Genomic DNA, 288358 nt, shown 5'->3' on the forward strand with positions numbered 1-288358 from the left:
GATCACCAGAGGAACAAGGCTTCAGAGCAAAAAACAGTTTACAGTTGTTTTTAAAACTCAAAAATTTGGACCTGTCCCCAAAAAACAAATCAGGAGTAGGAATCCTAGGCTCTAAAAGCGGAGTCTGAGCAATATAATCAGAAATATCCTGTACCCTAGCAGCAAGCTGGTCTACACGAGAAACTAATCCCTGAACATCCATGCTAGCACAAGACTCCTCAGTCACCCAGAGGAAAAGAGGGAAGAAAAGACACAGCAAGCTACAGAAAAAAAATGGCTCTTTCTTCCCTTCTTCTGAGATGCATTTAACTCATTGTTGGCCAGTTGTACTGTTGTGATCTGGTGACCTTGGAGCCGCATGAGAGACTTTCTCAGGAGTAGGTGGTACCTGTACTGACTGCAAACCCTAAACTAACACCGCAACTAGAAGTAGCCGTGGGATGTACCTAACACGTCCTAGACATCTCGACACAGCCGGAGGACTAAATACCCCTATAGATGGAAATGGGAATTCTATCTTGCCTCAGAGCAGAACCCCAGAGGATAGGCAGCCCCCCACAAATATTGACTGTGAGTATAAGAGGAAAGACACACGCAGGCAGAAAAACAGGATCTAACAAAAGAGGCACTTCAAGCTAAATAGAAAAGGATAGGACAGAATTCTAAGCGGTCAGTATTAAAATCCTAAAAATATCCACAGCATATAATACAAATATTCCACATCTAACTAAAGACATAGAAAGTATATCTGCATCTCCTGAGAATCCAGCGTGACTGAAAAATCCAAACAAAGTCTAAGCTGGACAAAAACACAATAAATTGCACTGAATTGCAAAGCACACTGCATGTGTGCACAGAGACAAAAAAAACAGACACTTATCTTAGTTGAATTGGCAGCAGGGCATGAGGAGCCAGAGAGAGATGCAATCCCTCCAAGTACAATGGACAACTGGCACAGACTCATGGATCCTGCACACCTAAATACCTAATAGAGCTGCAATCAGCAGAAACACCTGCCCGGATTACAACCCTAAGACAACTGCACTACCACAAACAACCACCGGAGGGAGCACAAGAGCAGAATTCACAACAGCTCTCCATACGCGACATGGCGTCCGATCTCAATTCCAGCCAATTCTGCGTTGAAAATGTAAAACAGTGCTCCTTCCCTTCCGAGCTCTCCCGTGCGCCCAAACAGGGGTTTACCCCAACATATGGGGTATCAGCGTACTCAGGATAAATTGGACAACTTTTGGGGTCCAATTTCTCCTGTTACTCTTGGGAAAATTCAAAACTGGGGGTTAAAAAATAATTTTTGTGGAAAAAAATGATGTTTTATTTTCACGGCTCTGCGTTATAAACTGTAGTGAAGTATTTGGGGGTTCAAAGTTCTCACAACACATCTAGATAAGTTCCTTGGGGGTCCAGTTTCTAATACGGGGTCATTTGTGAGGGGTTTCTACTGTTTAGGTACATTAGGGGCTCTGCAAACACAATGTGATGCCTGCAGACCAATCCATCTAAGTCTGCATTCCAAATGGCGCTCCTTCCCTTCCGAGCTCTGCCATGCGCCCAAACAGTGGATAACCACCACATATGGGGTATCAGCATACTCAGGACAAATTGCACAACAACTTTTGGGGTGCAATTTTCTCTCACCCTTGGGAAAATAAAAAATTGGGGGCGAAAAGATCATTTTTGTGAAAAAATATGATTTTTTATTTTTACGGCTCTGCATTATAAACTTCAGTGAAGCACTTGGTGGGTCAAAGTGCTCACCACACATCTAGATAAGTTCCTTAGGGGGTCTACTTTCCAAAATGGTTTCACTTGTGGGGGGTTTCAATGATTAGGCACATCAGGGACTCTCCAAACGCAACATGGCGTCCCATCTCAATTCCAGTCAATTTTGCATTGATAAGTCAAATAGCACTCCTTCCCTTCCCAGCTCTGCCATGCGCCCAAACAGTGGTTTACCCCCACATATGGGGTATCGACGTACTCAGAACAAATTGTACAACAACTTTTTTGGTCCATTTTCTCCTGTTACCTTGGTAAAATAAAACAAATTGGAGCTGAAATTAATTTTGTGTGAAAAAAAAGTTAAATGTTCATTTTTATTTAAACATTCCAAAAATTCCTGTGAAACACCTGAAAGGTTAATAAACTTCTTGAATGTGGTTTTAAGCACCTTGAGGGGTGCAGTTTTTAGAATGGTGTCACATTTGACTATTTTCTATCATATAGACCCCTCAAAATGACTTCAAATGTGATATGGTCCCTAAAAAAATGGTGTTGTAAAAATGAGAAATTGCTGATCAACTTTTAACCCTTATAACTCCCTAACAAAAAAAAAATTTGGTTCCAAAATTGTGCTGATGTAAAGTAGACATGTGGGAAATGCTACCTATTAAGTATATTGTGTGACATATCTCTGTGATTTAAGGGCATAAAAATTCAAAGTTGGAAAATTGCAAAATTTACTAAATTTTCGCCAAATTTACATTTTTTTCACAAATAAACGCAAATCTTATCAAAGAAATTTTACCACTATTGTGAAGTACAATATGTCACTAGAAAACATTGTCAGAATTATCAGGATCCATTGAAGTGTTCCAGAGTTATAGCCTCATAAAGGGACAGTGGTCAGAATTGTAAAAAATGGCCCGGTCATTAACGTGCATACTACCCTTGGGGCTTAAGGGGTTAATAGCCTAGAGAGGGACCATGTATATTGCCCCCCTGGCTAAAAATATCTGCCCCCAGCCACCCCAGAAAAGGAACATCTGTAAGATGCGCCTATTCTGGCACTTAGCCTCTCTCTTCCCACTCCCCAGTAGCGGTGGGATATGGGGTAATAAAGAGTTAATGTCACCTTGCTAATGTAAGGTGACATTAAGCCTGGTTAATAATGGAGAGATGTCAACAAGACACCTATCCATTATTAATCCAATAGTAGTAAAAGGTTAATAATACACACACACGCAGAATAAAGTATTTTAATGAAATAAATATACACATGGGGTTGTAAAATCTTTATTGTATGCTTAGTCCACCTGAAGACCCTCGTTCTGTAAAAGAAGAAAAGGAAAAAGCAACAATATCCCATACCTTTCCGATGCTCAGTCATGTCCCATGCTGTAAATCCACCTGAAGGGGTTAAATAATTTTACAACCAGGAGCACTGCTAATGCAGCTGTTGCTCCTGCTTGTAAAAACTGGAAAATGAATGGAAAGCAGGGGAACGTAGCATCGTAGACTTGCGGTGCTGCACCCCCTGCTGGAATAAACTCATATGAACTGTAGCGCAGCAAGTCTACGATGCTACCTTCCCCTGCTTTCCATTCATTCCCCAGTTTTTACAAGCATTAGCAACAGCTGCATTAACAGGCTCCTGGTTGTAAAATTATTTAACCCCTTCAGGATTTACTGCGTGGGACATGACTGAGCATCGGAGAGGTATGGGATAGTTTGTTTTTTTTCTTTTACAGAACAAGGGTCTTCAGGTGGATTAAGTGTATAATAAAGAATTTACAACCCCATGTGTGTTTTTATTTCATTAAAATACATTATTCTTCATGTGTGTATATTATTAACCCTTTACTACTATTGGATTAATAATGGATAGGTGTCTTGTTGACATCTCTCCATTATTAACCAGGCTTAATGTCACCTTATATTAGCAATTAACTCTTTATTACCCCATATCCCACCGCTACTCGGGAGTGGGAAGAGAGAGGCTAAGTGCTAGAATAGGCGCATCTTACAGATGTGCCTTTTCTGGTGTGGCTGGGGACAGATGTTTTTAGCCTGGGGGGTACAATAACCATGGTCCCTCTCTAGGCTATTAATATCTGCCCTCAGTCACTGGCTTTACCACTCTAGCGGAGAAAATAGCGTGGGAGCCCACGCCGGTTTTTTCCGTGATTTAACTCTTTATTTTAACAGCTAGAGCCCCCAAATTTTGCACACACACTCTACTAACATCATTAGTAAGGAATATGTAAAAAATAAGGGATATGAAATGGTTTACTGTATGTAAACCATGTCTCATATCCTGTCGGGTTTGATAAGGAGATAGCAAAAGCCGGCAATTGAATTACTGGCTTTTCTGCTATCTAGCTCTGTATTAAATATAAATATATGACACACACACACATATATATATATATATATATATATATATATATATATATATATATATACACAGTATCATAGAGATTAGAAAAAGGAAGGCAGCACTCCAATATTTGCAAAGGTGAAAAAAGCTGTGACGTTTATTTCAGACCCACATCTTCATACGACGTTTCGGCTCACACTGAGCCTTTCTCAAGCAGTGTGAGCCGAAACGTCGTATGAAGATGTGGGTCTGAAATAAACGTCACAGCTTTTTTCACCTTTGCAAATATTGGAGTGCTGCCTTCCTTTTTCTAATCTCTATGATACTTGGGTGGATGAGTGGACTGTCCTGCCTGGAAGGCTTGGCACCCGTCGGTGAGCTTGTGCTGTTTTCATCTTTTTTTGTATCTATATACACAGTATATATATATATATATATATATATATATATATATATATATATATATATATCATGAGTAGAAAGAAGGCGGCAGCACTCACCGATCTTCAAAGCAGGTGATACTTTATTGCAGTACAGGTCCAAATGACGGCCATTTCTCGCCACTCCGGCGCTTCAACGGATTTGTGGAGTGGCGCAAAATGGCCGTCGTTTGGACCTGTACATTCTGCTGTATATGCACCCCCGAGCTGTGAAGATTTTATTGCAATAAAGTATCACCTGCTTTGAAGACCGGTGAGTGCTGCCGCCTTCTTTCTACTCATAGTCTGCATTGGTATTTTTCTTGGTTCGGCACCCGAGATCTAGTGGCCGGCTTATGCTGAAAGCCAGTGTGTTCATTCATTTAGCGCTTTGGTGGTGCGGCCAGCTGTTTTCTGTTTAAATATATATATATATATATATATATATATATATATATATATATATATATATATATATATATATAACTATGTGTAGACATTTATTTGATCTATTCTATTCTGTCAGTGTGATTTTACTGTACACCGCACTGAATTACCGGCTTTTCTATAGAACACCGATGCGTATTTCTCGCAAGTCACACTGTTGGTCCGTGTGTAATCCGTATTTCTCTCGCCCCATAGACTTTCATTGGCGGGTTTTTTGCGCAATACGCTGACAAACGCAGCATGCTGCGATTTTCTACGCACGTAAAATACACCTGAGAAATATACGGCAGATAGGAGCTGCCCCATAGAGGATCATTGGTCCGTGTGCAATGCGTAGTTTTTGCGCCTCTCATACGTCCGGAAAACTCTCTAGTGTGACCCCGGCCTAATGGTGAGGCCTAACATCACTTTAGTCTGGTGAGGATTAAGTAGAAAACGATGGGTGCAAAGACAAAAGTCTGACACTAAGGGCTCATACTCACTTGCGTGAAATACGGCTGAGTTTCGCATGGTAACACCCGGCTCTGCCGCCGGCACTTGGGAGCGGAGCGTGCAGCTCCATGTATTGCTATGCGGCCGCACGCTCCGCTCTGGAGTGCTGGCGGCAGAGCCGGGTGTTACCATGCGAAACTCGGCCGTATTTCACGCAAGTGAGTATGAGCCCTAAGGGTATGTCTCCACGTTCAGGATTGCATCAGTCTTTGGTCAGGATTTTATGCAGGTAAAATCCTGACCAAAACTGCACCTGAGGTCACTGGCAGGTCACCTGCGGTGTTCCTGCGTGTTTTGCTCATAGTAGCAACATGCAGCGTTTTGAAAAAACGCACAACGCATGCGTTTTCACGGCAAAAAACGCATGCGTTTTTAAACGCATAGTGGAGTCTGGATTTCATAAAATCCCATCCACTATGCTGTAACATCTGGACGCTGCGTTTTTGACGCAGCAGAAAAACGCAGCGTCAAAAACGCAGCGTTTCCTGAACGTGGAAACATACCCTAAGGGTATGTTTCCACGTTCAGTTTTGCTTCAGGCTTTGGTCAGGATTTTATGCAGGTAAAATCCTGACCAAAACTGCACCTGAGGTCACTGGCAGGTCACCTGCGTTGTTCCTGCGTGTTTTGCTCATAGTAGCAACATGCTGCGTTTCAAAAAAACGCACCACGCATGCGTTTTCGCGGCAAAAACGCATGCGTTTTTTAACGCATAGTGGAGTCTGGATTTCATGAAATCCCCTCCACTATGCTGTAACATCTGGACGCTGCGTTTTTGACGCTGCGGAAAAACGCAGCGTTTCCTGAACGTGGAAACATACCCTAATACAAATGTATGCGGACCGGGAATACAGAGACCATAATACACTCCGTGATGCAATATTATCGGGGCTGCTTGGTCTGACTACTTCTAAGGACTGATTTGGGTGAGATTGTCTTTTCAGTGCTAGATTCATTTTATATATATATATATATATTTTTTTTTTTTCGGTATTTATGGTGTCACAGCCGTGATGGCAATACATTTTTTATCCTAATTAAATCCATAGTATTATATTCATCTTATTTTTCTAGTTTTGTGATAGTGCTGCTATATGGATACATCTATAGAATAATATTGCATCATTGAATGTATTATGGTCTGTGTATTCCCGGTCCGTATACATTTGTACTAGTGTCAGACTTTTGTTTTTTGCTCTTCACTGCAATTACTGTTGTCCAATTTTTCAATTTTTATAGCATTTCTTGAATTTAATTATTAGTGATGAGCGAATATACTCGTTAGTCGAGATTTCTCGAGCACGCTCGGGGGTCCTCCGAGTATTTTTTAGTGCTCGGAGATTTAGTTTTTATTCCCGCAGCTAAATGATTCACATCTGTTAGCCAGCATAAGTACATGTGGGGATTCCCTAGCTACCAGGCAACCCCCACATGTACTTATGCTGGCTAACAGATGTAAATCATTCAGCTGCGGCAATAAAAACTAAATCTCCGAGCACTAAAAAATACTCGGAGGACCCCTGAGCATGCTCTGGAAAACCCGAGCAACGAGTACACTCGCTCATCACTTGTTGACTAGTTTCCAAGACCAACCAGTAGATTGCTTTACATTTCTACAAAAGAAGCATAAGGCTGGTTTCACACTAGTGTACAGGAGGGCTGCAGATGGCAGCGTACTTCCTCCCTTCTTCCTCCATGAAACCCGGCCTACGCTCCGTCTACTACTCCTTGCGTCCTGCTTTGACCTGCGTACCTATCTTTAACATTGGCTACACAGGCACGTGCGAATGTAAGCGGAGGCCTCCGCATGCGCCGTTTTGATGCTGCGCTGACCGCAACAAAATGCAACAAGTTGCGTTCGGCGCAGTTTGGCGCAGCGTCAAAACATCGCATGCAGAGGCCTCCGCATACACATTCGCATGGCCTGGGTAGCCAATGTTAAAGATAGGGTACACAGGCCAATGCAGGACGCAAGGAGGCATAGGCGGAGTGTAGGCCGGGTTTCATGGAGGAAGAAGGGAGGAAGTACGCTGCCATCTGCAGCTCTTCCGTACGCTAGTGTGAAACCAGCCTAAGAAGTTATATAATGTAGTCACAAAAACTTCAAACAGCTACAAGGAAATCTGAATTATTAAATAGAAAATATATTAGCATAACCACATTTTCTGAACATATACCCCCCGGGATATCATCACCCTTCACTTCACATTCATGACAGCCCCTGACAGTTTCACCTGCAGTCTCATATCCACATAATTATCATTATATCCAAAGAGACAAAAAAAATAGCTACAAGAGCTTCTGCAAATGATCGTATTTTCAGTCCGTGTGTGATCCCACAAAGCATTGGATCACACATGGCACCAATTTTATTCTATGGGTTCTTACATGTCTGAAACGGTCAGAGGGAAAAAAGTGCAGGGTGGCCGAGTTAGATCCGATTATCAAATCGCACTCTGCCATGCAAGTCAATGAGTCCATGGAAAACATTGGACTGCACTCGGATGACATCTGAGTGCGGTCCGATTTTCACGCACTTGCAGACTGGAGAAGATGGAGACTTTTTTTCTATCTTCTCCTCATCTGAGAAAATCGGATGACACTGTGCTCACACTCTGATCAGATAATCAGCCCTATCCTCTCGGATGAGAGAAAATACAGTTGTGTGACCCTAGCATAATACAAATATTAAAATTAATCTGTCATTCCAGCAAACAGACATTCATTATGTCATGATTTTCCAGAGATCTTTAACTACTGTAGATGATAGTCAGAAATGTACATTTTTTTGATACGTGAGCAGATATCATTGCAGCACCATTTACTTTTTCCGTTACTTTTTTTTAATTACAGCCTCACTGACTTTTTCCAAAACCTTTGGATCTATTGAAAAAGACGCAGAGGGTTAAATGCCAGAAATTATGTGTTTACTATGAATATGAATATTTTTTAGTATATTCATAATCTTCATGAGATTCATTTATGTTTTCAATAAATTAGTTCCTGCCTAGACAACAGCACATTTAGATTGCCACAGAAAATTCTATTGTTTTCCAAAATGAAGAACCCAGGAAGACTGTATGTGACTCACAACGTCAGCACTTGCATCACCCACAGAGAAAGGAATATGAGGAAGGAAGTGTCGAGTTGCTCAATACTATGAGACTGCACTGTATACGTAGGACACACAATGCTGTGTAAGGCCACGGTCACACTATCAGTATTTGGTCAGTATTTTACCTCAGTATTTATAAGCCAAACCCAGAAGTGAGACAGTCAGATGAAAAGTATAAGGCCATCTTCATGCTATCAGTATTTGACCTCAGTATTTTTAAGCCAAAACCAGGAGTGGTACTGTCAGACGAAAAGTATACAGCCACGTTCATACTATCAGTATTTCTTCAGTATTTTACCTCAGTATTTATAAGCCAAACCCAGAAGTGGGACAGTCAGACGAAAAGTATTAGGCCACGTTCACACTATCAGTATTTGGTCAGTATTTTACCTCAGCATTTATAAGCGAAACCCAGGAGTGGGACAGTCAGGCGAAAAGTATTAGGCCACATTCATACTGTCAGTATTTGGTCAGTATTTTACCTCAGTACTTATAAGCCAAACCCAGAAGTGGGACAGTCAGACGAAAAGTATATGCCCACTTTCATACATTCAGTATTTGGTCAGTATTATACCTCAGTATTTATAAGCCAAACCCAGAAGTGGGACAGTCAGATGAAAAGTATTAGGCCACGTTCATACTATCAGTATTCGGTCAGTATTTTACCTCAGTGTTTATAAGCCAAAACCAGGAGTGGGACAGTCAGATGAAAAGTATAAGGGTATGTGCACAAGTAGAATGGTCCACTGTGGATTTTTCTGCAACAGATTTGATAAATCCGCAGGGCAAAAACACTGCGTTTTTACTGCGGATTTATCGCAGATTTACCGCGGTTTTTGTGCGGATTCTACTGCGGTTTTACACCTGCGGTTTTCTATTATGGAGCAGGTGTAAAACCGCTGCGGATTCCGCACAAAGAATTGACATGCTGAAGAATGTAAACCGCTGCGTTTCCACAAGTTTTTTTCCGCAGCATGGGCACAGTGTTTTCGGTTTCCCATAGGTTTACATTGTACTGTGAACTCATGGGAAACTGCTGCGGACCCGCAGTAGCAGTACCATGCAGATGTAGCGGAGCTGTGCCATATAGCAGAGAAGTGCAGATGTAGCGGAGCTGTGTCATATAGCAGAGCCGTGCAGATGTAGCGGAGCTGTGTCATATAGCAGAGCCGTGCAGATGTAGCGGAGCTGTGCCATATAGCAGAGCCGCGCAGATGTAGCGGAGCTGTGCCATATAGCAGAGCCGCGCAGATGTAGCGGAGCTGTGCGATATAGCAGAGCCGTGCAGATGTAGCGGAGCTGTGCCATATAGCAGAGCCGTGCAGACGTAGTGGAGCTGTGCCATATAGCAGAGCCGTGCAGATGTAGCGGAGCTGTGCCATATAGCAGGGCCGTGCAGATGTAGCGGAGCTGTGCCATATAGCAGAGAAGTGCAGATGTTGCTGAGCTGTGCCATATAGTAGAGCCGTGCAGATGTAGCGGAGCTGTGCCATATATCAGAGCAGTGCAGATATAGCGGAGCTGTGTCATATAGCAGAGCCGTGCAGATGTAGCGGAGCTGTGTCATATAGCAGAGCCGTGCAGATGTAGCGGAGCTGTGCCATATAGCAGAGCCGTGCAGATGTAGCGGAGCTGTGCCATATAGCAGAGCCGTGCAGATGTAGCGGAGCTGTGCCATATATCAGAGCAGTGCAGATGTAGCGGAGCTGTGTCATATAGCAGAGCCGTGCAGATGTAGCGGAGCTGTGCCATATATCAGAGCAGTGCAGATGTAGCGGAGCTGTGCCATATAGCAGAGCCGTGCAGATGTAGCGGAGCTGTGCCATACAGCAGAGCCGTGCAGACGTAGTGGAGCTGTGCCATATAGCAGAGCCGTGCAGATGTAGCGGAGCTGTGCCATATAGCAGGGCCGTGCAGATGTAGCGGAGCTGTACCATATAGCAGAGCCGTGCAGATGTAGCGGAGCTGTGCCATATAGCAGGGCCGTGCAGATGTAGCGGAGCTGTGCCATATAGCAGAGCCGTGCAGACGTAGTGGCGGCGTGCCATATGTGTGCAGATGTAGCGGAGCCGCTGCGGTACGACCTGCACATGGCCGCTAGCTCTCGGGTGATACAGTGACGCCTCCCTCACAGCTGTGCCGGTAATCCGGGCGCTTGGGCTGCGCTGAGTGCTTTACTTGTGGAACGCATGCGCCTCCCATCCAAACACCCGGGAGAGAAGAGGCTGCAGTGCGAGGACCGGAGGCGGCTCCAGAGCTCCGTGCACAGCATCACACCGGAACCAGCGCCAGGCCACAGCTCCGGGCTGCGGACACCGGCAGGTAAACACAGAGGATGGGACAGGCCCCGGGAACGCCACTCCTGGTCATGTACGGGGCTGAGGCGGGAGAGTGCGGGCGGCTCCTGCTCTGTCTCTCATCATGGTTCCCAGGGATGCGGCCATGTGGAGGGGAGCCGGGAGCTCACATGGCACGTGCCGGCCGGGGGCGGTGGTCACTGCGGAGAGGATGGTGATGGGGCGGCTGGTCCTGCGGTATCTCCGGACCGGGAGCAGGCGGACATTGTGGCCGGGAGCGCGGCATGTCCTGGCAGACACGGAGCCGACAACGAGGCTGAAACCGAGCCAGCTGCGGCCACCGGGCCGGGAAATACAAGACGTGAGCCATCACACACTGGCGCTGTGCATGTAGGAAGTGTGCGCGGACACCGGGAGGCAGGGGGAGTGTGGCCCCACAGTCCAGGAGCCCGGCACAGTGTACACTGCTGTGGAGTGGCCCCTGTGCGCCAGTGATACACACTGATGACATGTGCGCCCATTGGTGAACACGTCACGTACCAGGCACCGTACCGTATAGGACGTGTACCCATCACTTACCAGGCACCGTACCGTATATGACGTGTACCCATCACTTACCAGGCACCGTACCGTATAGGACGTGTACCCATCACTTACCAGGCACCGTACCGTATATGACGTGTACCCATCACTTACCAGGCACCGTACCGTATATGACGTGTACCCATCACTTACCAGGCACCATACCGTATAGGACGTGTACCCATCACTTACCAGGCACCATACCGTATAGGACGTGTACCCATCACTTACCAGGCACCATACCGTATAGGACTTGTACCCGGCACTGTACTATATAGGATGTGTACCTGACTTGTACTTTGCGTACCAGGCGCTGTAACGTATAGGACATGTACCTGGCGCTGCATGGTATAGGACGTATACACATCACGTATCTGCGCCGTACCGTATAGGGCGATGTTGATGTACTTAGCACTTGTACAATATACACTCAGAACTGCTATATGTAATATAACCTAGGCAGAGCTGCTATACTGTGCAGTACATGTGCAGTAATACTATACAGTGTATAGATTGCACACACCGTACTGTATTTTGTATAGCACTGCATGTACATAAAATACTCAGTTTTTGAAGGTGTATTTTATACTTGTATACTACATGTACAGTGTTGGTATATTATACATATGCACACTAATGTACTACATGTACAGTGACGGTATATTATACGTATATTCACAGTGCTGTACAATATACTACATGTACAGTGATGGTATATTATACATATACACAGTAATATACTACATGTACAGTGATGGTATATTATACGTACATACACTTTGCTATACAATATACTACATGTACAGTGACAGTATATTGTACGTATATACACAGTGCTGTACAATATACATGTGCAGTTACTATATATTATGTCCATACAGTGCTGTACAATATGCTACATGTACAGTGACGGTATATTATACGTACATACACAATGCTGTACAATAGGCTACTAGTACCGTGCACTATAGTATACGCGGTGCACAGTGTGGCTGCACAATATGGTGCCCCCTATATACAGATCCTCCCTTCCCTAGGTGACACAGCTGGCCCTTGTGCCTGTCGGTGCTGGGGGCCTCTGTCTGCGGCTCCGGGGCTGCTGACCGTACACCGGTCCCCTGAGCCTGGTGCAGTAATGTAGCATCCCTGTGCATAGAGCAATATGGTGCACGCTCCTGTAGGATGTGAGTGGGGGCAGCTCGCACACAGCTTCTACTTGTCCCTTCATGGAAATGAGAGGCGTCTTTCCACGCCCGCTCTCCTCCCCTGTGCCCTCACAATAGTCACATTCATCATTCCTCGGCACATGAGTGGTGCTCGGGGAGCGCTGGGTGTGCACTCACTTTGTTAGGTGTATTTTGGATTAGGAGGAGGTGGAACATCAGTACAAAACAGCAGCCCGGGCCGAGCAGAGGCTTGTAGAGCTGCAGAGTGGCTGTATATAGTATATACTGGATGCCTGATCCCCTCTTCTATGTGATTACAGATATTCCTCCGGTAGCACCATCGTCTGAGAAATAACCGCACATGGAAAAGAAGACAAAGTTATCATCAGCCCTGGCTGAGCCAGGGAAGTCCTCATTGTCTCATACCCTGTCTACTCAGGATGATGAGGAACTACAAATCGATGATGCCCAGTTGGGCAGGCCCCTGGGTCCCACTCCAAGTCAGAGCCGCTTCCAAGTGGATCCTGTCAGTGAAGTATCCAAGGAGGCATCTACCGGGGACCATGGATCAGTGCCACCTCCGACTGATGCTGTAACCCATAGAGGAAGGGGGGGCTCAGGCGGTGAGGAAGCCAAAGGACGATTTAGGGTGAACTTTGTGGACCCGGCTGATCCAGATGGAAGCTCTCCTGAGATGGCAAGTGGTGAAGGCGGAGGTGGGGTGAGCTTTCAGAATGGAGATACAGTGTTAAGTGAAGGCAGCCTCCATTCAGGAGGTCATCACTATCATTACGATACCCACACTAACACTTATTACCTGCGGACATTCGGGCACAATACCATTGATGCTGTGCCCAGGATTGATCACTATCGGCACACAGCAGCAGACCTTGGTGAGAAGTTACTGAGACCAAGCTTGGCAGAGCTGCACGATGAGTTTGATAAGGTAAGACTGCTTCGTCCTTCATATCACGTTGATAATGATCCTACAGAAGATACTGGTTTTGTCTCTCAAGGACCCTCCTTCCTGGTATAATATCATTGATTTTTTTGTATAGATAGACCAATATAAATCTATACAGATCATCCTGTGCTAATAATCATTTCCACTTATTCACATTTGCATAAAAGTATAGTGTTTGGCTTTAATGGTCCTGCAGATCTCCTCCGTGCCATCATTTATAGCCCAGGAGCCATGGTACCTCGCTCCGGAGATTTTCCGAGCTGTTAATGAATTCCCACATGGCTTCGCTGTTCTTAGGAAAACACTTGATGAATCTTTTCTTGGCTGCGGTGATATTATTTTTACACCTAACAAGCAGCTTCTGAATGGGGAAACCTTAGATATTGTTTGTGTTGTGCGTGGGCGTAACTATAGGGGGCACAGAGGTTACCGTCGCATCTGCCGCTTGTCTCTAGGGGGACACGGGTAATAACCTTACTATGAATTGCACTTACAGGAGGGGGTGTCCTCCACAAATTTGTATTGGGCATAAAAGCTCAGCTCGGTATTTCTGAAGCTGAGTGATTTTTGTGCCAACGCTTTCCAGAAGTTTTTGCATATTATTTCAGTGCCCTCTGACTATTGCTGGGCATCTTAATGTTGCCCTCCGCTCCTGGGCACATGCGAACATCTGCTGCCGCTGCAGACATAAGCCAGCTTTGTAGTGCAGATTGCTTGCTGCAGCTTGGATTATTGACACACATAGGTGGCATTCTGTCTCTGGCTCCAGACCAGCTCCTCTTCATTCTCCGAGCAAGCCAGGAATTCTGAGCATCAGGCCTATTACTACAGACCAGATAAGAGCGTAACGTCACAGAAAACTGCAGGCCTGACCTTACTGAAGAATGCTGGATGGGAATCGGAATTGCAGACAAGCATTTCATGTGCCAGGACCAGAGATTCTCAGGCCGGCAGCATGTGCGCCTGCTCTCGTTAGAAAACTCTGCCAACTTGCAAGCCAGCGCTGTGGTCATATCATGATTTACACAGAAAATGTGATAAGACCGCAACGTATAAATACACTAAGACTAGGTTTTCATGCAGATGTCATGAATTGTGGTATATGAATGAAATCTGCATCAATATGTGAAAAAGGAATTCATTAGCACTGGTGCTCGAAGTCGCTGGGGTCTTGGGTTCAAATCCCACCAAGGACAACATCTGCAAGGAGTTTGCATGTTCTCCCTGTGCATGTTTATTTTGTATGTATTTATTTTACTCACTTATATAGCGCCATTAATTCCACGGCGCTTTACAGACATTATCATCACTGTCCCCATTGGGGCTCGCCATCTACATTCTCTATCAGTATGTCTAAGAGTGTGGGAGGAAACCGGAGAACCTGGAGGAAGCAATCACAAATACAGGGAGAACATACAAACTCCTTGCAGATATTGTCATTGGTGGGATTTGAATCCAGGACCCCAGCGATGCAGGGCAGTTTGTGTGGGTGTCCTCCCACACTCCAAAAATATACTGATGGGGGTCACAATAAAAACTCCCTATGGGGACAGTGATTGTGTCTGCAATGCGTTATTGAATTAATGGAGCTATGTTAGCAAGTAAAATACATTTTGCTGCTTGTGGACCCAGATGAAGACTACAATATTGTATGTTTCGTATGACCTGTGTGAACTTTTTATCAGTCCAGGTCTTTCTTGTCCCAGGGTCGGCACTGATCACGTGGGTCACTGTCAGACAGTAGACTGTGCATGCGCAGCGTCCCTGGGGCACCCGAGTATGGGGCCGTACAGACTGCTTGTGCCATTATATGATGCCATGTGATGGACAATACCTTTGTAATATAGAATTCTTTTTGTGCTTGATTGCTATATGTTGTGGCTGTGCCTCTTGTTTCTGGGGTAGAATAATTTGTAGCCTGGCATCTCTTGGAGCCTGGCACTGTTTGATTATGCCCATGAGTACCATGGCTCTATGTTCTTGTGTAGGTGCACCATTTTAACTTTGTAAGGCATGGAGATTAGACGTAATTTGACCACCTGCTTTATGCCTTACTTGATCATTGATGTTTGAGCCATTAAATTGGCGTTCCACAACTTGGATATTGATTACTATCAGTTCTGAGGGGGTCTGCCATCCGTCACTCCTCAGCCCATTCACTACAGCAGGAGCTGTGTTGCCGTACTCGTGACCACAACACAATGTATATGGAGCTGTTCTGGCTTTGTACAGTGAACCTCTGGCAGGGCAAAAAACAGGTGATTAGGGTTTTGGGTATTGTAAGGCTAGGTCATCTGTGTATAAACCCAAGAAAACACCTTGGTTGTACCTTATATGCGAGTCCATGTGTAGAAGAACGCCTGACTCGCTGTTCCATTGCTCCCTCTATGACCTCCTAAGCCTGTTTGGCTGCCTTTTGATCAGTTCATTTCCTTCTCTCCTCCACTTGGGATATATACTTAGAGAGCTTGTCCCATTTTTGTCTATTGTTTGTGTGTTTGCCTCTTGTTCATATGACTGACTAGACCCCCTACCCTTATGTACCATGCCCACAAAGACATAAGACCCCTTGTGTCTCTCTACCACACCTGTGTGTTCCCAGAGCTGGCCATGCCCATCAGGTAGGTTGCCTGTGACCCATGGCACTATCACCCCTACATCTTTGATTTGGCTAGATATCGTTGCCATGTAATCTTAAGGCCCCGTCTCACATAGCGAGATCGCTAGCGAGATCGCTGCTGAGTCACAAGTTTTGTGACGCAACAGCGACCTCCATAGCGATCTCGCTATGTGTGACACGTACCAGCGATCAGGCCCCTGCTGTGAGATCGCTGGTCGTGTCGGAATGGCCTGGACCTTTTTTTGGTCGTTGAGGCCCCGCTGACATCGCTGAATCGGTGTGTGTGACACCGATCCAGCGATGTCTTCACTGGTAACCAGGGTAAACATCGGGTTACTAAGCGCAGGGCCGCGCTTAGTAACCCAATGTTTACCCTGGTTACCAGCGTAAATGTAAAAAAAAACAAACACTACATACTCGCCTTCTGATGTCCGTCAGGTCCCTTGCCGTCTGCTTCCTGCTCTGACTGACTCCCGGCCGTACAGTGAGAAGTGAGAGCACAGCAGTGACGTCACCGCTGCGCTCTGCTCTCACTGTACGGCGGCTCAGTCAGAGCAGGAAGCAGACGGCAAGGGACCTGACGGACACCGAAAGGCGAGTATGTACTGTTTGTTTTTTTTGGTAACCAGTGTAAACATCTGGTTACTAAGCGCGGCCCTGCGCTTAGTAACCCGATGTTTACCCTGGTTACCCGGGTGCTGCAGGGGGACTTCGGCATCGTTGAAGACAGTTTCAACGATGCCGAAGTCGTTCCCCTGATCGTTGGTCGCTGGAGAGAGCGGTCTGTGTGACAGCTCCCCAGCGACCACACAACGACTTACCAACGATCACGGCCAGGTCGTATCGCTGGTCGTGATCGTTGGTAAATCGCTTAGTGAGACGGGGCCTTTAGTCTGAGAACTTCTTAGTATCTTGCTGTGGTTACTCCTCTGGTTCTCCCTGATACACATCCCAGCTGGAGGTGAAGCTTTACTATGGTCCCAGCCACTAGCCAGGTGGGCCAGGGTACCTTGTGATCACTTACATTGACCCATGGCCATATTATTTACATAGCATTTAGGGCAACAATTACTAGGAAAGTGTTCCTATCATATAACCACGTTTGTTACCAAAACTTCATTATGTGGTGGTGTATGAAGGACAGAGCTATCATTTAGTGCCCCGGAAGCCATCAGCGGTCTTGCTCATAGGTTTTAGGTTTCTGAATAGTGGCTTTTTCTGGGGAAGAGAATGCAGTTTTATCCCTGGCATAGAAGTAAATGTCCAACCCAAAAGTTTTATTTTCCTGCAGCTCTGCAACGCAATGAGTCCAAGATGCAAATAATGATAGAAAGTGACCAGTCTGAAGCCCAGTCCTACTCAGAGCATCAAAACGTGATGGCAGATAGAAGTCCCAATAAAGGACCCCTGACGTCTCGGATAATTACACCTAGTCCTGAGTGAGAACAGCTGCTTTTATCACTCAGGAATGTCTGAAGTGTTTGTGCAACCTGTTGGGAACGGGCAGGACCTGTGGAGACTTCTAAGGCTACGACATAGTGTGCATCACAAAGAATAGCTTTTCCATGGGGGAGGCACAATGAGCCTGCAGCTGCTCAAGTCTGTGTTCACATGCTGCACACGGTTTTCTTGTTCCTTGTTTTTAACATGTCAACAAAACTGCAGTGTGTTTTATTACCTTTGGTAATATTTTATCCTTCCATTACCATCCTCGTATTTTTAGGTGATTATCAGGGGGGTTGTTACAATGAAAACACATTTAAAAAGGGCAGCAAATCTGCCATGTGAACGGAAACGTCCTAATTATGTCTAGAATCAGCAATCAGCATATAACCAGACTTTGGTTAGGATTACAGAGGGGTTTTTTTCTGAACTGTTGAAAAGAGTTTTTCAGTCACAAACTGCTCCAGGAAATGCTCCTTTTTTGGGGGGAGATGTTGTTGTTGTTGTAGTAGTAGTAGTAGTTCTCCTTTTCCTGAAGTGGCTTTGGAGGTAGTTTTTACCCCCCTCCCCAAATGTTCATTGCAGTCTTTTTATTGCACAGTGCCTAGTGTGGAGTCTATTCCATTTAGGAACATTAAAAAAAAAGCTTAAAAAAAATTCCTCCTCCTAATAAACATCGAAGTTGATTTCTCATTGAAATGAAAAGAAAGAGTTCTCCAAGAGTTTTTGAAGCTGTTGTAGAGATGCACATCCACACCAAAAGCTCAGTGTGAACATGGCCTTAAGGTACCGTCACACTAAACGATATCGCTAGCGATCCGTGACGTTGCAGCGTCCTCGCTAGCGATATCGTTTAGTTTGACACGCAGCAGCGATCAGGATCCTGCTGTGATGTCGCTGGTCGCTGAATAAAGTCCTGAACTTTATTTGGTCGTCCGATCGCCGTGTATCGTTGTGTTTGACACCAAAAGCAACGATACCAGCGATGTTTTACACTTGTAACCAGGGTAAACATCGGGTTACTAAGCGCAGGGCCGCGCTTAGTAACCCGATGTTTACCCTGGTTACCAGCGTAAAAGTAAAAAAAACAAACAGTACATGCTCACCTGCGCGTCCTCCAGCGTCTGCTTCCTGCTCTGACTGAGATCCGGCTCTAAAGTGAAAGTGAAAGCACAGCGGTGACGTCACCGCTGTGCTGTTAGGGCCGGAGCTCAGTCAGTGTCAGGAAGCAGACGCTGGGGGCGCGCAGGTGAGCATGTACTGTTTGTTTTTTTTACTTTTACGCTGGTAACCAGGGTAAACATCGGGTTACTAAGCGCGGCCCTGCGCTTAGCAACCCGATGTTTACCCTGGTTACCCGGGGACCTCGGCATCGTTGGTCGCTGGAGAGCGGTCTGTGTGACAGCTCTCCAGCGATCAAACAGCGACGCTGCAGCGATCGGCATCGTTGTCGCTATCGCTGCAGCGTCGCTTAATGTGACGGTACCTTTAGGCTGTCATTGCAGCAGAACAACAAAAGTGCTGAAGCGGTCTCATGACTGCCCCCTGTGGTGACTGACCGACCACATTGTAGTCGGATTACTCTTTAGGCTATGTGCCCACGTTGCAGAATAGAAGCAGATTTTTCCTCATCATTGACGTGTTTTTCATGTGGTTTTCATGCGTTTTTTCCAATACACATCTATGGCTGCAGAATCGCCGTTATTCTGCAAAATAAATGAACATGCTGTGTATATTACCGCAATGCGATTCCGCTGCGGAAAAATACGCAGCATGGGGAATACTCTTAAAATTAATGGGATGCGTTTTGTTAGCGTTTTTTAAGCGTTTCCACTGCGAAAAATGCAACGTGGGCACACAGTCTAAGGGTGCTATCACCCTGCTTCTGGCACCCGTTCAGTGGCCTTATCGGAGCTTGCGTCCGAACCCCCCCACAAAACTGGATTCGGACATGCGCGAACAGGGCCATAGAGTACAATGATGCCGACAGAGCGATTGTGTGCTCTGCCATGCATCAGTTTCAGGAGTGTTCCTCTACTGGAGGCGGACACTCGTACGTAGTAGGCTGCGTCTGGGTGTCAATCTCCAGTAGGTGTACACGCCCAAAATAATGCAATGTGCTGTACTTCTGGCCAAATCTATAATGGAATTTTCCACGCAGATGTGAACGGAGCCAAATATTGGATTGTATCAGACTGCAGACTGTATATGGATATACAAATTGCTTATGAAAAATTAAGTCTCTATATTAAAGGGGTTGACTACCTTTTTGGAGACTTTTTTTTTTTTTTTCCTTTTTGCTTACTATCATGTATTAATCATTTTTGTATTTGGGTTTCATTAAAATTTTGCATCATTTACCTTCTGTAGCCTCTGTGTTGCACTGACTATTGATGGCTGCAGAATGTAACTGAGATTCACTCAGGGAGTGCATACTGACTGAGCTTTGGGAGAGTTTGTAACTCTTATCTGTCTTTTAACTGCATCCTGCCCACCCATGGACTTACCCATACTGACATTGGGTATGTTCCCACGGTCAGTAAACGCTGTGGGTTGGACGCTACGTACATCCGCAGCGTCCAGATGATACAGCATAGTGGAGATGCCTGCAGATGACTTCCAGGGAAGGATTGCAGCTCGTGTTTCCAGACCGCAGCATGTCAATTTATCTTGCGGAGACTCTCAGTTTCCGCTAGATAAATGTCACCCGTACAGTGTATTGGGCGCCGTGATCCCGCATGGTTCAGTGAACACATGAGGAATCACCTGCGTTTCAAAAGCCGGCAGCGCTTTGGACGCAGCGGACATGTGCTGCCGATTCTTGATTGTGGCCACAACCCTAAACGTCTGTGCAGTCCCATTCCTACTCTGCAATGATAGAGAAGACACTGTCACTACATCACTGTATACATAGTGTTAAATAAGGGCTGCATATGCAGTAAAAGGAAGCAATGACAGGGCTGCTTCCTCCATACACACTGGTCATCGATCACTGGGTGTGGGTAGGGAACAGGAGCTGCTGTGTCATAGGAGACTCAGACGGCTCTGCTATGTATTTCCACTGTAACTGGGGCTAATATACCAGCCAGTCCCATTTACAAGGGAAATAAGATGGAAATAAACATATTGAAATGACCCCCAAAAGTCTCTTATGACATTATGGGAGTCGGTGTGTAAAATTAACAGAATTAGCAGATAAAAAGCTAATATAAAGAAAATCACTATCAATCCAAATTGCTCTTTGTTGCACCTTCACCTGGTAAAAAAAAAATGGTTTGGTTAGAAAATGGGTAGCAGATTTGGCTCATTTGGCCATAAAATGAAAAAAAAAAAAAAAAGGAAAACTTGACACTTATTTCCTTTATTTCTCCTGCACTAAAATCACCTGCTAACAACAAAAAACGCCTTTAACTGAAATATAAAAATGGATCCCTTTTGAACTACAATAGACACAAAATTTACTTGAATATCTGAGTGAGAAAAAAATGTTACCGCTCTTTACACTGCATGTACGAAAAAACCCCTGAAAATGTGCCTGTTCAGGGACTGAGGAAAAATGGCCGGTTTCTGAACTGGTTAGAGCTCCGCAGCTGGTTTCTGACCGCAATCCACATCAAAGGTGAGCGTGTAAAAGCCTAACTGCAAAAGTTTTATATCTTCACTCCCTCCTTTCACAAATGGTACGGTGTCATTAATGTGCAAGTGCTTCTCGCTAAATTAGAATATCATCAAAAAATGTATTTCAGTTCTTCAATGCAAAAAGTTAAACTCGTATATTATATACAGTCATTACAAACAGATTGATCTATTTCAAGTGTATATTTCTGTTAATGTTGATGATTATGGCTTACAGCAAATGAAAACCCAAAAGTCATTATCTCAGTAAATTAGAATACTTTATAACACCAGCTTGAAAAAATGATTTAAAATCCGATATGATGGCCTACTAAAATGTATGTTCAGTTAATGTACTCATTACTTGGTCAGGACTCCTTTGGCATCAATTACTGAATCAATGCGGTGTGGTATGGAGGCGATCAGCCTGTGGCACTGCTGAGGTGTTATGGAAGCCCAGGTTGCTTTGATAGCAGCCTTCAGCTCATCTGCATTGTTGGGTCTGGTGTCACTCATCTTCCTCTTGACAATACCCCATAGATTCTCTATGGGGTTAAGGTCAGGTGAGTTTGCTAGACAATCCAGCACAGTGATACTGTTGTGTTTAAACCAGGTATTGGTACTTTTGGCAGTGTGGACAGATGCCAAGTCCTGCTGGAGAATGAAATATCCATCTCCAAAAAGCTTGTCGGCAGAGGGAAGCATGAAGTGCCCTAAAATGTCCTGTAGACGGCTGCGCTGACTTTGGTCTTGATAAAACACAGTGGACCTACACCAGCAGATGACATGGCTCCACAAACCATCACTGATTGTGGAAACTTCACACTAGACCTCAAGCAGCTTGGATTGTGGCCCCTCCGCTCTTCTCCAGACTCTGGGACCTTGATTTCCAAATGAAATGTAAAATTTACTGTAATCTGAAAACACTTTGGACCACTGAGCAACAGTCCAGTTATTTTTCTCCTTGGCCCAAGTAAGACGTTTCTGGAGTTGTCTATTGGTCATGAGTGGCTGACACATGGAATGTGACACTTGTAGCCAATGTCCTGGATACGTCTGTGTGTGGTGGCTCTTGAAGCAATGACTCCAGCAGCAGTCCACTCCTTGTGAATCCCCCCCCAAATTTTTGAATGGTCTTTTCTTAACAATCCTTTCAAGGCTGCGGTTATCCCAGATGCTTGTGCACCTTTTTCTACCACACTTTTTTCTTCCACTCAACTTTCCAGTAATATGCAAGATAGTAACTTTTGGGTTTTCATTGGCTGTAAGCTATAATCATCCACATTAACAGAAATAAACACTTGTAATAAATCACTCTGTTTGTAATCACTCTGTATAATGAGTTTCACTTTTTGTGTTGAAGAACTGAAATAAATTAACTTTTTGATGGTGATCTAATTTAGTGAGAAGCACCTGTAAGTTCCCTGCCCCTAGTCTTATACATACAGTCTTATAGCTGCCGTCTTCATCTATTCTCACCGCTCCAGTCGTCTTCTGCAGGTTGTGGCCTGATGGATGGCTCCAGTGTTTGCTGGGTGAGCAAGAGGTTAGGGTACCGTCTCACAGTGGCACTTTGGTCGCTACGACGGCACGATCCGTGACGTTCCAGCGATATAGTTACGATCTCGCTGTGTCTGACACGCTACTGCGATCAGGGACCCCGCTGAGAATCATACGTCGTAGCAGATCGTTTGAAACTTTATTTCGTCGCTGGATCACCCGCTGACATCGCTGCATCGGCGTGTGTGACGCCGATGCAGCGATGTCTTCACTGGTAACCAGGGTAAATATCGGGTTACTAAGCGCAGGGCCGCGCTTAGTAACCCGATGTTTACCCTGGTTACCAATAATAATAATAATAATAATAATCTTTATTTATATAGCGCCAACATATTCCGCAGCGCTTTACAGTTTAACAGTTTCAAACACAACAGTCATAGGTAACAATGTTAACAATACAGCAATAAAGCAAAATAAGACGACCCTGCTCGTGAGAGCTTACAATCTACAATGAGGTGGGGAGATACAAAGTACAGGTGTGTATTTACAATGGTGTATTTACAATGATGGTCCAGCCATCTTCAGGGAGTGGGGGGTAGATGGAAGTAGTGAATGGGCTACACACACGCACAAAAACATAAAATGAGTTTGATTAGGGAACGTGATAGGCCGCTCTGAACAAATGTGTTTTGAGCGAGCGCCTAAAGCTATGCAAGTTGTGCATGGTCCTAATGTCTTGGGGTAGAGCATTCCAGAGGATTGGCACAACACGGGAGAAGTCTTGGAGTCGGGAGTGGGAGGTACGAATTAGTGCAGAGGTTAGTCGAAAGTCATTTGCAGAGTGCAGAGGTCGGTTAGGCCGATAGACAGAAATGAGGGAGGAGATGTAAGGGGGTGCCGCACTGTGGAGAGCTTTGTGGGTGAGAACAAGTACTTTGAATTGTATCCTGTAATGAATGGGCAGCCAGTGTAATGACTGGCGAAGAGCGGACACGTCCGAGTAACGATTAGCCAGATGGACGACCCTGGCTGCTGCATTAAGGATAGACTGGAGAGGGGAAAGTCGCGTGAGGGGGAGGCCAATTAAAAGAGAGTTACAGTAGTCCAGACGGGAGTGGATTAGGGCGACAGTGAGAGTTTTTGTTGTCTCCATGGTGAGAAAAGGGCGGATTCTAGAGATGTTCTTTAGGTGTAAGCGGCACGAGCGGGCAAGAGATTGTATGTGGGAGGTGAAGTAGAGATCGGAGTCAAACATGACACCCAGACAGCGTGCCTGCTGCCGGGGTGTTATTATGGTGCCACCCACGGAGAGGGAAATGTCAGATTTAGGGAGGTTAGTAGAAGGCGGGAGCAGAAGAAGTTCAGTTTTGGAGAGGTTGAGCTTCAGATAGAGAGCGGACATGATGTTAGAGACTACAGACAGTCAGTGGCGTTCTGTAGTACAGCGGGGGTAAGGTCAGGGGCTGACGTGTATAGTTGTGTGTCATCAGCATAAAGATGGTACTGAAAGCCAAATCTGCTGATGGTCTGTCCAATTGGGGCCGTGTAGAGGGAGAAGAGAAGGGGGCCAAGGACTGAGCCCTGAGGTACCCCGACAGTGAGAGGAAGAGGAGATGAAGTGGAGCCGGAGAACAGAACACTGAAGGAGCGTTCAGAAAGATAGGAAGAGAACCAGGAGAGAGCAGTGTTCTTAATGCCTAGTGACTGGAGCCTAGAGAGTAGGAGAGGGTGGTCAACAGTGTCGAAAGCTGCAGAAAGATCGAGGAGAATGAGCAGAGAGTGGTCACCGTTACATTTTGCTGTCAGAAGGTCATTGGTCACCTTGATGAGTGCAGTTTCTGTTGAATGTAGGGGGCGGAACCCGGACTGTGAAGGGTCTAGGAGGGAATGAGTGGAGAGGTAACGGGTAAGGCGGGAGTAGACTAGGCGCTCCAGGAGTTTTGAGATGAAGGGTAGATTGGAGACCGGTCTGTAGTTGTTTGCACATGATGGGTCAAGGGTGGGTTTTTTTAGTAATGGAGTAATGATAGAGTGTTTGAAGGAGGAGGGGAAAATGCCAGAGGAGAGGGAGAGATTAAAGATTGCAGTTAGGTGAGTTGTGACGACTGGAGAGAGAGACTGGAGGAGGTGTGAGGGAATGGGGTCGGTGGTGCATGTAGTCGGACGAGAAGAGGAGAGGAGCTTGGAGACTTCTTCTTCTGTGATGGGATCGAATGTGGAGAGTGAGCCAGGGGAGATGCAGGGAGGAATGGGAGTCATTGCACTTGGTGTCTGGGAGCGGATTTCCTGACGGATGTTATCTATTTTCTCTATAAAGTGGGAGGCCAGGTCATCAGCACAAATGTCTGTGATAGGGTCTTGTGCTTTTGGCCTGAGGAGGGAGTGAAATGTGTCAAAAAGTTTCTTGGGGTTGTTGGATAGTGAGGAGATCAGGGTGGTGAAGTAGGTCTATTTGGCAAGGTGAAGGGCAGAGTTATAGGTCCTTAACATAAATTTGAAGTGCAAGAAGTCTTCTGGGGTGCGAGTTTTCCTCCATAAGCGTTCAGCACACCTGGAGCATCGCTGGAGGAATCGGGTTTGCGATGTGAGCCAGGGCTGTTTCACTCTGTGTTTGGAGGTTCTGAGGGTGAGGGGAGCTACTTGGTCTAGGGTGCTTCTAAGAGTGTCATTGAAGTAATGTACAGCCAGATCAGGACAGGGACAAGAGGAGACTGGGGACAGTGATGAGTGTAAGGAGTCTGAAAGTGTGTGAGGATTAATAGCATGTAGATTTCTGAATGTGTGGTAGGTAGGAGAGTGCTGGGGTGGGCGAGGAATTGTGAGTGTGAAGGAGAGAATGTTGTGGTCAGAGAGGGGAAGTGGTGAGTTATCGAGGTGGGGAATTGAACAGAGCCGGACAAAGACCAGGTCCAGGGTGTTACCGTCTTTGTGTGTTTCAGAGGTTGAGAGCTGTGAGAGGCCGAGAGAAGTGGTTAGTGATAGAAGCTGGGATGCAGATGTGGACGTGGGGCTGTTAATGGGAATGTTGAAGTCTCCCAGGATAAGGGTTGGTAATTCTGAGGACATGAAGTGCGGCAGCCAGGCTGAGAAGTCGTCCAGGAAGTGGGTAGGTGAGCCTGGGGGCCGGTATATGACCGCTACTCTGAGGGAGAGGGGACGGAAGAGCCTGACGGTGTGGACCTCAAAAGAAGGGAATGAAAGTGAAACAACTGGGGGTATAACCTGGAACGTGCATTGGGGGGACAAGAGTATGCCGACTCCACCACCAGGTCTGTTAGTGGGTCTTGGGGAATGGGAGAATTGTAAGCCACCATGGGAAATGGCAGCAGGGGAGACAGTGTCAGAGTCTTGGATCCAGGTTTCAGTGAGGGCCAACAGATTGAGAGAGTTGTTCAGAAAGTAGTTGTGCAGGAAAGGGAGCTTGTTACATACAGACCGTGGATTCCAAAGGGCACAATTGAAAGGGAGAGGTGAGGGAGTGCAAGTAATATTAATAAGGTTAGTATGGTTTTGATATGAGATAGGGTAGCAGTTGAGGTTGGGGGATGGGGGACCGGGGTTGGGGGATATGTCCCCTGAAATCAGTAGGAGTAACAAGATAAAAAGCAAGTAGTTTTTTGAAGTGTTTGTAGTTTTTTTGTGCAGTGTGTTTGGGTAAGATGGGCTGAGGTTTTTCAGGAAGGTGAGAAGTGCATGGGAGCTGTACATGGGAGAGGGAAGCAGTGAGGAGCTGATGTGTATGAGTCGTGGTGGAGGGGGGATTGGGCGGTGAATGTGGATTGCAAGGGAGCATAGGAGGATAGGAATAAAGCACATGGTGAGAAGGGAAAACAGAGTGTGGGTTACCTGACTCCTGCCCTGACTAACTGCCATGGAATAACTGCGGTATCACGACGCTTATCTTCCGTGACGCTTTGCTTATGTGACGCGTGCACCCCCACTAGCGTGCCCCCCTAAGGATGGTTCTACATTTATAGTCCAGTGATGGGTCAGAAGAGATGGATTATGGGACCAGGGTGGGGATAATTTGGCAGCTGGGGCCAGCACACCAGGGGGTGGTTAAATGATCAAAGGCATTGTGGCTGGCAACATGCTATAACACCTTCACCTGATTGTATCTAGAGTGGCCACAGTAATTGATATACATCAAACTGAGTACATCCTACAATACAACCAATGAATTATACCAAACATTACGCAGGCACATTAAAATAAGTTGCTAGATGGTATAGTGGCAGATGAGACATGGACAGCAAGCAGAGGTGGGAAGCTATACCATTAATTCTAATGCAGCAGAATTTACCATTGTAAATGTAAAAAAAAAAACACTACATACTTACATTCCGGTGCCTGTCACGTCCCCGGGCGTCCACTTCCCTGCACTCCTCCTGCATCCTGTGTCAGCGCCGGCCGTACATCAGAGCACAGCGGTGACGTCACCGCTCTGCTTTACGGCCGCGCTTACACAGGATGCAGGAGGAGTGCAGGGAAGCGGATGCCCGGGGATGTGACAGGCACTGGAATGTGAGTATGTGTTTTTTTTTTTTTTTTTTTTTTACATTTACAATGGTAACCAGGGTAAACATCGGGTTACTAAGCTCGGCCCTGCGCTTAGTAACCCGATGTTTACCCTGGTTACCCAGGGACTTCGGCATCGTTGGTCGCTGGAGAGCTGTCTGTGTGACAGCTCTCCAGCGACCACACAACGACTTTCCAACGATCACGGCCAGGTCGTATCGCTGGTCGTGATCGTTGGAAAGTTGCTGAGTGTGACGGTACCCTTACTATTCAATGTAAGTCTATGGGAGCTGGAATGAGGCCAGAACAAGGATCTCATAGACTCAGTGAGAGCTTGTGATTGTTACCTCTGATCCCAGTCAGTCAGAAGTTGTGGTCACAAGATGGCGGTGCTGGATCGGAGCAGCGTTGTGAACATATGTTAGACCATGGCTGCTATTTATATTACTACTAGATGGTAGCCCGATTCTAACGCATCAGGTATTCTAGAATATGTATGTAGTTTATTTATGAAGATTTTAGAATAGTGCATTGAATACACGGGATTCGGCCAGCCGCGACCAATTAGCGAAGCGTGGTTCAAATCCCGTGCCAATTCGCGGCCGGACTACGCCTGTCGCTGATTGCTCGCGGCCAGCCATGTAGTATATAGCACAGCTCACGTAGTATATAGCACAGCTCACGTAGTATATAGCACAGCTCACGTAGTGTATAGCACAGCCCACGGAGCGTATAGCACAGGCCACGCAGTGTATAGCGATGTGGGCATCATATCCCTGTTAAAAAAAAAAAATAATAATAATTAAAATAAAAAATAGTTATATACTCACCTTCCGTTGGCCCCGGATCCAGGCGAAGCGGCTACCGACGCTCCTCGCGCGCTTCGGTCCCAAGAGTGCATTGCGGTCTCGCGAGATGATGACGTAGCGGTCTCGCGAGACCGCTACTTTATCATCTCGCAAGACCGCAATGCACGGAGCGGTCACCGGAGCGTCGCGAGGTGCGGGAAAGGCCGGTTCTGGATCCGAGGGGCCGACGGACGGTGAGTACGGTATATAACGATTTTTTTATTTTTTTCATTATTTTTAACATTAGATCTTTTAACTATTGATGCCGCATAGGCAGCATCAATAGTAAAAAGTTGGTCACACAGTGTTAATAGCAGCGGTATCGGAGTGCGTTACCCGCGGCATAACGCGGTCCGTTACCGCTGCCATTAACCCTGTGTGACCGCTGACTGGAGGGGAGTATGGAGCGGGCACTGACTGCGGGGAGGAAGGAGCGGCCATTTTGCCGCCGGACTGTGCCCGTAGCTGATTGGTCGCGGCAAAATCAGCGACTTGGATTTCCATGACAGACAGAGGCCGCGACCAATGAATATCCATGACAGACAGACAGAAGGACAGACGAAAGTGACCCTTAGACAATTATATAGTAGATGGTTATGTGACATTGATTGTGGCACCCTTCCAAGGCTGAAGTAAATAAATATTAAAAAAACAAAACGCTCCATTGGGGCTTTAATGTAAATTGAACTAGAAAAATGATATCCGGACCCAAATACATATTTTTTTTAAGAAAAAATGATTATCCAAAATGGTGAACAAACCCTTTTAAATGTTTAAGCGTCTGTTGAATATTAATGCAGTTTTATGACTTTTTGACCAACTTGTGCTCCAGGAATGGAGACCTTGTTGGGGATCTGTATAGTTTTCGGCATGGACTTCTCTTCCAGACTTTCTACATCTGTCTTGTTTTCTACACACATTCTCTAGTAAGCAGAATGCTGCACATTGAGTCTATCCACAGGCCATGAGATGATGATTATGGGTGTCTTCAGAGCATACTTTTCTCACCACTGCATGCTCCTGTATGAGCAAACAAGGTGAAGTCATTTGGTTGCTGGCCATGTGGATGGAGATGGTATCTCCTGTTTGTAATGTGGAAATGCTGTCATGCTCGCTCTAGGGGCAGATTCCTCATCAATGATGGCTCCTTTTAATCCTTTCCATTGGGTAGGTCACCTAGATCTCACAAAGCGTGACTGTGCTGAATCTGGTGACAGACTGATCTGACACAGCAGATGGTGATATTGCTACAAAAGCTGTAACTTCAGAGGAAACATTGGTGGAAGCAACCCTCATACATTATTAAAATAGAAATATTCCTTATTCACTTTGCAGAAGGGTGCTGCTCTGTAAGATAAAACCAGGGTCTGAGGGAACTTTAGATTGAGGCACCTTCTACCTCTATAATTCTTCCTATAGCTGAGATAGGTGAGGGTGACCTGCTGGCCCCAGCATATACCATCGCACTGTGCCCTGCTGGACCATTGTGAAAGTGCCCACGGTTAGCCGTCTTGTGAATCGCTAGAGCAGGTTGATGAGGGCTGAACAATACGTCTCAGGTTGGCTGTGGCATCCTCGATTCATATTCAGTACCCTAGGATAGGAGTGGGGAACCTCAGGCCCCTGGGCCATTTTTGGCCCTCGGTGACCTTTTATGAGGTCCCCCGGGCAGATTCTCAGGGACTGCATTCTTGGGCAGGGAGCCGTATTTTGATTGCCGCCAGCTCATTAATTTCTTCTTGTTCTGTTAGCGCACACACATGCAGTGTTCACTACTGAAGGGCATGCAATAATAATAATAATCTTTATATAGCGCCAACATATTCCGCAGCGCTTTACAGTTTAATGAAAGATTACGTACGGCCCCTGAAGGATGGTAGAAATAGCCAAATGGCCCTTGGGCAGAAAAAAGATTCCCCTCCCCTGCCCTAGGAGGAAACATGGAGAAGACAGCCTTGTAGAAGTATATAATGGATTCCTGATAGTTATAGTTTTCCTCTTCATCTCTTTTAAAAGTGTGGGCGTCCACATCCGAGGAATCTCTGACCCACGTACCACAGCATAGTTTAGGCTACTTTTACACTAGCGTCGTTCGACGCACGTCTCAATGCGTCGTTATGTAGAAAAAACGCATCCTGCAAAGTTGCCTGCAGCATTTCATCATAGACTTATACATAGCGACGCATTGCGACGGAGTGCCACACGTCGCAACCGTCGTGCGACGGTTGCGTCGTGTTTTGGCAGACCGTTGGCACAAAAAAAGGTACATGTAACTTTTTTTGTGTGTTGTGTTCGCCATTTCCGACCGTGCATGTGCGGCCGGAACACCGCCCCCTCCTCCCCGCTCATCACACTGGGCAGCGGATGCGTCGTGAGACTGCATCCGCTGCCCACGTTGTTATTAATAATTAACACACTGTCCATCGGTACGTCGGGCCGACGGTTTGTGACAGCCCGTACCAACGGACTAGTGTGAAAGTAGCCTTACGATGTGATGGGACTTCAGGATTGGAATACAGAATTCGCCTGTACTCCCACCGCCTGAAGCCTGGCTGTGAGAATGCGTGGACTACCTGCATTAAACCCCAGTGCAGAACTGTGGCTCTTCAGCCGTGAGAAATCCATGGAATATGAACATCCCGTGCTTATTTCTATCACACCTTCAGGCACATCAGTCAGTATTATTTTGGGATGATGATGCAAACAATATACCGTATATGCACCAAATACCCAGAGATTATTCTGACATGACCCTGACACTTTTATATTTATAAAAGAAAAAATCCTTTGGGGTGAGAGATGGCACATCATGGTGCCGACATGCCAGGCTTTACTTTTTTCTTCTTCATCATTTATTGCAACAAAAAAAAAAAAAGTTTTCCTCTGTAGATTGGAGATGACTCAACATTCTCTCCAAAGTAGTAGGTGCAATAGTGAAGGCAAATTCAGATATCCGTGTAAATCACTCCTTGTCTGGACTGTGATGCATGAACTGGCCGCAGATATCCTTGCCCGAACTTCACAGCCCCATAGACCTATTTAGGGAAATGGGTGGCTGGTGTGTGCACTACGGTCTGTACATGGACCATGTATTCTGACACGTGAATTTGCCCTTACATATGGCATCATGGTCAGCAGTATAGTAATGACTATTATATCCAACAATCATGTCTCACTGAATGCTGACATGTAAGATCTGCTCTGCTTTTCCATTGGAGGAGAAGTTAGGGCTACGTGTGCCCTTACCTGCTTCTGGGGGATTAGTAAGCAGCTGGGTTCAGTAGGAATATAGGAAATGAAGAGCTAATACTATTTAGATATCCACAGAGTATTATCCCGGTTATTGGCTTTCTGTCACCCATTGTGTGCAGGATTGGGTTGTGCAATGCTCGGAAAGATTTGACACTTATCAGGCTGGCCTCACAATTAGTCTATCTCCAATGCTCCTCATTAGTCCTGCAGATTTTCTCGAGATTAGGAGAGGAATGTTTTTGAAGAATGACTGAAAATGTGGTCATAGTTATACTGAGTCACCCTGGTAAGCAGTAGTCGCTGTTAACTCTTTCTAAGTTCATCAGTAGCCAGGAAACTGAATGGTCTTTGTCATTACATAGTTTGGACTTCGATAGGTGGATAACCTGACAATAAACCTGGCTTCAATGAACTCTCCAGCTCATCATTCATTCATTTATAAAAATAATAAAATATATATATATATTTTTTTTTCAAGTCTAAAGTGTCTTTATAACCCGTCCACCACCCCCACGTCCAGAATGTAAGGCATCTGTATGACATCTATAGCTGCATGTAGAAGTAACCTAATCCCAATTTCTGTATTCCCTACGTAGGTTCAGGTATTTCTGTATAATCTCAATCCTAACAGGATCCCATGAGAATATACAGACACTCCTCAGTATAATGTGGCCGTGAGTACACACACACATGGCCAGTAATGCTGATAATGATGGCAGTAGTGTTTAGACAGTTCCCACCATGGAAACACCACAGAGAGGGTTCCGTATTGATGTGTGAGTGGTTTGTAGACCTCCCAATACTGGTTGTAGAGAGATCATGGTTTCCATGCACCTTTTTGGGGTTACTCCTCATGACCTGGATTTACTTATGATGTATTCCTAATTTTCTCTCCACATCAGTGATGACATGTGTTTCCTGACCTGCCGGCTCTTCCAGCTCTTCCTCTATGAGAGTCGGAGGGAAGTATTTTGTCTTTTTGACACATTATACAAACATTGATCACTCACAGAATAAATCTGTTGCTGTGTGAAAAATTCCAATGTTCAGCTAGAAAAGAAAAAAAATCTGACACTTCAAGAACTAGGGACATTAACCCTAAACTTAGTACCTCCAATTTCACCAGAATACGATTAGAATGCTGGACTAACTGGAGTGTAGTAATTATTATAAAGTACTCGATTGGTGAATTCTGCCGATACCCCGCAGTATGGACTGCTAGAAGTCTGCGCTATGCAGCGTTGCTCCGGCCTACAGTCTCCAGTTCATAGTGAGCGCTGTCAGATCGTGTGGCGCTCGCTCCTGCAGCCCAGCAGTAGGACAAGGGCGCCGCTTGGTTTGGGGTGCTCTCCGCACTGCAGCTTATCGGCAAAAATCGCTTGTAGAAGGATTATGCTGCAGAGTCCTGCTCTAAAGTTGTTTTCTTATTAAACTAGAGGCACGCTTAAATGAAACCTACTGCCTGATATTTCTATATGATGTCTAGCTGTATATCAGCTATTCTCTGGTAGCAGCCATTAATCACTGGGAAGACACATGATCCCTGCCTCCATCATCACTTCTCCAAGTCTAACACCCTGTAGAGACAAGTGACTATTATCTGCTTCTGTACGCTGCAGCATTATTGTTTATTTCCTGCACTTACCCCATATTATCTAACCATGCAAATGGCAGAAAGCCGCATCTGATGCAAAGTGCTAGAGAGAAGATGCAAATCTATACTTGCTTGTATCGCTGTTGGGCCTTTGGATACAACACACCTGGCGACACAGTTTTCTGTAAATGTAGGTCCCTCCTTACTACATTTTTTTTCTCCACCTTCACTGAGTTAAATCAGATGAAAATCAGAATTATCTGTCTCCTGCTGTAGAAAGCAAATCATATGGTTCCTGCAAAAGGCGCCATTGGGTGGAAAATGTTGACGTTTTCTGAGACTTTATTTAAACATTCCGTTTTTAGTGGTTTTTATGCCCCTTTTTAAGGAAATCCTTGATGATACTACTGGATTGTTAATAAGATAGACCAAAACAACCAAAAAGTATGAACAGCCAGAAAAGTTTTACACCACTATTATGTTTATATTCTTTTTATATATATTTATATTTAACAATATAATAATTTTTAATTTTTTGGTGTTTGTGTTTCAAAATGGATTGTTAATAAGAATAACTACAATGATTCATCCATGGCACAAATTAAACCTAGTTAGACTTGTTCTGGTCCTGGAGTCCTCTAAAGCAGAGGTCCCCAACCTTTTTTGCACCAGGGACCGGCTTTAAGCAAGACCAGTTTTCCATGGCCCGGTGGGGGTGGGGCAGGGGCAGGGCTTTGGTCATATGGGGGTGGGGTTATGGAGGGATGAAGCTTAGTGCATACTTATCATATAATTATGACATTTATAATGAGAATGTGATTCAACTTACCATAGGTTCAGAATGAGTGGGAGCACCATGCTTGTTTCCCTGGTGCTCTGCACCATTATTGCCCCATAGCTGTGCCATATAGTGCTCTGCACCATTATTGCCCCATAGCTGTGCCATACAGTGCTCTGCACTGTTTATTATTGCCCCATAGCTGTGCCATACAGTGCTCTGCACCGTTTATTATTGCCCCATAGCTGTGCCATACAGTGCTCTGCACCGTTCATAATTGCCCCATAGCTGTGCCATATAGTGCTCTGCACCGTTCATTATTGCCCCATAGCTGTGCCATATAGTGCTCTGCACCGTTCATAATTGCCCCATAGCTGTGCCATATAGTGCTCTGCATCGTTCATAATTGCCCCATAGCTGTGCCATACAGTGCTCTGCACCATTATTGCCCCATAGCTGTGCCATACAGTGCTCTGCACCATTATTGCCCCATAGCTGTGCCATACAGTGCTCTGCACCATTATTGCCCCATAGCTGTGCCATACAGTGCTCTGCACCATTATTGCCCCATAGCTGTGCCATATAGTGCTCTGCACCGTTTATTATTGCCCCATAGCTGTGCCATATAGTGCTCTGCACCGTCCATTATTGCCCCATAGCTGTGCCATATAGTGCTCTGCACCATTGCCCCATAGCTGTGCCATATAGTGCTCTGCACCATTGCCCCATAGCTGTGCCATACAGTGCTCTGCACCATTATTGCCCCATAGCTGTGCCATATAGTGCTCTGCACCATTGCCCCATAGCTGTGCCATACAGTGCTCTGCACCATTATTGCCCCATAGCTGTGCCATATAGTGCTCTGCACCATTATTGCCCCATAGCTGTGCCATATAGTGCTCTGCACCGTCCATTATTGCCCCATAGCTGTGCCATATAGTGCTCTGCACCGTTTATTATTGCCCCATAGCTGTGCCATATAGTGCTCTGCACCGTCCATTATTGCCCCATAGCTCTGCCATATAGTGCTCTGCACCATTGCCCCATAGCTGTGCCATATAGTGCTCTGCACCATTGCCCCATAGCTGTGCCATACAGTGCTCTGCACCATTATTGCCCCATAGCTGTGCCATATAGTGCTCTGCACCGTTGCCCCATAGCTGTGCCATATAGTGCTCTGCACCATTGCCCCATAGCTGTGCCATACAGTGCTCTGCACCATTATTGCCCCATAGCTGTGCCATATAGTGCTCTGCACCGTTGCCCCATAGCTGTGCCATATAGTGCTCTGCACCATTGCCCCATAGCTGTGCCATACAGTGCTCTGCACCATTATTGCCCCATAGCTGTGCCATATAGTGCTCTGCACCATTATTGCCCCATAGCTGTGCCATATAGTGCTCTGCACCGTCCATTATTGCCCCATAGCTGTGCCATATAGTGCTCTGCACCGTCCATTATTGCCCCATAGCTGTGCTGCTGCTGCTGCAATAAAAATAATAAAACACATACTCACCTGTCTTGCTTGCAGTTCCCCAGCGTCCGGTCCCGGCGTCTCTCCGCACTGACTGATCAGGCAGAGGGCGGCGCGCACACTATATACGTCATCGCGCCCTCTGACCTGCACAGTCAGTGAGGAGAGACGCCGGGAAGATGGAGACAGCGCCCGGCGTGTGGAACGCGGACAGGTGACTATGTAATACTTACCTGCTCCCGGTGTCCCGCTCCTTCCCCCGGACAGCTGGTCTTCGGTGCCGCAGCCTCTTCCTCTATCAGCGGTCACCGGCACCGCTTCATTAGAGAAATGAATTATGCGGCTCCGCCCCTATGGGAGGTGGAGCAGCCTATTCATTTCTCTAATGAGCGGTCCCACGTGACCGCTGAACAGGGGCGCCGTGGACCGGCTGAAAACCCCCAACGGCCCGGTCCTGGTCCGCGGACCGGCGGTTGGGGACCTCTGCTCTAAAGTTCCAAATTCAGGGTTTGTCTCTGTAATGTGCACCCACTCCGGTGTCCTCTCTCCCTCAGCTCATGAATACTGCAAACTCCATGTTAAAGTGTTAAAGTTTCCCACGAACAAAAGTTCATTTTAATCAATAGTTCTTGGAATAATAATAATTTCTACAATGTGATGTGGTTAAATAAAATGTTCCTGTGCTGAGATAATCTTATAAATGTGTCTCTGCTGTGTACTGTGTAATGGCCGGGTCTAACCGGAACATAGTCTGATCACGGTATTTAACCCGTCCAATTGTGGAAGTTTTTGTTATTCCAAGATCTATTGATTAAAATGAACTTTTGTTTGTGGGAAATTCCACTTTAATGGTGTTAATTTCACAAAAACAGCTTGTCACTTGAGCCTCAACTGGGACATTTTTTTTTCTCTGATTCTATCATTGACCACAAATTGATTGTAAGATTTATATTATCAAAATAATTGCCAGACCTATACTTTACTCTCTTGTATTTTACTTCATGGCCTGGTAGCCTCCGTGGTAAAGTGTATAAGATCAGATTATTGGTGAGCGTATCTCCGCTTTCTGAATCCGGTTATGTATACCCAGGGGATGAAACATTTGCCAACTCATCTGGTTTTTGCATTTGAATTATTGATGTGTTTTATCAGCTCTGCTGCTCTTCTGGGATGGACCAGAGGCTGCTAATGTACATTGTGGCTCCAAAATTTAAAGGAGATGTTTCAGCTATATTTTTCTTTACTAATTTATAATCAGAGGCTCATTCGTGGGTTTTTTTTTTTTTTTTTTTGCCCCCTAAACTTTTTTATTTAATCATTTTATTTTTTTCATTTTCTTTACATGACCTTAGGGGGCGCCATCATACCTAAGCTGCGGTTAGCAGTATTAAGAGATTTGCTGTTCGGCATCCCTATGAATAAGGCAACAACAGTCTGGACATGGGTATTGACTTCTGTAGGAAGACTACCCATTTCAATTACTCTGTGGCATTCTGCAAGCACTGGGTCATGGTATACCCGTAGGTATTTTTTATTTTTTTTCATCATTTTTGTTCTTTTGGGATGCAAAATATTTGCAAATGTCAGAGGGAAAAAAAGTCTTCACTGAGTTTCCTGCTTGTTTTATCCAACAACCTTCAGGTGTATTTCCCGTCCTTTCCCCTGATAACACTGTTTACCCGAGTGCTGCTCAGTCCACACATCGATTTGTGCTAAGAGCCCAGCCTGCCGTGTAATTGTGATTTCAAGGCCAGTAGGAGACAGGAGTTTACCTCCACTTTCGTTTACTTTTCCATCATGCCTGTGTGATACGTTGGCATTATGGCACTTCCTGTGCTTCTGAGTTTTTCTGTTTAAAGTTTTGGCTAAAAATGGCTATGTGCAGACTGGTCATGTTTGTAACATTTGTCTGGAGCGCTGCATTTGATCCGCCAGTCTTAGTACTCACTTTTGAGGGGGATTCTCTAAAGCTTAGGTCTGTGGTGCAGCACTAAGATCTCCGGTCTGTGCTGCAAGGAACAGTAGAGCTGGGTATGTTGTACGACACCTGGAGCATCATGGAAGAGCTGGAGCAGCACTGAACAGCAGACCTGGGTGTGATGGGGGTTAAATGTCTCTTTACAGGGACTGTTGGCACTAAACGATGATGCTTCAGTAGCCTGCTTACACAGGTTCACTATGTGCACTGTATGATCTGTAATGGATCATTCAGGTTACATAGGCTGCCTCACCAGTGTAAGTCCTGTTTAGACGGGAAGATGTGCTTCCGAGGATGGCAATCTTTTGTGCGCAGCACGAAAGCATTTCATCCAGTGAACAAGTGTTTTGCTTGCTTATTGTTTGACTGGCAGCCTATTTGCACTGCCACATTATAGCGAAGAAGCATTCTTTCAAATGCACTAAAGGTAATATTTCAGTGTAAAACCATTTTCATAGGCAGGTTGGTGTAGCAGAGCCCATGGCAGAGTTAGGTTTGTCTGGAGCCTGAGTTGAGGTAGCAGAACCCAACAGAGAGGTTAAGCTGGGTCACTTTTTAGAATAGCAGAGCCCAATTGCTGTCTATAACCATACTAGATGGAGGCCCGATGCCATCGCGTCAGGAGGGTAGTAATGTCACGATGGGGGCAGGCTTTGCATCATTGAGAATCTCTCCCCCCCCCCATGTGCTCGCCCACCTATCCACTCTCTTTCCCCTTGTGCTGACTTCTCAAGTCTGTGCTCTCTTCTTTGACCTGTCTACCCCATGTGCTATCCCCCTTGTCTTCTGTCTCTCTCCTTCCTGTGCTGTGTTCTCCCCTCATGTGCTGTCCTGTTTGAGCTGTCTTTCCCCCCCCCCCCTGTGCTCTGTCTCTCTCACCCCTGTGCGCTTTGATCGCAGTGGATACATTTTGTGAGGTAAAATATTGTTTAAAAACAGTCAGTGAAATATTTAACCTTACAAAAGAAATCCTCAGTGATCCCCTGCTGTAATGTCAGTATTGTCTTTTGCTTCCTCCCCTGCCCAGGAGATGTGGTATGCTCCGTACACAGACACAGACAATTTTTAAAATGAACTTTCGTTCATGGGAAAACCCCTATAATGTGACTGGCTACCTCTGCCTGTAGACACGTCACGATTCTGCCAAATGATTCACTGTGCCTGTGCGAAATTCACGCAGGCGCAGTAAATCAGACCGCCGCCATCTTTGTGAAGACAGATAGCGGCAGTCACATTAAAACTGCGCATGCGCTCCTCCTGTACAAAGATGGTGGCGGTCAGTGAATCATTCAGCTGACCCTAGCGGTGGCGTGTTTGCAATGGTGTTCCACTGGTGGTACCGCTCAAGAGGCTGCGTACGGCGTATACTGTGTGTGGTGCATATGATGTATACAGTGTGTGTGTGTGGTGCATACAGCATATACAGTGTATGTGGTGCGACGGTGTTCTGGTGGCACCGCGCATGAGGCTCCGTATGGCGTATACAGTGTGTGTGTGTGTGGTGCATACGGCGTATACAGTGTGTGTGGTGCGTATACAGTGAGTGTGTGTGGTGCGACGGTGTTCTGGTGGCACCGCGCATGAGGCTCCGTATGGCGTATACAGTGTGTGTGTGTGTGGTGCATACGGCGTATACAGTGTGTGTGGTGCGTATACAGTGAGTGTGTGTGGTGCGACGGTGTTCTGGTGGCACCGCGCATGAGGCTCCGTATGGCGTATACAGTGTGTGTGTGTGTGGTGCATACGGCGTATACAGTGTGTGTGGTGCGTATACAGTGAGTGTGTGTGGTGCGACGGTGTTCTGGTGGCACCGCGCATGAGGCTCCGTATGGCATATACAGTGTGTGTGTGTGTGTGGTGCATATGGCATATACAGTGTGTGTGGTGCATACAGCATATACAGTGTGTGTGGTGCGACTGTGTTCTGGTGGCACCGCGCATGAGGCTCCGTATGGCATATACAGTGTGTGTGGTGCGTATACAGTGAGTGTGTGTGGTGCGTACAGCATATACAGTGTGTGTGTGTGATGTGACAGTGTTCTGGTGGTACCGCGCATGAGGCTGCGTATGGCGTATACAGTGTGTGTGTGGTGCATATACAGTGTGTGTGTGGTGCGACGGTGTTCTGCTGGTGGTACCGTGCAAGAAGCTGGTACCACCAGCAGTTTCCATATTGAGACACCCATCACTTGGGTGTCCCAATATGGTGGTCGGTGAACTTCCGCCTCTTGGAATTCTGGGATCCAGACACATCTGGACGAAACAGGATGTGAAGCCATTACAAGGTAAGTGTATATTAAGATTAGTGGCCTAGAAATAGGTTTTTAGATGGCATCAAAGGGTTATTCTTCAGAGAGGCTTCAAGAGCAGATTTTGACATCGATTGATTTCCTTTTGTTACGGACGTGCAGGACGTTTTGCACATTCTGGAATTTGATTTTTATACTTGAAAGTAGAGATGTAAAAGTTTACATTTCCTGTGATCTGTGTAGAAATAAACTTCTGCAAATGTCCCGCAGCCTTTTCAGGTAAGGCTCTCCACATGGGCAGGTGTTGCTGGCTGGTATATGATTCAGTGCTATGACTATGGCCAGTAGATAATTGGGGTCATCTGCCACTTTCTGCTTTTTGTTGGACCTTTGAACAGAATCCATCTGTTGGGTTGCAGTTTTGTGTGATGAGCCCACATTTATATTACTTTTTTTTTTTACATGAAGATTGTGTAACAATTCTCTAAATATCTCCGAATTTCCAGATCAATTAAAAAAAGCAGCTCTGGTGTTGCGCTAATGAAAAAAGAAAAAAAATTGTCTAAACTCAAAAGATCAACAAGTACTTTGTACCTTTTCATGGCAAAGAAGTTATCCCTTAATTTATCTGTTTGTTTAATGACTTAATGTCATTGCTAAGCACACAAGATATTCTAAAGCTAAACGTCTTTATGATGATCTGGGGAAAGTGCGGAGACAATATCGCTTTATTTCTACATTGTGGATTTTTTTTTTTTTAAATAAAGCTGTAGCAAACCGAAGAAATGGGCCAGCACACATGTTGGTGTAAGTGCACATTCACACTGGCCACTTACCAGACGGAACCTGTCGGAAAACATGCCAGCGATCGCCCAACAAATGAGCAAAACACTCATTCGTAGGGTGATTGGATTGTGTATTCCTGAATAAAAATAGTTATCGGCAGTACATCACCCCTGTATATGATGCTGTAATGGGCAAGAACCATTGTGTTAAGGAGAGAGAGAGAATTTTTTTCCCCGGACTTGAAAATCTGCCCGGGCATGCTCAGAGGGGAAAAACGTGATGCGTCGCTGGATTCCTGTGTGTGACAGTCAGCGATGGATTCTGCGCCCATAGGCTTCCATTGTACCCGACGACGGGCAGCGCAGGATGCGTCACTGACCGATTTACCAACGTGCACAAAAACGTTCCTCTGAACGTTTTCTCCACAAGACGGACCGCTATTTTCCGACGGATCCAGTGCACGACGGATGAAACGGATGCCCATCCGTCACAATCCGTCGCTAATACATGTCTATGGGAAAATGCAGGATCCTGCAAATTTTTTTGCGGGAGCATTCACAAAAAACGACGGATTGTGACGGAAGCTGAAAAACGCAAGTGTGAAAGAGGCCTTACGGTAATCACACTTGTACATGGCATTGAATAATTGACTTGTCAAATACAGTTCTTTTCACTTTCAGCTGTTTATGTAATAAAAGTGTAATGTTTTAGTAACCCAAAAATTTCAACAAGATCTAATGCAAGTCTATTACACACTCTCACACATTTTACTTATAGTAAAACGCACACACATATATTATATCTGAAAATATTGGCATGAGAAAGGCTTTGCGCATACATGGGTGAGTTAAGACCTAGTTTTTTCATTATCCCATGTCTGGAGTGCGGCCACTTTTGATATACTAAATATTTTCCAATAAACACGTTATGTATCTTGTATTTTATTCATTAAAAACCGTTGTGTTTATATGCATGTGAGGCCGTTACGCGGTCCTGCTAGTGATGCACAGCTATCTCTGCACGCACAGTCATATTGGGAGTAGGACCACCCAGCATATATTGTGCTTATTTGGTTTAACAAAAACAAAACAAAAAAAACAACTACAAATGCTTTACAACAAAAGTAGAAGCTGTATTCGGGTCTCCAGTCTCCTGCCGATCCACCCCGATACTCTGTGGGCCTCTTGGGTCTTAATTTTCAAGTAGACAGCACATGACCACTGTAGCCAAATGGTGGTCTCCACAGTCATCTGCCATACATAACAGTGCCACCAATCAGTGCTGAGCCATGATATCAGTAATGCAGCATGTCAGCATCTACTTTTTTTTTTTGTTGGGGGGAGACTAAACTTTGTCTCTATTAAGCAGTTCTAAACTTTACACTTTTAATTGCTGGATTTAGAAATTCTGGAAAATTCCATGATGACTTTAGGTATTAAATATCCAGTGTAAAATTACGGTACCCTAAATTTAGCTCCGTACAACATTCCAGTTAAAGGGACCTAAAAGTTGAGTCCATTCGTACCTCCCACGGAAGAAGGCTTGAGCGCCGAAACGCGCGTAGGGGATGGTGGGCTACACAGGGCTCCAGGCACATACAGGTACCGTAATCATCATGAACGATTGATCCTAATTTGATATCCTCTTGGTTGTGGGCTCAGAGGTGGTTTACAGCCCCTCGTTTGTTTGGTTGTTTGGTCCAAGGTGTGCGCCTATATTTTGGGTTTTTTACATATATTATTACTTGACACACTATGGAGCAATCCTACTAATCTGTACTATATATACCTGTTGGTGCCTGGCTTCCCTGTGTTTCCCCACACATTGGCTATTCCCCTGTCACATCCCTTGTACTTTTTATGTATTTCATTGTAATAAAATTGTATACTTTTAACTCTTTGGTTTCTGGTGGTGCGTAATTTTTGGTTGGAGTTCTATTGTCTGCTGCACTGAACCCTATCCTTATTTTGGTTCCACATTTATATTCTATTTGTGTATGTGGATATTGGCCTTGTATATAGGCTTTATTCATTTAGTATGTAGATGTACCTCTGCCTTATCACTGAAACAAAGGACATCACACAAAGGAACACAGGCCTGACCGCCTAATAGTTTTCACACTGTCTTGTATCTGGTTTATCTCATTAACAGAGTCCAGGAAATATTCAGCACTCTTAAATTCAATATATCTCATTGATTTCTATGATACATGCATTGTCCATGTTGTCTCCAACATTAAGGTTTTTCTGTTTGATTCCACAAAGTTTCAAAGAAGATTGTGACATGGGTAGCATGGTGGCTCAGTGGTTAGCACTGTTGTTTTGCAGTTCTAGGTTCCTGGGTGCAAATTTCACCAAGGACCGCATCTGCATGGAGTTTGTAGCTTCTCCCTGGGTTGCCTGGTTTCCCACACCTCAATAACATGCTGATAGGGAATCTAGATTGTGAGACAATAATGTATGTAAAGCGCTGTGGAATTAATGGCACTATATAAGTGAGTAAAATAAATGCACCACCAGACACTCTATTAGAGGGAATCGTGCGGGATATGACACCATAATGTGACCCTGCAACGCCAACAGCTCTTTAGGGAAAGATCATACGATGTCCAACTATGAAGAAAGGGATGGCACTCACCGTCCTAAAATCCAAACTTTATTGCGACATAAGACTTCAGCAGGGGAGCAATGTGAACAAAGAACAGATCACGGCTGTTTGGCGCTACCGCGCTTCCACGGGTCAGTCTTCGCAAGATAAATATCACAGTTCAATGTATAGGATGCGGGGATTTCGCATGGTTTAATGAACACATGCGGAGTCACCGAGCATACAAAAGCCACCAGCGCTTTGGACAGAGCTGCATCCAAAGTGCTGCCGATACGGACCGTGGAAACATACCCTTAGAGCGAAGAACATAGTCGATGAAATTTTAACAAATTCTTGACGCAAGCATAACACCAAGAGGATGGCTTCTACAAATGGATAAGGATTAGTGATGAGCGAGTATACTTGTTGTCGGGTTTTCCCGAGCACGCTCAGGTGACCTCTGAGTATTTGACTGCTCGGAGATTGTTTTCAACGTGGCAGCTGAATGATTTACAGCTACTAGCCTGCTTGATTACATGTGGGGATTCCCTAGCAACCCCCACATGTACTCAGCCTGGCTAGTAGCTGTAAATCATTCAGCTGCTGCGATGAAAACTAAATCTCTGAGCAGTTACAAATACTCGGAGGTCACCCGAGCGTGCTCAGGAAAACCCGACAACAAGTACACTCGCTCAACACTAATAAGGATCCTAAACACACTTTAAAATCCACAATAGACTGCCTCAAAAGGCGCAAGCTGAAGGTTTTACAATGGCCTTCACAGTGCCCTGTACATCATTTGAAAATCTGTGGGTAGACCTCAGAATATCAGTGCATGCAAGATGACCCAAGAATCTCGCAGAACTGGAAGAATTTTCCAAGGAAGAATGGATGTAAGTCCCTGAAACAAGAATTGAGAGACTTTTGGCTGGGTACAAAAAGCGTTTACAAGTTGTGATACTTGCAAAAGGGGGTGCTACTAGGTACTAACCATGCAGGGTGTCCAAAGTTTTGTATCGGCCCATTTTCCTTTTGGTAACGTTGAGGCTATGTGCCCACGTTGCAGAAATGTCCCCAGCATTTCAACAACTCCCTGCCGCGGGTAAAACGCATGCGGAATTCGCATGCGTTTTCCCACAAAACAAAAGCGTTTTTCAAGCGTTTTTATCTTGCAGAATGCTTGCGTTTTCCAAGCCATTTAACCCCTTAACGACCGCCGATACGCCTTTTAACGGCGGCCGCTAAGGGTACTTAAACCACAGCGCCGTTAATTAACGGCGCTGTGGAAAAAGTGAATAGCGCCCCCCAGAGTCGGATTTTCTCTGGGGTCTCGGTTACCGGGGGTAGCCGAGACCCCAGAGAACATGATTCAGGGGTTTTTTACCGACCCCCGAGTTGCGATCGCCGGTAATTAACCGTTTACCGGCGATCGCAAAAAAACAAAAACAAAAACGCGATTTCCCATTTAATTTCTCTGTCCTCCGATGTGATCGCACATTGGAGGACAGAGAAATGGGGTCCCCGGTCGCCCCCGATGCCCCCCCGATACTCACTTGTCTCCCCCGGTGCTCCTCGTGGTTCCCCATGGGCGCCGCCATCTTAAAAATGGCGGGCGCACGCGCAGTGCGCCCGCCGGCCGGCACCTGGGAGACCCCAAAGAACATGATCGGGGTCTGTTTTTACCGACCCCTGTTTTGCGATCGCCGGTAATTAACTGTTTACCGGCGACCGCAAAAAAAAAAAAAAAAAAAAAGTGATGTGTAATTCTCTGTCCTCTGATGTAATCGCACATCAGAGGACAGAGAAATAGGGGGATTCGGGGACCCTATCATACTTACCGGTGTCCCTGGGTCCTCCTGTGTCTTCTCCTGCCGGCCGGCTTCTTCCTATAGAAAGAAAATGGCGGGCGCATGCGCAGTGCGCCCGCTCTCTGCTGCCATCTGCCGGCCGGCAGGAGAGAAGAGTTGGGGCTAAAATTAGGGTTAGGGCTAAATTTAGGGTTAGGGTTGGGGCTAAATTTAGGGTTAGGGCTGGGGCTAAATTTAGGGTTAGGGTTAGAGTTGGGGCTAAAGTTAGGACTAGGGTTGCGGCTAAAGTTAGGGTTAGGGTTGGGATTAGGGTTTGGATTAGGGTTGGCATTAGGGTTACGTTTGGGATTACGGTTAGGTTTGGGATTAGGGTTAAGGGTAGGGTTGGGATTAGGGGTGTATTGGGATTAGGGTTAGGTTTGAGGTTAGGGTTGAGATTAGGATTAGGGGTGTGTTGGATTTAGGGTTCTGATTAGGGTTATGGTTGTTTTGAGGTTAGGGTTGCGATTATCCTTAGGGTTGTGATTAGGATTATGGATCGGGTTGGCATTAGGGTTAGGCCTCTTTCACACTTCAGTCTTTTGGCGTCAGTCTGAAACGGCCATTTTCATCAAATAGCGGATCCGCCATTTTTTTTGGCGGTTCCGCTATTTTCCCATAGACATGAATTAGCGACGGATTGTGGCGGATGGTCGTCCATTCCATCCGCCATGTGACGGATCCGTCGAGATTTGGCGGACGTCTAGACATTGACGGCCATTGTAACGTTTTTTGTCTGCGCCGAAATGGCGGTTCGCGACGGATCTGTCGCGTTCGTCATTCCATAGAATGGCCGCCTATGGGCGACGGATCCGTTGTTACCATCATTTCGGCGGATCCGTCGCCCCAATCCGCTTTTTCAATTGCGCATGCTCCAAAAAGTAGATACTTTTCCCAGACAACCCCCAAGTAACGGATCCGTCAAAAAAACGGATCCGTTAATACCGTTTTCTCAACAATTGTGACGGAACCGTCACTATGTCGGAGCTGACTGACGCCAAACAACTAAAGTGTGAAAGAAGCCTTAGGGGTGTGTTGGGGTTAGGGTTGGAGTAAGATTTGGGGGGTTTCCACTGTTTAGGTACATCAGGGGGTCTCTAAACGCCACAGCCAATTTTGCGCTCAAAAAGTCAAATGGTGCTCCCTCCCTTCCGAGCTCTGCCGTGCACCCAAACAGTGGTTTACCCCCACATATGGGGCATCAGCGTACTCTGGATAAATTGGACAACAACTTTTGGGGTCCAATTTCTCCTGTTACCCTTGTGAAAATAAAAACTTGGGGGCTAAAAAAAAATTTTTGTGGGGAAAAAAAAAATATTTTTTATTTTCACAACTCTGCATTATAAACGTCTGTGAAGCACTTGGGCATTCAAAGTTCTCACCACACATCTAGATAAGTTCCTTGGGGGCTCTAGTTTCCAAAATGGGGTCACTTGTGGGGGGTTTCTACTGTTTAGGTACATCAGGGTCTCTGCAAACGCAACATAATGCCCGCAGACCATTCTATCAAAGTCCGCATTCCAAAATGGGGTTCCTTCCCTTCCGAGCTCTGCCATGCGCTCAAACAGTGGTCCCCACCACACATGGGGTATCAGTGTACTCAGCACAAATTGGACAACAACTTTTGGGGTCCAATTTCTCTTGTTACACTTGTCAAAATAAAAATTGAGGGGCTCAAAAATCTTTTTTGTGGAAAAAAATTTTTATTTTTATTTTCACGACTCTGAATGCCCAAGTGCTTCTTAGAAGTTTATTATTCAAAGTTCTCACCACACATCTAGATAAGTTCCCTGGGGGGTCTAGTTTCCAAAATGGGGTCACTTGTGGGGGGTTTCTACTGTTTAGGCACATCAGGGGCTCTGCAAATGCAACATAACGCCCGCAGACCATTCTATCAAAGTCTGCATTCCAAAACGGCGCTCCTTCCCTTCCGAGCTCTGCCATGCGCCCAAACAGTGGTTTACCCCAACATATGGGGTATCAGCCTACTCCGCATAAATTGCACAACAACTTTTGTGGTCTAAATTCTCCTGTTACCCTTGTGAAAATAAATATTTTGGGGCAAAAAGATCATTTTTGTAGAAAAAATTCAAATTTTTTTTTTTTTTTTTTTTTTTTTTTTTAATTTTCACGGCTCTACGTTATAAACTTCTGAGAAGCACCTGGGGGTTTAAAGTGCTCACCACACATCTAGTTAAGTTCCTTAAGGGGTCTAGTTTCCAAAATGGGGTCACTTGTGGGGGGCTTCTACTGTTTAGGCACATCAGGGGCTCTCCAAATGCGACATGGCGTCCAATCTCAATTCCAGCCAATTCTACATTGAAAAAGTAAAACGGCACTCCTTCTCTTCCAAGCTCTGCGGTGCGCCCAAACAGTGGTTTACCCCCACATATGGGGTATCAACATACTCAGGAGAAATTGCACAACAACTTTTGTGGTCTAATTTCTCCTGTTACCCTTGTGAAAATAAGAATTTGTGGGCGAAAAGATCATTTTTGTGTAAACAAATGCGATTTTTATTTTCACGGCTCTACTTTATAAACTTCTGTGAAGCACTTGGGGGCTCCAAGTGCTCACCACACATCTAGATAAGTTCCTTAAGGGGTCTAGTTTCCAAAATGGTATCACTTGTGGGGGGTTTCCACTGTTTAGGCACATCAGGGGCTCTCAAAACGTGACATGGCATCCGATCTCAATTCCAGCCAATTCTGCATTGAAAAAGTCAAACGGCGCTCCTTCTCTTCCAAGCTCTGCGGTGCGCCCAAACAGTGGTTTACCCCCACATATGGGGTATCGGCGTATTCAGGAGAAATTGCACAACAACATTTATGGTTAAATTTCTGTTTTTACACTTGTGAAAATAAAAAAAAATGGTTCTGGATCAACATGTTTGCAAAAAAAAGTTAAATGTTCATTTTTGTCTTCCACATTGTTTCAGTTCCTGTGAAGCACGTAAAGGGTTAATAAACTTCTTGAATGTGGTTTTGAGCACCTTGAGGGGTGCAGTTTTTAGAATGGCGTCACACTTGGTTATTTTCTATCATATTGACCCCTCAAAATGACTTCAAATGTGATGTGGTCCCTAAAAAAAAAATGGTGTTGTAAAAATGAGAAATTGCTGGTCAACTTTTAACCCTTATAACTCCCTAACAAAAAAAAATTTTGGTTCCAAAATTGTGCTGATGTAAAGTAGACATGTGGGAAATGTTATTTATTAACTATTTTTTGTGACACATCTCTCTGATTTAAGGGCATAAAAATCCAAATTTTGAAAATTGCTAAATTTTTAATTTTTTTGCCATATTTCCATTTTTTTCATAAATAATCGCAAGTAATATCGAAGAAATGTTACCACTAACATGAAGTACAATATGTCACGAAAAAACAATCTCAGAATAAGCAGGATCCGTTGAAGCATTCCAGAGTTATAACCTCATAAAGTGACAGTGGTCAGAATTGTAAAAATTGGCCTGGTCATTAAGTACCAAATTGGCTCTGTCACTAAGGGGTTAAAGCATCGCTTGGAAAAGTGATTGACATGTTGGTCGCAGTTGTCAAGCATAGTGCTTGACAAGCGTGACCAACTTTTTACTATTGATGCTACCTATGCAGCATCAATAGTAAAAGATAGAATGTTAAAAATAATAATAATAAATAAAAAAATATGGTTATTCTCACCTTCCGACGGCCCACGTTCTCCTCAGCGGCGCTCCCGGTATGTTCCGCTCCCAGGGATACTTTGCGCGAAGGACCTTTGTGTCATCACGGTTATGTGACCGCGACGTCATCCCAGGTGATTCGCGCAATGCATCCCTGGGAACGGAAGCCGCCACGTGCACAGCTGAGAGGCGGGAGGACTCCAGCGCCATCAGAAGGTAAGTATATCCTTAATTTTAATTTTTTTTTTTTTACATGAATATGGATCCCAGGGCCTGAAGAGTCTCCTCCTCTCCTGCAGACCCGGGTACCATCTGCACATGAAGCGCTCACTTTACGCGTGGTGGGCATAGCCACATGTGTAAAGTGAGCTTTCAATGCAATCCTATGGCTGCGGAATCGCAGCGATTCCGCAGAAATAATGAACATGCTGCGGATTTTATCGCTATGCGATTCCGCAGTGGGAAAATCCGCAGCATGGGCACAGGAACTGCGCAATACCATAGGATTGCATGGGAATGCGTTTAAGCGTTTTTATGCCTTTCTGCTGCGGCAAAAAATGCGGCAGAAACGCATAAAAAACGCAACTTGGGCACACAGCCTTAAAATGTAAAAGACAAAAATTATACCGTGTATAATTTTTTTTTTTTACCTAAAATATAATGGAAATGTGTCATCTTTAACTAGGCCTTTTAGGGTATGTTCCCACGTTCAGGAATTGCTGCGGTTTTGACACTGCATATTTATGCTAGTCTCTGCAAGAGAAATCTCACCAATAGAATGATATTGAATGTGGTAAATCCGCATGGGTCAGTGAACACATGCAGATTTACCTGCGTTTAATAGGTACATCTAAAGCGCTGCTACTTCCGAATTGTGGGAATGTAGCCTTAGAGATCATTTCATCTTTAACATGCTTAACTGTTCACAATAACAGTAGTTTTGGCCAGGGGTGCCCACATTTCTACATGTCACTGTACTACCAATCCTCCTATGCACCACTGGGAACTGCTGATCTTTGATGATCTAGTGGTGCCCTGACCACCGCTATACAAGGTATGATAATCCAATTTATAAACTGAGATGTGATGCCATAATTGGTGGGCACAACCCAACATTATCCCGCTCATTGATGCCGGGAAACTGTTGTTTTTCCCCCTGCTCATGAATCGAATCTCCGTGTTTGATTCTGCGTGGAACAGCCAGTTTTAGGATATTCAATTCTAATTTGATACTCTGCGGTTTGACCCGCTCATCTACAACTTAGAATGATTCCGATAGATGTATTTGGATGTATTTTTGACAACTACTAATGATACTGAGATGCCTAAGGAGTGCATTGGCTTTATGATTGTCCTTCTAGAACAGCCATCCACTTTGCTGCACCTCTCTAGTGACTATGGCTGAATATCTGTCATCAGAGTTACATTTTGGTTCAGGTTTTTGGCAGGTTGCAGCTGAGGGTTACTGAAGGACAATATGCCATATTTGTAAGGAACAAAGAGGAACTTTCCACATCTCATCATATCACATTACTGCTTCTCACTGTTTTCCTCTTAGTAAGGTACCGGCCTATCATCTGTGTTCACATTAGTGACCTCTATGTTAAGATGTCTGCGTTTTGTATCTCTCCCACCATCTTTTATTCCTGTGACTGTGGTTGCATCAGAGGCAAGGACATGGATTCCAGATAAATGCAATAAATCTGATGCATGTGAATAATACCTGATGGCTAATACAGCAAATGATAAATGTAACCGACCACTGGTAAAATGACAGACTTGTGGTTTTGTCATTGTCCTTACATGCAAACCAGCTTGGCCGGTCTTGCCAGCTGTCCTAACCTTAAAAATGTTTGTGGCCATCCTCATTAGATAGGAACGTATATGCCAGACATGATATTATCCGTGTCATTCTGAGCTGGATGTGTATCATTTCAGGAATTTTGCAGCTCCCTTTTGTTGGAAAGCGCTTTTAATGGTTCACATCACACATTTTCCTGTCCCTATATTATAGAAAGCCGCATTACTGCTATTAATTGATGTAAGATAAGAGCCATATATCAGAATATGTAGACTGCTATAGAATGCTTTTGTTTTTAATGAATGATAAGACACCATGTTCATCCACACACAGCATAAATCCAGGCTTGATGTTTCTGGACCCGGAGAAGCCTCTTTTTTCATCATCGGTGTATATTATTTTCCAGCTCTCCATACCACTCTTCATTGTGGATGTTTCTCCTAAACCTGGCTTCTTATGAAGCTTTTGCATTGTGCCATCTATCACTTGTTTTTTGTAGTTTGATCTTCTGTCTACATCCACCTTCAGACTACTTTGGAGTAGGCTACATAGCCATGTACACAGAGTAAAACTCATCAAACCCAAGCGTTTTCTCTGCCACCATTTGTGTAAACATGTACGGCTGCTATGAACTGGGGGAACTAATGGTCTGGTCTGGATAACAGGTGGTCTTTTCATATTTCACTGGATCTGCTTGCACTGTAACATCTTGGGGTATGTTTACATGATGTCAAAGAAGTCCCCTTTTTTTCCACCACCTATTTCCAATGGATTTGCTTCTAGTTGTGATTCTCAATCAACTGAGTTAAGTCTGTGTTCTTGGAATCCCACGTGTTTTCATGTGCATGAGATGCGGATTGTCCTAGGACACTGCCTCCGTACTAATACATGTGGTAGATGTGACATCCGCTATAAGACCACATCAGGACTGTTAGAGCATAGGCCTGCCATAAAGGGGGCTCTTCTGATCCACACTGTAGGCTGTGAGGTTAGGCACGTCTGGGGCAGCAGCTTTCATAGAGCGGATTACTTGCTATACTGTCATTTCTTTGGCTACAGAAATCTCTGGTTTAACATGGCTCTGGCATGAGAAGAACTACCGTAACTACGCCCTCTCTGAATGCTATGGTTTTACGTATCGGGATATAGCAAAAATTAAAACGTCCATGGTCCATAAAAACTCTTAAAGGATTGCACTCTGGCAATTACAACCGCAGATGAACAAAAATGCTTGGCAACTTACACAAAAACGAAGCTAAAATGCAGAAGCCGTGTGTGAAAAATGATGTACCCCACCTCAATCAGAAGCTGATAGTACACCCTATAGCAGCTGTAGCACCACTTATAACAGCAATTTAATTGTTTTTTGTTTGACTTAGGCCAAATTCACGCTACACATTTTTGCAGTGTTTCTTGATGCGTTATTTAATGCACATTTTCAGCTGCGTTTTACAGTACCAGCAAAGCCTGAGATGTCAGAAATCTCATGCACACTGCTTGGTTTTTTGTCATCATGGACGTTGTGCTTTGCATGGTCTTTTGCACAATGGGCAATGGATGCACACTTCTTTCAGCGTTTTTTCAGTGTTTTTCATCCATTCAAGTGAATGGGTGGTGAAAAAATGCACCAAAAATGCAGGAACCAGGTTTTGCTGATTAGTATTTTTTTTTTTTTTTTTTTAATGCCAAAACCTGATTATAGAATAGGCCTTTTTTTCAACACTAAACTTTGCTCAAGAGACAAATCTAGCATGCCAAAAACCCAGCAAAAATAGCAAGAAAAAACGAGGCAAACATGCTCTTTTTCTGCAGCTTCTTTCCTGCCAAAATGCCTAGAATGAACTTACCCTTTGGGGTTTTCCCTCAAGCAAAGTACACTTTAATAAATAGATCTTTGAATAATAATCCGCTCCACAATGGGTTGTGTTTAAAAAAAAAAAAAAAAGTGTTCCTGTGCTGTTTTTTTTTAATACATCACAATTATGGAACTTATTATTCTAGGATTTTTTTAAATTAAAAGTTACTTTGTTTGTGAGACAACCCCGTTAATCAGTCCCACACCATTGGCCCACTGTTCATTACTTTATTACATAAGTTCATTGAGTTTTGCATTCATTTATGCACAGTTCTCTTAAGGCTACTTTCACACTAGCGTTTTTTGCAATCCGTCGCAATGCGTCGTTTGGCTGAAAAAACGCATCCTGCAAAAGTTCTTGCAGGATGTTTTTTTTCCCCATAGACTAACATTAAGCGACGGATTGCGACGGATTGACACACGTCGCAACCGTCGTGCGACGGTTGCGCCGTGTTGTGGCGGACCGTCGGCACAAAAAAACGCTATATGTAACGTTTTTTGCTGCCGACGGTCCGCTTTTTCCGACCGCGTATGTGCGGCCGGAACTCCGCCCCCACCTCCCCGCACCTCACAATGGGGCAGCGGATGGCATCCGCTGCCCCCGTTGTGCGGCGTATACAACGCTAGCGTCGGGAACCTCGGCCCGACGCACTGTGACGGGCCGAGCCCGACGCTAGTGTGAAAGTAGCCTAAGACCTTGAAATGCTGGGTCAGGTCCTTTATTGTGACTGGTCCTTTATTCTTTTTCATCCATTCCTATGTAGATATGCTGGAGTGCTTGGGATTAGTGATGAGCGAGTGTACTCCTTGCTCAGGTGACCTCCGAGTATTTGTTAGTGTTTGGAGATTTTGTTTTTGTCGCCGCAGCTGGTAATAGCCAGCTTAAGTACATGTGGGGGCTGCCTGGTTGCTAGGGAATCCCCACATGTACTTATGCTGGCTATTAGCTGTAAATCATTCAGCTGAGGCGATGAAAACTAAATCTCCGAACACTAACAAATACCCGGAAGTCACCTATTGAATAAATGATAGACACCAATAGTTTGGGAAGAACTTCAGCAGCCCCCTAGAGATTGATAGCCGCCTCTAGATCTGTTTATACACAGATGTCGGCTGCGTAACACAGCTGTCATCTACTGCATGTGGAGGGAGCTTGGCTCCTGAGACACTTCCACACTTGATATCCAATGACATAATTTTGTGATAAGGGGTTGTCATGGTCAATCCCTTTCTCAGCCTCCTCCATGATGTGTGATGGAGGATTATAAGGGGTCTATGTCACTTTACAGCTCTATCTCCCATTCGTCCCTCACTCAGGCTACAGATTGGAGTACTTTGTGTTCAATCAGTCCACACACCCAAGACACTCAATGCCTCCACCATGTACCAAATAGGTGGCAAGTCCCCATGTCATGCACGCAACGCACTCGCAGCCCTCAGGCCATACACTAGTCACATACACAAACTACCGCTTAGTCCTTATGGAGGCACTTTAGTGCAACAAGACAAAGCTATTTCAGTTTTAGGCTTTAATGCACAAAAGATGCAGTGCTTAATATGTATAAAGATAGGAAAGTAACGGTTCCAAAACAGGATAGTTCTAAACATAGCAGTCGCAAGTCCTTCCCTGCTCTCGGGGACATGGGTTAGATTGTGCACATATCCTACTGGCTTGGGTCTCCAACTAGTGTCAATCAGGGAAATATTCCATTCATTATAGAGAGTCCATCCTTGCGGTTGTGTGGAACATTACTGTGGTCTCTCCTGGGTCCATCCTTCAGAGGTTTCTTCATTCCACATTCATTCCGCCCTCTACAACTATGGTATACGGTATATTACACAGATGATGTGAATTTTGCCCCAAAGATGATGTAGGTACAGAATGTCCAGGATGTGCTCCACTAGGTCACACTCTGAATGTCCATGGTAAAGGTGGCGTGTGCGGTGTCCGAGGTGGAAGTCGTCTAATTGTGTTCCCCCAAGCTGGATGAGCAGATATTTACATTTCACAGCGCTCTTTAGACATTCAGGACTCGGCGGAAGATAGACCTATTTTATACACGCATATAAATTACAATGGCCGGCTACACTACAGAGACTAAGATCTTTCAAGGAACAGGTTTTTCTTTGTTTTTATTAGTATTCTGTTATGTTTAACCATAGACTTCAAGGAGGGTGTACTTCTTCATTATGTCCACACAATGATTTTTTTTTTTCAGCTGCTGAAAATGAGGTTTTCAAGTAGAACTCGCTTAAGGAAATCCTGCGATTTTCCCCAAGTGTCGTCTTGCCTGTTTTTTTTTTTTTTGTTTGTTTTTTTTTGGAATGGAGAGGTAAAGTCCTGGTGGTCTTGCTTACAAAACAATTTAAAGAGGCCCTGGTGTCTTCCAGGCATTTTTTTTCCCTCCCCATTCACTCCTATTGTGAAGTATGAAGGGTCTTCCAAACTGGAAAAACCTGAAAAATGACGGTTTCTGAAGTGATTAAGACGCATATGAACAGCACGTCTTTTGTTGTACATTGAAAAAAATAGGAAGACAATTGGATGTTAAATAAAATGTTCCTGTGCTGAGATAATCTTATACATGTGCCCCTGCTGTGTACTGTGTAATGGCTGTGTCTGACCGTACAGGAACATGGTCTGGTCATATCACAGGGGAGGGGAGGAATCCAGAGTATACAGACATTACAGCATGGGATCACAGCTGATTCTTTTTGTGATGTAAAACATACTACTTTAAAGGGAACCTGTCACCCCGTTTTTTGAAGATGAGATAAAAATAGTGTTAAATAGGGGCAGAGCTGGGCGTTACATTAGTGTCTTTGTGTGCCTTTATTACCCACCTATGCTGCCGAAATACCTTTGTAAAGTTGCCGTTTTCTGCTGTCACTCACGCTGGTCTGGTCCTATGGGCGTGGTGACAGCGCTGTTTCTCCCCCAGAATCCTGCTCATCATTACGTTGGTGGCGTAGTGGTGTGCGCATGTCCAAAAGGCGAATCCACTGCCCAGGTGATGAAAAACAGCGCGATCTGCGCTATTCAGCCGTTTACCGGCCGCATTTGCGCACGCGCGGAATCCCACGGCCATTTTCCTGAAGCCCCGGGCAGCAGAGCGCTCCATCTGCGCACGCGCGGCCACAAGAAAGATGGCCGCGCCCACCGGTAAACGGCTGAATAGCGCAGATCGCGCTGTTTTTCATCACCTGGGCAGTGGATTCGCCTTTTGGACATGCGCACACCACTACGCCACCAATTTAATGATGAGCAGGATTCTGGGGGAGAAACAGCGCTGTCACCACGCCCATAGGACCAGACCAGCGTGCGTGACAGCAGAAAACGGCGACTTTACAAAGGTATTTCGGCAGCATAGGTGGGTAATAAAGGCACACAAAGACACTAATGTAACGTCCAGCTCTACCCCTATTTAACGCTATTTTTAGCTCATCTTCAAAAAACGGGGTGACAGGTTCCCTTTAAAGAAAATCATTTGTACAGAATCAGTCATTAATCTTACATTGGGTTCAGACAGAAAAAGGACAATTTAAGATATTTTCTTATTTTTTAGTATTGACTGCCACTACTTACGCTCAGGTCTGACATTGTCGTGGTCTGATGAGACCACAGTATAGAAGCACAGTGAGAAGCCGTGCTGCAGAGAGCTCAATCATGTACTAAATCCGGAGGACGTCATTTAGTGCCACATTCCCCCACAGCAGAAACTGATGCCAGTTCCCACAGACCGGCTTACACTGCGCACTGCCATCAGAATCAATATGGTGGCGCTCACTAGGAGTTTGACCTCTGATCATCAGAACACATAGCTGATTTCTCGCCATGCTGACGTCCTCTATTCAAACTGCAGCTCAAGTAATAATGAAAATCAATTTTCCTATGTGTCCTCACAGTAATATGTTACAGGCTCAAGCTTTAGTTTCTCTTGCACAGCACTATTAGTCATTAGTTTACTGTGCCGGCTGTGGAAATGCATCTAATAACGTATAGATGGCCCAGAGTGGTAACAAGAAATCCAATCTGTTACAGTGCGGCTTGTGTAGGTTCCCAGCACTTAAAGACCAAGAAGAAAGGATAAGAATCTGTATAGGAAGTGATGGAAGAACAGTTTGTCAGCAAGTTTTTGCTACGTAATCAGACAGCAACATGATATAGGGGCAGAAACCTTGATTCCACACCCTTATTGGTCTGTGTTGTCCTTTTAAAGTAATTTAATAATTTAAAAATCAGTTTTGTCATCAGGATATTTTCACTACAGGATTAGGTGCCTCTTGCTTCCTGGTCAACTGCTCTATGTAACCCCATCCACATCAGTAATTTAGTTTAGTTTTTTCTGCCTATGCACAGTGTACACAGAAATCTGCCAATCAGTGGTGTGGATGGTATTATAGAGGGCTCAGCATTCTGAGTTCTGCTAGATCTACAGCAGAGAAAACTGTGATTGTATCAAAATAACAGCAAGCAGACCCTGAAAGGTATACACCGCTGTAATCGGGGTCTCTTCCCCTGCACCATGCTGATCTCAGATTACATAGCAAACACCTGGTGTTGGAATCCCTTTAAAGCTTATTGTGTACTGAGGCTTGTAGGAAATATAGCAAATGTACCTCTGTACCTTCATAGGGAACTTTCTTATTAATGCCACATGTGATGAGTCTGAAGACACTTGCAAGGATTGTCTCCATTCTTCTTAAGCATGCTGTGGATGGTTTTATCTTCTAATTAGTTTTTATAAAATTGTTAACTTGTAATCCTTAATTCATGAGTCAATAGCCCAGGCTGTATAGGGAGCCCATGTCCAGATCTCTACACCCTGTGGTATTTGGGTGGGATGCGAGCCCCTCTATTTCTTTCTTTTATTGTTGGTTCTTTCTTTTCTCTGTGTGGTGGTGTCCTTGTTTTCTCTGCTGTGTTTGGTTGTCACTCTGTGAGGCAGTGAGGAATATGATCCGCCAGGTGTACAATGCTGAATGCTCCTCTTTTCACTGTGATCAGCAGTTGTGACTGGTTACATTGTATATCACCAGGGCCGGCCATCCCGTTTTATTTGTAGCGCTGGTGAATTGAGCTTTGCATTAATGCTGTGGATATTAATAGAGCATTGTTACCCAGAGGGAGATCAGATTCCTGTAAAACAATACTGTGTTTTGAAAGCCTACTTATAATGGAGGGACCTGTAAAGGATCCAGCAATCCCGCATGGCACACATGGGAAGAGCGTGGCCCACTTTGTACACGATGGATCTACTACACGTTCTTCACTATATTCAGTTGGGATATACATTTCTATATTGCTCTTAAAGCATAACTAAACTTTCTTCCCAATTCTTCTTTCTTTTGTAGCAGGTGCTTGTAGATCGGTGGGGGTCTGGGTCCCGAGACCCCCACTATAAGTATAACCCCAAGAAATGTGCAGCAGAAAGGAGCACTCATCGATCATACAGTCCGCAATATAGAGGTCCTACCCTAAATAATGTTCTTGTCCAGGTATCCTACTGCAGGCCACTTTCCATATATTATCCTTAATTAAAATTACATTACAGAATATTTTCTTCAAAGCTTACATATTGGTTCCAGGTTATCTATACTAGCTCCTATATATGCCTATATTCATTTCTCCCCATTCTCTGATTCCGCACTGTAATATTGGTAAGAATCCAGATCTATTGTGCCCAGAGTAACTATTTGTAATCAGAGTGCATTGCTCTCCACAATATTGTACCTGTACAAGGGAAAATAGCAGAATGGCTGGCATCCAAGTGACTGTATGGTTCTCCAGACCAATAGGAAATGGCATGTTATCAGAGTCGGGACACTACAGCTTCCTGTTGATGACCCTTGGTAAACCTGGATAGTTCCTGTGTCGTTTTAGATCATTTACGCAGAAATATGGAAAATTCTGAAGGGTTCACAAACTTTCAAGCCCCACTGTATATAATAATACTTCAGTGTTTGCTTATAAATACTCCGAATAGGCGTCGTGTAGTGAGAGTCCATATGTCCTACTAGAACACATATATAGGGGCACCTTCTGTGATATACAGGAGGACTTAGAGTATAGTACAAAATAAGACACTTTGGAATGTATCTTATCAGAGAAATATGACGTATACTTTGTACTCCTGGGGTGATCTTTCACTCTAAACTGTATTCAGTGGTAAAAGTTATATTCAGTGAAAGCAGATCTTCCCATGTACTGAGATAGTGCCAACTGTCCTCTCCTATGCTGTGTGTACATGTTGCGGATCTCTAGCGTTTTTTTTTCCGCACGGATTTGCACCAAATCCACAAAAGAGTGCTCAGGCAATGTTAATCAGTGGGAATCCAGAATTGGTGTGTACATGCTGGGGAAAAATTCTGCACTGATTCTCAGCGTTTTATTTTTCACAGCATTTCAATTCTTTTTGCAGAACTGCAGCGTTTCTGCACCCATTGACTTACAACTGACTCAGTCAAATCTGCAGCTAAACCGCAGGTGTAAAAAGGTCTGCGGATTAGCTGCAGATTGGCGTGACAAAAGCGCTGCAGAAAGGAAGCAGGCAGTGTGTGTGTGGGCGCAGACTGTGAGCAGAGAATATGTGCAGGTGTGTGTAGGCAGACATAGCCAGATGGGAGTAGTAGTAGTCCCATCAGACGATGTCTGGTGTCACATATAACCGTGACAGCATGAGCCGATGATGGGACCGTAGTAGTCCCATCATCCGGCGACTATGTTCAATTGTAAAACAAAAAAAACACATTCATACTCACCAAACACCTTATCCCCGACACCCTTCATCTCCTGAAATATAATTAAAATGATAAACCAACATATACTTGCCCTTCCGCCGTAGTCCATTTAATAACGAGTGTCCCACGGCGATCTCACGTGTAGAACAACGGGAGATGTGACCACTCTACCCGACTGGTGATAGTGACAGGAGGTATCCTCCTGCAGTGCATCACTGCGCCACCGTCAGAGGTCACTGGAGTTCGTGCTGTCACTTTCGGCACCACTGTGTGAGAAAATTCTCACAGCGGTAGTGCTGTAAGTGAGAGCACGAACTCCAGTGAAGTCTGTGATACACTGTGGGAGCAATTACCTCCTGTCAGTGTATCACCGGAGGCCGTGTAGGGCAGTCACCTCTTCTGATGTGACGGTTCTACACGTGAGATCGTCGTGGGACACTCTGTAAATGGACTACGTTGGACAGGGAGTATTTGTTTGTTTATTTTATTTTTGTTTTTGTTTTGTTTTGCTGTAACAGGCTTTGTTTCCCTGCACATTCTACATATTTTACACATTCTGTTGTGTGGTTTGTAGTAATAAATCAGTTGCAATGAGTTAAAAAAAAGTTACAAATTCTCCCATTGGACTGACATGACGAATTTGCCGACGGATTCTGTCAGTGCATTCTAACACTGGCTATAGGAGGTAAACCATGCAAAACTTTTAAAGAAACCAAAATACAAAAATTATTTTTAGCCAAAAATACATGATTGCAGTAATAAAAACTAAAAAATTCCCCCAAAAGTTCGCAACCCTTTTTCAGATTAACCCAATATGTTTTTGGAGGTGACTGATTCCCTTTATACTTGATACTTTATTATTCTGATAGTTTATATAACGTTTGTAGCCACAATATGTGGACTGTTCATGGTGTGAATGACTCAGAATTGGATCACTATAGGATCTTGTGAAAGACCTTACAACCCTCTGAAGCGCTCTAGTCCTTCTGATGCATGACAGCCATGTCTTCAGGCAGCGGGCTGACCCTGCAGGATATCTTCTAATTGGGCTGATATCGCAGACATCATTTTGCTCGGTTTCGTGTGGCTAGTCATATCTTTGGTTTGTCTCCATCACTGATTAGGAGAGATTTCGCTTCCCGCAGATTAATATGGCGGTGCTGAATTGAGCGGTCTGTATATCTTGGATACGAGTCCTCGCACCAACAAGTACTCTACGTGTTCCAACTCTCGCCGCTCCGCTAGTCAGATTTGCCTGTTTTGCTGCTTTATTTGTTTGTTTTTGTAGACTAATTTCTCCCCACAAGCGTGGTGGGATCTATGTGACTGGTTCCTGAGAATGTTCTGGTCTGGCTGTGATAATTATACAAGGGTTGATATTTCGGATACAAATTGGATGGTTATTATTCCTTCCTGTTGCAAACAGCTGTTTTTCTCATAGTCGGTCTTAGTCAATTTGCAGGCAATGTAAATAAATCTGGTTTTGCTGGAGGATATGTACAGAAGTTCATTTCAGTTTTACATCAGTTTCCTTTATACTACAGCATCTCAAGTGGAAAGCCGATATTGTGCACAGTCTCCATTATTCTTAATGTGCGCAGTGGATGCTCGCTTCCTTCAGGCTGCTGTTCATCGCTGATCGTACACACAGAAGACTCGCTCTTTGCGCCATCACTAAATATGAATCCAAGCTTTTCAAGCTGTCAATGAATGGTTTGAAAAATAACTTTCTTTCATGTACATATGTATTTGTTTTCCACTTGGCACAATCTGTTGTATCCTGTCATTGGTTCTTTCAGGCTGAAGAAACCCACCACAAAATTCCACCCAGTAAGCTCTGCTAAATAGCTGACACCCACCCACCCTGTGTTCTCAAAAGTATTGTCCAAGATTTTGATAATGTTAATTACCGTAGATGTCAACCTGAAAGGCTTTCGTTTACTACATATGCCAATATGTTTTCATGGGTGCAGAAAGATGACTTAATGTGATCGCTTTGTCCCCTGTCCGCAATTTTTAATTTATTTTTTGCCACAATCCAATTTTACAAAACTGGAGAAAAAATGCTGCAGTTCTACTACAATTCCAGCAAAAAATGCAACGTGTGAACTCTGCCTAGTGCGCTCTCCTGCATTGTGACATTACACCGAGTGAGAGGCCACGGTCACATTGTCTGATTTTGTCTTAAACTACTACCCAAATACTGACTATCAGGTGAAAGTGTAATAGAAACCCGTCACTACTTTTTAAAGTTGCCTACGTTGTGAAATCCAGAGCGTGTTACACCGGTAGTTTAGCACATTCGTACATGAAAATACAAGCAATTGTTCTCACTATTCACTGATGTCACAAAGGCCGTAATAATGCCAGAGTACGAATTAGATGTTTGGCCGGAATTTAGGTCAAGTTTCTTGTTAATCAGGTTATTTCGGGTCAAACTTTCCGTAATATATTGGACCTCAAACCTTTAATTCTTATTATGGATTCTATAAATACATTTTACTATTTTCTACTTGCCCTTAAGGAGGGTTAGTTGTAGGGATTGTCCCATAAGCACACATTGCCAATTCACAGAGTGGATGATAAATGTGTGAGTGATTGAGGGTCCGACTGCTGAAATCGCCTCTGGTGCTAAGATCAAGGGTCCAAAGTTCTGTGTGTGAATGAAGCTTTTGTGAAGAAGTGCTGCCTCTGCTCCATTAATTGTCTATAAATTCTATAGACAAAGGGCTTTGGGGCCGCCGTTTTCGTGGTCTATGGTAATTCGATCAGTCAGACTCCAAGTGAAATGTAAACGGGACGAAACCTTTAAGAAGAGCTAAATTATCTTATACATGTAGTGTTTTCCCTCTGTATTCAGAGCCTTATAAAACGAGCACATGCTGACCGTCCATAATATCTACTAATTTCCATCAGCTCTGGTGTGTTTGGACCCTATACTCTTCTGATACTCGCCTGACAAGTTTGGGGAGTTCACAGTAGTGGAAAGGTAATGGCTGCTGTCTTGGCCAGAAAATGCTTTGCAGACAATCTAAATAACTAGCATAGAGTTGTTGTTCCCAGACCTGTGATGGTATAGAGATGAACTGAGTCATCACATCCTACGCAATGATTGAAATCCTTCCGAAGAATGAATGAAGGATGGGAGAGGCTTGCCATGCCGAGTGATGGGAAGAGCTGTTTATACGGTTCATCTGTTGCCATTTTAGCTAAATAAGACATAGGGGAAATACTTCATGGGTATGTGCACACGATGTCTTCTGCAGGTGGGTACTTGCTGTGCATATGCTCAGTCCTTTAACACCTTCAGTTTTCTGAAGATGTAAAGGTTAAAAGAAGTGACCCATTTTCCACTTGGAAGCAGCACACTAACTTCTTCGATAGAAGTTTTAAAAAAGAAAAAAAAAAACAGAGGCAGGAGATGTTGCAAAACATGACCAAAAATAATAAAGACACTTCAGTACAAAACATGTCGGTGTGTTCCAAAACCTCTTCCTTATGGCTTGGTGTGCACATTTCTCTAAAAGCTTTCATTTCTTGTGCCAATCATGGGACAGGGTGCGCGGTATAAAGAGGCTGTGCCCCCTATTAAGTTAGTTGTATCTTTTGCTGTCCTTGCACCAAATAGACAAATCTTTGCCAGCTATGCGCTGCTGTAGATTTGCGTTTAAAGTTTTTGCTAATTTCTGGAGTAAAATAAAGTTAATTTGCTTTGCTAGATACCCCCCTCACCTGCTAAGCCCCACACTTTTACATGTGCCATGTGTTTAACCTCATTTCAGTTGTTGCATGTCCCCAGAATATTGCTGCACCTGTTATATGGACCCCCACTAGAAGAAGTGCTAGCCAATTTGTAAACAGCAGGGTGACATTTGCAATTTCCATAGATATGGCCAATTTTAAGTTTTACTACAAAAGGTAGCATTTTACACAGTAGTCAAAGGCTTAAATCGTCAGCGGTCGAGAGGCCAATTCGCCTAAAAATTTCGAATGGACTCTTGAGGCGGGTATCCAACAAAATATTTTTTGATTTCCTTAATGTAATACACAGTTCTCAACCCCCGCAGCCCAGTGCTGAGCCTCCAATGTACTGGTGGTCTTTGTTTACAAGCGTCTGTCACATGATCACATCAAGAGTAATCATGTGATGCCAGCAGTAGCGGTCACGCTTGTAGACCGGCAGGCGCTGAAGGCTCCGCACTGGACAGCTGACGCTCTGGTTTTCTTTTATTACAATGCCACTGTTGAATAACCTCCTTATAGAGAAGGAAATAAATGTTATTTTTGTATGAAGATCATTCAAAGAATTTAACTTAGTAAGCAGATTCCTAGTTGTCTATCCTGCGGTATCATTTTCATATTTAAAGAAGAACTTTTAATCTGTGATGGTTTTGTTTTTGTTAGTAAAGTACCAGGCGTTTTCCGTAGCCTCGTTCATAACAAATAGGCAAGTAGATCTTCATTGTTAATACATAGTGTGAGGGAGCTTGTCCTGTGGGTATATAGGGCTAGACGTGTGTACTACTGCTATATTTGGCCTGTTAATTGTCCAGACAAGTATTACAACTCTTGTATCTCCTCATTATTGTCTCAGGTTTTGTACAATTGCGACATTTGTCAGTCACTGCTGACACCACCACATGCCGTCTTTTTTTCACTTTTGTAGAAGTAACCTGGCTAGTTCACATCTATTTCATATTAACTGTCCTAGTCTTTATGTATATGTGTTTTATGTATATGTGTTTTATGAAGCGATGCCATCGTTACATGCATGTAAAGCTATTTACTAGTGAGGCAAAACATTCACAGGACCTGGTCTTGGACTAGAGCCCTCCGAACCTCCTCCTTCCAGCCTACATCCCGGATACCTCTTCTGATTTAGTAGAACAGGTTAAATGTATTGCTTGTGTCACTGGGAGGATTTTGCGGTACTGTGGTCGGCAGCCATGGACACCTTGGCCACCGTACCAGGCTCCTGCAAATCTTTTTGCTAAACACTATTTACTCTTAGGGTACCATTACACAAAACGATTTACCAACGATCACGACCAGCGATACGACCTGGCCGTGATCGTTGGTAAGTCGTTGTGTGGTCGCTGGGGAGCTGTCACAGACAGCTCTCCAGCGACCAACGATGCCGAAGTCCCCGGGTAACCAGGGTAAACATCGGGTTACTAAGCGCAGGGCCGTGCTTAGTAACCCGATGTTTGCCTTGGTTACCATCGTAAATGTAAAAAAAAAAAAAAAAAAACGTACATACTCACATTCCGGTGTCCGTCAGGTCCCTGGCCGTCTGCTTCCCGCACTGACTGAGTGCCGGCCGTAAAGTGAAAGCAGAGCACAGCGGTGACGTCACCGCTGTGCTCTGCTTTTACTTTCCGGCCGGCAGTCAGTCAGTGCGGGAAGCAGACGGCTAGGGACCTGACGGACACCGGAATATGTACGGTTTGTTTTTTGTTACATTTACGATGGTAACCAGGGTAAACATCGGGTTACTAAGCGCGGCCCTGCGCTTAGTAACCCAATGTTTACCCTGGTTACAAGCGAACGCATCGCTGGATCGGTGTCACACACACCGATCCAGCGATGACAGCGGGAGATCCAGCGACGAAATAAAGTTCCAAACGATCTGCTACGACGTTCGATTCTCAGCAGGGTCCCTGATCGCTGCTGCGTGTTAGACACAGCGATATCGTATGGATATCGCTGGAACGTCACGGATCGTACCATCGTAGCGACAAAAGTGCCACTGTGAGACGGTACCCTAATAACTCTGTTACAATCTCCAACCAAACCCTGTGCAGCCTTTTGCTGTAGTCGTCACACCACTGCTGCTGCTTCTTGCTAACCTGTAGAAGGGAGTGACGTGATGCTGGGGCACACTGGGTTTTTACTATCTGCAACTATGTGGACATGTACAGTGGTGTTCAAAATAATAATAGCAGTCCAATATGGCTAACCAGAGTAATCAGTGCTTTTGGTATAAATTATATTACCACATGTCAAACCATTTACCAGTTGGTGCAGTAGATTCTAAGAAAACCGCCAGACTCCGCATTCATGATCTGCAGGTCTCTGAGTCTTTGTATTAGAATAATTAATTGAAAGGGGGAGTGTTCAAAATAATAGCAGTGTGGCGTTCAATTAGTGAGGTCAATCATTCTGTGAAGAAGCAGGTGTGAATCAGGTGGCCCCTATGTAAGGGTGAAGCCAGGACATGTTGTACATGCATTTCTCTTTGAAAACCTGAGAAATATGGGTCATTTGAGACATTGTTTAGAAGAACAGCGAACCTTGATTAAAAAGTTGATTGGAGAGGGTAAAACGTATAAAGAAGTGCAGACAGGGATAGGCTGTTCAGCTAAAATGATCTCCAATGCCAAACCAGAGACGTGGAAGTAAACAGAAGACTACCATTCGAATGGATGGAAGAATAGCCGGAATGGCAAAGGCTCAGCCAATGGTCAGCTCGAGGATCATCAAAGACAGTCTCAAGGTACCTGGGAGTGCTGTGACAGGTAGAAGAAGCCTGTGTGACTCTTGGCAAGAAGTCCCCGCAAAGTCCCACTGATGAGCGGATACAATTTGCCAAAGAACACATCTACTGGCCTAAAGAGAAATGGAGAAACATTTTGTGGACTGATGAAATTAAAATAGTTCTTTTTGGTCCAAGGGCCGCAGATGGTTCGTCAGACGACCCCCAAACTCTGGATTCAGGCCACAGTACACTCTGAAGACGGTGAAGCATGGTGGTGCAATCATCCTGAAGATATGGGCATGTTTCTCTTACTATGGTGCCGGACCTATTCACCACATACCACGGATCATAGACCAGTTTGCATATATTAAAATACTTGAAGAGGTCATGTTGCATTACGTTGAAGAGGATATGCACTTGAAATGGGGGGTTTCAACAAGACAATGACCCTAAACACAGCAGTAAATAAGCAAAATCTTGGTTTAATTTAAAAAAAATTGAGGCTATGGAGTGGCCAGCCCAATCCCAGGACCTGAATCTGATAGAACACTTGTGGGATGACATTAAGGCTTTGTGACCACGTTGCGTTTTTTAAGCGTTTTTTCCGCTGCGGAAAGGCTTTAAAAAAAAACAAAAAAAAAAACTTATAGAACGCATCACATTATTTTTAATGGAATTCTGCATTGTTGTGCCCATGCTGCGTTTTTTTCCGCAGCAGAAACGCATCGCTGAAAAAAACGCAGCATGTTCATTAATTTTGCGGAATTGCGGCGATTTTGCCGCTATATAATTGTATTGGGACGCATGGAAAAAAAGCGAGAAAAACGCGACAAATACGCGAGAAAAACGGGAAAAACACACTAAAAAAAAACTGCTAGTAAAACGCAAGCAGATTTCCTGGCATGGGAGTCCAGTTTTGATGAGGAAACTTCTGCTTACATTCTGCAACATGGGCACATAGCCTAAAAATGCCGTTTTTGAGGCAAAGCCAAAAATTGTGGGATGTTGTCTAAGCATTCTGGGCTGAAATAACAGCTGCCAGGTGCCAGAAGATGGTGGTTGGCTTCATGCAACAGAGATGTGAAGCAGTTCTAAAAATCAAATTGGGAGTTTGTAAAGACAAATGCGGACACTGCTTTTTTTTTTTTTTTAACTGCCTAATGTACATTTTTGTTTGGTTGTTGTTGTTTGTTTTCCTGTAAAGTAGTTGAAACTTTTATACATTTTTCTTCGTTTTGATTTAGAAAACAGTTTGCAAAGTTCCCAATGCTGGAAATAAAACCTAGTATAAAGATTTTGTGATTACGTCATGTTTTTGAACACACTGACATTATTTTGAACAGTACTGTGGGTCTGAATAGGAACTGTATAATGAAAAGCGAAATCTAAAGCAACCCCCTCCACCACACTTCATTGCCTACATATTTTACCTGTTATACAACTTCATATCATGTGAACCCTGGAAGGACGACGAGGGCCTGGTTGGACCTTTTACTAAATGGAAATTCGCCTACTGCTTATATTAATTTTGCTTTGCAAAAAATTACAAATGATCTACATTCACCTTTTTATTCACATTCAGTAAGAGTGTGAAGTATTCCACTAATATTCCTGTGTCCTCTTGGGTTTTTCAGGAGCCGTTTGAAGATGGTTTTGCCAATGGAGATGATGGAACACCAACAGGAGATGCTGTCACCAATCATGTTGCCGATGGAAAAGGAGTAGTAAAATTTGGTTGGATTAAAGGGGTATTGGTGAGTAGGTTTTCGTTCAGTTATTTCACCACAGTTAGCCAAGTTCTGAAGCGTTACCAATAAATCCCATCACAGCGACTGATAATTGTATCAGTTCTTATACTAGGAACGTATAAAATCTTGGTAGATATTCACTTATTTCCCCAAATCCCTCCACACTTCATTTCTAGGCCTTTCTGGTCAGCCTTATAGAGAGCTCTGGGGTCTGTGCAGCCCCTGCAGACGCATGTGGAACACTTCTTTCATAATGGTGAAAAGGGTACCAAGCATTTTAAAAAGATTAAAAAAACAAACAAAAACACTCTATATAATATAATATCATAGTGACATTGCCAATGTTTTGATCAGTGGGGGTCTGGGTGCTGAAACCCCTTTAGTAATTGAAATAAAAGAGCAGAAGTGCCTATTTTATCTGATCAGATGCAAGGCGTGCGATGCCGCTAACTAACGAATCTTCTGACCTGGTACAAGATTTTTACCATATTCATATAGAGCAAGATATCATTACCAAGATTTCGGTGAAAACCTTGCATGAGATTAGTGCCCCGGACTTAGGGGGCCCAGGCCAACAGCCTGCCCTCCTCTCCTAGTGTTTCCTGGCCTGTAATGACTTGGAGAGCCCTAGAGAAGACCCCAAACCTGTTCATTGTTTGTGTATCAGACACATATGGTACATGTGCTGAAGCCACTGAAAAATATGCACAGTGGGATTAATGGGAAAAGGGTTAAACCTCATTTTCGGCTGCTGTAAATGAGCTGCCACTTAGGAGGACTCTAATTTTAGATGTGATCTAAGTGATCTCTCCATTTATAAGATGTAATGCAGCTGTTTCCCAGTTGCTATGACAGGAAATCTTCCCGTGTCATCACTGCTCGGGGAACAAAAGAGTAAAGGGGAGAGGGGCCGGTCATGAGACAAGCGTCCTCTGCAGCAAGGGACGCTGGGAAAAGGAAGGCACGAAATGCATAGCACTTCCTCTACTAGGGGAGAACGGAAGACAATGTTGTACCTTCTAGAGCAGTCCAGTAGTTCAGGATTGTCCTAATCTGGCATATATTAGGTGTTGTAGACGTCAGATTATAAGAATTGTACAATGTACACTAAAACAATATTACAGCTAGATTTGCCATACTTCTAGTAGTTTGTATGTCTGAATTTCCTCTTTTCATAGTGTTACAATATTTATATATTTAATTTTTTTTTTTTTAATGATACCGTGGGCAGCATGAATAAGACACTAGGTGCATTACTTAAGAGCTCATTCAGATGGGTGTATAATTGTTCCATGTGCAGCACGGAGACCACACACCTCCATTATAGCCAGTGCACATGGCCTATCTTCCAGATCATGAATATTGATGACAGACAGTGCTCGGATAACGTGTTATGGTCGGGTGTTACCGGTGTATCTTGGGCGCACTTGAATAATATGTTTGAGTCCCTGCTGTGACTGCTTGATTTGTGGCTGTTAGACACCTGCAAGACGTGTGGATTCCCTAACAAACAGGCAATCCCCACATGTGTTGCTGCTGTCTAACTGCTGCGCATCATGCAGCCGCAGGGACTCTAGCAGAACTCCGTTATCCAAGATCCGTTTGCTCATCACTAACCATGAAGCAATTTGGTCAGTTTTACAGACTGGTATAATGCATGCAGTGAACGGCATGCCGCTCCTGCTCCTATGAGCAGTGTGGAAGAAGCACGGAGCTGCACATGTCACATCCCCAGTTTACCCCGATCTTCATTATGCCCATCTGAACTAGGCTTTATTTTGAAATGCTGTGATGCTTCAGAGAAAACATACTTTGCAAAGTCTGCTGGGCGCCCTGCGTTTTTGGATGGCTTGTCCTAGGCAGGTCTGCGCAGCCTCTCCCTGCCCTGCTTCCCTTGATTGACAGTTCTGCCCCGATAGATGTTACAGGGAGAGAGCTGTCAGACAAGGGAGTGAGTATGTTTGAGACCTGCCTGACAAGGGGAGCACGGTGGGGAGACTAGCCATGCTACTCAAAGGGTCCCTGGCCGGCTTTTCCATGTATGCGTTCTCTGAAATGTTGCCCTTTCAGAATTATACATGTTCTGCTACAATCACACCTCCAGGCTCTGATTCATGCCGGCATGGTTTGGGCAGCAGGAGTCTCCTACAAGGTGGCCAACTTGACTTTTTATTTTTTCTGGATCTCTTCTGAAAAAAAAATCACAGACAATATTTTTTTTACGGGCACATTGTAAAACCATATTACGGAAAGTCATTTTGACTATAAGAGTTCCGTGTCTACAGCCCATAATTCTGATATGAAGACATCAGCTGCATTCACCTAAAATTACTATTACAGTCAAAATAACCTGTATAAGGTTGTACAAAAAAATCAGGGACGCCTTATGTGTTTCTTTACAGACAGGGCAAAGAGCCCTATGTTTATGGACTATCTTGGTATTTCTGCATGGTTGGCAACCCTGGTCTCCTGTCGGGTTCCCATCAAGCCCAATTTCCAGTTGTAGATTCCGAATTAAGTTAACAGAAAACCAGATCATATGATATCACTAGATAATTGGGGTTATGAAATAAATTCATTTTATTTCTCTTGTGACCTAGGTACGATGCATGCTGAATATATGGGGGGTGATGCTGTTCATTCGGTTGTCGTGGATCGTCGGCCACGCTGGAATCGGTACGTTCTGATTTGTTTTTTATAATAATAAGATGGCTATAAAAGTGTGGCTCCGCTGGAGAGCGTATGATCTGCTTAGTGGAGCAGAAGAGTTCTGGCATATCCTCTGCCTGTGACATGGCAGACACGCCAGAGAGATGTAAGAGACATTTTCACGCTAGTGTCAGAGGCAGCCTCTGATGTTTCCCTCCACGCTCGCACGGAGACCCAGCTCTGCAATATTACAGACACTTACTGCACACACTGTCAACTATAGGTTCTTGTTTTAGGCTTCAAGTAGACAGATTTCATAATATGTCTACATGTGTCTTGTTTTCCAGTCCTAGAAAATCAAGCTGCCTTTCCACCTTTTTCATGGTAATATGGTTTAAGCAATGGAATAATCTTATCCGCAGGGCATATAGCATGGCTGGTATTAGGAGCCACTTGGAGAATCTTACAAGGCAGTTCTTATTTTTATAGTAGCCCAACATTAAATACTTGAATAGAAAACGCTGCTTTAAGATTTTATCCACTACTTTTTTTTTTTTTTGGTGGCGACGGTCCGACGCAACCGTCGCACGACGGTTGCAACGTGTGGCAATGCGTCGCACTGCGTCATTAATAAAAGTCTATGGAGAAAAAACGCATCCTGCAAGCACTTTTGCAGGATGCGTTTTTTCTCCAAAACGACGCATAGCGACGTGCAGTGCACGACCCTAGTGTGAAAGTAGCCTTATTAATGAGCCCGGTGACGTGAAAAAAAATAAAATACCCCACTCCCAGACCAGTTGCTGATTGGTTGCAAGACTGGCCTGATGCCCCTGCAGAATTTTTCCACAGGGCATGCAGCACAGATTAGCTTGTGCCATAACGTCCTCTAGTACTGGTTTACCATCAGTTTTGTGAACAGGAGGGTGAGTGTTTTTCTATTTGTTTCTTGCTGGGTTGTCTAGTAGAGCACAACCCCTTTAATCATATGGTACTGACCCTGGTATGGTAAGACATCTATTAATGTACGGTAATTCTTAGAGCTGCACTCTTCAAATACAGATATCATGCAGGGGTCATGAGTAAATCCAATATACACGTGTATAATTATAATTTTCAGCTATTCTGGTTCTTCACCATTCTGCTAATGTAGCTCAAGGGTTATTCCTGAAATAACCAGCTATCCCCTAATCGTAGGATGCGGGCCCTTACTGATCTGTGGGGGTCCCCGAGACCTCTGTTACTCCTTCATGATCGTAGTAGATGCTTGGCCTAGGCTCTATTAATTGTTTATGGGACTCCCAGAAATCTAGAGGAGCACTGTACCTCTCTGGGAGCCTCATAGACCATGAATGGAGCAGAGGGGGAGCATTCACACTTCATCCCAGAAGGGGCTTCATAGCCGTTATCTTGGGGACACTCGCGTTCACAGTGGTAGGACCCTCCATGATCAGTAAGTATGGATTGGACATTTCGTGTTACTTTGGGAATAACCCTTTTGAGCCTGTAATGAAGTGTGCATGCGTGCATCTTATTTATGTCTTTATTTTTATCATTTTATTTTTAAGTCCTATTATTGGGCTTACTATTTAAACTTTTCTTCCTATTTCCAGGCTTAAGTGTTGTTGTCATTGGTATGGCCACTGTGGTGACAACTATCACTGGATTGTCTACTTCGGCCATTGCTACAAACGGCTTTGTGAAAGGAGGTAAATTTGTTCATTATCACTTTGATGTCTCCTTCTACTGCTGTTGCTTTGTCTCCAAAGAATAAGATTATTTTTCTTTCTTCTTGCTACTGATCAACAGTCATATGTGTTATCTTTGTCAGTCTTTAACATGGCCATCTGCTACAGACATACATGTGGACAGCGGCCTGCGGGAATGATGAGCATCGTTCTAATTCTGGAAATGTCATGTTGCATTTGCAAAAATCAAAACTTGTGTTCCGGGTTAGAGTTTAGTCTGTCTCATCACTTTGACACTCTGCTCCTAGTAATGCTGGAGTCAGGACCACCTCATACATTATATATTTGAGTCTTAAGAATTGCTGTCCGCAGCAGCATTTAAGACTTCCTATGTTTCCAGGAGCACTTACCCTGACTACAGCGGTGTATGGAGCTTATAGACGGTATTATACATGCACCTAGTAGAAATGTGTTGCTTGTTAAATGCATGGTTTATTTTTTTTGTTTTAATTTTTTAAACTATTTGGCTATTTTTTTGGACAGTTTCAACATTGACTTGTCTGTCCGTGCCGAATTTATGGAAATGGGTAGAGTGGTGTAATAAATGTGGTGCCTCTTTAGACTGCTGCTCTAAGTTTACACCAGCTATTACTTTGCACCAATAATTTGCGCCAACATTTGGTGTGTGGTATCACATTTTCGCTAGGTCATGGCTATAATCTAACAATACCCCCATCACTTTATGCAATGTCACTGACTTAGGAGTTGAAAAGCATGGCTAATAACATATTGTGCATGGCCATGATTAGAATATGTTTTGTGGTAATTTTTTTAGGCCTGTCCTCCTTAAGACCATTTTGACCAGCCTTCAAGAGGACCTGTCGTTTTCCGCAGTTTTGTACTTGGTGTAAATGCCGCTGTTCTCCTGAATCTGTCATTCTTTTGCTTTTGTTCCTGCTTTTCCCCATTATGAGATACGGCCCCTTGTCGTTTTTTTATGTAAATCCTAGTATTTTTTTATCAACTTTTCTGAGGACCACACCCAGTTGGCAACCAGACTATGTACAGGAAAAAGGGGGACATGCCTCAGGAACAGAGAGGCACAGGAATAAAAAATAAGTACTGCCAGCTTCAGGAGAGCAGCGGCATTTACACCAAGTAAGAACATTCTATATGGCCAGTAACCAGTTCTCTTATAGTCCACATGTGCTATACTTCTATAGTATACATTAATAACAAGGCATTCTCTGCTAGTATTTTTTTACACGTATAATATATATATATATATATATATATATATATATATATATATATATATATATATATATATATATATATATATATATATTTATTATAATTCTGGGAATACTGTATTGAGCCATTGCGCAGTATTTATCCCCCGCTCCTGTAGCTGTGGAAATAATGTCCTTTAAAACGTCCCGGTAGGTGTGATACAACCACATTGTGGATGGATACCAGGTGGCGGCCCTCAGTCTTTATTTCCAGCTATTGGAATTGGTGCCAGAGTAAAAGCCTTTGAAGCCCTTTCTTTTCTAGTGAGTAGTAATGGCTGGTGCGTTCAGGAGAGGACTGCGGACATCCCTACAGGGTTACTTGCTGATCAGGATAGCATACTATTTTTATTTTCCCTCTTTTAGATTGTATTGGTGTTTATTTGCCCCTCTTTCTTCACATTACCTTTGTTGCTATCCCCTGAGCACCATAAGTTTGTTACTTTGTGACTTCTGTAATATGATTTTGAGCAAGAGAGTTCTTCTGTATTTGGCATCTCCCCGCCTGCAGGCATTTCTTGTGATAGTAAGATTGTAAAGTGATTGTAAGATTCCAGTTATATATTTAATAGAAAAGTGGATTGAGACGCTTGTATAACTGCAGTGGTCTGCCATCTAAATGAAACCTACATTGCCCAGCCTAAGATGACAGCCACAGGGCATTCTGGAAGTTGTAGTCCCTCTACCGCTGGTAAGCCACAGGTTACAGAACACTGTGCTGTACTGAGCAACTTCTGCTTCCTTTGAACAAGTTAAAGCATACAAAAGCTACAGAGGTTTCTTCGTACCATTAAGTATGAGCGTCATTTGCTGCTTTTCTTCATATGCAAAATTAAAATATTTGGTTTAAGAACCTGATATGTTCTTTACATCTTTGTGTTGCCATCCTACATTTCTATGTACATGTGGCCGTTCCAAGCTGGTAGGGTCTAAATCTCCATGGATGATGAATATGGGACCACAGCTACTAGGACTCTTATCAGATGCGGAGTATTAGGGGCCACAGGGAGAATGCAGCTAGCTATAGGTTTTCATGTGACTGTGATATTCCCATGGCCGCTTGGTCAGCATTTATAGACGCGTAGGAGACCAACGTAATGTTCTATCCAGATGTTTATCATGTAACCTGGACAACCACAGGATTTTTATATATATATATTAGAGAAGCCCTCATGTTTTGTTTTTTTTTGTTTGTTTTTTTTTTGTTTCCCTGTTTCAATGAACAAGGACCCACTCTTATATACGGTACCACAACTGCAAATCGATAGAGGATCTTACTGCAAAATCACCCAAATCCATCTGCCTCCTCCACTTGAAAAATTTCACATGGGAAGGCTGTTTTTCAATTGAAGGGGGCTGATGGCATTGCACAGACAACTACAGGGAAAAAATCTGTAATACTTGTATATTAGGAAGTGCCACAAAATCACGTCCCCAACACATGGAAAATAAAGATAAGCGGGCAGGCCTTTTTAAATCTTCCCTACTAATCGGCTACTACTCTCTCGAATAGGCGACTAGCAGCAGACTCTACACATTGAATGAAGCTTAAGGGTATGTACACACGTAGACGGAACCTCTGCGGATTTTTCCGCACCTGTTTTGAGAAATCCGCAGGTAAAAAGCACTGCGTTTTACCTGCGGATTTACTGCCGATTTTATGCGTTTTTTGCGTGGATTCCACCTGCGGTTTTACACCTGCGGATTCCTATTATGGAGCAGGTGTAGACCGTTTCAGAATCTGCACAAAGAATGAACATGCTGCGGAATAAACAACGCAGCGTTTTTGCACGTTTTTTTTCCGCAGCATGTGCACTGCGGATTTTGTTTTCCATAGGTTTACATGGTACTGTAAACTCATGGAAAACAGCTGCGAATCCGCAGCGTCAAAACCGCTGCGGATCCACAGCAAAATCCGCAACGTGTGCACATACCCTCGTTGTCCTGTGTTTGCATCTAGTTGGCGCCTGAGCTATGACAGCTGATCAGTGGAGGTGCTGCTGGGTGTTGGCCCCAGCGATTGTTGTCTTATCCGATATGACCTTACAACACCTTTAAATGCATTGCCAGTCTTAAAACAGAATCATAGATTAGAAAATTGAATACTGGTTGTATGAAAACAGGAGGTAATGTCCTGGATGGCAGATATGTGTCATCAAGGTAGTTGACTTCGCTAAGGTCTGTACCAGTAGCACTAGGTTACTGAGAGAGTTTTAATTTGACTGGATTTTGGATCTGGGAGTTAGGAGCAACCAAAAGCATCTGGGAGGGGAAAGGTCATTCTCCTAATCCAGCCTGTGGCTTACAGGCCTAATAACAGCAGCTGGTGTTAGTTCAGCGGAGTTGAGTTTGGGCTGGAGCTGAATGGAGGGGTGTTTGGAGAACACGTGTAAACTGCTGGTGTACTGCGATTTATAAGGCTGCTACATTTACTCTGTTTCATTGTGCCTGAAGAAAGGACTGTTTGTTATTCATTTGTACTGGAGAAAAACTTTTTTGGAGCTGTGAAGTTTATGATGGACAATAACTTTATGCTGGTTTTTGATTACAAAAACCCTGTGCTAGTGTGCGTATACAGTTGTCTACCAGAAAGCCAAAACCTGTCACGGTTCTGAGAGGCAACGTGGTATAGATGGAAAGAAATATCATGGTTAACGATGGTGGAGCAGAATGTTTTTAATTGTACATACTGTGCTTGAAGGCAGCCTCTGACCCTATTGACCCTGACCATATTGTGTATTCGCTTTCCTCGTATATTAACAGTCGTTTCAGGATTGGTTCAGGATGGCCGGTAGTGCTGATTGTTACTTACAAAGGCCACAAAGTGCTGGCTTACGGGGGAACATTCTTCTTTCAGTGGCAGTCACTTTTTCACGCTATTTACCGTACTAACCTTCTCTAGGGACCCCCATAGGAAACACTGGATTAGGATATCATCTATAATTTTCACTCTGTAGATAATAGGGAAGTAAAAGGCACAATTTTATTATATCTTGTTTGTTTCTTAACCCTACCATTATAAAAGTTTGGTGAAGAAACTAGTTCTCCTATGGAAATTTAAAGCAATGGCGCTAAAGGTGGCCATACACATTAAAGGAATTCCACCAAAACCCTCCAAATTCAGCACAATTGACCAGGTATACCAGCTTTGTCAGGCCACTTGTACTTTGTTCTCCTGGGAGATAAGCAGCCAGCAGCAGTGTCTGTCTCCTTCTGGTATTACATTATGTGGCACATTTATGATGTAAAAAAAAACACGCAGCAGTTTTCCACATAGCAAATATTTCCATGTGTGACTCTCTCCTATATTAGGTGCACCAGGACCAAATCAATAGAATTTGTCACCAGGTTTTGGTTACCCCCAAGAGCAGCATAATGGAGAGCCAGAGACCCTGACTCTAGTGATGTCACTTACAGGGCCGCTTACTATAGTCTGATAAAATCATTGTTTTATCAGCAGGAGATTATCTCTAGAGGACTAGTAAACCTGCTGCCGGGTAGTCCTCCTTATTCATGAGCTCTGTATAACCCCACCCTCACCACTGATTGGCAGCTTTCTGTCTATGCAGAGTAAACAGAGGGCTGCCAATCACTGGTGTGGGTGAGGTTATGTACAGCAAGACTCGGTATTCAGAAAACTGGGAGATTTGCAGAAGCTAAACCGGCGATTTTTAATAAAAATACCAGCAATCAGCCTAGTAAATGGCACATCGCTGGAATCGGCGTCTCTGCACTTACATTTTCTGCTTTTGAATGGGATAGCAAAAACCTGCTGACAGATTCAGAAGTCAAGCACTGATTGGCCCTGGCAATCTACCTGCTGTCCTGTTACACTATTCAGTCCTCTATCGTCCATAGGAATGTACTGCTTGTTTATAATATTGTTGTTCTATGTTTTAGGAGGGGCATACTACTTAATATCCCGAAGTTTGGGACCAGAATTTGGCGGTGCAATTGGCCTAATTTTTGCCTTTGCCAATGCTGTTGCAGTTGCCATGTATGTGGTGGGCTTCTCAGAGACTGTTGTGGAGTTACTACAGGTACATAAAATATTATATTTGTATACCATGTATACCATGTTTTTCGATGTCTTGTATGCCATATATATTCATGTACACACAGACATTCGTGCCGTATTGCTATTCTACCAGTGATCAATGAATAGACCATTTTTTTTCTCTCCTTAGACATAGATGATCAGCTTTGAACACTGCAATATTTACATTTTATTAGATTTATTTTAAAGGATAATTTGGAATATGTTCATATTTAAATGATTTAACAAAATAAATCTTCAATTTGTAAATATTGTATTTTTGACAGGAAGCTGAGAGGAACAGATGCCCAAGAGAGTAACATAAGGCACACTTAACAAACAGAGCGAGCCCCTGTTAGACAGTACAAACACTGCTCCGGATTTATAAGAATTAGTATTGGTAAATCTGGGCTAGTGTAAAGGCACTCCGTCACGCTCCTGCTAGTGATGTGTGCTGGTGGAAAGGATAGCAGCACTATATAGTAATAGGGTTGCCTTTGATGATGGCAGTTCTCAGAATTATTTCACGGTCCATGTACGGACTGCAATGCCTGTACTGGCCACGAGTCCCAGACCCCAAATTACAGCCACATATTGATTTGGGATGCCAGCAGTCAGTCTGGGCATTGCTGCATGTATGGACTTTGAGATACACCAGTGTGAACCCAGTCCTAAAGAATACAGGGCAGCCAGACGGATATTCTATCAACACTGATAAATAGCGTAGACATCAGAGTGAGTAGCTCATTGGAAAAAGTTTTAGGAGATTTGACTAGAAGTATAGAGTATTTCAACTCGTTCTATAGTTATAATTTGTGCTTATAAGACAGTAATTTGGTGGCTGTATGGACTCGGACTGAAAGTTTACTTTATTCAGTTTGGGCGTATTCCTCTTACTTTATATATAAAATCATTTTTCCAATTCCCGGCCTTAGATTTAGTCAAGTTTTCCTGCACCTCTTTCTAGAAACGCCACAAGTGCCAGGTACAAGGGAAGCGTGCTAGAAGATGATTGTGAGCGGGGTGCAATGATGCTGTCATCAGCTTCTCGCCCTGGCCGCGCTCCAGGAATGTGCTCTAATAGGAATGCCTTACAAATATCGGCTCAGTATGCCTAGAACTTGTGTTGGCCCTCTCTTAGGAACGCTACAGGGCTGTTTATGTCCAATGTGCACAGAAAGAGTTTTGTGCTCTATCTCCTAGCCTGCCGCTAAGTGAATTTGGGCAGACAGTCAAAGAACGGTACAGTCTAATGGCCTGGATGAAATTAAGAACTAATCCTGCCCATGTTATGATGAGTGTGCATATAGATTTCTACAAATTCTACTTAATATGAAGGATGACTCTGTTAATCTCTGATGTAGGAAAACAACGCTCTTATGGTGGATGAGCTGAATGACATCCGCATCATAGGTGCCATCACGGTGGTGCTGCTGCTCGGGATCTCTGTGGCTGGGATGGAGTGGGAAGCAAAAGTAAGTAACTGAATGCTGAAACTGATTGCACAATTGGGAGTCTGCACCTAAAAGTGTATAAACAGTGCCTGCAAAATATTCACCCACCCCAACCAACTGTGACCATTTTTATTTTATTTTATTGTGAAGAAAACAATAAAAAGGACAAAATAACTGAAAACTTCAGTGTGTATATCTACTCACCTCCCTAAAGTCAGTATTTTGTACAGCCTCCGTTTGAGGAAATTACAGCTGCAAGTCACTTTGGATAAGTCTCTGAGCTTTCCACATTTTACCACTGGAATTTTTGCCTGTTCCTCAAGGCAAAACTGCTCCAGCTCCTTGAAGTTACATATTTTCCTCTGGTGAGGAGCAATCATCAAGTCTGACCACAGATTCTCAATTGGATTAAGGTCTGAGCTTTGAATAGACCACTCCAAACGTTTACACATTTCCCCTTAAACCACTCGAGAGTTGCTTTAGCAGTATGCTTTGGGTCTTTCCCTTGTTGGAAGGTGAGCCTCCGTCCCAGTCTCACAGGTTTCGTTCAAGAATATCCCTGTATTTCGCACCATCCATTTTCCCTGTCCCTTCTGTCAAACAGCCCCACAGCATAATTCTGCCACCACCATGCTTCACTGTGGGGATGGTGTTCTTGGGGTGATAAGCTATGTTAGTTTGGGGACAGACAGTGTTTACCTTGGTGGCCAAAAAGGTATATCTATTTTTTAGGGTATGGAGTAGCACAAGGTACTACACCATTTCATACAAGGTCATCTAGTAAAAAACGTACATATGTGATGCCAATATATTTATTATTTTGCAGCGCAGTCTCCCACTGTTACTATATTGAGTAAACCCAGTCTTTTCTGGAAAACTCCTATATTTTTATAGTAAGGATTTGGTTACATTGTTTTACATCATGTCTTTACAGGCCCAGATCTTGCTGTTGGTGATTTTAATATTGGCGATAGTTGACTTCTTTATAGGAACGGTTATCCCCATGGAGGACAAGAAGCCTAAGGGATTCTTTGGTTATAAAGGTAAAGTATTTGTTTTTCTATAGGAAACTGCTGAAAAAACATGTAGATCATTACAGATTGTCCCAATAGTGGTGCTTTGGTCACACTGACACAAAGCTGTTTGTCAGGTCGTTCTTGCTTCATGTTAGATGCATAGATAAAAATGTCCATTTTCCGAGGTTGTCAGTCTCAGCTGCAGTTAGATATGCTGTGAGCAGCCTCCTGTGTCTGCCATCCAAGACGTCATATAATCGGATTGCTTTTACTTTTCTCTTTCTCCAGCTGAAATCTTCAGTGAAAACTTTGGGCCAGACTTCCGGAATGGAGAGACCTTCTTTACCATATTTGCCATTTTTTTCCCTGCTGCGACTGGTATCTTAGCAGGGGCAAATATCTCAGGTGATCTTGCGGTAAGTATCATCTGTGGAAGTAGGTATCAAAAACGAGATTTGTTGCACAGGTGACATTAAACCATGTGTCTGTTCTTTATATTTTCCAGGACCCTCAACAAGCCATACCGAAAGGCACTTTGTTGGCCATTCTTATAACAACTATCGTCTACGCGGGTGTCGCAGTGTCTGTTGGTAAGGAGCATGAAATAATGGTTCCCCAAGGATCTAAATTATTTTATGATGTACAGTTGTGGATTAAGATCTTGGCCACCTTTTAGGTTTTTTAAGACCTGTGAATATACCTTTCAAATAGAAGTCATGCAAAAGAAATGTGGGTAATTCTGTGTGTGATATATATAGTGGAAATCACAATAAATGTTTTCTTTATTCTCAAAACTGCTACAGCAACAGAAAACAAAAATGTCAGACCCCCTTGCAAATGCCCCTGTTGCCTTACTCCAGGTCTTCCTACATCCATTTGACTTGTCCTTCTTTTCTCCACCAGGCTCCTGTGTGGTACGAGATGCGTCTGGGATCCTTAATGACACCCTGTCCTCTGCGGTGTCAAACTGCGCTGATGCTGCTTGTAAATTAGATTATAACATTTCTTACTGTAAACCGGATTGTAAATATGGACTCATGAAGAGCTTCCAGGTATCGCAGTGAAAACGTTATCTTTTGTTTGTTAGGAGTGTTGTTTCTCCAAAACTAAGCATCTTCCCCATATCAGTAACTTATGGAAGTATGAAACCCCCCTCCAAAGAACAGTTACCCTGCTAGTACATCATCGGTTAATCTATAGGTGATAAGCTTGGTGACCGGTTAATAGAAAGTTATAGTTGTATGCACATGACAGCTGATCAAAAGCTTCATCGCTGTGATATAAACAATTTGTATTTAATTTTTAATCGGCCTTTCCTGTTTACACGCTGTCACATCTCTTTTTTTGCCCGATGGACACCTTGTAAACTGGGGTATGCCAAACAGTTTAAGGGCCCGCACGGCTCTAAACATGAATGCAATACAGAAGATATATGGGGTAATTTACATGTAAATGGCATTTTCTATCCTTAGTCTGCTTACTGGAGCAGCGGCTACAGGGAGAAATTTTCTTTATTCCCTATGGAGCCACTGGCTTCCAGTCATCAGGGTGGTGCAGGGAGTGGATACAGTACCCGCTCACTACACTGCTGTCATCTCTCCCCAGGACATTGATTGAAACCATGCTGTGCACAGGTATGCTGCAGAGCAGACCAGCATTCGGTGTGCGCGCAGCAGGCTTACATTCATTGTGCTGGGGAGAGGTTACAGTATAGTGAGCGGGGACTGTACCTGCTCCTGCGCCACCATCACGGCTGGAAGTGGAAGGCTGCAGAGAGAATATAGCTGCCTCTCCACTAATATGCTAAACAGGGTCTAAATGCTGTTTGCTTTCAGATTACCCCTACATCTACAGATAAATAATGGTTCTGGATAGGACTGGTTCTCTTAAATCAGATTTGAGAGAACAATATCCCAAGACTCCTACTCCTGCATTAAAGGGAACCTGTCGGCAGGATTGTGCACAGTAACCTAGAGACAGTGTCAGGTCAGCGCCGTTACACTGATTACAATGATACTTTGTTTGATTAAATCCATCTTGTGGTTGTTGTTTAACCCCTTACTGACATCGGACGGTATAGTACGTCCGATGTCAGCTCCCCTGCTTTGATGCAGGGCTCCACGGTAAGCCCGCATCAAAGCCGGGACATGTCAGCTGTTTTGAACAGCTGACGTGCCCGCAATAGCGGCGGGTGAAATCGCGATTCACCCGCCGCTATTAACTAGTTAAATGCCGCTGTCAAATGCAGACAGCGGCATTTAACTACCGCATCCGGCCGGGCGGCCGGAAATGACGTCATCGCCGACCCCCGTCACATAATCGGAGGTCGGCGATGCTTCTGAATGGTAACCATAGAGGTCCTTGAGACCTCTATGGTTACTGATCGCCGGTAGCTGTGAGCGCCACCCTGTGGTCGGCGCTCACAGCACACCTGATTTTCTACTACATAGCAGCGAACAACAGATCGCTGCTATGTAGCAGAGGCGATCGTGCTGTGCCTGCTTCTAGCCTCCCATGGAGGCTATTGAAGCATGGCAAAAGTAAAAAGAAAAAAGTAAAAAAAAATGTGAAAAAAATATAAAAGTTCAAATCACCCCCCTTTTGCCCCAATCAAAATAAATCAATAAAAAAAAAATCAAACCTACACATATTTGGTATCTCCACGTTCAGAATCGCCCGATCTATCAATAAAAAAAAAGCATTAACCTGACCGCCAAACGGCGTAACGAGAAAAAAAATCGAAACGCAGAATTACGGGTTTTTTTGTCGCCGCGACATTGCATTAAAATGCAATAACGGGTGATCAAAAGAACGTATCTGCACCGAATTGGAATCATTAAAAACGCCAGCTCGCAAAAAATAAGCCCTCAACCGACCCCAGATCATGAAAAATGGAGACGCTACGAGTATCGGAAAATGGCGCAATTTTTTTTTTTTATTATTTTTTTTTAGCAAAGTTTGGCATTTTTTTTCACCACTTAGGTAAAAAATAACCTAGACATGTTAGGTGTCTATGAACTCGTAATGACCTGGAGAATCATAATGGCAGGTCAGTTTTAGCATTTAGTGAACCTAGCAAAAAAGCCAACCAAAAAACAAGTGTGGGATTGCACTTTTTTGCAATTTCACCGCACTTGGATTTTTTTTTCCCGTTTTCTAGTACACGACATGGTAAAACCAATGATGTCGTTCAAAAGTACAACTCGTTCCGCAAAAAATAAGCCCTCAGATGGCCAAATTGACGGAAAAATAAAAAAGTTATGGCTCTGGGAAGGAGGGGAGTGAAAAACGAACACAGAAAAACGGAAAATCCCACGGTCATGAAGGGGTTAATCTTTGTTTGCAGTTTTCAGTTAATAAGATTCTCATGCTCTGGGGCGGCCTGTGGGGTCTTCATGTGGTGCCCTGCTTACATATTCATCTGTATGGGCTTATGACAGGTCACTGATCCTTCAATGACTTGTCCCCTATTTTAAATACTGCACATAATGGTGTTTGGCTTTGAAAAAAAAATGTACCTAAAGCAAAATGGCGCCTGCTGCGCAGTAGCATCTGTCACTCACCAATAGATGCTGCTGTTTCTTGCTGGAGCCAATTTTTAATTTTTTTTTCCTCCAACAAAATGCCGGCTTGTGCTGTCGGTGCCATTTTGTTGGATAAAAAAAAGCAACCAATTGTCTCCAGCAAGATGGGTGGCAGCGCATGCGTAATAGCATCTATTGGTAAGCGATAGATGCCACTACGCCGCCGAAGCCATTTTTTGGGAGGTAAAAAATGTTTTCCAGTGCCAGCAATATTATATTCAGTATGTAAAAAAGGGGGCAAGTCAGTGAGGGATCAGTGAGCTATCATAAGCCATACAGATGACTATGTAAGCAGAGCACCACATAAAGACCCTCCACAGGCCGCTGCGAAGCACAAGAATCTCATTAACTGAAAACTACAAATACAGATTAAACAACAAAGACAAGATGGATTTCATCAACCCAGGTATCATTGTAATCAGTATAACAGTGCCAACCTGACACTGTCTGTAGGTTACTGTGCACAATCCTGATCTGCGTTAATGTTTTTAGCCGTTGGGCTGTATTCACATTTCACTGTTTTCTGGTCCGAGTACATACCACAATCCCTGGAGCGACCAAGGTCTCCTAAGCCCAACAAACAGCCATATGTATTCCTATGAGATTGTTCGTTCACATATGGAGACCTGCGATCAGTCTGGCGATTGCATTTTTTTTTCTCGGAACAAAACCTGTGAAGACATGTGAATTTTGCCTGAGGGCTCGTTCAGGTGAACGTATTTCATTTCCATGTGCTGCTGTCTGTATGCAAAATGCTTATCATACCGACAGCACACTAACCAGCATCAATGAGGTAGTGCACATGAATATTTTTACATATAGATCGATTGATATGCGGATATAAAAATGGACATATGGATGGCATACAGATGACCATATGGATGAAAAATCAACATTTTTTTTTTCTGGATATAAAAAGGATGTTTTTTTCATTTGCTCATCTGAGCCCAATAATGCTGGGATCGACAGACAATCTAATGTATTTGGGAGCTTTTCAAGTCTCCCCCGACAGATGAAGGTAGGCGAGAGAATGATCCAGCACGTCGGATTTCCAATGGTAGATTCTCTTTGTATTTTGGGGATAAGCCATCAGATGAGTTTGGCAGTGACTGTCTCATAGAGCACAGAGGAGCGCTCGACTGTGCGTCCCCCCTGTACATGGGGAACCCGGGAGAGATGGCTGCTGACCATCCGATATCTATCGTGTTCTTTCAGAATCACTTGTCCTATCAAATGTAATCCAGCATGAGTATATAATTAAATTGTTCTATAAATGTCATTTGTATCGGACGTCTGATCGTTTGCCTGATCCTATATATGTGATTTATGAATGCATTATGCCCTCCCTTTATAGGTCATGAGCATGGTGTCTGGATTTGCACCACTTATTACCGCAGGAATATTCTCTGCCACGCTTTCATCAGCCCTTGCCTCATTAGTCAGTGCACCAAAAGTTTTCCAGGTGAGATCTTTCTTCTGCAGGCACGGTAGTAATACCATCAGTTTAATCTGTGAGGCGGACCTCGTTGATGAGGCACCCCCAGGTTTACAGTAGTGATACCATCAGTTTAATCTGTGAGGTGTACCTCGTTGATGAGGCACCCCCAGGTTTACTGTAGTGATACGATCAGTTTAATCTGTGAGGTGTACCTCGTTGATGAGGCACCCCCAGGTTTACTGTAGTGATACGATCAGTTTAATCTGTGAGGTGTACCTCGTTGATGAGGCACCCCCAGGTTTACGGTAGTGATACTATCAGTTTAATCTGTGAGGTGGACCTCGTTGATGATGCATCCCCAGGTTTACTGTAGTGATACGATCAGTTTAATCTGTGAGGTGTACCTCGTTGATGAGGCACCCCCAGGTTTACGGTAGTGATACTATCAGTTTAATCTGTGAGGTGGACCTCGTTGATGATGCATCCCCAGGTTTCCAGTAGTGATACGATCAGTTTAACCTGCGAGGTGTACCTCGTTGATGATGCATCCCCAGGTTTACGGTAGTGATACGATCAGTTTAATCTGTGAGGTGGACCTCATTGATGAGGCACCCCCAGGTTTACGGTAGTGATACTATCAGTTTAATCTGTGAGGTGGACCTCGTTGATGATGCATCCCCAGGTTTACAGTAGTGATACGATCAGTTTAATCTGTGAGGTGGACCTCGTTGATGAGGCACCCCCAGGTTTACTGTAGTGATACGATCAGTTTAATCTGTGAGGTGGACCTCGTTGATGAGGCACCCCCAGGTTTGTGTGATACAGAAATGTTTCCATTCTGCACAGGCCTTTCACTGTTGCATCCATCTTTGGTTTATTGACAGACTCCTTTTTATGCTTTTTCTTTTTTTTTTTTTTTTTCTTTTTAAATAAATGTTCTTCTGTGTCTGAAAGTTTTTGGAGAAACTGTGGCCATTTTTGAAAAGGCCTGTGTTGCAATCAAATTCTTGTTTTCCTCCCTGCATGTAGTCTCGGCACTATGTAGGGGCCACTTCAGTGTTGTATATGACATGAATAGACTGCTCACATAAGGGCTCAATATTCCAATAAGGCTCGGTGCCAGCTCTTGTCAGAGCAGGCCGTAGCCGGCTGATTTCTCCTTACATTTTTATATACGGTATATTTGTCCTGGATGGTTACTCAGATTGTGTGCTTTGTTTGTGCCTGCAGATTTTCCATCTTCCTAAACATAATCTTTATTTTCTCCCAAGGCCCTATGCAAGGACAATATTTATCCAGGCCTTCAGATGTTTGCTAAAGGATACGGCAAAAACAACGAGCCTCTTCGAGGATATCTGCTCACTTTCTTAATTGCGTTGGGATTCATATTAATTGGTTGGTGTGTTTTTGTTCGTTCTTTTGGGGGGTTGGGGTAGGTTTTTATCAAGATCCTAATCTGTGTATAAAGCAAAATGATTGCTTTTGTTTGACACCACATGTAACGATGTCAGCCAGTGTTCTCCAGATGGCGACTGAAATGGTGGCAAATATGACCAAAGATATTATCAGACTCCCATATTTTGTGTAAAAGCTGCAGCCGGTCATTCATTCAGTCCACAGTGTAGTGTAATTGCTGCCATCGTTCAATTCACAAACCAGTATAGGGATATGTTCACACAGCGTGTTTGTTTGTTGTTTTTAAAAGCATTTTTTTCCTCCTCAAAAATGCAGTATGTTGGCAGTTAAAACGCTGAAAGAATTGACGTGCTGCAGTTTATGGGGAAAAAAAAAACTCTGCAGCCAAAAAGAGCCAGGAAAAGAAATGCACTGTATGATTTAAGACTTTAAAAATGTCATCTTTTATGCTGCTAATGTAAAATGATGCCTTTATCCGCACAGAAAAAAAAAAAGCAACAAAAACATTGCTCGAACAAGACCTAAATAGGTCAGGCCGAGGTCTAATGCAATTGGAAGAAAATAAGATTGGTTTCCAAACTCATGATTTCCATTTTTCCCTATTTCTTGGAGTCCTGATTGATTTTTAGATCTTTTTTTTTTGTACAGTTTAGTTTCGTGGAAATGCAAGACTGTACGTGTCTGAATGGGGACTGAATACAGAGCAGGTTGCATGGCATTTAGTGTAGCTGGTCTGCAGTGAGGCATCAGTAGTGGAGGACCCCTCTGGAGCTGCGATTACTGTAGGAATAATATTACATCTGCGTTATTAAGTGTATGTGTTCTTTCTTTTTCAGCTGAACTGAATGTGATTGCTCCCATCATTTCCAACTTCTTTCTGGCATCATACGCCTTAATAAACTTCTCAGTGTTTCACGCTTCACTTGCAAAGTCTCCGGGTAAGACTCCCTCATAGATATAAATATATACAGATGTGTGTGAAAAATAGGTGGGCGCATTTTATCGCATGTTTTGTGATCCACACATAATACATGGAGGGAAAACGGCAAATATAGGGTTCTGTGAAAAAATAAGAAAATCGTCTGTCAGACCCCCCCAAAAAAAAAATACAGTAGGTTGTGTATGTGTAATACATGGACCCACCAATAGGGTAATTATTGGTCGATAAACACAATAATAACGCAAAAAGGGCTAAAGAAAAGGGGCTAAAAAAAGGGGCAGGCAAACTGGCCACATGATACAAAGAATATGAGGATTAAACAATATGACACAATTACTATAGTGGTCTATTATATAGTTAAGATTTGTTTATAGTCTATTTATTATCCTTTTGGGGGGGTCCATGTGTTCTTATATACACAACGTCTTTTTTATTATTATTTATTATTTTGTCCATAATTGATCTACAAAGAATACATTCAAGGGAACTTGGCATGTAAAAAATAGCTGTTAATCTGCAGGCTAATACCATTCTGAAGCTGCCCGGTCCCAGCACTGAAAGCCCCTCTGCTGGGAGGTAATGAAGTTGATTTTCTCCCGGTGGCAGGGCTGTCAGTGCTGGCACTGACCCCGGTCCATCCCTATGACTGAAAGTCCAACGCTGCCAGGTGGAATTAAGTTAATTTCCTCCTCGCAGCAGGGCTCTCAGTGCCGGTGCCAGACCGCTTAAAAATGCAGATTAACCCTATATCTGCATGTTAATAGTGTGTGTGGGTTTTTGTTTTTTTTTTTTTTTTTTAAATATGACAGGTTCCTTCGAAGATGCATTTACTTTTGTGTCCTTTTATATAAAGCAATTTCATGGATGCCTTTTCTTCTGTTTGTTGGCAGGTTGGCGTCCAGCCTTCAGATACTACAACATGTGGGTGTCCCTTCTCGGAGCGCTCCTTTGCTGTGGAGTGATGTTTGTTATTAACTGGCAGGCTGCTCTTTTAACATATGTCATAGTGATTGGGTTGTATATATACGTAACATACAAGAAGCCTGGTAAGTTAGTCTACTTTTACAGCTGTAGGATTACAACTCATAGGCCATATACATCTTCTTATTTCCGTAATATGAAATGTAAGGGAATTGTGTACTCCAGAAGGGAGACATTTGTTAGCCATTGTCTTGCAGGCGGAAGAGTTCCCTATAGGTGGCACTAGAGACAGTTTCCTTCTTTCTGGAGAGGATCTAATTTGCATACTTGTTCCCAGGAGCTTTGCCTGTAAGACTTCCAGAGTACGAGTTGGATTTCTGCAAAGAACGCCTGTTCTCCCCCTTCAGAACGGCATAAAAAAATACTCTTCGGAATGTAATCTATTCTGAGCAATGGCAGCTTTATATGCGGTGACATTGAATCCAGCTCTCCTCTTCCCTCAGAGCGCACCGTTCACATTAACCTCTGTAATGGCTTTGAGCACAGTAGAATGATGGAAAATGTTGGCCTTTCATTGGGCACAATGGTATTGCAATGGTTCCCCTCCCACAGATGGAATTGAGGCGGGCTGTGAATAGTGGCAGGGCACATTCCCCCTAAGCTTTGGAAAGAAGCATTTCTGTGGGTGGATTAGTTAGGATCTCATTTCTAATGAGCCAAACTATGCCGCGGCTTTAACTCCAAGGTCACAGTGGTCCGTGCTGATCTGTGAAATGATTTGTAGAGAATCCCACCCATGTGCTCTGTTCATCTGTGGAAACTGTGTGACCTTCTCATCCCCTGCATGTAATATGGGCATTACAGAATAGTGCAGGTAGTTGGGGGCATGCGCTGTAATATTTAGGCTTTTGGCTTGGCAGACTGTGTGCTCGGTATATGTACATGGTAAGAAAATCATGCAGCTTGTGCCTGGTAACAAATGTCTTTGTAATGAGGGGAAGGCAGCAGTACATGTCCTAATTGAACACATGGCAAGCATCCTTCCAGCCCTGCAGAATATCACATTGAAGTGTGGTTTACAGGAAGCGCCATTAATTCCTCTTCTGTTCCTGACTGGATCATTCCTGCAATGTGTTCTTATTCACTAGGGAAAATAAATTCTAGATGTACCGTCATGAAATAAAATGTCGTAGGCTAGGAAAGTGCTGTTACCATGCGAACACTGACCATTCAGTGCTTATCCCGATCTTATATTGCCATTATATCTTCTCAGTGGCCCTCGTAAAATAGTGGCTGGATGGAAATTACTGCATTACATTTGGGTGATTTATTGGAAAGGTGTCTGGCCGGCTTTAGTCTAAACTGTGTATTGCTAAATATGCCCCACTGTGTTTGTTTCTAGTGACTGTAAAGCGTAATTACACTTTCTGACTGACCTTTCATATCTATTCCCACCGATCACACAATATACCCCCGAGAAGTGTACTGGTCAGCAGATATTAACGCGCGCACAGCTCAGTGTGGATTCAGTATAAAGCATAGGCTTTGTACCTGCACTGCCCTGTCTGCGGTGGTCTATTGCGTGATCGGTGGGAATCTTGGGACCTGAACCCCCCACTAATCTGTATGCAATTCAAGTGCCTTTGAAATCAGGCAGAAAGTTTACTTATTCTTTAAAGAGCTCCGTTTTTGACCATTGTGTGGGAGCCTTCCGTTTTTTCTTCCGGAAGAATTTTTCCTGTGTCCTGCCCCTGAATTAGGCAGTGTTAGGAAATGTTATTCGCACAAATGACCAAATGTTAGAGCTTTATCAATTCTCAAGCTTTATTTCGCATTTTATATAATAACCAGAAGTTGCATTCTTCTAGATGTAAATTGGGGGTCTTCAACACAAGCCTTGACCTATCTGAATGCACTGCAGCACACCATTCGGCTGGCCGGTGTAGAAGACCATGTGAAGAACTTCAGGTAATTTTCTAGGATAATCTGGCTAATAGTTGTTTATGGAGCAGATTATCTTACATTCAGCATTAACACCCTTCATTTCTGCTGTCCTTGTCATCACCATCATGAGATGTCCCATCAGTTAATTGTGATCTACTTTAATTCCTTGCCCCAAAGGTTTTTGATGCCCATTTATACAATAACTGCTATATGTTGTAGTAGTATATCCACCCCAGGACCAGCATAGTACACTAGAACACCCTGCTGATCTACACATAAAGCAGCAAGAAAATGGTTGATAAATTACTATAGTGATGAGGCACTATACACACTTATTTAGGTTATCTATGGATACGTTCTGGGGCTCTAGAATTGTACACCTAGTAGACTTCTTATGAAGTTTGAACCAGTATCTTTACTTTTGTCTCCTTCCAGCATTTTGCTGGTATAGTAGTTACTAAGTCACAATTCATTTTCTTGTATGCATTTTCTCCCCTTTTTATAACAGGCCTCAGTGTCTTGTCTTAACTGGTGCCCCAAATGCACGGCCAGCTCTCCTTCACTTAGTGCACGCCTTCACCAAAAACGTTGGCTTGATGATCTGTGGTCATGTACACATGGTAAGCCTTTTTAAATTAAAAAAATAAATAAATATATATATATATATATATATATATATATATATATATATATATATATATATATATATATATATATATATATATATATATATGCATATATATATATATATATACATGCTTATATATATATATATATATATATATATATATATATATATATATATACATACATACACACACACACACACACACACACACACACACACACACACACACACACACACACACACACACACACATACATACATACATACATACATACATACATACATACATCAGATGGATGAAAAGGAATTCCAAGGGTTCCACATACCAGTATACTGTGGAATTGATCCTCTCACAAACTGACTCACCGCTATAAAAGAAGCTAAACTTCCCACCAGATTCTGCCTATTGCTGCAGTGTGCTCCATTGGAAATGAAGACCTCATGAGCACCAGTGACCTGACCGCTAAGACCACTGATCTGTTGCAAGGTCAGGTGACTGGTTCTAGGAACGTCATCACTTCTGGCCCAATAGGAACTATCAGGACAGCAGTGCTAGGGTATGAGGCGGATTCCAGAGACTTTTAATAATTTTTTTATTTTTTACATTTGTAAGGATGGTTTCCCATTGGTATGCATTGTTAAAAGAAGTCTTTCCAAGCTTACCCCCTTTTAAATCTTGTTTTTTTTTATTTTGTAAAAGCTTGTTGTAGAGACTGAATTACAATGTCACAGCATCTGTCTGGTTGTGGAGAGCATTGGGTACCATCTGCATGGTGGTGCCAGGACTCAACAACTTGGGCGGGCACAGCACTACTTGTTAAGGGATGCTTTATCAAAGCTACTGGGACCTCAAATCTTACATGGCTTAGGCTTCTTTCACACTTCCGTCTTCCAAATCTGCACAGGATCCGTCAAGACATTGAAATGAGGGATCCTATGCAGATTGTGGAAAACGTGTGCACTGGGCCCATTTTTCTGACGGACCCGTCGAGGCTATGTGCTCCTGTTGTGTATGCGTCTTCGCAGCGGTTAAAAAAATAAAAAATCGCAGTATTCTCACCTACCGGCGTTTCCACGCAGCGATGCTCCCAGCAGCTAGCTTTCCTAGCAATGTATTACTAGGAAGTAACGCTAGCTGCCAGTAGCATCGATAACGCTGCGCGGGAACACCGGTAGGTGAGAATATTGCGATTTGATTTTTTTTTTTTTTTTTAATTATTATTATTTTTCACATTATATCTTGATACTATTGATGCTGCATAGGCAGCATCAATAGTAAAAAGAGAGCGAGAGAGAATTTCCCTAACGGGAAATTCTTCCACGCATACTCTCTTTGAAAAGACGGGACCTGTCGCTGACTGATTTTCCAACGTGCAGAAAAAACGTTCCTCTGAACGTTTTCTCTGCCCGACGGATCGTTTTTTTACGCAGGATCCAGTGCGCAATGGATGGCCATCCGTCACAATCCGTCGCTAATACAAGTCTGAGAAAATGCAGGATCCTGCATTCTCAAAAAACAACGGATTGTGACAGGAGCTGAAAGACGGAAGTGTGAAAGAGGCCTTAGGCGACTTACATTTTCCTTACAAATTATAACCTTGCTGTATAACATTTGTCTAGGGACCTCGAAGACAAGCTATGAAAGAGCTGCTTACAGACCAGGCTAGATATCAGAGATGGCTGATAAAGAACAAAACCAAAGCCTTCTACTCCCCAGTGCATGCAGAAGACTTACGGGACGGAGCACAGTACCTTATGCAGGTGAAATCTTTATTCATATGTTTTATGGCAAAAAAAATAACCAGCATCTCACTATTAAAAATATAAGTGTGAACAGGTGCATTCTGCTGTGACTGCAAAATATGCAAACAAAAGAATACAGCAGCACTTCGTACGTGCTAAGATGTATGCAGACCATGAATACATGAAATGTGGACTGCACTACTGCTATATAGAATATACCGATCAACTGAAGGTACCGACGGATTCTTTTATGGAACCGAAAGCCTAATATTGATCAGACATGCTTCTCCTGGGCTAAAAGCCTACAAATGTAAAGGGCCGGTAGGATCCAGCACTAATTAAAACCTAAGGCTGATGCTAGGAGTGCTCGGCCAGAAATGGAGGCAGTTACCACCTCCCATAGTATACTCCAAAAAACAAAGTCTGGACCGGCACCTCCCAACAGAGTAAACCAAGTTTCTGTACATATTTTATGGCATGTGTAATGTCAAGTATACAAAAGCCACCCACTATGTCATATTATCTAGTAGTGAAGACATTAGTTACAGGAGACAGTCTTGTACCCAGTCTGTACCTGCACCAAGTCCATTCTAATTATATTTATACTTGCTTTTCAGGCTGCAGGTTTGGGAAGAATGAGACCAAATACTCTGGTGGTTGGCTTTAAGAATAATTGGATCCAGTCAGATATGAAAGATGTGGAAACCTACATTAACTTATTACAGTAAGTACGGGGAATATCTGACAATATATGAATGTTTCTTGAGCGTCCTCTGCAGTCTCGCTGCTTTACCTTTGCTCTGGTTTTCCTGACGCCATGCGTCTCTTAGCCTTGCTTCTCTCCACAGCCCCCAAAGCAGCAGAGCCGGGTTTACATTTGTGCTCTTGGCTGTTTCTACTGATAAAACAAACAGAAGAACACTATTTATGTGAGAGACACCAGAACACGACCATCGGCTATATGGTTATAGGGGAGCGGTGTGAGAAAATATTTGCTTGCTTTGGATTGCGCTAGAGTTTCACAACGTCCCTGAGCCATTATATATAGCACAATGCTCCACTTTAATATCCACCTTCGTGTACATTTTAGTTTTTTTTTCTGTAATTGAGTGTAAACATATTTTACACTGGGTTTATTTTTTAGTGATAGGATTTAGCTCTGAAAGAAAGCAAAACATTTAATGCACTCATGAACCTAAAGTCAGTTTTTCTTGACCTACTAGTCCTGCTTGGTAGGTTCATATTATGTGACCTGCACTCACAGGCGAATTCTGCAAGCGAGCTTCTACCTCGGAGCAAAATCTAGCCTGGAGTGCATCCTTTTAGTGGGTTGTACCCGCTATCTCCAGCACTCCAATGCACCATTTAGAGCCTTGGTTTTGTTTTTTAATGGAGGGGAGTACTGGTAATGACATCCCCCAGAAATCACCATTTTGTCTATTTTTTGTATAGGCAATTACTTGTATTCTTATACAATCCCTTAGAGTCACAATCCTGTGGTTTTCTGTGATGGACTCACCGGTCTTGCTGTGTTACAGTGCCAACCTGTGATACAACTAACGGTTGGTCCAGTTAGACACATGAAATTGTTATTGTACAGCTATTTCTACACTCGGGTCAGTAATGGTCTAAGAAGGCCTGTTATGGTAACATTAGATGGCACATTGTATGTACTGTACATGCTTTAATTTTTTTTTGCCCTTTCTTTTTACCCTAGTGATGCTTTTGACTTCCAATATGGCGTAGTTGTGATTCGCATGAGAGAAGGCCTAGATATTTCACATCTTCAAGGCCAAGGTAACTATGCCTAGTATGTTATACTCCGAGTAAAAAGTAGAAGTAGCAGGATGTAAGTCACGGCACTATGCTTTTTGGTTGCTCCTGACAGGAGAACCCTTGTACATTACATTTTTTGTGTTCGACTGTTGTATGTGCTGTTAATAGCTCCGTATGTGTGCTTAAAGCTGAGGCAGTGGCATCAGTCGCCCTTAGATTATAGTTGTCACCATTTAAAGGGGTTGTCACATGATGCTGCTTGCCTGGGAATGGTCCACTTCTAGTCTAAACTGTGTGCTACCCAATGCTGCAAGCAGAGCTGTGGTGTGTCTGCAGCATCGGCGGAGAGCAGGCCCGCTGAATCCATCCCTGTGATCTGGCCAGCTTCAGAGCAACGCTTACAGGCTGTTGGAAAGAGCTTGGAAGCGCTACACACCTTGCCTAGCAGATCAGTCACCTCTGATGGCCTACTTCGATGGCAGTAAACCTAAGCACCGAGCCGTAAACTGCCCCCTGTTAACAAATGAAGTAAACACTTTGAGAATAGGGGTATAATTCACACTTGTATGAATGGTACAATGTCCAATGGCATCAGGATTAAGTGTCCAGAAACCATCTACAGGAGATTAGGATATGGGTTCTGGTTAAACAGCTGTCCAGAAGCCTGATTGCCATATGCTCTGTTACATCAGATGCAAGTATTTTGGGAAGTTTATTGAAATAATTTTCTGTAATAACTTGTAGGATAATTCGTAGTTGAGAAATAAGAAGAACAGTGAAACAGATGTCATCCCTATTAAAGTTGCTTGGGAAAACCATGGGCTTGGCTTGCACTTATCACTCAGTGTAAAATACTGAGGATGTCTCTTAGCAGGAACAATTCGACCCCCCCCCCCCCCCCCCGAATATCAGGCAGTATTTCTGACATACTCCTATGGCTGCTGGAAAGTTCTTAATAAACTAACGGGTACACAAAAAAACTTTCCGCTGACCTCAATGTCATGACCTGTAAAGACAAGAATATAATAAGGATGCCAGAGGAATGTGTGAGAGGACATGCTATCATAGAAGGGGTTTTACCCTCACCCTAATTTCCTACCAGGCGTTGTATGGAGGAGACTGCGGGCAGCAGAGCTGAGAGGTCCTCGTTCTATGGCCAATGTGAAGGGGGTTGACAATAACTTTGCTGACTGATGGCACAAACTGTAAATTTTGCCTTCTCTCTTTCATGAGCAGTGAGGATTTTTAGACAATGGATGGAATGTATGACGTAGCATGGATATGCATCCACCCTTTCACTGCCACATCTGCTTGTTCTAAGCATTCATGTGTTGAGGCTTCGGCCGTCTTACTTGTTTATATGAAACTAGCTGTACTACCCGGCTTCGCCCGGGTTAATGACTGCTGTTAGCAAAATAGAATGTGTTAACAAAAATTTATTCTGCACACAAAAACCACAAAACAAATAGATAGAAATGTAATTATTAAAAGGCAAAAACTAAGCAAATAGAAGCATTTCACAACATATATTAGCTTTGTTATACTGAGAATGTCTTTGTTGCCTATATTAACCAATCAGAGCTCAGGTTAATTAACTGTAGCAAAATAGAAGCTGAGCTGTGATTGGTTGCTATTGGCAGCCTGATAAATCCCCAGCCAACAGGAAGCCCTCCCCCCTGGCAGTATATATTAGCTCACACATACACATAATAGACAGGTCATGTGACTGACAGCTGCCGTATTTCCTATATGGTACATTTGTTGCTCTTGTAGTTTGCTTATTAATCAGATTTTTATTTTTGAAGGACAATACCAGACTTGTGTGTGTTTTAGGGCGAGTTTTATGTGTCAAGTTGTGTGTGTTGAGTTGCGTGTGGCGACATGCATGTAGCGACTTTTGTGAGATGAGTTTTGTGTGGCGACATGCGTGTAGCAACATTTTGTGTGTTGAGTTGCATGTGACAGGTTAGTGTAGCAAGTTGTGTGCAGCAAGATTTGTGCATGGCGAGTTTTGCGCGTGGCGAGTTTTATGTGTGGTGCATTTTGAGTATGTGCAAGTTTTGTGTGAGGCAACTTTTGCATGTGGTGCAACTTTTGTACATGTGGCAATTTTTCTGTGTGTGCAAGTTTTGCATGAGGTGAGTTTTCCATGAGGTGAGTTTTGCACGTGTGGCGAGTTTTGCGTGAGCCTAGTTTTGCATATGGCGAGTTTTGCATGTAGCGAGTTTTGAGTGGTGACTTTTGTGTTTCGACTTTTATGTGGCGAGGTTGGTGTGTGTGTGTGGTGAAATGTGTGCTGAGGGTGGTATATGTGTTCAAGCACGTGGTAGTGTGTGGCGCATTTTGTGTTTGTGTTCATATCCCCGTGTGTGGTGAGTATCCCATGTCGGGGCCCCACCTTAGCAACTGTACGGTATATACTCTTTGTCGCCATCGCTCTCATTCTTTAAGTCCTCATTGTTCACATCTGGCAGCTGTCAATTTTCCTCCAACACTTTTCCCTTCACTTTTTCCCCATTATGTAGATAGGAGCAAAATTGTTTGGTGAATTGGAACGCGCGGGGTTAAAATTTCACCTCACAACATAGCCTATGACGCTCTCGGGGTCCAGACGTGTGACTGTGCAAAATTTTGTGGCTGTAGCTGCGACGGTACAGATGCCAATCCCGGACATACACACATACATACATACACACATTCAGCTTTATATATTAGATATACCTGTATGTAATCTCCTGTATATAGTATATACCTGTGTGTCATCTCACCTATATATAGTATATATCTGTGTGTCATCTCCTGTATATAGTATATACCTGTATGTCATCTCCTCCTATACATAGCATATACCTGTGTCATCTCCTCCTGTATATACTATATACCTGTAGGTAATCTGCTCCTGTATATAGTATATACCTGTGTGTCATCTCCTCCTGTATATAGTATATACCTGTATGTCATCTCCTCCTGTATGTAGTATGTACCTGTATGTCATCTCCTCCTCTATATAGTATATACCTGTGTGTCATCTCTCCTGTATATAGTATATATCTGTGTGTCATCTCCTCCTGTATATAGTATATACCTGTGTGTCATCTCCCCTGTAAATAGTATATACCTGTGTGTCATCTCCTGTATATAGTATATAGCTGTATGCCATCTCCTCCTGTATTAGCCCTCGTTCACACGTTATTTGGTCAGTATTTTTACCTCAGTATTTGTAAGCTAAAATGGCAGCCTGATAAATCCCCAGCCAACAGTAAGCCCACCCCCTGGCAGTATATATTAGCTCACACATACACATAATAGACTGGTCATGTGACTGACAGCTGCCGGATTCCTATATGGTACATTTGTTGCTCTTGTAGTTTGTCTGCTTATTAATCAGATTTTTATTTTTGAAGGATACCAGACTTGTGTGTGTTTTAGGGCGAGTTTCGTGTGTCAAGTTGTGTGTGTTGAGTTGCGTGTGGCGACATGCATGTAGGGACTTTTGTGAGATGAGTTTTGTGTGGCGACATGCGTGTAGCAACTTTTTGTGTGTCGAGTTGCATGTGACAGGTTAGTGTAGCAAGTTGTGTGCAGCAAGTTTTGCGCATGGCGAGTTTTGCGCGTGGCGAGTTTTATGTGTGGTGCCTTTTGAGTATGTGCAAGTTTTGTGTGAGGCAACTTTTGCATGTGTTGCAACTTTTGTGCATGTGGCAATTTTTCTGCGTGTGGCAATTTTTCTGCGTGTGCAAGTTTTGCGTGTGGCGAGTTTTGCACGTGTGGCGAGTTTTGCATGTGGAGAGTTTTGCGCGTGGCGAGTTTTGAGCGGCGACTTTTGTGTTTCTACTTTTATGTGGCGAGGTTGGTGTATGTGTGGTGAAATGTGCACTGAGGGTGGTATATGTGTTCGAGCACGTGGTAGTGTGTGGCGCATTTTGTGTGTGTGTTCATATCCCCGTGGTGGTGTGATTATCCCATGTTGGGGCCCCACCTTAGCAACTGTACAGTATATACTCTTTGGTGCCATCGCTGTCATTCTTTAAGTCCCCCTTGTTCACATCTGGCAGCTGTTAATTTGCCTCCAACACTTTTCCTTTCATTTTTTCCCCATTATGTAGATAGGGGCAAAATTGTTTGGTGACTTGGAAAGCGCGGGGTTAAAATTTCACCTCACAATATAGCTTTGACGCTCTCAGGGTCCAGACGTGTGACTGTGCAAAATTTTGTGCCTGTAGCTGCGACGCCTCCAACACTTTTCCTTTCACTTTTTCCCCATTATGTAGATAGGGGCAAAATTGTTTGGTGAATTGGAAAGCGCGGGGTTAAAATTTCACCTCACAACATAGCCTATGACGCTCTCGGGGTCCAGACGTGTGACTGTGCAAAATTTTGTGGCTGTAGCTGCTACGGTTCAGATGCCAATCCCGGACATACATACATACATACATACATACACACACACACACATTCAGCTTTATATATTAGACTAGCTGTACTACCCGGCTTCGCCCGGGTTAATGACTGCTGTTAGCAAAATAGAATGTGTTAACAAAAATTTATTCTGCACACAAAAACCACAAAACAAATAGATAGAAATGTAATTATTAAAAGGCAAAAACTAAGCAAATAGAAGCATTTCACAACATATATTAGCTTTGTTATACTGAGAATGTCTTTGTTGCCTATATTAACCAATCAGAGCTCAGGTTAATTAACTGTAGCAAAATAGAAGCTGAGCTGTGATTGGTTGCTATTGGCAGCCTGATAAATCCCCAGCCAACAGGAAGCCCTCCCCCCTGGCAGTATATATTAGCTCACACATACACATAATAGACAGGTCATGTGACTGACAGCTGCCGTATTTCCTATATGGTACATTTGTTGCTCTTGTAGTTTGCTTATTAATCAGATTTTTATTTTTGAAGGACAATACCAGACTTGTGTGTGTTTTAGGGCGAGTTTTATGTGTCAAGTTGTGTGTGTTGAGTTGCGTGTGGCGACATGCATGTAGCGACTTTTGTGAGATGAGTTTTGTGTGGCGACATGCGTGTAGCAACATTTTGTGTGTTGAGTTGCATGTGACAGGTTAGTGTAGCAAGTTGTGTGCAGCAAGATTTGTGCATGGCGAGTTTTGCGCGTGGCGAGTTTTATGTGTGGTGCATTTTGAGTATGTGCAAGTTTTGTGTGAGGCAACTTTTGCATGTGGTGCAACTTTTGTACATGTGGCAATTTTTCTGTGTGTGCAAGTTTTGCATGAGGTGAGTTTTCCATGAGGTGAGTTTTGCACGTGTGGCGAGTTTTGCGTGAGCCTAGTTTTGCATATGGCGAGTTTTGCATGTAGCGAGTTTTGAGTGGTGACTTTTGTGTTTCGACTTTTATGTGGCGAGGTTGGTGTGTGTGTGTGGTGAAATGTGTGCTGAGGGTGGTATATGTGTTCAAGCACGTGGTAGTGTGTGGCGCATTTTGTGTTTGTGTTCATATCCCCGTGTGTGGTGAGTATCCCATGTCGGGGCCCCACCTTAGCAACTGTACGGTATATACTCTTTGTCGCCATCGCTCTCATTCTTTAAGTCCTCATTGTTCACATCTGGCAGCTGTCAATTTTCCTCCAACACTTTTCCCTTCACTTTTTCCCCATTATGTAGATAGGAGCAAAATTGTTTGGTGAATTGGAACGCGCGGGGTTAAAATTTCACCTCACAACATAGCCTATGACGCTCTCGGGGTCCAGACGTGTGACTGTGCAAAATTTTGTGGCTGTAGCTGCGACGGTACAGATGCCAATCCCGGACATACACACATACATACATACACACATTCAGCTTTATATATTAGATATACCTGTATGTAATCTCCTGTATATAGTATATACCTGTGTGTCATCTCACCTATATATAGTATATATCTGTGTGTCATCTCCTGTATATAGTATATACCTGTATGTCATCTCCTCCTATACATAGCATATACCTGTGTCATCTCCTCCTGTATATACTATATACCTGTAGGTAATCTGCTCCTGTATATACCTGTGTGTCATCTCCTCCTGTATATAGTATATACCTGTATGTCATCTCCTCCTGTATGTAGTATGTACCTGTATGTCATCTCCTCCTCTATATAGTATATACCTGTGTGTCATCTCTCCTGTATATAGTATATATCTGTGTGTCATCTCCTCCTGTATATAGTATATACCTGTGTGTCATCTCCCCTGTAAATAGTATATACCTGTGTGTCATCTCCTGTATATAGTATATAGCTGTATGCCATCTCCTCCTGTATTAGCCCTCGTTCACACGTTATTTGGTCAGTATTTTTACCTCAGTATTTGTAAGCTAAAATGGCAGCCTGATAAATCCCCAGCCAACAGTAAGCCCACCCCCTGGCAGTATATATTAGCTCACACATACACATAATAGACTGGTCATGTGACTGACAGCTGCCGGATTCCTATATGGTACATTTGTTGCTCTTGTAGTTTGTCTGCTTATTAATCAGATTTTTATTTTTGAAGGATACCAGACTTGTGTGTGTTTTAGGGCGAGTTTCGTGTGTCAAGTTGTGTGTGTTGAGTTGCGTGTGGCGACATGCATGTAGGGACTTTTGTGAGATGAGTTTTGTGTGGCGACATGCGTGTAGCAACTTTTTGTGTGTCGAGTTGCATGTGACAGGTTAGTGTAGCAAGTTGTGTGCAGCAAGTTTTGCGCATGGCGAGTTTTGCGCGTGGCGAGTTTTATGTGTGGTGCCTTTTGAGTATGTGCAAGTTTTGTGTGAGGCAACTTTTGCATGTGTTGCAACTTTTGTGCATGTGGCAATTTTTCTGCGTGTGGCAATTTTTCTGCGTGTGCAAGTTTTGCGTGTGGCGAGTTTTGCACGTGTGGCGAGTTTTGCATGTGGAGAGTTTTGCGCGTGGCGAGTTTTGAGCGGCGACTTTTGTGTTTCTACTTTTGTGTGGCGAGGTTGGTGTATGTGTGGTGAAATGTGCACTGAGGGTGGTATATGTGTTCGAGCACGTGGTAGTGTGTGGCGCATTTTGTGTGTGTGTTCATATCCCCGTGGTGGTGTGATTATCCCATGTTGGGGCCCCACCTTAGCAACTGTACAGTATATACTCTTTGGTGCCATCGCTGTCATTCTTTAAGTCCCCCTTGTTCACATCTGGCAGCTGTTAATTTGCCTCCAACACTTTTCCTTTCATTTTTTCCCCATTATGTAGATAGGGGCAAAATTGTTTGGTGACTTGGAAAGCGCGGGGTTAAAATTTCACCTCACAATATAGCTTTGACGCTCTCAGGGTCCAGACGTGTGACTGTGCAAAATTTTGTGCCTGTAGCTGCGACGCCTCCAACACTTTTCCTTTCACTTTTTCCCCATTATGTAGATAGGGGCAAAATTGTTTGGTGAATTGGAAAGCGCGGGGTTAAAATTTCACCTCACAACATAGCCTATGACGCTCTCGGGGTCCAGACGTGTGACTGTGCAAAATTTTGTGGCTGTAGCTGCTACGGTTCAGATGCCAATCCCGGACATACATACATACATACATACATACACACACACACACATTCAGCTTTATATATTAGATTATCATCCTCTAGTTCTTTCTGACATCAGGTAGGTATGTTAGAAGATGTTTAAAGGTAACCTGTTAGCAGGTTTATTAGACCCCAGAGTAACATCACCCCACAGTAAATGATGATTACCTCCATACCTTTACATTAATCAGTGCCTTATAATTCATCTTCAAATTCTTATACAAATGAGTGTGAAAGTGTAGGGGCTTGGTCCTAACTCACAGCTCTCCGGTGTGTTTCTCCTCCTGGCACCGGCTTCTTGCCAGTTACAGACAGGTCACTGTTCCCTGTGACCAGTTACCCCGGCTGACATCTCATGGAGGCGTTTACATTGCGGGGATGGCACATACGGAGAAGGGTAGTCTGTCTCTTGCAACGTCTTCAGGACATTAATGCACATGTGCCACACCCAGAATGGCTGCGCCTGTGCAAAATGTTGGCCTGGGAGGCAGGACACTGGGAATGACTTGTAGGAGGCCAGCACCAGGAGAAGAGAGGCTGGTGGAGGCCGAGAGCTGTCAGTGTAGGCCAAGCCCCTGTACTTACAAGATCACTTGCATAAGAGTTTGCCAATGGATTACAAGATAAGAGTCGTGGATTTCTAATATAAAGGCATGGAAGTAAATCATCATTGCAGGAACTTTACTGTGATGATGTTGCTTTAGGGTCTAAAAACCTGCTCATAGGTTCCCTTTAAACATTCATACCAAGTGTATCACTATTATATATCCTATATGTCTTGCATATTTATTGTTAACCCCTTAACTACCGCCAATACTCATTTTAACGATGGCAATTAAGGGTACTTATTCCTCAACGCCGCTTCTTTTCGGCGCTGAGAAATAAGTGTATAGTGCCCCCCCAGCGTCGGAAAATCTCCAGGGAACATGATTCGTGTTGGTTTTTACCGTCCCCTGTCATGTTATTCACTGAATAATGGTTATCACAAAAAGAAAAAAATCAGGTTTTCCATTCATTTCTCTCTCCTCTGATAAGATCTAGCATAACAGAGGAAAGAGAAATGGGGTCCCCCGAGCCCTCTGCCATCTTCGGATCCTCATCCACCGTCCCCGGCCCTCCACGTCATCTTCCTGGAAGAAAATGGCCCAAGATCTGCTGGCCGGTACCCGGCAAGAATAAGAGATTTTTCCTATTGCGTCATTTTGATCTCTGTGATAGACCAGTGATCACAGTGATCAAAATAAAAAAAATTGTAAATTCCCCCCCCATTGTCACTCCCTTAGTTAGGTAAAAGTAATAAAATATTTTTTTTTTTATTTCTTCCATTCTTTGCGGTTAGTGTTGGGCTTAGAGCTGGTGTTAGGGTTTTGTTAGGGTTAGCGTGTTGGGTTTAGGGCTGTTTTAGGATTGGAGTTAGAATTTGGGGGTTTCCACTATTTGGGGTTAGTGTTTTATTGGGGTTGTTGGGGTTGTGTTGTGGTTGGGTTTAGGGCTATTTTAGGGTTGAAGTTGGAATTGGAGGGTTTCCACTATTTATGCACATCAGGAGGTTTCCAAAAACGACATGGTGTCAGCCATCGATTCCAGACAATTTTGCCTTCAAAAAGTCAAATGGCGCTTCCTCCCTTCTGAGCCCACATACGGGGTACTGGTGTACAGGAGAAATTGCACAAACATTTTCTCCTGATACCCTTGTGAAAATAAAAAAGTTTGGTTCCAAAGTAATTTTTTTGTGAAAAAAGTTAAATTCATTTTTTACCTTCCACATTGCGTTAGTTCTCGTGAAGCACTTGAAGAGTTAATAAACTTCTTGAATGTTTTTTTGCGCACGTTGAGGGGTGCAGTTTTTAGAATGGTGTCACTTTTGAGGATTTAAAGATTGGCAAAGAAAAAAGTTACATGCAATTAAAATGTGTGTACAAAAGTTTCTAATAACAATGAGACCCCTATAAACAGACTAATGTAGCTTGAACCCCCCATTTTGGCAGCTGCTGACAGTTGCATGTGTATGAGGTGTCCACCCAACTTTTCCCCGACAGATGATGTCAGGGGAATGAGGCATCTGGGCTATCTGATTTCCATCGGAGTAAGGCTACTTTCACACTAGCGTTAACTGCATTCTGTCACAATGCGTCGTTTTGCCGAAAAAACGCATCCTGCAAAAGTGTTTGCAGGATGCGTTTTTTCACCATTGATTAACATTAAGCGACGCATTGTGACGGATTGCCACATGTCGCACCCGTCGTGCGACGGATGTGTCGTGCAGTGGCGGACCGTCGGGAGCAAAAAACGCTACATGTAACGTTTTTTGCTCACGACGGTCCGCTTTTTCCGACCGCGCATGCGCAGCCGGAACTCCGCCCCCACCTCCCCGCACTTCCCCGCACCTCACAATGGGGCAGCGGATGCGCTGGAAAAATGCATCCGCTGCCCCCGTTGTGCGGCGGAGACAACGCTAGCGTCGGGAACGTCGGCCCGACGCACAGCGACGGGCCGAGCCCGACGCTAGTGTGAAAGTAGCCTAAGTCGCCGACGGAGAGAAGTCTGGCAGCAGCTCGCTCCTAGGGGACACTAGATGGGTAACGAGTGTGCGGCCTACAGCTTCTGCTATGTATGACGCTTAATAGCTCGCTATGAATTCGCTGGCAGTTCTAGCAATCATTACTCAGCCCACTGCCTTTGGATCGCCAGTATAGCAGATTAGCCAACAGGTTTTTGGACACTACATTGGCAGAGACACTTTACTTGTATTTCTGTGTATTTGTATTCTTTAAAAGCATAATTCTCTAGGGTTTGGTTCACAAGGGAAAACTACAGCGCTGAGATTAGTGGGGATAAAAAAGGAGAATAGATTATCCTGTAATGAGTGACAATGTGATGTGAACAAGGACTTGTTCACATGGGAAGTTGTAGTCTTGAATCCTTTTATAACGTTTTCTTTATCCTATTCCAAAACTAAATTGTCAATTCAGATTAGGGTTGTCACTCCGGTTTTTGGTGACTTGTGAATTTTTTTTTTTTGTATACAAGACACTGGTAGTTGCGTGTGTTGTGGAGTCTGGACAAGCGGCTATTTAAGCTGTAGATTAGTTTAAGGATAAACCATCAGTATACATTTATAGCTCTTTGTGGCATTTTCCTTTTTATTCCTGGCAAATGGGTCTCCGCTGGGAATTCTTTCCGAGCAGCTGCATCAGTGACTTATTTATAGATGAATGGAATACCACAGGAAAGGCTCGTTTCCGGCTTCAATAGCTATTGTGTGTTTTTTTTTTTAAAAACTGCAATGACTGTTTTATGGTTATAATATCATGTAAGTTTTTCTCTATCACTATTATTGTCTGATCTGGACTGGGGCTGCTTTTCCAAGAAAATCACTATTAATGGCTCATTAATTATTCTGATCCCTATTTGTTATTGTGAGCTAAATGTGGGATTGCATGTTTCTAGACCACTTCTTTTTTACTGTCATATTGTTCTGCTGCCCCCATTGTGAAGAAATGTCTAAGAAGTTTTGTCTAGAATCCTGCAGACTTGAAGGGGTTATAAATGACTTAGTTTTTTTCCCTGTTACTGGCAAATAGTTGCTGACAACCGGCCTGTTCTGCCCTACAATGATCTTTCCCAGCTCAGGCAGCGATTTTCCTGCTTCCTGCGACCTCACATCAACAGAGCTGTCCTTTCTCTTCTACTGTGATCTGTCAGCGAGGTGTCACTGCCGACATAATGGTGATTGACAGCTGGCTCTCCCCGTTTAGGCAGCAGGGAGACAGCTGCCAATCATGATGTTGGCCCTGATACACCACCAACACAGCAGAGTGGAGGCGAAGGAACTGCTCTGTCAATGAGACATTACAGGAAGCTTTAGAATTGTCCACAGGAGCGATCAGTAACTGATCTGAGCTGGTAGAGATTGTCCCAGGAAAGAACAGGCACGTAGTTAGCAACTACCTGCAAATAAGTTCTTGGCCCCATAGGGTAAAAGAAACATTAGTCACGGATAACGCCTTTTTAAGGCCCCTTTCACATATCAGGTTTTTGCTGTCAGGCACAATCCGGCGAATTTTGAAATAAACGGATCTGGCAAAAGTTGCTGCCAGATCCGTTTTTATCTCATAGACTTGTATTAGTGCCGGATTGCGCCTGATGGCCTCACGTGTCATCCGTTTTTTGCCAGATCCGTTCAAAATTAGTTTTCAGGCGGACGGAGAAAAAGTACAGAGGAAAGTTTTTTTTCTGTCTGGCCAAAAGCCTCACAGCGACTGATCCGGTGAAAAACTGATGAAACGTGAAGTGAAATGATGGAATCTGGCGACCATTTCCTTTTTTTTTTTTTTTTTTAAAGAAATCATGCATTTTACATTCTGGAAAATCTCTCTCCTCTCCTCGGACCAGAAAGTCCAAGCTCTATCCCAGGTTAGGAAAAAAAAAAGTATCCAGCAAAAAAAAAAATGGATCCGTCGCTTCAGTTTTGTGCCTGACTGCTAAAAACTGATGTGTGAAACAGGCTATTACATTCTTAATGCCTTGGGATACCGCTCTGTCAACAAAGCACATGCTTATGGCAATAAACTTTCCATAGACCACTTTATAGGCTACTGTAAAGTAGTTTCTTACTTACTGGTTTTGTTTTTGAGGGAAGGGGAATAACTTACCGTAATTCTCTCTATCCTTGATTATAATGTGAAATATATCTTCCACTGACAGATACTTTCTAGTTAGGCTAGGTTCACATTGCGTTACGGCGATCCATTTAACGCAGAGGTCCCAACGTTTCTGACCTTGAGAGCCACATACAGCTCTGAGAGAGGGTCGCGAGCCACATTCAGCTCCCGCCCCTCTCACAATAGTGGCAACCAAAGCCCAGATTACAGTCCTAATGGTGTCCAAAGCTTTTCCACAAAAATCAATCACCCCAAAGCAGTATACAAAGATCCAGGGGTTCCTACAATACCCCCATTCCGTATTCTTCTATAAAGCACTCCCAACACACTGTCACATCCAGCTTCAAGCACCTCCTCTGAGAGGTGGTGTCCTCTTGTCTCCAGCGTACCATACTTAAATCATCTCAAAACCCCTAAGACCATATATGTGCATCCAGATCTGCTCTTCTGTGCAGGGCTGCTCACAAAATTCCCCATTTTCAGATGTGCTCTTCATACCTGTTTGCTAGAACTGGAGCTAATGCACCAAGCTGACAGACAGCCGCGAGCCACAATTCATGGGACCGCGAGCCACATGTGGCTCCCGAGCTACAGGTTGGGGACCCCTGGTTTAACGCATCCGTTACTAAGCGGCAGTAACGCTATGTAACGGATCAGTTAATGCACCCATTGCCATCCATAATTGTAACGCATCCAAACGCATGTCAAAATCAGCATGCATTAGTGATGATGCATTACTTTGTGGCCACCCTTGAACGTGGTCTACCGCGTTTTCGGGTATATTAGGTCTAACGGTCGCGTTCACTGTGCATAGACCTCCATTCCTAACGCATTCCGACGCAGTGATACCATGCGTTACCGACGCGTAGAAAAAAAGATTTTGGGCATCAGCGTTAGCGCATCCGTTTACCAGATCCGTTAAATGGATGGTACTAACGCGATGTGAACCTATCCTTGGACACAAAGGTTCACACTGAGCATATCCGGCGTCCAGGCAGCATGTTTCAGAGCAGAAAGCTAATAAAACAAATATAAAGTTATGTAGAAGATTCAGTAAAATTTGTAGAAGTCCAGTGTCGGTCCGACTTGATTGACCACAATCTCTGTATGCACTGTCATAGAGCCAAAGCTGTCAGTCAATTGCAACGCTAACTGTACTCCTAAGTCTAGAAAGAGCATGGAAATAAATGAATAAAGTACATATTTTACGAAGCTTCTTCCACATCTATATATCCATATTCTTAGCTTTCTGCTCTGTCACTTAAAGGCTTAGTTTTAGACACTTATTAGCAAGAATAAACGCTTTAGACTTTTTATAGTACGGTACTTTTGTTTTGGCTAATTTTTTAATGAGGTCAGGGGTCACTGTACTTAAGCTTCCTATTTTCTTAGTGTATCTATTGCATACAATGTCGAATTGCTTGCTGAAGATGCCAGTCCTGCGTTGAAACGCGTTGTATAGACTTTAAACCTCTAACTTTCTGCCTGTTTTTTTTTCTTATATAATTTTAAGTAACTATTTAACAGTAAACTATTCCTTTAGTCTACGTCAAGCTGGATGTAGCTTGTATTTCACCTGGACTTCCCCAACCAGAAATGTCCAAGGCTCAGTGTTTTTCTTCAGACTTCTTGTTAAATTCTTAATAATGGATTCAGACAGATGGAATAATTCTTTGGTTCCTTGTTTGCCTTTTAGTATAGCTGAACACCCCATGTAGATCATTGTGACCATTTTATCTTCAGACCTTACACTCTAGTCTCTACTTCGTTCTGGAAGCACTTTTTAATTGAAATCTTAATTACTGCAGATCTCTCTAGCTTATCTGAGCGGAAATCCAAAGATCAATAAAATATGGTCAATAGCTGCCTGAGTCTATGGAGGTCAGAAAGGCTTCAGAACCCAATGGCCCAGATTTTACTCCCAAGTCTCTCCAAGTTGACAATCTGCTGAGCTTTCTGTTATGTAAACCGTGAAAGGTTGTGGTACTAGTTAAAAATGTCAATTTCTGTCGTCGTATTCTTCACCAGACAATCAAAAAAAATGTGTTCTTCATTATTTTGTGTTTCTCTTCTTTTCCAGAGGAATTGCAGTCCTCTCAAGAGAAGTCTCCTGGCACCAAAGACATCGTAGTAAACGTAGACTATAGTAAAAAGGCCGAGGCAGAGTCATCAAAGCCTTTCTCCAGAAAAGGTATAAGCAGAATTGGCACTAGGTTGGGGTTTGGGATCTAAATTGGTAAATTAGTGGGTACTCATGTAGTCCACAAAGTAAATGGAAGTAACACACAAAACAGGGCGTAGGTAGGAACATAAAGGAAATAATCGTAATCTCAATTCGAGATGTCGAAGACTGCCTATCCTTATTGGAGTTATTTGAGTGGTCAATTCTTCAGGAATAGTGACAGGTGACCAGTATGATGTAGTGAAGACCAATCCATCTTCTGTTACAACACAGTATCAGTGCGGAGGATTACTTACAGCTCCACCCTGGCAAAGCCGAGCATTTGCTTAAAGATCCGTAATTGTACAGTAGGGTCAGAATACTTTTCATCATACTTGGATGATGCCGACTTGTGGCATAGGTTTGGTTTAGAAGTGCTAAACATAGTGTTAGTAATGTTTAAAAATATGTCCCCATTACCCAGGATTTTCATTATTTTGTTCTTGATAATGGAATGCAAAACCAAAAGCATGCAAATGAGGCATAGCTACATGTATGTGTGCATGGTTTAGTAGATCACTGTAGTGGTCAGTGGTTTAGTGTAATTTGTCAGTACGTAGGTGTTTGTTTTGTGGTTCATTTTCTTTCATTTCATGTGGGTAGTTAGTGTTTTTTTTTTTTTTTTTATGTATATATCATTATTTTCCATTGGCTGTTAATATAATGACATTGCCTCTTTCATGTTTCTTTCTAAATAATATCCAGAGGAGGAAGACGATGGAAAGGCACAACCAACACAACCTCTGTTGAAAAAAGGCAGGCATTCACCATTTTTGTTTTCGTTATATCCCTCAGTTCGTCTTTGGTTCTTTTTCATCTTTCTTCTTTTTTGTACTGTCTTGTTTCTTTCATCCTTCCTTTCATTTCCTGAAGGAAAAATCTAGTAAAGACTTAAATATGTCTAGCATTGAGGGAAAAAAAATGAATCAAATGAAGGTGTTTTCCCACAAGTGACATTTATTATCTTTCCACGAGATAGCTGATAAATGCTTGTTTGTTGTCACCCCATACCAATTAGTAAAACGGGTGTCCCCAGTCTTCAGTTCTGTTTCCAAACTTCACTACTGTTATCCTAATCTACTTTTCACCATTGTTCTAATTGGAGTGGTTGTGGTGGGCTTGGTGGAGGTGGGGTGACATTGAAATATTTATCACCTAGCCCTCAGGGTCAGTGATAAATGTCATTTCTGAGAAAATATCTTGGTGTGAAGTAAAAAGAAAAATTATATGGATGTGATCATTGGTAGCTCCTCCACTTTAAACTCTTCTTTTTCCAGGTTACAGTTTTCTTCTTCTCTTTATAACCATTGGGAGACTTTCTTTTGGGAATACATCTGACTTTCTAATGTTATCTGCTTTGTGTCACTTACACTAAAAACAAGCTGAACTTGAAAACATAAAATCCAAACGTGTGAATAATGTAGAGTAGAATTTTGTTGTGTGAACAATACAAAAGTTATATAATGCAATTTGACAGATGGCTCGCCTGTGACTGCCATTATGAAAATAAAATTGCAGTCTAGTTGCCTTAAAGGCTTTAAACAGTATTCAAAAACTTGCTTTTTTTCCCCAAAAACCATGCTGCATCTGTACCTGTGTGGTATTACAGCTCATCTGCACTCGCTTCAATTAAGCGCAGCTGCAATATCAGATGCAACATACAGTGGGGGAAGTAACTATTTGATCCCTTGCAGATTTTGTAAGTTTGCCCACTGACAAAGACATGAACAGTCTATAATTTTAAGGCTAGATTAATTGTAACATTTAAGAGATAGAATATCAAAAATAAAATCCAGAAAATCACTCTGTATAAATTATATAAATGTATTTCCATTTTGCAGTGAGAAATAAATATTTGATCCCTCTGGCAAACAAGACTTAATACTTGGTGGCAAAACCCTTGTAGGCAAGCACAGCAGTCAGACTTTTTTGTAGTTGATGATTAGGTTTGCGCACATGTCAGGAGGAATTTTGGTCCACTCCTCTTTGCAGATCATCTTTAAATCATTAAGATTATGAGGCTGTTGCTTGGCAACTCGGAGCTTCAACTCCCTCCCTAAGGTTTCTATGGGATTAAGGTCTGGAGACCGGCTAGTCCACTCCATGAGCATAATGTGCTTCTTTTTGAGCCACTCCTTTGTTGCCTTGGCTGTATGTTTTGGGTCATTGTCTTGCTGGAAGACCCAGCCACGACCCATTTTTAATGTCCTGGCGGAGGGAAGGAGATTCACTCAGGATTTTACGGTACATGGCTCCATCCATTCTCCCATTGATGTGGTGAAGTAGTACTGTGCCCTTATAAGAGAAACATCCCAAAAACCTAATGTTTCCACCTCCATGCTTGACCGTGTTCTTTGGGTCAGCATTTCTCTTCCTCCAAACACGGTGAGTCACGGTGGTGACTGATTAACAAGTTCCTCCCCATGTAGTTTTAGGCTGATTTCTCACCTTCCTCATGATCAGGATACCCCATGAGGTGAGATTTTGCATGGTGCCCCAAATCAATGTCGATTGTTAGTCATTTTGTATTTCTTCCATTTTCTTACTATTGCACCAACAGTTGTCTCCTTCTCACCCAACGTCTTACTTATGGTTTTTTAGCCGATTCCAGCTTTGTGCAGGTCTATGATCTTGTCCTTGAAATCCTTATAAAGCTCTTTGGTCTTGCCCATGTTGTAGAGGTTAGTCTGACTGATTAATTCAGTCTGTGGACAGGACTTTTATAAAGGTGACTGTAAGACAGCTGTCTTTAGTGCAGGTAATGAGTTGATTAGGAGAGTCTAATTGGTCTGTAGGAGCCAGAACTCTTAATGGTTGGTAGGGGATCAAATACTTATTTCTCACTGCAAAATGCAAGTACATTTCTTTAATTTATACAATGTGATTTTCTGGATTTTATTTTTGATATTCTATCTCTCAATGTTAAAATTAACCTACCCTTAAAATTAGACTGTTCATGTCTGTCAGTGGGCAAACTTACAAAATCAGCAAGGGATCAAATACTTATTTCCCCCACTGTATACACGTATGTGGAAGAAGGCAGCAATGTACTCAACCCTCTTTAAAGGGAATCTGCCGCCAGCTATTTGCGACCTAATCTAAGAGCAGCAGAATGTAGAGCTATAGACCCCGGTTACAGAATTGTCACTCACTGGTTTGCTAGCTGTAGTTTTGGTAATCTTCTGCTGACAACAGTGATTTTATCAAAGGAGAATTAATACACCTACTCACATCTGTTCCTCCATATTCAAATCTGCCTTCAAAGCCACTTCAGGAAAGACTTCACCAAGGAAAACTTCAGAATACAGACGTATGCACATGCCCTAAACTCTTTTGAAACCGCTTCAGGTAACTATAGGAAATAGAAAGAAAAAACTCCCCAAAGAAGGAGCGTGTCCTGAAGCGGTATCCACTAGAAAACTCATTGTGTTTGGTGGCTTCAAAAGACCGCCGTATGCACATTGTAGTAATACACACTTAGTATTTGGTTAGGTTTGAATCTTGGTAGATGTCGGGTAGTAAGAGCAAAAAAGGCTTGTTGTCTTCTAGAACAATTCCGAGTCATCTGATTGATCGGCCTTCTAAAGTGGAAAACTATTAATAATTCAGCTCATTAAATTTTTTTTTGCTTCTCTTTGTAGACTCTAAAGGTCACAGCGTTGCTCTGAACACTGCAGACCAGAGACTTCTGGATGCCAGCTTACAATTTCAGAAGAAGCAAGGCAAAAGCACGGTTGATGTGTGGTGGCTCTTTGACGATGGAGGTAATTCATAGCGACTGACCAGAGTGTCCATGCTTCAGTACAAGTGTGACCTTCATTTGCAAAAGTCACAACTATTATTGTCAGGCTAAAATGGTTATTATGATATATTGCTATTAGCTGTAAAGGGGAACGGTCACCTGGTCTGAAGTGGCCATTTTTGCTCTTTATTCCTGCTGCTTCCCAGAGTATCTCTTTAAAATAAAAAAAAAATAAAAAATATATGATTCCAGTTATATTGTCCTTTATTTAATGCTGTTTTTAAGGAGCTTACCAAGGGGGCTTTCCTCAGAAGATCTCTTGGGCACGTATTTAGGCCGTCCTGCATTATTACCCAGTGTGCAATGTTCCCTGGTAAATATCAAAATGTGTACTAAATAATAAGGCCTATATCCCTGGAATCATAAGGTGGATTAACGAAAAATAGCTCAGATGGCAGCGGGAATAAAATAAGAGCACAAACTGTCCCCAACTGACCTGATGACAGATTAATATGGTTTATGCCCCTTGCATTGTGATATTAGGAAGCCTTTCTTGTGGTTCATGATATAATGTATCTATTGTAGTTATGTAATGGTTTCCATTACTGTCCTGTAAACACTACACTGGGCTAGCTGGGAGCGTGGAGCACACTTTTGTCTTTAGTACTCAGCAGGCTTTGTAGATCTTGGCTGTGGAGACTGTCCGTGGGGAAGTTGTCTGCTGCTGATCACTATTTGGTTCATGTACCGCTTCAGCTGCTGGCCAGTTTTGACCTTATTCACAATGTTACTCCCGGAGGATAAATTCAGCTGTTTGCCAGTCGATTGAAGCTGGAGTCTTTCTGTGCTTCCTAGCAGAGGCATGTACATAACATTGATTTTTCTTTTGATGGCAGTCTCTTTGGTCAGTGCTGAGAAGCACATGAAGTCATGTCAGTTTTTATGGTTACATTAGGGAAGTATTGATGTCCACTAGTTACAATCATGGTACACTTGTAGGTATGTCAAGGCAAGTTATCCACATGGCACTGTAGATGCATGGCGAGGGTTCGAGTATGTAGATGACACTTACACACACATTCACTCCTCTATCTGCACTCAGATTTCTATGTCTACATCGCGGCAGTGAGACGGCGTTGTCACAAGGTTTTCTTTACTTTTACTCACGCACACATTATCTTCCTTGCTCAGGTTTAACGTTGTTAATTCCATACTTGCTGACTACCAAAAAGAAATGGAACGACTGCAAGATCAGAGTGTTTATCGGTGGAAAAATTAACAGGATAGACCACGATCGCAGAGCGTAAGTTTCATCTTTTTGATACAGTCTGTCTTGTCATACTAGACAAGCTCAACTGCATCTATATGCTTGAGAAAGGCTTAGTATAGGTTTTTATTTCTGAAGCTAAAACATCACATTTGAAATGGGTCAATAAAGTAGGAGAAAAAGCCAAGCCCAGCTGACTTATCCAGCACCAGTTGTTTTAAAATCCTGATCGACTTTATTATATATCATATATCATAAGGCAAAAGTGTGCATCAACTGACGCGTTTCCGATCGCAAATGATCCTTAGTCACTTTGTTCTATTTTATGCCCTACTGCAGCTATATATGGACAGAAGTATTGAGACGATTACACATTACACCTATTGGAGCTTTTATAATATTCTATTCTAAATCAATAAATATTAATATAGAATTTGTCCCATTTGCACCTAAAACACCTTTCACTCTTCTAGACATTATCTCTCCACTAATGAAACCTTCGAGTTGGCACAATGCAGTCAGATAACGTACTTCTGGCATTCTTAAAACCTAAAAAACTAAACCAAAGAGAAAATCTGAGCACAGAATCTTCTTGGCATAGCTATCCCCATCTCTCAGACCTATTTAGGTGCCTTCACCATGCAAGTCCCCTGATGAACCCCCAAGTAAATGCGGAAGGGGGAGAAACGCGTCAGGACCAGGGATGAGTTTTCCTCTGTAGCTGCACATACAGCTAAGTCTTCCTTTAACTTTTGTGCTGTGAACGGTTTTGAGCACATCTGCACTTTATCCTTTGGATTATTAACCTCCTTGTTTGTGCTTTTTTGTCTCCCTATAAGCATTATCTGAGTAGGTTGAGAATATAGTCTTTTTTTTGCCACATTGGAATTTTGATCTCTATAGAACAGTTGTTCCCCTAACATTGATTGCCACACTAGTGCTGCTAGATTGTCACTGGTTGTTAATATATATCTGTTGTTGCTTCTGATTTTTCAAGCTTATTAAGCAGGCCAGGATTTTCCTTTCACCTAGGCCGAACTAGTGGAGACCTAGGCTGTCTGCAATTATCAGTAGAGATCCATATTTTTAGAGGCTAGATGTGCTTAACCCGATACAGATGCACTGGATCCATTTGGATCAAAGTGCACTTCTGTTTGTATGTACTATGTATAGAATAGGGATTGAATGGATAGCCGTTATTGAGCGTGGGCGCCACATTGCAATATTAGGGTGCCAACCTCCCCTGTTAGGTAGGCCATCAGATTCTAGGGCCTACTAGGGCGAGTTTTAGGCATACAATTTACACCTTTTTCATCCTCCACCCCTTGTAAGACCGCTACCTTGATTCCCTAGTCAATATCTCTAACCGGGTGTTTTTAAACATATATTGGTGTGTAATTATCATTAATAAGATGTATTTTTAGGTGTGTTTTTCGCTTTGGTTTAGTTTGCTACGTTACCCCCCTTTTCAGCCTATCCATATAGGTTTTTGTGATTTTTTTTTTTTTTTTTTTTTTTAAAACATAGACTCTTTCATCAGGCTGCTATATAGAGAAATCGATCTTGCAATATATAGGAGGGAAGCGCTTTCCTGCCTCGGCTTGTTACTTTATCCAATTACAGGACCACGTTTGAAGTTAGTGAGCTCTTTAGAACAAACCATTCTTTCACTAATGTTTGTAAAGTCAGTCTGCATGGATGGGGTTGGATTTTATACACCTGTGGTAATGGGGCTCAATCAAAAACTTAAATTTCTTAATAAGTTTTCCATATTTTGTACATTCAATTGCATCAGCATTATTTCCCATAAGACCGATTTTAAAGAAAAAAACATTCTTGGACTGGTTCCAGTGAAACATTGCCTATTTTTATTATTTTTATGTAATACTTTTACAATTTGAGCAATGTATACATACAATTTTCCTTAAATACTAAAACTCAATGTTTTTCAGGGATACTTTGCACACCCGAGTCACATGCACAAAGCATATTTGAGATTTAGACCTCAGGATAACCTGAGAAGTGTAATCCAATTTGTCACCTATCACCATCATTATTTATGATTATAATGATCCATTACATTTTTACATAATCTTTTCTTGAGAAGTGTGGGAAAAGCTGCTGTTCACAGAGGTGCCCTTCCACCTTAAACCAAGTCCATTTATGACAAGACGATCTTGCTGGTGAAAGTGAGAATGACAGAAGTATTAATTAATAAAGCCTAAGCTACCAAAACAATTAGCACCGTGACATTCTGATCAGCACAGGAGTTGATAATATGTACGTTCTAAGAGGAAATTGCTGTGCAAGAGCAAATTCCAGTTCTGGGTTGAAAAGCACAATAATAACTTTGTTAGGACTTGTCGTCTTCTTAGCTGACTGCATCTTCTCCTAGGGGAAAGGAGGACGTGGAGCACATCTGTGGCAGCTCAGTTTGTACTATGGAGAAGATGTTAGATCTTATTGTCTGCTTACATCTGTCATGGTTTCTTTCTTCCAGGATGGCCACTTTACTCAGCAAGTTCAGAATTGACTTCTCTGACATTATGGTCCTTGGTGATATCAACACAAAGCCAAAGAAAGAAAAGTATGTGACGGTTCTGGTTTCTGAGTCAGTCTGTGACTCGTGGATGGGTGTGGGATCATGTGTGCACTTGTACTTTAGAATTCCATTTTTAATATTGTAAGAACGTAACCTCTGCTGCCGAAAAGCAATGGGCCATTGTAGGAAACACCAATTTGTGCAGTTTAGGGGGAAAAAATAACTTGGGTGTGGTAAACCCAGGTTATTACTTGCTTAAAACCATGCTGGATTACACATATATGTGCAAGATATTTTATTTTATCCGAGCACACTCGCTCATCACTAGTTATGTTTTCATGGCAGAAACCCTGGTAGTGATTGGTGACTGCTTTACTGATCATTTGCTTGTTATTCTGTCTATTTTGATTTGATCCCTTCTACTACAAGGGAAAGATTGTGTTTCGTTTTGTATTTTATAATCGTGTTAGATCTCCATGTAAGACACTGATGAAGAAAAAAAACACTTCAAAGCTCAGTTGCACCTTTCATTTTTTACAGGCAAGGATGTAGCCAGGCATCCTGATCGCTTGCAATAATATTTATAGGCTGTTTTATTACCTGGCATTCCTTTGTCAGGATCACTTCTGGCAAACCCTGGATTTGGCTCTGATTTCAGCATACCTAACCCTTTCAGTCTTTTGTTTTCTGCTCTCTGTAGCTCCAAAAACATCAGTCGGAATTGTCATTTTATAGAACCCGATCTGCATGGAAATGATCTGCTTCCCATGGATCTTAGAACCTTTCCTTGTCTGGTCTTGTTTAACCCCTTCACGACCTTTGACGCATACGCTGCGTCATGAAAGTCGGTGCCAATGCGACCTATGACGCAGCGTATGCGTCATGGAATGATCGCGTCCCTGCAGATCGGGTGAAGGGGTTAACTCTCATTTTACCCGATCTGCAGAGACAGGGGGAGTGGTGCTTCAGCCCAGGGGGGGTGGCTTCACCCCCCCGTGGCTACGATCGCTCTGATTGGCTGTTGAAAGTGAAACTGCCAATCAGAGCGATTTGTAATATTTCACCTAAAAAACAGGTGAAATATTACAATCCAGCCATGGCTGATGCTGCAATATCATCGGCCATGGCTGGAAAACCTGAAGTGACACCCCCCCCCCACCCCACCGATCGCCCCCCCAGTGCTCCGTTATGGGGTCTGGTCCCCTCCGTCCGCCTGCCGGCTCCCCCGTCCTCCTGTCCGCTCCCCCCTGTGGTCCGATCACCCCCCCTGTGCTCCGATCCACCCCCCCCACCACCCCTTCATACTTACCGATCCTCCCGGTGTCCGGACGTCTCCTCGCTGGGCGCCGCCATCTTGGAAAATGGCGGGCGCATGCTCAGTGCGCCCGCCGAATCTGCCAGTCGGCAGATTCCTTACAAGTACATTTTGATCGCTGTGGTAGGTTCTATCACAGCGATCAAAATAAAAAAAATAATAAATACCCCCCCCCCCCCTTTATCACCCCCATAGGTAGGGAGAATAATAAAATAAAGAAAATATATATATTTTTTTTTTTTTCGTTTTCCACTAGGGTTAGGGTTAGAACTAGGGGTAGGGTTAGGGTTACGGGTAGGGTTAGGGTTAGGGTTATGGCATGTGCGGATTTGGCTGTGGATCCGCCGCGGATCCGCAGCGGATTGGCCGCGGATCCGCAGCGGATTGGCCGCGGATCCGCAGCGGATTTGGCTGCGGATCCGCAGCGGATTTGGCTGCGGATCCGCAGCGGATTTGGCTGCGGATCCGCAGCGGATTGGCCGCTGCGAATTCATTGCAGTTTTCCATCAGGTTTACAGTACCATGTACACCTATGGAAAACCAAATCCGCTGTGCCCATGGTGCGGAAAATTCCGTGCAGAAACGCTGCGTTGTATTTTCTGCAGCATGTCAATTCTTTGTGCGGATTCCACAGCGTTTTACACCTGTTCCTCAATAGGAATCCGCAGGTGAAATCCGCACAAAAAAAACACTGGAAATCTGCTGTAAATCTGCAGGTAAAACGCAGTGCCTTTTACCTGCAGATTTTTCAAAAATCGTGCAGAAAAATCTCACACGAATCCGCAACGTGGGCACATACCCTTAGGGTTGGAATTAGAGTTAGGGTACCGTCTCACAGTGGCACTTTGATCGCTACGACGGTACGATCCGTGACGTTCCAGCGATATCCATACGATATCGCTGTGTCTGACACGCAGCAGCGATCAGGGACCCTGCTGAGAATCGTACGTCGTAGCAGATCGTTTGGAACTTTCTTTCGTCGCTGGATCTCCCGCTGTCATCGCTGGATCGTTGTGACAGCGATCCAGCGATGCGTTCGCTTGTAACCAGGGTAAACATCGGGTTACTAAGCGCAGGGCCGCGCTTAGTTACCCGATGTTTACCGTGGTTACCAGCGTAAAAGTAAAAAAAAAAAAAAAAACGTACATACTCACATTTCGGTGTCCTTCAGGTCCCTTGCCGTCTGCTTCCCGCTCTGACTGTCTGCCGGCCGGAAAGTGAGAGCACAGCACAGCAGTGACGTCACCGCTGCGCTCTGCTCTCACTGTACGGCGGCACTCAGTCAGAGCGGGAAGCAGACGGCAAGGGACCTGAAGGACACCGAAATGTGAGTATGTACGTTTTTTTTTTTTTTTACTTTTACGCTGGTAACCACGATAAACATCGGGTTACTAAGCACGGCCCTGCGCTTAGTAACCCGATGTTTACCCTGGTTACCCAGGACCTTGGCATCGTTGGTCGCTGGAGAGCGGTCTGTGTGACAGCTCCCCAGCGACCACACAACGACTTTCCAACGATCACGGCCAGGTCGTATCGCTGGTCGTGATCGTTGGTAAATCGTTATGTGAGACGGTACCCTTAGGGTTGGAATTAGGGCTAGGGTTGGAAATAGGGTTAAGATTAGGCTTGTGGTTAGGGTTAAGGATAGGGTTAGGGTTGTGTTGGGGTTACAGTTGTGGGTAGGGTTGGGATTAGGGTTAGGATTAGGGTTAGGGTTGGATTTAGGGTTACGGGTGTGTTGGGGTTAGGGTTGTGGTTAGGGGTGTGTTGGGGTTAGGGTTGTGATTAGGGTTATGGCTACAGTTGGGATTAGGGTTAGGGGTGTGTTGGGGTTAGTGTTGGCGTTAGAATTGAGGGGTTTCCACTGTTTAGGCACATCAGGGGTCTCCAAACGCAACATGGCGCCACCATTGATTCCAGCCAATCTTGCGTTCAAAAAGTCAAATGGTGCGCCCTCCCTTCCAAGCCCCGACGTGCGCCCAAACAGTGGTTTACCCCCACATATGGGATACCAGCGTACTCAGGACAAACTGGGCAACAACTGTTGGGGTCCAATTTCTCCTGCTACCCTTGTGAAAAAAAAATTGCTTGCTAAAACATCTTTTTTGAGGACAGAAAAATGATTTTTAATTTTCACGGCTCTGCGTTGTAAACTTCTGTGAAGCACTTGGGGGTTGAACGTGCTCACCACACAACTAGATAAGTTCTTTGGGGGGTCTAGTTTCCAAAATGGGGTCACTTAGGGGGGCTTTCTACTGTTTAGGCACATCAGGGGCTCTGCAAATGCAACATGACGCCCGCAGACCATTCCATCAAAGTCTGCATTTCAAATGTCACTACTTCCCTTCCGAGCCCTGATGTGCGCCCAAACAGTGGTTTACCCCCACATATGAGGTATCAGCGTACTCACAGCAAACTGGGCAACAAATATTGGGGTCCAATTTCTCCTGTTACCCTTGTGAAAATAAACAATTGCTTGCTAAAACATCTTTTTTGAGGAAAGAAAAATGATTTTTTATTTTCACGGCTCTGCGTTGTAAACTTCTGTGAAGCACTTGGGGGTTGAACGTGCTCACCACACATCTAGATAAGTTCCTTGGGGGGTCTAGTTTCCAAAATGGGGTCACTTGTGGGGGGTTTCTACTGTTTAGGCACATCAGGGGCTCTGCAAACGTAACATGATTCCCGCAGACCATTCCATCAAAGTCTGCATTCCAAATCGTCACTACTTCCCTTCCGAGCCCCGGCATGTGCCCAAACAGTGGTTTACCCCCACATATGGGGTATCAGCGTACTCAGGAGAAACTGCACAACAACTTTGGGGTCCAATTTCTCCTGTTACCCTTGGGAAAATAAAAAATTGTGGGTTAAAAAATCATTTTTGAGGAAAGAAAAATATTTTTTTATTTTCATGGCTCTGCGTTATAAACTTCTGTGAAGCACCTGGGGGTTTAAAGTGCTCACTATGCATCTAGATTAGTTTCTTGGGGGGTCTAGTTTCCAAAATGGGGTCACTTGTAGGGGAGCTCCAATGTTTAGGCACACAGGGGCTCTCCAAACGCGACATGGTGTCCACTAACGATTGGAGCTAATTTTCCATTCAAAAAGTCAAATGGCGCGCCTTCCCTTCCGAGCCTTGCCGTGCACCCAAACAGTGGTTTACCCCCACATATGAGGTATCAGCGTACTCAGGAGAAATTGCCCAACAAATTTTAGGATCCATTTTATCCTGTTGCCCATGTGAAAATGAAAAAATTGAGGCTAAAAGAAATTTTGTGTGAAAAAAAAGTACTTTTTCATTTTTACGGATTAATTTGTGAAGCACCTGGGGGTTTAAAGTGCTCACTGTGCATCTAGATAAGTTCCTTGGGGGGTCTAGTTTCCAAAATGGGGTCACTTGTGGGGGAGCTCCAATGTTTAGGCACACGGGGGCTCTCCAAACGCGACATGGTGTCCGCTAAAGATTGGAGCCAATTTTTCATTCAAAAAGTCAAATGGCGCTCCTTCCCTTCCGAGCCCTGCCGTGCGCCCAAACAGTGGTTTACCCCCACATATGAGGTATCCGCGTACTCAGGACAAATTGGACAACAACATTCGTGGTCCAGTTTCTCCTTTTACCCTTGGGAAAATAAAAAAATTGTTGCGAAAAGATCATTTTTGTGACTAAAAAGTTAAATGTTCATTTTTTACTTCCATGTTGCTTCTGCTGCTGTGAAACACCTGAAGGGTTAATAAACTTCTTGAATGTGGTTTTGAGCACCTTGAGGGGTGCAGTTTTTAGAATGGTGTCACTTTTGGGTATTTTCAGCCATATAGAACCCTCAAACTGACTTCAAATGTGAGGTGGTCCCTAAAAAAAATGGTTTTGTAAATTTTGTTGTAAAAATGAGAAATCACTGGTCAAATTTTAACCCTTATAACTTCCTAGCAAAAAAAAAATTTGTTTCCAAAATTGTGCTGATGTAAAGTAGACATGTGGGAAATGTTATTTATTAACTATTTTGTGTCACATAACTCTCTGGTTTAACAGAATAAAAATTCAAAATGTGAAAATTGCAAAATTTTCAAATTTTTCGCCAAATTTCCGTTTTTTTCACAAATAAACTCAGAAATTATCGACCTAAATTTACCACTAACATGAAGCCCAATATGTCACGAAGAAACAATCTCAGAACCGCAAGGATCCGTTGAAGCGTTCCTGAGTTATTACCTCATAAAGGGACACTGGTCAGAATTGCAAAAAATGGCAAGGTCATTAAGGCCAAAATAGGCTGGGTCATGAAGGGGTTAATTGTGGAATTAAGATTTTTTTCTGCTTTATACAGAGGAAATTGGATTTATGATGATAAAGCTGAGACTTTGATATTTGAGTTGTAGATTGGCGCAGTGGTTAGCACAGCAGTCTTGCAGTGCTGGTGTCTTGGGTTCTAATCCCACCCAGGACAACATCTGCAAAGAGTTTGTATGTTCTCTCCGTGTTTGCGTGAGTTTCTTCCAGTTACTCCGGTTTCCTCTCACATTCCAAAGACATACTGATGGGGAATTTAGATTGTGAGCCCCATCGGGGACAGCGATGATAATGTGTGCAAACTGTAAAGCGCTGCGGAATATGTTAGCGCTATATAAAAATAAAGATTATTATTATTATTATTATTTATTATTATTATTATTATTATTATTAGATTCTTTAAATCCTTAAAGTGACTTTGCCTGTTAATTCCACTACTACAATTAATTGTTTCTGCTCTTAAGTTTGTTTTTCTGTCTTGTTGCTTTCAGTGTGGCAGCATTTGAGGAGATGATTGAACCATTTAGGCTGCATGAAGATGAAAAGGAACAAGATGTAGCTGACAAAATGAAAGAGGAAGAGCCTTGGAGAATAACTGATAATGAGATAGAGCTTTATAAGACAAAGGTATCTATTAGAGACTATTCAAGTGCTGATCGCAGGGGATTATAGATGGTGTCTCCTAAATTACAATGGGATCGTGGTGACACCAATCCTTTTAATATACAGGAAAATCCAACTTTTAATAAGATATCATCTATCTACAGGATAGGTGAAAACTGTACGATTGGCAGAGGTCCTCCATAGATTGCTAGAACCGTAGTCCCATGGATTGGTGGTCGCACATGCCCACTGCCTCTCTATGGGATTGACAACTTTATAAATGCTCTATTAAGCTTGAAACCAGCTGTGGCAATAAATCACTGACGATAACCCAGACGAATTTCATGATCCACTAATGATATCTGTGGTTATCCTCGGACAAGCTGTTTCCCTAATAGCTGAACCATCGCACCATACTATCTGCTTCTAAAGAATTTCTCCAATTAACGATTGTGGTTAGCTCATCCCATTGCACCAGTATTTTGTGGCAGCAAAATCATTTTGGAGATAGAGGACACCCTAAATTGTCCTAAATCTTGCACGGATACCTCGAATAAAGTCAGGGATATGTCCAATTTAGCCAGTCAGTTGACATGAGGAAAACTTCATCTGTAGTACCACCGACACAAATGGAGTCCATGACATGGGGTGTACAGCAGAGGTGTCAAACTGCATTCCTCGAGGGCCGCCAACAGGTCATGTTTTCAGGATTTCCTTGTATTGCACAGGTGATAATTTAATCACCTGCACAGAATGATTCCAGCACCTTGTGGAATGCTAAGGAAATCCTGAAAACATGACCTGTTGGCGGCCCTCGAGGAATGCAGTTTGACACCTCTGGTGTACAGGCTTACATCACCTTCATATTGGCAGGTCAAGACATACCCATCTCATTAATTATATTCTTATCCTAATTGAGTAACAAACCGCATTTTAAAGAGAATCTGTCACCCCCTGGGACATATATGGCCTAACAATGACAGACTGATACAGAGGGGAGAGGACCCTGCCCTTGCGGACTTGTGTAATGTTGTTAAAGGGAACCTGTCACCTGTTTTGGCCTCTATAAGATGCGGCCACCGCCTTTTAGGGCTTATCTACATCATTCTATAATGCTGTAGATAACCCGGTCCAACCTGAAAGATAAGAAAAATAACTTTTTATACTCACCTGGGGGGGCAGTCCGGTCTGATGTGTGTTGCAGGTCCTGGTCCGGCAGCCCCCATCTTCTTGTAACGCCACCCTCCTGTTGCTTCATCACTCCTTAACATCGCCCTCCGGCGCAGGCGTACGTCTCTGTCCTGTTGAGGGAAGTGCAAAGTACCGCAGTTCGCAGGCGCCAGGAAAGGGCAGAGAGGCCCAGCGCCTGCTCACTGCAGTACTTTGCTCTGCCCTCAACAGGACAGAGAAGTACGCCTGCGCCGGCCGGAGGGCGATGCCGGGGAGCAATGAAGCAAGCATGAGGGCGGCAACGCAAGAAGATGGGTGGTGCCCGACCTGCGACCCCCCCGGTGAGAATAATAAAAAAAGTTATTTTTCTTTCAGGTTGTACCGGGGGCTTATCTACAGCATTATAGAATGCTGTAGATAAGCCCTGAGAGGTGGTGGCCGCATCTTATAGCGGCCAAAACAGGTGACAGGTTCCCTATAAAATCATCTATCCTCCAGCCTGTCTGTTATAACTAGGGTTGAGCGAATAGCTTCAGATGACGCCTTATCCAAATAGCTATAGCACTTCCTGAATAGCTGCGTCGGGAATCACGGATACCTGGAGCGCTCCAGCTGATCAGCTGTTTGGCTCCGCAGTTGCATGTGTCGCCGCTGTGTGACATTCACAACACATGCATGGCGAGCCCAACAAACAGACTCTCCATACATGTGTGTTGTGACCGTGAAACAGCCGCGACACATGCAGCTGCGGCACCGAACAGCTGATTATCGGGAGCGCTCCAGGTATCCGGGGTCCCGAGGCAGCTATTCAGTAAGCGCTATAGCTATTTGGATAAGGAGTTATCCGAAGCTATTCGCTCATCCCTAATTATAACGTCTGTTCCATTTTTAGCTTTGCAAAGTCTGATTATTCACTGTGTCTCATCCTCTGCTTTGCGTTAGACTCATCGTCAGATCCGGTTAAATGAATTGTTGAAGGAGCACTCGAGCACGGCCAATGTTATTGTCATGTAAGTTGGAATGTAATCTAATCTGAGCCCGAGTATGCACACTATGATCGCACCACTTCTCTGTTTTGCATTTGTCAGAAATATGTGAAATATTTTAACAAGTATTTATGAGTTGCAAAACGTGTGCTTCTTCTACCATGGGTAGTATGGCTCTGGAGAGAAATGGAATGTGTGGTGATGGTTTATTTTTATGTTTAGAGAGTTTGGGGGTGTCGTCTTGGTGTCGTTTTTCCATCCTGTGTAGCATCCTGTAACGTGCTTTATCCTTCGTTCATTCTCTCCCAGCATGGCTCAAATGGAGGACGCTGGGCAGGATGAGAACGCCATTAACCCCATATCTGCATGTTAATAGCATGTTTTCACGTGACCTGTCCTCTTTTAAGGTAGTAGGGCACCATGGCCCCTTCAGAGGCTTATCTGTTGGGGTTCAATCTCCACTGATTTAAGCTTAAACACATCTTTGGGATAGTCCATCAATGTTCGACGTCTCAGAAAATCTGACACATTTGTAAGGCTAGGTTCACATTTGTATGTGTGCAGACGTAATTTGTCAGATATTAAAAACGTAAGCAAACGTGCCATAGGTTGACATACGTATGCCTGAATGTATACGTAATCTACATCTTTATAGATTTGTTTTCATTAACAATAAAGATCTTTCTTTTTCTCAAGTAGTTTGTACTGGTTTAGATAGGCTGACCCACTAGAATTTAAGTCAACTGTTTTGCAGAGTGTGTTTAAAGGGGTAAATAGTAAACTTTTTTTTTTTACCCATCAAATTTATGCTTAGACATGTATACATTTGAAATGGGTGTGTGTGTGTTTGTGTGTGGTGTGTTTATGTATATTACATATGTATACCTTTTTTCCCAACTATGATTCCTTATACATATAAAGATTTTTTTTTTTCAATTCAGGTGTGTTAAATGTCCAGCGCACAATGCTCTTAATGTGTTCCATGCTAAATCACAACCTATTATTATATGATTTTTTGCACTAATCCTCATATTTTTAGACTAACTGCTTAATTCTTTTATGACAGGAGCCTTCCAGTTGCAAGAAAAGGTGCTGTGTCCAGCGCACTATACATGGCTTGGCTAGAGGCACTTTCTAAAGATCTCCCACCCATCCTGCTTGTCCGTGGAAATCACCAGAGCGTCCTTACTTTCTATTCCTAAGCGCTGCCAGCCGCAGGGCCCCAAGAAATGGTACTTCGGTGGCTGGGATGCACATCACCACATTCTGTAAACCCCTAGAACTTCACTTTCTTGATTCCACAGACTTGAAAGCACATGGAGGAAAGTAACTTTTTCCCACACTTGAGAATCTGTTGCAGTTTTACTGCTTCTGTTACATTACTGGTGGATCCTGGCTTCATAAGGGAGATTCCTATGTATGGGACTCAAATACATGGAAGTTTATTTCTCTGCTACTTGAAAAGCAGCAATAAAAGTGTGTTTGTTTTTATTTTGACCAGTGAAAGGATTCTAGATTTGTAAAGCCTTTAGCCTTGAGGTGCCTTTTGAAAATTAACCAAACTTCATCCATACCCCCTTTTTTTATAAACTTGTATAGAATGTACAATCTGCCTTTCAGCTAGGACTTTAGATCAAAACCTTTAGTTTCTAGTTTCTTCCATCTTGACTATAACTTATGCTGCTTTTCAGTCTTCCACCCAGCGATTCACTCTTATATTACGTCATAAATGTTATTTTTTTTTTAGATTACTTTTCTTTTACATGTCTGATAAAATGCACAGGGTCTTGGCAAGACAGCTATTCTAACAATAAATGATCGTAAGTGACCACATTGGTGTATTGGAACAAAAGAGCGGATTTTATGGACCACATCACTATTTTTGTTCTATGGTTTTTAAAGCGTCAAAAGCATTAAATGAGTGGGGATTGCATACACTGGTGAAACGCTACTTTAAATACACCCCATCTTCACTTTTCATTTAATGGTCCGTGTGTCATCCCAATATATTATAGTCTTAACTGTCTAACAGTTTGTTAAAAGGGCTGTCTGCAACTAACCTATTGATGTCATGAATATGAGATCAGTGGGGGTCAGGCACCCGGGACCCCCCCAGAGATTATCTGGGATGTGCTCCTGCAGGGGCCGGAGGTAATCAACGTACAAAGCGGGACTGCACAGCTCTGTTTATTTAGTGGCTGCTGCCGCCGAGTACTGCTGATTGTCTCCCATTTATGATCTTCTACTTGCACTTGTTCCTGGCCCATCTGTTGAATTTGAATAGTAGAAAAAAATGGTTATAGATTAACTCAGGTAAACTGTTCAATAACTGGTAATCTGTATTCATTCCAAGGTTCCATGCACACGGCCATATTGTGCCCTTACCCACTATTTAGCTTGCCAGCATGACTACATAGTTCAACGGGAATCCGTGTGTCATGCCATCACTTTAATGCTTGATTAAATAATGAAGGTGCAGTCTGTGGCAGGAAAAGCTTAGTACATTTATTCCATTGTGTTTCCGTGGCATATATGTAGATGTTGAAACTTATACCCAGATGCAATGGCTTATATGTGCAGTAACATTACTTTGGGGGGAAAACATGAAACTTGTCTACAAAAATGAGCTCTTTGTTGAGTGATGCCTTACTCCACCTGCATTACTACCTTCTGGCCCGTAGGCTTGTAGTACATAGACCTGCAGAAAAAAAAAAAATTTATGTCCAATAATGTCTTGATTTATTTTTTTTTCTTTACGTGTTATGTCTAAATATGTTTTAAGCAGAACCTCCCTGACATTAACATTAGCTTTGCAATCTACAACATGTGAAATATACTGTATTTGTCGTGGTATTCACTGGCTTTTATATAGATCTTCCTTTATGGCCTAGTAGGAGAATTGCTGAAACAGTTTATGAAGAGGATTAGTCTATGCCTGCTAGTACTCTGAAGACAAAAACCTAGATGTACAGAAGGTTCATTACAGTGCGAAAACTTAAGTGCATTGCAAGCTTTTCTAGTAGACCGTATACTTGTATTTTTGATATGTTAATATTGCACAAAGCCCTGTAGAATGAATTGATGTGAAGCCAGTGCTGAACCCATTGATGAGGTTCTTCAAGGTGCACTTAATCAATTAGACTGAGCACAGGTAATGTGATAGGCGGCTATTCAGTCTCTGAGCATAGAAAACTGTACCTGCAGCTATAATGTGCAGACGCTTATACACACACATCCTGTGCTCTGTTCAGATCACTTTTTGTACTAATCCAGGAGGTGATGGGAATATTAAAGGGCATGTATGGTTTTATTGGATAAAATTGGGCCCCAAATGGTAAAAAATGTATATATTTTTCAGGTGTTTCTGGTTATGTTTGTAATCGGTCAAATGATAAGCTTGTTTGTTTTTCATCTGTCGAAAGATCCTCCGTCAGCACATTTCTGTAAGGACATCCCCCCCCACCACCATCACAAATGATTGTACTTCATTGGTAGGAAGACCATACGGGATGTTCATGAAGATTGCTATATTGGTGTTTGCAGGTTCTATGTGTAATATAATGTATTCTGAACACACATAATACCCTCTGATATGTTTTACCTGGAAGACAAGAATTGTCACGTGTAACTAATGTAGTGAAGTGTATAGCATAACATTAGTGTCTTGTATTCAGAGCATGTATGAGTCGTTTCGTACTGATTCGTTGTACCTCTGCTTGGTTGAAAGCCTCACAAGCTATATTTGTACAGAGCTTGTTTAGAAATAGTACCTGAAGTGAAGATGCCTGAGACTCTTATTAGCAAAGTTATGGACTTGGTGAGTTTGCAGAAAGTTGGAATGGAAGTAGGTGAATATATATCCCTTATCACAGTCCTTAGAAAATAAATTGTACATTTTATAGTAATGTTTAAAATTTTTCTATAGTTTTTAAAATTAAATTTACATGTATTCTAAAAACCCAAATTCATGTTTCAAGTTCACAGCATTAGGGGCATCTTTACACTACCGCGCTCACACACTGCTTTTTGGAAAAATGCCACTGAACAAAAAAAAGCTAAAAACCTATGCACTGTTAACTTTAATATCTGGCAGCAACAAAAAAGCCATTAAAAACACTACAATCAATCCTTCGTGTTTCTATTTCTAGCTTAACCTTGAGGTCCTTATTGTATGCTTTCACAATACATAGAATGAGACTGATGTTAGAGAAAATTTTCACATTTTGAACATAAGTACAAGTTAAACTTCTGTAGCCACCAATTGCTATGGCCTCCTCTTTGGATCTCTTTTGGAATGCATTTATCTTTTTGTAAAAAAAAAAAAAAAATTGTAATTGTATTATAACAATGTTCAACTGTTTTGGCCTTCTGGAACTTTGATGTATCATAGTACATAGCAAGCTGCAAAATGCAGCTCAAAGCAAAATCTGTCATACGAGCATTGATGGCTTTTTCTGTAGACCACATCTCTGCTGAAAATTTTGTCTAATGCTACGTTCACATTAGCGTTGTGCGGCGCAGCGTCGGCTGCACAACGCAGCGTTTTGTGACGCATGCGTTCATTTTTAGCATGATTTTTGGCGCAGAAAAAACTGCATCATGCAGCGTCCTCTGCGCCCTGACAGTTGCGCCAAAATGACGCATGCGTCACAAAACGCAAGACAACGCATGTCCATGCGCCCCCCCCATGTTAAATATAGGGGCGCATGACGCATGCGTCGCCGCGGCTGCGCCCGATGCTGTGCCGCACAACGCTAATGTGAACGTAGCATACGATGACATCTTAGCCGCCCAAAATGTTCAACTTAAGTCGAGAGAGATCCTGCTTTTTCAGATCTACAGACTAATCTACAATCCATCTGACTGCATTCTGCGTCTTGCTGTGTAGAATGACATATGGAAAGGAGTCAAAAGATTGAATATTTTAATTAAATGCCATTTAGAAAACTAAGACCTACATTTCAACAACGCTCTGAGATGTTTAGTGTCTTTACATCCCAACACTTTCCAGTGGTCAGGCCACTCGTATTAGTGCCGATGTCATCCTTTTACTACTTTGCAAAAGGCATCATAAAGAGCACATAATGATTTTGTGGGGTCAGGAGGCTAAAAAAAAATACATTGTTAGGTGTATATTGTAAACGGGCAGTGCTAGTTTTGTCATGATAAATTGCAGATTATATCTAATGTAATCTAGATATAGGGTCCCATTAAATTCTTAATCGCCTACCTTCATTGCTCAGAGTCCATCTCTGCAATCGGTCAGTCGGTATGTGAGTTCTCGATTTTAATCGTGTTTTACAAGAGGTGATGATGAATGAACTGCTGGCTTGTTTTAGTGCTGCTACCTTGTGTTGTGTGACCAGGTACTTTTTCCGTCTACTTTCTGTTTTCAGGAAAGGTTGCTAAAAGTGGGAGCGTTCTAATACCTATTTTATTCCGGAGTAGTAAGTGCAAATTACGACTAAGCTCTCACTGACCCTTTCCGGGAGATAGTTGTGTGACACACTGCATTGCAGTGATCTCGATCGATGTTTGTGTATGTATTCAGGAATTGTGCTGGTAATATTTAAAGAAGAAACCAAATTAAGTTAGTGTACATATTGAGGTAAGATACTACTTGTATATGAGCAGTTGTCTAAAGATGCAAACTTTGGGGCTTGGGTCGATCGTATATATGCTTATAATTACTCAGTGCACTTTCACCAATTTTCTTGGACACCTTAACGTTTTACAATACACCTATTTGATAGCATTCAGTAGCGTTACATATGTTCCATTCTGTACCTACGTGTTAACATAATACAAATAACACTTCGTCTTTCTAGTACAAAGATTGTTATATATGCATTTTGCCTAATTTAATGACATCTATATATACTAGTAAGTGTACCAGATAGCTTATTATTTATGATTTATATTTAAACGCTGTGCTCTTTTATGTTTGAGATTTTTAGAACTTTCCTTAATTGCGTTTTTAAAACTTATTTTTATATGCATTCCGGACATTGGACAGTAATAAAAATGTTGAAATAATGAAATTCAACAAACGTGTCTTCTGGTTATTTTATTCCTGCTTTCAGATGTTCAGAGTTTAACTTAATTCGTATGAACTAAGATGTTGACAATATGGTCTTCAGAACAATATTGTTCTTTATCTGAAATCTCACATGCTGCTTTGTGGGAATTGTTCATGTTTTTTTTTGTTTTTTTTTGTTTTTTTTTTGAAGAGAGGGTTATTTAAAGAAGCACTTCCATCAAAGCTTTTATCTTATCAATATATTGCATCATCCCATTAAATTGCACTGTGCACTTACCATTGCTCCATTTTGCCTTTCTACTTAGCTAATTCTTCACTTTTTTCTGCTCTATGTAGAAACAGGAAGTCTCTTGTTCCTTCATTTATCATTCCCCTCTTCAACTCCTTACCCACCTGCTCTGCTCCTCCCCCTGCCAGAGACTTTTGATGCGATTTGAGTCATGCAAGGAAAATTGATCTCCTGTTTGTACATAGAGCTTAGAAAGATTCAGATAGTCCATTTGTAATCACGTGGTGTCATAGAAGTTCAGCATGAGCAGTTGTATGTTTACGGTTCTTTATAATATGATGAATGAAATATATTAAGAGAATACAATTTTTGATGGGAGTGGTTCTTTAAATAACATAGCGAGGAGTGGATAAAAACTGGAAAAAAATTAAAGGAATGAATAATATTTTTTGCTTTCATCACCACTTTTGTAGTTGGCCCAAAAAACTGCATCAAGTGCCACCAAAAATAGGATGTGTGATTTCAGCCTTAGGAAAGTTTTGTACAGGAAAAAAAAATACATTATAGCAATTATAACCGTGCCAACAGTAAAGCATGCTGAGACCATTCATGTGTGGGGGTTGCTTTTCATCTGAGAGTGGAATTTTTCCTAAGTTCCAATTTTGCCTATTAACAATGCAGTGCATATAGAATGGTTTCTGAACATCCAACCACCCAGGAGCAATTTGGTGATGAACCATTATCACAAAGTTGAAAATAACTAAGTTGCCTGTTGAATAAAACATTGAAATTTTCCTTTCACCCATGATGGCACACCTGATAGAGGGATCTGCCCACCAAGGACAGGAAACCTGAAATTTAAGGGCGGCACCTCTCCCCTGCAGCAGTTGGTTTCCTGTCCTTGATGGGAACCTATTGCTGAAAACGAGCTATGAACAGAGAAGGAAGAAAAGACTTACCTAGGCATGTCCCAGCATTAGGAAGTGCAGGCCACATGCCTGTAACATCGGCCTTCAGGTCCCTGGAAGTGCCGACCGCTGGTCCACGGTGGGTTCAATCGTAATTGCTGGTGGTGGTGACAAGATGCCTTGCATGTCTCCAACTGCTGTGCTGCCCCGATCTGTGAGGGCATGCTGGAAGCGGCAAAGGATCGCAGGATGTGATGGTGTCCTCCATTGACATCACGGGTGTAAGCAGGGCTTTATCAGAGTGATTCTTCTTCCTCGGGTAGTGACATAGGGGGCAGACCATGTTCCCCAGTGGAAGATCGGGACAAACTAGTCAAAGCCATTAGGACAACAATGGGCTTAAAAGAAGATTCCTAAAGCCCTAGAAGATGGGATGTTCGAGGGGTTAAAGGAGGACACTTACTATTAAGAAAAGGTAAGATCCAATATGCAACTTGCCTCTTCAGAGAAAAAGGACTTGAACTCTATAGCGCCACCTGTTGGAAGTAACGATCCTGCAAATAACAATCAACCCTTTAACGAGACAATATGACAGGATAAATAGCCAAATCAGTATCTCAATTCGCAGACACTGTGTTTCGGGCTGTTGGCCCTCGTCAGTGTGAAGCATGAGAACTGATTTGGCTAGGTGAGAGGCTCTGGACTGATGTCTAAGGGGCAAGGACTCTACTTGTGGAGAGTGACATACCAGCTCTGGCTTGTCAAGGTAAGGAGGCATTTTTGCTGTGCAATGCTCCTCTGGGAAATTTAATATGCAACTTGCCTCTTCAGAGAAAAAGTAAGATTCAGGCACTTATTAACAGGGAGTGGAAAAAATCTGAAAAGCAATGATTACCCTCATCTTCCAAAAGGAGAAATCTTTTTGAGGAGAAAGATTCAGAGGTATGGGACAAAATTCCTAGAATGGACAGGGCAGTATCAAAGTCCTATATCGCTTGAAAATTCTGGTGTGCTAAGTAGTGATGAGCGAGTGTACTCATTGCTCTGGTTTTCCCAAGCACGCTCGGGTGACCTCCGAGTATTTGACTGCTCTGAGATTTAGTTTTCATCATGGCAGCTGAAGGATTTACTGCTACTAGCCAGGCTGAGTCATGTGGGGGTTGCCTGGTTGCTAGGGAATCCACACATGTAATCAAGCAGGCAAGTAGCTGTAAATCATTCAGCTGCCGCGATGAAAACTAAATCTCCGAGCAGTCATAAATACTTGGAGGTCACCCAAGCGTGCTTGGGAAAACCCGAGCAATGAGTATACTCGCTCATCACTAGTGCTAAGAGATCTTCTGGATAAAAAAGCAGATGAGTATCTGAAGCACATGTGGAAAGATGTAGCAGGGGGGTTGAAACCGGCAATTGCTGGAACTTTTACCTCCCGTTCCCTATTTATTTGGCCAGAACAAGTGGAGGATTAGCTGAAAGATATAACTCCAAGGGATAAGATTCTGGCTAACCTGCCATTATTATAAAGAGCTGTAGCATTTTTAGCAGCTACATCTGCAGGTTCTTTAAGGCCTCTTTCACACTTCTGTTTTTTACAATCAGTCACAATCCATCAAAATGTTGAAAAGACGAATCCTGTGCTGATTGTAAAAAATTGATGCACTGGAGCTGTTTTTTTGACAGTTCCAGTGCATCCTAGAAGGCTATGTGCACACGATGTGTATGCGTCATCGCCGCAGTTTTTTGCTGCGAAAACACATACACAACACAACCCATGTGAATAATAAATTAAAAAATCGTGATTTTCTTACATTCCGGCGTCCCGCGCGGCCCCCACAGCCTTGCCGATGCTCCGTTCCCAGTGATGCATAGCGAGACCATGACCTGTGATGATGTAGCGGTCTCTCGAGAGAGAGAGAGAATTTCCCTGATGGGAAATTCTTCCGCACATGCTTAGTTTGAAAAGACGGCATCCGTCGCTGGATTCCTGCTTTTCACAGCGACGTATCCTGCGCCCCTAGGCTTCCATTATAGCCAACGATGGACAGCGCAGGATCTGTCGCTAAGCAATTTTCCGACATACACAAAAAACGTTTGTGCGTTGTCTCCGCCCGACGAACAGCAATTTTACGACGGATCCGGCGCGCAATGGATGAAACGTGTGGCCGTCACAATCCATCGCTAATACAAGTCTGAGGAAAAACACCAAGGTTACTTACCAGTAGCCGTTTTTTCCGGAGCGCATGACAGCACACCTGAGAGGGATCCGCCCAGTCGGGACAGGAAACCTACTGAAATAAAAGGGCGGTACCTCTCCCTCTCTTCAGTTGGTTTTCAGAGCATGAGAGGCCCCCTTGGTTAGTACACATGGCAATCCACCACCACATCATCATAATAACAAAAAAACACCCAGCTAAAAGGTGAGCACCAAAGGGTGAAAAAGAAGGGAGGGAATATACAGGTGCTGTCATGGGCTCCGGAAAAATCGGCTACCGGTAAGTAACCTTGGTGTTTTCCCGTCTCCCAAGACAGCACACCTGAGAGATTTTTGGAGAAAGAACCACCTTAGGGAGGGACCACCACTTGTAGCACCCTTCTACCAAAGGTAAGGTCAGGACAATAAAGGCGTCAGTTATATATAGCACATAACTATGGCGACTCTTAATATAAGTAATGATACTAAGGAGAACCGAGAGTCAAAACTAGCCAATATAAATTTACAAAAGGTTAAATTTTATTTCAGAAAATCACATACATAAAATTATATCATACGGTAGTAAGTAGCAACTATATCCTAGGTACATCAAAAAGGCGATCCAGGGGACCACAGAGCACAAGTGAATTCAATAAACACTGCTTCCCAAACATGTGCATGTCAATGAGTACTCTCACACACATGGGACCTGCTAACAGTAGCAAGTGGTGATAGAACCAAGCAGTATACTTCTAAGAACGTTGTCAAGTCAATTCCCCACATATCATAAGGCAGTGAAAACCAACTAACATAGTTAGATAAATTTATTTACCCATATGTGTGCAGGCGTCCTGTGTGGATCCTGGATCGCAGACCCCAACGCGCGTTTCGCGTGCAAATCTCGTCGCTTCCTCAGGGGGCGTGGTTTAATGTGGATCTCATTACGATTTAAATAGGGCCCATTTCCGACCATGTGATAGTGCAAATATACGAAAGTGCGCATGCGTGAAACGCCGACACTTCCCCGCACTGCGCTCCAAGCCTCAATCCCCTGCAGGTCCCGGTCACGTGAGCGGGCCGGCGCCACACCCACACCACGCGACACAGGACACTGCCAGGGAGAGAAGGCAAAGCGCAGCCGGTTTATAAACATCAGCGTATATAAAAGTGACCGTGCCTATAAAGTGCATGAGTAAAAATAGAAAACAGGTGACCAATAGCTATATCGCTATATAGTCATATTAAAGGAATACTGCAAAACAGGAGATTCCTCACTGTATTACCACCGCATTAATTACTCTGGTATCTCAAGCCAGATAAATCCCTTATGAAAAATAAATAATTGAACAAAATCAAGTGCAAGTAATTAATTGTGATGAAAGTGTATTGTGGTGGTGCATAAAATAAATATATATCCCCTATATAGAATAAGTCTGCATAAAACAAGATAGGCACATAACATTATAAATAGTACATAGACATGACACTATTAAAATATACCGACATCACAGACAGTGAAAAAAACATTGAGAACATAAGAAAAATGTGAATTATAGACATATTGTTTCACATTATATAGCCCGGTTGTTGTATAATTGTCCATTTTAATTCTTCATTATTCTTTCTTTAAAGTGCTCGGGATCTCCTCCATCTCTTCAGTTGGTTTTCAGAGCATGAGAGGCCCCCTTGGTTAGTACACATGGCAATCCACCACCACATCATCATAATAACAAAAAAACACCCAGCTAAAAGGTGAGCACCAAAGGGTGAAAAAGAAGGGAGGGAATATACAGGTGCCGTCATGGGCTCCGGAAAAATCGGCTACCGGTAAGTAACCTTGGTGTTTTCCCGTCTCCCAAGACAGCACACCTGAGAGATTTTTGGAGAAAGAACCACCTTAGGGAGGGACCACCACTTGTAGCACCCTTCTACCAAAGGTAAGGTCAGTTGAGGAGGATAGGTCTAGCTGGTAGTGTCTAAAGAAGGTAGATGGAGAGGACCAGGTAGCGGCCTTACAAATTTGATCTATCGATACCTCTGCTTTTTCTGCCCAGGAAGTAGCCACAGCTCTGGTGGAGTGGTGGAGCCTTGATGCCTTCAGGGATCGGGGCGCCACAGGAAGCATAGGATAAGGAAATAGCCTCCCTAATCCACCTAGCAATAGTACCATTGGACACCCCATATCCCTTTCTACTACCCTGGAAGGCTACAAATAGCGATTGATCTTTCCTCCACTGACTGGTCAAGGATATGTACTGCAAAATAGCTCTTCTTACATCCAGTGTATGAAATTTCATCTCCCCTGGGTTCTTAGGATTATCACAAAAAGAGGGTAATACAATCTCTTGACTTCTATGGAACTTCAGTACCACTTTCGGAAGATATGCCGGATCTGGTCTGAGTACTACTCTGTCATTAAATATTTGCGTGTAAGGAGGGGAGATAGACAGGGCTTGCAAGTCACTCACCCTAAAGGGCTGATGTTAAAGCTACCAGGAGCACTGTTTTAAGGCCGGGATCACACATGCGAGAAACACGTTTGTGTCTCGCATGTGAAACACAAGCTCTGGCGCCGGCACTGTGGAGCGGAGCATGCGGCCGCATAGGAACACATGGAGCTGCACGCTCCGCTCCCAAGTGCCAGCGCCAGAGCTTGGGTTTCACATGCGATCCCGGCCTAAGAGTGAGTATTTTTACCGATGATTCCTGCAAAGGTTCAAATGGACTTTTGGTTAGAGCGTCTAACACCAGATTCAAATCCCACGGAGGAACCCTCTGAATTATCACTGGTCTAGACCTACTACAAGATTTAATAAAGCGGGACACCCACCTATTGGAGGCCAGATTACAATTATACAAGGCTCCTAATGCCGACACCTGTACCTTGAGCGTATTAGTTGCCAACCCTAGTTGTAAATCCGCTTGTAAAAATTCTAAAATAGTGCCTACAGGAGCCTCGTCCCCCAGAGGTTGCCCTGAAAAATCCAGAAACTTTTTCCATGTTCTACCATAAATTCTCGATGTTACTGGTTTTCTACTTTTCAACAAGGTGGAGAATAACCCTGGTGAAAACCCCTGCCTACTCAGTAACGCCCTCTCAAATTCCAGGCTGCAAGATGGAAGCCCTTCACTTGAGAGTAGCATATTGGGCCCTGGGTAAGCAGGTCCAGAATCTCTGGTAGAATCCATGGATCGGTTATAGACATCTGTCTCAGGAGGGAGAACCAAGGTCTTTTCGGCCAAAATGGAGCAATCAAAATTACTCTCGCCTGCTCCATTCTGATCTTTCTCACCACTGCTGGAATCATCGCTATCGGTGGAAACACATAAGCGAGACTGAAATTCCATTGAATTTGAAGAGCATCTACCGCGAAAGGTTTCTCCCTCGGGTCTAACGAACAGAAACTCTCTACTTTAATGTTGTTTAGAGTGGCAAATAAATCTATTACAGGTAAGCCCCAAGCCTGCACTATCTGTTGAAATACCCAGGGATTCAATGACCACTCTCCCTGCCTCAGTGTTTTGCGACTTAGGTAGTCTGCTCTCGTATTCTCGACCCCTTTTATGTGGAGAGCAGAGAGGGATAGAAGGTGGCGCTCTGCTAGTTGTAGGAGGACAGACGCTGACTTCATCAGGGAAGGGGATCTATTCCCCCCTTGGTGGTTGATATATGCAACCACTGCGCGATTGTCTGACCTGACTGGTATGGTGACCCTGAAGGATGGGAAGGAAGTGTTTTACAGCTCTCTCTACGGCCCATAACTCTCTTAAATTTGACGCCTGCTGTGATTCTAGATGGGACCAGAATCCCTGAACTGAGAGAGTACCTAAATGCGCCCCCATCCTGTACCGCTTGCGTCTGTGGTGATGATCTGTTCTATCGGAGTTATCCACTGGACCCCCGACGTCAAATGATCTCTTACGGCCCACCATTTTAGGGAATCTGTTACCTCCAATGAAAGGCGTAGCTTCCCCTCTAAATGCCATTTTAACCACTTTTGTGCTGACAGGACCTCCCACTGTAACAGTCTTAGATGAAACTGTGCCCATCTTACTGCGGGTATACAGGACGTCAGAAAACCCAATAGGGACATTGCCTTCCTCAGTGTCATTACAGGGTTTTGAATCGCTGATTCTACAAGATGTTGAATTTTGACCAGCTTGTTTTCTGGTAGGAGACAAAGCTGACGCCTGGAGTCCAGAATTAAGCCTAAAAAGGACTGAACTAGCTCCGGCGTCAACCTTGATTTGGCAAGAATTATTTTCCACCCCAACACCTCTAGCGTCGCAGTAACCTCTTTTGTTTGTGCCAGGCAGGGCGCCGCTGAATTCCCTATTACCAGGAAGTCGTCTAGATACGGAACTATCACCATGTTCTGAGAGCGTAGGAAGGACATGACCTCTGACATTAGCTTGGTAAATATTCTTGGAGCTATTGACAGGCCGAATGGGAGGGCAGCGTACTGATAGTGTCTGAGACAACCTTGGACATAAACTGCAACTCTTAGAAATTTCGGGAAGTCCCGATGGATTGGGACATGGTAGTAGGCGTCCTTTAAATCGATAGCTGCCATGAAACACTGTGGGAACAAGAGTTTTATCGCTGTATTCACAGACTCCATCTTGAAGGAGCAGTTTACTACTGACTGGTTGAGGTTTTTTAAATTGACAATGGTTCTTAGTGACCCGTCCGGTTTTCGTATCAAAAAAAGAGGGGAATAAAAACCTTTTCCCCGTTCTTCCCCCGGGACTTCTACCAGAACTCGTTTTGATACCAGCTCCAATACCTCTGCTTCCAAAGCTAGCTGCTCTTCCGGGGTTTTTTCTCTGGGGTGTTAAAACAAAAGTCTGTCGCGGTGGATAAACAAAATCTATTTTTAGGCCGTCTTTGACAACTTTCAGAGTCCAATGACTGGGGGAGATGTTTACCCAGGCTGGGAAAAAAGATGAAAGCCTTCCCCCCCTGGCCTGGCGTCATTGGGAGGGCTTTTTCGCTGATGTCGAGGGACCTTTAAACATATATCCAGATCCCTTTCTGTCTCTGGAGTCCCAATTCCTTCTATCTCCTGGGGGGCGGCCCCTACTAAATTTGCCCCTCCGAAAATAAGGTCTTCTAAAGTCCACTGGAAAGCGAGGAAAACCCTTTTTCCTATCTCCGGCTTTCTCTAAAATGTCTTCTAATTTTTTACCAAAGAGGAAATGGCCATCACACGGTATAGAACAAAGTCTATTCTTTGAGGGTAAGTCGCTTGGGCATCCCTTCAACCAGAGAGCACGTCTAGCCGCATTGGATAAACTTTCTGCTCTAGCCGCCAGCCTTACGGAGTCTGCCGAAGAATCTGCTATAAAGGCTGCTGCTCCCTTAGCCATAGTCACATTGGTTAAAATTTCATCCCTTGGAGCTTTAGATTTCAACTGCTCCTCTATCTGCTGTAGCCAGACAATAAGGGAACGCGCGACACAAGTCCCTGCAATTGCCGGTTTTAAACCCCCTGCGGTTGCTTCCCAGGTGTGACTCAGGAACCCATCCGCTTTCTTGTCTAAGGGATCCCTTAACACACCAGAGTCTTCTAAGGGAAGGGATAACTTTTTAGAAGATTTAGCTACTGCACCATCGATTTTTGGAACCTTATCCCATGTCTCCGAATCTTTCTCCTCAAAGGGGTAACGTCTTTTAGAAGCCGAGGGCAGATTACCCGATTTCTCCGGCTTCCTCCATTCCTTCTCTATAAGGGCTTTTACTTTGGAGTTAACTGGAAAGGTACGCTTTCGCTTTTCTTCCAACCCCCCAAACATAATGTCCTCCAGGGACTTGGCCGCTTTCTCATCTTTCAGGCCCATTGAAGCTCTAACGGCTTTTACTAGCTTGTCCGTGTTCTCGGTTAGAAAGCACGGACGGCCCCCAATATCGCTATCTGAAGAGGAGCCAGAGGACTTAGAGGAGGAGGAGCAGGGAGATAATGGTTCTTCCTGGCATTCCTCGTCAGAATGAGAAAACTCGGACACAGAAACTGGTTCTAGGTCTCTACTACCCTTTTTCTTAAGGGCTGCTTTAACAGAGCCTTCTACTTCTGCTCTGATTATTGCTCTAAGACTAGAGGCAAAGTCAGGGGTCTCTTCCTGGATAGTCCTTTGGATGCAATCTACACAAAGACTCTTCTGCCACTGGACTGCCAACGGAACTCTACAGAGGGCACATTCCTTATTCTTTGACTTGGAGCTAGCCTTCCTCGGCGCCTGCCAAGTAAACAGAAAATGTAGCCCATTACCACCACGGTGACATTCACGTAGATCAGAGGTCCCCAACCGCCGGTCCGCGGACCAGGACCGGGCCGTTGGGGTTTTTCAGCCGGTCCGCGGCGCCCCTGTTCAGCGGTCACGTGGGACCGCTCATTAGAGAAATGAATAGGCGGCTCCACCTCCCATAGGGGCGGAGCCGCATAATTCATTTCTCTAATCAGCGGTGCCGGTGACCGCTGACAGAGGAAGAGGCTGCGGCACCGAAGACCAGCTGTCCGGGGGAAGGAGCGGGACGCCGGGAGCAGGTAAGTATCGCATATTTACCTGTCCTCGTTCCACACGCCGGGCGCTGTCTCCATCTTCCCGGCGTCTCTCCGCACTGACTGCAGGCAGAGGGCGCGATGACGCATATAGTGTGCGCCGCCCTCTGCCTGATCAGTCAGTGCAGAGAGACGCCGGGAAGATGGCGCCGAGGAGCTGCAAGCAAGACAGGTGAGTATGTGTTTTATTATTTTTATTGCAGCAGCAGCAGCACAGCTATGGGGCAATAATGGTGCAGAGCACTATATGACACAGCTATGGGGCAATAATGGTGCAGAGCACTATATGGCACAGCTATGGGGCAATAATGGTGCAGAGCACTGTATGGCACAGCTATGGGGCAATGGTGCAGAGCACTATATGGCACAGCTATGGGGCAATGGTGCAGAGCACTATATGGCACAGCTATGGGGCAATAATGGTGCAGAGCACTGTATGGCACAGCTATGGGGCAATGGTGCAGAGCACTATATGGCACAGCTATGGGGCAATTATGAACGGTGCAGAGCACTATATGGCACAGCTATGGGGCAATTATGAACGGTGCAGAGCACTATATGGCACAGCTATGGGGCAATTATGAACGGTGCAGAGCACTGTATGGCACAGCTATGGGGCAATAATAAACGGTGCAGAGCACTATATGGCACAGCTATGGGGCAATAATGGTGCAGAGCACTATATGGCACAGCTATGGGGCAATAATGGTGCAGAGCACTATATGGCACAGCTATGGGGCAATAATGGTGCAAAGCACCAGGGAAACAAGCATGGTGCTCCCACTCATTCTGAACCTATGGTAAGTTGAATCACATTCTCATTATAAATGTCATAATTATATAAGTATGCACTAAGCTCCATCCCTCCATAACCCCACCCCCATATGACCAAAGCCCCGCCCCTGCCCCACCCCCACCGGGCCATGGAAAACTGGTCTTGCTTAAAGCCGGTCCCTGGTGCAAAAAAGGTTGGGGACCTCTGACGTAGATCACTCACCACCCGCTGACAATAAAGGGTACCGGATTCCGAGGCGGACTAGGAGCACGGGGAACATTCCTCCTGGAGGCTGAAGAATCCTGAGACGGCCGGCCAGAACGATTGCCACTCCTTCCACTCGAGCAGCTATTCATCTTAGCACGTTGGTGAGCAGGTGAATCACCTGATAAGGGCTCTTGCTGCTGCTGCTGTAATGGCTGCTGCTGCTGTTGCTCCATACGATCCTCCATGTCTGGAAAGCTGTATGGAAATGAGCGTCGTTCTGCGCTGTTTTACCCTTAATAAAGGGTCATCCTCAGTGCTCCCCACCTCTTCCGGTAACCATTGAGCTCCTCTCCCCCTCCAGTACACCGCCGGGAAGCCTGTAACGTCTCTGGCGTTTGTTCCATGGGTGCCGCCATCTTGGATCCGGCGCGCCGGTCTGACGTCGCGCAGGCACACCCATTCCCAGCGTACCTTGCGCGCATCGTCAGCCGCGCGCCCGGAAGTCGCCCAGCTGAGGGGGAGAGAGCGGCGTGGCAGACACAGAATGGCCCCAGGAGTCCGGACTGTGCTGGACCGACGCCCGCACGTGCGCAAGAGCCCACAGAATCTGCGAACGGCGCTACCGTCTCCTGAAGGCCGACATACAGGCGCCCTGCCTGCGCTTCCAGGGCCGGGACAGGAGCGGGTAAGTGGATCTTCAATCAAAACCGCCGTGATTTCAGCACAAGGGTTCCCATCAGGACAGGAAACCCAACTGAAGTGAGGGAGAGGTACCGCCCTTTTATTTCAGTAGTTTTCCTGTCCCTACTGGGCGGATCCCTCTCTCAGGTGTGCTGTCATGGGAGACGGGAAAAAATGGATCCAGCAGCACCATTTGCTGGATCCGTTTTTTTTTCACAAAACGACGCATTGTGACGGAAAAAGAAAGATGGAAGTGTGAAAGAGGCCTAAGACTAGCGGCTAGGTCTTGCTTGTCAAATGTGGAAAGGCTGTCCAGGAGACCTTCAGTCTAAGAACAAACTGTGCTCTATCCCGTGCGATAGCCAATTCTTGTTTCAGAAGAAATTGGATGATATTTTAGAAAAAGCCGGAGATTAAAAAAAAAAAAAAAAAAGGGCTTTCCTGTTTTTTTTTGCACAGCAAATACAAAAAATGAGTTGCTTTAGTAGGAAAAGATATAATATAGGACGTCCTCAGGGAGAGAGAAGAAAATAGGAGTTGAGTAGGAAAGAGCACGGTTTTATGTTGGGAGGTCCCTCTTCAGGAGCCAAGGAATCTTCTCAATGATGCCAGACTACAAGTAGGGAAAGGCTTTCCTTCTTCATCCAGACCCGGGAAAACATCTCTGCCAGCAGCTAGATTTTGGACAGAAGAATAGGTTTAAAAATAGATTTTTGTCAGACTTTTATAGTGACACCCATCAGGAGGTCATAAGAGGAACAACTACAGTGCCTTGCGAAAGTATTCGGCTCCCTGGAACTTTTCAACCTTTTCCCACATATCAAGCTTCAAACATAACGATACCAAATGTAAATTTTTGGTGAAGAATCAACAAGTGGAACACAATTGTAAAGTTGAAGGAAATTAATTGGTTATTTGAAATTTTTGTCTAACATCAAAAACTGAAAAGTGGGACGTGCAATATTATTCGGCCCCTTTACTTTCAGTGCAGCAAACTCACTCCAGAAGTGGATCTCTGAATGATCCAATGTTGTCCTAAATGCCTAATGATTAGTGTTGAGCATTCCGATACCGCAAGTATCGGGTATCGGCCGATACTTAGCGGTATCGGAATTCCGATACCGAGATCCGATACTTTTGTTGTATCGGGAATCGGTATCGGGATCGATATAATGTGTAAAATAAAGAATTAAAATAAAAAATATTGCTATACTCACCTCTCCGACGCAGCCTTCACCTTACCGAGGAAACCGGCAGCCTTGTTTGCTTAAAATGCGCGCGTTTACTGCCTTCCGTGACGTCACGGCTTCTGATCGGTCGCGTGCCGCCCATGTGACCGCGACGCGACCAATCACAACAAGCCGTGACGTAATTTTCAGGTCCTGAATGCCTAATTCTAGGCATTCAGGACCTGAAAATTACGTCACGGCTTGTGATTGGTCGCGTGCCGCCCATGTGACGCGACGCGACCAATCACAAGGCATGATGTAATTTTCAGGTCCTGAATGCCTAATTCTAGGCATTCAGGACCTGAAAATTACGTCACGGCTTGTTGTGATTGGTCGCGTCGCGGTCACATGGGCAGCACGCGACCAATCAGAAGCCGTGACGTCACGGAAGGCAGTAAACGCGCGCATTTTAAGCAAACAAGGCTGCCGGTTTCCTCGGTAAGGTGCAGGCTGCGTCGGAGAGGTGAGTATAGCAATATTTTTTATTTTAATTCTTTATTTTACACATTACCTTGCCTTTTTTTGCAATTCTGACCAGTGTCCCTTTATGAGGTAATAACTCAGGAACGCTTCAACGGATCCTAGCGATTCTGAGATTGTTTTTTCGTGACATATTGGGCTTCATGTTAGTGGTAAATTTAGGTCGATAATTTCTGAGTTTATTTGTGAAAAAAACGGAAATTTGGCGAAAATTTTGAAAATTTCGCAATTTTCACATTTTGAATTTTTATTCTGTTAAACCAGAGAGTTATGTGACACAAAATAGTTAATAAATAACGTTTCCCACATGTCTACTTTACATCAGCACAATTTTGGAAACAAATTTTTTTTTTGCTAGGAAGTTATAAGGGTTAAAATTTGACCAGTGATTTCTCATTTTTACAACAAAATTTACAAAACCATTTTTTTTAGGGACCACCTCACATTTGAAGTCATTTTGAGGGTTCTATATGGCTGAAAATACCCAAAAGTGACACCATTCTAAAAACTGCACCCCTCAAGGTGCTCAAAACCACATTCAAGAAGTTTATTTACCCTTCAGGTGTTTCACAGCAGCAGAAGCAACATGGAAGGAAAAAATTAACATTTAACTTTTTAGTCACAAAAATGATCTTTTAGCAACAATTTTTTTATTTTCCCAAGGGTAAAAGGAGAAACTGGACCACGGACATTGTTGTCCAATTTGTCCTGAGTACGCTGATACCTCATATGTGGGGGTAAACCACTGTTTGGGCGCACGGCAGGGCTCGGAAGGGAAGGAGCGCCATTTGATTTTTTGAATGAAAAATTGGCTCCAATCTTTAGCGGACACCATGTCGCGTTTGGAGAGCCCCCGTGTGCCTAAACATTGGAGCTCCCCCACAAGTGACCCCAATTTGGAAACTAGACCCCCCAAGGAACTTATCTAGAACCATAGTGAGCACTTTAAACCCTCAGGTGCTTCACAAATTGATCCACAAAAATGAAAAAGTACTTTTTTTTCACACAAAATTTCTTTTAGCCTCAATTGTTTCATTTTCACATGGGCAACAGGATAAAATGGATCCTAAAATTTGTTGGGCAATTTCTCCTGAGTACACCGATACCTCACATGTGGGGGTAAACCACTGTTTGGGCACATGGTAAGGCTCGGAAGGGAAGGAGCGCCATTTGACTTTTTGAATGAAAAATTATCTCCATTGTTAGCGGACACCATGTCGCGTTTGGAAAGCCCCTGTGTGCCTAAACATTGGAGCTCCTCCACAAGTGACCCCATTTTGGAAACTAGACCCCCCAAGGAACTTATCTAGAGGCATAGTGAGCACTTTAAACCCTCAGGTGCTTCACAAATTGATCCGCAAAAATGAAAAAGTACTTTTTTTTCACACAAAATTTCTTTTAGCCTCAATTCTTTCATTTTCACATGGGCAACAGGATAAAAATGGATCCTAAAATTTGTTGGGCAATTTCTCCTGAGTACGCCGATGCCTCATATGTGGGGGTAAACCACTGTTTGGGTGCACGGCAAGGCTCGGAAGGGAAGGAGCGCCATTTGACTTTTTGAATGGAAAATTAGCTCCAATCATTAGTGGACACCATGTCGCGTTTGGAGAGCCCCTGTGTGCCTAAACATTGGAGATCCCCCACAAATGACCCCATTTTGGAAACTAGACCTCCCAAGGAACTAATCTAGATGTGTGGTGAGCACTTTGAACCCCCAAGTGCTTCACAGAAGTTTATAATGCAGAGCCATGAAAATAAAAAATCATTTTTCTTTCCTTAAAAATGATGTTTTAGCAAGCAATTTTTTATTTTCACAAGGGTAACAGGAGAAATTGTACCCCAATAGTTGTTGCCCAGTTTGTCCTGAGTACACTGATACCCCATATGTGGGGGTAAACCACTGTTTGGGCACAAGTAAGGGCTCGGAAGGGAGGTAGTGACGTTTTGAAATGCAGGCTTTGATGGAGTGTTCTGCGTGTGTCACATTCCATTTGCAGAGCCCCTGATGTGCCTAAACAGTAGAAACCCCCCACAAGTGACCCCATTTTGGAAACTAGACCCCCCAAGAAACTTATCTAGATATGTGGTGAGCACTTTGAACCCCCAAGTGCTTCACAGAAGTTTACAACGCAGAGCCGTGAAAATAAAAAATATTTTTTCTTTCCTTAAAAATGATGTTTTAGCAAGCAATTTTTTATTTTCGCAAGGGTAACAGGAGAAATTGGACCCCGATAATTGTTGCCCAGTTTGTCCTGAGTATGCTGGTACCCCATATGTGGGGGTAAACCACTGTTTGGGCACACGTCGGGGCTCGGAAGGGAGGGAGCACCATTTGACTTTTTGAACGCAAGATTGGCTGGAATCAATGGTGGTGCCACGTTGCATTTGGAGACCCCTGATGTGCCTACACAGTGGAAACCCCTCAATTCTAACTCCAACACTAACCCCAACACACCCAACTCTAGCCATAACCCTAATCACAACCCAACCCCAACACACCCCTAACCACAACCCTAACCCTAATCCCAACCCTAACCCTAATCCCAACCCCAACCACAACTTTAACCCCAACACACCCCTAACCCTAACCATAACCCTAACCACAAGCCTATTCTTAATCCTATTTCCAACCCTAGCCCTAATTCCAACCCTAACTCTAATTCCAACCCTAACCCTAAGGCTATATGCCCACGTTGCGGATTCGTGTGAGATTTTTCCGCACCATTTTTGAAAAATCCGCAGGTAAAAGGCACTGCGTTTTACCTGCGGATTTACCGCGGATTTCCAGTGGTTTTTATGCGGATTTCACCTGCAGATTCCTATTGAGGAACAGCTGTAAAACGCTGCGAAATCCGCACAAAGAATTGACATACTGCGGAAACTACAGCGCAGCATTTCCGCGCGGTATTTTCCGCACCATGGGCACAGCAGATTTGGTTTTCCATAGGTTTACATGGTACTGTAAACCTGATGGAACACTGCTATGAATCCGCAGCGGCCAATCCGCACAGTGTGCACATAGCCTAATTCTAACGCTAACCCTAGTTCTAACCCTACCCCTAACCCTACCCCTACCCCTAACCCTAACCCTAGTTCTAACCTTAGTGGGAAAAAAAATATTTTCTTTATTTTATTATTGTCCCTACCTATGGGGGTGATAAAGGGGGGGGTCATTTACTATTTTTTTATTTTGATCACTGTGATAAGTTTACCACAGTGATCAAAATGTACATGGAACGCATCTGCCGGCCGGCAGATTCGGCGGGCGCACTGAGCAAGCGCCCGCCATTTTGGAAGATGGCGGCGCCCAGGGAGAAGACGGACCGACCTCGGGAGGCTCGGTAAGTATGAGGGGGTGGTGGGGGGGTGGATCGGAGCACAGGGGGGGGATCGGAGGATGGGGGGAGCGGACAGGAGCACGGGGGAGCGGACAGGGGGACGGAGGGGGGGTACCGGACAGAACGGAGGACTGGGGAGGAGATCGGGGGCGGTGGGGGTGGGCAGAACATGATTTCCAGCCATGGCAGATGCTATTGCAGCATTGGCCATGGCTGGATTGCAATATTTCACCATTTTCATAGGTGAAATATTGCAAATTGCTCTGATTGGCTGTTGCACTTTCAACAGCCAATCAGAGCGATCGTATCCACGTGGGGGCAAAGCCACCCCCCCTGGGCTGAAGTACAACTCCCCCTCTCCCTGCAGATCGGGTGAAATAGGAGTTAACCCTTTCACCCGATCTGCAGGGACGCGATCATTCTGTGACACAGCATATGCGTCACAGGTCGGATTGGCACCGACTTTCATGACGCATACGCTGTGTCACAGGTCGGGAAGGGGATATGGATCCCAGGGCCTGAAGGAGAGTTTCCTCTCCTTCAGACCCTGGGAACCATCAGGGATACCGTCCGATACTTGAGTCCCATTGACTTGTATTGGTATCGGTATCGGATTAGATCCGATACTTTGCCGGTATCGGCCGATACTTTCCGATACCGATACTTTCAAGTATCGGACGGTATCGCTCAACACTACTAATGATGATAAATATAATCCACCTGTGTGTAATCAAGTTTCTGTATAAATGCACCTGCTCTGTGATAGTCTCAAGGTTCTGTTTGAAGCACAGAGCGCATCATGAAGACCAAGGAACACAACAGGCAGGTCCATGATACTGTTGTGAAGTTTAAAGCCAGATTTGGATACAAAATGATTTCCAAAACTTTAAACATCCCAAGGAGCACTGTGCAAGCGATCATATTGAAGTGGAAGGAGTATCATACCACTGCAAATCTACCAAGAGGGATCTACAGCTAATGTGGGACAGAGTCTGTCCATAGGAAAACAATCAATTGTACACTGCCCAAATCTGGCCTTTATGGAAGAGTGGCAAGAAGAAAGCCATTTTTCAAAGATATCCATAAAAAGTGTTGTTTAAAGTTTGCAACAAGCCACCTTGGAGACACACCAAACATGTGGAAGAAGGTGCTCTGGTCAGATGAAACCAAAATCAAACTTTTTGGCAACAATGCCAAGCGATATGTTTGGCGTAAAGGCTACACAGCTCATCACCCTGAACACACCATCCCCACTGTCAAACATGGTGGCAGCATCATGGTTTGGGCTTGCTTTTCTTCAGCAGGGACAGGGAAGATGGATGGAGCCAAATACAGGACCATTGAAGAAAACCTGTTGGAGTCTGCAAAAGACCTGAGACTGGGACGGAGATTTGTCTTCCAACAAGACAATGATCCCAAACATAAAGCAAAATCTACAATGGAATGGTTCACAAATAAATGTATCCAGATGTTTAGAATGGCCAAGTCAAAGTCCAGGCCTCAATCCAATCGATAATCTGTGGAAAGAGCTGAAAACTGCTGTTCACAAATGATCTCCATCAAACCTCACTGAGCTCAAGCTGTTTGCCAAGGAAGAATGGGCAAGATTTCAGTCTCTCGATGTGCAGAACTGATAGAGACATACCCCAAGCGACTTGCAGCTGTAATCGCAGCAAAAGGTGGCGCAACAAAGTATTAAGTTAAAGGGGTTGAATAATATTGCACACCCCACTTTTCAGTTTTTGATTTTCCACAAAAATTTAAAATAACCAATAAATTTCGTTCAACTTCACAATTGTGTTCCACTTGTTGATTCTTCACCAAGCATTTACATTTGGTATCTTTATGTTTGAAGCATGATATGTGGGAAAAGGTTGAAAAGTTCCTGGGAGCTGAATACTTTTGCAAGGCACTGTAGCCCTAGAGACAAGTCTTGGGCTTGATGGGGAAACAGGTCTTGTGAGAGGTTCCGGAAGAAGGAAAAGGAAGGGGATTTTATTTCCCCTTTTTTTGTTTAAAAAAAAAAAAATGGTTCGTTAAGAACAATCATCAACTTGAAGAACCTAAACAGATGGTTAAAATATCAGACTTTCAAGATGGAATCAATAACCACGGCTGTAAAGCTACTGTTTCATAATTGTTTCATGGCAGTCATAGACTTAAAGGATGCTTATCACACCCCGATTAATCTAGACCAGTATTTCCCAATCTCCAGTCCTCATGGACCCCACGGGTCATGTTTTCAGGATTTCCATATAGTTGCATAGGTGAGACATTTCCTGATGCCTTGATGATTCTTCCACTACTTGTGCAATACTAAGCAAATCCTGAAAACATTACCCGTGTGGTCCGTGAGGACTGGAGTTTGGGAAACACTGATCTAGACCATCAAAAGTTCTTGAGTCATCTTATACATACAATGAGAAATAAAGCATTATCCATTCAGCTCTTTCAGTTTGTCTGGGGCTCTAAGAATCTTCACTATGGTAATAGCCGAGATGGCTGCCTACTTTTGCGTCCGGAACCCCATTATTATTCTTTACCTAGACTACTTCCTAATAGTGGGGAGATCAGAGAAGCAATGTTCAATACAACTGGAAGATGTAAGAGTCATCTTAGAAAATCTTGGCTGGATTATTAGCCTTTGCTAGTGAACGATGCTTCCATTAAAAATAGTCATTCCTGGGCCTCATTCTAAACGCTGGGCTTCATAATTGTATTTTACCCAAGAAGAAAAAAGGACAAGCTAGTACTCTTACCTCGGCAGCAATAGAAGTTCCAAAAATTACCTTAAGCACGGCAATGTTCCTGTTGACAACTCTTAACATCCTGCATCCCAGGGGTGATGTGGGCCCTGCTACACACGCGGCAGCTTCTGTGGGAAATATTTTTTATACCAAAAATGAGAAAAATACCCAATATAAATATTTTTTCTAAATCAAAAGGATTTCAATTAGACACAATTAGTACTTGAAGCAAAAAACTACTTGAAAAAAATAATAAAAGATCATTTGATATATTGCATTTCATTTTATTAAATATAGACACCAAACAAGTACAAATATGTTCAAAACAATATGACAGGACATAGTAAAATAGAAAAAAGAAAAACAATAAAAACCAAGGGGGGCAGGTTAGCAGACACAACACCACCAGTAATTGGCAGAATGTTACGAATTTTAATCCTATAGTGTGGGACATTAGGAAAGCAGGGAAGCCAAACTACAATACTCAAAATAAATATAAAGTGCAGTGCACATGTATTATTGCTTATTTGTTTTTATATTACTGCTTCGCTGCTATCCCAGAGACCCACACCAAACGTATGGTCAGCAATCATTATCCACATAAGGAGTATTGTCAGTAGCAAGAGGAAATACTGGATAAATTATAGACAGGTGATACTGACCGGAGTTCATGCTGCATATGCTGGCACCGCCTACTCCTACGCGCGTTTCACACGTAGCTTCGTCAGGGGGTGATGGAGTGGGAGGGCCATATGCTAGTTTATAGACAAATAACAATCTAATTTGAACCATTCATTGAACTTACTCAGGTGCGATCTATGGCGCCGCCGCGGTGATAGAGTCCCTGCCACGGGCCTCGCAGCAACGTCACCAGAAAGCGCGATTGTGATCCGTGTCTGTGATGTCACAGACGAGACACGCGACCAGGCACGCACCTACATCGGAAGCAAGCAATGCGCACAGCACCAATGCGGCCATGGTTAGTTTGCGCAAAACTAGGGGCAAGCCAATATACATAGGGGGTTCCATATAAACCCAGAACCATTACAACCATGATTAATATAGGGAAAATATAAAGACACCATTAAGTACATCTGATGAATCAAAAACATAATTATAGTGAGAAAGGTTTGAAGAAAAAATACAATTGATAAAAATAAGAGAGAAAAATTCCATATATAAAGTATAACTAGTAAATAAATAAAATCTGTATAAATGTGATAAAACCATTACAAAAGAGCAATGGTAAAGTGCATAATACAAATTAAATACTAATTGCAAAAAATAAATAGAAGTGCTCCGAAATAGAACATCTTGTGTAACACAATTATTATGATCCGATTAGGGTCCATAGAGAAGATCCAGACTTTTTGCTCCAAAAAGTTAGGAATCCACACAAAATCAATGGATAGCAGAATCCTATATAAAAATTACAGAAGAAAAGGAATATATATAAGTATATTATATTTAATTAACACCACTCCCACCATAAATGGCCCATAGAGAAGTTTTTGACCATAATTTTATGAAATTGTAGGCCCTCAACTAGAAAATTTAGAAAAAAGGGGGACCAATCAATTACAATAATAAACTAAGATTAAGAATAAACACATAATAAAAAAGAAAAGAAAATAAATAAACAAATACAAAAATCAATTAAAATATAATAGAAAAAAATCTATTAAAATATAATAGATAAGCAGCTTCTTTGGGATCCCCATATCAGAGTAGTAATTAACTCATATCCTTATAAAAAGCTGGAAAACCCCCACTGATCATTCAAACCATGTGGTTTCATAGTTCTGAGGGTGGTGATCAAGCGTCATTCTCTTTGGGCCAATTTATTCATCAGTGCAGGTAATACTTTATTGCAGTAAAATCTTCACCTAGGTGAAGATTTTACTGCAATAAAGTTTTACCTGCACTGAAGATCGGTGAGTGCTGCGGTCTCCTTCCTTACTCGCAGCTGCATTATGATGTTTTCTCGGTCCAGCACCCGAGATCTAGTGGCCGGCTCATGCTGACAGCCTGTGGGTTCAGGAATTCATCGTCTTGGTGGTGCTGTTAGCTGTTCCTTGATTGACTCAATTTATTCATCAAATTACCACCACGAATGCCAAGATGCACTACATCAATACCCCCGACTTGGAGATCAATAATTCCAGATGGGAGGAATTACCGATAATGGGCCGGTATAGTCTTCAATTTGTCAATTTCTTTATCTCGTGAGCCATCCGAACTAATAATTCTTGCGGATCTTATATCTTTTACATGTTCCAATACACGGACATGAAGTTGTCTTGACGTGAGGCATATATATTATATCCACAAGGACAAGTAAGATAGTATAATACCGATGTGGTTTTACAATTAATAACGTGAACAATTTTAAATTCTCGTGTCTTTGCTGAATTGCTGAAAGTCTCAGTTTTCATCATGTATTTACCTGAACTGCAGTCAGCACATGGGCGAGAGCCCCATTTGGGGCCTTTTAAATTGAAGATAAAATTTGACTTTTGAGCAACATAATGATTATGCATGATTGTTCCTCCCATAGTTATACTTCTTCTTGCTTCAACTCGTGGTTTGTCTTCAATAAATTTAGTCCAGAGTCCTCTTTTAATATTGGCCAAAAGTTTTCGAAAATATTAATCATATACTTCCATCTACCATGATAGTTTGTAATAATTCCTATATTTAAATCCTTCTTTCTCAACCTATTCTGAAGGAGTATATTACGATCCATATTTCTCACCTGTTGGCATCCCTGATTAATATTTTAAGGACTATATCCTCGATGTACAAATCTGGAAGTCATATCCTTGGCCTGGATCTCAAATTCCTCATTAGTCTCACAAATTCTCCTCGCTCTAATAAATTTGCCTTTAGGAATCGCTTTGATGGTATGTCTCAGATATGCAGATTTAGCATGCAGTACAGAGTTGGTACTTGTTTTTTTTGCGGAGGATAGTTCTATGAATGTTCCCCAGCCGGTCCACTGTAAGTTGTAGATCCAAAAAAAAATCAATTTTTTTTGGTAGTAATTTTGAAAGTAAGTTTCAAATTTCAATCGTTGGTATTCAGATATGCTAGAAATGTATCCAACTCCACTCTATTGCCCTGCCAAATAAAGAGAAGGTCATCGATAAAGCGCATCCAACTCACCACAGGTAGGCCTTCTATATTAGACAAATATGGTAACATGTTCACTTTTCAATTTACCCATAAAGAGGTTGGCATATGAGCGCGCAAAAGATGCTCCCATTGCCACTCCTCGTTGCTGTACGTAAAATCGGTCTTTAAATGTGAAATAGTTATGGGTCAGCGCCAGGGTCAGACTGGCCATCTGGCAAATGCCAGAAGGGCCTGTTTGGTTTAGGCTGCCTTGTCTGCTAGGTTGTTAGCAGAATCTGTGTTCTCAAGACACCCATACTGTTAAGAGTTGTGACAGAGCACAAAGTCGCTGACTCAGTGACTTACCACAGCAGGCCATGGATAGCATTAGAAATATTGGTCTTGTAGTAAATCTTGCTTTCCTACATCCAGGTAATATTAGTAATATATCCCATCTGGTACTTGGGGACAGGGACAACATGGGCCTGTGTGATTTCAAAGGCCTGGGCTGAATTTCAGCCCCAGTCCATACCTGGTCAATGCGTACTCAAGTAATTCAAGATGGAGCTGTAAAAGATGCCTATACATGCCTTTATTTGTTAGAAAAAATCTGACCGTGGAAATGCCTTGCTGATGATTTATGCAAGTATATAGAGATTCAACATCTCCAGTAATGAGGAGCATGTCAGATTCAAAAGTGATCTCCTGTAGTCTTTGCAGAACCTCCCTGGAATCCCTCACAAATGATGGCAATTCTTCTACACAGGGCTTAAGATAATAATCAAGAAACCTGCAAACTGGCTCATTTAATCCACCACAGCCGGACACAATAGGTCTTCCAGGTGGGTTGGTTAAATCCTTGTGTATCTTAGGCAGAAAATATATAGTTGGTACAACAGGAAAATGTATACGTAAGCCCTCCCACACTGTTTTTGTAATGCAGGTCTTAATCCAGAAATTGAAACAGTTGTTTTTGAAAGGTGGTTGTGGGGTCTGAAGACAGTTTTTGATAGCATTCAGTATTATTCAATTGTTCAAATGCTTCTTTTTCATAATGCTGTACTGGCCAGACCACCACATTGCCACCTTTGTTCGCTGGCTTGAATACAACTTGTTTCATATCTTTGAGTTCCTTCAACGCTTGGCGTTGTGTATATGTCAAGTTATCATATGGCCAATGGGTTTGCAGTTGATATAATTCATTACATACCATTTTGACAAAAAATTTCTATAGAGGAATTCAAAGTAATTGGAGGAAAATTTGTAGATTTCTTTTTGATAAAATTAGGGAACTTACTATGTAGAGGTTCCTGCTGCTCAAGAAGTAATTCCTCCAATGTCCGGAGGGCTTCCAATTGTCCCTCAATAGAAATTCCCTTAATACACCTTTTTCTACAATCATGATACTTTTTTAAAAGAAGCTTGCATGCAAAAAGAATAAATCTTTGATTGCCTAAAAATTGTCAAAATTAAATGTAGGACAAAAACTTAAACCTAAGGACAAAACTGACAAATGAGCTGGTGACAGGTCAAGATTTGATAGGTTGATTACCTTAACCCCTTCACCCCCAAGGGTGGTTTGCACGTTAATGACCGGGCCAATTTTTACAATTCTGACCACTGTCCCTTTATGAGGTTATAACTCTGGAACGCTTCAACGGATCTTGGCGATTCTGACACTGTTTTCTCGCGACATATTGTACTTCATGATAGTGGTAAAATTTCTTCGATATAAATTGCGTTTATTTGTGAAAAAAACGAATATTTGGCGAAAATTTTGAAAATTTCGCAATTTTCCAACTTTTAATTTTTATGCCCTTAAATCACAGACATATGTCACGCAAAATACTTAATAAGTAACATTTTCCACATGTCTACTTTACATCAGCACAATTTTGGAACCAAAATTTTTTTTTGTGACGGAGTTATAAGGGTTAAAAGTTGACCAGCAATTTCTCATTTTTACAACACCATTTTTTTTTTAGGGACCACATCTCATTTGAAGTCATTTTGAGGGGTCTATATGATAGAAAATACCCAAGTGTGACACCATTCTAAAAACTGCACCCCTCAAGGTACTCAAAACCACTTTCAAGAAGTTTATTAACCCTTCAGGTATTTCACAGGAATTTTTGGAATGTTTAAATAAAAATGAACATTTAACTTTTTTTCACACAAAATTTATTTCAGATCCAATTTGTTTTATTTTACCAAGGGTAACAGGAGAAAATAGACCCCAAAATTTGTTGTACAATTTGTCCTGAGTATGCTGATACCCCATATGTGGGGGTAAACCACTGTTTGGGCGCATGGCAGAGCTCGGAAGGAAAGGAGCGCCATTTTACTTTTCAATGCAAAATTGACTGGAATTGAGATGGGACGCCATGTTGCATTTGGAGAGCCCCTGATGTGCCTAAACATTGAAACCCCCCACAAGTGACACCATTTTGGAAAGTAGACCCCCTAAGGAACTTATCTAGATGTGTGGTGAGCACTTTGACCCAACAAGTGCTTCACAGAAGTTTATAATGCAGAGCGGTAAAAATAAAAAATCATATTTTTTCACAAAAATGATTTTTTCGCCCCCAATTTTTTATTTTCCCAAGGGTAAGAGAAGAAATTGGACCCCAAAAATTGTTGTGCAATTTGTCCTGAGTACGCTGATACCCCATATGTGGGTGTAAACCATTGTTTGGGCGCAGGGCAGAGCTCGGAAGGGAAGGAGCGCCATTTGACTTTTCAATGCAAAATTGACTGGAATTGAGATGGGACGCCATGTTGCATTTGGAGAGCCCCTGATGTGCCTAAACATTGAAACCCCCCACAAGTGACACCATTTTGGAAAGTAGACCCCCTAAGGAACTTATCTAGATGTGTGGTGAGCACTTTGACCCAACAAGTGCTTCACAGAAGTTTATAATGCAGAGCCGTAAAAATAAAAAATCATATTTTTTCACAAAAATGATCTTTTCGCCCCCATTTTTTTATTTCCCCAAGGGTAAGAGAAGAAATTAGAGCACAAAAGTTGTTGTGCAATTTGTCCTGAGTACGACGATACCCCATATGTGGGGGTAAACCACTGTTTGGGCGCATAGCAGAGCTCGGAAGGGAAGGAGCGCTATTTTACTTTTCAATGCAAAATTGACTGGAATTAAGATGGGATGCCATGTTGCGTTTGCAGAGCCCCTGATGTGCCTAAACATTAAAAACCCCCACAAGTGACACCATTTTGGAAAGTAGACCCCCTAAGGAACTTATCTAGATGTGTTTTGAGAGCTTTGAACCCCCAAGTATTTCACTACAGTTTATAACGCAGAGCCGTGAAAATAAATTCTTTTTTTTTTTCACAAAAATGATTTTTTAGCCCCCAGTTTTGTATTTTCACAAGGGTAACAGGATAAATTGGACCCCAAAATTTGTTGTCCAATTTGTCCTGAGTATGCTGATACCCAATATGTGGGGGGGAACCACTGTTTGGGCGCATGACAGAGCTCGGAAGGGAAGGAGCGCCATTTGGAATGCAGACTTAAATGGATTGGTCTGCAGGCGTCACGTTGCATTTGCAGAGCCCCTGATGTACGCAAACAGTACAAACCCCCCACAAGTGACCCCATATCGGAAATTAGACCCCCCAAGGAACTTATCTAGATGTGTTGTGAGAACTTTGAACCCCCAAGTGTTTCACTACAGTTTACAACGCAGAGCCGTGAAAATAAAAAATCTTTTTTTTCCCACAAAACTTATTTTTTGGCCCCCAGTTTTGTATTTTCCCAAGGGTAGCAGGAGAAATTGGACCCCAAAAGATGATGTCCAATTTGTCCTGAGTACGCTGATACCCCATATGTTGGGGTAAACCCCTGTTTGGGCACACGGGAGAGCTCGGAAGGGAAGGAGCACTGTTTTCCTTTTTCAACGCAGAATTGGCTGGAATTCAGATCGGATGCCATATCCCGTTTGGAAAGCCCCTGATGTGCCTAAACAGTGGAAACCCCCCAATTATAACTGAAACCCTAATCCAAACACACCCCTTACCCTAATCCCAACAGTAACCCTAACCACTCCTCTAACCCAGACACACCCAACCCTATTCCCAACCGTAAATGTAATCCAAACCCTAACCCTATCTTCAGACCCAACCCTAACTGTAGCCCCAACCCTAGCAATAACCCTAGCCCTAACTCTAGTCCTAACTCTAGCCCTAACCCTAACCCTAATGGGAAAATGGAAATAAATACATTTTTTAATTTTTTTATTTTTCCCTAACTAAGGGGGTGATGAAGGGGGGTTTGATTTACTTTTATAGCGAGTTTTTTAGTGGATTTTTATGATTGGCAGCCGTCACACACTGAAAGACGCTTTTCATTGCAAAAAATATTTTTTGCGTTACCACATTTTGAGAGCTGTAATTTTTCCATATTTGAGTCCACAGAGTCATGTGAGATCTTGTTTTTTTTGCGGGATGCGTTGACGTTTTTATTGGTAACATTTTCGGACACGTGACATTTTTTGATCGCTTTTTATTCCGATTTTTGTGAGGCAGAGTGATCAAAAACCAGCTATTCATGAATTTCTTTTTAGGGAGGCGTTTATACCGTTCCGCGTTTGGTAAAATTGATAAAGCAGTTTTATTCGTCGGGTCAGTACGATTACAGCGATATCTCATTTATATCATTTTTTTTATGTTTTGGCGCTTTTATGCGATAAAAACTATTTTATAGAAAAAATAATTATTTTGGTATTGCTTTATTCTCAGGACTATAACTTTTTTATTTTTTTGCTGATGATGCTGTATGGCGGCTCGTTTTTTGCGGGACAAGATGACGTTTTCAGCGGTACCATGGTTATTTATATCAGTCTTTTTGATCGCGTGTTATTCCACTTTTTGTTTGGCGGTATGATAATAAAGCGTTGTTTTTTGCCTCGTTTTTTTTTTTTTTTTCTTACGGCGTTTACTGAAGGGGTTAACTAGTGGGCCAGTTTTATAGGTCGGGTCGTTACGGACGCGGCGATACTAAATATGTGTACTTTTATTGTTTTTTTTATTTTATTTAGATAAATAAATGTATTTATGGGAATAATATTTTTTTTTTTCATTATTTTGGAATATTTTTTTTTTTTTTTTTTTTTTTTTACACATTTGGAAAAATTTTTTTTTACTTTTTTACTTTGTCCCCAGGGGGGGACAATACAGATGGGTGATCTGTCAGTTTGCATAGCACTCTGACAGATCACCGATCTGATTGAAGTGCAGGCTGCTTCACAGTGCCTGCTCTGAGCAGGCTTCTGTGAAGCCACCTCCCTCCCTGCAGGACCCGGATCCGCGGCCATCTTGAATCCGGGTCTGGAGCAGGCAGGGAGGGAGGTAAGACCCTCGCAGCAACGCGATCACATCGCGTTGCTGCGGGGGGCTCAGGGAAGCCCGCAGGGAGCCCCCTCCCTGCGCGATGCTTCCCTGCACCGCCGGCACATCGCGATCATGTTTGATCGCGGTGTGCCGGGGGTTAATGTGCCGGGGGCGGTCCGTGACCGCTCCTGGCACATAGTGCCGGATGTCAGCTGCGATATGCAGCTGACACCCGGCCGCGATCGGCCGCGCTCCCCCCGTGAGCGCGGCCGATCGCGTATGACGTACTATTCCGTCCTTGGGAAGTAGGGCCCACCCCACATGGACGGAATAGTACGTCTAATGACAGAAAGGGGTTAAAATTGTCACTTTGCTTTGAATCTTGATACTTGTAATTTCGTCCATATGTCGTTTGACGAGTGTTATACCGCCTCAAATTGGCTGAGGCATTTGTGTCAGTTGAAAGGTGTGATCAATTACTTGACACAGAAGCTATGGAGTTGTTTTGAGATCAATTACGATTCAGTCTCCATTTATAGGCTCTATTTTGCTAGTAATCCATTTGATCCCGTTGAAATTTCTGTATTTGTCTTTTTAAAACCTTGTTCCCATTTAGTATAGCTTTTATTTAAATCTTCCTCAAAAAAGAGTTAATTCTACCAAAGATAATTTCTCCTTGAGTTTATCTTGTATGGAGCGTATATGGCTCTCTAATACTTCAAATTTTTTCTGATCAAGGGAAATAAGTAGCTCCAAAAAAGTCTTGGAGCAATTACGACATGCTTCCTCCTACTTTTTATAATAATCTTCGATAAAAAAAAGGAAATACTTGAATGCGCAAGCCTCTAGGAACAAGTTTGCGCTGTAAATATTGCTCAAGAGTCTTACTATTCTACCACGTCTTTGTGCGTTTGAATAGGAGATCCCTCAGCTGCTGCTTATCCACTTCAAATTTAGTATCATTATTCTCAATCACAGCATTCTTATCTGAATTATCCCCAAAAATAGAGGAAAATTGTGTGAGCCAGTTGGTGTCCTGGCTTTTATAATCCATGGTAAATAGGGTTGCGCCTAAAAGACAAAATACACTTTATACCAAAAAATAAGGGGAAAAATACCCAATATAAATATTTTTTTCTAAATCAAAAGGATTTCAAGTAGACACATTAGTACTTGAAAAAAAAAATAATAACAAAAGATCATTTTATATATTAAATTTCATTTTATTAAATAGTCAGTAAACAAGGGCAAAAACATTAAAAACAATATGACAAGACATAGTAAAATAGAAAAAAGAAAAACATATAATAAAAACCAAGGGGGGTAGGTCAGCAAACAAAACACCACCAGTAATTGTCAGATGCAAATGTTACAAATTTTAATCCTATAGTGTGGGACACTAGGAAAGCAGGGAAGCCAAACTACAATACTCAAAATAAATATATATATATTGTGGAAAATATTGTCCGCATAAATGTTGCTAAAAGGGCATTTAGAAGGGAAGGCAGAACTTTCTTTAGAAACCTGAAATTCCCTCATCAAACCATACGGATAGTCATTGGACATGAGCATTATTGGATTATCGGTAAACCGAAGACTATAACTTTTTTGCATTTGCGTTTTTATTTTTTTGCTGAATAAATGGGTAAAAGTGGGCCTGAGAGATGTTTATTTCATTTAAAGGACTTTTACTCCAAGTCTTTATTAAATTTGACTATGGGGTTAGTAATGGGGGTGTCTTACAGACATCTCTCCATTATTAACCACAGGGCTTGATGTCAGCGGGCATAAAACAGCTGACACCAACCCTACAACTATTACCCCTCTTCTCACCGCACCAGGGCAAGTGGGAAAAGTGAAGGCTAAACTTGAGCTTTGGCTTATCTAATGGATATGCCATTTCTGGGGCAGCTGAGGACTGATGTTCTTAATCTGGAAATTGGGGCAATATCCATTGCCCCTTCCTAGGCTATTAATAGCCTGCAGCTGTCTTTTTAGCCTTTGCTGGTTAGTAAATAGAGGGGGGACCCCCATGTTCTTTTTTTTGGGGGGAGGGTGGTCTCCACTATAATAACCATTAAAGGCTAAGCAAACAGCTGTGAGCTGATATTGATATCCTGTGAACCTTTTATGGCTTTTGGCACTTGGCACTCAGCTGGTTAGGAAAAATAATGGGGGTACCATGCCATATTTTTAACTCATTTGTTCATAAAAACAGGTACAGTAAAATACACTTGCACTGCCCTAAAGTTAGGGGTCTGTACCAGACACCTAGTGTGCGATACCAAACCCTGAACATGGACTTCAAACAAGAAATTTATCGGCTGTGGCCAATAAAGCTTGGTGAAAGGCTGCATCGCAGCCAGTCACCAAGCTTTATGACTGTGGGCACTTCCTGCTCCATCACAGACATGACATAAGTATTGACATGGCTGTAATAGGGAGATACAGCACGTGTGACAGCCTGTATAAAGGCAGGATCGCGGGTTGCGCTGCCATTGTTCTTATGTTGCATGCAGGAGCCAGAACACTTGGCATCTTTTTGTAGGCCTCAGTAATGCTGATAGAATGGTTAGACCACAAGATATTGAAAAGGTGGTAGATTGGATAGTTGACAGTGGCTCCATATCCTTGACATTGTCTTCCACCCGTTCCCCTGTAGAAAGCGCAGATTTGGCACCTGAGGACCATGATCATCATTCTTTCACCTTGTCCCCTTGGAAAACAGCTCAGCTGTCTGTGTCCCAGGTCATGCAGTCTCTTCTGCTGTTTGATGACTCCGCTGTCTGGGGTACCGTAGCCAATCCACCTGGCCCTGCTCCACAGAGCAGGAAGAGACTGAGACCACTGATGCCCAAACACTTGTTATGGTAGAGTACGAGTATGTGGGAGGGCTAGTGCACACAGGCAGCGGACCACTGCAGCATATCTCTGAGGATGGACCACTACTGCACATTTCTGAGGATGAGGAAATACAGATGGCAACTGCTTTATCTTTTCTGCATTGTGCGGATCAACAAGGTGGGCAGAGGTGTGAAATGGGTGGAAGATGATGTGGGGGATGATGAGATATCAGACCCCACATGGAGCTAAGGCCACTATAGTGATGTATTCAGCTCAGAGCAAGAGGAGGTGGTCACGCTGCCTCAGCACTACAGCAAAAGACGGAGCAGGGTGGAAAGCACAGCGGCCAGTACGTCAGCTGCTACTGCCCACTGTGTCATGAAAATGACAACACCAAAGCCAGGTCAAAGAAGCTCCCTGGTGTGGGATCTCTTCAGTCAAGCCCTGATGACCGCTGATGTGCCAGAGCCTGAAGAGAGGCATAAATCTTCTGAACCTGGGCACCATCTGCATGATGAGGCATCTGAAATCTAAGCATGAGCTACAGTGGAGTGCACATGTTAAAAAGCATGACAGATCAGAGCCTCCTCCTTCTTCGTCTTCTTCTGCGGTCTCAGCCTCTTTCTCACACTCACAATCAGCAGAGCCACCTGCTTCCCCCAAAGCGAGGATGTGATACCACGACCACCAGTGCCACTGAGTATCTCCACACCGTCCCATAGAATTATCCAGCTTTCCATCCCCCAAAACCTTGAGAGAAAGAGAACTACCTCCCTAGCCACCCACAAGCCATGGTCCTGAATGAAAGTATTTCCAAATTATTTTCCGAAATGCTTCCATTCTGGCTGGTGGAGATGGACAGTTTAAAAAAAAATGATTGTGATGGCTCTCCCACAAGATGTTCCTAGTCGCTACTACCTTTCCAGGTGGACCATCCCTGCCCTGCATACACATGTGGCTGACCAAATCAGGTGTGCACTGCACAATGCTATCAGTGCCAAGGTCCACATAACAACTGATACATGGACCAGTAAGCATAGCCAGGGACATTACATCTCCCTAACTGCCCACTGGGTAAATGTAGTGGTGGCTGGGCCAGAGGCATAAGATGTTATAGCTCTACTCCTATCACCATGGAGGATTGCTGGACATTCTTCTGTCCAGGTTGCCTCTTCCTCCTACTCAATTTCCACCACCTCGTCATCCACTCACTGTAAGGGTATGTGCACACATTGCGGATTTGGCTGCGTATCCACAGCGGATTTGACACTGCGGATTCGCAGCAGTTTTCCATGCGTTGTACAGTACCATGTAAACCTATGGAAAACAAATCCGCAGTGCCCATGCTGGGGAAAATTCAGCGCGGAAGCACTTTATTTTCCGCAGCATGTCAATTCTTTGTGCGGATTCTGCAGCGTTATACACCTATTCCTTTATAGGAATCCGCAGGTGTAAAATCGCAGGTGAAATCCGCACTAAATCCACAGGTAATTCACAGGGCGTTTTACCTGCAGATTTTTCTGAATTCGCGCTGAAAAATCCGCAATGGAATCCGCAACATGTGCACATAGTCTAAGACCTGCACCACTAACTTGAGCACAGCCAGGGGAGAACAACAGCAGGCAGTTCTGAAGCTGATCTGTTTGGAGGACAGATCCTACACCGCAGAGGAGCTGTGGATGAGGATCAGAGAGCAGATGACTGGTTGGTGCCGCTGCACTTTAAGCTTGGCCTCGTGGTGTTTGATAACAGGCAAAATCTTCCCATCTTTGCAGACCACTTTGCCTGTCCCTGCTGCCAAAAAAACATCCCCACAACATGATGCCACCACCATGGTTTACTGTGGAGATGCTGTTCTTGGGGTGATGAGCTGTGCTGTTTTGGATCCAGACATAGCATTTAGGCTACGTTCACATTCGCGTCTTTGGACGCAGCGTCGTCGACGCAACGCATGACGCAATGAAAACGCACACAAAACGCAACATTTTTAGATGCATGCGTTCAACGCATGAGTCAAAAAGACGCAGCGTTATTTGTGCGTTTTTATTGCGTTTTTCAAAAATGCTGCGTTTTTGCACGCATGCGTTGTGACATTCTTTACCCAATTGCTGGGAAACAAAAGCCAAATTTTGTGTCTAGACAAGAGATAAGGACCACCAATGGATAGAGGAGGGTGGGTGTAATGGAATTTGTGTATATAGAAAGGACCACCAATGGATAGAGGAGGGTGGGTGCAATGGAATTTGTGTATATAGACCCTTGTAGAGATGAATTCCTCCCATTTTGCTTGTGTTTACAGCATCATGATGGAGCGTTCCATGGAGAGTATCTACATGAATATGAATATGGAGTTGGAGTTTGCCTTGTCTAATGCTTACGCTATTGCCTATTACGAGCAAAGGAAAAGAGAGAAATGGAGAAAGAGTCTTCATCGGCGCTTTTGGCTACACCCTATAGTGGAAGTCTGGGAGAGCCGTGGAGCCTACCATTGCTTGTTTGGCGAGCTAAATGACAACCTGGAAAAATATTTTGAATTTACCAGGATGTCTCGAGACAGCTTCCGATATCTGCTTCGTCTTGTGGAAGGATCCATTAGCAGGCAGGACACACAGCTCCGGAGATCAATTTCTGCTGAGGAACGGCTGCTGGTGACTCTACGGTACTTTATCTTGCAATGTAAAGGCCTGTCATATGTTCAGCAATGTTTCCTTTTTTTTTGTTTTATTCTATTTTTATATTTCAATGTACTTAATTTAATTTTTAAATGTATCTGTTTTGCAGTTTCCTGGCTACCGGAGAGACCTTGAGATCCTTGCATTTCCAATTCAGGATTGGAGTCTCCACACTTTCGGGAATTATTGCCGACACATGCTGCGCTTTATGGGACAATCTCCGTGAAGAATTTTTACCCCTCCCTACAACTGAATTATGGGAGGCCAACGCCCAAAAATTTGAACAACTGTGTTCTTTCCCTAACTGTATTGGAGCTGTGGATGGGAAGCACATTAGGATTACAAAGCCTGCAAGAAGTGGATCTCTGTTTTTTAATTATAAAAAATATTTTTCCACCGTGCTCATGGCAATTGCAGGTGCGGACTGCAGGTTTGTCGCCGTGGACATTGGAGCGTTTGGCCGTGCAAATGATTCACGGACATTTAAGGAGTCTGATGTGGGCCGAAGATTATGATTATATCATAACAATTTTAATTTCCCCCAGCCACGACCTCTTCCCAACACCGAAGGCCCGGCAATGCCATTTGTGGTGGTTGGGGATGAGGCATTTCAAATGTGTGCCAACCTACTGAAACCTACTCCAGTCGGGGCTTGGACCACACAAAAAGTATTTTTAATTATAGACTGTCCAGTAGTGTTGAGCATTCCGATACCGCAAGTATCGGGTATCGGCCCATACTTGCGGTATCGGAATTCCGATACCGAGATCCGATACTTTTGTGGTATCGGGAATCGGAAGTTCCCAGTGTATGGTTCCCAGGGTCTGAAGGAGAGGAAACTCTCCTTCAGGCCCTGGGATCCATGTCCATGTAAAAAATAAAGAATTAAAATAAAAAATATTGATATACTCACCTCTCCGGAGGCCCCTGGACATCACCGCTGGTAACCGGCAGCCTGCTTTGCTTAAAATGAGCGCGTTCAGCGCCTTCCATGACGTCACGGCTTCTGATTGGTCGCGTGCCGCTCATGTAACCGCCACGCGACCAATCACAAGCCGTGACGTAATTCTCAGGTCCTAAATTCCTAGAATTCGGAATTTAGGACCTGAGAATGACGTCACGGCTTGTGATTGGTCGCGTGGCGGTCACATGAGCGGCACGCGACCAATCAGAAGCCGTGACGTCATGGAAGGCGCTGAACGCGCTCATTGATTCGATTTGCTTCCTTTTTTGTTTCAGATGTTGGCCGTGTGTCATGGCAAGATCAAATGGTGTAGTGTTGATACAGTACTTTATCCTGCTGTTAACTTTAACTAAATTTATTGTGATTAATAAAAATCTAAACACTGTCATTTAAAGAATTAAACACTATTGAGTCCATTAAATTTTACCAGCCTAATGTAATGTTCTTTCAATGTTGTAATGTACCGTGATTTTCTACTGTGTTGTGTTTTGAAATAAAGTACTTTATTGTGCCTTTCCGTAAAAAAAAATGCTCCCCTATGTTACAATGTTGTTGTCAATAAAAAAAAGTTAAAACAAAGCCAATGTTCTAGAGCCAAACGTGTGTACCACAAAATGTAGTAATGTGAGCACCAGTTCCCAAATTGACTCTGACAAAACAACCCAATTGTTCACATAGCCATGTGTTCCATAGTTTTAAAAGCGAACATGATCGGCTCCCACCTTGTCAAGCAATTAATCTTGCAGACTAGTTGCATATGGAACCTGGCATCATGGAGCGTGATGGCTGAAGCAGGTTTTCTGCCACTGCCGCTGCATGTGCCGTGGCTGTGTGACAGGCACTACACATGCATGGCGAGGCCAACAAATAGGCCTGGGTTGTGCATGTGTTCTGCCTGTCACACAGCCTCTGAACATGCGGCTGCAGATCATAATCCGCACTCCATGAAGCCGTGGCCTATATGCTACTAGTCTGCAAGTGTTTTGCTTGACAAGGAGGGAGACGATCATGTTCGCTCAACTCTAGTGAGTTAACACTATTGAACTCAGGATGCTGGAAAACGTCAAGAGTCAAATAGTGGCGACACTTGTCCACGTGACCATTGCTACCACCTCACCTGACCCATAACCTTACAGTAGGTTTGAAAATTGTTATATTTTTTAATCCTCTTTGTGTTTGTAACTCCTCATAGTACAATGAGAGACCGCCCCCAAAAAATTAAAACAAACTGGATAAAATAGTGTCAGACATTGCAGATATGAGGTGTTAAAAACAAAAGATTTGTGTATACGGCGCACGGTGTGAGTTGGTGCAAACTTTATTTTAGACCAATAAACTCCTATTTTGTTAGCAAAATAACAATTTTAATAAGGGGGACACAAAAAGAAAAATGGGGAAAGGTTCTAAGGGGTAGGAACTTCAGCGATTAAGGGAGATTGATATCCACCAGTTTGGGAGTGGGTGGAGGAGGAGGAGGAGGAACCACCATACTGCAAAATACTCGAAGGTATGGCTACGTCTGACCACCCTGTGGCCGACGGTGGCGAGATTGCCAACGCAGGAGGGGAGGGAGGAGGCACGACCAGTCTCCTTGGCACTGTGGACTGGCTCTGGCTAGACTCCGGCCGAGAGCTCGGTGTTGGTATTGGAGCAGCCAGAGCCGCCGTAGCTGTTCTTGTTTTTTGGCATTTTCTCCTCTCTCCCTCTGGGTGTTGTTCTGCGTGGCGTCTTTGGGACCTTGAAGGCCTGGCAGTAGAAGGACTTTGCGGCTCGGTTCTATGGTGTCGGTGGCGGCGGCGGCCCTCAGCACGCAGACCTCTGTGTGGTTGCTCTGCAGCAGGAGTCGGAGTCATGCTAGCCAGCGATGGTGCTACGGGCATTGTAGTCGCTGACTGCATGACCCGAGCCTGCTGCAGAGCAGTCACGTAGGCATTGTTGCAGGCCTGCATCACTGAAATCTGGAGTTCCGGCGTAAGATGTTCCACCATGCCCTTCGCAATGGCACTAAAAAAATGTTTTGCCAGCCTCGAGAGCTCGGATTCCATTGTTTCAAGGTGCCGTTCGATATTGGACAGAGCAGTGTCCATTCTATCGCCCAGAGCCTTGAAACAATTCTGGAAGACCATGCCCAAATGCAAAAATTCGGGCATTAGCGGCCTGTCCGAGGCCCGCTGACGCTGTCGGGAATACACGAAGGAAGGAGCACCAGTGGCCTCGGCCAGGGGAATACCTGATGGACTGGCTGCCGGTTCTCCAGATGGTGGTGCAAGCCTGCTCTCGCTGTGGGATGGCTGTGACGGGTCAGATGGCGATTCATGAAGGACTGCTCCAGATGGCCGAACAGGCTCGAGGGTGCTGCTGTGTGTTCTGTGAAAACAGAAGGAAAACATTAGTATACAAAATATAACATTTCACATTCGTCACCTCCTGTGTAATAAAAAGTTAACAATGCATTGCATAATAGTAAAACAATTTTCAAAAATTGTAAAGGGGCAGTTCCGTCTGTCAGTCTGTCTGTCCTGCAGTAACGGTTTATTCATTTGCTGATTGTTCTAGCCAGCTGCCTGTCATGGATGACGCGACCAATCATCGACGGGCAAAGTTCATAATAAAATGGCCGTTCCTTACTCCCCGCAGTGAATGGCTGTCGCCCGCATACTCCACTCTGTCACGATAAACAGTTACCAGCGGTACCCATTGCCGCCATGAAACCTTAATGTCACAATCTTTTTAAGCTGCCTATGCCTCATCAATATTTAAAAATATAAACATTTTGATTTTAAAAATTACCATGCTACACTCAACCATGGTTGCCGTTTGTGACGGCCGCCATATCGTTGGACCTGCCCTGGCGTCACGGTCATGTGACCGAGACGTCATCACAGGTCCTGCGATCAGACCAACCCTGGGAATGGAACCTCCTGTGGACTGTAAGGTCTTCCGTGTCCAATTTTTTTTAATTTTTTTTTTTAAAACGTTGAAAAACCATGATGGGCAATATACAACGCCACTATGAAATATTGTACGTGGCTGTCCAATATACTATGTTTCTATGTGTTGTACTACGTCACTGGCCAATATACTAAATGGCTGGGCAATATACTACGTGGCTGTACAATATTGTACGTGAACATGCATGTTGTCCAATAGCTGATGTGTTTGAATAGGTACTAAATACTTACTGTCGGTGGCCAAGGACCGGTCTCAGGAACTGGAGAAGTCTGGTGTGCCTGTATGTAGATGTCCTGGCCGCAGCAGCACCACTACGAGCCTGTTCCGCCTCCTGCCGCAGACCACGATTGAAACGGTCCTTCATGGAACGCCATCTTGTCCTCAATTTTTTGACTGTGAAAACACAAAAACCAAAAAACATTTTTTGAGAAACATTTTCATATGATAACACAACAGTGTGTGATGCAACAAACTTGCAGGAGTTGATCGCATCACACACGGTGGTGTATCCTGGCCTGATATGTCAGAGTAGCATTTCAGCAATACTTACCAAAATTATCTTTGTCCGCGGATGAAGCGCTGTCAAAGCCATCCCACAGCGTTTTGGCAACCTCCCTCCACATACGCCTCAGAACAACCTGGTCCCCGTGCCGGGGGTCACGGCTGTCCCACAACGGGCCTCGCTCCTGGATAGAGGCGATCATGAGATCTTTATCTATGTCCTCATCTTGGCCCCGTTGTGAAACCTATAATAATTGGAAAACATTAATGTTAGCAATCTAAATAAACATAGCTCTCTCCCCGCCCCCACCCAAAAAATAATATACAAAAATTGGAATTAAAAAAAAAAAAAAAAAAAGAGTGTTGTAAAAAATACTTACTCGCCGTCTTGCCACCACAGCTTCGCCCCGAGGTCGCTGCTCCTGCTGGCGCACTTCCTCCTCCTCACTTGAAGAAGCCTGGAAAATAGTTTTAACAAAATTGAGTGACACGTCTACAAATGACACCGAATAGTAAGCAACAGTAGATCATGGACTCACCTGACTCCCCTACGGTGTGTTGTGGCTAGAATCGCTGGCCATGGTAAAGATAAAAATTCTGCATGGAAAAAAAAAAATATACTTACAATATCAGAATGCACAATTATACACAGTCACACAGAGGAAAACAACAAAAAATCCATACATAAACATTACGAACACAACAAACAGTGCACTCATAGTACAATGCCAACTGACCAAGCACTGAGCAAACAAGACCGCCATACATTTACTACAATGGCAGAGACGACACAATGCCAGAGTACAGCAAAAGCTGAATTGAACAGTCCCAGAAAAGATAAGAAAACAAATAAACAACAGACCCTATGTACTAATCGAAAAAACACACAGATCTTTTTTTTTTAAAAATAACTAGTTTAGTTTCTGAAAGGCACAAGAAAAGGCAAACCCCCCCCCCAAAAAAAAAAAACAGGAAAAGAAAAGTCACTCCTGGATAGACCACCATACTTTACAATTAAACCAACAAGGCCGGAGACAATCAAACGCCATCATATAACGCAAGAAATACATCTGAACCATAATAAAAAACACCCCCAAAAAATGGAAAATAAAAGTCAAGCCTGGATAGACCACCATACAATAAAACCAACAAGGCCGGAGACAATGAAACGCCATCATATAACGCAAGAAATACATCAGAACCATAATAAAAAAACACCAATGTCCATTACACAACCACAGTATATAAAGTGCATAAAACAAATACACAACTTGCTATAAATTTAAAAAAATCAAAGACAAAGAAAATGCGCAGATCCAATCTATACTTACATCTCTTGAAAGCAGATGATGCAGATGAGAGCTTGTCTGTCTCTGTCCTATGAAGCAGCCAAGTGAAACAATGCAAACATTTTATTTATATATGTGGGATGTTTTTTCACTGTCTAGACACCGTCTAGACACTTTTTTTGTTATTTTATTAAACGACGCATGCGTCGCACAACGCAGTACGACGCACGCACTTGCGTCCGTTGCGTTGTCAATTGTTTTCAATGGGGATTAAAACGCATTTACGACGCACGGGCGACGCATGCGTTTTTTAAATTTTCGACGCTACAAAAATGCAACATGTAGCGTCGGCCGCGCCCCCCCAGGTGCGGTCAAACGACGCATGCGTTGTGAAACGCAGCAAAACGCATGCCAACGCATGTCCATGCGCCACCAATGTTAAAGATAGGGGCGCATGACGCATGCGTCATTATGCGTCGACGACGCTGCGTCCAAAGACGCGAATGTGAACGTAGCCTTATCTTGGTGGCCAAAAAGTTCAATTTCAGTCTCATCTGACCACAGAACATTCCTCCATACATTTTGGGAGTCTCCCGCATGTCTTTTGGCAAACTTAAAGCAAGCCTTATAATTTTTGTGTGGCAGTAAAGGCTTTTTTTTCTGAAAACTCTTACATAAACGCCACCTCTATGGAGTGGACAGTTTATTGTGGTCATATGGACAAATTCTACAGTCTCTGCTTGGGAACATTGCAGTTCCTTCAGGGTTACGTTTGGTCTCTATGCGACCTCTCTGGTTAATGCCTTTCTTGCATCGGGATGAGCGTTTGGGTGGGCTGCCCTCTCTTGGCAAGTTTTTTGTGGCACCATGTTTTTTCTCCATTTGATGACAATGGATTGATGGTGCTGTGGGGATCATCTGAGATTGGGTATATTTTGTATCCCAACCCTGATTTGTACTTCTATACAACTTTGTCATTGACTTGTTTGGAGATCTTCTTGGTCCTCATGGTGCTGTTTGGTTAGTGGTGCCTATTGCTTAATGGTGTTGCAGCATCTGTGGCCTTTTAGAAAAGGTGTGTATCTACTACTGACATAGCAAAAGGGGTGAATACGTATGCACATGACAATTTTTAGTTAGTTGATCCTATATATTTAATTTAAAACTGCAAAGAAGGGAAAGGGAATAGAAGTCAGCTTACCACATGCAGAAGCACCTTGCTGTATCAGGTGAAGCTGCAAGGAGTTGTCCCAGTCCAGGACGTGGAAATAAATCAAAGATGAAGACGGTCCTCCAGCGGCAAATATCCACTATATAAAATGATGATCTGGTTGGAATAAAAAAATCGCCTTTTATTGTCTCAACATAAGAAATATAAAAACTGGCCACATAGGAGGATGGCATGTATAGAAACCGACGCGTTTCAGCAAAGTGCCTTCTCACTTCAGTAACCTAGACTATTTAGTGCTGATGCATCACACATAAATCGGATTACAAAAAGATTTGAATACAGGTTGATATGTAACAGAATGGGTAAAAGCCAAGGGGGGTGAATACTTTGGCAATCCACTGTATACACATCACATGAGGGGCTGGGGGCATATATGAATCAAACAAGGGACTGGTGGCATATGCGCATCACAGGACGGGCTATGGATGCCACTGCTGTCATCATCAGTGGGATTGGAGCACAGATGATTCTAAGGTAGGTCAGCTTTTACAGTTCTGTCTCAAGAGCAATTAAATGGCCCACGGCTGGCAAAACGCGGCAGCAGGTCCGAGCACTGGAGTCCTCAGGAATCTGCCTGGAGACCACAGAATAGGATAAAGCAGGCCGCAGCTTCCCCCAACCCTGGACTAAAGGATCAAAAAATACTGAAGGAGCAAATTTTGTGAAAACCAGAATTTGTGCCAGACTGGAAACATTTGGCCAAAACTGTAGCATGAAATAGCAAAGGTATAGAAACCAAATGGTGCTTCATGTTATATAGCTTTAGGGTATTTTTAAATACATTAAATAATTACAGAATTGCACACTGCATTGTGGAGCTATAGGACCCCTGTGTGCCATAAATTGTCATCTCATAGAATTCTTTGCTCGTTAATACAATGCTTCCAAGGAAAGTTGCTCCATAATATGATTAAGCACGGCACAAGTTTTTATTTTTTATCTGTATGAAATTTAATTCTAAATGGCTACAGATTTGTGGTACGTATTTTGCACTGTACATTATGTGGATGGGGTTGGCAAATACCATATGCAAGTAACAGAAAATAACCTGGGTCGAAATGTGACCATGGTGCAGACTTTCAAATCCACATCATCCATATCATATTCATTATTTTATAGAGAAGATGTGATTTCCACTGCATAATTCAGCACATCCAGATTCACATCTATGCCGTGCAGGTTCGTCACAGATTTTCAGCAGAAGTCTACCTCATCTAGTCTTACACTGTCCATTCCTTACAACTCTCTGAGGTCATGCATTGCATCAAGTGCATGACACAAGTAGTGGGCAAACAACATTACATAAGTTTTAGGGAAGTTTACCCAACATGTTTTCATTTACTTTCATCATAAGAGAAGTAACATATTAGATAAAGTAGTTGCACAAAGTAACAGCCCCAAGCCAGAAGCTGCCTAGAAAAGCCATAGTACAGAACTTAAAAATGGCAAAAAGAAAGTTTGATAAAAGTATATTGCATCAAACTGCGCTAACAGCTCTGAGATTCATGCCAGTAGCATTGCTTATAAGAAAGTATAAGAACAGTGTTTGTCAATGCAGCATTTTCTGCTGGTTCAGGGATGGCTGAGGAACTCACCAGCGCCACAACAGCCATTGTTTCCTCCAATACCAGTCCACTCTGAGTGGATCTGAAGGAGCAATCCCTCTTCCTCCCACCCCTTAGAATAATTTTAAAGGCACTAGTGATGAGCGAATATACTCGTTACTCGAGATATCTCGAGCACGCTCGGGTGACCTCCGAGTACTTTTTAGTGCTCGGAGTTTTAGTTTTTAGAGCCACAGCTGAATGATTTACATCTGATAGCCAGCATAAGTACATGTGGGGGTTGCGTGCAGGGCCGAACTGGCAAACCGGCAATTATCGCACATGACAGAAGTGCCTGTCTGGTTGTGGGCCGCCTTGTCTGCAACGTTGTTAACAAAATTGGGTGTTCTCAAGATACCCATATTGCTAAGAGCTGTGACAGAGCATAAGTCGCTGACTCAGTTACTTACCCCACCAGGCCACTGATATCATTAGAAATATTGGTCTTGTAGTAAATCTTGCTTTCTTCCATCCAGGGTAATATTAGTAATGTATTCCATCTGGTGCTTGGGGGACGGGGACAGCATGGGCCTATGTGATTTCAAATGCCAGGGCTGAATTTCAGCCCCAGTCCGTACCTGGTTGCCTGGTTGCTAGGGAATCCCCACATGTACCTTTGCTGGCTAACAGATGTAAATCATTCAGCTGCGGCGCTAAAAACTAAAACTCCGAGCACTAAAAAATACTCGGAGGACCCCCGAGCATGCTCGAGAAATCTCGACTAACGAGTATATCATCACTAAAAGGCACCATTATCTGCCAGTAAAAATGGTGGTGATTGTGGGGGTAATTAATATGGTGCAGTGTCTGATAGCTGAATCACCATATTCTCTGGATAACCAGACAGAATTTACTTTAGGTTTAAGCAACAGAAAACATGAAGAAATATTTCATATTAATCAAAACTTATATGATAGTACCAGGAAATGTCAGCTGTTTTACATGGCTGGCATCTTGAAACCGCGGCATTCGAGAGCTCTGATTGATGCTGTTTATCAATTTAAAGGCCCTGCCAATCTCTGACCGTGGTATTTAGCGCAATCGCTGATACACGCGTGCAGCAACTCTGTCGGCCCCCCGCAACACGATCACAGGGAACCAATAAGTATGTCCGTGTGATGGCTGTTCGGTTAGCCATACAAATAACTAAATAGCAAAGCCACTAAAGACTTAAAGTCTCCAAAAATTCAATTTAAACAGCAGAAAAAAAGGGCAAGAACACTTATCTGCCCAGATCTTGACACAAATGCACTGCAGGGTGCAGCCAGCCCATAAAGCGAGATGTTAGCAACACAGGTGCAAAATACCAGATCAACAGCCACTCTCCACCTACCCATTCCTCGAGGGGGTGACTGCCCAGTATACAATTGCACAAAATATCAACCAATGCCTCACTATTTTTGTATATTTTTTGCACTATATTTTTCGAGGTGCAGCCAAGCCCAAACACGTTCGGTCTCGCATGAGGAGTGTTCGCACTGGGATGCATTGAGAGTGTGCTGGCCAGCCCACCTAATCGAAAAGTAGGGTCGTGACTAATAAGCTGTGAACCAGACACTATGCAGTACCATTGTGTGAACAACGCCCTCTGCGGGCCTTTATTGTGCAATTGTATACTGGGCAGTCACCCCCTCCAGGAATGGGTATGTGGTGAGTGGCTGTTGATCTGGTATTTTGCCCCTGTGTTGATAACATCTTGCTTTATGGGCTGGCTTCACCCTGTAGTGCATTTGTTTCAAGATCTGGGCAGGTAAGTGTTGCTGCCCTTTTTTTCTGCTGTTTAAGTAGCCATACACACAGCTGTATGACAGGCATGGCACATGCATGGAGAGCCCAACACACAGGATCTCCATGCATGTGCTATGACTGTCACACAGCCGTGACACATGCATCTGCGTGCCGAATATCTGATCAGCCAGCGTGATCCAGGAAGCCGGGTTCCCTCTGCAGCTTATTTGATAAGCAGTGGCAATACAGAAAAAAATTCTACCAATCCAAAATTTAGTAAGCAGCAAGGTAGATGTGGTACCAAACTAAGTAAAATTTAGCTTTTAATAATAGTATTTTAAAACATTTTAGACAAAAACGACAAGACAGACATGAATTACAGATACTACAAATAATAATAATAAGTACACCCAGACCATATGTCTATTTCTCATAGGTGTGTCCAAAATTACTCAAATGCATTCCAAAGTCAAACTAAGCTCATAGACACTTACAATTTGAGCAATAATAAAGCATTGACCTTTGGCCTCATGCAGCTACTCCTCTATATTCGCAAAAGTCAGCACAGTCCAGGTGTAATGAATACATATCGCATAATGCATGACAGCCATAAATATAAAAGGACAATTGCTGAGGTATGGAACAGTCTCACCCAGATAGTGTGCGTTGATTTCACCTGGTCTCTCATGGACGGTTCCACATGGATGCCTCAAATCAATCCCAAAGAAAATGTGGGGAAACGGGTATAATTCAGCCCCCGTATACTTAAAAACCCACCATTGGGATATTGGCGCATCAGAATTTTATCCCCGTGGCCTCCCAATCATTTTTTCAAATCATCAGGGGAGGAAGGTATAAATAAATAAGTTGCCAATTTGGGGGGGGGGGGGGGGGGGGAGATGTTTCCCTCACAAAGGATAAACAACCTCCTTGTTCAATAGCATCCTGCGGTCTGCCGCCGCTCTTGTCTATGCTTTATATAAAGACCTACTTGCTAGGGATTAATCCTCATAACCCCAGAGTGCCAAAAGGTCAAAAAGACCACCTCCATCACTTCCGGGATTCTCCATGTGCGTCTCCTCGTGCAACTCACCGGAAGCTCAGAGTACAGGCGGATGTCCGCCCTTGGGTGTCCTGACTACGCACAAACAGTACGCCTTCCAAATGACGTTGTTTCTCATGCGTTCCAGGCATGCGTTCCAACATGCGTTTTTTTCTGTATTGATTTATTTGATAAGCACTATAGCTTGCTGAATAAGCATGAACCGGAGCAAATTCGATCAACTCTAGTGGTGACGTGTTTCCATTATATTTTTCCTGTGAATATTCCACTCCTGGTTTTGGCTTATAAATAGTGTTGAGCATTCCGATACCGCAAGTATCGGGTATCGGCCGATACTTGCGGTATCGGAATTCCGATACCGAGATCCGATACTTGCCGTGTATCGGATACCGGAATCGGAAGTTACCAGGATTCAAACTGCACGAATTCAGCCAATGAGGAATGATTCTGAGTGTGGGCACATCCTGTTCAGCATGGTGGGCATGAAACTACTGGCAAGGCTGTGATTGGCTGCTGAAATGATGTCATGCTGCAGTTTAAAAGTCGCTGGCGCCATTTTGTGCTCACTCTGCTGTGAATTCAGTTAGTGACAGGACGCTGTTTGCTGACTGAGGGCCAGTTGAGATAGCGATTTGCTTTATTGTTCTTTTCCAAGGCTAATTTAGCAACCGCTGTGTTCACCTACTAATCACCTTGCTTTTGCCTTGCAGCGCTGTTTTCACAGCGATCTGCAAGGTCTCTGTGTGTGTGTGTGTGTGTGTGCAGCCCACTCTCTAGTCTGTGTGCAGCCATAGGCCATAGCTGGTTGTATTCAGTTCAGGGAGGGTGGTTCACTGCCTCATACTGTTCTATTTTTTTTTTTCTTTTTCAAGTAGTGCAGGCTGCTGCACATTTTTTCTAATAATTCCTATTAGTGTCTTTCCACCCGTATCCAGCTAAATTGTGGAAAAACACTAGATAGGATAACGTAGAGGAGTGTTTTTGGGGCCTTGCAGCGCCGTTTACGGCTGTCTGCACGGTCTCCGTGTGACTGCAGCTCGCCCTGTAGTCTGTGTGCAGCCATAGCCGGTTGTATCCAGCTCAGGGTAAATCACTGCATCATACCGTGAAATCCAATTTCCTTTTTTCTAAGTAGTGCAGGCTGCTGCACATTTTTTCAAAAAATTCCTATTAGTGTCTTTCCACCCGTATCCAGCTAAATTGTGGAAAAACACTACATAGGATAACGTAGAGGAGGTTTTTGGGGCCTTGCAGCGCCGTTTACGGCTGTCTGCACGGTCTCCGTGTGACTGCAGCTCGCCCTGTTGTCAGTTCAGCCCCCCCCAAAAAAATAAATAATAAAGTTCACCAAACACACCACTTTACAGTTGTGTAGGCCACATTAGCTGATATTAAAGTCTAGTCCACACTTTAGAAAATTATTGTTTCTTATACCTGTTAGGAGCTGTTCAGGAATAAGCACACAAAGCCGTTTTCTGCTTATCTTTATCAGTCAACCAAGATGAAGAAGGCAGGTAGTAAGGCACGTGGGCGTGGGCGCGGAGCAGGGAGAGGACGTGGGGATTCTGTGCCTGCTGCGGGCACTGGTGACTCATCAGCACCCAGTTTCACCAGGGAACAGTCCTTCATGCGCAGCTTTGTCGGAGAGCGCCGTACACCGCTGCTGCGTGAAGACCAAATTGAAGCCGTTGTCGGATGGATGGCAGCTAACGCATCGACTTCAATTAGTGCCACATCCTCTCAGACACAGAGCACTGGAGAGCACCCATCTGTCTCTTCACCACCTGCCAAATTGCCCAGGCAGACAGCCCAGGACAGGAGCCGTCTCTACTTCTGTTCTCTGAATCCCTTGGCTTGGAAACAGGGGGCCAGCCAAGCAGCATTGGAGAAATGGAAGAAGAGGCAGTGTGCAGTGATGCCCAACAGCTTTTTCTCTCTGAGTCTGAAGAGGCGGGTGGGCCAGTGCCTCCGGTCACCACACCGCAGAACGCATCCGCTGATGACACTCAGGTGCCACTTTCTGGTGCGTGCTCTGCTGCTGAGACTACCCAGGAGGAGCGGTTGGTGGCAGAGGGTAGTGTAGATGATGAGGTCCTTGACCCATCGTGGCGTGAGGGACAGGAAGGTGATGGGAGCAGCTCTGAGGAAGAGATTCCCCGAACGGGCCAAAGAGGGAGAGGGAGGGGGAAGACTGCAGATCCTGTAGCCTCCACTTTGGCACCCGTTAGGAGCGTGTCTCTTCCAACAGCCAAAAAGGGCGCTCCCAAGACTTGCAGTGCCTGGTCCTTTTTTGACACAGTTGCAGATGACATTTGCTATGTCAAATGCAAGGTGTGTCATCACAAAGTCAAAAGAGGGAGAAATGTCAGCAACCTCAATACCTCCAACATGTGGAAACATGTGCGGACCAGGCACGCGGCGGAGTTACAGAAACGCACTGAAGAGCTAGGCCAACCAACAGCGGCAGCTACCACCTCTTCAGCTCGTGTTGCCTCTTCCTCCAGCTCACACGCAGCTGGTTCGGCTTCCTCCCAGGATCGCCGTGGAAGAACCTCTGGCACTGTTGTCCAGAGACCCACTGTAATTCCACCCGCAGCACCACGTTCCCAGTTATCCTCACACTCCCAGGCCAGTCTACAGCCATCGGTAGTACAGGCGTGGGAGAAAAGGCGGCCTTTCTCGGCAAACTGTCATGAATCCCAATGGCTAGGGATAGCACAGGACAAGCAAAGAACAAATATATTACGGACGAGCTCTAGGGTGATGGAACCTGGGCTGACCGCTGCCCTACGCCTGACAAACGCAACTAGAGATAGCCAGGGAGCGTGCCTACGTTGGTTCTAGACGCCACGCACCAGCCTAAGAGCTAACTAGCACTGCAGATAAAATAAAGACCTCACTTGCCTCCAGCGGAATGAACCCCAAAAGATATAGTTGCCCCCCACATGTATTGTCGGTGAAATGAGAGGAAGGCACACACATAGAGATGATATATATAGTTTTAGCAAATTGAGGCCCGCTGTAAACTAGAAAGCAGAACGATACAAAAGGGGACTGAGCGGTCAGCAAAAAACCCTAATCAAAAAAACCATCCTGAGATTACAAGAACCCATGTGCCAACTCATGGCACATGGGGAGAACCTCAGTCCACTAGAGCTACCAGCTAGCATAGAGACATAATAAGCAAGCTGGACAAAAAACCAAACAACTGAAAATCAGCACTTAGCTTATCCTGAAAGATCTGGGAGCAGGTAGGCAGGAACCAAACAGAGCACATCTGAATACATTGATAGCCGACAAGGGAAATGACAGAAAGGCCAGGTAAAATAGGAAACACCCAGCCACTGATGGACAGGTGGAAACCAAAGGCCGCAACCCACCAAAGTCACCCAGTACCAGCAGTAACCACCAGAGGGAGCCCACAAACAGAATCCACAACAGTACCCCCCCCCTTGAGGAGGGGTCACCGAACCCTCACGAGAACCCCCAGGGCGATCAGGGTGAGCTCTATGGAAGGCGCGGACCAAATCAGTTGCATGAACATCGGATGCGACCACCCAGGAATTATCCTCCTGACCATAACCCTTCCACTTAACCAAATACTGGAGTTTGCGTCTGGAAACACGAGAATCCAAGATCTTCTCAACAACATACTCCAATTCTCCCTCCACCAGCACCGGAGCAGGAGGCTCAACCAAAGGAACAACGGGCACCTCATACCTCCGCAACAACGACCGATGGAACACATTATGAATAGCAAACGATGCTGGGAGATCCAAACGAAAAGATACAGGGTTAAGAATCTCCGAGATCCTATAAGGACCGATGAACCGAGGCTTGAACTTAGGAGAAGAGACCTTCATAGGGACAAAACGAGAAGACAACCACACCAAATCCCCAACAAAAAGTCGGGGACCCACGCGGCGACGGCGATTAGCAAACTGCTGAGTCTTCTCCTGAGATAACTTCAAATTGTCCACCACCTGATTCCAAATCTGATGTAGCCTGTCCACCACCACGTCCACTCCAGGACAATCCGAAGGCTCCACCTGACCAGAGGAAAAACGAGGATGAAACCCCGAATTACAAAAAAAAGGAGAAACCAACGTGGCCGAACTAGCCCGATTATTAAGAGCAAATTCGGCCAGTGGCAAAAAAGCAACCCAGTCATCTTGATCAGCAGAAACAAAACACCTCAAATAAGTTTCCAAGGTCTGATTAGTTCGCTCCGTCTGGCCATTCGTCTGAGGATGGAATGCAGACGAGAAAGACAAATCAATGCCCATCTTGGCACAAAACGTCCGCCAAAATCTAGACACAAACTGGGATCCCCTGTCAGAAACGATATTCTCCGGAATCCCATGCAAACGAACCACGTTCTGAAAAAATAAAGGGACCAACTCAGAGGAGGAAGGCAACTTAGGCAAGGGCACCAAATGAACCATCTTAGAAAAGCGGTCACACACAACCCAGATAACGGACATTTTCTGTGAAACCGGGAGATCAGAAATAAAATCCATGGAAATGTGCGTCCAAGGCCTCTTCGGGATGGGCAAGGATAACAACAACCCACTGGCCCGAGAACAGCAAGGCTTAGCTCGAGCACACACTTCACAAGACTGCACAAAGGTACGCACATCCCTAGACAAGGAAGGCCACCAAAAAGACCTGGCCACCAAGTCGCTAGTACCAAATATTCCAGGATGACCAGCCAACACAGAAGAATGGACCTCGGAGATGACTCTACTGGTCCAATCATCCGGAACAAACAGTCTTTCTGGTGGACAACGATCCGGTTTATCCACCTGAAACTCCTGCAATGCACGTCGCAAGTCTGGGGATACGGCGGACAATATTACCCCATCCCTAAGGATACCAGTAGGCCCAGAGTCTCCAGGAGAGTCAGGCACAAAACTCCTGGAAAGAGCATCTGCCTTCACATTCTTTGAACCTGGCAGGTATGAAACCACGAAATTGAAACGAGAAAAAAACAACGACCAACAAGCCTGTCTAGGATTCAAACGCCTGGCAGACTCAAGGTAAATGAGATTCTTGTGATCAGTCAAGACCACCACACGATGTTTAGCACCCTCAAGCCAATGACGCCACTCCTCAAATGCCCACTTCATGGCCAAAAGCTCCCGATTACCCACATCATAATTGCGCTCGGCGGGCGAGAATTTTCTAGAGAAGAATGCACATGGCTTCATCACCGAGCCATTAGAACTTCTCTGTGACAAAACCGCCCCCGCTCCAATCTCGGAAGCATCAACCTCAACCTGAAAAGGAAGTGAAACATCTGGTTGACACAACACAGGAGCAGAAGAAAACCGGCGCTTAAGTTCCTGAAAGGCCTCCACGGCCGCAGGAGACCAATCAGCAACATCAGCACCCTTTTTAGTCAAATCAGTCAAAGGTTTAACAATACTGGAAAAATTAGCAATGAACCGACGATAAAAATTAGCAAACCCCAAGAACTTCTGAAGGCTCTTAACAGATGTAGGTTGTGTCCAGTCACAAATCGCCTGAACCTTGACGGGATCCATCTCAATAGTAGAAGGAGAAAAAATGTACCCCAAAAAAGAAATCTTCTGGACTCCGAAGAGACACTTTGAGCCCTTCACAAACAGAGAATTGGCCCGCAGAACCTGAAACACCTTCCTGACCTGTAGAACATGAGACTCCCAGTCATCAGAAAACACCAAAATATCATCCAAATACACAATCATAAACTTATCCAGATATTCACGGAAAATATTGTGCATAAAGGACTGAAAGACTGACGGAGCATTGGAGAGTCCAAAAGGCATTACCAAATACTCAAAATGGCCCTCAGGCGTATTAAATGCGGTTTTCCACTCATCACCCTGTTTTATCCGCACCAGATTATACGCACCGCGAAGATCTATCTTAGTGAACCACCTAGCCCCCTTAATGCGAGCAAACAAATCAGTCAATAATGGCAATGGATACTGATACTTGACTGTAATCTTATTCAGAAGGCGATAATCTATACAAGGCCTCAGGGAACCATCTTTTTTTGCCACAAAAAAAAAAACCTGCTCCCAGAGGGGACGAAGATGGACGAATATGTCCCTTTTCCAAGGACTCCTTAATATAATTCCGCATAGCAGTATGCTCTGGCAGTGACAGATTAAATAAACGACCCTTAGGGAACTTACTGCCAGGAATCAATTCTATAGCACAGTCACAATCTCTATGCGGAGGGAGCGAATTGAGCTTAGGCTCCTCAAAAACATCCCTATAGTCAGACAAAAACGCAGGGATCTCAGAAGGAGTAGATGAAGCGATTGAAATCGGAGGTGCATCATCATGAACCCCCTGACATCCCCAGCTTAACACAGACATTGTTTTCCAGTCCAGGACAGGATTATGAGTTTGTAACCATGGCAGACAAAGCACTAGTACATCATGTAAATTATAAAGTACAAGGAAGCGAATCACCTCCTGATGAACGGGAGTCATGCGCATGGTCACTTGTGTCCAATACTGCGGTTTATTCATAGCCAATGGTGTAGAGTCAATTCCCTTCAGAGGAATAGGAACTTCCAGAGGTTCCAGACTAAAACCGCAGCGTTTAGCAAATGACCAATCCATAAGACTCAGGGCAGCGCCCGAATCCACATAGGCATCGACGGAAATGGAAGACAGTGAAAAAATCAGAGTCACAGACAAAATGAACTTAGGCTGCAGAGTACCAATGGCAAAAGATTTATCAACCCTTTTTGTGTGTTTAGAGCATGCTGATATAACATGAGCTGAATCACCACAATAGAAACACAATCCATTTTTCCGCCTATAATTTTGCCGTTCACTTCTGGACTGAATTCTATCACATTGCATAGTCTCAGGTGCCTGTTCAGAAGACACCGCCATCTGGTGCACGGGTTTGCGCTCCCGTAAACGCCGATCAATCTGAATGGCCATAGCCATAGACTCATTCAGACCTGTAGGCGTAGGGAACCCCACCATAATATCCTTAATGGCCTCAGAAAGACCATTTCTGAAGTTTGCAGCCAGGGCGCACTCATTCCACTGAGTAAGCACCGACCATTTCCGAAACTTCTGACAATATATCTCCGCTTCATCATGCCCCTGAGAGAGGGCTAATAAAGCCTTTTCAGCCTGAATCTCCAGGTTAGGTTCTTCATAGAGCAATCCCAATGCCAGAAAAAACGCATCCACACTGAGCAATGCAGGATCCCCTGGTGCCAATGCAAATGCCCAATTCTGAGGGTCGCCCCGCAGGAAAGATATTACAATCTTGACCTGTTGAGCAGGGTCTCCAGAGGAGCGAGATTTTAAAGAAAGAAACAATTTACAATTGTTCCTGAAATTCAGGAAGGTAGATCTATCTCCAGATAAGAACTCTGGAATAGGAATTCTAGGTTCAGACATGGGAGTGTGAACAACGAAATCCTGTATGTTTTGAACTTTTGCCGCGAGATTACTCAGGCTGGAAGCCAAACTCTGGACATCCATGTTAAACAGCTAAGATCAGAGCCATTCAAGGGTTAAGAGGAGGTAAGAAGCAGCTAGACAGCAATTAAGGGCTAGGCAGCAAAACTCTGAAGGGAAAAAAAAAAATAAAAAAAAAATAAATAAATAAATTTCCCTTAAACACTTCTCTTTCTCCTGCTTCAGCCCAAACAATTAACACTTTGTGGGCCGGCTATACTGTCATGAATCCCAATGGCTAGGGATAGCACAGGACAAGCAAAGAACAAATATATTACGGACGAGCTCTAGGGTGATGGAACCTGGGCTGACCGCTGCCCTACGCCTGACAAACGCAACTAGAGATAGCCAGGGAGCGTGCCTACGTTGGTTCTAGACGCCACGCACCAGCCTAAGAGCTAACTAGCACTGCAGAGAAAATAAAGACCTCACTTGCCTCCAGCGGAATGAACCCCAAAAGATATAGTTGCCCCCCACATGTATTGTCGGTGAAATGAGAGGAAGGCACACACATAGAGATGATATATATAGTTTTAGCAAATTGAGGCCCGCTGTAAACTAGAAAGCAGAACGATACAAAAGGGGACTGAGCGGTCAGCAAAAAACCCTAATCAAAAAAACCATCCTGAGATTACAAGAACCCATGTGCCAACTCATGGCACATGGGGAGAACCTCAGTCCACTAGAGCTACCAGCTAGCATAGAGACATAATAAGCAAGCTGGACAAAAAACCAAACAACTGAAAATCAGCACTTAGCTTATCCTGAAAGATCTGGGAGCAGGTAGGCAGGAACCAAACAGAGCACATCTGAATACATTGATAGCCGGCAAGGGAAATGACAGAAAGGCCAGGTAAAATAGGAAACACCCAGCCACTGATGGACAGGTGGAAACCAAAGGCCGCAACCCACCAAAGTCACCCAGTACCAGCAGTAACCACCAGAGGGAGCCCACAAACAGAATCCACAACAGCAAACCACCCACGAGCACAGGCTCTGACTGCAGGCATTGCCAAACTTCTGTCACTGGAAATGCTGTCATTCAGGCTGGTGGAGACTGACAGCTTCCGTGACTTGATGTCATTGGCAGTCCCACAGTACAATGTGCCCAGCCGCTTTTATTTCAGCAGGCAAGCCGTCCCTGCCCTGCACAAGCATGTGGAGGGACACATAAAACACGTGCTACTGAACGCCGTCAGTAGCAAGGTCCACCTCACCACCGATGCGTGGACCAGTCAACATGGACAGGGGCGATACCTTTCCCTCACTGCCCATTGGGTTAATGTTGTTGAGCCAGGTACAGATCGTGCGAGTGGCGCAGGACGTGTCCTGCCCACTCCAAGGATTGCAGGAATCCAGTCTGTACGCATTGCGCATGGCCACGGATCCCAGGCCCGCGGTGGGATTACATTAGACGACACTGCGAGGCGGGATCTCGGCCAGCGCGGACGCACAGGCGCAGCCAGACTGACACCAAATGATGTCAGAAGATGGGCAGCGCTAAGTGTGCCTGGCCAAGGGATAACATAACAGCGCAGGCTTCGGGACAGAATCAAATAACGCTGAGGAGCCGGGGCACGGCGCCAAGGGGGTAGGAATGACGGCTGTGCTGCGTCATATTACGAAGGAAATTCCCACCTCCGGGACGGTCTCACGGTATCAGGGGACACATTTTATAAGTGTTTAGTTCTGTGTTTGCAAGGAGCATAATGAAAAGAGCCACCTTTTCCTTTTGCATCCTTTGTGCTGCACAAGCTGGCTCTTTCAGCTACAAACACCTTGGGGGGGGGTTAAAGGTTCCCTTTCGACTTTCTCCAATCAGGCTTCGGCCTACACTGTGTTCCTCTGCTCCTCCTGCTGTCCCTGGGCTCCAACACCGCTAGTTGGTGCCTGGAAGTGCTGTCCGCACAGTCATCACTTGCTGCCGTGTTATTGGGGTTCAGTAACGTCAGCTGCTCCCCTGCTGTGTGTGCTGCAATACCTCCTATCTGCTCCTCCTTCTGTCCCTGGGCTCCAACACCGCTAGTTGTTGCCCGGAAGTGCTGTCCGCACAGTCAACAGTCGCTCCTCTGTTATTGGGGTTCAGTAACGTCAGCTGTTCCCCAGCTGTGTGTGTGGCAATCCCTCCTCTCTCCTCCACCTCCTCCTCCTTCTGTCCCTGGGCTCCAACACCGCTAGTTGTTGTCCGGAAGTGCTGTCCGCACAGTCAACAGTCGCTCCTCTGTTATTGGGGTTCAGTAACGTCAGCTGTTCCCCAGCTGTGTGTGTGGCAATCCCTCCTCTCTCCTCCACCTCCTCCTCCTTCTGTCCCTGGGCTCCAACACCGCTAGTTGTTGTCTGGAAGTGCTGTCCGCACAGTCCACAGTCGCTCCTCTGTTATTGGGGTTCAGTAACATCAACTGTTCCCCAGCTGTGTGTGTGGCAATCCCTCCTCTCTCCTCCACCTCCTCCTCCTTCTGTCCCTGGGCTCCAACACCGCTAGTTGTCCGGAAGTGCTGTCCGCACAGTCAACAGTCGCTCCTCTGTTATTGGGGTTCAGTAATGTCAGCTGTTCCCCAGCTGTGTGTGTGGCAATCCCTCCTCTCTCCTCCACCTCCTCCTCCTTCTGTCCCTGGGCTCCAACACCGCTAGTTGTTGTCCGGAAGTGCTGTCCGCACAGTCCACAGTCGCTCCTCTGCTATTGAGGTTCAGTAATGTCAGCTGTTCCCCAGCTGTGTGTGTGGCAATCCCTCCTCTCTCCTCCACCTCCTCCTCCTTCTGTCCCTGGGCTCCAACACCGCTAGTTGTTGCCTGGAAGTGCTGTCCGCACAGTCAACAATCTCTCCTCTGTTATTGGGGTTCAGTAACGTCAGCTGTTCCCCAGCTGTGTGTGTGGCAATCCCTCCTCTCTCCTCCACCTCCTCCTCCTTCTGTCCCTGGGCTCCAACACCGCTAGTTGTTGTCCGGAAGTGCTGTCCGCACAGTCCACAGTTGCTCCTCTGTTATTGGGGTTCAGTAACGTCAGCTGTTCCCCAGCTGTGTGTGTGGCAATCCCTCCTCTCTCCTCCACCTCCTCCTCCTTCTGTCCCTGGGCTCCAACACCGCTAGTTGTTGTCCGGAAGTGCTGTCCGCACAGTCCACAGTCGCTCCTCTGTTATTGGGGTTCAGTAACGTCAGCTGTTCCCCAGCTGTGTGTGTGGCAATCCCTCCTCTCTCCTCCACCTCCTCCTCCTTCTGTCCCTGGGCTCCAACACCGCTAGTTGTTGTCCGGAAGTGCTGTCCGCACAGTCCACAGTCGCTCCTCTGTTATTGGGGTTCAGTAACGTCAGCTGTTCCCCAGCTGTATGTGTGGCAATCCCTCCTCTCTCCTCCACCTCCTCCTCCTTCTGTCCCTGGGCTCCAACACCGCTAGTTGTTGCCTGGAAGTGCTGTCCGCACAGAGCCAAACACCTCGCCAATGTGTTAGTGGGGTTCAGTAATGCCTGCTGCTCCCCTGCTGTGTATACGGCAACGTGTTATGCGACCGCCACGCAGGCACAACAACTTAAATTTAAGGGAACCTCTACCCCCCCCAGGCGTTTGTTACTGAAAGAGCCACCTTGTGCAGCAGTAATGATGCAAAAGGAAAAAGTGCCTCTTTTCGTGGTGCTCCTTGCACATGCTGAACCTAACACTTATGAAATGTGTCCCCTCACACCGTTAAACCGTCCGGTAGGTGGAACTTTCATTTGTCATGTGACGCAGCACAGCCGTCATTCTTACCCCCTTGGCGCCATGCTCCGCCTCCTCAGCGTTGTTTGAATCTGTCCCGGAGCCTGCGCTGTTATGTTAGCCCTTGGACATGCACATTTAGCGCTGCCCGTCTTCTGACATTATTTGGTGTCAGGCTGGCTGCGCCTGTGCGGCCGCGCTGGACGAGATCCCGCCTCGTAGTGTCTTCTGATTTAATCCCACTGCGGGCCTGTGATCCATGGACATGCGCAGTGCATATCTTAACCTCCGCCTGTCACTCATCTCCCTACGCCTTATTCAGACCATGCACCGTCAGCTGATCCCTAATAGCATGCCACAGCCGTGACGCCGCACAGTCTGAAGAAGCCTTAGGGAGGGGAGTGAGAGGCGTGGATATGCACTGCTCATGCCCATGGATCACAGGTCTGCAGAGTGATTACATTAGATGACACAGCGAGGCGGGATCTTGGCCAGCGCGGCCACACAGGCACAGCCAGCCTGACACCAAATGATGTCAGAAGACGGGCAGCGCAAAATGTGTACATGGCCAAGGGCTAACATAACAGCGCAGGCTCCGGGACAGATTCAAACAACGCTGAGGAGGCGGCGCACGGCGCCAAGGGGGTAAGAATTACGGCTGTGCTGCGTCACATGACAAATGAAAGATTCACCTACCGGACGGTTTAACGGTGTGAGGGGACACATATCATAAGTGTCAAGTTTCAGCGTTTGCAAGGACATTAATTAAAAGTGCTAAGTTTAGCTTTTTCAGCATTAGTGCTGTACAAGATGGCTCCTTCAGCTACAAACGCCTTGGGGGGGGGTTAAAGGTTCCGTTTCAACTTGCTCCAGTGCAGGCTTCGGCCTACACTCTGCTCTTCCTGCTGACCCTGGGCTCTAACACCGCCAGTTTGCACCCGAAAGTGCTAGCTGCACAGAGAAAAACACCCGCCAATGTGTCAGTGGGGTTCAGCAACGCCAGCTGTTCCCCTGCTGTGTAGCTGGCAACGTGTCCTGCAAACGCCACGCAGACACAAAGCTGCCTCCAGTGCAGGCTTCGGCCTACACTCTGCTCCCTCTACTCCTCCTGCTGACCCTGGGCTCTAACACCGCCAGTTGGTGCCCGGAAGTGCTAGCTGCACAGAGCAAAACACCCGCCAATGTGTCAGTGGGGTTCAGCACCGCCAGCTGTTCCCCTCCTGTGTAGCCGGCAACGTGTCCTGCAAACGCCACGCAGACACAACAGACCTACAAAAGCCTCCAGTGCAGGCTTCGGCCTACACTCTGCTCCCCCTGCTGGCCCTTTGCTCCAACACTGCTAGTTGGACAAGCTTGAATAGGTCCCCATCCTGGTTCCAGTACCGTCAGCTGGTTACGGGCAGAGCCTTTGGCTTAGGTGCCTCCTTCTGGGTATCCAAGTTCCACCAACGTCAGGTGGTCCTTGGTAGTGCTTTCAGGCACGGGTACCTCCTGCTTAGTAACCGGGTTCCAGTAACGTCAGCTGGTCCTCGGTAGTTCCATTGGCTTTTGGACCTTTGGCTACCCATCCGGGTTCCAGTACCGTCAGCTGGTTCTCAGCAGTGTCTTTTGCTCTTGTACCTTCTGCTCCCCATCCTGGTTCCAGTACCGTCAGCTGGTTCCGGGCAGAGCCTTTGGCTTAGGTGCCTCCCTCTGGGTATCCGAGTTCCACCAACGTCAGGTGGTCCTTGGTAGTGCTTTCAGGTACGGGTACCTCCTGCTTAGTAACCGGGTTCCAGTAACGTCAGCTGGTCCCCGGTAGTTCCATTGGCTCTTGGACCTTCGGGTAGCCATCCGAGTTCCAGTTCCATCAGCTGTTTCTCGGCATTTTCTCAGCCTTCTTGTACCTTCTGCTACATTTCCAAGTTCAAGACCCAAAAGACGACGACCCGGAAGACCACCCCTAAGATGACGACGACACCAGAGATGACAACCACTGAGATGACGACGACCCTGGAGACGATGACCCTGAAGACCACCCCGATGACGACGACCCTGGAGACGACGACCCTGGAGACGATGACCCTGGAGACGATGACCCTGGAGACGACGACGACATGGGAGACCGAGAAGCAGAAGAACAAGAGGCTGCAGAACAAAGAGCAGAAGAACATTAAGCATAACACTAAATATCAGAGCAAAAGATATCTAAATTATAAGCAGAAGAAGACTAAGCAGTGTATGGGGGTGAGTCCGTTCCTCCTCGTGGTGCCCCTGGATAAAGCCTGATGCTGCAGGCCAAACTGAACGCGGACAAATGTAACTCTTTTGTGACAGGCAGAACGGAAGGTGTAATCTTCAAACTTTTATAGATAACAACTACGGGAATGCCTGTCACAAATAAGAATATGATGAAGAAGTTGAATATGAAGAAGAATAAGAGTTAAATAAAAAGAATATGAACAATGTAAAAAAAAAAATTATAGGTAGAAGATGAAGAAGATGAATAAGGTGAAGAAGAAGTTGATGTCAAAGATGCTGATGATGATGAAGAAGAAAGTGTGGGAGAAGTAAAAAAGAGGGTGAAGGGTGTGGAAGTAGTGAAACATCAATATCTGACAAAATAAAAAAAATCTTAACATAGTCAATAACTTTGTAACTCTGAACGTCTTTAAAAAAAATTAAAATTCCTGCTATTCTATTTGATTGGGCTAAACCTCTATGCCTTTAATGTCTCCGCCACCTCCCCCAATACATCCTACATTATTCTTAGTTGTTTTCCTTCATGTAGATAGAACCTACAAGGAAAGAAAGGGTTTATTTTAATTCTGATATTTTCGTCCCATTGACTTGCATTGGGATCGGGTATCGGAATCGGCGAGATCCGATACTTTGACGGTATCGGCCGATACTTTCCGATACCGATACTTTCCGATATCGGAAGGTATCGCTCAACACTACTTATAAATAGTAAGATAAAAAACTCAGCAAATACATTTCGGCTTGCACTGCTGAATTAGGGTATGACTACTCTGGTGTCAAAAAAGAGCAAGGTCTTATTCCCCCATTTCCTCAGGCCCTCGCATGGACGTTGATGGGTGCAGTCTACACAGTGGAAGAATGCTGCAGATATTCTTTGCCAGATGGTGACATCAACCCCCCCAACTATTACCCCACTTGCCACCTCTACAGGGCAAGTGGGAAGAGTGAGGCTAAGTGCCAGAGTTGGTGTATCTTATTGATGCGCCTTTTCTGGGGGGGCTGAGAGCTGATGTTTTTAGCCGGGGGGGGGGGGGCAGTATCCAGAGCCCTTTCCTAGGCTATTAATATCAGCTGGCAGCTGTCTGCATAGTCTTTGCTGGTTATTAATTATGTGGGGAGCCACCGTCATTCTTTTGGGGGGGTCCCCCCATTTTAATAGCCAGTAAAGGGTAAGCATACAGTTGTGAGCTGATATTAATAGCCTGGGAAGCTCCATAGGTATTACCCCCTTCCCAGGCTATAAATATCTGCTCCCAGTCATCAGCTTTCTCTCTGCTGGTTATGAAAATTACACGGGAGCCCACGCTATTTTTCCCCCGAAAAATAATCTTTGATTAATTAAATACATGTCCAGTAATTTGCACACACACTGTACTAATTCTATTTGTCACAGACATCCATATATCTACCTATTCTATTTGTATTTACCCTATGTATTCCATCTCTTCTATCCTGTAGGCTCCTGCAGTGATTTTAAAGAACACGGCAGATGATTTACCAGCTTTTCTTCTATCTATCTCTCTATGCAATATAAATACATATATATGTGTGTCTGTCACTGATATCTACTATATAATTGTCTAAGGGTCACTTCCATCTGTATGTCTGTCTGTCTGTCACGGATATTCATTGGTCGCGGCCACTGTCTGTCATGGAAATCCAAGTCGCTGATTGGTCGCGGCAAAACGGCCACGACCAATCAGCGACGGGCACAGTTCGGCGGCAAAATGGCCGCTCCTTATTCCCCGCAGTCAGTGTCCGCTCCATACTCCCCTCCACTCAGCGCTCACACAGGGTTAATGGCAGCGGTAACGGACAGCATTATGCCGTGGGTAATGAACTCCATTTCCGCTGCTATTAACCCTGTGTGACCAACTTTTTACTATTGATGCTGCCTATGCGGCATCAATAGTAAAAAGATCTAATGTTAACACTAATTAAAAAAATAAAAAATAGTTATATACTCACCGTTCGTCGGCCCCTCTGATCCAGAACCAGCCTTTCCCGCTCCTTGCGACGCCCCGGTGACTGCTCCATGTATTGCGGTCTCGCGAGATGATGACGTAGCGGTCTCGCGAGACCGCTACATCATCATCTCGCGAGACTGCAATACACTCTTGGGACCGGAGCGCGCGAGGAGCGTCAGTAAACGCTTCGTCTGGATCCAGGGCCAACGGAAGGTGAGTATATAACTATTTTTTATTTAAATCCTTTTTTTAACAGGGATATGATGCCCACATTGCTATATACACTGCGTGGGCTGTGCAATATACTGCGTGGGCTGTGCAATATACTATATATATATATATATATATATATATATATACTATATGCAATATAATAATTGCATGTGCTGTGCAATGTACTATGTGGGCTGTGCAATGTACTACGTGGGCTGTGCACTGTACTGCATGGGCTGTGCAATATACTGCGTGGGCTATGCAATATACTGCGTGGGCTGTGCTATATTCTGCGTGGGCTGTGCTATATACTGCGTGGGCTGTGCAATATACTACGTGGGCTGTGCAATATACTACGTGGGCTGTGCAATATACTACGTGGGCTGTGCAATATACTACATGGGCTGTGCAATGTACTATGTGGGCTGTGCAATATACTACGTGGGCTATGCAATATACTGCATGGGCTGTGCTATATACTATGTGGGCTGTGCAATGTACTACGTGGGCTGTGCAATGTACTGCGTGGGCTATGCAATATACTGCGTGGGCTGTGCTATATACTGCATGGGCTGTGCAATATACTGTGTAGGCTGTGCAATATACTACGTGGGCTGTGCTATATACTGCATGGGCTGTGCAATATACTACGTGGGCTGTGCAATATACTACGTGGGCTGTGCAATATATTGCGTGGGCTGTGAAATATACTACGTGGGCTGTGCAATATACTAAGTGGGCTGTGTTATGCACTACGAGGGCTGTGTTATACACTACATGGGCTGTGTTATACACTACGTGGCCTGTGTTATACACTACGTGGGCTGTGTTATACACTATGTGGGCTGTGTTATACACTACATGGGCTGTGTTATACACTACGTGGGCTGTGTTATATACTGCGTGCGTGGGCTGTTATATACTACGTGAGCTGTGTTATATGCTATGTGTGCTCTTATAAACTATGTGGCTGTGTTATATGCTATGTTGGCTGTTATACACTCCATGGGCTGTGCTATATACTACATGGCTGTACTATATACTGCGTGGGCTGTGCTATATACTGTGTAGGCTGTGCAATATACTACATGGGCTGTGCTATATACTGCATGGGCTGTGCAATATACTATGTGGGCTGTGCAATATACTACGTGGGCTGTGCAATATATTGCATGGGCTGTGCAATATACTACGTGGGCTGTGCAATATACTAAGTGGGCTGTGTTATACACTACGAGGGCTGTGTTATACACTACATGGGCTGTGTTATACACTACGTGGCCTGTGTTATACACTACATGGGCTGTGTTATACACTATGTGGGTTGTGTTATACACTACATGGGCTGTGTTATACACTACGTGGGCTGTGTTATATACTGCGTGCGTGGGCTGTTATATACTACGTGAGCTGTGTTATATGCTATGTGTGCTCTTATAAACTATGTGGCTGTGTTATATGCTATGTTGGCTGTTATACACTCCATGGGCTGTGCTATATACTACATGGCTGTACTATATACTACGTGGCTGTGCTATATACTCCGTGGGCTGTGCTATATACTACGTGGCTGTGCAATATACTACGTGGCTGTGCTATATACTACGTGGCTGTGCAATATACTACGTGGCTGTGCTATTTACTATGTGGGCTGTTATATACTACGTGGCTGTGCTATATACTACATGGCAGGCCGCGAACAATCAGCGACAGGCGCAGTCTGTGAATTCAATGTATTATTCTAAAATCTTCATAAATAAACTACATACATATTCTAGTATACCCGATGCGTTGGAATCGGGCCACCATCTAGTATATATATATGTATACACACATCTATTCTATGTGCATATATATATTTTATCTTATTCTTCCTTGTCACCACGATTATACTGTACGTGGCAGATGATTTGCCAGCTTTTCTATCTATCTATCTATCTATCTATCTATCTATCTATCTATCTATCTATCTATCTATCTATCTATCTATCTATCATGTGTTTGTGTGTGTTTTGACGAATATATCCTCTGAAAATGATGTGTAAATGACATAGAGAATTGCTGTACGTAAATGCTCATGTTAAAATTGCATTGCAATCAGATAGCAATCACGCTGCAGTCGGATGTAAATCAGATGCTAGATGGGAAAAATCGGATTATACTCGCATAAAAACATATGACACTCGCATTACACTTGTCCGACTCTACTGCATCAAAATCGTACCGATTTTAAAATCGCTAGTGTCTTTCCAGCCTAAGGAAATAATGCAGAGGAAGTTGTATGTAGGGGATGTGATAATAGTATCCCGTAACCTCTGTTCATGTACCATGTGATACTGCTACATTGCTTAATGTATTATCACTGTTCGTGTTGAGTGCTGCTACGCATAAAGCTTATTACTCTGCATTTATATATTTGTCTAATGTATAATATGTTTTGCCATGATTGCACATGTACTGTTGTTAGGGAAAGTAAGTGCCCCGGGCCAGTTTAGTATTAGAGGGAGTAGTATCCTTAGTTGGCCACTAAATGGGGGCATCAGAGGCATAGATTTAGGGCTAGTATAGGGAATAGTTAAGATAGGAGGGGCTTGATGGGATAAGACAGTTAGGTCTTCCTTTTTTAAGTCAGTTGGGGCCTGGGCGCCCGGGAAGGTGTTGTATCCGTGGTAAGAAACAAAGATGTGTGAATAAGGCCTGATTGGGGAGACATCTGATTGGTTCCAAATTTACAAAACGTAAGATAAAAACAAAATGGACAAACACCCTGCAGTAAATAAACAGCAATAGTGCATGAAAATAATATAGGGTACTTAGATAAAAATGTAAAAGCCATCCCACCACGTCAAGGTGACCCTATTCAGGATGGTCCTAACCTCTAGTATTAAAACCTTACCGTATGTCAAGTGATGTAATGTGAATAAGCACTGAGAAAGACTGAGACCTGGCTATTGGACATCCATTAACCCCTTTCCGACATTGGGCATAATAGCACTCCGATGTCGGACACCCTCCCTCCCATCTCTGGAGCCCACATCTTTCCTGGCACATGTCAGCTGTTTTGAACAGCTGACATGTGGCTGAAACAGCCGCTGGTGGAATTGCAATCCACCCGTGGCAATTAACCCATTAAATGTCATTGTCAAATGCTGACAGCGGCATTTAACATGAACTTATGGCAATCGTGCTGGAAATCTGCCCATCGGTAACCCCCGTCACGTGATCGCAAGTCACCAATGGGTTGGCATGACAACCAGAGGTCTCCTGCAGACCTTTATGGTTATCACTGCCTGGTTGCTATGAGCGCCGCCCGGTGGTCGGCGCTCATATCAAGTGAGTAATTCTGGTACATACAGGCAATCTGATCATTGCCTGTATGCAGCAGAGTCGATCGGTTATGGCTGCTTCTAGTCTCCATGGAGGCTATTGAATGAATGCTGCTGGAGAGATCAGCGCAAATAGAGTCTTATCCGATGCACAATAGATCAATATGATCAGATTATACTCACCAAATGGAGCTATTATTATAGCATCTAGAATTATCTGCTGCAGCAGATCTACCAGTAAGCAAGTGACGATGTTGTAAATAAATGAACGGGTTGATGTGGATATCATCTGCTCTGCTGAATAATTGTAGGTTCAGATGTGCGTCACATAGAAAATGGTGGTTTATTCAACAAGTTTCAAATTCCAAGTGACTTCTTCATCAGGAAATGCCACACAAATACAGAATCAGAACAGAGATGCTGTTTTAAATAGGTAGAATTTCAAATAATGGCACCAAAGGGATAACCTGACAAACAGCTGAGCAAAGAACAAAAATGCAAAAATGAAAATACCTCCGGTGGTTAAGGGTTAAATTAAAACCCTCTATTATTTTCATTCACTATTGCTGTTTATTTACTAATTTATTTTCTTACTGCAGGGTATATGCTTATTTTTTTAATCTTTTTATCTTTGTTTTTTTCTTTTTGGTGGCTAGTGTGAACATGCGCCTACATGCTGCATGCACACCAGTTTATATTCCAGATCATCTATTTAGGTTTTTCTTTCCATTTTTTTGCGCTCTGTGCAAATAAGGGTGTGATGTCCCTTTTCTTTGAGCTGGACCTTGCATTCATTTAGTTCCCCATAGCTGGGTGTCCTTAGCTGGATCTCAGTCCTTCTCAGCCCTTATCCACATTACATCACTATTAGGCTGTGTGTCCACGTTGTGTTTTTTATGCATTTCTGCCACGTTTTTTGCCACAGCGGAAATGCATAAAAATGCTTAAAAACCGCATTCCTATGCAATCCTATGGGATTCCGCAGTTGCTGTGCTCATGCTGCGGACTTTCCCGCTGCGGAATTGCATAGTGGTAAAATCCGCAGCATGGTCATTATTTCTGTGAAATCGCGGCGATAGGATTGCATTGAAAAGCGCACTTTACGCATGTGGCTATGCCCACCATGCGTAAAGTGAGCGCTTCATGGGCGGATGGTACCCAGGGTCTGCAGGAAAGGAGACTCTCCTTCAGGCCATGGGAACCATATTTCTGTAAAAAAAAATAATTAAAATACAAAATAGGGATACACTTTTACCATCTGATGGCCCCCGGAGTCCTCCCGCCTCTCAGCTGTTCATGCGGCGGCTTCCGTTCCCAGGGATGCATTGCATGAAGGACCTGGGATGATGTCGCGATCACGCGACCATGATGTCACAAAGGTCCTTCGCGCAAAGCATCCCTGGGAACGGAACATACCGGGAGTGCCGCTGAGGAGATCGGGGGCTGTCAGAAGGTGAGAATCACCATATTTTTTATTTTTTTATTATTTTTAACATTCTATCTTTTACTAGTGATGCTGCATAGGCAGCATCAATAGTAAGAAGTTTGCCACACTTGTCAAGCACTATGCTTGTGGAATGCCCGCCAGGGCCGTGGGGTACTCGGCAGCGGGTCTGGTACTTAAAGGGATGTGTCACGGCGGCAGCGACCCGGTCCGTGGCCCTGGGCACCCATGTTAAAGGGATAGTCTTTAAAGGGATTTGTAAAATAATAAATATTTGTGACGCCACCTGTGGTATTCGGTCAGGGATGATCTTAATTCTTCTATTGCTTCCTGCAGTTAGAACCTGGTCTAGCAGCTACATCTGTAGTAGGTGGGCGAGAATTCTGCACATCGCATAGCATCCCTGGCACTTCTCCTGATTAGTAGACCCAGAGCAATGAAAAACCCCAAGACTACAAATCAAAAAAGGAAATGGGGATTCTGACAGGTAGGAAGTGTGTGCAGAAGTGGACACAATAACTACTGACTTGGCTGCTGGACCAGAATCCTGCAAATTGATTTACTCATCTTCAGTCATTGAATTGTCCTGAAGATTGGAGAATGTGGAGTTGCTTTTCCCTGATTACTGATTACAGGTTGTAGTGGTGGGATCTGGGTGATCGCTCTCCGATGTAATCTGTGACAAAGTGGTGGTGGGATCTGAGTGACCACCCAGCTGTTATCCATGACGTGCGTGTGTACATACATATATATATATATATATATATATATATATATATATATATATATATATATATATATATATATATATATTATATATATATATATATATATATATATTTATATATATATATATATATATATATATATATATATATATATATATATATATATACTGTATATATATATATACATACACTGCTCAAGAAAATAAAGGGAACACTTAAACAACAGAATATAACTCCAAGTAAATCAAACTTCTGTTAAATCAAACTGTCCACTTAGGAAGCAACACTGTTTGACAATCAATTTCACATGCTGTTGTGCAAATGGAATAGACAACAGATGAAAATTATTGGCAATTATCAAGACACACTCAATGAAGCAGTGGTTCTGCAGGTGGGGACCACAGGCCACATCTCAGTACCAATCCTTTCGGGTTTATGTTTTGGTCACTTTTGAATGTTGGTTGTGCTTTCACATTTGTGGTAGCATGAGACGGACTCTACAACCCACATAAGTGGCTCAGGTAGTACAGCTCATCCAGGATTGCACATCAATGCAAGCTGTGGCAAGAAGGTTTGCTGTGTCTGTCAGCGTAGTGTCCAGAGGCTGGAGGCGCTATCAGGAGACAGGCCAGTGCACCAGGAGATGTGGAGGGGGCCGTAGGAGGGCAACAACCCAGCAAAAGGACTGCTACCTCAGCCTTTGTGCAAGGAGGAACATGAGGAGCACTGCCAGAGCCCTGCAAAATGACCTCTAGCAGGCCACAAATGTGTATGCGTCTGCACAAATGGTTAGAAATCGAATCCATGAGGATGGTCTGAGTGCCCAACAGCCACAGATGGGGGTTGTGCTCACAGCCCAACACCGTGCAGGACCCTTGGCATTTACCACAGAACACCAGGATTGGCAAATTCTCCACTGTCGCCCTGTGCTCTTCACAGATGAAAGCAGGTTCACACTGAGCACATGTGACAGACATGACAACATCTGGAGACGCCGTGGAGAGCGATCTGCTGCCTGCAACATCCTTTAGCATGACCAGTTTGGCAGTGGGTCAGTAATGGTATGGGATGGAATTTCTTTGGAGGACTGCACAGAGCTCCATGTGCTTGCCAGAGGTAGCCTGACTGCCATTAGGTACCGAGATGAGATCCTCAGACCCCTTGTGAGACCATATGCTGGTGCGTTTGGCCCTGGGTTCCTCCTAATGCAGGACAATGCCAGACCTCATGTGGCTGGAGTGTGCCGGCAGTTCCTGCAAGATGAAGGCATTGAAGCTATGGACTGGCCCGCCCGTTCCCCAGACCTGATTGAACACATCTGGGACATCATGTCTCGCACCATCCACCAATGTCACGTTGCACCACAGACTGTCCAAAAGTTGGCGGATGCTTTAGTCCAGGTTGGGGAGGACATCTCTCAGGAGAGCATCTGCTGCCTCATCGGGAGCATGCCCAGGTGTTGTAAGGAGGTCATACAGGCACGTGGAGGCCACACACACTACTGAGCATCATTTCCTTGTCTTGAGGCATTTCCATTGAAGTTGGATCAGCCTGTAACTTCATTTTCCACTATGATTTTGTGTATCATTCCAACTCCAAACCTCAATGGGATATTAGTTGTGATTTACGTTGATAATTTTTAGGTTATATTGTTCTCAACACACTATGTAATTAATAAAGATTTACAACTGGAATATTTCTTTCAGTGATATCTAGGATGTGGGATTTTAGTGTTCCCTTTACTTTTTTGAGGAGTGTATATATATTGTAATGCAGTGACCCCTCTTACAGTAGGGGGCGCTGCATGGTCTCCCCAGAATACACATGGAGGCGTATTGAGGCCATAGGAATGCATGGCAGTCGCAGTCATAACTATGGTGATGAGAAAGTCCGGCATTATAGTGAATGGCCGGTATGTGTGTCGCAGAGGAATATACTCTGCACTGTAAGCCTGAAGAAAGGTTGTTCTGGGACCTGTAGTCCCACAAGTAATTGTGTTGCTTTAGAGGGAGGCTGGCAGGGCTAGTTTGAGAGCTGGATGGGTCGAACTAGCCACACACACACCACCCATCAATGGGAGTGGTTACAGCTTGATAATGTGACCAGGGTGTGGGTCACATGGTTCCTGTGTATAGACATGAATGGTTCTGGGCTGTAAGGTCCTGTGAGAGGTAAGGCCTGAGTGTTGGGAGGTCCAAAGTCTGGACAGGATCCCTGAAGAGCACCTGGTGAGGCCATGATCCTGAGTGGCCTCTGTGTTTGGAGGTTCTGTGTGGGGACCGGATTCCTGAAGAACACCTGGTGAAGCCATGGTCCTGAGTGGCCTGGGTGTTGGGAGGTCCAGAGTGGGGACCGGATCCCTGAAGGGCACCTGGTGAGGCCGTGGTCCTTAGTGGCCTCTGTGTTGGGAAGTCCTGTGTGTGTGGACCGGATCCCTGAAGAGCACGAGATGAGGCCAAGGACCTGCAGAGCCAGTGGTGGCTACTGTGTTGGGGAAGCTACCATCCTTCAGTGGGTCTGGAACTGACTGATGTGTGCCTGCCAGGCAAGTTGGTGATCCCCGTAAGGCAGTTCCTTAGGGAGAGAGGACTGACTAGGAATCAGCGGGTGGAGCAGGAGCTTACGTAAGGTACCTCTACAGATTGTTGGTGCTTATCATGTTCTATGAACTGTGCGGTCACCCACGGCAACTGATCAGAGGAGGACCAGCGTGTTTAGTTGCCGCAAACTAATGATGTGAAACTAATGTCATGTCCTGATACAGTGTGTAATGGACTGTATGATTCTTTAATAAACCGCATAGAGTGTTATGTGCAAAAATTGTTCCTGTGTACCTTGAATCCCGTTGCTAAGCGAGTATTCCCCTACCCGTTAGTGCGCGCTATCTCACTTATGGTGCTAGACTGCGGGCAATGGTCCAGGAAGCACGTGTTGACATGATTGCTGTAACTCGGCGGGGTTATCAAGATTGCAAACGTCTGACTGTAACTCGGCAGGGTTACGAAGTTTTGCTGTGGATCGGTGGGTCCACGATGCTGACAATCGTCTGGCTGTAACTCGGTGGGGTTCCGAAGATTTGCTGTGGATTGGCGGGTCCACAAAGTCTGTGGTGCAGAGCCTTGTGGAGAATAGCTGCAGGTGCAGCAAGAAGTTCTGCAGCAGCCAGAGCTGCAGTGGCAACAGCAGCGGCTTGTGATCAGCAGCCGGAGGTGCCGGCGGTTTGTGACTGCAGCAGGAGCTGTGGCAGTACCAGCTGGAGCTGATTAGGTGTCGTAAGGACACTGGTGGACCAGATCATGCAGACTCTTAAACGGCCAGTGCAAGCCCAAAGACATATTGGTGTACTGTGCGAACTGGGGCCTGAGAGTACCGTGGGGGAGTCCACAGGGTGTACCCCAGGGAAAGGGTGGTGTCCCTAAAAGGGGTAGTGTCCCTAAAAGGGGTGGTGTCCCTAAAAGTGGGCAGTGACCCAAACAGAGATGGCTGCCCCAAAAGGGGTGGAGTCCCATAAGGGGTGACCCAAACAGGAATGGTTGCCCGAAAAGGGGTGGAGTCCCAAAAGGGGCTGTAACTCAAACAGGGATAGTTGCCCAAAAGGGGGTGGAGTGCCAAAAGGGGATGGTTCCAAAAATGGAGCAGTTGCCCAAAAGGGGCAGAATCCAAAAAGAAGCGGTAACCCAAATTGGGTTAGTGGCAAAAAAAAGAAGACGGTGGCGAATGCGCCATTGGACTGTAGCCAGGAGCAGAGAAGTTCCTGCTATGCAGGACCATGCTATACAGTGGATAGCTCAGTCGGTGAACCAACACAACACTGTCCCTTCTGGCTAGATGGGGAAATTGTGATGGGGCTAATAGACCCTGGGAGTAGAGTGTCTTTCCTGAGGATCCCTCCTGAACGTTCTGTGTTGCCTGGAATGGGGTCGAGAGTGAATGGCTCCGGTGGGGATGTAAAAGGACGTTTGTCAGCCTACCTCTACATTGACGCGACTGAGGGGTCCACGTACCAGGAAGTGATGGTAGTCCCGGACTTACTATACAGGATGGTAATAGGGCGGGACTTGGAAGCCCAATGGGATTGATGGATAAAAGGGAAAATCTCGGTAGAAATAATGTGTATGGGAGGTAGTAATGTGGAGAATGCGCCCCCTAGAGTTGACAGTCCCAAGGTAGGCATGACCAAGGAAAATGGTGGACGGGCCCAACTTAGTGACATGACTGTGGCAGTAACACCTCCCAAAACTGGTGGGTCAGACATACGGGTGACCAGATGAAAAGATGCACCTGCCCAACTTACTGACCTGAGGTCCCCTGAAGTGTACGACAGTATGGCTGATGCTGATGTGGTTGTTAAACAGAGTGGCACTGACACCCGGATAGAGAATGACTTGGGGGTTCACCATACTGTAGGGTGTGACACAGACTCCAGGGGTGACTGTGACTCTGAGGAAGTAAGGGAGTACAGTAAGGAAGAGCCCCACAAGAAGGGCAAGTCCTCCTGGCGCCAGAGACGTAAAGGGCACAAAGAAGTTGAACCAGTTGCACCTGGTAAAGGAAGGAATAAAGGAAAAACAGTGTCTTGTGCTTTTGTTCAAGATGTTAATTCTCTTCCAGACTGTACAAGGAAGATAGATGCGTTCATGTTGCCCCTAGCAACTGCTAGGTTGTAGTCGGATGACCGGCCAGTTGATGGCGCTGTAGGAGAACAAAACCTGGAGAGCGCTGGTGGAGTGAGAATCCACAGAGGTAATGAGGAACTGACCTGTTGTAGACCCACGTCTGCGGTGACAGAGATGGGTAAAATAGCGGAGCGTGGCGAAGGCTCCATAGTACCTGATGTGGAGGAGCTGAGATACCCGGATACTCAAGAGAAGGCTGAAGATGCCATTGCTGAATCCCAGGTGAAGGCCGAGGGAGCAAAAGTGGAGGAGGCCACCAAAGAAGTGGGGCCTGAAGTAGATACCTCCTCGCGTGATGAAAGCTCAACCCATCCAGAAGATGGAGGTAGCGAGCTAAGGAGAGTCCAGGAGACTGTGGAAGCCCGATTGAAGCAAGAGGAGCTTCAGAGACAGGCTGCAGAGTGCCATGTGGGTGCCTTAGAGAAAGAGGTGGCGGAGCTCAGAGGTTGCCTGGCAGAAAGCCAATCAATGAATAAAGCAGCCTGGGAGAAGATGGAGCAACAGGTATCTATTCGGGCCAAACACGTGGAAGCTGGTGACATTCAGAGGAAGTTGGCTCTGAAAGCTGAACAAGATGTTTGTCTAAGAACAGCAGGAGAGAAAGAGACTTCTCTGTTTAAATGCTTGCTAGACGTTCCTGAAGACCTGAGAGAGGCATGTGCCAGGGAGTCTATGCATGAAGGGTTCAAGAAGGCTGTGGGGGCATGTAAGGTGAACTGGACCCCAGAAACTAGTTAGTTAGTGATACTATCCACAACTGATGTCACAGCGAAGAGAGTAGCTACACTGAGTGACATGCACTTGAGATATGTATATACAAAGTGAATGGTCCAATTGAGGAATGAAGATGCTGCTAGGTGGCTGGAGCATGTGAGTAAAGCTCAGAGTCTTCAGGAAGGTGTAATACAGGTGCCCGTCTCTATGGTGAAGAAAGTCCTTAGAAGGAAAGGTCAAGCCATGCAACAGAAGGTGGATAAGTCTGGAGTGGTGAGGTTGAGAATACCAGGTGTCCACCAAGACCAGTTACCCCAGGAAAAGGGTATGATTCCCTCCTTTGTTGTGGGAACAGAAGAGAGTCTTGGAAATGTACAGACTCTGCTGGAGTGCTGTGTGGCATATCTAAGGGAGATAGAGCAGCTAAGGCTTGAAAGATAGTGCCTTATAGGACTGCTGCTTATGGAAGATGGCAGCCACCTTCAACCCAAGTTACAGGGAAAAGAAGGGGTCCTCCAAAGAATGGAATGGTTGACAGCCAAAGATGCTCAACAAGACTAGGATGCCGAGAATCTGCAAGTGGCAGTTCTATTCCCATTACGAGACTGAGAGACCTGGACAGTAGCCCCTGACAAGTGTTGGGAGGTCCAGACTGGGAACCGGATCCCTGAAGAGCACCTGGTGAGGCTGTGGTCCTTAGTGGCCTCTGTGTTGGGAGGTCCTGTGTGTGGACTGGATCCCTGAAGAGCATGAGGTGAGGCCAAGGACCTGCAGAGCCGGTGACGGCTACTGTGCTGGGGAAGCTATCGTCCTTCGTTGGGTCTGGAACTGACTGATGTGTGCCTGCCAGGCAAGTTGGGGATCCCCGTAAGGCAGTTCCCCAGGGAGAGAGGACTGACAAGGAGTCAGCGGGTGGAGCAGGAGCTCCCGTAAGGTACCTCTAGAGACTGTTGGTGCTTATCATGCTCTATGAACTGTGCGGTCACCCACGGCAACTGGTCAGAGGAGGACCAGCGTTTTTAGTTGCCACAAACTAATGATGTCAAACCTAATGCCATGTCCTGATACAGTGTGTAATGGACTGTTCGTGATACGGTTTATGACTTTTTAATAAACCGCATAGAATGTTATGTGCAAAAAGTGTTCCTGTGTACCTTGAATCCTGTTGCTAAGCGAGTATTCCCCTACCCGGTAGTGAGCGCTATCTCACTATATATATATATATTACAATGGGCAAAAAAGTATTTAGTCAGCCACCAATTGCGCAAGTTCTCCCACTTAAAAAGATGAGAGAGGCTTGTAATTGACATCATAGGTAGACCACAACTATGAGAGTCAGAAAAAGAAAACAAATCCAGAAAATCACCTTGTCTGATTTGGCAAGATTGCCATGCCTGAAAACACCGACTCTGCACTCGGTTGCTGAGCCACCTTGATTACCCTTTCCCGTGCCTGGGTCAGGGTCAGATTCTGTAGCTGGGCTGTCCCAAAAGTTCCGCTACAATTTGCTGGGTCTCCTCGACCTCTCCTGTCATCACCTCTAGGGGAACCTATCAGGTTCACACTCTTTCCTATGGGGGTGACTCTTACGGCAAGAATCCCTGTGTCGAGAAAAGTATTTGCTCAGGAAGGGTTAATTTTATTTTTTTACAGAGACCAGAAGAGGGGCAAATCCCTTCCCATGACAGCCCTGTAAGGAAGGGTCATTACTACCCCTACCACATGTTTAATCTCCCCGCATGGAGTAACAAATGAAACCTCTAATGTCGGATACTTGCGGAGTTACCGGAGGCCGTTCCGCTTCGGCACACCTCAGCTAAGTTTATCACCCGGGAGCTGTTTGCCATGTTCTGTCACCTCCGGCTACTGAAGATCCTTACTGATCAGGGGAGTCCTTTTATGTCTAAGGTGAGGAAGAAACTTTGCAAACTCCTCAAGATAAAACAGTTGCACACGTCGGTGTACCACCCCCAGACCAACAGATTAGTCGAGCACTTTAACAAAACCCTCAAGCCATGTTGAAGAAGATAATTGCCAAGGAGGGAAGGGATTGGGGCATATTGTTGCCCTACTTGATGTTCACCACTCATGAGTCACTGCAGGCTTCTATGGGATTTTCACCCTTTGAGCTACTGTATGGTAGGCATCAGAAAATAAGGAGAATAGAGGAGTATCATGGTTTAAAAAGAGTATTATTTATAATACTGTACTTATGTACTAATTATAAATAATTAGTACATAAGATATACAATAGAAAAAGTGGTAAAGTGCACAAGGATAGAAACGTAGGACCACCGGTGCCAAAACAACCACCAATAATCTGTATTGGACAGGCAAGGAGCTGTTCAATAGAAAAAGCAATTTAGACACATGTCAAATTATAGTTCATGCTAAGAGCAGCGCTTACCAGTATATGTGGAGGATTGGTGGCACCAGACTGGATCCTATGAACCCCAACGCGCGTTTTGCTTTTTTATCAGGTGCTTTCTCAAGGGGATATATGTAGGCATAGGTATGGTAGGCATCTTAGGGGTCTGCTGGACGTAGCCAAAGAGACGTGGGAGCAGGAACCTACGCTATATAAAAGTGTAATAGAGCACGTGGCCAATATGCAGGACTGGATGGTAGCAGTCATGCCTATCGTAAAGGAGCGCAGAGCCATGAATATAACAGAATGGCTACGGTATGCTCCTTTCAAGCAGGAGATCGGGTTTTAGTCTTGGTACCCACCACCGAAAGTAAGCTTATGGCTAAGTGGCAAGGGCCATATGAAGTTCGGGAAAAGGTTGAGAGGTGAACTAACAAGTATAAAAGACCGGGAAGAGAAAACCCAAACAGTTGTAAAACATCAATCTGTTAAAGGCGTGGAAGGACTGGGAGTGTATGCTTACGGATGTGACTCCAGAAGTATCATCTGGGTACCCTCCGATAGTGGCCCAGAGGGAGGCTGAGAGAGAGGTAAAGATAGGCGATACTCTCTCAAAACTGCAGCGTTGAGAAATTCTGAAACTAGTACAAGAGAACATGGATGTATTCTCGGAACTACCAGGCCACGCCTCTGTCACCCAGCATGACATTGTCACCGAGCCTCACGTAAGGGTGTGAATGAAGCCGTATCATGTGCCCGAGGCCCGGAGACAGGCTATCGCGAGTGAGGTGAGACAAATGCTCCAGCTAGGAGTAATTGAGGAGTCCAAAATTGAGTGGGCTAGCCCCATTGTACTAATCCTGAAGCTGAACCGATCATTATGGTTTTGTAATGACTACCGTAAATTGAATGAGGTGTCAAAGTTTGACCTTTATCCAATACCCCAGGTGGATGAACTGATTGAGCGACTGGGGCAGGCCCAATACTTTACCACGCTCAATCTGACCAAGGGTTACTGGCAAATACCTCTCATGGAGTCAGCAAAAGAGAAGACCGCCTTCATTACACTGGATGGTTTGTACCGCTATTTCATCTGGCCCTTTGACTACATAGGGCACCAGCCACATTCCAGAGGCTGATGGACATAGTGCTAGAACCCCATCGGAAGTATGCATCCGCGTACTTGGATGACATCATCATCTTTAGTACAAACTGGCATACCCATTTGTCCCGGGTACAAGCGGTAGTGAATTCACTGAGAGCCACGGGCTTGATGGCAAATACCAAGAAATGTGCGATAGGGCTCGAGGAAGCCTGGTACTTAGGGTATGTGATCGGTCGTGGAGTTATCAAACCCCAAATAAATAAAATCGAGGCCATTCAGAACTGGCCTCGACCTATTACCACCAAACAGGTGAGAGCGTTTCTCTGCAGTGTTGGGTATTACCGGAGGTTTATACCTAATTTCTCAGGGAGAACAACAACCCTAACCACTCTCCTAAATGTAAAGAAGTTGGTCATGGTCCGTTTGAACCCTCAGGCGGAGGAAGCATATCAATCTTTGAAGTTGGCGCTGTGCGGACAGGCTGTCCTCATCAGTCCCAACTTCAAGAGGGACTTTGTCATGCAGATGGATGCCTCTAATGTCGGTCTACCAGTGGTCCTGTCACAGGAGGTGAATGGAGAGGAACATCCGGTCACTTACCCAAGTGGGAAACTCACACCAGCCGAGAACAATTATAGCGTAGTGGAGAAGGAGTGCAAGACTATTAAGTGGACCTTGGAGTCACTACATTATTATTTGCTTGGTTGACTGTTTTGCTTGGTGACGGATCATTCACCCTTGGTCTGGATGAGAAATGCCAAGGAGAGGAATGCTTGGGTCACCCGATGGTTCCTGTCTCTGAAAAAAATGTCAATTTCACCGTGGAACATCATGCATGGAACGCGCAGGGTAATGCAGATACCCTGTCGCGGGCACCCTGTATGGTGACAAGTGTACAATCCCAAAAGTTTGAACAGGGGAGGGATATGTGAGGCAGTGAGTGGGATCATATGCGAGGGTTGATATGTGTCCCCCAGGATGTGGACGGAGTCCTATTAAACCCACTGGACTGCCTTGTGTTCACAGCAGGATGCCTGTGAGTCATGAGGAAAAATAAAAGAAAGAATGAATTGGGTCAAAGTAGTGGCTCAGTCAGATTTTTAGGAAAACCCGTTAAGGGCTTTTATTTTTAGAGGGATTTGCAGGTTTAGTAGTGGAGCGCATCCCTATCTCCACTCTGGGTTTTGGAAGTGGCTTATCATGAGTCCATTTAAATCTGTTAATTTTGCCTTGGGTGTGTGAGAGTTGGAGTTTGCAAGCTGCAGAGCAGGTGGCTTGGTCCCACCCAGGTCTGTGTGGAGCTCACACAGAGGCAGGGACTTCCAGGCAGCTGACGCACCCAAAAGACATTGAGGTGCCATTGTCCACTGCAATGGGTTTTGAGTTCTGGACTGTGTTTATGGAAACCCGGATGCGATCCGAAGGACATCACTCCTGTATGTGAGTCTGAAAATAAAGATAACATTTATGTTGAACTTTCTGTGGTCCCTGCCTATCTATCGCACTGCGCCAACCCTGCTGCACTACAATATACATATATATATTCTTATGCAAATGACCTAATACTATCATGTAAAAATATATCCCCTTAAGACAACAATATGTTAAACCATAGTATTTCAACCAGTGAGAAAATTCTTTTTTCAGGTGCACTCATGGCAAGTTACTAAAACTGATCATGGGCACACACAGCATGAAGCCGAGCAGCCCACTGTAACAATGTTTTACAGAACTGCAGGACACAGCAGGCCTTTGACAAATGCCAGACTTGCATATGTGCCAGTCCATTCCTACTGACTGAACAAGGAGTAAATAAGACCTTTAAAAACAAGTATTTCATAACTTTAATGTTTTTTTGTTTTCACAGCGTCACGTTGAAGAATTGCTCTGTAACACTATGTACCGTTGACCATTTTCATACACACCAGGCAGTAACCAAGTTGCTTGGCCAGTTTTACACTACACAAATATAGGCTGTGATTTTGTTTTGTGCACCTGTAAAAACACTAACTGCATGCAAGGTTTAATTATGTAAGACCTTAGTGTTCTCAATAACAGGAATATAACCCAGTATGTGGTTGTGACTGCATACAAACCATACCCAGATACAGCGGGGATAGGTCTTTGGAGTTGTGTTTATATCATGATAACTATCTAATATAACATTGATTAGATTTGCCACTGACTGAGAGGACTGCAGCTGATCAGTGGTAGTGCCATGAGTCAGACCCCAACAATCTTACATTTATGACTTATCTTATTGATAAATTATCAATTTTAAAGTCTTGGACAACTCTTGTAACCTGCTTATCTTCACCTGCAGAATAAAACTGCAGAGATAGCTGGGCAGTAAATCCAGCTATCATCACGGTACTGGACAGCACTTTTTAAATGAAGCAGTCCCCCTTGTAAAGTAAAATAAACATATACTCACCTCTTGCACCACTGCCATCCCAGCTATGCCGACACCTAGTCTGCCACGGTTTGCATAGCATTGTTAAGCTATGTCAGCCCTACAGCCAATCAGTGCCTGCTATTGTGCTGTCGTGCTCTCACTTCTTCCTCTTTTTTGACATTCTAACAAGGGAAGTAAGAGCATAGAGCCAAATAATGCCAGCTGATTGGCTGCAAGGCTCACATGACATATCAATGCTGCACAAGACCCAATGTCAACATCACTGGAATGGCTACAATGTGCGAGATCAATATAAAGTTGGACCATAAATTGACCAGTTTAGTTTATATGGGCTTGTCAGCACAAATACAGGTGAGTACCTTGCCCATAATGTATCTGAAAAAGCACCCTTCTAGGTAAACATTAGTGGCCAATGCTTCATATGTTGCTATGTGAATATGGCTCCCACAAATGTAACTACATAGGAAGAAATGGAAGAAAAAGTATCTGGTTTTACAATCTGTCTGATCTCAAAGCCCTAGGCTGTCAAATCCTAAAATGATCACTGCTTTCTTTGCCCAGGACCCATATTGTCTCTTTGCCACCTATTGGAAGTAGCAATCCTAGAAGTCACTATCAACTCTTAACGAGCCTTGCCATATGACTTAAGGTACCTTCACATTAAGCGACGCTGCAGCGATAGCGACGACGATGCCGATCGCTGCAGCGTCGCTGTTTGATCGCTGGAGAGCTGTCACACAGACCGCTCTCCAGCGACCAACGATGCCGAGGTCCCCGGGTAACCAGGGTAAACATCGGGTTACTAAGCGCAGGGCCGCACTTAGTAACCCGATGTTTACCCTGGTTACCAGCGTAAAATGTAAAAAAACAAACAGTACATACTTACATTCGCGTCCCCCGGCGTCCGCTTCCTGCACTGACTGAGCGCCGGCCCTAACAGCAGAGCGGTGACGTCACCGCTGTGCTGTACTTTCACTTTCACTTTACGGCGCTCAGTCAGTGTGGGAAGCGGACGCCGGGGGACGCGAAGGTGAGTATGTACTGTTTGTTTTTTTTACATTTTACACTGGTAACCAGGGTAAACATCGGGTTACTAAGCGCGGCCCTGCGCTTAGTAACCCGATGTTTACCCTGGTGTTGTGTATCCGCTTTTTGGGCTCCCCTGGTGGTTGCTGGTGGTACTGGTGACTTGTTTGCACTTTGCTGCTTCTGTTCACCTGCTTCCATCAGCGTTTGGGAGTTTCCTATTTAGCCTTGCTCTCCAGTCATTTCCTTGCCGGTCATCATTGTAACCAGAGCCTTCGGTTGCATGTTCCTGCTACTAGTCTGCTGATCAGCTAAGTGGACTTTGTACTTTTGCTTTGTATCTTTAGTCCAGTTTGCAGTTTTTGTAATTCTCTGTAGCTGGAAGCTCTTGCGGGCTGAAATTGCCACTCCTGTGTCATGAGTTGACACAGGAGTCTTAAAGTAATTTCAGGATGGTTTTTTGAAAGGGTTTTCAGTTGACCGTGAAGTCCTCTTTTGTATCCTTCTGCTATCTAGTAAGTGGACCTCTCTTTGCTAAATCTACTTTCATACTGTGTATGTCTTTTCCTCTTATTTCACCGTTATTACATGTGGGGGGCTGCTATCATCTTTTGGGGTATTTCCCTAGAGGTAAGCCAGGTCTGTTTCTTCCTCTACCAGGCTTAGTTAGTCCTCCGGCTGGCGCGTGGCATTTAGGAAGTCGTAGGTATGCTCCCTGGCTACTATTAGTTGTGTGGTAGATTTAGCTCACGGTCAACTCGAGTTTCCATCACCTGAGAGCTCGTTCGTTATTTATATGTTTCTTACGTTCCCTTGCCATTGGGAACCATGACAGTATGACCGGCCATGTGTTAAACTTATTGGCAGAAGAAAGGAGAGAAAAAGGAAGTCTGTAAATTTTTTTTTTTTTTCTTCTTTTTCCCTATGCTTGCTCCATAGTTGGATCAGTTGTATTTCAGCTCTAATTACTGCCTTTGCCTTTCTCTCCTTATAATCCTTGAATGGCTCTGAGCTCACCTGTTTAAAGATGGATCCTCAGAGTTTGGCTGCAGGTTTAAATAATCTTGCTACGAAGGTTCAAAATTTACAAGATTTTGTTATGCATACTCCTATTTCTGAACCTAAAATCCCTACACCAGAGGTGTTTTCCGGAGATAGATCTCGGTTTCTGAATTTCAAATATAATTGTAAATTATTCCTTTCTCTCAGACCTCACTCCTCAGGAGATCCTGTCCAGCAGGTTAAGATTGTAATTTCTTTGCTGCGAGGTGACCCTCAAAATTGGGCATTTTCATTGGCACCAGGGGATCCTGCGTTGCTCAATGTGGATGCGTTTTTCCTGGCTTTAGGGTTGCTTTATGAGGAACCTAATTTGGAGATTCAAGCTGGAAAAGCTTTGATAGCCCTATCTCAAGGGCAAGATGAAGCTGAGATATACTGCCAAAAATTTCGTAAATGGTCTGTGCTTACTCAGTGGAATGAGTGCGCCTTAGCGGCAAATTTCAGAGAGGGCCTTTCTGATGCCGTTAAAGATGTTATGGTCGGGTTCCCTGTGCCTACAGGTCTGAATGAGTCCATGACAATGGCAATTCAGATTGATCGGCGTTTGCGGGAGCGCAAACCCGTGCACCATTTGGCGGTATCTTCTGAAGAGACGCCAGAGAAAATGCAATGTGACAGAATTATGTCCAGAAGCGAGCGGCAGAATTATAGGCGTAAAAATGGGTTATGCTTCTATTGTGGTGATTCTGCTCATGTTATATCGGCATGCTCTAAACGTACTAGGAAGGTTGACAAGTCTATTTCAATTGGCACTTTACAGTCCAAATTTATTTTGTCTGTAACCTTGATTTGTTCATTATCAGTTATTACCGTGGATGCCTATGTGGACTCTGGCGCCGCTCTGAGTCTTATGGACTGGTCCTTTGCCAGGCGCTGTGGGTTTGATTTAGAGCCTCTGGAAGTCCCTATACCTCTGAAGGGTATTGATTCTACACATTTGGCTTGTAATAAACCACAGTTCTGGACGCAAGTGACTATGCGTATGACTCCAGACCATCAGGAGGTGATTCGCTTCCTTGTGTTGTACAATTTACATGATGTTTTGGTGCTTGGATTACCATGGTTACAGTCTCATAACCCAGTCCTTGACTGGAAAGCTATGTCTGTGTTAAGCTGGGGATGTCGGGGGGCTCATGGGGACACTCCTATGGTGCCCATTTCGTCATCTATTCCATCTGAGATTCCGGCATTTTTGGCTGATTATCGTGATATTTTTGAAGAGCCTAAGATTGGTTCACTCCCTCCTCACAGGGATTGTGATTGCGCCATAGATCTGATTCCTGGCAGTAAATTTCCAAAGGGTCGTTTGTTTAACCTATCTGTACCTGAACATGCTGCTATGCGCGAGTATATTAAGGAGTCCCTGTAAAAGGGACATATTCGTCCTTCTTCATCACCTTTAGGAGCCGTTTTTTTCTTTGTCTCTAAAAAGGATGGCTCTCTGAGGCCTTGTATTGATTATCGACTCCTGAATAAAATTACAGTCAAATATCAGTATCCGTTGCCTTTGCTGACTGATTTGTTTGCTCGCATAAGGGGGGCTAAGTGGTTCTCTAAGATTGATCTTCGTGGGGCGTATAATTTGGTGCGAATTAAGCAGGGGGATGAGTGGAAAACCGCATTTAATACGCCTGAGGGCCATTTTGAGTATTTGGTAATGCCTTTCGGCCTTTCTAATGCACCTTCTGTCTTTCAGTCCTTAATGCATGATATTTTCCGTGAATATTTGGATAAATTTATGATAGTGTACTTGGATGATATTTCGATTTTTTCTGATGACTGGGAGTCTCATGTTCAGCAGGTCAGGAGGGTTTTTCAGGTTTTGCGGGAGAATTCTTTGTGTGTAAAGGGTTCAAAGTGTGTTTTTGGGGTTCAAAAAATTTCCTTTTTGGGGTACATTTTTTCCCCTTCTTCTATTGAGATGGACCCTGTCAAGGTTCGGGCTATTTACGACTGGACGCAGCCTACTTCTCTGAAGAGTCTCCAGAAATTCTTGGGCTTTGCTAATTTTTATCGTCGATTTATAGCTGGTTTTTCTGGCGTTGCTAAACCTCTGACGGATTTGACTAAAAAGGGTGCTGATGTTGCCAATTGGTTCCCTGCTGCCGTGGAGGCCTTTCGGGAGCTTAAGCACCGCTTTTTGTCTGCCCCTGTGTTGCGCCAGCCTGATGTTTCCCTTCCCTTTCAGGTTGAGGTCGATGCTTCCGAGATTGGAGCGGGGGCGGTTTTGTCGCAGAAAAGTCCCGACTGCTCAGTGATGAGACCTTGTGCGTTCTTTTCGCGAAAAATTTCGGCCGCCGAGCGAAACTATGATGTTGGTAATCGGGAGCTTTTGGCCATGAAGTGGGCATTTGAGGAGTGGCGTCATTGGCTTGAGGGTGCCAAACATCAGGTGGTAGTTTTGACTGATCACAAGAATTTAATTTATTTGGAGTCTGCCAGGCGCCTGAATCCTAGACAGGCACGTTGGTCGTTGTTCTTTTTCCGGTTTAATTTTGTGGTCTCGTACTTACCGGGTTCTAGGAATGTGAAGGCAGATGCTCTTTCTAGGAGTTTTGAGCCTGACTCTCCTGGGAATTCTGAACCTGCTGGTGTCCTTAAGGATGGAGTGGTTTTGTCTGCTGTCTCTCCTGATTTGCGATGTGCTTTGCAAGAATTTCAGGCGGATAGACCTGATCGTTGTCCGTCTGGTAGACTGTTTGTTCCTGACGAGTGGACCACTAGAGTCATCTCGGAAGTTCATTCTTCTACTCTGGCAGGTCATCCGGGAATTTTTGGCACCAGAGATTTGGTGGCTAGATCCTTCTGGTGGCCTTCCCTGTCTCGAGATGTGCGTGTTTTTGTGCAGTCTTGCGATGTGTGTGCTCGGGCCAAGCCTTGTTGTTCTAGGGCTAGTGGGTTGTTGTTGCCCTTGCCTATTCCGAAGAGGCCTTGGACGCACATCTCTATGGACTTTATCTCGGACCTCCCTGTTTCTCAGAAGATGTCTGTCATCTGGGTGGTGTGTGACCGTTTTTCTAAAATGGTTCATTTGGTGCCATTGCCTAAGTTGCCTTCCTCATCTGAGTTGGTCCCTCTGTTTTTTCAAAATGTGGTTCGCCTTCATGGTATTCCGGAAAACATCGTTTCTGACAGGGGTACCCAGTTCGTGTCTAGATTTTGGCGGGCAGTCTGTGCCAGGTTGGGCATTGATTTGTCTTTTTCGTCTGCATTCCATCCTCAGACCAATGGCCAGACGGAACGAACTAATCAAACTTTGGAGACTTATTTGAGGTGTTTTGTGTCTGCGGATCAGGATGATTGGGTTGCCTTTCTGCCGTTGGCGGAGTTTGCTCTTAATAATCGGGCTAGTTCTGCCACTTTGGTTTCTCCTTTCTTTTGCAATTCAGGGTTTCATCCGCGTTTTTCATCTGGTCAGGTTGAATCTTCGGATTGTCCTGGAGTGGATGCGGTAGTGGATCGGTTGCATCAGATTTGGGGACAAGTGGTGGATAATTTGGAATTGTCCCAGGAGAGGACTCAGCAGTTTGCTAACCGCCGTCGTCGTGTTGGCCCCCTCCTTCGTGTTGGGGACTTGGTGTGGTTGTCTTCCCGTTTTGTCCCTATGAGGGTTTCTTCTCCTAAATTTAAGCCTCGGTTCATCGGTCCTTATAGGATTTTGGAGATTCTTAACCCTGTCTCCTTTCGTTTGGACCTCCCGGCATCTTTCGCTATCCATAATGTGTTCCATCGGTCGCTGTTGCGGAGATATGAGGTACCGGTGGTTCCTTCTACTGAACCTCCTGCTCCTGTGCTGGTGGAGGGTGAATTGGAGTACGTGGTAGAAAAGATCTTGGACTCCCGTATTTCCAGACGGAGACTTCAATATCTGGTTAAATGGAAGGGCTATGGTCAGGAAGATAATTCTTGGGTAACTGCCTCTGATGTTCATGCCTCGGATTTGGTTCGTGCCTTTCATAGGGCTCATCCAGATCGCCCTGGCGGTTCTTGTGAGGGTTCGGTGCCCCCTCCTTAAGGGGAGGGTACTGTTGTGTATCCGCTTTTTGGGCTCCCCTGGTGGTTGCTGGTGGTACTGGTGACTTGTTTGCACTTTGCTGCTTCTGTTCACCTGCTTCCATCAGCGTTTGGGAGTTTCCTATTTAGCCTTGCTCTCCAGTCATTTCCTTGCCGGTCATCATTGTAACCAGAGCCTTCGGTTGCATGTTCCTGCTACTAGTCTGCTGATCAGCTAAGTGGACTTTGTCCTTTTGCTTTGTATCTTTAGTCCAGTTTGCAGTTTTTGTAATTCTCTGTAGCTGGAAGCTCTTGCGGGCTGAAATTGCCACTCCTGTGTCATGAGTTGACACAGGAGTCTTAAAGTAATTTCAGGATGGTTTTTTGAAAGGGTTTTCAGTTGACCGTGAAGTCCTCTTTTGTATCTTTCTGCTATCTAGTAAGTGGACCTCTCTTTGCTAAATCTACTTTCATACTGTGTATGTCTTTTCCTCTTATTTCACCGTTATTACATGTGGGGGGCTGCTATCATCTTTTGGGGTATTTCCCTAGAGGTAAGCCAGGTCTGTTTCTTCCTCTACCAGGCTTAGTTAGTCCTCCGGCTGGCGCGTGGCATTTAGGAAGTCGTAGGTATGCTCCCTGGCTACTATTAGTTGTGTGGTAGATTTAGCTCACGGTCAACTCGAGTTTCCATCACCCGAGAGCTCGTTCGTTATTTATATGTTTCTTACGTTCCCTTGCCATTGGGAACCATGACACCCTGGTTACCAGTGTAAAACATCGCTGGTATCGTTGCTATTGGTGTCAAACACGACGATACACGCCGGTCTGACGACCAAATAAAGTTCTGAACTTTGTTCAAGGACCAGCGATATCACAGCAGGATCCTGATCGCTGCTGCATGTCAAACACAACGATATCGCTAGCCAGGACACTGCAACGTCACGGATCGCTAGCGATATCGTTTAGTGTGAAGGTACCTTAAGGATAAAAGCCAAACCAGAATCTCAATTTGCAGACACATGTTACAGGGTGCTGACCCTCCTCAGTGCAAAGCAGGAGATCTGAATTTACTGTACTGGAGGCCCCTGACTGGGATTTAAGGAGGAACGTGTCTCACTCTCTTGTGGACATGTTCTCTGATAAAAAGCAGAAAGAGACTGAGCGCTGACTACACATACTAAGGAACTCAATCTAGAATCCAGGGTTGGACTGGCCTTCTACTCTCCTCCACACTTATTCGTTCCTCACACAACCACCTCCAAGACTTCTCCCGAATATCCCCCGTCCTCTGTAATTCTATGCCTCAACACGTCCGATTATCCACCACCTTCGGATCCTTCAGATGGAACTTTAAAACCCATCTCTTCAGGAAAGCCTACAGCCTGCAATAACCATTCTGCCGCCTCACCAACCACCCGAGTTGCCGCATCACCACCACCCGAGCTGCCGCGTCACCAACCATCCGAGCTGCTGCGCCGCCACCGCCAGAGCTGCCGCGTCACCACCGCCAGAGCTGCTGCCTCACCTCCACCAGAGCTGCCGTCTCAACACCACCAGAGCTGCCACACCCCCGACCTTCTGTCTCTTCTCCATTATCCTGTAGAATGTAAGTCCGCAGGACAGGGTCCTCTCACCTCTGTACCGGTCTAACATTGTAAATTTGTTTACTGTAAATGATATATATATAACCATGTACGTAACCCCTTTTCTCATGTACAGCACCATGGAATTAATGGTGCTATATAAATAAATAATAATAACATAGTTCAGCATTGAGACCACCATCGATGCAGGTAAAGTATCCAATGCCTTTGGCTGTGAAATATCTCCATATCAACAGGCTTCCTGCACCGAACTTGATATTTCCTTCAATTTCTCAATCTTTTAGCCCCTTTTTCCCTTGTTTCTTTCAGACTCTACTGCATCTGTCAGAGCCTAGTCTATTGACTTTCGTGTTGCTCCAAATCACCCTTTTCACACCTTTAAATGTCCACTTTTCGTACTTGTTTGCAAACTCAAACTGTAACGGGGTCTACCGTGTTAGAGTACCTCTTTCAGTACCACCCCGTGGGTCAGGAGGTCCACTCTGCTTTGGCTGGAGTCTGAATGAAGGACGCTGGCTGGAATTCCTTGGTACATGGGCGCATATAAAAGATCACTGCTTCTCCACGTATTTCCAGTGTGTCAACACTTTACTCACAGGACACAGTATATATCACACAGATACAGAGGGCAGGCCCATGGAAAAGCGGCAGGCCAGACATACATTACAATAGCCGCAGGTGGCCGGAGCCTGCCGATATTTACTGTGGGAATTACAAAGGTGGGGGAGGTCAGAAGGGGGATATCTTGTCCCCTCTGCCCAGGGGCGCAGCCTGTGGGCTGATGCATTAGGGACATACATCTCACATAGAACCTATTATACATGCATATAACTGCACAACATATTCTGGGTACTGAAGGGTTCCGTAACACAAACCAACTCTTCTTCTGACAATATTGAAGTTGAGGCGTCTTCACCTTTTTTCGGGTCACTATTCCATCAACGTCTGTGATCTCACTACGAGCCACCTCCACTGCCATGTTTGTCACACCAGAACTGATAGATCTTGGAATGAGCCGACTTGTTGACTCCGATATTTAGCCTAGATGTTCAACTTTTGGCTTCTGAATGGCACTCAAGTGATACAGTTTGGCAATTTTCTTTCTCACTATCGATGAGCAGGATAATGCTGTTTCTCTATTCTTGGGAAATCATCTTCCTAGCTGCTCTGCAATTCGAACCAATGACCTTTCACATTTATCTATTTATTTTACTCATTTATATAGCGCCAATAATTCTACAGCGCTTTACAAACATTATTGGCACTGTCCCCATTGAGGCTCAAAATCTAGAATCCCTATGTCTTTGGAATGTAGGAGGAAACTGGAGAACCACATGCAAACATGGGGAGAACATACAAACTCCTTGCAGATGTTGTCCTTGGTGGAATTTGAACCCAGGACCTAACCACTGGGCTACCGTGCTGCCCGCACATGGGAATCAACCTAATAATACACTGAGCTATTAGGAAATGTGAGAACAGGTTGAAATTTTGAGTATTCAAGACGAAAAATAATTTTTCACCACTAGGAGCAAAACAGTAACAATGCAGTAACATGACAAGAATCTGCATAACTAATCATATGCTAAATAGTTGCAAATCAAATTTATGTATGAGATATCCAAGATGATTGTCTATAAAATGATGGCATTCTCACGATCAAAGCAGTTGTGGATGATGAGATATGGAGCCTTAAATTCAAAAGTTCAAAACATTATTACCATTTTGCTCTTCACTGAAAATCTAACAAATAATGTCAGTCATGTTGTGGGAGGCAAGCATACAAGATGGGCAGCTAATTTACCATGAAAAATAGATAGTTGCTAAGTGAAAAATACAGCTGAAAAGGGGCAGCATCGCTTACCTGCCCAGGTCTCTGAACAAATGCACTACAGGATGCAGCCAGCCCATGTAGCAAAGATGTCGGCAACACAGGTGCAAAATGCCAAATAGACAGCCACTCACAGCCTACCAATTAATGGAGTATATGTTTGCACAATAGAGACCTGTATAGGGTGCTGTCCACATGCAGGTGCAGCGCCCCAGAGGCCTGGTCGTTGCAGAATTGTCACTCTTCCACCAGGGGGAGTGATGGTACGTCTGATGGTACTAAAGGAGTTCACCTGACCAGGTATCACAGTCACACACTACACTTCACACTCCGGCCACCAGGGGGAGCAAAAGGTTCTATCTATTAGGCCACTCCTCACATTCGGGTAAAACTGGGGGTTGGATAGGAAGTTAGTCAGAAAGCTACATGGGTATGACCCAGAGAAGACATGTCAGGCAGACTGGAGGAGAAGGAGGAACATCAGAGCTGTAGACAGAGGTCCCTGTCAGGGGTGGGATCCTGACAGAGACATAGCAAGAGATAGAACGTTACGGAGCTGCGTCTGCACCTCATTGCGGCAGCCTCCTAAGAAAGGACAAGAAGCGAAGTATATTGTGGAGAAGTGAGAAATGAGATCACAGCACAAGGAGATAATACCAGGAGGAGTCCTGCCTTAAGATCGGTAACATCCTTCTGAGGCGCGTAGCCGGTGGCCGGAACACCGAGGAAGTAATAGGCTCTACGCATTACTTCAAACTATGGCAGGACAGTTAATTCAAAGTTGGCTGCCCAACCTTAATACCTAATGAAGACAACGGAGGCAAATTGTGGGAGAGGGGCATCTCTAGGGTCCCTATAAAATAGCTCCAGGCCTACTCCGTCATATCGTCCTATCCATACCATCTGGGGGAAGGAGAGAGAATATCAGAAACATACACGACAGTTGTGAGGACTATCCCGTGGTGCTCAGCAGGGAGGTACTACAACACACAGGCGCTAGTAGGAAGGTTACTGATTTCCACCTGCAAAGGGAACTCTGGATGTGCCTTCGGACCGGCCGGATTCAGCCAGCCCTGTTAGCAGTTCTCTGGATTGTGGACGCTGAAGTCTACAGTAAAAGTTAAAGAGACTGCAACCCTGTGTCCTCGTTATTTACTGTGACCTACACCATCATCATTTATCTTACTGGGAAGCCCTGGGGACATACTTCACCTGTGGGAAGATATTCCATCTAGCTGCGATAACATCACCCCAGCGGACCCCTAAGCAGCGTCGGTCACCCTGACCGAACACCACAGGTGGTATCACAAACACTTGACAAACTACATCCTTTAATTGGGCGCCCCTTAGCAGGGCCACGGACCAGGTCGGGCCACCGTGACATCCCCAGAACCGAAACAGAGGGACCTGGTACCGAGTACCCCACTGCCCTGCGCCTGGGGGCGATCCACAGGTAATGCATAGTGTCTGGTTCACAGCCTATTAGTCACATCAATACTATTCGATTAGGTGGGCTCTTCTTTCTCTGTAACACTGAGAGAAAAACATCAGCAGCACTGAGTTGTGTAGCTGTGAATCCAGCATTTGAGTGAATTGAAAATAGTTGCTGGAAGCAGCAGCTCCATTTTCCTGTGTCTGGCTTTCTATCACTTTCCTGAGTACTCCTCACTTCCTTTCCTGTAAAAAATACAAGAGATGTAACCTGGCACTTCACTGGGCTGGCAGTCCGTCTTGGTTTGATCAAGATAGATTTTAGCTGTTTTTTTCAGAGTAAATTACAAATTTGGAAGCAAGAATAAAATTGCCTAAGTGGATAAAAAAGGCAGATTTCTCTAATGAGTAGTGTTGAGCATTCCGATACCGCAAGTATCGGGTATCGACCGATATTTGCTGTATCGGAATTCCAATACCGAGTTCCGATATTTTTGTGATATCGGAAATCGGAATCGGAAGTTCCCAGTGTATGGTTCCCAGGGTCTGGAGGAGAGGAGACTCTCCTTCAGGCCCTGAGATCCATATTCATGTAAAAAATAAAGAATTAAAATAAAAAATATGGATATACTCACCCCTCCGGCGGCCCCTGGACCTTACCGATGTAACCGGCAGCCTCCGTTCCTAAGAATGAGGAGTTTAGGACCTGCGATGACGTCACGGCTTGTGATTGGTAGCGTGAGCGGTCACATGAGCGGTCACGCGACCAATCACAAGCCGCGACATCATCGCAGGTCCTAAACTCCTCATTCTTAGGAACGGAGGCTGCCGGTTACATCGGTAAGGTCCAGGGGCTGCCGGAGGGGTGAGTATATCCATATTTTTTATTTTAATTCTTTATTTTTAACATGAATATGGATCCCAGGGCTGAAGGAGAGTTTCCTGTCCTTCAGACCCTGGGAACCATCCAGGATAGCTTCCGATACTTGTGTCCCATTGACTTGCATTGGTATCGGGTATCGGTATCGGCGATATCCGATATTTTTTGGATATCGGCCAATCCCATCCGATACCGATACCTTTGAGTATTGGAAGGTATCGCTCAACACTACTAATGAGATATATTATGTTTCTAGAATTCACATGTACTATTAATGTATGCAACGTGTGTTGAAATGACAGTGACCCTTGAATTAGAAAATAGTCTAATCTAATCTCTGTATTAGAGAATATTCGATCTTTGACCCTAATAATGTTGTCTAATGATATTAATTAGTATGGAAGTTTGGACTTAAAAGAAAAAAAATGTTCAAGGGTGGATATTCAGTTTAATTGAAGTATGTTACAATAACTCTTTGTTTTTTTATATTCCACTGAAAGGTCAAATATTCTAAATTTGAAGGTTCACTTTATGTATAAAAGGAATGCGAGTAGGTGGTGGTTCTGATAGACCTTATAGTTATTTTCAGTGTTGAACTTTAGTAAAGAAGAAACATAGATTTTGATGGTACAGGGAGAACCTTGCATACTGTCATCAAGTGATAATAATAAGGGAGGAAGGTTACAGCAATGGAAAATGAGACTTCCCTGATATGCCTGATTTGTACTTGGTGAAATGCAAGATAAAAAGTTTCAACTTACAACAGACTTGGTTAAATTTACATTTCCAAATGCCAATCAGGAGACCATGCAAACTAAAGATAGCTCGATAGAAATGTGAAAAACCAAGTAAAAACAGTAATTTTTTTCAATATTCGAAATGTTAATCAGTTCTTCAACAGAGTGAAGCCTAGCATGAAAATCAGATTAGCACAAGCTAAACTGAGGTCTGGATTTCCTCATAAGGAAGTACGTCTTAAGGCTGGTTTCACATTTGCGGTTGTTGCCGCAGCGTTTGTACCGCATATAAACGCATGCGTTTTGTTTTCCTATATTTAACATTAAATTTTCGTCGTTTGCGGCTTGGCGCGGAAATGCAACATGTAGTAATTTCTAGAGGCGTCTATGTGCCGCCAGGAAACGCATGCAGTCGATTGCGCAAGGATTGCGACAAAAAAAGCATTGCTGACTATGCAAACGCATACGTTTTTTAGCACATGCGTTTGGTTGCGTTTTTTAACGCATGCGTTTCAATAGAGAAAAACAAGTTTAGACACTGATAAGCCATCAAGGTGATAAAGGGATCCAAACCCTAACCCTAACCCTAACCCTAACCCTAACCCTAGCCCTAACCCTAGCCCTAACCCTAGCCCTAACCCTAGCCCTAACCCTAACCCTAGCCCTAATCCTAATGGGAAAATGGAAATAAATACATTTTTTAAATTTTTTATTTTTTCCCTAACTAAGCAGTTGATGAAGGGGGTTTGATTTCTATTTATAGGGGATTTTCTAGTGGATTTTTATGATTGGCAGCTGTCACACACTAAAGACGCTTTTTATTCCAAAAAATATTTTTTGCGTTGCCACATTTTGAGAGCTACAATTTTTCCATATTTTGGTCCACAGAGTCATGTGAGGTCTGTTTTTTTGCGGGATGAGTTGACATTTTTATTGGTAACATTTTCGGGCACGTGACATTTTTGATCGCTTCTTATTCCGATTTTTGTGAAGCAGAATGAACAAAAACCAGCTATTCATGAATTTCTTTTGGGGGGCCATTTATACCGTTCCGCGTTTCGTCATAATACACACCCTCTGTAGTCCCATTGGCGGTGTCCGGTTATCATGATTTTTCTCTTGTGAAATTTCTCATCATGCGCACCAAAAACGCAAACGCAGGAAAAAAACGCATGGAAACGCGTACAAACGCGGCATTTTTTTAACCGCATGCGTCAATGCATGCGTCAAAAAACCGCCGCATTTGTACGCGTTTACATGCGTTTTTTCCACCACTTGTGGATGCGTTTTAAACGCTGCAGATTTAAACGCAAATGTGAAACTAGCCTAAAGTGTCTGACTGCAAGACTACTAAGGGCAGGTAGAGAGTAACAGTCCCCACACTACATATAGAGGGCAGGTAGACAGTGACAGACCCTGCACTACACATGGAGAGCAACAGTCTCCAGACAACATATGAAGGTTATGTAGAAAGTAACAGACCCCATATATGGAGGGCAGGTAGAGAATGACACACCCTGTACCACACATCAATAAATGTGATTCCTCTCATCTGATGTTACACTCTAATATCAGCAAAGTGTTCTAGACTCATGACTTCATAGCACACAGAGAGAAGCATCAACAGCACAGCAGTATTAAGCTGTGTTGCTGTGAATCCAGCCCTTGAGTGAAGTTGTTTGAACCTGCCGCTTCACATGGTTGTCACTCATTGTGCTGAATGCTGAGTGCTCCATCTCCCTTCATCCTTCATATAGTAAAAAAGCAGGTGAAATCTGACTAGTGTTGAGCATTCCGATACTGCAAGTATCGGGTATCGGCCGATACTTGCTGTATCGGAATTCCGATACCGATATCCGATATTTTTGTGATATCGGGTATCGGTATCGAAACAACATTAATGTAAAAATGTGTAAAAGAGAGAATTAAAATAAAAAATATTGCTATACTCACCTCTCCGACGCAGCCTGCACCTTACCGAGGGAAGCGGCAGCGTTCTTTGTTTAAAATTCGCGCTTTTCTTTCCTTTACGTGAGTCCCGGCTTGTGATTGGTTGCGTGCCGCCCATGTGACCGGGACGCAACCAATCACAGCAAGCCGTGACGTAATTTCAGGTCCTTCAGGATTTTAAAATTACGTTCCGGCGTTGTGATTGGTTGCGTCGCAGTCACATGGGCGACGCAACCAATCACAGCAAGCCGTGACGTAATTTCAGGTCCTTAAGGATTTTAAAATTACGTCCCGGCTTTGTGATTGGTTGCGTCGCAGTCACATGGGAGACGCAACCAATCACAAGCCGTGACGTCACGGGAGGCTGGACACGCGCGCATTTTAAAATGGGCGCGTGTCCAGCCTCCCGTGACGTCCCGGCTTGTGATTGGTTGCGCCGCGATCAACCAATCACAAGCCGGGAGGCTGGACACGCGCGCATTTTAAAATTTTAAAATGCGCGCGTGTCCAGCCTCCCGGCTTGTGATTGGTTGACCGCGGCGCAACCAATCACAAGCCGGGACGTCACGGGAGGCTGGACACGCGCCCATTTTAAAATTTTAAAATGCGCGCGTGTCCAGCCTCCCGGCTTGTGATTGGTTGACCGCGGCGCACAAAATGAGTGAGGATGAACTAAACCAAACAAGGGGAAACTGCCAATGTTGTCAAAACATCAATTATTGCATAATAAGTTTGGTCGAATTTGCAGGATGTGTCTCACATTCCCATGTATCACCTCTCAGCTGATGTATTATACAAGCCTCCCGGCTTGTGATTGGTTGACCGCGGCGCAACCAATCACAAGCCGGGACGTCACGGGAGGCTGGACACGCGCCCATTTTAAAAAGCGCGCGTGTCCAGCCTCCCGTGACGTCACGGCTTGTGATTGGTTAATGGCGGCCATGTTGCCGGGACGCGGACCAATCACAGCAAGCCGTGACGTAATTTCGTCACGGCTTGCTGTGATTGGTCCGCGTCCCGGCAACATGGCGCCGTGACCAATCATAAGCCGGGACGTCACTGGAGGCTGGACACGCGCGCTTTTTAAAAAGCGCGCGTGTCCAGCCTCCCGTGACGTCACGGCTTGTGATTGGTTAATGGCGGCCATGTTGCCGGGACGCGGACCAATCACAGCAAGCCGTGACGTAATTTCGTCACGGCTTGCTGTGATTGGTCCGCGTCCCGGCAACATGGCCGCCCTGACCAATCACAAGCCGGGACTTCACGTAACCAAGTAAAAGCGCGAATTTTAAACAAACAACGCTGCCGGTTCCCTCGCTGAGGTCCAGGCTGCGTCGGACAGGTGAGTATAGCGATATTTTTTATTTTAATTCTTTCTTTTACACATTTATATGGATCCCAGGGCCTGAAGGAGAGTTTCCTCTCCTTCAGACCCTGGGAACCATCAGGAATACCGTCCGATACTTGAGTCCCATTGACTTGTATTGGTATCGGGTATCGGTATCGGATTGGATCCGATACTTTGCCGGTATCGGCCGATACTTTCCGATACCGATACTTTCAAGTGTCGGACGGTATCGCTCAACACTAAATCTGACACCTCACTGTGCTGGCAATCTGTGTTCCTTTGATCAAAACAGATTTAAGCTGTCATCTCAGAGTGAATGACAAATTCAGGAGGCAGATATATTTTCTCTTGTTTTTGGTCAATTATATCTCAATACTAATGTAGCTTCCTTGGTTATATTATAGGTAGTGCATTTTCTTTTGTTATATATGTAATTTCAGAGTCAATGACAAGTTCAGGAGGCAATATGCAAGTGGATATCCCAGAAAGCGCTTGTGTTTCAAAGAAGAAAATACCAAGATGAATCAACAAGATCTTGTCATGAATGATGATAAAAACAAAGTTTTTATAGCGGTGTGCTTGAAGTATCACTGCTATTATCTATAAAAAATAATAAAAAGGGTTAAACACAAGGTGTCTCAGCTAATACAGCCTTCATTGGGTGTCGGAGGATACATACCGCCTAGAGGTTATTTATGTCTTTACTAATTCTCATGGGTGGAGTCTACTGAAACAGAGAAGCATTCATAACAAACTTCTTACATGTTTCCAACCGAACAAATATTTGAATGTGTATGCATAAAAATCTTATTTGGGGATGTGATTGTTTAAATCAAAACCCATCCATCCCAAAATACGCTTTATATCAAATATGCTCCTTTGTACGAGGAATGCAATTTGGATGCAAACTTAAATGATCACCATATGTTATATCAAGGATTCAAACTCATTTAGTGCGATATTGTCAAAAATTTTAATATCATCTATCATCAAAAAGTTAATTTATTTCAGTTCTTCAATACAAAGAGTGAAACTCATATATTATAGAGTCATCACAAATAGAGTGATCTATTTCAAGTGTTTATTTTTGTTAATGTTGATGATTATGGCTTACAGCCAATGAAAACCCAAAAGTCATTATCTCAGTAAATTAGAATAATTAACAAAAAACACCTGTAAAGGCTTCCTAAGCGTTTAAAAAGGTCCCTTAGTCTGTTTCAGTAGGTTCCACAATCATGGGGAAGACTGCTGACTTGACAGTTGTCCAGAAGGCAGTCATTGACACACTCCACAAGGAGGGTAAGTCACAAAAAGTCATTGCTAAAGAAGCTGGCTGTTCACAGAGTGCTGTATCCAAGCATAATAGTGGAAAGTTGAGTGTATGGAAAAAGTGTGGTAGAAAAAGGTGCACAAGCAACCAAGATAACTGCAGCCTTGAAAGGATTGTTAAGAAAAGGCCATTCAAAAATTTGGGGGAGATTCACAAGGAGTGGACTGCTGCTGGAGTCATTGCTTCAAGAGCCATCATACACAGACGTATCCAGGACATGGGCTTCAAGTGTTGCATTCCTTATATCAAGCCTCTCATGACCAATAGACAATGCCAAAAGAGTCTTACCTGGGCCAAGGAGAAAAAGAACTGGACTATTGCTCAGTGGCCCAAGGTGTTGTTTTCACATGAAAATAAATTTTGCATTTCATTTAGAAAGCAAGGTCTCAGAGTCTGGAGGAAGAGTGGAGAGGCACACAATCTAAGCTGCTTGAGGTCTAGTGTGAAGTTTCCACAATCAGTGATGGTTTGGGGAGCTATGTCATCTGCTGGTGTAGGTCCACTATGTTTCATCAAGACCAAATTCAGCACAGCCATCTACCAGGAAATGTTAGAGCACTTCATGCTTCCCTCTGACGACAAGCTTTTTGGAGATGGAAATTTCATTTTCCAGCAAGACTTGGCACCTGTCCACACTGCGAAAAGTGCCAATACCTGGTTTAAAAACAACAGTATCACGGTGCTTGATTGACCAGCAAACTTGCCTGACCTTAACCCCATAGAGAATCTATGGGGTATTGTCAAGAGTAAGATGAGAGACACCAGACCCAACAATGCTGAAGGCTACTATCAAAGCAACCTGGGCTTCCACAACACCTCAGCAGTACCACAGGCTGATCATCGCCATGCCACGCCTCATTGATGCAGTAATTGATGCAAAAGGAGCCCCGACCAATATTGAGTGCATTTACTGAACATACATTTCAGTAGGCCAACATTTCAGATTTTAAAATCATTTTTCAAGTTGGTATTATAAAGTATTCTAATTTATTGAGATAATAACTTTTGAGTTTTCATTGTCTGTAAGCCATAATCATCAACTGAAATAAACACTTGAAATAGATCACTCTGTTTGTAATGACTCTATATAACATGAGTTTCTTTTTTTTAATTGAAGAACTGAAATAAATTAACATTTGATGATTGTTAGGGGTCGAGTTCCCACCTCTGCACAGGGAGTATCTCGAGCCATCTCCGCTGCGGTCTCCCATTTTTCTCCAGCCACAGTGGAGCCTGCTCAATGGAGACTGTTGTGAATTAGACTTTTTTGGCTCCCTCTTGTGGTCACTAGTGGTATGACTCTGAGATTGTCTTTCCCTAGTTTGGCACCCACCTGGGTCGTTAGTCCAGGGGTGTTGCTATATGAACTTCCTGAATTCTTAGTCTGGTGCCTGGCATCGTTGTAATCAGTCCTTTCTGTTTGCTCCTGTCTGCTGGTCCTTGTTCATGCAAAATTAAGCTAAGTCCTGCTTCCTTGTTTTTTGGTTATTTGTATTGCTCTATTTTTTGTCCAGCTTGTACTAAATGTGATTCCTGATTTTGCTGGAAGCTCTAGGGGGCTGGTATTCTCCCCCCGGGCCGTTAGACGGTTCGGGGGTTCTTGAATATCCAGCGTGGATATTTTTGATAGGGTTTTTGCTGACCGTATAAGTCATCTTACTATATTCTGCTATTAGTCAGTGGGCCTCTCTTTGCTAAATACCTAGTTCATTCTTACGTTTGTCTTTTCTTCTTACCTCACCGTTATTATTTGTTGGGGGCTTGTATCCAACTTTTGGGGTCTTTTCTCTGGAGGCAAGAAAGGTCTATCTTTTCCCTTCTAGGGTTAGTTAGTTCTCCGGCTGGCGCGAGACGTCTAGAACCTACGTAGGCACGTTCCCCGGCTGCTGCTATTTGTGGTGCTAGGATTAGCTATACGGTCAGCCCAGTTACCACTGCCCTATGAGCTGGTTTTTTTGTGCTTGCAGACTTGGTATTTATTGCAGAGACCCTCTGCCATTGGGGTCATAACAGTATGCCAGGCCAAAGTTGAATGTTTAATGCATTGCAGAAGTGGGATAATAAGAAAGGAAATTCTGAGTTTTTTTTTTTTTTTCCTCTCTTTCTTCCTCCCCTTTACCTCTGAGTGGCTTAAGCTTGCTGCAGACATGAATGTCCAGACTCTGATTACAAGTGTGGATCAGCTTGCTGCTCGTGTGCAGGGCATACAAGATTTTGTTACCAGTAGTCCTATGTCTGAACCTAAAATACCTATTCCTGAACTGTTCTCTGGAGATCGATTTAAGTTTAGGAATTTCAGGAATAATTGTAAATTGTTTCTTTTTCTGAGACCCCGTTCGTCTGGAGACTCAGCTCAGCAAGTTAAAATTGTTATCTCTTTCTTGCGGGGCGACCCTCAGGATTGGGCTTTCTCGCTAGTGCCAGGAGATCCGGCATTGGCGAATATTGATGCGTTTTTTCTGGCGCTCGGATTGCTTTACGAGGAACCCAATCTTGAAATTCAGGCAGAAAAAGCCTTGTTGGCTATTTCTCAGGGCCAGGATGAAGCTGAAGTGTATTGCCAAAAATTTCGGAAATGGTCCGTACTTACTCAGTGGAATGAGTGTGCTCTGGCCGCAAATTTCAGAAATGGCCTTTCTGAAGCCATTAAGAATGTGATGGTGGGTTTCTCCATTCCTACAAGTCTGAATGATTCCATGGCGCTGGCTATTCAAATTGACCGGCGTTTGCGTGAGCGCAAAACTGCTAATCCTCTGGTGGTGTTGTCTGTTGTGAATTTACCTTTTGGCTCCCTCTAGTGGCTACTAGTGTTTTTACTCTGGGTATGTCTATCATCCCTTGTATGCTCACCTGGGTCGTTAGGTCAGGGGTGTTGCTATATTAGCTCCCTGGACCTTCAGTTCAATGCCTGGCAACGTTGATATCAGAGCTAATCTGTAGTGCTCTTGTCTACTGATCCTGGTTCCTGCTTGATTAAGCTAAGTCTGCTTTCTTGCTTTTTGCTATTGTTTTTGTTTGCATTTTTGTCCAGCTTGTACATAATCTGTATCCTATCCTTGCTGGAAGCTCTAGGGAGGCTGGAGTTCTCCCCCCGGGCCGTTAGACGGTTCGGGGGTTCTTGAATCTCCAGTGTGGATTTTTGTAGGGTTTTTGTTGACCATATAAGTTATCTTACTACATTCTGCTATTAGTGAGTGGGCCTCTCTTTGCTAAACCTAGTTCATCTCTGTGTTTGTCATTTCCTCTTACCTCACTGTCATCGTATCCTGTCATGGCGTTTGTGGACTCAGGTGCGGCCCTGAGCCTTATGGATCTGTCATTTGCCAAGCGCTGCGGATTTGTTCTTGAGCCATTGGAAAATCCTATCCCTCTTAGGGGTATTGATTCTACGCCATTGGCAAAAAATAAACCGCAGTTTTGGACACAGGTTACCATGTGCATGACTCCCGAACATCGGGAGGTAATACGTTTTCTTGTTCTGCATAAAATGCATGATTTGGTTGTTTTGGGTTTGCCATGGTTACAGACCCATAATCCAGTCTTGGACTGGAAGGCTATGTCAGTGTCAAGTTGGGGCTGCCATGGAATTCATGGAGATTCCCTGCCCTTGTCTATTGCTTCTTCTACGCCTTCGGAAGTTCCGGCGTATTTGTCTGATTATCAGGATGTCTTCAGCGAGTCTAAGTCCAGTGCACTGCCTCCTCATAGGGAATGTGACTGTGCAATAGATTTGATCCCTGGCAGTAAGTTTCCTAAGGGGAGACTGTTTAATCTGTCGGTACCTGAACATACCGCGATGCGTTCATATATCAAGGAGTCTCTTGAGAAGGGGCATATCCGTCCTTCTTCTTCCCCTCTTGGTGCGGGATTCTTTTTTGTGGCCAAAAAGGACGGATCTTTGAGGCCTTGTATTGACTATCGGCTTTTAAATAAGATCACTGTCAAATATCAGTATCCTTTGCCGTTGTTGTCAGATTTGTTTGCCCGGATTAAAGGTGCCAAGTGGTTCACCAAGATAGACCTTCGTGGTGCGTACAACCTTGTGCGCATTAGGCAGGGCGATGAATGGAAAACCGCATTCAATACGCCCGAAGGTCATTTTGAGTACTTGGTGATGCCATTTGGGCTCTCTAATGCACCTTCAGTTTTTCAGTCCTTCATGCATGACATTTTCCGGAAGTATCTGGATAAATTTTTGATTGTTTATCTGGATGATATTCTGTTTTTTTCTGATGATTGGGACTCGCATGTGGAGCAGGTCAGGATGGTTTTTGAGATTTTGCGTGAAAATTCTTTGTTTGTAAAAGGCTCAAAGTGTCTCTTTGGTGTACAGAAGGTTCCCTTTTTGGGGTTCATTTTTTCCCCTTCTGCTGTGGAGATGGATCCAGTCAAGGTCCGAGCTATTCATGATTGGACTCAACCCTCGTCAGTTAAGAGTCTTCAGAAGTTCTTGGGTTTTGCTAACTTCTACCGTCGTTTTATCGCAAATTTCTCTAGCGTTGTTAAACCGCTGACGGATATGACCAAGAAAGGCTCTGATGTAGCTAACTGGGCTCCTGCTGCCGTGGAGGCTTTCCAGGAGTTGAAACGCCGGTTTACTTCGGCGCCTGTTTTGTGCCAGCCTGACGTCTCACTTCCCTTTCGGGTTGAGGTGGATGCTTCGGAGATTGGGGCAGGGGCCGTTTTGTCGCAGAGAGGCCTTGGTTGTTCTACTATGAGACCTTGTGCCTTTTTCTCTAGGAAGTTTTCGCCGGCAGAGCGAAATTATGATGTGGGCAATTGGGAGTTATTGGCCATGAAGTGGGCATTTGAGGAGTGGCGTCATTGGCTCGAGGGTGCTAAGCATCGGGTGGTGGTCTTGACTGATCACAAAAATTTAATGTATCTCGAGTCTGCTAAACGCCTGAATCCTAGACAGGCCCGCTGGTCATTGTTTTTCTCCCGTTTTGACTTTGTGGTCTCGTATTTACCAGGTTCTAAGAATGTGAAGGCCGATGCTCTGTCTAGGAGCATTGTGCCTGATGCTCCTGGAGTCGCTGAACCTGAGGGTATTCTTAAGGAAGGAGTTATCTTGTCAGCGATTTCTCCAGATCTGCGACGTGTGTTGCAGAGATTTCAGGCTGGTAGGCCTGACTCTTGTCCACCTGACAGATTGTTTGTGCCTGCTAAATGGACCAGCAGAGTCATTTCCAAGGTTCTTTCCTCAGTGTTGGCAGGGCACCCGGGAATTTTTGGCACCAGAGATCTGGTGGCCAGGTCCTTTTGGTGGCCTTCCTTGTCAAGGGATGTGCGGTCATTTGTGCAGTCCTGCGGTACTTGTGCTCGAGCTAAGCCTTGCTGTTCTCGTGCCAGCGGGTTGCTCTTGCCCTTGCCTGTCCCGAAGAGACCTTGGACACACATCTCTATGGATTTCATTTCGGATCTCCCGGTGTCTAAAGGCATGTCTGTCATCTGGGTGATATGTGATCGTTTCTCCAAGATGGTCCATCTGGTTCCTTTGCCTAAGCTGCCTTCCTCTGCTGATCTGGTTCCTGTGTTCTTCCAGAACGTGGTTCGTTTGCACGGCATTCCTGAGAATATTGTGTCGGACAGAGGATCCCAGTTTGTTTCCAGGTTCTGGCGATCCTTTTGTGGTAGGATGGGCATTGATTTGTCGTTTTCGTCCGCTTTTCATCCACAGACTAACGGACAAACGGAACGAACTAATCAGACTCTGGAGGCGTATTTGAGGTGTTTTGTCTCTTCTGATCAGGATGATTGGGTGACCTTCTTGCCGTTGGCTGAATTTGCCCTTAATAATCGGGCTAGTTCTGCCACCTTGGTTTCGCCATTTTTCTGCAACTCCGGTTTCCATCCTCGTTTTTCCTCGGGACATGTGGAGCCTTCTGACTGTCCTGAAGTGGATTCTGTGGTGGATAGGTTGCAGCGGATCTGGAATCATGCGGTGGACAACTTGAAGTTGTCACAGGAGAAGGCTCAGCGTTTTGCCAATCGCCGCCGCGGTGTGGGTCCCCGACTTCGTGTTGGGGATTTGGTATGGCTGTCTTCTCGATTTGTTCCTATGAAGGTCTCCTCTCCCAAATTTAAGCCTCGATTCATTGGTCCTTACAAGATATTGGAGATCCTTAATCCTGTATCCTTTCGCCTGGATCTTCCGGTGTCGTTTGCCATTCACAACGTATTTCATAGGTCCTTGTTGCGGCGGTACGTTGTGCCTGTGGTTCCTTCTGCTGAGCCTCCTGCTCCGGTGTTGGTTGAGGGCGAGTTGGAGTACGTGGTGGAGAAGATCTTAGATTCTCGTCTCTCCAGGCGGAGGCTTCAGTACCTGGTCAAGTGGAAGGGCTATGGTCAGGAGGATAATTCCTGGGTGGTCGCCTCTGATGTGCATGCGGCCGATTTAGTTTGCGCCTTTCACGCCGCTCATCCTGATCGCCCTGGTGGTCTTGGTGAGGGTTCGGTGACCCCTCACTAAGGGGGGTACTGTTGTGAATTTACCCTTTGGCTCCCTCTAGTGGCTACTAGTGTTTTTACTCTGGGTATGTCTATCATCCCTTGTATGCTCACCTGGGTCGTTAGGTCAGGGGTGTTGCTATATTAGCTCCCTGGACCTTCAGTTCAATGCCTGGCAACGTTGATATCAGAGCTAATCTGTAGTGCTCTTGTCTACTGATCCTGGTTCCTGCTTGATTAAGCTAAGTCTGCTTTCTTGCTTTTTGCTATTGTTTTTGTTTGCATTTTTGTCCAGCTTGTACATAATCTGTATCCTATCCTTGCTGGAAGCTCTAGGGAGGCTGGAGTTCTCCCCCCGGGCCGTTAGACGGTTCGGGGGTTCTTGAATCTCCAGTGTGGATTTTTGTAGGGTTTTTGTTGACCATATAAGTTAAATCTTACTACATTCTGCTATTAGTGAGTGGGCCTCTCTTTGCTAAACCTAGTTCATCTCTGTGTTTGTCATTTCCTCTTACCTCACCGTTATTATTTGTGGGGGGCTTGTATCCAACTTTTGGGGTCTATTCTCTGGAGGCAAGAGAGGTCTTTGTTTTCCTCTTCTAGGGGTAGTTAGTCCTCCGGCTGGCGCGAGACATCTAGCGACCAACGTAGGCATGTTCCCCGGCTACTTCTAGTGTTGGCGTTAGGAGTAGATATATGGTCAACCCAGTTACCACTGCCCTATGAGCTGGATTTTTGTACTTCGCAGACTTGCTGATATCTCTGAGACCCTCGCCATTGGGGTCATAACAGTTGTCTGAACAAACACCTGATTTAATGCAATGTGATAGAATTCAGACTAGAAATGAACGGAAAAATCATAGACGGCAGAATGGGTTGTGTTTTTACTGTGGTGATTCTACACATGTTATATCAGCATGCTCTAAACGCCTTACAAGAGTTGTTAGCCCTGTCGCCATTGGTAATTTGCACCTAAATTTATTTTGTCTGTGACTTTAATTTGCTCATTGTCCATTGTCTTCCTACCCTGTTATGGCGTTTGTGGATTCAGGTGCTGCCCTGAGTCTTATGGATCTGTCGTTTGCCAAGCGCTGTGGTTTTGTTCTTGAGCCATTGGTAAATCCTATCCCTCTTAGAGGTATTGATGCTACGCCATTGGCGGAAAATAAACCGCAGTTTTGGACACAGGTAACCATGTGCATGACTCCTGAACATCGGGAGGTGATTCGTTTTCTTGTTCTGCATAAAATGCATGATTTGGTCGTTTTGGGTCTGCCATGGTTACAGACCCATAATCCAGTCTTGGATTGGAAGGCAATGTCTGTGTCAAGTTGGGGCTGTCAGGGAATTCATGGTGATTCCCCACCGGTGTCTATTGCTTCCTCTACTCCTTCGGAAGTTCCTGAGTATTTGTCTGATTATCAGGATGTGTTCAGCGAGTCCAGGTCCAGTGCTCTTCCTCCTCATAGGGACTGTGACTGCGCTATAGATTTGATTCCGGGTAGTAAATTTCCTAAGGGAAGATTATTTAATCTGTCTGTACCTGAGCATACCGCAATGCGTTCATATTTCAAGGAATCTCTGGAGAAGGGGCATATCCGTCCATCCTCTTCCCCTCTTGGTGCGGGATTCTTTTTTGTGGCCAAGAAGGACGGATCTTTGAGACCTTGTATTGACTATCGGCTTCTGAATAAAATCACTGTTAAATTTCAGTATCCTTTGCCTCTGTTGTCGGACTTGTTTGCCCGGATTAAAGGTGCCAAGTGGTTCACCAAGATAGATCTTCGTGGTGCGTACAACCTTGTGCGCATTAAGCAAGGAGATGAATGGAAAACTGCATTTAATACGCCCGAAGGTCATTTTGAGTACTTGGTGATGCCTTTTGGGCTCTCTAATGCTCCTTCAGTGTTTCAGTCCTTTATGCATGATATTTTCCGGAAGTATCTGGATAAATTTATGATTGTTTATCTGGATGATATTCTGGTTTTTTCTAATGATTGGGACTCGCATGTAGAGCAGGTCAGGATGGTGTTTCAGGTTTTGCGTGAGAATGCTTTGTTTGTTAAGGGCTCAAAGTGTCTCTTTGGAGTACAGAAGGTTCCCTTTTTGGGTTTTATTTTCTCCCCTTCTGCGGTGGAGATGGACCCAGTCAAGGTCCGAGCTATTCATGATTGGACTCAACCCACGTCAGTTAAGAGTCTTCAGAAGTTCTTGGGCTTTGCTAACTTCTACCGTCGTTTTATCGCTAATTTTTCTAGCGTTGTTAAACCTTTGACGGATATGACCAAGAAAGGTTCTGATGTTGCTAACTGGGCTCCTGCAGCCGTGGAGGCTTTCCAAGAGTTGAAGCGCCGGTTTACTTCAGCGCCTGTTTTGTGCCAGCCTGATGTCTCACTTCCCTTTCAGGTTGAAGTGGATGCTTCTGAGATTGGGGCAGGGGCCGTTTTGTCGCAGAGAGGCCCTGGTTGCTCTGTAATGAGACCATGTGCTTTTTTCTCTAGGAAGTTTTCGCCTGCTGAGCGGAATTATGATGTTGGCAATCGGGAGTTGCTGGCCATGAAGTGGGCATTTGAGGAGTGGCGTCATTGGCTCGAGGGTGCTAAGCATCGTGTGGTGGTCTTGACTGATCACAAAAATCTGATGTATCTCGAGTCTGCTAAACGCCTGAATCCTAGACAGGCCCGTTGGTCATTGTTTTTCTCCCGTTTTGACTTTGTGGTCTCGTATTTACCAGGTTCAAAGAATGTGAAGGCTGATGCTCTTTCAAGGAGCTTTGTGCCTGACTCTCCTGGAGTCGCAGAACCAGTTGGTATTCTTAAAGAGGGAGTAATCTTGTCAGCCATTTCTCCGGATTTGCGACGTGTGTTGCAGAGATTTCAGGCTGGTAGACCTGACTCTTGTCCACCTGACAGACTGTTTGTTCCTGTTAAATGGACCAGCAGAGTCATTTCCGAGGTTCATTCCTCGGTGTTGGCAGGGCATCCGGGAATTTTTGGCACCAGAGATTTGGTGGCTAGGTCCTTTTGGTGGCCTTCCTTGTCGCGGGATGTGCGGTCATTTGTGCAGTCCTGTGGGACTTGTGCTCGAGCTAAGCCTTGCTGTTCTCGTGCCAGCGGGTTGCTCTTGCCCTTGCCTGTCCCGAAGAGGCCTTGGACACACATTTCCATGGATTTCATTTCAGATCTTCCGGTGTCTCAGGGCATGTCTGTCATCTGGGTGGTATGTGATCGCTTTTCCAAGATGGTCCATTTGGTATCTTTGCCTAAGCTGCCTTCCTCTTCCGATCTGGTTCCTTTGTTCTTTCAGAATGTGGTTCGTTTACACGGCATTCCTGAGAATATCGTGTCTGACAGAGGATCCCAGTTTGTTTCCAGGTTCTGGCGATCCTTTTATGCTAAGAAGTTGTCGTTTTCGTCTGCCTTTCATCCTCAGACTAATGGACAAACGGAGCAAACTAATCAAACTTTGGAGGCTTATTTGAGGTGTTTTGTTTCTGCGGATCAGGATGATTGGGTGACCTTCTTGCCGTTGGCTGAGTTTGCCCTTAATAATCGGGCTAGTTCCGCTACTTTGGTCTCGCCATTTTTCTGCAACTCTGGTTTCCATCCTCGTTTTTCCTTGGGACATGTGGAGCCTTCTGACTGTCCTGGGGTAGATTCTGTGGTGGATAGGTTGCAGCAGATTTGGAATCATGTGGTGGACAACTTGAAGTTGTCACAGGAGAAGGCTCAGCGTTTTGCCAACCGCCGCCGCGGTGTGGGTCCCCGACTTCGTGTTGGGGATTTGGTATGGCTGTCTTCTCGATTTGTTCCTATGAAGGTCTCCTCTCCTAAATTTAAGCCTCGCTTCATCGGTCCTTACAAGATATTGGAAATCCTTAATCCTGTGTCCTTTCGCTTGGATCTTCCGGTGTCGTTTGCCATTCACAACGTGTTCCATAGGTCTTTGTTGCGGCGGTACGTTGTACCTGTGGTTCCTTCTGTTGAGCCTCCTGCTCCGGTGTTGGTTGAGGGCAAGTTGGAGTACGTGGTGGAGAAAATCTTGGATTCTCGTCTCTCCAGACGGAGGCTTCAGTATCTGGTCAAGTGGAAGGGCTATGGTCAGGAGGATAATTCCTGGGTGGTTGCCTCTGATGTGCATGCGGCCGATTTAGTTCGTGCCTTTCACGCTGCTCATCCTGATCGCCCTGGTGGTCTTGGTGAGGGTTCAGTGACCCCTCCTTAAAGGGGGGGTACTGTTGTGAATTAGACTTTTTTGGCTCCCTCTTGTGGTCACTAGTGGTATGACTCTGAGATTGTCTTTCCCTAGTTTGGCACCCACCTGGGTCGTTAGTCCAGGGGTGTTGCTATAGTCCTGAATTCTTAGTCTGGTGCCTGGCATCGTTGTAATCAGTCCTTTATGTTTGCTCCTGTCTGCTGGTCCTGGTTCATGCAAAATTAAGCTAAGTCCTGCTTCCTTGTTTTTTGGTTCTTTGTATTGCTCTATTTTTTGTCCAGCTTGTACTAAATGTGATTCCTGATTTTGCTGGAAGCTCTAGGGGGCTGGTATTCTCCCCCCGGGCCGTTAGACGGTTAGGGGGTTCTTGAATATCCAGCGTGGATATTTTTGATAGGGTTTTTGCTGACCGTATAAGTCATCTTACTATATTCTGCTATTAGTCAGTGGGCCTCTCTTTGCTAAATACCTAGTTCATTCTTACGTTTGTCTTTTCTTCTTACCTCACCGTTATTATTTGTTGGGGGCTTGTATCCAACTTTTGGGGTCTTTTCTCTGGAGGCAAGAAAGGTCTATCTTTTCCCTTCTAGGGTTAGTTAGTTCTCTGGCTGGCGCGAGACGTCTAGAACCTACGTAGGCACGTTCCCCGGCTGCTGCTATTTGTGGTGCTAGGATTAGCTATACGGTCAGCCCAGTTACCACTGCCCTATGAGCTGGTTTTTTGTGTTTGCAGACTTGGTATTTATTGCAGAGACCCTCTGCCATTGGGGTCATAACAGGAGACGTCGGTCCCAGCGTCTGGCTCAGCCTGATACGGTGCGGATGGTTACTGCTGCCTTTCCAGGATCAGCCATTGTAGCCAGTACTGGTCGGTGGCGAGCAGACGTCTCTGGGACTAAGTCTTGCTTTTCCTCTTCTGAGCATACCCAGGGTAAAACCGCTCATTGGAGTTCAGGGGTCACATGCTCAGGTACTGCAGCAGCTCCCATTGGTCCTCTAGGAAGGTCCTGAAGTTGCTCATATACTGTAGCAGCTCCCATTGGTCCTCTAGCAAGGTCCTGAAGTTTCTGCAGCTATAAAAGGTTTGCATGGCCGCACGGCCATGCGCTAGTAACAATCTTTGCCATGAGCTTTGCGCCAGTGTGTTCATGTATGCTTGTGGTCAGGGCTCGGCTAAAATAAGCCACTAGAATAGCGGCTCCTGTGAGGAATTGTTTGTGTGTTTCTCTGACTGCATGACCACTGACTGCTATCAGCTCAGCAATTAGCTGTGTACTCCTGTGAGCTTAACAGGACACAGTGCTTTTCTATCACTGCAACCCTGTGAAGTAACAGAGGTTGCTTATACCGCCATATAGTGCCATTTGCTAGCAGCAGGTTCTCCTCCTGCACGGTGGACCCCAGGCTGCGAACGTACCAATAATAACTTCTATATTTACTAGGTGCGTTCCACCAGCCCTAACATAATACGAGCTCCAGGGTCTGGCTAGTAAATGGCTTATCAACAGCAATCTTTGCGGTGCATCCAGCAGCTGGAGGGTAGATTGGCGGCTCTCGAGCACTCAATCTCAGCAGTGGATGTGCGGTGCCCCAGGGTCCTAGTCGTCGCAGTGGTATTGCTTTCCTCTTGGGGAGAGTGATGCTACCTTTGGAGACAAAGAAGGATAAATGCATCCAGGTATCACAAACATGCAACACATTTCACACTCCAGACCACCAGGGGGAGCTTCTGCTCCTATTTATTAGGTCACTCCCCACATATATATAACTTGTAGTCTGTAGGGAAAGTTAGTTCAGTTCCTGGCAGAGCTCCAGACATGAGTTCTGTCAGTTCCAGACCAGAGTCTGAGGAGGAAGGAAGGTTAAAGGAGCTGTGCATGCCCTCAGAGCTGCAGCTCCCAGAAAGAGACATTGAAAGGCAGAACTGTATTGCAGCGAGCGTGAAGGAAGTCAAAGCAAAGGAGAGGATACCAGAAGGGGACCAGCCCCGCTCAAGCTGTCTCCTTCTGAGGCACAAAATCCCGATAGCCGGAACACCAAAGGAGTAAGGACCTCTACGCCTTATTTCAGAGACCGGCAGGACAGCTAATTGCAGGTTCCCTGTCCGTACTTACACCCAGGAGGTGTGGTGACACCTACAGAGCGGGGTTATCTAAGAGACCCTATTAACAGGCTCAAGTCACCAGTCATATGGATATTGTCCTATCCTATATGGGGGACAGAGAGAACGAAACACCACATCTGTGAGACCCTTATGTGAAGCAGTAAGGGACTACACCACCGCAGCGCAAGGGAAGGCTACTGATTTCCACCTGGACAAGGGGACTCAGGACTTGCCTCCAAACTGGCCGGACTCTGCCTGCTCTGTGATCTGGTGCCCTGGACTGTGGACGCTGAAGTCTTCAGTAAAGGTAAAGAGACTGCAACCTTGTGTCCTCGTTCTTCTCTGTGCCCCACACTATCCACTTTCTACTCACCGGGAATCCCTGGGGACATAATTCACCAGTGGGAAGGTATACCATCTAGCTGCCATAACATCACCCCAGCGGACCCCTTAAAGCAGCGTCGGTCACCCTGACCGAATACCACAGGTGGCGTCACGAACATAAACTCTATCCCTTTAAAGACCTTTCCCTTTTACCCGGATGTCCCAGGGCCATAGACCGGGTCAGCCACCGTGACATCCCCTTGTGAACTGCAGGACCCGGTACCAAGTACCCCACTGCCCTGACGGGGCGCTCCAACTTGGTGTCACGAACAGGATCTACTAAACCCCGTAAATTGGGTCATGTGCGCCTAAAGACTGTGCCAGAATTGTGCCTGAACTGTGATTTATTGAAAGACTGTATATCGCAAAAGACCACTAAATTGCTGTCAAAACAGCCGCAATTACAGCGCCACGGGGAGCACTGGAGAAGAAGGGCGTGCCATCGTGGGTGAGAACTAACTGAGAAGCGTGAAAAATAATGGCTGCCCAGTCCAAGTATCTCTGTACCCTGAGGACAGGCCCGTCAGCAACAGAGATCCGCCTCCTGATCCTAAATGGCGGGAGGAGACCAAGAAGAAGGAACCGCCCCCGGAGGACAGAGACCAGGATGCAGAGAGCCACGTGGAGGACGCCATGGCCAGCATCCCAGAGCCAGAGTGTGGGGTGGAAGTGGAGGACTCCCCCAGCCACCTGAAAAGGCACCGCGGCCAGGCATCACCAATCGGCCCTGAATTCCTGCAGGCCAGAGTGGAAGAGCTCATCGACCAGCTCCTGCAGATGCATCTAGACACCGGGATCACTTGCAGGCCAGCACCCATGGAGGACGTGCAGGAGCCGAGCCCCATCCAGCAGCCCTTGACATCGGAGGAGAAGCCCGACACTGGAGACACTGTGGGAGGTAGGAGCAACAACCCTGCCCTGGTAGCCGAAGACCTACTAGTGGGCCCCTGTTATGACCCCAATGGCAGAGGGTCTCAGGAATAAATACCAAGTCTGCAAACACAAAAAACCAGCTCATAGGGCAGTGGCAACTGGGCTGACCATATATCTAATCCTAGCACCACAAATAGAAGTAGCCGGGGAACGTGCCTACGTTGGTTCTAGACGTCTCGCGCCAGCCGGAGAACTAACTAACCCTAGAAGGGAAAAGAAAGACCTTTCTTGCCTCCAGAGAAAAGACCCCAAAAGTTGGATACAAGCCCCCAACAAATAATAACGGTGAGGCAAGAGGAAAAGACAAACATAAGAATGAGCTAGGTATTTAGCAAAGAGAGGCCCACTAGCTAATAGCAGAATATAGTAAGATGACTTATATGGTCAGCAAAAACCCTATTAAAATATCCACGCTGGATATTCAAGAACCCCCGAACCGTCTAACGGCCGGGGGGAGAACACCAGCCCCCTAGAGCTTCCAGCAAGGTATGAAATCACATTTAGTACAAGCTGGACAAAAATAGTAGCAAAGCAAGTAACTCAAAAAACAAAGAAGCAAGACTTAGCTTAATTTTGCAAGAGCCAGGACCAGCAGACAGGAGCAACAGAAGGATCTGATTACAACGATGCCAGGCACTGGACTAAGGATCCAGGAAGTTAATATAGCGACACCCCTGGACTAACGACCCAGGTGTGTGCCAAACAGAAAAAAGACAATCCCAGAGTCATACCACTAGTGACCACAAGAGGGAGCCAAAAAGTCTAATTCACAACAGTACCCCCCCCCCTTAAGGAGGGGTCACCGAACCCTCACCAAGACCACCAGGGCGATCAGGATGAGCAGCGTGAAAGGCACGAACTAAATCGGCCGCATGCACATCAGAGGCAACCACCCAGGAATTATCCTCCTGACCATAGCCCTTCCACTTGACCAGATACTGAAGCCTCCGCCTGGAGAGACGAGAATCCAAGATCTTCTCCACCACGTACTCCAACTCGCCCTCAACCAACACCGGAGCAGGAGGCTCAACAGAAGGAACCACAGGTACAACGTACCGCCGCAACAAAGACCTATGGAACACGTTGTGAATGGCAAACGACACAGGAAGATCCAAGCAAAAGGACACAGGATTAAGGATTTCCAATATCTTGTAAGGACCGATGAAGCGAGGCTTAAATTTAGGAGAGGAGACCTTCATAGGAACAAATCGAGAAGACAGCCATACCAAATCCCCAACACGAAGTCGGGGACCCACACCGCGGCGGCGGTTGGCAAAACGATGAGCCTTCTCTTGTGACAACTTTAAGTTGTCCACCACATGATTCCAGATCTGCTGCAACCTATCCACCACAGAATCTACCCCAGGACAGTCAGAAGGCTCCACATGTCCCGAGGAAAAACGAGGATGGAAACCAGAGTTGCAGAAAAATGGCGAAACCAATGTAGCGGAACTAGCCCAATTATTAAGGGCAAACTCAGCCAACGGCAAGAAGGTCACCCAATCATCCTGATCCGCAGAAACAAAACACCTCAAATAAGCCTCCAGAGTCTGATTAGTTCGCTCCGTTTGTCCATTAGTCTGAGGATGAAAGGCAGACGAAAACGACAACTCAATGCCCATCCTAGCACAAAAGGATCGCCAGAACCTGGAAACAAACTGGGATCCTCTGTCAGGCACAATATTCTCAGGAATGCCGTGTAAACGAACCACATTCTGAAAGAACACAGGAACCAGATCGGAAGAGGAAGGCAGCTTAGGCAAAGGTACCAAATGGACCATCTTAGAAAAGTGATCACATACCACCCAGATGACAGACATGCCCTGAGACACCGGAAGATCTGAAATGAAATCCATGGAAATGTGTGTCCAAGGCCTCTTCGGGACAGGCAAGGGCAAGAGCAACCCGCTGGCACGCGAACAGCAAGGCTTAGCTCGAGCACAAGTCCCACAGGACTGCACAAACGACCGCACATCCCGTGACAAGGAAGGCCACCAAAAGGACCTAGCCACCAGATCTCTGGTGCCAAAAATTCCCGGATGCCCTGCCAACACCGAGGAATGAACCTCGGAAATGACTCTGCTGGTCCACTTATCAGGAACAAACAGTCTGTCAGGTGGACAAGAGTCAGGTCTACCAGCCTGAAATCTCTGCAACACACGTCGCAAATCCGGAGAAATGGCTGACAAGATAACTCCCTCTTTAAGAATACCAACAGGTTCTGCGACTCCCGAAGAGTCAGGCACAAAGCTCCTTGAAAGAGCATCAGCCTTCACATTCTTTGAACCTGGTAAATATGAGACCACAAAGTCAAAACGGGAGAAAAACAATGACCAGCGGGCCTGTCTAGGATTCAGGCGTTTAGCAGACTCGAGATACATCAAATTTTTGTGATCAGTCAAGACCACCACACGATGCTTAGCACCCTCGAGCCAATGACGCCACTCCTCAAATGCCCACTTCATGGCCAACAACTCCCGATTGCCAACATCATAATTCCGCTCAGCAGGCGAAAACTTCCTAGAGAAAAAGGCACAAGGTCTCATCACAGAGCAACCAGGGCCTCTCTGCGACAAAACGGCCCCTGCCCCAATCTCAGAAGCATCCACTTCAACCTGAAAGGGAAGTGAGACATCAGGCTGGCACAAAACAGGCGCCGAAGTAAACCGGCGCTTCAACTCCTGGAAAGCCTCCACGGCTGCAGGAGCCCAGTTAGCAACATCAGAACCTTTCTTGGTCATATCCGTCAAAGGTTTAGCAATGCTAGAAAAATTAGCAATAAAACGACGGTAGAAGTTAGCAAAACCCAAGAACTTCTGAAGACTCTTAACTGACGTGGGTTGAGTCCAATCATGAATAGCACAGACCTTGACTGGGTCCATCTCCACCGCAGAAGGGGAAAAAATAAACCCCAAAAAGGGAACCTTCTGTACTCCAAAGAGACACTTTGAGCCCTTAACAAACAAAGCATTCTCACGCAAAACCTGAAACACCATCCTGACCTGCTCTACATGCGAGTCCCAGTCATCAGAAAAAACCAGAATATCATCCAGATAAACGATCATAAATTTATCCAGATACTTCCGGAAAATATCATGCATAAAGGACTGAAACACTGAAGGAGCATTAGAGAGCCCAAAAGGCATCACCAAGTACTCAAAATGACCTTCGGGCGTATTAAACGCGGTTTTCCATTCATCTCCTCGCTTAATGCGCACAAGGTTGTACGCACCACGAAGATCTATCTTGGTGAACCACTTGGCACCTTTAATTCGGGCAAACAAGTCTGACAACAGAGGCAAAGGATACTGAAATTTAACAGTGATTTTATTCAAAAGCCGATAGTCAATACAAGGTCTCAAAGATCCGTCCTTCTTGGCCACAAAAAAGAATCCCGCACCAAGAGGGGAAGAGGAAGGACGGATATGCCCCTTCTCCAGAGATTCCTTGATATACGAACGCATTGCGGTATGCTCAGGTACAGACAGATTAAATAGTCTTCCCTTAGGAAATTTGCTACCTGGAATCAAATCTATGGCACAGTCACAGTCCCTATGAGGAGGCAGAACACTGGACCTGGACTCGCTGAACACATCCTGATAATCAGACAAATACTCAGGAACTTCCGAAGGAGTAGAGGAAGCAATAGACACCGGCGGGGAATCACCATGAATACCCTGACAGCCCCAACTTGACACAGACATTGCCTTCCAATCCAAGACTGGATTATGAGTCTGTAACCATGGCAACCCCAAAACGACCAAATCATGCATTTTATGCAGAACAAGAAAACGAATCACCTCCCGATGTTCAGGAGTCATGCACATGGTTACCTGTGTCCAAAACTGCGGTTTATTTTCCGCCAATGGCGTAGCATCAATACCCCTCAGAGGGATAGGATTAACCAACGGCTCAAGAAAAAAACCACAGCGCTTCGCAAATGACAGATCCATAAGACTCAGGGCAGCACCTGAATCCACAAACGCCATAACAGGGTAGGAGGACAATGAGCAAATTAAAGTCACAGACAAAATAAATTTAGGTTGCAAATTACCAATGGCGACAGGACTAACAACCCTTGTTAGGCGTTTAGAGCATGCTGATATAACATGTGTAGAATCACCACAGTAAAAACACAACCCATTCTGACGTCTATGATTTTTCCGCTCATTTCTGGTCTGAATTCTATCACATTGCATCAAATCAGGTGTTTGTTTAGACAACACCACCAGAGGATTAGCGGTTTTGCGCTCCCGCAAACGCCGGTCAATTTGAATAGCCAGCGCCATGGAATCATTCAGACTTGTAGGAATGGAGAAACCCACCATCACATTCTTAATGGCTTCAGAAAGGCCATTTCTGAAGTTTGCGGCCAGAGCACACTCATTCCACTGAGTAAGCACGGACCATTTCCGAAATTTTTGGCAATACACTTCAGCTTCATCCTGGCCCTGAGAAATAGCCAGCAAGGCTTTTTCTGCCTGAACCTCAAGATTGGGTTCCTCGTAAAGCAATCAGAGCGCCAGAAAAAACACATCAATATCTGCCAATGCCGGATCTCCTGGCGCTAGCGAGAAAGCCCAATCCTGAGGGTCGCCCCGTAAAAAAGAGATAACAATTTTAACTTGCTGAACTGAGTCTCCAGATGAACGGGGTCTCAGGGATAGAAACAATTTACAATTATCCCTGAAATTCCTAAACTTAAATCGGTCTCCAGAAAACAGTTCAGGAATAGGTATTTTAGGTTCAGACATAGGACTACTGGTAACAAAATCTTGTATGCTTTGCACACGAGCAGCAAGCTGGTCCACACTTGTAATCAAGGTCTGGACATTCATGTCTGCAGCAAGCTCAAGCCACTCAGAGGTAAAGGGAAGGAAGAGAGGAAAAAAAAAATAATTCAGAATTTCCTTTCTTATATCCCACTTCTGCAATGCATTAAACAATCAATGTAGGCCTGGCATACTGTTATGACCCCAATGGCAGAGGGTCTCAGGAATAAATACCAAGTCTGCAAACACAAAAAACCAGCTCATAGGGCAGTGGCAACTGGGCTGACCATATATCTAATCCTAGCACCACAAATAGAAGTAGCCGGGGAACGTGCCTACGTTGGTTCTAGACGTCTCGCGCCAGCCGGAGAACTAACTAACCCTAGAAGGGAAAAGAAAGACCTTTCTTGCCTCCAGAGAAAAGACCCCAAAAGTTGGATACAAGCCCCCAACAAATAATAACGGTGAGGCAAGAGGAAAAGACAAACATAAGAATGAGCTAGGTATTTAGCAAAGAGAGGCCCACTAGCTAATAGCAGAATATAGTAAGATGACTTATATGGTCAGCAAAAACCCTATTAAAATATCCACGCTGGATATTCAAGAACCCCCGAACCGTCTAACGGCCGGGGGGAGAACACCAGCCTCCTAGAGCTTCCAGCAAGGTATGAAATCACATTTAGTACAAGCTGGACAAAAATAGTAGCAAAGCATGTAACTCAAAAAACAAAGAAGCAAGACTTAGCTTAATTTTGCAAGAGCCAGGACCAGCAGACAGGAGCAACAGAAGGATCTGATTACAACGATGCCAGGCACTGGACTAAGGATCCAGGAAGTTAATATAGCGACACCCCTGGACTAACGACCCAGGTGAGTGCCAAACAGAAAAAAGACAATCCCAGAGTCATACCACTAGTGACCACAAGAGGGAGCCAAAAAGTCTAATTCACAACAGGCCCCGTAGCTGCACCACCCTCTTATGGGTCTGCCCGACTACCAGCGGCAGCTCGCCCGCAGATGGGGGGAAAAGGAGGAGAAACACAAGGCCCAACGCAGAGCCTTTGACGAAAGGGATCTGCAGGCCAAAGCTCGGGCCTGCAAGGACTGCCATGTCAACCAGGCCCCGCTCAAACAGGGCATAGTGGTAACCTTCAAGCTAAAAGGAGGTTGGGGTTTCATAAAAGAGCAGGGATTTTATGCCGAAGTCTTTGTTAACAGGAGGGACGTGAAGTCCCACCTTTGGGAAGGACACCCGGAAAGGCATCTTTACCCCAGAGATCGCGTCACATACACCAGGCACTTTGGCGCAAAAGGGTGTTTTGCTCTAAACATGCATAAATATAGAGACCCCATCACAAGACTGTCTAGCCCCAAGACACCAGCCTTGCCTCCTCATGCAGTAACAGCGCCCCATTGTGCTAAAGCAGCTGCAACCACCACCACTCCCACTGTCACCCCTGCCTGCACTACTACAAAGACTATGGTATGCACCATCACCACTACAGAGACTGCAGTAGCTACAGGACCAACCACCACCTGCACTATAGCAGTTGTGGAACAGAGGTCAGTGGGTACCCAGACCCCCATCAGAAGTGAAGGCGCCCCATAAGTAGCACCTTTTAGCCGCCCGTATCCTAAGGGACCGCCATTACCCATGCTACCCCAGTAAACTACAGGAAAATTTTGAAAAATGACTGTAAATAGTTCACTGTTACCTTATTGCTGCTAAAGTTTATTGAACCCGGACAGGGTTATTCCTTAAAGGGATCCTCAGTTTTAAGAGGATCCTAAGTTTTGCACATGTTTGCACAAGATGTTTAAGGAACTGAGAATCATGAACTGTGCATGATCAGAACTTTGTTGTAAATAGTTTGCACCTTCTTAAAGGTGCTTCCTACTGGTTTTACAAAAGAAGCTTTTAAAGAGACTGCTTCTAAAGAGACTGTTTCTAATTTAGCTGTGCAAAGCTGTTTGGTTTTCCAGAGACCTGAAGAAAAACCCGTTTGGCGCGGCAGGATTTCGGGTCAGGATACACGCCTTGTAGCCACCCAAGACCAACGTTGGGGGTTAATGATGGGTCCCTCACATCGTTCCTGCTGTTCTAAAGTTTTAATTGACTTGAGTATTATTTGCACTACCACATTAAAAGAAACTTGAATATTGTTGGAACCCTAAAAGGGGATATCTAATCGTTGCACTTTGCTAGATTATATTAAAGAGTTCATATAGTAAATAGTGATGAAAGCTGAGATTTCACTTTAAATAGAATGTAGCTGATATCCTGATGCACTTTTGATAAAATGCAGGGAATAAAGAAACCCGTGGAGGTTAGTCGAAAACCTTGCACTTGAATAAAGATAGAATGTTTGACTTTGCAGTTGGGAGATAGTATACCAGTGTGGATCATGTCACTTAATAGTTAATAACCATACTGGTTTATTAATGTTTTCTATCCGTGAAAGTACGCGTACAATGTAAATAGTTATTGCAACGTTCAAGTGTCCTCACCTCTCATAAATGGAAGCTTTGATATAGTATTAATTTGTTTTATAGCATTTCAAAATTTGTATGTCTGTTTGCTAACCTGTAACTGTTGTTTTCTTTTCCCAGTCCAGGAGTACTGGATTTAATGCGGGGGAGTGCGGCGCCCCAGGGTCCTGGTCGTCATAGTGGTATTGCTTTCCTCTCTGGGTGAGTGATGGTACGTTTGGAGGCAAAGAAGTATAACTGCATCCAGGTATCACAAACATGCAACACATTTCACACTCCAGACCACCAGGGGGAGCTTCTGCTCCTGTTTATTAGGTCACTCCCCACATATATATAACTGGTAGTCTGTAGGGAAAGTTAGTTCAGTTCCTGGCAGAGCTCCAGACAGGAGTTCTGTCAGTTCCAGACCAGAGTCTGAGGAGGATCGAAGGTTAAACGAGCTGTGCATGCCCTCAGAGCAGCAGCTCCCAGAAAGAGACATTGAAAGGCAGAAATGTATTGCAGCGAACGTGAAGGAAGTCAAAGCAAAGGAGAGGATCCAGATGGGGACCAGCCCCGCTCAAGCTGTCTCCTTGTGAGGTGCAAAATCCTGGTAGCCGGAACACCGAGGGAGGAAGGACCTCTACGCCTTATTTCAGAGACCAGCAGGACAGCTATTTGCAGGTTTCCTGTTCGCACTTACACCCAGGAGGCACGGTGACACCTACAGAGCCGGGTTATCTAAGAGACCCTATAAACAGGCTCAAGTCACCAGTCATATGGGTATTGTCCAATCCTATATGGGGGACAGAGAGAACGAAACATCACATCTGTGAGACCCTTATGTGAAGCCATAGGCAGTAAGGGACTACATCACCGCAGCGCAAGGGAAAGCTGCTGATTTCCACCTGGACAAGGGGACTCTGGACTTGCCTCCAAACCGGCTGGACTCTGCCTGACCTATGATCTGGTGCCCTGGACTGTGGATGCTGAAGTCATCAGTAAAGGTAAAGAGACTGAAACCTTGTGTCCTTGTTCTTCTCTGCGCATCACACCATCCAGTGTCTACACACTGGGAAGCCCTGGGGACATACTTCACCTGTGAGAAGGTACACCATCTAGCTGCCATAACATCACCCCAGTGGACCCCTTAAAGCAGCGTCGGTCACCCAGACCGAATACCACAGGTGGGGTCACGAACATAAACTCTATCCCTTTAAAGACCTTTCTCTTTTACATGGACGTCCAAGGGTCACGGACCGGGTCAGCCACCGTGACATCCCCCCTGTGAACCACAGGACCCGGTACCGAGTACCCCACTTCCCTGACGGGGCGCTTCAGATGTTACCACAGTTGCTCTTCAGGCTGCTAGTGTGGCTGCAGCAACCTTGTCCTCTGCCACCCCTGTTCCAACTCTTTCTCGCCTCCCGCTGCCAGAGACATTTTCTGGAGATAGTAAATCTTGTAGGGGTTTCGTGAGCCAGTGCTCTATACAACTCAAGCTTCTGGCCGCAAGTTTCCCCACAGAGCGGGCAAAGGTGGGATTTATAGTGTCTCTCCTGTCGGACAGGGCGTTGGAGTGGCCTACGCCGCTGTGGGAGCGTAGAGATCATGTGGTGCAGAGTGCTCCGCTGTTCCTGAGCACACTGAAACAGGTCTTTTTAGGACCTCAAGTCACCCATGATACGGCGCTCCAACTGTTGGCATTGACTCAGGGCTCGTCCTTGGTCAGCCATTTTGCCATCCACTTCCGCACCCTAGCATCTGAGCTGGAGTGGTTGGATAAAGCCCTTATCCCTATATTTTGGAGGGGGCTGGCTGACCACATGAAATACTCTCTGGCCACTAGGGAGATTCCAGCCACACTGGAGGAGTTAATAACTGTGTCCACTCGTATTGACCTCCGTTTTTACGAGCGGAGGTTAGAGTGAGCCCAGTGCAGGCAGAGTTTTCAGCTGGCTCCCACCTTTGCCAAACCTTTGGAATCTCCGGTCCTGGTCTCTGAGTCACATGAGGCCATGGAAGTGTCACGAGCGGGATCTAAGTCCCGGACCGCTCATGCACTCACGGTCTGTCATGTTTGCCAGCAGTCAGGACATCTTGCCACCAGATGTTCCCAGCGGTCGAGGAAACGTCAGCGTCTAGTGGTAGTAGGTGGAGGTACACTAGATACGGCGACATTTGCCTCCAAATTGTCCTTTAAGGGGACAATTACTATAGGCCCATTCTCCCACTCAGTAGAGCACTGCGTGGATTCTGGAGTGGAGGGCAATTTTATGTCTTCTGCCTTTGCCCAACGTCATGCAATTTTCCAGGTAATGCTAGCTTAACCAGTTACCGTACAAGTGGTGAATGGGTCGACACTGTTATCTCAGATAACACACCAGACCATCCCTTTCTCTCTGTCCATGTCGCCATCTAATCAGGAGATAATAACTCTGCTCCTCATTCCTGAGGGAATTGATGAGGTCCTGTTAGGGATACCTTGGCTACGGTACCACTCTCCTCATATCGAGTGGTCCACAGGCAGAATTTTTGGATGGGGTGAATCTTGTGGGGGTAGATGTCAGAGGGAAAGCATTCAGGTTGCTACTACTGAGGTACCCGCAGATCTATCCTCTTTCCCCAAGCAATATTGGCCCTATGCGGATGTGTTCTCCAAAAGGGCTGCGGAGAACCTTCCACCTCACCACCCCTATGACTGTCCTATTGACCTCTTGCCTGGTGCTTAGCCTCCCCGGGATCAAGTCCGTTATCTCTCACGGAGATGGAGGCAATGTCTCAGTACATCCAGGAAAATCTGGCAAGAGGATTCATTAGGAAGTCAGTATCACCTGCAGGGGCTGGGTTCTTCTTCGTGCAGAAGAAAAATGGGGAACTACGTCCATGCATAGACTACAGAGGTATTAACGCCATCACCGTTAAGAATAAGTATCCCCTGCCCCTGATATCTGAGCTTTTTGATAGGCTTCGGGGAGCAAGGGTATTTACTAAGTTAGATCTGCGGGGTGCTTACAACCTGATTCGCATCCGTGAGGGGGACAAATGGAAGATGGCATTTAACACCAGGAATGGGCACTATGAATATCTGGTGATGCCCTTCAGCCTCTGTAATACCCCAGCCGTTTTCCAAGACTTTGTAAACAACATCTTCCGGGATATGCTTTCCACCTCGGTCATAGTCTATCTGGATGATATTCTCATCTACTCTCCAGATATTGACTCCCACCGGAGAGATGTTTGCAAAGTCTTCGACCTCTTACGAGCTAATTCCCTCTATGCCAAGTTGGAGAAATGTGTGTTTGAGCAGGAGTCTATACCTTTCCTTGGCTATATCATCTCTGCCTAGGGATTGGCTATGGATCCTGCCAAACTACAGGCTGTGATGGACTGGCAAGAACCCCATTCTCTTAAAGCGGTGCAGCGCTTTATGGGGTTCATTAACTATTATCGCCAGTTCATTCCTCATTTCTCAACTCTGGTAGCTCCCTTAGTAGCCCTCACCAAGAAGGGAGCAAATCCCAAATTGTGGTCTGAGGAGGTCTCAAATAGAAGTCCTATTTTGCTAGCGCCCCCATCCTACATCGCCCCGATGTAGGTAAGCCGTTTATAATGGAGGTGGATGCCTCTTCCGTTGGTGCTGGAGCAGTCCTCTTTCAAAAGGATGCTCAAGGTCGGAAGCATCCTTGCTTCTTCTTTTCCAAGACCTTCACTCCAACAGAGAGGAATTATTCCATCGGGGACAGGGAGTTGCTAGCAATGAAGTTGGCCTTCTCTGAGTGGAGACATCTTTTGGAGGGGGCTCGCTACCCTTTCCAAGTATTCACAGACCACAAGAATTTGGTTTACCTACAAAAAGCCCAGTGGTTAAATTCTCGCCAAGCCAGATGGTCCTTGTTCTTCTCCCAGTTCCATTTCACCCTCCATTTCCTTTCCAGGGAGAAGAACATTCGTGCCGACGCTCACTCTCGCTCCATTGTATCATCATCTGAGGAGGAAGGGGAGCCTCGGCTTATTGTCCCTACCGAGAGTCTGAGAACTGTGGCCCCGGTTTCGCTAAAGTCTGTGCCTCCAGGCAAGACTTTTGTACCATCCAGTCTGCGTCTGGAGGTTCTCTCTTGGGCTCACTCGTCCAGGGTGGGTGGACATTTTGGGTCTAAAAGGACATCTGAGTTACTGGCGAGGACATACTGGTGGCTGCATATGGCCCGTGACATCGCAGACTATGTTCGGGCATGTGTCTCCTGCGCCAAGAACAAGTCTCCTTGTCAACAGCCAGCTGGGTTGCTTTATCCCCTACCAGTGGCGGACAGGCCCTAGGAGATGGTCGGGATGGATTTTGTGGTGGGCTTACCCAAGTCTCGTAGCTGCACCATTGCGTAATCACTGACCATTTTTCCAAAATGGTGCACCTGGTGCCTCTTCCACGGCTACCTTCTGCACGGGCGCTGGCAGCATTGTTCATCAAACATATCTTTTGCCTACATGGTATGCCGGACAAAATTGTCAGTGACCGTGGTCCCCAGTTTGCGTCTCGATTCTGGAGAGAGCTTTGTCGTCTGCTCAGCATTGAGTTGAATCTCTCCTCGGCATATCATCCCGAGACGAATGGGTTGGTAGAGAGGGCCAACCAGACTCTGGTCACATATCTACGTCATTTTGTTTCTGCCAGGCAGGATGACTAGGCATCCTTGCTACCATGGGCGGAGTTTGTACTAAGCAACGCAGTAGCTGACTCCACCAGTCAGACTCCATTTCTCCTTAATTACGGCCAGCATCCGCGTGTCCCTATGCCCATGCCCATGTCTTCCGCCTACTCCAGGGTGGCAGACTGGGCTGTGGAGGCACGGGACATTTGGGACCGCACTCAGGATGCCATTCGGGCCTCCAAGGAGAGAATAAGTTCCTCCACCGATGCTCATCGGCACCCGCTTCGACCTTTCCTCCTGGTGACTTAGTGTGGCTCTCCGCCCGTAACATCAGGCTGTGTGTTGAGTCCACTAAATTTTCACCTCGCTACTTGGGTTCCTTCAAGGTTCTCGAACAGGTTAGCCTTGTGGTCTACCGTCTGGCCCTTCCTCCACGCCTAGGTATCACCGACACCTTTCATGTGTCCCTCTTAAAGCCCGAATACATGTCCCGGTTTTCCGAGTCATCTGCCGGGACATTGGGGTCGTCTAAGGACGATTACAAGGTGTACGCTATTTTGGGGTGCCAGGTGGTACGTGGCAAGAAATTTTATTTGGTGGACTGGAAGGGTTATGGCCCAGAGGACAGGTCTTGGGAGCCTGCTGAGCACATTCGAGCTCCGCAGCTCATTGCGGCCTTCGAGCGTAGCGAGGTCCAGGGAGGGGAGTAATGTTAGGGGTCGAGTTCCTGCATCTGCACAGGGGGAATCTCAAGCCGTCTCCGCTACAGTCTCCCATTCTTCTCCAGCCGCAGTGGAGCCTGCTCAGCGGAGACGTCGGTCCCAGCGTCTGGTTCAGCCTAATATGGTGCGGATGGTTACTGCTGCCTTTCCAGGCTCAGCCATTGTAGCCAGTACTGGTCAGTGGCGAGCAGACGTCTCTGGGACTAAGTCCTGCTTTTCCTCTTCTGAGCATGCCCAGGGTAAGACCTCTCATTGGAGGTCGGGGGTCACATGCTCAGGTACTGCAGCAGCTCCCATTGGTCCTCTAGGAAGGTCCTGAAGTTGCTCAGATACTGTATCAGCCCCCATTGGTCCTGTAGGAAGATCCTGAAGTTGCTGCAGCTATAAAAGCCATGCGCTAGTATCAATCTTTGTCATGAGCTTTGCGCCTGTGTGGTCATGAATGCTTGTGGTCAGGGCTCGGCTGAAATAAACCACTAGAATACCGGCACCTCTGATGAGGAATTGTTTTTGTGTTTCTCTGACTGCATGACCACTGACTGCAATCAGCTCAGCAGTTAGCTGTGTACTCCTGTGAGCTTAACAGGACACAGTGCTTTTCTATCACGGCGACTCTGTGAAGTAACAGAGGTCGCTTATACCGCCCTATAGTGCCACTTGCTAGCAGCAGGTTCTTCTCCTGCACGGTGGACCCCGGGCTGCGAACGCACCAATAATAACATCTATATTTAATCGGTGCGTTCCGCCAGCCCTAACAGATGATATTCTAATTTTGTGAGAAGCACCTGTATCTAGTGTTGAGCGATACTTTCCGATATCGGAAAGTATCGGTATCGGAAAGTATCGGCCGATACCGTCAAAATATCGGATCCAATCCGATACCGATACCCAATCCCAATGCAAGTCAATGGGACGAAAATATCGGAATTAAAATAAACCCTTTATAAACTTGTAGGTTCATTCTACATGAAGGAAAACAACTAAGAATAATGTAGGATGTATTGGGGGACGTGGCGGAGATATTAAAGGGACAGAGGTTTAGCCCAATGTAATAGAATAGCAGGATTTTTAATTTTTTTTTATGAAGTTCGGCGTTAGAAAGAATTTGACTATGTTATTTTTTTTTTTTTTTTATGTCAGATATTGATGTTTCACTACTTCCACGCCCTTCACCTTCTTTTTTACTTCTCCCACGCTTTCTTCTTAATTATCCTCATCATCAGCTTCTTTGACATCAACTTCTTCACCTTATTCATCTTCTTCTTCATCTTCTACCTATTATTTTTTGGGTTACATTGTTCATATTCTTTTTATTTTACTATTATCTTCATCATATTCAACTTCTTCATCATATTCTTATTTGTGACAGGCATTCCCGTAGTTGTTATCTATAAAAGTTTGAAGATTACACCTTCCGTTCTGCCTGTCACAAACCAGTTACATTTGTCCGCGTTCAGTTTGGCCTGCAGCATCAGGCTTTATCCAGGGGCACCACGAGGAGGAACGGACTCACCCCCATACACTGCTTAGTCTTCTTCTGCTTATAATTTACATAATATTTTTTTGCTCTGATATTTTGTGTTATGCTTAATGTCCTTCTGCTCTTTGTTCTGCAGCCTCTTGTTCTTCTGCTTCTCGGTCTTCCAGGTCGTCGTCGTCTCCAGGGTCGTCGTCTCCGGGGTCGTCGTCATCGGGGTGGTCTCCGGGGTCGTCGTCATCGGGGTGGTCTTCAGGGTCATCGTCTCCAGGGTCGTCGTCATCACGGTGGTTGTCGTCTCTGGTGTCGTCGTCATCTTAGGGGTGTTCTTCCGGGTCATCGTGTTTAGTCTCTTGAACTTGGAAATGTAGCAGAAGGTACAAGAAGGCTGAGAAAATGCCGAGAACCAGCTGATGGAACTGGAACTCGGATGGCTACCCGAAGGTCCAAGAGCCAATGGAACTACCGAGGACCAGCTGACGTTACTGGAACCCGGTTACTAAGCAGGAGGTACCCGTGCCTGAAAGCACTACCAAGGACCACCTGACGTTGGTGGAACTCGGATACCCAGAGGGAGGCACCTAAGCCAAAGGCTCTGCCCGGAACCAGCTGACGGTACTGGAACCAGGATGGGGAGCAGAAGGTACAAGAGCAAAAGACACTGCCGAGAACCAGCTGACGGTGCTGGAACCCGGATGGGTAGCCGAAGGTCCAAGAGCCAATGGAACTACCGAGGACCAGCTGACGTTACTGGAACCCGGTTACTAAGCAGGAGGTACCCGTGCCTGAAAGCACTACCAAGGACCACCTGACGTTGGTGGAACTCGGATACCCAGAGGGAGGCACCTAAGCCAAAGGCTCTGCCCGGAACCAGCTGACGGTACTGGAACCAGGATGGGGAGCAGAAGGTACAAGAGCAAGTGTCTGCGTGGCTTTTGCAGGACACGTTGCCGGCTGCACAGCAGGGGAACAGCTGGCGGTGCTGGACCCCACTGACACATTGGCGAGGTGTTTGGCTCTGTGCAGCCAGCACTTCCGGACAGCAACGAGCGGTGTTGTAGCCCGGGCTCTGCAGGGGGAGCAGAGTGTAGGCCGAAGCCTACTTGAACCAATTTCAAAGGTAACCTTTAACCCCCCCTCAGGGGTTAGAAAGTAGAAGAGCCACAGCTTATGCAGCAGTAGTGCTGCACAAGTCAAAGGTTGCTCTTTTAATTTCGCTCCTTGCACACGCTGAATGAAACACGTATAACATTTAGCCCTTTATACAGTCAAACTGTGTAATGGAGGCGAGAGTTCCCTTTGTAATGAGACGCAGCACAGGTGTCAAGAATCCCACCTTGGTGCTGGGTGCAGCCTCCCGAGCGTTGTTATTTGCTGTACAGGAGTCTGCGCTGTCGTGTTATCCCCTGGCCTAGCGCCGTTAGCGCTGCCCATGTTCTGGCATCATGTAATGTCGGCCGGTGCGGTTCGCGATGACCATGAATCCCAGCCCCGCAGTGTCTTAACATTGTTAAAACACTGCGGGGCTGGGATTCAGGGCCTGGCGCAGCACATATGTTCGCCTCTCACACTCGGGTCCTTACACCCGCTTCAGACTGTGCGGCGTCATCTGATCCCTTATCGCATGCCACGGCCATGAAGCCGCACAGTCCGAAGAAGGCGGAAGGAGAGGAGGGACAGGCGAACTGATGCACTGATCCTGCCCATCAATCACACCCTCGCAGTCCCAATAAATAAGACACCGAGGGGCGTTGTGTGGGTCAGGGCGGCCGCAGAGGCGCAGGCAGCCAAACAATGATGCCAGAAGACGGGCAGCGCTACCAAGGGGGTTGCAGCGTGTCATTACAAAGGAAAGTCACACCACCGGGACGGTTAAATGGTCACACAGAGGACACATTTTAGACGTGTTTTCAGTTCCACATGTGCGAGGAGAATACGTTTCTGAGCCACCTTGCACACATGCAGCATTACCGCTGTACAAGGTGGCTGGATAACGTAAAAACGCCTGGGGGAGGGGGGACAGGTTCCCTTCAATTTCAGTTCTTGTGTCTGCGTGGCTTTTGCAGGACACGTTGCCGGCTGCACAGCAGGGGAACAGCTGGCGGTGCTGGACCCCACTGACACATTGGCTGGTGTTTTTCTCTGTGCAGCTAGCACATCTGGGCAAAAACTGGCGGTGTGTTAGAGCCCAGGGACAGCAGGAGGAGGAGCAGGAGGAGGAGGAGCAGGGGGAGGGGAGTGTAGGCCGAAGCCTGCACAGGCGGCAGCTTTGGGTGTGTTGTGTCTGCGTGGCTTTTGCAGGACACGTTGCCGGCTACACAGCAGGGGAACAGCTGGCGGTGCTGGACCCCACTGACACATTGGCGAGGTGTTTGGCTCTGTGCAGCCAGCACTTCCGGACAGCAACGAGCGGTGTTGTAGCCCGGGCTCTGCAGGGGGAGCAGAGTGTAGGCCGAAGCCTACTTGAACCAATTTCAAAGGTAACCTTTAACCCCCCCTCAGGGGTTAGAAAGTAGAAGAGCCACAGCTTATGCAGCAGTAGTGCTGCACAAGTCAAAGGTTGCTCTTTTAATTTCGCTCCTTGCACACGCTGAATGAAACACGTATAACATTTAGCCCTTTATACAGTCAAACTGTGTAATGGAGGCGAGAGTTCCCTTTGTAATGAGACGCAGCACAGGTGTCAAGAATCCCACCTTGGTGCTGGGTGCAGCCTCCCGAGCGTTGTTATTTGCTGTACAGGAGTCTGCGCTGTCGTGTTATCCCCTGGCCTAGCGCTGTTAGCGCTGCCCATCTTCTGACCTCATTTAATGTTGGCCGGTGCGGTTCGCGATGCCCATGAATCACAGCCCCACAGTGTATTGACATAGTTTAAACACTGCGGGGCTTGGATTCATGGCCTGGCGCAGTACATATGTTCGCCTCTCGCTTGGGTTCTTACACCTGCTTCAGACTATGTGGCGTCAGCTGATCCCTTATCGCATGCCACGGCCATGAAGCCGCACAGTCCGAAGAAGGCGGAAGGAGAGGAGGGACAGGCGAACTGATGCACTGATCCTGCCCATCAATCACACCCTCGCAGTCCCAATAAATAAGACACCGAGGGGCGTTGTGTGGGTCAGGGCGGCCGCAGAGGCGCAGGCAGCCAAACAATGATGCCAGAAGACGGGCAGCGCTACCAAGGGGGTTGCAGCGTGTCATTACAAAGGAAAGTCACACCACCGGGACGGTTAAATGGTCACACAGAGGACACATTGCGGACGTGTTTTCAGTTCCACATGTGCGAGGAGAATACGTTTCTGAGCCACCTTGCACACATGCAGCATTACCGCTGTACAAGGTGGCTGGATAACGTAAAAACGCCTGGGGGAGGGGGGACAGGTTCCCTTCAATTTCAGTTCTTGTGTCTGCGTGGCTTTTGCAGGACACGTTGCCGGCTGCACAGCAGGGGAACAGCTGGCGGTGCTGGACCCCACTGACACATTGGCTGGTGTTTTTCTCTGTGCAGCTAGCACATCTGGGCCCCAACTGGCGGTGTGTTAGAGCCCAGGGACAGCAGGAGGAGGAGCAGGAGGAGGAGGAGCAGGGGGAGGGGAGTGTAGGCCGAAGCCTGCACTGGCGGCAGCTTTGGGTGTGTTGTGTCTGCGTGGCTTTTGCAGGACACGTTGCCGGCTACACAGCAGGGGAACAGCTGGCGGTGCTGGACCCCCCTGACACATTGGCGAGGTGTTTGGCTCTGTGCAGCCAGCACTTCCGGACAGCAACTAGCGTTGTTGGAGCCCGGGCTCTGCAGGTGGAGCAGAGTGTAGGCCGAAGCCTAATTGAACCGATTTCAAAAGTCACCTTTAACCCCCCCTCAGGGGTTAGAAAGTAGAAGAGCCACAGCTTATGCAGCAGTAGTGCTGCACAAGTCAAAGGTTGCTCTTTTAATTTCGCTCCTTGCACACGCTGAATGAAACACGTATAACATTTAGCCCTTTATACAGTCAAACTGTGTAATGGAGGCGAGAGTTCCCTTTGTAATGAGACGCAGCACAGGTGTCAAGAATCCCACCTTGGTGCTGGGTGCAGCCTCCCGAGCGTTGTTATTTGCTGTACAGGAGTCTGCGCTGTCGTGTTATCCCCTGGCCTAGCGCCGTTAGCGCTGCCCATGTTCTGGCATCATGTAATGTCGGCCGGTGCGGTTCGCGATGACCATGAATCCCAGCCCCGCAGTGTCTTAACATTGTTAAAACACTGCGGGGCTGGGATTCAGGGCCTGGCGCAGCACATATGTTCGCCTCTCACACTCGGGTCCTTACACCCGCTTCAGACTGTGCGGCGTCATCTGATCCCTTATCGCATGCCACGGCCATGAAGCCGCACAGTCCGAAGAAGGCGGAAGGAGAGGAGGGACAGGCGAACTGATGCACTGATCCTGCCCATCAATCACACCCTCGCAGTCCCAATAATTAAGACACCGAGGGGCGTTGTGTGGGTCAGGGCGGCCGCAGAGGCGCAGCCAGCCAAACAATGATGCCAGAAGACGGGCAGCGCTACCAAGGGGGTTGCAGCGTGTCATTACAAAGGAAAGTCACACCACCGGGACGGTTAAATGGTCACACAGAGGACACATTGCGGACGTGTTTTCAGTTCCACATGTGCGAGGAGAATACGTTTCTGAGCCACCTTGCACACATGCAGCATTACCGCTGTACAAGGTGGCTGGATAACATAAAAACGCCTGGGGGAGGGGGGACAGGTTCCCTTCAATTTCAGTTCTTGTGTCTGCGTGGCTTTTGCAGGACACGTTGCCGGCTGCACAGCAGGGGAACAGCTGGCGGTGCTGGACCCCACTGACACATTGGCTGGTGTTTTTCTCTGTGCAGTTAGCACATCTGGGCAAAAACTGGCGGTGTGTTAGAGCCCAGGGACAGCAGGAGGAGGAGCAGGAGGAGGAGGAGCAGGGGGAGGGGAGTGTAGGCCGAAGCCTGCACAGGCGGCAGCTTTGGGTGTGTTGTGTCTGCGTGGCTTTTGCAGGACACGTTGCCGGCTACACAGCAGGGGAACAGCTGGCGGTGCTGGACCCCACTGACACATTGGCGAGGTGTTTGGCTCTGTGCAGCCAGCACTTCCGGACAGCAACGAGCGGTGTTGTAGCCCGGGCTCTGCAGGGGGAGCAGAGTGTAGGCCGAAGCCTACTTGAACCAATTTCAAAGGTAACCTTTAACCCCCCCTCAGGGGTTAGAAAGTAGAAGAGCCACAGCTTATGCAGCAGTAGTGCTGCACAAGTCAAAGGTTGCTCTTTTAATTTCGCTCCTTGCACACGCTGAATGAAACACGTATAACATTTAGCCCTTTATACAGTCAAACTGTGTAATGGAGGCGAGAGTTCCCTTTGTAATGAGACGCAGCACAGGTGTCAAGAATCCCACCTTGGTGCTGGGTGCAGCCTCCCGAGCGTTGTTATTTGCTGTACAGGAGTCTGCGCTGTCGTGTTATCCCCTGGCCTAGCGCTGTTAGCGCTGCCCATCTTCTGACCTCATTTAATGTTGGCCGGTGCGGTTCGCGATGCCCATGAATCACAGCCCCGCAGTGTATTGACATAGTTTAAACACTGCGGGGCTTGGATTCATGGCCTGGCGCAGTACATATGTTCGCCTCTCGCTTGGGTTCTTACACCTGCTTCAGACTATGTGGCGTCAGCTGATCCCTTATCGCATGCCACGGCCATGAAGCCGCACAGTCCGAAGAAGGCGGAAGGAGAGGAGGGACAGGCGAACTGATGCACTGATCCTGCCCATCAATCACACCCTCGCAGTCCCAATAAATAAGACACCGAGGGGCGTTGTGTGGGTCAGGTCGGCCGCAGAGGCGCAGGCAGCCAAACAATGATGCCAGAAGACGGGCAGCGCTACCAAGGGGGTTGCAGCGTGTCATTACAAAGGAAAGTCACACCACCGGGACGGTTAAATGGTCACACAGAGGACACATTTTAGACGTGTTTTCAGTTCCACATGTGCGAGGAGAATACGTTTCTGAGCCACCTTGCACACATGCAGCATTACCGCTGTACAAGGTGGCTGGATAACGTAAAAACGCCTGGGGGAGGGGGGACAGGTTCCCTTCAATTTCAGTTCTTGTGTCTGCGTGGCTTTTGCAGGACACGTTGCCGGCTGCACAGCAGGGGAACAGCTGGCGGTGCTGGACCCCACTGACACATTGGCTGGTGTTTTTCTCTGTGCAGCTAGCACATCTGGGCAAAAACTGGCGGTGTGTTAGAGCCCAGGGACAGCAGGAGGAGGAGCAGGAGGAGGAGGAGCAGGGGGAGGGGAGTGTAGGCCGAAGCCTGCACAGGCGGCAGCTTTGGGTGTGTTGTGTCTGCGTGGCTTTTGCAGGACACGTTGCCGGCTACACAGCAGGGGAACAGCTGGCGGTGCTGGACCCCACTGACACATTGGCGAGGTGTTTGGCTCTGTGCAGCCAGCACTTCCGGACAGCAACTAGCGTTGTTGGAGCCCGGGCTCTGCAGGTGGAGCAGAGTGTAGGCCGAAGCCTAATTGAACCGATTTCAAAAGTCACCTTTAACCCCCCCTCAGGGGTTACAAAGTAGAAGAGCCACAGCTTATGCAGCAGCAGTGCTGCGCAAGTCAAAGGTTGCTCTTGTAATTTTTCTCCTTGCACACGCTGAATGGAACACGTATAACATTCAGCCCTTTATACAGTCAAACTGTGTAATGGAGGCGAGAGTTCCCTTTGTAATGAGACGCAGCACAGATGTCAAGAATCCCACCTTGGTGCTGGGTGCAGCCTCCCGAGCGTTGTTATTTGCTGTACAGGAGTCTGCGCTGTCGTGTTATCCCCTGGCCTAGCGCCGTTAGCGCTGCCCATGTTCTGGCATCATGTAATGTCGGCCGGTGCGGTTCGCGATGACCATGAATCCCAGCCCCGCAGTGTCTTAACATTGTTAAAACACTGCGGGGCTGGGATTCAGGGCCTGGCGCAGCACATATGTTCGCCTCTCACACTCGGGTCCTTACACCCGCTTCAGACTGTGCGGCGTCATCTGATCCCTTATCGCATGCCACGGCCATGAAGCCGCACAGTCCGAAGAAGGCGGAAGGAGAGGAGGGACAGGCGAACTGATGCACTGATCCTGCCCATCAATCACACCCTCGCAGTCCCAATAAATAAGACACCGAGGGGCGTTGTGTGGGTCAGGGCGGCCGCAGAAGCGCAGCCAGCCAAACAATGATGCCAGAAGACGGGCAGCGTTACCAACGAGCTTGTTGCGTGTGTCAATACAAAGTCAAATCACACCTGAGGGACGTTTTAATGGTCACAGAGGACACATTTTAGACGTGTTCACTTCAACATGGGCAAGGAGAATAAGTTTCTGAGCCACCTTGAACACATGCAGCATTACTGCTGTTCAAGGTAGCTGTAAAACATAGAAACACCTGGGGGAGGGGGGACAGGTTCCCTTCAATTTCAGTTCTTGTGTCTGCGTGGCGGTCGCAGGACACGTTGCCGGCTACACAGCAGGGGAACAGCTGGCGGTGCTGGACCCCACTGACACATTGGCTGGTGTTTTTCTCTGTGCAGCTAGCACATCTGGGCAAAAACTGGCGGTGTTAGAGCCCAGGGTCAGCAGGAGGAGCAGGGGGAGCGGAGTGTAGGCCGAAGCCTGCACTCGAGCAAGTTGAAAGGAAACCTTTAACCCCCCCCCCCCCCAGGCGTTTGTAGCTGAAAGAGCCATTGTGTACAGCACTAATGCTGGAAAAGGTAAACTTAGCTCTTTTAATTATGGTCCTTGTACATGCGGAACCTAACATTTATGAAATGTGTCCCCACACAGCGTTAAACCGTCCGGTAGGTGGAACTTTCCTTTGTCGTGTGACGCAGCACAGCCATCATTTTTACCCCCTTGTCGCCGTTCGCCCCCTCCTCAGCGTTGTTTGAATCTGTCCCGGAGCCTGCGCTGTTAGGTTAGCCCATGGCTATGCACACATGTTGCGCTGCCCGTCTTCTGACCTCATTTGGTGTCAGGCTGGCTGCACCTGTGCGGGTGCGTTGGCCGAGATCCCGCCTCGCAGTGTCGTCTCATGTAATCCCACCGCGGGCCTGTGATCCGTGCCCGTGCGCAGTGCATATCCTCTCCTCTCACTCCCCTCCCTACGGCTTTTTCAGACTGTGCGGTGTCACGGCCGTGGCATGCTATTAGGGACCAGCTGACATCGCACAGTCTGAAGAAGCCGTAGGGAGGGGAGTGAGAGGAGAGGATATGCACTGCGCACGGGCACGGATCACAGGCCCGCGGTGGGATTACATTAGACGACACTGCGAGGCGGGATCTCGGCCAGCGCACCCGCACAGGCGCAGCCAGCCTGACACCAAATGAGGTCAGAAGACGGGCAGCGCAACATGTGTGCATGGCCAAGGGCTAACCTAACAGCGCAGGCTCCGGGACAGAATCAAACAACGCTGAGGAGGGGGCGCACGGCGCCAAGGGGGTAAAAATGATGGCTGTGCTGCGTCACACGACAAAGGAAAGTTCCACCTACCGGACGGTGTAACGCTGTGTGGGGACACATTTCATAAGTGTTTGGTTCAGCATGTGCAAGGAGCATCACGAAAAGAGGCACTTTTTCCCTTTGCATCATCATTACTGCTGCACAAGGTGGCTCCTTCAGTAACAAACGCCTGGGGGGGGGGGGGTCAGGTTCCCTTACATTTAACTTGTTGTGTCTGCGTGGCGGTCGCAGTACACGTTGCCGTATACACAGCAGGGGAACAGCTGGCGGTGCTGAACCCCACTAACACATTGGCGAGGTGTTTGGCTCTGTGCGTACAGCACTTCTGGACGGCAACTAGCGGTGTTGGAGCCCAGGGACACGTGGAGGAGGAGGAGGTTGGAGGAGGTAGGAGGAGGTAGGAGGGATTGCCACACACACAGCAGGGGAACAGCTGACGTTACTGAACCCCAATAACAGAGGAGGGACTGTTGACTGTGCGTACAGCACTTCTGGACGGCAACTGGCGGTGTTGGAGCCCAGGGACAGGTGGAGGAGGAGGAGGTTGGAGGAGGTAGGAGGGATTGCCACACACACAGCAGGGGAACAGCTGACGTTACTGAACCCCAATAACAGAGGAGCGACTGTTGACTGTGCGTACAGCACTTCTGGACGGCAACTGGCGGTGTTGGAGCCCAGGGACAGGTGGAGGAGGAGGAGGTTGGAGGAGGTAGGAGGAGGTAGGAGGGATTGCCACACACACAGCAGGGGAACAGCTGACGTTACTGAACCCCAATAACAGAGGAGGGACTGTTGACTGTGCGTACAGCACTTCTGGACGGCAACTGGCGGTGTTGGAGCCCAGGGACAGGTGGAGGAGGAGGAGGTTGGAGGAGGTAGGAGGGATTGCCACACACACAGCAGGGGAACAGCTGACGTTACTGAACCCCAATAACAGAGGAGCGACTGTTGACTGTGCGTACAGCACTTCTGGACGGCAACTGGCGGTGTTGGAGCCCAGGGACAGGTGGAGGAGGAGGAGGTTGGAGGAGGTAGGAGGAGGTAGGAGGGATTGCCACACACACAGCAGGGGAACAGCTGACGTTACTGAACCCCAATAACAGAGGAGGGACTGTTGACTGTGCGTACAGCACTTCTGGACGGCAACTGGCGGTGTTGGAGCCCAGGGACAGGTGGAGGAGGAGGAGGTAGGAGGAGGTAGGAGGGATTGCCACACACACAGCAGGGGAACAGCTGACGTTACTGAACCCCAATAACAGAGGAGCGACTGTTGACTGTGCGTACAGCACTTCTGGACGGCAACTGGCGGTGTTGGAGCCCAGGGACAGGTGGAGGAGGAGGAGGTTGGAGGAGGTAGGAGGGATTGCCACACACACAGCAGGGGAACAGCTGACGTTACTGAACCCCAATAACAGAGGAGCGACTGTTGACTGTGCGTACAGCACTTCTGGACGGCAACTGGCGGTGTTGGAGCCCAGGGACAGGTGGAGGAGGAGGAGGTTGGAGGAGGTAGGAGGAGGTAGGAGGGATTGCCACACACACAGCAGGGGAACAGCTGACGTTACTGAACCCCAATAACAGAGGAGGGACTGTTGACTGTGCGTACAGCACTTCTGGACGGCAACTGGCGGTGTTGGAGCCCAGGGACAGGTGGAGGAGGAGGAGGTTGGAGGAGGTAGGAGGGATTGCCACACACACAGCAGGGGAACAGCTGACGTTACTGAACCCCAATAACAGAGGAGCGACTGTTGACTGTGCGTACAGCACTTCTGGACGGCAACTGGCGGTGTTGGAGCCCAGGGACAGGTGGAGGAGGAGGAGGTTGGAGGAGGTAGGAGGGATTGCCACACACACAGCAGGGGAACAGCTGACGTTACTGAACCCCAATAACAGAGGAGCGACTGTTGACTGTGCGTACAGCACTTCTGGACGGCAACTGGCGGTGTTGGAGCCCAGGGACAGGTGGAGGAGGAGGAGGTTGGAGGAGGTAGGAGGAGGTAGGAGGGATTGCCACACACACAGCAGGGGAACAGCTGACGTTACTGAACCCCAATAACAGAGGAGGGACTGTTGACTGTGCGTACAGCACTTCTGGACGGCAACTGGCGGTGTTGGAGCCCAGGGACAGGTGGAGGAGGAGGAGGTTGGAGGAGGTAGGAGGGATTGCCACACACACAGCAGGGGAACAGCTGACGTTACTGAACCCCAATAACAGAGGAGCGACTGTTGGGACTGTGCGTACAGCACTACCAGGCAACAACTAGCGGTGTTGGAGCCCAGGGACAGGTGGAAAAGCAGAGGAACACAATGTAGGCCGAAGCCTGAGAAAGTCGAAAGGGAACCTTTAACCCCCCCCCAAGGCGTTTGTAGCTGAAAGAGCCAGCTTGTGCAGCACAAAAGATGCAAAAGGAAAAGGTGGCTCTTTTCATCATGCTCCTTGCAAACACAGAACTAAACACTTATAAAATGTGTCCCCTGCAACCGTAAAACCGTCCCGGAGGTGGGACTTTCCTTCGTAATGTGACGCAGCCCAGCCGTCATTCCTACCCCCCCGGCGCCGCGCACCGGCTCCTCAGCGTTGTTTTATTCCGTCCAGGAGCCTGCGCTGTTATGTTATCCCGTGGCCAGGCACACTTAGCGCTGCCCGTCTTCTGGCATCATTTGGTGTCTGGATGGCTGCGCCTGTGCGGCCGCGCTGGCAGAGAGCCCGCCTCGCAGTGTCTTCTGATTTAATCCCACTGGGGGCCTGGGATCCATGGACATGCGCAGTGCATATCTGAACCTCCACCTCTCACTCATCTCCCTATGGCTTCTTCAGACTGTGCGGTGTCACGGCCGTGGCATGCTGTTAGGGACCAGCTGACACCGAACAGTCTGAAGAAGCCATAGGGAAATGAGTGAGAGGTGGAGGTTCAGATATGCACTGCGCATGTCCATGGATCCCAGGCCCCCAGTGGGATTAAATCAGAAGACACTGCGAGGCGGGCTCTCTGCCAGCGCGGCCGCACAGGCACAGCCATCCAGACACCAAATGATGCCAGAAGACGGGCAGCGCTAAGTGTGCCTGGCCACGGGATAACATAACAGCGCAGGCTCCTGGACGGAATAAAACAACGCTGAGGAGCCGGTGCGCGGCGCCGGGGGGGTAGGAATGACGGCTGGGCTGCGTCACATTACGAAGGAAAGTCCCACCTCCGGGACGGTTTTACGGTATCAGTGGACACATTTTATAAGTGTTAAGTTCTGCGTGTGCAAGGAGCTAAACAAAAATAGCTACCTTTTCCTTGGGCAGCATTACTGCTGCACAAGGTGGCTCTTTCAGTAACAAACGCCTTGGGGGGGGGGGGACAGATTCCCTTACATTTCAGTTGTTGTGTCAGCGTGGCGGTCGCATGACACATTGCCGGCTACACAGCTGGGGATCAGCTGACGTTACTGAAACCCAATAACACTGGGTCGTATGTTTTGACTGTGCAGACGGCACGTCTGAGCCTCAACTGGCGGTGTTGGAGCCCAGGAATTTAAGTTCAGGTGGTAGAAAGATGAACACAACAGGAGACCTGGATAACGTATACAGTGACCTAATTATTCAATCAGGAGGAGGAGTGGCAAATTCCGGCGAGATCCAGGCCTTGTTCATTTTCAGGAAAGTAAGCCGGTCAACGTTATCGGAGGATAGTCGCATGCGACGGTCAGTTAGTACACCACCTGCAGCACTAAAGACACGTTCCGATAATACACTGGCCGCAGGGCAAGACAGCACCTCCAATGCATACTGGCTTAGCTCTGGCCATGTATCCAGCTTTGAGACCCAAAACTTGAAAGGGGAAGAGCCGTCTGGGAGTACAGCAAGAGGGCAAGACATGTAGTCTGTCACCATCTGACGGAACCGTTGCCTCCTGCTGACTGGAGCCGTCTGTGATGGTGTAGACTTTTGTGGCGGGCACAGAAAACTGTGCCACAGTTCGGCCATACTGGTCTTGCCTTGGGCAGAGGCACTGCTTCTGCTCCCTCTTTGTGCAGAGCCTCCACCACGGCCTGGACGCACTGAGCTGCTTTGGAATGCACTAGCAGCACTTCTCTCAGTTGGAATGGAGAAGATGATGGAATTGACCAGTGTGTCTTGGTACTCCCGCATTTTTCGCTCCCGGTTCAACGGTGTGATGAGGCTTTCTACGTTGTCCCGGTAGCGAGGATCGAGGAGGGTGAACACCCAATAATCAGACATGTTGAGAATGTGGGCGATGCGGCGGTCGTTTCTCAGGCACTGCAGCATGTAATCCACCATGTGCTGCAGACTGCCAACTGCCCAAGAAACGCTGTCCCCTGCTGGAGGCGTGATCTCTGCCCGCTCGTCATCACCCCACCCTCGCTGTACACACTGACTACTGGACAATTGTGTAACTCCCTCCTCTGGACGGATGTCTTCCTCCTCCATTGACTCCTCCTCATCCTCCTCACAAACGGTCCCCTGCCTACGCGTTTGTGAGGAACCACGTGGCGCTGACTGTCCAGAAGATGATGGAAATGGTGAATCCTCATCCTCCACCTCTTCCACAACATCATCCCTTAGCGCTTGCAGTGATTTTTCAAGCAGGCAGATAAGGGGGACAGTCATGCTGACTAGTGCATCATCTGCACTCGCCATCCACGTGGAATAATCAAAGGGACGCAAAACCTGGCAGACGTCATTCATAGTGGCCCACTCTGTGGTTGTGAAGTCTGTACGGCGCTGACTGCGACTTTTTTGCGCCTGAAGCAGCTGGTACTCCATTACAGCTTGCTGCTGCTCACACAACCGCTCCAACATATGTAACGTGGAATTCCACCTGGTAGGTAGGTCACATATGATGCGATGTTCCGGCAGGCGGTGTCGGCGCTGCAGAGCCGCAATGCGCGCTTTTGCCGTGCTGGAACGCCGCAAGTGAGCACACTCTAGGCGGACCTTGTGCAGCAGTGCATCAAGATCCGGATAGTCCCTCAAAAAGCTCTGCACGACCAAATTGAGCACATGTGCCAGACATGGGATGTGAGTGAGGTTGCCGAGGCCCAGAGCTGCCACCAGATTTCGGCCATTATCACACACTACCATGCCTGGCTGGAGATTCGCTGGCACAAACCACACATCGCTCTCCTGCTTGATGGCATTCCAGAGCTCCTGCGCTGTGTGGCTACGATTCCCCAAGAAAATTAATTTCAAGACGGCCTGTTGACGTTTGGCCACGGCTGTGCTCATGTCGGTCGTAACAGGTACACGTTCATCACGGGTCCATGTGGAGGTGGACTGTGACGGCTCCTGCAGCGATGATTCTGAGGAACTGGTGTAAGAGGAGGAGTCAATGCGTACAGAATGGATTCCTGCAATCCTTGGAGTGGGCAGGACACGTCCTGCGCCACTCGCACGGTCTGTACCCGGCTCAACGACATTAACCCAATGGGCAGTGAGGGAAAGGTATCGCCCCTGTCCATGTTGACTGGTCCACGCATCGGTGGTGAGGTGGACCTTGCTACTGACGGCGTTCAGTAGCGCGTGTTTTATGTGTCCCTCCACATGCTTCTGCAGGGCAGGGACGGCTTGCCTGCTGAAGTAAAAGCGGCTGGGCACATTGTACTGTGGGACTGCCAATGACATCAAGTCACGGAAGCTGTCAGTCTCCACCAGCCTGAATGACAGCATTTCCAGTGACAGAAGTTTGGCAATGCCTGCAGTCAGAGCCTGTGCTCGTGGGTGGTTTGACGAGAAAGGCCGCCTTTTCTCCCATGCCTGTACTACCGATGGCTGTAGACTGGGCTGGGAGTGTGTGGATGACTGGGAAAGTGGCGCTGCGGGTGGAATTACAGCGGGTCTCTGGACAACAGGGGCAGAGGTTCTTCCACGGAAATCCTGGGAGGACCCCGAACCAGCTGCGTGTGAGGTAGAGGAAGAGGCAACACGAGCTGAAGAGGTGGTAGCTGCCGCTGTTGGTTGGCCTACCTCTTCAGTGTGTTTTTCTAACTCCGCCGGGTGCCTGTTGCGCACATGTTTCCACATGTTGGAGGTATTGAGGTTGCTGACATTTTTCCCTCTTTTGACTTTTTGATGACACACGTTGCATCTGACATAGCAAATGTCATCTGCAACTGTGTCAAAAAAGGACCAGGCACTGCAAGTCTTGGGAGCGCCCTTTTTGGCTTTTGGAAGAGACATGCTCCTAACGGGTGCCAAAGCGGAGGCTGCAGGATCCGCAGTCTTCCCCCTCCCTCTCCCTCTTTGGGCCGTACGGGGAATCTCTTCCTCAGAGCTGCTCCCACCACCTTCCTGTCCCTCACGCCAAGATGGGTCGAGGACCTCATCATCTACACTACCCTCTGCCCCCAACTGCTCCTCCTGGGTAGTCTCAGCAGCAGAGCACGCACCAGTAAGTGGCACCTGAGTGTCATCATCAGCTGATGCGGCCTGCGATGTGGTGACCGGAGCCACTGGCCCACCCGCCTCTTCAGAGGAAGACAGAAAAAGCTGTTGGGCATCACTGCACCCTGCCTCTTCTTCCATTTCTCCAATGCTGCTTGGCTGGCCCCCTGTTTCCAAGCCAAGAGATTCAGAGAACAGAAGTAGAGACGGCTCCTGTCCTGGGCTCTCTGTCTGCCTGGGCAATTTGGCAGGTGGTGAAGAGACAGATGGCTGCTCTCCAGTGCTCTGTGTCTGAGAGGATGTGGCACTAATGGAAGTTGATGCATTAGCTGCCATCCATCCGACAACAGCTTCAATTTGTTCTTCACGCAGCAGCGGTGTACGGCGCTCGGACACAAAGCTTCGCATGAACGACTGTTGCCTGGTGAAAGTGGGTGCTGATGAGTCACCGGTGCCCGCAGCAGGCACAGAATCCCCACGTCCCCTCCCTGCTCCGCGCCCACGCCCACGCCCACGTGCCTTACTCACTGCCTTCTTCATCTTGGTTGACTGATAAAGATAAGCAGAAAAGTACTAACGGATTTGTGTGCTTATTCCTGAGCAACTCCTCCTAACAGGTATAAGAAGCACTAATTATCTAAAGTGTGGACTAGACTTTAATATGAGCTAATGTGGCCTACAGAAATGTAAAGTGGTGTAACTGGTGTGTTTGGTGAACTTTATTATTTATTTATTTTTTGGGGGCTGAACTGACAACAGATAGAGCTGCAGTCACACGGAGACCGTGCAGACAGACGTAAACGGCGCTACAAGGCCCAAAAACCCTCCTCTACTTTATCCTATGTAGTGTTTTTCCACAAATTAGCTGGAGACGGGTGGAAAGACACTAATAGGATTTTTTTGAATAAATTAGCAGCAGACTACACTATTTGGAAAAAAAAGAAAATTGATTTGGCGGTATGACGCAGTGAAAAACCCTGAGCTGGAGACAACCAGGCTATAGCTGCTCACAGATTACAGGGCGAGCTGCAGTCACACGGAGACCGTGCAGACAGCCGTAAACGGCGCTGCAAGGCCCAAAAACCCTCCTCTACTTTATCCTATGTAGTGTTTTTCCACAAATTAGCTGGAGACGGGTGGAAAGACACTAATAGGATTTTTTTAAATTAATTAGCAGCAGACTACACTACTTTGAAAAAAAAGAAAATTGATTTGGCAGTATGACGCAGTGAAAAACCCTGAGCTGGAGACAACCAGGCTATAGCTGCTCACAGATTACAGGGCGAGCTGCAGTCACACGGAGACCGTGCAGACAGCCGTAAACGGCGCTGCAAGGCCCAAAAACCCTCCTCTACTTTATCCTATGTAGTGTTTTTCCACAAATTAGCTGGAGACGGGTGGAAAGACACTAATAGGATTTTTTTAAATTAATTAGCAGCAGACTACACTACTTTGAAAAAAAAGAAAATTGATTTGGCGGTATGACGCAGTGAAAAACCCTGAGCTGGAGACAACCAGGCTACAGCTGCTCACAGATTACAGGGCGAGCTGCAGTCACACGGAGACCGTGCAGACAGCCGTAAACGGCGCTGCAAGGCCCAAAAACCCTCCTCTACTTTATCCTATGTAGTGTTTTTCCACAAATTAGCTGTAGATGGGTGGAAAGACACTAATAGGATTTTTTAAAATTAATTAGCAGCAGACTACACTACTTTGAAAAAAAAGAAAATTGATTTGGCGGTATGACGCAGTGAAAAACCCTGAGCTGGAGACAACCAGGCTACAGCTGCTCACAGATTACAGGGCGAGCTGCAGTCACACGGAGACCGTGCAGACGGCCGTAAACGGCGCTGCAAGGCCCAAAAACCCTCCTCTACTTTATCCTATGTAGTGTTTTTCCACAAATTAGCTGGAGACGGGTGGAAAGACACTAATAGGATTTTTTTGAATAAATTAGCAGCAGACTACACTACTTGGGAAAAAAAAAAAAAAAGGAACAGTATGAGGCAATGAACCACCCTCCCTGAACTGAATACAACCAACTATGGATGGCCTATGTGGCTGCACTCAGACTGGAGACTGGGCTGCACTCACACACACACACACACAGACCCTGCAGATCGCTGTGAAAACAGCGCTACAAGGCAAAAGCAAGGTGAATAGTAGGTGAACACAGCGGTTGCTAAATTAGCCTTTGGAAAGCACAAAGAAGCAAATCGCTATCTCTAAACTGTCCCTCAGTCAGCAAACAGCGTCCTGTCACTAACTGAATTCACAGCAGAGTGATCGCAAAATGGCGCCAGCGACTTTTAAACTGCATCATGACATCATTACACCAGCCAATCACAGCCTTGCCAGTAGTTTCATGCCCTCCATGCTAAACAGGATGTGCCCACACTTGGAATCAATCTCATTGGCTGAATTTCTGCTTTTTGAATCTTAGAACTTCCGATTCCGGTATCCGATACGCGGCAAGTATCGGAATCCCGGTATCGGAATTCCGATACCGCAAGTATCGGCCGATACCCGATACTTGCGGTATCGGAATGCTCAACACTACCTGTATCTAAACAAGATCTTATTCGCAAAAAACAGCAGTGCGGGATCTCCATGACATCACTTTGATCCGTCCCCATTGGGAGGTGCCTATCTGTTTCCATGTGCATCACACGGTTACCCATGACCTCTGTGTCATCATACTGATCTATCCCACTGGACTCTACCAGACAGTAAAATACCGCATAATTTTGGCAGCATGTGAGTGGATATACAGGTATTTTAGATTTTAAATTTTAATACCAGCTGACCCGAAGTAAGGGGAGATGATTAACTTATACCAGTTCTTGAATCTCATTGAGTTCATCTGGATATAAACTATGCAATCTATATATCCAGTGGGACTCTTTGATTTTGAGCCTTGATTTTCAGTTCCTAATGTGATGATGATTTATAATATTTGTATTTTTTACTCTAAAAGATTTAGCTCCATGGTCAATGATTTTACATAATTGGCACCATATTTTCCCACACTTAAATGCTCTGTTTTTAGTAATCTCAGAGCCTTTTCTCTTGCTAATAGTATGCTCTGAAATATTAGTACACTTTTTGTTTTCATTTTTCAAGAGACTAGGTGCAATACAAATTTTCACTGTTTTGCCTCTATGAAGCATGATAGTAGGTCTGTGTGGGATGATGTGTTTCAATATTATTATTATTTATTATTATAGCGCCATTTATACCATGGCGCTTTACATGTGAGGACGGGTATACATAATAAAAAACAAGTACAACAATCTTAATCAATACAAGTCACACTGGTACAGGAGGAGAGAGGACCCTGCCCGCGAGGGCTCACAATCTGCAAGGGATGGGTAAGAATACAGTAGGCGAGGGTAGAGCTGGTCGTGCAGCGGTTTGGTCTATCGGTGGTTACTGCAGGTTGTAGGCTTGTCGGAAGAGGTGGATCTTCAGGTTCTTTTTAAAGGTTTCCACGGAAGGCGGGAGTCTGATATGTTGCGGTAGAGAGTTCCAGAGTATGGGGGATGTGCAGGCGAATCTTGTATGCGATTGTGGGAAGAGGAGATCTTGTGAGGATCGGAGGTTGCGTGCAGGTAAGTACTGGGAGATGAGGTCACAGATGTATGGAGGAGACATGTTGTGGATGGCATTGCATGTCATGGTTAGGGTTTGAAACTGGAGTCATTAGGTAATGGGTCTGGTTTTTTTATGGATTTTATTTTTTGATTAAATGATATTCGTTCTCGAAACAATCTGATGGACCAAGGGACTTCAACTTGTAATATTTGTTGTTAGACAGTATACTTTTTGCCTTTTTTAGATTGTTCTTGATGTCCTGAGCAGCCACTCCTGCTTCCTAATCTGCCTGTCTAATGACAATTTTGGCGTTATCTTCTAGAGACTCCGGTGCAAGCCTCTCGCTTGACATGAGATCATTATGATCCACTTGTTTTTTATTTATAATTTCAAATTCTTCCATAACCAGGAAATAAAATAACTCCAAATAATGACTGTTATGGTGCAGAGCATAAAAATTAGATTTAGATTGGACCTCTTGGTGTACATATGGATCACTGGTCTGGGCATTGAGGTTTTCATTTTTGGACAGTTGTATTAGAAAATGGCTATTATTTATGTATGAATTTATTAAAGTCTATAATTAGATGAAGTTCATTTGCTTCTTGATTACCGCTAACAGTGAGACCTTAATTAAGAAGTGTTGATTCTCCTTTACTAAATACACAATGAGATATATTCCATAATGTTCATGGTTTGGTAACTTTCTTTAGAGGACTTGCAGTTTTTTCTTTCTTCCGCCTTGTTTCAAATCCTCATCTCAATCTTCATTTCCCGCCGATTGCTATAAGGACTAAATGAGTCAAAGTTTATGGTAAATACTGCCTATTCCAATTAATTCAAATCTCTTTCTAAACAGCTGCTGTAAGAAGTAGGGTGATAATTTAAAAAAGGAAGTGAAACCCCAATGAAATGTCACAGACACACTTTGCTGCAACACATCTAAAAATGTTTATTTTTATTTTACTCTCTGAACAGGTACTACTTGACGATAATCTCTCAAAATTACTGGACACGGTCTCTCAAAAGTTCCATTTTTTCCATTTTTTAATAATAATAAGAAGGGACATACACTGTGATGCACACTGAGTAAGTCCTACAGAACGCACTAGGAAAAGCAGCGGAAAAACCACCTTCTTCAATGCATCCTCCATGGCAACTGCGAAGGCATCAGGTCGATCATAGATGGCAAGTGCTCCGGCCGCAGTATGTGTGGCTCAAGGACACTATTTGGACATGTTCATAGGGAAGTCTGATAGCAAGAAGACCTGGATCTGAACACAGCCGCAGTCTACAATGTAGTGGCCACAAATAATGGGTCTGCCCTATGAAGTCTCGGTTGTGCTTGTTGCACGTATCAAAAAAGGATAGAGACTGTTCTGTATTCCTCTGGGCAGAAGACCCAGCATTGACCGGGAACCCCCAGTGTTGGCCAGAACTGACAAAGATTTTGTGTTTTTCCTCCATTTTGTTTTGCACATGGTTGCACATCCCCTTGCTTGATTAAGGGACTGTGAACTGTTCAAGGATCTCAAATCTCTTTTTAGTCCCTAAGGACTCTGCACTTTGCCCCATGGACTCATTTACCCCCTGAACCCTGCCTCATATTTTCCATGAACTTTGCCCCCAAAGGAACTGTGAGCCTAGCATATAGAAGAATTGTGCAATTGAAGGGACTGTTGTTCATAGAACGGGGAGGGAAAGAAATGGAATGTTCCAGCCAGGCCAGGTTGAAAATAATTGACTGTGCTCACCGATTAATGAGCCATTGTTGTGCGGCCCAAAGGCCATTATATTAAAAGAAACATTGACTTGGATGGACATAAGCTTCCTAGTCCCAACTGAGAGGACCGGCTGATATTGAGTGGAAAAAGACTTTCAGAAACCCAAATTTTGTACAGGAGAGTGAATCAGGGTGATTAGTGGTCTTGACTGGCGAAAAACTGTAAAACTTAAGTAATGCGCAGGAGGAGGAGTTGGTAGATGCCAATGGACTGTTGAACAGATGATATGCTGGCCCTAGGGCCCAAAGAACTTGATCTCTATATTCCTGGGTCAGTGCCAATCCAGTAATGGACATTGTATATCTCTGGAGAAAGAGACCATTAATTTTATGTGCTATGCAAACTGGTGCCTTTCAGGTTCCAGAATGGTCTAGGATGACCATGTTCAAAGAGGGGAGGCATGTAAGAGTGGTGGACAGTACTAATGTGTTCCTACCCTTTAAGACACCAATCGTGCTGTACTGTATTTTCTAATGTGGCGTACGCCACCAGCAGCAAGACGCGGGAGTGCCGTTGAGCACCAGCAGCCACGAGGTCCCATACCTGACTGGACACTGTCATATTCTGTCTGTACCACTATTACTGCACATCAGCAGCAACAACCCCTATACCCTCTTAGGGATTTTCCCAAATCTACACTCTATGTCTACTTTGAAGAGACTTTATAAGTAAGACTCGGGAGGGTCAAAAATATATCAAAAAAATATTTTGGTCGCTCATTGTACATACAGTATCTGTTTCTGCTCCCCTATCGATGTTATGTGAATAAAACCCTACAATTTTTGCATACAATTATCTACAGAGTGTGCAGTGTGTCTATATATTTCATATAAGTTAAGATTTATGACATAAGGTAGTGACTATAGACTCTGGTAAGCATTATAAGTATAATATGTTTAATGCATAATGTTTGTGAAGGAAATCTGCCCAGTTACATGCTGTAGGGACAGACATAGTTAAAGTTCAAGACTAGCCCATAGTGGAAGGGGCAAGTTCCAGTAAAAAGTGGACTGCTTGCTGTTGGATGGTTAGATAAGGAAGTACAGTAACCGAGGTCAAGTTCAAATGCAGTTGGCTGCTAGTATAAGCAGGAAACATCGGTCAAGGCAGTGGGAGGCCTTACTGGAATCCCTTGCGGACATTCCTGCAATGTCTGGAGCTCAAGGCTCGATACAATACTATGGAGAGTGCCTTATCCTGGGGCTTCAGTAGCGTAGCTACCGGAGGAGCAGAGGGGACGGTCGCCCAGGGCCCCATGCTCTGAGGGGGCTCACCCAGAGCTACGCTACTGCTGATACAGTTACATTCTGTGGCAGAGCAGGGAGAATCGATCTCCCTGCTCTGCTACCTGGCCGCTATGGGGCCCCTTAGCAGGTGGGGGGCCCCGGTGCCAGCAGTGGACCCCCCATCCATCATCGGAAGGTCAGCGGTACCGGCATTTAGGCAATACAGCTGATCGCATTGATGAGAGAAGGAGCACTACGCTCCTTCTCCCATCATCCCCCTCTCAGCGTCGGACATCACTGATGCAGACACTGACATGGGGTGCGATGACATCACCAGCCATAACAAGCTGTAACTAGGGGGTGCTGCCTTATATTACAGGGTCTGCCTATAGGGGTACTGCCTTATACTACAGGATCTGCCTATGGGGGTTCTGCCTTACACTACAGGGTCTGCCTATAGGGGTGCTGCCTTATATTACAGGGTCTGCCTATAGGGGTGCTGCATTACATTACAGGGTCTGCCTATAGGGGTGCTGCCTTGTGCTACAAGGTCTGCCTATGGGGGTGCTGTCTTATACTACAAGGTCTGCCTATGGGGTGCTGCCTTATACTGCAGGGTCTGCCTATGGGGGTGCTGCTTTATACTACAGGGTCTGCCTATGGGGTGCTGCCTGATACTACAGTCTGCCTATGGGTGCTGCCTTGTGCTATAGAGTCTGCGTATGAGTGCTGACTTGTGCTATAGAGTCTGCCTATGGGAAATGCATTATACAGTATAGAGTTTGCCTACGGGGGCTGCCTTGTGCTATAGAGGCTGCCTATTGGGGGGGCATTATACAATATATAGTAGGCATATGGGGAGTACATTATACTATATGGAGGCTTATGGGGAGTGCATTATACTACATTTAGGACTATCTGGTGCATTATACTATATGGAGGCTATCTAAGGGGCCATCATACAGTGTGGGGATTACAGTGTTGGAGCCATCAAACAGTTTGGAGGCTACTAAGGGGTCAGTATACTGTGTAGGTGGTACTATACATTGAGGGGGCATTAGACTGTGTATAAGAGAGCATCATACTGTGTATAGGGGAGCTGTACAGGGGGGCAGACTCGGAACACTATTAAATGTAAAGTGGGCACTTATTGTTATAGGGGAACTCAGGTTACTGTTATATCAAAGGGGCACACACAGGATATTGTTACTTTCTAGGGGGCAAAATATGGGTATTATTTTCTAGGGCACTTGCACCCTGCATCACTATATTCTGGAGGGTTGCTTTAGCTGAGCAGGCGGGGGGGCACAGAGAACCACACAGCAGGTGCAGTAATAGGGACACATACGGCAGCAGCAGCTCAGTATTTGGGTATCAGGTGCAGTAATAGGGACACATATGCAGCAGCGGCTCAGTATTGGGATATCAGCAGAATGAGGAGTTTGTGCAGGTTGGGAATAGATCGTGATGGCTGGAGTGTGAGAAGTGAAACGTGTCTTTGTTGTATTCTCTGGCTGGAAGAAGTTGTGTCGGTCTGGGCCAGGTGGAAAAGACGGGAAAAGTGAACGATTCCATCTGAAAGAACGTCAGCGGTAAGTCATTATCTGTACCTCTTCACTCTTATATGTTCTGTAGGGCTGGTATCTACCACTGACCATATGGCGGTAATATCCATGTTGGTCTTTCTATAGAGTTATCTTCAGTAACAGAGCGGTCATCTGCTGAGGTTCTCCTCCACTATTAGGGGGCGTCACCCAGTTGTATCAAGGTTACCTGGTTAGGGGCCCACTCAGAAGCTTCGCCCCCCTGAACCAAAACCCTAGCTACGCCTCTGTGGGGCATACAGGGGACAATGGAAGTAGAACTGTGTGAAGGGAGGGTAATGGATCCTGGGTCCACTGTGGGACTGGACGGAAAATCCCTAGGGCTGACAGGAACAGTAAATATAGGGATAGTCGAGGAGGAACGGATTGTAATACTGCAGATGCACTGTATTAACCCCTTCATGACATGCCCCATACTAGTACGGCGGATGTCGTGTCTTCCCCTTTGATGTGGGCTCCAGCGGTGAGCCCACATCAAAGTCGCGACATGTCAGCTGTTTTGTACAGCTGACATGTGCGCGCAATAGCGGCAGGTGGATTCGCGATCCACCTGCCGCTATTAACCAGTTAAATGCCGCTGTCAAACGCTGACAGCGGAATTTAACTGCCGCTTCCGGCCACGCGGCCAGAAATGCGCGCATCGCCAACCCCGTCACTTGATCGGGGGTCAACGATGCGTCGGCATAGTAACCAGAGGTCTCCTTGAGACCTCTATGGTTACTGATGCCGGCTTGCTGTGAGCGCCACCCTGTGGTCGGCGCTCATAGCAAGCCTGCAATTCAGCTACATAGGAGCGATCTGATGATCGCTGCTATGTAGCAGAGCCGATCAGGCTATGCCAGCTTCTTAGCCTCCCATGGTGGCTATTGAAGCATGGCAAAAGTTAAAAAATAATGTTTTAAAAAATATTAAAAAAATAAAAAAAATATAAAAGTTTAAATTACCTTCATCCAAAATAAAACAATAAAAAAATCAAACATACACATATTTGGTATCGCCGCGTTCAGAATCGCCTGATCTATCAATAAAAAGAAAGCACTAACCTGATCGCTAAACAGCGTAGTGAGAAAAAATTAAAAACGCCAGAATTACGCTTTTTTGGTTGCCGCAACATTGCATTAAAATGCAATAACGGGCAATCAATAGAACGTATCTGCACAAAAGTGATATCATTAAAAACGTCAGCTCGGCATGCAAAAATAAGCCCTCAACTGACCCGAGATCCCAAAAAATGGAGACGCTGCGGGTATCGGAAAATGGCGCATTTTGTTTTTTTAGCAAAGTTTAGAATTTTTTTCACCACTTAGATAAAAAATAACCTAGACATGTTTGGTGTCTATGAACTTGTAATGACCTGGGGAATTACAATGGCAGGTCAGTTTTAGCATTTAGTGAACCTAGCAAAAGAGGCAAACAAAAAACAAGTGTGGGATTGCACTTTTTTTGCAATTTCACCACACTTGGAATTTTTTTCCTGTTTTCTAATACAAGACATAGTAAAACCAATGGTATCGTTCAAAAGTACATCTCGTTCCGCAAAAAATAAGCGCTCACATGGCCATATTGACAGAAAAATAAAAAAGTTATGGGTCTGGGAAGGAGGGGAGCAAAAAACGAAAACGCAAAAACGAAAAAGGGCCGCGTCTTGAAGGGGTTAAGGAAACAAGAACTAACAAGTGTTATGCCCAATACTGCATTTTTCAATCTGATAAACTTCAATTATCCAGTAAATGTTTGCTTGTTAAAATGAACTGTGTGTCCCTTGAATTATGTGTGCAGTGGCTCCTGAGGATGGAGGCCTGGAGAAAGAGGGGGTCTGCTTCCTACAAGTGAGTGTGATGCACCCCCCACCTGTTAGCACATTACGACTGGTACATGATTTTCCTGGAAAGTGCCACAGAGCTATGCACAATTACAGTAGGTAAAAGGAACTTATTCTGAACAAGAGATGCAAGCACGTGTGCTTCTTAATAAGGCTAACATACGGAATGAGGAACAAGAATGGAGGGGTTACTGATATCAGAGCTACACCAGAGTAACAAGAAGAGAGGCAAGTTAATTTCTAAAAGGGGCAAACCCTATTGCAAGGCAGAATGACACAATGATATTACAACATTGTCTGTATGTTTCCTAAATCATTGGACATGATATTTCAGGCTTGACTCCAGTGGCATAACTAAAGACCAATGGTCCTTGGTGCAAAATTTGGACCTAGGTCCCCCCAGCATGTTGGTCAGATGTGTGGGGCCTTGTAGCGTTCCTAATAGGGTTGAGCGAAACGGATCGAACATTTTCAAAAGTCGCCGACTTTTGGCAAAGTCGGGTTTCGTGAAACCCGACCCGATCCAGCGTGGGATTGGCCACGCGGTCGGCGATCTTCGCGCCAAAGTCGCGTTTCGTATGACGCTTTCAGCGCCTTTTCTCAGCCAATGAAGGTGGACGCAGAGTGTGGGCAGCGTGATGACATAGCTCTCGGTCCCCACCATCTTAGAGAAGGGCATGGCAGTGATTGGCTTGCTCTCTGCGGCGTCACAGGGGCTATAAAGGGGCGTGCACGCCGACCACCATCTTACTGCTGCCGAGCTGAGCATAGGGAGAGGTTGCTGCCGCTTCGTCAGAAGCAGGGATAGCGTTAGGCAGGGTACATTAACCCCCAAACTGCTTGTGCTGTAGCGATTTCCACTGTCCAACACCACCTTTTCTTTGCAGGGACAGTGGAGGCTAGATTTCTCTTCATCAGCTCTGTAGCTTACTGGGCTGCCCTAGGAGGCTCCCTGATAGCTGCATTGCTGTTTGTACGCCGCTGTGCAAACCAACTGCTTTTTTAAAAGCACAAATCCTGTTGCTCCTTCCTTTCTGCACAGCTATCTTGTTTGTTTGTCCACACTTTTTGTGTGCAGCAGTCCTTTTTATTGCTGCCTGCCATACTTTTCAGAGATTATTTTAGGGAGATAGTAATTGTAGTACAGTCCCTTTTATTTTTTTTTTATATATCTTCCAGCCACTTTCTGCCCCTGAAACTGTGTGGTGTAAAACAGTGGGCCTGTATTTTTCTGCACTGTCCCACACCTGAAAAGGGAGATTAATATTGCCAATCAGTGCATCTGCGCCAGTCCTGTCTGTGGTATCTCTGTCAGTCATTTTGTGCCACAGAAACTATACTGTAATATAGTGGGCCTGATTTATTCACTAGTCTCCCATATAAAAAAAATAAAATAAAGGTAGAATAATATTGCCAAATCTGTGCATCTGTGCATCTGTGCCAGTCGTGTCTGTGGTATCTCTGTCAGTCATTTTGTGCCACAGAAACTATACTGTCATACATTGGGCCTGATTTATTCACTACTAGTCTCCCATATAAAAATAAATAAATAAAGGGAGAATAATATTGCCAAATCTGTGCATCTGTGCCAGTCGTGTCTGTGGTATCTCTGTCAGTCATTTTCAGCCACAGAAACTATACTGTCATACATTGGGCCTGATTTAATCACTAGTCTCCCATATAAAAATAAATAAATAAAGGGAGAATAATATTGCCAAATCTGTGCATATGTGCCAGTCCTGTCTGTGGTATCTCTGTCAGTCATTTTGTGCCACAGAAACTATATTGTCATACAGTGGGCCTGATTTATTCAGCACTCACCCACACATAAAAAGGGAGATTTATATTCACAACAAGTTAACATACACCTTCTACCTTGTTTTTCAGTACCATATAACGGTTGTTAGTTTGGTTACATTTTCCCAAGAATGAGGAAGGCTGGTGGAAGAGGTCATGGCCGTGGGCGATCATTGCCATCTGGTAATGCTGATGGTGGTGGTGGTGGTGCTGGTGGAGCATCAGGTGGTAGAGGGAAAATCGAAATAGCACCTAAGTCTCGAGTTGTTGAGCCAGCGTCATCGTCCGGCTACACAAGGCCTTGAACGCTACCTTTTCTGGGAGTAGGAAAACCGCTGTTAACCCCTTCCCGACATCTGACGTAATAGTACATTGTAACCATAGAGGTCCTGGAGACCTCTATGGTTACTGATCGCCGGTGGCTGTGAGCGCCACCCTGTGGTCGGCGCTCACAGCACACCGGCATTTCTGCTGTGTAGCAGCGATCTTATGATCGCTGCTGCATAGCAGAGCCGATCGGGCTGTGCCTGCTTCTAGCCTCCCATGGAGGCTATAGAAGCATGGCAAAAGTACAAAAAAAAAGTAAAAAAAAATGTGAAAAAAATAAAAAAAATATAAAAGTTTAAATCACCCCCCTTTCGCCCCAATCAAAATAAATCAATAAAAAAAACCCCCAACCTACACATATTTGGTATCGCTGCGTTCAGAATCGCCCGATCTATCAAGAAAAGAAAAGAATTAACCTGATCGCTAAACGGCGTAATGAGAAAAAAAATCGAAACGCCAGATTTACGTTTTTTTGGTCGCCACGACATTGCATTAAAATGCAATAACGGGCGATCAAAAGAACGTATCTGCACCAAAATGCTATCATTAAAAATGCCAGCTTGGCACGCAAAAAATAAGCCCTCACCTGACCCCAGATCACGAAAAATGGAGACGCTACGAGTATCGGAAAATGGCGCAATTTTGTTTTGTTTTGTTTTTTGCAAAGTTTGGAATTTTTTTTCACCACTTAGGTGAAAAATAACCTAGTCATGTTAGGTGTCTATGAACTCGTACTGACCTGGAGAATCATAATGGCAGGTCAGTTTTAGCATTTAGTGAACCTAGCAAAATAGGCAAGCAAAAAACAAGTGTGGGATTGCACTTTTTTTGCAATTTCTCTGCACTTGGAATTTTTTTCCCGTTTTCTAGTACACGACATGGTAAAACCAATGATGTCGTTCAAAAGTACAACTCGTCCCGCAAAAAATAAGCCCTCACATGGCCAAATTGACGGAAAAATAAAAAAGTTATGGCTCTGGGAAGGAGGGGAGCGAAAAACGAAAACGGAAAAACGGAAAAAGCTCCGGGGGTGAAGGGGTAGCCAGAGCAGCAGGAAAAAGTTTTGGCTTTCCTTTCCTTGCTGACTCTGCCTCTAGCTCTTTCGCCTCCTCTTCGGATAGTTCAAAATTGAAAAGTAGCCAGTCGTCGGTGGATGCTCCCGGTCAGGAACAAGTTGATTCCTTGTGTCCTTCCCCCAAAACAACAGTGAAGGATGCATCAGGCGACACAACAGTTTACTCCATGGAGCTCTTTACACATACTGTGCCTGGGTTAGAAAGGGAAATAGTTAACAGCCCACTAGAAGATGATTCGGACATGGAGTGCACTGATGCACAGCCACAGCTAGATTGTCATGCTGTTCCATCGACTCACATCACTACATTGCCCTCGCTGTGTACTGAGCCAGAAACTGACCCTGATGAGACGATGGTGCCCATTCCCGAAAGTTATAGCACCTTACACGGTGACACAGAGATAGCTGAACATGAGATTGAAGAGGAGGTGATAGATGACCCAGTTGTTGACCCAGATTGGCAGCCATTGGGGGAAGAGGGTGCCACTGGCAGTAGCTCAGAAGCGGAGGAGGAGGATCGGCAGCAGCCATCTACATCACATTTGCTTTCATCTGGCAGGCCCATCTCTGGCCAAAAAAGTTTGGCAAAACCAAAACCAGTTTTAGGACAGCGTAGCCATTCGGTGAAAGTAACACAGCGTGCAATGCCTGAAATGGTATTCCATAGTAGGAAGAGTGTAGTGTGGCAATTTTTTACCCAAGATCCGAATGATGAGTGCAAAGTTATCTGTAAGAAATGCTCAAAAACATTTAGCAGAGGGAAGAATCCCCACAATTTAAATACAACGTGCATGCTCAGACATGTAACCCAGCATGCACTTGCAAGCCTGGAATAACTCCCAAACGTCCCCTACCATTGGTGCACCTGCTCAGAATCCAGGTAGTCAGCAATGCTACAACGCTTCCCCCACTGTAAGCCCACCGGTTAGAACAACAATAGCAGCAAATGTGGAGGTGTCATCGCTAGGGCAAAGCAGTCAGGGAATCACAAGTTTATTGGTAGGAAACACAGCATGTAGGCCTACATCGAGAATACCATCACCAACCCTCTCTCAATCCGCCATGTCCACCACCACCACCGCAAGTCCCACCATATGCACCTCGCCAGTCCAGCTCACCCTCCAAGAGACTCTCATTAGGAAAAGAAAGTACTCACCCTCTCATCCGCGTACACAGGGTTTGAACGCCCACATTGCTAGACTTATATCGTTAGAGATGATGCCCTACCGCTTGGTTGAAAGCGAAGCTTTCAAAGCCTTGATGGCCTACGCAGTACCACGCTATGAGCTACCCAGTCAACTCTTCTTTTCGAGAAAAGCCATCCCAGCCCTCCACCAGCATGTCAAAGACCGCATTCTCCATGCACTGAGGGAATCAGTCAGTAGAAAGGTGCACCTCACAACTGATGCATGGACCAGTAGGCATGGTCAGGGACATTACGTGTCCATCACGGCACACTGGGTTAATGTGGTGGATGCAGGGTCCACAGGGGACAGCCACAGTGGGACAGTTCTGCCTAGCCCACGGTCTAGGAAACAGTTGGCTGTAGGCGTTCGCCACCCCTCCTCCTCCTCCTCCTCCTCTTCCAGCCGAAGCGAAAGCTCATCCACAGAGCGCAGTCGCACGACCACTCCATCCGCAGCTGTCAGTGTTGCACATGAGGTGTCCCATTATGGAACAGCTAGTGGTAAGCGTCAGCAGGCTGTGTTACAAATGAAGTGCTTGGGCGACAACAGACACACCGTGGATGTTCTGGCCGAGTTCTTGCAGCAAGAAACTCAGTCATGGCTGGGCAGTGTACATCTTGAGGCAGGCAAGGTAGTCAGTGATAACGGGAGGAATTTTATGGCTGCCATAGCCCTTTCAGAACTGAAACACATACCTTGCCTGGCTCACACCTTGAACCTGGTGGTGCAGTGCTTCCTGAAATGTTATCCGGGGTTACCAGCCCTGCTCCTCAAGGTGCGACGACTTTGCTCTCACATCCGCCGTTCGCCCGTACACTCCAGCCGTATGTAGAACCATCAGCGATCGTTGAAGCTTCCCCAGCACCGCCTAATAATCGACGTTGCTACAAGGTGGAACTCTACACTGCACATGCTTCAGAGGCTGTGCGAACAGAGGCGTGCTGTCATGTATTTGTGGGAGGATACACATACACGGGCAGGCAGTTGGATGGCAGACATGGAGTTGTCTGCTGTGCAGTGGTCGAAGCTCCAAGACCTCTGTCAAGTCCTTCAGTGTTTTGAGGAATGCACATGGCTGGTCAGTGCGGACGACGCCATCATAAGCATGAGCATTCCACTAATGCGTCTGCTGATGCAAAGTTTGACGCACATTAAGGAGCAGGCGTCTGCAGCCGAGGAGGAAGGAAGCCTTGATGACAGTCAGCCATTGTCTGCTCAGGGAAGTCTTGGGGACGAGGTTGCGGACGAAGAGGAGGAGGAGGAGGAGGAGGAGGAGGAAGATGGGGATGATTATTTATGGGAGGAGGAAGCATCTCAGGGGGGAATAGAAAGTGTTGGTGGTGCAAGGTCAGGTACAGGTTTTTTGCGGGAGACAAGTGATGTGGATTTGCCAGAAAGTGCTCCTCAACCCAGCAGAAGCATTGATTTGACACCTGGAACACTGGCCCACATGGCTGATTATGCATTGCGTATCCTAAAAAGGGACCCCCGCATTATCAAAATGATGACCGATGACGATTACTGGTTGGCCTGCCTCCAGGATCCACGCTATAAAGGGAAATTGCAAAATATCATGCCACATGAAAACCTTGAGCAAATATTGGCTACTAAACAAGCAACTCTTGTAGACCGTTTGGTTCAGGCATTCCCAGCACACAGCGGCGTTGATGGTTCTCACACGAGCTGCAGGGGGCAACATGTAAGAGGTGTTAGAGGGGCACAAATCAGAAGTGGCGTTGGACAGAGGGGTTTTATGACCAGTTTGTGGAGTGATTTCGCAATGACCGCAGACACGACAGGTACTGCAGCATCAATTCAAAGTGACAGGAGACAACATTTGTCCAGTATGGTTACTAACTATTTTTCCTCCCTTATCGATGTTCTCCCTCACACGTCATTCTCCTTTGATTAAAATAGACACCTGGCCTGAATTGGCAGAATATGCATTACAGGAGCTCGCTTGCCCAGCTTCTAGTTTGCTATCAGAAAGTATTCATTGCTGCTGGTTCAATACTGACCGAAAAAAGGACTCGTCTGGCTACCCAAAATGTTGATGATCTAACCTTCATTAAAATTAACCAATCATGGATTTCTAATTATTTTGCTCCACCTTTCCCTGCTGACACCTAGCTTTCCTGTAAAAAGGTCTTGGTTTTGGACTCGTCTTACTGACTGCTCCAATTTCTCCATTTGCAGCTGCTGTATGTCCACCATAGGCCTTTTTTACACCTCCCTAAATGGGCTGACTCCCCCCACGGGGCCGTGGTCACCACTTGGCGCAAGCACCCGTGCGAGTGCCGTTTGGCTGAACAGGTGGGTGTGCCCACTTTTGGGCGACGGCACTGGCACAGGGTCCCTCATAGTACAATGAAGTGTCTCTGGCGGTGGTGGTGCACACCCAACGTCAGACACACCGTCGTAACATGAGGGACTCTGGGCCAGTACCGACGCCCACGAGAGTGTCCCCCCCCCAGCTCAAACAGTGCTCTACCACTTGCAAAATTACCTCTCACTGCTCCACATCTGTTTAGTCTGTGCTGTTAAATCCTTCAATGGCACTGCCAATACCAATTTGTTGACATGATTGTTGATAGTAAAAATATTCAGGGGCCCTGCCCTACATTTACACCAGTTAATACTTTGCGCCAACTACCACTGTCTGCAAGTCAGCAGAGGAGCCCACCCCTACCTAGGTATGCCACCTGTTTATTTGTGAATTTATTTTTTTGCCAGACATTAACCTCACTTTATTATTTTGGCCTACTAACTGTGTCAGACACTCCTTACAGTTGTCCTCCACTGAACAAAGCTAGGCCGCCTGCGTACTCCTGTAACCTATTTTTAACTGCATTTTGCCTATTACTTTTTTGGGCCTACTAACTGTGTCTGCCCCTCGGTGCAATCGTCCTCCGCTGACCACACCAATGTTGCCTGTGTACCCCTGTAGCCTAATTTAAACTGCATAGAGCCTGCTTTTTTATTTTAGGCCTAGGAAGTCTGTCTGCGGTCCCTCCTTGCAATCGTCCTCCGCTGACCACACCAATGCTGCCTGTGTACCCCTGTAGCCTAATTTAAACTGCATAGAGCCTGCTTTTTTATTTTAGGCCTAGTAAGTCTGTCTGCGGTCCCCCCTTGCAATCGTCCTCCACTGACCACACCAATGCTGCCTGTGTACCCCTGTAGCCTAATTTAAACTGCATAGAGGCTGCTTTTTCATTTTAGGCTTAGGAAGTCTGTCTGCGGTCCCTCCTTGCAATTGTCCTCCGCTGACCACACCAATGCTGCCTGTGTACCCCTGTAGCCTAATTTAAACTGCATAGAGGCTGCTTTTTCATTTTAGGCCTAGTAAGTCTGTCTGCGGTCCCTCCTTGCAATCGTCCTCCGCTGAACACACCAATGCTGCCTGTGTACCCCTGTAACCAATTTAAAACTGCATAAAGCCAACTTTTTTATTTAACACATACTACCTTTGTCTTGTGTCTGCCACTCCTTGCTTGTCTCCTCCACTGAATAAAGCTTAGCTTCAATCTTCAGGCTTTCGGCCTATAGGGAATTTTAAACTGCATTTGGGCTACTTGTTTGGTTGGGCCCTAGTAACGGTGTCTGCCACTCCTTGCTTGTCTCCTCCACTGAATAAAGCTTAGCTTCAATCTTCAGGCTTTCGGCCTATAGGGAATTTTAAACTGCATTTGGCCTACTACTTTGGTTGGGCCTAGTAACGGTGTCTGCCGCACCTTGGTGTTGTCCTGTGTTATTTTCCTGAGCTTCAATCTTCAGGCTTTCGGCCTATATTTTTAATATTAAACTGCATTGGGCCTACTAGTGTGGTTGGGCCCTTAAAACGGTGTCTGCCGCTCCTGGGTTTTCTCCTGTGTTGTTTTCCTGAGCTTCAATCTTCAGGCTTTCGGCCTATATTTTTAATATTAAACTGCATTGGGCCTACTAGTGTGGTTGGGCCCTTAAAACGATGTCTGCCGCTCCTGAGTTTTTTCCTGTTTTGTTTTCCTGAGCTTCAATCTTCAGGCTTTCAGCCTACATTTTAAATATTAAACTGCATTTGGCCTACTACTTTGGTTGGGCCTAGTAACGGTGTCTGCCGCACCTTGGTGTTGTCCTGTGTTATTTTCCTGAGCTTCAATCTTCAGTAGTGTAAGGGTATGTGTCCACGTTCAGGATTGCATCAGGATTTGGTCAGGATTTTCCATCAGTATTTGTAAGCCAAAACCAGGAGTGGAACAATTAGAGGAAAAGTATAACAGAAACATATGCACCACTTCTGCATTTATCACCCACTCCTGGTTTTGGCTTACAAATACTGATGAAAAATCCTGACCAAATCCTGATGCAATCCTGAACGTGGACACATACCCTTGAGCATTCCGATACCGCAAGTATCGGGTATCGGCCGATACTTGCGGTACCGGAATTCCGATACCGAGTTCTGATACTTTTGTGGTATCGGGAATCGGTATCGGAACCATATTCATGTGTAAAATAAAGAATTAAAATAAAAAATATGGATATACTCACCTCTCCGGTGGCCCCTGGATCTTACCGCTGTAACCGGGAGCCTCCGTTCCTAAGAATGAGCGCGTGAAGGGCCTTCGATGACGTCGCGGCTTCTGATTGGTCGCGTGACCGCTCATGTGACCGCTCACGCGACCAATCAGAAGCCGCGACGTCAGCCGCGACGTCATCGAAGTTCCTTCACGGGCTCATTCTTAGGAGCGGAGGCTCCCGATTACAGCGGTAAGGTCCAGGGGCCGCCGGAGAGGTGAGTATATCCATATATATCCATATACTCACCTCTCCGGCGGCCCCTGGACCTTACCGCTGTAACCGGGAGCCTCCGTTCCTAAGAATGAGCCCGTGAAGGACCTTCAATGACGTCGCGGCTGACGTCGCGGCTTCTGATTGGTCACATGAGCGGTCACATGAGCGGTCACGCGACCAATCAGAAGCCGCGACGTCATCGAAGGCCCTTCACGCGCTCATTTTTAGGAACGGAGGCTCCTGGTTACAGCGGTAAGATCCAGGGGCCACCGGAGAGGTGAGTATATCCATATTGTTTATTTTAATTCTTTATTTTACACATGAATATGGATCCCAGGGCCTGAAGGAGAGTTTCCTCTCCTTCAGACCCTGGGAACCATTCCGATACTTTGCGTCCCATTGAAATGCATTGGTATCGGTATCGGCGATATCCGATATTTTTCGGGTATCGGCCGATACTATTCGATACCGATACTTTCAAGTATCGGACGGTATCGCTCAACACTAATCTTCAGGCATTCGGCCTATATTTTTAATACTAAACTGCATTGGGCCTACTAGTGTGGTTGGGCCCTACTAACGGTGTCTGCCGCTCCTGGGTTTTCTACTCCACTGAACAAAGCAATGCCGCCTGGTTAGTCCTGTTACCAATTTTGAACTGCATTTAGCCCACTTTATTATTTGTGCCTATATCTGTGTTTCCTCCTCATCCTGCCCATTGCCCCGCCAGTGCTAGATGAGTCTTGTGGTACATTGACCCAGACCACTACATTCCCCTTGCATGCTACACAGCCACAATCTGACCCTGCTGAAAGTCACGTTCCCCTTCCCGCATACTATACCACCTTACACAGGGACAAAGAGGAAGGTGCAGATGAAAGTGCAGGTTCCTTCATCAGGTGGGGGGGCATACTCGTTGGCGACGTTACTGGCATAGGGCCCCTCATAGTACGCAAAAGTGTCGCTGCCGGTGGGAGGTGCCCCCGCCGTGCAAACACACCGCCGTACTTTGAGGGGCCCTGTGCCAGTGCCAATGCGAACGAGTGGCCCCCCTGCTTGCTCAGGATCACAGCACTTGCAAAGTTGAAATACTTACCTCTCACTGCTCCACCGCCGTGACGTAGTCCACGTTTCCTGGGCCCACTAAAAACTTGAACCAGCCCTACCCCCCACAACTTTAGCCAAATGACCCCCAATTTCCAATGCCTAACTATTATTATAAAGTAAATTAAGATTGACAAGCTTCAGTAACAAGAATGGATGTTTTTGCCATTAAAATGGGCACTGTAGGTGTTTTCCTGGCCTCCACTGCGTTTCGTGTTTTGGTCGATCTTCGACTTTTGGCGATAATCGGACGATTTCACTCGACTCGACTTTTGACAAAGTCGGGTTCCGCGAAACCCGACTCGATCCTAAAAAAGTGAAAGTCGCTCAACCCTAGTTCCTAATCCTAAAAAGACATATGTATTCACCACCCCCACCCCTTCTTTATGTAGTATTGTTCCACATACTTTGTTTCTATCTTAGGTTTTGTCTATTGAATGGCCAGTGTGAAAACGCTTGCACACATTGCATGTATACCAACTTATACTCCAGTTAATTTCTTTCGGTTTTGCTTTATTTATAAGTTGTCTGGGCTTGGCATGGTGTAACTAGATGCCAATGGGCCCCGATGCAAAATTTGGACTTGGCCTCCCCTGCATGTTGGTCAGATGTATGGGCCCTTGTAGACTTCTAAATCGTATAAAGACATACATGTTCACCCGCACCCCTTCATTATGTAGTAATGTCCTCCATGCTAGGCCTCATCCACGTATATCTGTCAGTTCATCCTGAGCCTCTTTCAGGTATATATGTTCCACATCCAGGGCCCCTCCCAGGTATGTATGTCCCTTACCCTGGTATATATGTCCCCCAACCTAGACCCCTTCCTGGTATATATGCCACCATCCTAGGTCCCTTCCTGGTATATATGTTCTCAATCCTGGGCCCCTTCTTCGTGTATGTTCAACAACC

General features: G+C 45.3%; 1 protein-coding gene and 2 long non-coding RNA genes across 5 annotated transcripts; 1 reads left to right on the forward strand and 2 right to left on the reverse strand.

Moving 5' to 3' along the window:
- Positions 1–10671: 10671 nt before the first annotated feature.
- On the forward strand, positions 10672–126945 carry SLC12A2 (solute carrier family 12 member 2). Of its 3 annotated transcripts, none has more exons than XM_077291448.1 (28): positions 10673–10915; positions 12959–13584; positions 66859–66978; positions 69573–69648; positions 71232–71327; positions 76499–76638; positions 77999–78109; positions 79023–79131; positions 79393–79520; positions 79610–79694; positions 80008–80156; positions 84043–84150; positions 85398–85521; positions 86379–86480; positions 87373–87528; positions 89272–89371; positions 89856–89967; positions 91596–91736; positions 92336–92442; positions 93436–93515; positions 107765–107875; positions 108611–108661; positions 111547–111669; positions 112839–112950; positions 115415–115501; positions 121551–121686; positions 123775–123842; positions 124885–126945. In XM_077291448.1, the coding sequence occupies exons 2-28, from the start codon at positions 13000–13002 to the stop codon at positions 125018–125020; spliced, it is 3453 nt and encodes a 1150-aa protein (XP_077147563.1). In that variant the 5' UTR covers positions 10673–10915; positions 12959–12999; the 3' UTR covers positions 125021–126945. The 3 variants fall into 3 exon arrangements, with proteins under 3 accessions (XP_077147581.1, XP_077147563.1, XP_077147572.1); XM_077291457.1 differs by lacking the exon at positions 10673–10915 and adding an exon at positions 11116–11251; XM_077291466.1 differs by lacking the exon at positions 108611–108661 and having other exon boundaries at positions 10672–10915.
- Positions 86479–172779, reverse strand: LOC143808625 (uncharacterized). Its single transcript, XR_013221983.1, has 3 exons — positions 172642–172779; positions 170088–170213; positions 86479–86601 (listed from the first exon to the last, which is right to left on the reverse strand). It is a non-coding gene; the product is annotated as an uncharacterized LOC143808625 (long non-coding RNA).
- LOC143808618 (uncharacterized) lies at positions 126300–150126 on the reverse strand. The gene is made up of 3 exons (XR_013221982.1): positions 150012–150126; positions 149249–149334; positions 126300–126516 (listed from the first exon to the last, which is right to left on the reverse strand). It is a non-coding gene; the product is annotated as an uncharacterized LOC143808618 (long non-coding RNA).
- Positions 172780–288358: the final 115579 nt, after the last annotated feature.

The sequence above is a fragment of the Ranitomeya variabilis genome, chromosome 1 (assembly GCF_051348905.1).
Source record: "Ranitomeya variabilis isolate aRanVar5 chromosome 1, aRanVar5.hap1, whole genome shotgun sequence".
Lineage (NCBI taxonomy): Eukaryota > Metazoa > Chordata > Amphibia > Anura > Dendrobatidae > Ranitomeya > Ranitomeya variabilis.

What these genes read in the sequence shown, in the direction of transcription:
- SLC12A2 (XM_077291448.1), top strand. Translation starts at nt 13,000, where the DNA reads ATGGAAAAGAAGACAAAGTTATCATCAGCCCTGGCTGAGCCAGGGAAG. An exon ending in GAGCACAGTACCTTATGCAG is followed by an intron (nt 91,737 to 92,335) that starts GTGAAATCTTTA and finishes CTTGCTTTTCAG; the next exon opens with GCTGCAGGTTTGGGAAGAAT. An exon ending in TTCACATCTTCAAGGCCAAG is followed by an intron (nt 93,516 to 107,764) that starts GTAACTATGCCT and finishes CTTCTTTTCCAG; the next exon opens with AGGAATTGCAGTCCTCTCAA.